Below are 288358 nucleotides of genomic sequence, written 5' to 3' on the forward strand. Positions count from 1 at the left end.
CATTAGTTTGTCATCCACTTATGTGAAGTTAGTGATTCTGCTGAATAATGTGCTATTGTTGCTGCTCATGGTTTTGAGGAAGTGGATTTTGTTCTCTAGAAATCCTGGTTATATTGTCGGCAGATCTACCCTGCTCTGATTCCTATACCTCCCTGCGTCATCCTCTTCCGTTCTCCGGTCTGTTGTCCCGGATCCTGTACTAGGTCATCAGTTGCCTTTGGTTGGTGCTGGTCACTGTGATGAGGCATTCTGCAAGGGTGGACTTCCTGTTGAAGAGTCTGTATCATTTAATTTTGCTTTCCCAGTTTATAGATCATATCTAGTGGAACCCAGCATAACTCTCAAAATGGTTATGTAAGAAACATAAAAAAAGCACAAATGGCACAACCGGGAGTTTCTCCTCCAGAAAGTTTTGAAGGGGAAGGGGGCAGATGGTGCCAAAAAACAGCAGAGCAAGATGAGCATCGCCACTCACCCCTCAGTGGTATTCTCCAAGAAATCAATTAAAATGACTGTGTGCAATTAGCTTGATAGAACCCTAGTGTTTTATATACGCAGCATAGAGTGGCTGTGCAATTACGGGCTGAATCCTATTTGTAAAGATGGAAGTTTCGTTACACCCTTAAAGCTTTGCAATATGCCTTGAACGGGACTGTTAAGATTTTTTTTCTTTGTAAACTCCATCCTTGCTGTTTCGACATGTTTTTCCTGAACTGTTGAAAAGTTTTAAATGTGCCACGGTTTTTGCACCGCAGCTTCTTCTATTGGTTTTTCTGGCCGGGTAGTGAACAGTGTTAAGGGATTGGTACGATCACCCAAAGGGTATTGGAGGACCAAAGGAATTTATAAATCTCCTCTGCAACACTGTTCCTTGAGATGATCTCATAGGTACAAGGCACTATTCCAACCACAGTGCTGGCCAATGCCAATTACATACAAAGCCCATGTTGACCATGCCTGTCTGACTGTAGATAGTTGTACTGCTCTATTGACTTCTTCTCCATAATCACCTCCTGTGCTTTGCCAGATAGTAGCAGAGCTGAAAGTCTAAAGATTTGATCATAAAGTAGCATCTACTGTGAGAGGTACCTATGGTTAGAGTGGTTTGTGTATGGTCTAGATTAATATGGCAGTCTTGTGTGGAAGTCATTGTGGAAGTGGTGGATGCATTCCACGGCCATTCCTCTGAGCATGAGATTTTTGCTAGAGCGGCTTGCCCAGAGGGGCAGCATTGCTGCAAAACTGTTGTGATGTTTGATAGTTGCTTTGACAAGTATTTTGGAGGCAACCTGAGGGTTGAATCAACGGTTCTGCATCTGGGATAATCTAGTAAGGACAATGGGTTGAAGGAGGAGATCATTTCAATGTGAACCAAAAAGAAATGTGGCACTACAGTTGATTACCGTTGATTACGGTTAAAGGTGTGAAAATAAGTTATACAGCCAGAGAATAAAAGTCATGAAGAACCAGAAGGCAAGATTATCCCATAGGAACATGGATGGAGTGAGGACCAGACATGTATTTATTTATTTTATTTATTTATAACATTTTTGCAACGCCCAAAGCCAACAGTATCACAGCGTTTGGTACAATAGCAGAAACATAAGGTATATAACAGAGACAGGCAATAGACATGATTAAGCATTAGAATAAACAGTGTTAGTCACATTTATCAAACAGCCAAGTTTTTACAAGTCTTTTTGAAAAACTATATATGACTGTTCATTTCTGAGAGCCTGTGGTTAAGGGGAAGGAGCAGTGACACAAAAGCAAACACCTCCAGCTCTTTTGCTTTTGAAGCGTAGGGTAATCAGCAGGATGCTGGAGCTAGGTCGTAGAGAATGTGAGAATGTGCTGGCAGATTTTGTGAGATGCAGTCGTTGAGGTAAAGAGGACATTCCTTGTAGATAAAACAGTGTGCAATAGACAATGTTTTGAATTTGAACACAAGCTTTGATTGGTAGCCAGTGCGCTTCACGTCTGACTGCTGAAATGTGATCAGAACGCTTAAGTCCCAGGGCAGCATGAAATTGTTTTTTGTAATCTGTTTACATTGGCAGAGGAGGAGTGCTTGTGCGAGCGTGAGTCCGTTGCTTGGTGAGAGGAATTGCCTGCTCATGGAGATGAGTCTGGCTGTGTAGGCCGTGGCAGAGGCTAAGGCGTTAATGTGCCTGGTCATCGCTAGTTCTGCATCCAAGTGGACCCCCAATGTTTTGACGTGTTTCGGGACCGGTATTGATGTGCCATCGATGCAGAGAATGGCAAAGGCAGGATCCAGGTTTTTCAGCCGTTGAGGGGAGCCAAAAATGAGAAGCTCAGTTTTGTTACTGTTTGAGCATAGGTTATGGGTGGCCATCCAATTTTGGATAGTGCTCTATACTGTATTGATAGCCACAGTATCGCAGGAGTAGTCACCTGAGATGGGGATGAGAACTTGGGTATCATCTGCAAAGTTTGTGTAGATGATCCCCTGTGAATTCAGGAGGTTAAAAAGCAGCTTTGTGTATGTACTGTATAGAGTAGGTAATAAGCAGGAACCTTGTGGGATGCCTATTGGGGCTGGGATGGGGTCAGCAGCTGCCTCCCCAAGGAAAACTCTAGTGGTGCGACCACTGAGGAATGATTTAATCGATGTGGTTACCTCAGCTGAGAACTGGAAGTGCTGGCTGAGGTGTTGGCAGAGGGTGGCATGATCCACTAAGTCAAATGCGGCAGAAAGATCTGGTAGGAGGAGGAAGATAGCTAGGCACCCTGAGTCCCGGATACGATCCATTTGCATTCTTAGGTCCAGCCGGGCGGTTTCCATCCTATGTTTTGGGCAGGAGTCAGTCTCTTTCTGAGCAGGTGATTTTGCTCTAGGAACTGATGGACTTGTGTGTAGGCTAGGCGGTCAAGTATTTTCCATAGGAATGGGGCAGGGGTGATGGGGCGGTAGTTTGCAGGAATGGCAAGATCTAGCAAGGTTTCTTTTAGGAGTGAAGTGATCCAAGCAGCTTTGATGCTCGGGCGTACAGAGTTGGTCAGAAAGGAAGAGTTGGCAAAGTCAATAATGATGGGTGCTAGGATGGGCGTGCATAGCTTCACTATGTGCCCTGGACAAGGGTCACCTTTGCAGTTGGAGGGTTTTAATGATAGAATCGTTTTTAGGACATGTTTCTGTGAGACTTGGCAGAAAGAAAATGTGGGGGTGAGTGATGCAGCAGCAACACTAGACTGATCAGGGAGCTCACGTGAGTGGGCTTTGGCCACAAGGGCAGCTTTTCTGATGCTGATTATAGTGGGAAGGGTCTCTATTTTGTTTGACAACGCCTCTTGTGTGGTGGTGCACCAAGCTTTGTCTGAGCGACTGATGGTAGTGCTGGGGATTAGGGTTTCTAGTTCTCTCAGGATGTTTTATTTATTTTATTTACATGATTATAAAGCGCAGAAAGGTGTAGGCATCTGGGCACTTACATGAAACATGTAAGAAACAGACAAGACTAATATGCTGTAACCTGAATTAACGGGCTGTCCGGGGGTCTGAAATTAATTATTTGACCAGTGGGTTTTAAGGTTCTTTCTAAAAACCAGGTGGCTAGGTTCAAGTCGGAGAGTTAAGGGCAGCTTGTTCCAACGCTTTGCTGTCAGAGCAGGAAAAGCTCAGCCCAGTCCCGTGGCTCGAGTGTACGAAGACACTATGATCCTGCCTGGTGCCTCTGACCTCAATGAACGATTCGGAGTATATCGTGAGATCTTTTTCTTGAGGTATGTCGGTGCAGTGCTGTACAGGCACCTATGTACTAATGTCAAGGATTTCAATTGGATCCTCTCTTCAATCTTGAGCCAATGCAGTGCTTTCCTTCCCTCAGAAATATCATCTCTTTTCTTCGTACCTTTAATAATGTGTACTGCATTATTTACCATGATCCGGCATCTCTCTATGCATTTCTTAGTGTCCCCAAGCATAAGAGAGTTACCATAGTCCAAGCGGGACAAAATGGTAGCCTTAGCGATGGTGGCTGTGTTCTTCTTGCTCAAGAACGGGCAAATGGATCTGAGTAGGCGAAGATAATAAGAATTATTCTTGTGAAGGTAGTCTACCTGCGCCTCTCCTCCCAGAGATGCCTCCATAATCATTCTGAGTGTTTTGACCTGCTCTGACACTTGTATGCAAGTGTCCTTAATGTAAAAAGACTCACAGTCTGGCCCTATTTTGGTTCTCGATTGATGAGTACCAAAGATTATCATCTCTGTATTTTTACTGTTTAGGCACATCCAGTTGCCCTCCATCCAATTTTCTATAATGTTGTATAGTGCTGAGATTTTAGCACTATCTTTAATATGGTCACCCTCCAACTCTACCACCAACTGGGTATCGCCGGCGTAGTTTGTAAAAAAAACACGCTGACACTTTCCATTAGTTCACACAGACAACGCATGTATAAGTTAAAAAGACGGGGAGATAGGCAGGCTCCTTGTGGAACCCCGTAGCTTATGTGGGATGCCTTCTAAACCTTTCCCCCCCCAATGAATTTTTGCGTCACGATCAGCCAAAAAAATATGTCAACCATGCCAATGCTTTCTTGGAGCAGCCGGCCATTTTGTCCAACACCTGGATGGAGAAATGTTCTTTGGTGTTAGAGGCTGCGTTCGAGATTCTGACAATGTAGGTGTTAGCTTGCAGGGTGACTACTGATTTCTTGTAGTAGAGGGTGGCTGTGGCAAGAGCTGAGCAGTTGTTTTGGGAGGGTTGCCTTTTGCATAAGTGCTCAAGAGCCCTTTTCTTTCTTCATAGTAGGACTAGTTCTTCGGGGAACCCGGTGTTCTTGGGTTTGTGTGGTTTTGTTATGTTTGTTTTCAATGGAACATGTAGGTCTAGGGTGTGGAGCAAACAGGTGTGGTATTGGTAGCCAGGTCCTGAGGGATCCTGTTTGATGGCTGGGTGCATGCGTTATGTGTAGCCAGCAGAGTGGGCTTCAGAGCCTCTTGTGTCAAGTTGCATGTTTTGTGCACTAATATTGGCTTCTGCGCAGGTGTGTGGGGTGTGAGGGATTTGGCGAGGGAGAGATTGAAGTGGATGAAGTGGTGGTGGGACCATGTATTTATGGATGAGATCTCAATGGTTGTGTTGGCCGTGAGGATCCAATCCAGGGTGCGTCCTTTGGAATGGGTGGGTGCTTCTATCAGTTGGTAAGGTTCATGTATGCTAATTCTGATATTAGCGCTGCAGCTTTGGGGTCTCATGGATCGTTGAATCCGAGGTTGAAATCCCCTAGGAGGAAGATTTGGGTTCTTGGTTTCATAAGAGTGATGAAAAGGGGGATGTCGAGGTCAGGGTGTCTAAGACCATTTGGCTGTCTGTAGATCAGGAGTATGTTGTACGTGGTTTGAGGATTGGTAGAAAGCTTAAGAAGTAGCATTTTTAATCCTGGAATAGTGGGCACAGAGGAGGATCTGATATGTAGGGACGTTCTGGCTACTCCACCCTCTATAGCGCAAGCCTTGTATATGGTATAGTAGGGAGGGATGGCTAGGGTGAGCAATGGGCGAGAGGCATCGTGGAGCCATGATTCAGTGGTGGCTAGAATATCAAGGTGCTGCTCTAGTATCAGATCGTGGACATCAATAGCGTGTGCTCCAACAGAGAGGACATTGATTAGCGCACACTTTAGGGCCTGAGCCTGTTCGGCTGAGCAAGTAGGTGTCGAAGCCTGTTCTTCATTAGAGCGTAGTGGGTTGGGAGCACTGGTGCGAGAGCTGAGTCAGGCTAGTCTGGCTGTCCCTAACGAGGGGAGAGTGCAATTGTTGGGGGGGTGTGGGGGCTCTTGGGTAGAGGTTCTCGGCCTGAGGGTACGGGTTAGTACTTTGCATGACTGGGTGGATCCTATTGTATGCAAGGGTTGTTCCGTGACAAACATTTCTAAAAATACATCTCTAAATAATTGATCATTGCCTGTGGAATTGCAGTAATTTTGCAGCATCAGACTTTAGGAGCGTGCTGACAAAGGCGAATGAGGCGGGAAGACTTTCCAAAGAAGGCAATTTCCTAGTCCAGTATTTTACACAGTTTTAAAATAAACTTGGCAGCCGGACGACATCTTCTGTTAACAATTTGATGGAAAATCCAATATGATGCCAATAAACTATTAATGTAGCATTATAGAGCAAGGGAGGCATCATTAGAGCAGGATAATGACTCACCGCCAAGTTATGCCCATATAACTACTAAGTTATAGTATTTAAATGACAAGGTTGTCTTCATAACCTAAGCATTTTAATTGCAAACCTGGCTGAACAGACGCATACATAACATGAGCATGCATTAGGTGTAAGACGAAACCCCTTCTCTCTAACAAAATGGAGGCATTTTACCATGATTTTGCTTTCTCTTTGGTGAGTTCAATTAGATGTTGCAGCAGAAAAAAAGATCATCCCAGAGAGGAAGTCTCTTGATGAACGAAATTGTGCCTGTAAATTGCATTGTTCCCCTGTCTGCTTTTGAAGTCAAAATGTTCATAATGCAGTTAATACCATTAGTTATTGACCGCACTCCGAACATTCTAATTGCTGGACAGGAAGGAGGTCAATAACTATCTCCATGTGCTAAAGATCCATAAAAGCACATGGAGATCGTCACTGACCTCCTCTCAGCCAATCGGAATGTTTAGAATGCAGTCAATATCTACTGGTATTGACTGCATTGTGAACATTCTGTCTTCAGAAGGAGGCTGGGAAACAACAATGCAATTTCCAGTCAAGATTTTGTTCAACTAGTCAACTTTCTGAGAGGCCATTTCTTGTGCTGCAACATGACAGACGAAAGAGAAAGCTAAAACATCAGAATGTGCCAACACTTTCATTTAGAGAAACTGTTTACTTTTACATGATATCTAATGCATATTTATTTATTTATTGGATGTTTGTAAGGAGCCTGTACAACAAATGGTGTTTCAAGGCGTGTTAAACCTGTTTCATTTCAACCAAGTTGTAATTAAAATGCTTAACTTATGAAGACAACCATGTTATTTACATACTGCAAAATCAAACCACATTTAACTTACTAACTCAGTTTTTCTATTTACTTTACTCACTCGTATAGTACATTTTCGCTTCACCACCAAAGTTTCAAAACATTTATTTCTACTACCACTATGCGCCAATAGCCTTATCGACCTCAGGATTTTAACTCTTGGAATAATGACCCTTCCCTAATGGCCCTAGGCTTTGCCGCAGGCCATTACTTGGTAGTGTGTCATTACCCTGCGATAATTACCCCTTCCTTAATCTGTGAGGCTATATAAAAATGTTTTTGAGAGGAGAGGAGTTAGAAACCAGTAAGTCTACAGGTTCTTTCACTTCTAGCTACCTCATAATTGTCTCATGATTGTCTCCGCTCTCTGGGGTCTTTCCCTGCATTTTCATGTACTCCTTATTGATCAACTGCACAATAGTGATTATAAAATAAGCTTGAAATGTCGTGCAAAAATGATCAGTACTATATTTTTCTAGTGGTTCATTCCAGATTGCTCCTGCTTCTAAGCACTGTAATGATTGCTGAAGGGCTGAGTTGGCTCTGCTGGAATTTAGAACTGTGACTGCGGATCGCACAAAGATATCCGAGGGAGCGCTTAACTCTACTGTTATCAGTTCTGGCATGTTCTTGATCTTTTTCTCTTCTCTGTATGCATGTGTGGCGGGCGGTTTGGGTTTATTACTATATACATATTATCGAGCAGGCATCTGCGGCTTCATAGTCACACTTACATGGGCTTCCCAACTGAAAGTGATGAAACACTGTTCTTTATCATGTTTCCCCGTTGAACATGATTCCTGCACAACACATTCCCACTGAACTCAACCCTCACAACTTTGTATGGCAGTTCAGGGGTGGTTTACAAACTACAAAGCACAATTCCCCAATGAGCAGATTTTCAGTGGCCTGACGCACACCATTAGTGATGTCATCAATAACGGAATGTGTTATGTCATGTTTGACATCATCAATGAGGCCTTGAGCAGTGCAGTGGTGGTCCAGCAGTCAAGGTCACTTAGCTACCTTACTTAAGTGGCGGATAGCTGTTTTTTGTGTTGAACCATAACCTTAACATCACTGCAAGCAACGTTAAAGAAATGGCATGTTTTTTTATAAACGACACTCCTGAACCAGACCCTTTGAAGCACGTGCTTAACTGTGGCACACATAGCATCATTGACCTGTCCACAAGTCTTGCAGTGCCAGCCAGGGCCACGTCCGATTGCCTGGGCAGAAAGTACTAGGATCTTAGTTCTTGCTCTTCTCAAGGCGAGTGTCAAGATGTTTCACATCCAATAGTCATTTCTCTTTGCATTCTGGTTCTTGTAGTCCTGCGTTCATACTAGTAAAGCCCAAGTTTGAAGCATCAAAGTATAATGCAAAATAAGGACTGGATGATTTGCTCAACATGACCAGGGTCATGGAATACTGGGGCAAGTACTGAGTGGCAACACGTCCAATTTTTTCTTTTATATCTGAAGCGTTGCCAGAAACAAGGCTTTATTAGCAAAGCCTTGATAAAGCTATTGTTAGCGAAACGTGTTGCGTCACCTTGTATCTTGAATACGCTTCATAGAGATTGTGGATTGGAATTGTGTTATCTTAAACACTTGCCGCAGGCGGCAGAGAACTACCCTCCTCAGTGTGACGACCGAGCCAGCTAGCCCAAATGCAGCGGAGCGACCACAGATCATTTACGAAACTTTGCAAAAAAACTTTTCTTTTTCCGAATGTTCTCCAGAACGTCCTGCAGGGTAAACAGACAGAAGTCAATCCCCTCGTACGCCGTTTTCTCCCCGCACTCGAGTAAGATAGCGAATATGTCTGACCCTTTGCAGTGGGCCAGGTCGGAGGAAGCACTTGGGCCTTTGTAGATAACCCAGGGTTTAGACCAGGATTTTGACTGGTCGGGGGATGTGTTTAAATAAATCCCCAGGTCATGGCGCCCTCTTTTGGAAGGGTGTGAGAACAGAAGCCAGTGCAGGGAGTCCTGCCCTAACTTCTCCAGGCCCAGGAAGCTGATGGTACTTCCTCCACAGCCGCTTCTGGTCTCATTTAGCTTTTTGCTTTTTTCGACAGATTTGAAATCCCCCCCAACTTTGAAGCACATGGCTTCCACGCGTTTGCTTCCGGTGGTGCGCGCGTTGCAGTACAGCACGCTCTTGTCGTCCTCGCCCACGACTTCCGCCACCTGGCATTCTAAGGTTTCATACTTGCGTATGCCCTCGGAAGCCCGCCAGGTCTGGCCTCGGTCCTCGCTGTACAGGTAGAAAGACCTCGCTGTGGCGTAGCAGGGGAAGACACAGAGGCACAGGCATTTGGCGACATAGGCATAGGCGGGCACGATCAGAGCGCCGCTCAGCATCTGGATACCGTGTCCAGGCCCAACTGAAAATGTGGCCAGTTTCGGGAAGGTGTTCGCGACCGCTTCAGTCAGATCCTTGCAGGGGCTCCAGCTGATCCCACAGTCCTTGCTCTCAATGTAGCAGAGTTTGGTTTGGTTGCCACAGCGCCTCTGGCGCCCTTCAGACACACCTTCCTTGATGCAGTTAAAGAATAGGAACAATACTTGATTTATTTCCTCGAAGACCGGACAAGGGTTTAAAGTTCGGAATCCTTGGATAGTGGTGTGGTCCAAGCGTTGGCAGCCTTCCCACTGGAAAGGAAAACAAATATCTTTTAGTAACATGAAATAATGGACCACTGCATTCACACCCACACACTTACCCAGCGACCAAACAGTAGCACACGCCTTGACCTTCCAGACCACCACTTGATCCACCCCCAAATTCAGCACATCAGAAACCACACTCTCACCATCTATACATTTTTTAGTCACTAACATCTTATCATGCGCTTAAGCATCTACTGCCTTCTGAGATCATAACTGCTGCAAATAACTAGCATTTGGAAATTACAAGTTGAAAACATCTTAAATGAGAAAAACACAGTGAATTTAAATCGCCGTAACATAATTAAGTTGATACATAGTATCCCGATGTTACGCACAATAGGATCTTAGGACATTGCTGTGGTCGAATATATGTCAGAGGATCGACTAGATTGGGTCACTTTACACATCAAATCAAAGCTCATAGCGAAGCAATTACTTGACTCCAAAGAAGACCTGATGTTTTTTGGTTTCGATTTGCAGATCCTTGAGGAAAACATAATATCTAAAAACTGTTCCAAAATGACCCCTCCCGCGCAAGTGAGTAACGAACGAAGAAGGGAAGAACTGCGCGACCAATTAAAGTCTTCTTCTTCTTCCGCAGCAAATGGTACTCTTAGTATACCATGGAAATCACAATTACTAAAAAAGAGTCATCACTAGTAGATCATCAGTGAAAAGGTTTCCACTCACCACCTGGCTTCACGGAACACAAGAGGCTTTGCTCACTTATTTCAAGAGAAATGGCCATTATTAGATCAGTGCTCCATACTGTGTTTAAAGCAAACCTGGAGGCGTGAGATGCCAGCAAGCGACAGATATACAATCCTTTTTAATGCTGTGGGAAAGAATATGTTTGGTCGCCCTTTTGCTGGGTTGATTACGATGATCAGAAACAACTTGAATTGGATTATATTAAAATCTGAAAATCCAAACATGTTCACTCAAGCTACCACGTTACAACTCCCAGAGACCAACGATAGCCCTAAGCGCCATTTATTGATAATCAACGTTTACTGGAATCCAGCGATGATTGCTGAAAGCAAATTTATATCGTCAGTAACTGCTTTGATTGATGAGTGCCTGATATCTTTTGACGACCCTGTGATCATAGTGTGTGGTGATCTGAACTATTCTTGGTTTAATGAGCAAAAATACGTACATAAAATAAATAGCCCAAAGGGCCCTTCACAGCCACTCGAAATGGTGATCGTTGGATTAATGAGATGATGATGAGAGATTGTTTTATGTTAAATGGCTGCACCAGAGGAGACATTCCTGCTTCACATACATGGCACCGGGGTATCAGCTCAAAGACCCTTGATTACACCTGGGCTTCAAGAAATTTAAAAAGTAAAATCACAAACCTGACAACATTAAAAACTACGAAAAGTGATCATGATGCATTGCTGCGGACTTGGCAAGGGACATTGAAGACGAGCTCCAACGACAAATACAGTGGGCATATAACCACCAACAATTCTGCAACCAGGTTAAGAATAAATGCAAAGCAATTGAGCACTTTTACGGAAAAATATGTTGCAAAACATTGTTTGGCAGCCACTATAAACTACAGCCCGTTATTGTTGCAGTACAAAGCCGGGAAAACAAATTATAAGAGTAGAAACATATCCAACAAACATCCTTTCAGTGCAATTGTATCTCAAGTGATGAAATCATTGTACAGAGATCTGATACAGCTAAAAAGAAATCAAGAAAAAAATTGTGCTGCTCAAATGAAAAAACGGCGCCTTCAATATCGAAATTGGCTTAAATCATTTAACATCACGCGGGATCAGAAGAAAGCAGAAATGATGCTACAGCTTATTATACGCAAGGACATCCGACTGCTATGGGAAATAATTAACACAGGCACAGTGAAATCAGCCTATGAAATGGCAAACAGAGTAAATGGTGCAAGATGGGTCGCCCATTATTCAGCTATATTTGATACACAGACTGTTATGAGTGTAACACCTGATTCTTCAGTAAATGTTAAATGGCATACTGTCGAATCCACTGAAGATATAGAATGGGCTATTCAAAGACTAAACAATTCCACAGCAGCCGGTCCAGACGGCATCTCTAATGTAATGCTCAAAACAAGCAGCTCCTTATGGGCAAAGTTCATTGCCGCCCTATTTGGGAAGATTGCAGTGAGTAAGATCCTACCTGATTCTTGGGGAAAAGCAATCGTAATACCTGTATTTAAGAAGGGTGATCGTAATGATCCGACTAATTACCGTCCCATCACGCTCCTTGATACTATAGGGAAGGTGTTCGTTGCTTTCCTTAAAAAAAAACTTGCAGATTGGGCTGAACAAGCAACTGTGATTTGTAAGTGTCAAACGGGTTTTACCAAAGGAGTAGCCATAGAATTCAATCTGATTCTCCTAAACGCAATCAAACTCGAAAACCATGAAGAGCGATAAAAATCTATTTCTCGCTTTTATAGACCTGAAACAGGCTTTTGACACTATCAATCGAAGGAAATTATGGGAAAAACTTCACTCATGGGCGTGCCCTTTAAAGTTGTTACAACCTATTATAGCATTATATTGAAACACCACATTCCGCGTAAGATTAAATGCACAAGGCAATCTCTCTGATGAAATTCATACAACGAGGGGGGTCAAACAAGGCTGCCCCCTAGCAGCACTACTGTTTAAACTTTTCATATTGGATCTCCCTATTGCCTTAAAACAACCGAGGACGTTCCCCCCCTACCCCCGGACCTAAATAGACAGCATGTCTCGTGGGTCATCTATGCAGACGATATTGTCTTGTTAGACACCACACAAATTGGACTGCAAAGATCACTTGATGCTTTACAAAGCTATTGTGAAAAAAATGACTTAATAATTAAAATGAAGAAATCGAAGACAATGTCTTTTGGTCTCAGAGGAAATCGGCGTAAAAAAAAACTTCATCTGGAACCTAAAACAGGAAAAATTAGACTCAATAGGTTGCATACGCTATTTAGGAGTACGATTTAATATCTCAATACGAGAATGGAAATGGACTCAGGATCTACATGCAAAAATGCAGATGTTTGCCCTGCAAGGACTTAAATTGCATGCTGCATATGGTAAATTTACACTAAAACCGGTACTTTCATTCTACTTACAAAAAGTAGTACCTGCCATATCGTTTGGAAGTGAAGCAGGATGGAACATACCAGCTGAAATCTGGTGTAAATTAGAGGGGAGGTTCTGGGGTAAAGTCCTTCGATTGCCACAGAATCTCTCAATAGCAGTCATTTGATACGAATTAGGCATAGACTCGTTATATAGCACAGTTCTGCGGAAGTCAGTCGCCGCCTGGCGCAAAATGAGAATGCTCCCAGTAACTGGCCCATATGAAATCTTACAAAAAATAACCAACGATCAAATGTCTGATTTAATAAGTAAATGGGAACAGAAACTCCATGACATAATACGCAGGTTTGACCGCTGAGCTAGTGTTAAAAATGCCTCAAAGAGCTAAAAAAAATGGAGACGTTGGAATTGGATCCAGAGCAACGAAAAGCGGACCTTGGAACAGCGTTGCATGGACTTGATGAAACCCCCAAGTAGCTGTCCAAATTCCCCTCCCGCTACCATCGCAACCAAGTCATGAGATTGCGCTTCAACCTATATAAGACCAAAGAAATATTGATGGTGAAGCACGATCCGAAAACAGTTGATAATCAGTGCAGACACTGTAAAAAAGCTGTAGAATCAGTCAAACATCTGATAACTGAGTGCACGGACATCTCTGCCGTCGTTGCATCTCGCAGACTTTGCGCCGTAAAATGATAACCTAGATGAATGGTGGAGTTATTTAATTTCTGGAATAATCACAAGGTTGACTTGCGCGTTAGTCAACTTTATGGACTCTATACTATTAGAAAATTGATGTAACAGGAGGAGGGGATGGTGGGTTGTGATGTGTGTGAATTTTGTATATGAAAAATCATGTAATTAAAAGTTTGTTTTCTATGATTTAACTGAGATTACAATAAAATATATATATATATATATGTTTGCCTAGGCAGAAAATGTAAAATAGAAACAGGGAACCATAAAGTTCTGTCAAACGTAAAAAATATAATTTTACAGTAAATTACAGCCTTGCAAATCTGTGCATTTGTTGAGGTTTCCTCCCCACCCTGGCACCTGGGAAGAGAAACCATTGTTTCTAAAAGTGGCGCCATACTTTGAGCGGGGAGCCGCCATATTGAGCAAGGTTCACATTTCGGAGTCTTGTCCTCCAATTGAGATGTTATAGATACATTGTGCCAGACTCGTGCCTGTACCCCTTTTTTAAACGTTCACATCAAGGAATTGGCTGAGATGCTAAAACCGTGGCTCCAGACAGCATATCCACTCATTGGTCCGCAGCCTTCCGTGCCCTAATTCAGGGGTGTTCAACATGTGGCTCTCTCATCTGTCACCATTGACTATGTTGGGGAGAGCTGATGGGAGTTGTAGTCCGAAACATCTGGTGAGCCAAAGGTTGGAGACCCCGGCCCCAATTTAATGGTGTGTCTTCCATCTCCATGTGCAGGGATGTTTAAAGTCTGTAACCTTCTCCCTGTGGTGTTACAAATGGCCTTGAGGATATCAATAACTGAGTGGCACGCCAAGCATGGGGCTAAAGGGTTAAATGACCCCTTTAAATGTGACTAGCTAGTGTAGAAGCCGGTGTACACAGGCCAAAGTGCAGGTTTTTATTAACATAGTAGGACCACTATATATCCTAAGGAAACAGCTCCCACTAGCAGTGACAACAGGCAAAGCTGTGCGAATTGGCATTGTCTCTAGGTATCCTAATTCAACAGCTCACTCTAGTGGTGACAACAGGCGAACTTATGACTGCATCGGACAAACATATATCTGGCCTTTTATTATATTGTTAGAAAGCTGTGATATATCAAACGTCATTTCTAAAATGTGCATATATAGGAAAGTTATTCTATGCTCATTAACTATGGACAAAAACTCAACTGATCTGAATTGAACACTGGGTAGAAGAGATTAAAATCTCTGTAGAAGGATGTAAACATCTGGGTTTTTGGATGCGTTGAAGTTTGGCCATGCTCAGAAAAAGAGCTTCAATTACAGGGTGATGCGTGTTGATCCAGGGCTGAACTAGAGGTGCCCCGGAGCTCCTATTTTATCCCATCCCCCGTCAATTCATCCATGCATACATTGCTAGCTTGTGTTGCTCTCCCATCCCATTCCTTTAACCCCCCATGCTTGACCATTCCTGCTCTTCCTTTAGTTAATCCTTCTTCTTTTCCTCCATTCCTTGTCAGGTTTACCTGCCCGCTCTAGGACCAGGCATCCTTCCTTCTCCTCCAGCTCTTTCCCCAAATTTAGAAATCCCAAATTTGACTAAACTTAACATTTTTTATTCGTTAGCTTCTTTATTTACTGTCTTTTCCATACGGAACCTGCCTTCGTGACGGAAACAACCATTGTGACACCCAATACATCATACCCCATGTTCCTTGTCGACCATGCCCTGACCTAAACCCGCCCCTCCAGCCCTCTTTCTACTATTACCAAACGTAATAGGGTGAGTTGACGGGTTATTTCTGCTGGTGCCCTGGCCTGTAAATAGGATAACCAGCTTGTGAGCAGCCATTTGGGTGTTGTTCGCCAGCCAATCAGGGCGGGCACATGGAAGGACGTGGAGACCTCTTCCCCTGTGGGGCCCCTTTGGAAGTCACAATGTCAATCACACTAAGGTCATCGTTTTCAAGTTTGACGAGAGGCTGCTTTATGTCAAGGCATGTCCATTTATAACAAGTCGCCATCTTCTGGATATTGACTGATACTTTGTAAATTGTTTGTCCCTTCCCTCTACCCCATCAATCCCTCGCTATATGCATATCCACTGGTTTCACCACGGCTATTTCTTTATTGCCCCATACTTGCCCTTCCCTTGCTCTCTTCACTCTCAAGGCTACCTTCCCACTCTAAGCCAACTATCCTTCCTTCTCCTTTCATTCTTTTCGTAGTTTAACAAAACCCAAACTGTACTCAATATTTTTATTTCTCAACTTTTTTTCTTTGTTGGGCCTCATACGAGTATGGCGGGGTGGGAAATAAGCGGCGGTGACGAAATTACCACCACTTTTCCTGCTCTGTCATTGTACTATGGATGCTGGAAGTAATCCTCCCACTTTCCGCCCAGAAATCAGCAAAATTGGGGGAAATATCACAGTGGTAATTCCACCAGCGGTAATTCCACCGAAATCCTAAATTAACGGGGACTAACAACGCCACCGCCACTACTAATACAGGGGGTAATGGTAATCTCATTGGGCAGCATTCCAGCAGATTTACCGCTGGACTACCGCGCTACCTGTAATAAAGCCCAATCTTTTTAATCCGGCACTCAGTGGAACATTCTCAAGATGGTGTTCTGCAGCCCACCTTCTGCCTGCCTTTCCATCCACTACATCCATCTGAATTCATTAAATAGATTCTCGTTCTTAAAAATGGCAGGAATGCGCTGTCTGGTCCAAAACATGGCTGGAATTTCGCTCTTGACGATCTTGCACATCATGAAATTCCGTTTTGCAAAAAAACAGCCCTTTCTCTGGTAATCTCCTTTCTAGCCAGGCCAATCACTGCAGGTTCCTTAGTCCCTCGCTACTTTTGTGATAAATAGACACAGCACCTCTGCACACTGTTGGGTGGGCCGGGAGTACAGGCCACTCTCATGAAGGGCTCCGCAAGACAGGCCTTCTGCCGGGGAGGCTGCGCTGGCGCAGCACCAAATAATACGCATCAGGCGGTAGTCTGGTTGCATTGACTGCCGAACGGGCGCTTGTTCTTCTTCTTGCTGATAGATTTGTATCCATCAGCTGTGATCTTTGGATACCGAGGCTTGAACCTCATTACTCCATCTTCTCGGGTTGAGTATGTAGTCATGGGTTTGTATTCTTCTTGGTCTGTGTGGTCTTGTCACAGTAGAGCTGGTTTCACAGGGTCTTCGCAGTGATGGGTCCCGCAAGCTGCTCGACCCTTTTTATTAGGCATTTACACGTGATCACAGCCGTCCCTGTGGGTGACGTGCTGTGATCACTTGGACCACAATCATGTGACTCGGCACAGGGCGATAGTTACAACACACAGCATTTCACGTCCTTGGTCTGCAGCCCTGGAAAACCTTTGCTGCTCACCATTTTTGCTACCTGGACAACTCCAAAAAACATAACTGCGACCGAGGCACAGAACTGGCTGCCCTCTCAGCACAAGTAGCAGACCTTTCTGGCCTGTAACAACAGCACCTGCAGGATCTCTGCTGATATCGCTCTCCGACAGGCTTTGGCAACGTGCTCACCTTGGAAGCGAGACAACGTGGAGCAACACAGGTTCGATCCCCGGGTCTGCGCTTAGAAACCTCTGGGTATTAAGCAAGTAATAAATAACATGTCATATCATTGCCTTGCCCACACCTCTATCCTACTCCTTCTCACCTCTCCCACCAACACAATCTTGCTTTTATCACCACTGGCACTAAACCGATTTCATAGAGGGATTGTATACAGTGTACAGCATTGTCCCTTGTCGATTCCCTGAGCTTCTGCCCCACACTTATCCTAGTGCATACTCCATTTCCTTAATGTGTGGCCCATGCCGCTCATCAAAACATCTGCATGGAATCCGCGATCCCATCTTCCAATAACACAGGCACCTGCAAATTCCTAGAACCCACATATCCACCATCGCTGGTGTTATCCACAAATCGCCCACTGGTGCCAGCCCACTGTGAACGAGTCAACGCTTCTGCAATGCAGTTCTGCACTCCTGGAATATGCCTTGACCTGAAAACAACACCCGGTTTCACACACAACAATAGTATCCTGTGCAACAATCTGGACACCCACTTAACACCGCTTGTCCACAGTGTGTTAAGCAGGCTCTTGTTGTTACTACAAATGTTGCCCTTGTGTTTTTCCATTCCCCGGCCAATAGTAGCTGCACAGTCATCAGCACCAGGAAAAACTCCAGGAAGGTGATACCATGCCTTTTTCTTCTCCGTGCATCTGACCACACTTTGGCACACCATTTACATTTCCCTTTCCTAGGGACCCACGGTGTCTGTGAAAATCTCCACTCTTTAGGACCGGATCCACTGGGATCCACATCCATACTTGCCAACATGACCCGGCCCTTATTCAGTCCTGGTTTTTTCTTTGCATTCTGGGACTTGTCTGAGTTTTATAATGGGTAAAGTCCCAGGAGGCAAAGAGAAAACCAGGACTGGAAAAGCACCTACAGATTGGAATGGGTCATGTTGGCAAGTATGCACATCAACAATCCTTTGTATTCAATTCAAAGATCCACATATTCACAAAATCCAAAAGGGCATGTTTAAAATTCCTCGGCATGTAAAAACAACATATTAAAATCTGTCAAACAGCATTTACCACCACCATAAGAAAGTTTGCATACATCAGTAATACATGTCTGTGTGTCAACCAGACCATGGTAAGAATTATACACCCGACCCTCTGCAGGGCATGCAGAAGCCCAGGATGCCCAGGATACCCAAGCGCCATGAAGCAGGAAACCTACACGATAAGATGGCCACCCGGCAACTGCGGAAAGTAACCCTCAGGCACTTAGCTGTGTGCATAAATCTGATTGGCTAGAGCACATTCAAAGGAACAGTCCTGACCGGAGCCGGCCGAATCCAAAGGCTGTAGCCTAAGGCTGAATACACTCTCAGCAGGTCTCCGCAGCTCCCGGCAAAAACCGCAACTTGTGGGGTACACCATGAACGGCTCCTTGGCGAGTGCACCACTGATATGATCCACCCCATGAAACCTGTGTCCATCCATATTAGCAGGCGCTGAGCCCTGCCACACAGGTAACTCAAACCGCAAGATCCACCTAACTATGTCGCCTTCCCTACCTGACCATATGACTGTAGCGCCCTCATACTTTCTACCAAACGCCCTCCCACTCCAATGTACTCCCACTAAATCCACCCCCCCATTGTCACACAGGACCCACTGTCACACTGGCCTTCCCACCATGCCAGCGGAAAGAAAGGGATATGTGCCTGTCCTCGCGTATAAATCAACGGCATGCGCTGTTGCAATCTAAGACCCACTGGCCCGCCCCCACAAACGTTTGTTACAGGCCAAAAGCCACCCCTACAACCGAAACGCTTGCTCTGAGCATAGCCTGCCTCACCAAGTACCACGATCACAGGTTCTTGGCCACACCCTGGAAAAACCTTTGCCGGAATAGGCGACCGTTGGGGCCTACACCCAGAGTCTTATCGACCCAGAATCCAAACCCTATTGGCATCACCACCCACGCCCACACGACCTCCTGTTTCAGTGAGCCTATCGCCAATACCCTTCCCGACAACATGGGGACCAAGCCTAATGACAATATTATGCAGGAAGCCAATGGTACCCTGTATGCCAGCACATGTATTGAGCCCACTGCCATTACTATGTATGAAACTAAAGGTACCCTGCTTACCTCCCTATGTATTGAGCCCACTGCTATAAGGATTCATGAAGCCAAAAGGCCCTATCAAGCCTAACACCAATGCTACATCCCAGGCCCTAGGGACTGTGAAACCTATTAACCCCTCCAAGGCTACAGCTAGCGGCACTCTTGAGACGACTGCCCCACTCCTGTGTGAAATAACACCATCATCACAACCTACAGCTTCCCCTAGGACGGATGCCACATCCAAACTGGCAGCAGACCCTGCTACGCCTAATGCTAATGGTATCCCGGAGCGTACACCCCTCACCCTGCCCATCGCCCCCGGCTCCACTGAAACTGGGCCTAGCACACCCGAGGAATCAGCCTATGTCACAGCCGAGCTCACCACCATTGAGCTTAATGACACAGCCAACAAACACCCCACTCTAAATATGACCGGAAACCTTACTTCCACGACAAACGCTATTAGATCCGATAACACTACCCCCTCAGAGGTGACTTCAAAACCTATCGAAGGAGCCCTCATCAATATCAGATCCATGGGCGTAATATTAGGGGGGGACATGGGTGTTTGTCCCCCCCACTTTCATGGCACACTATTTTGTCCCCATTAATTTGGCTGGGGCACCTTTTCTTCAGGTGTCATGTGCCCCCCAGCATTTTCGGCAAAGTTACTCCACTGACCAGATCCCTCCTAGCCCACTCCCTCGACATCTCTGACACAGCAAACAATCTTGACCTCCTTGCCATTACGGAAAGCTGGCTGCATGCTTCGGCGGGTCCTACCCTATCTCTCGCCATCCTGGTTAACTAAACCATCTACCGTAAGGAAAGAACCTCTACTAAAGGAGGAGGAGTAGCCATAATAGCCCTAAAAAACATAACTATCAGAGAAATGCCAGACCAACTCTTCAACTCTGTAGAACTACTATCCATCAAACTATCCCTATCTAACACTGCCACACTAACAATCCACACCATTTACAGACCTCCAGGCCATATATCCTCCTTTGAGGAAGACATAACTAATCTCCTCTCTAACAATACTAAACCTTCCTCCAGAATAATCCTTATGCGAGGCATAAATCAAGGCTTCAACAACCCTGTACACTTGAATGCACTGACCATAGCCAACTACTTGTCAGCCTTAGGCCTGACCCTCCTGATCATGGGCCTAACCAACGACAAAGGTCGCACATTAGACTGGCTGGTGCACATGAACAGTAACACCAGCATCATATCAAACACCCCATGACCTTGGTCAGACCATAACATTATCATGTTTTATATTCCCAGTAATAATCTACCAAACACAATCTCGCCAATTGCACCTACCTGCCTCTCTAGAAACTCACGTAACATTAATCCTGCAAGCATGCTCCCATTACTGCAAACTATAACTAACTACCAATACACTGATAGCGATCCCAATCCTATGGTGGATTTATACAACCAAACCCTCCTGCTACCCATCGACAAGGTTGCTTGCTCCATTGAGAACGCGCAAACTTAAACCACAATCACACCTGAATGCCTGGTTTACCCGCAGCCTTAAAATCGTATGCTCCTCCAAGCGAGCTGCAGAGGCCCTATGGAAAAAATCCCAGTCACTCACGAACAAAGACCTTTTCATCTCCTCTTCTAAAACCTACAAACAGGCCATCCGCCACACCTAAAGTGCAACCTACAACAACCAAATACATAAAGCCAACTCAGCACCTAGAGAGTTATTTGGCATCCTGCGCAAATTGGAAACCCCTATTACTCACCCTGACAGCTGTGCCAAGGAACGCACCTGGTGCATCAGTATCCAAAAGGCACTCACTGAAAAAATTGCCACTCTCTACACCAAAATCGAAAAAAAAATATGTTCTACCACAGTAGGAATCGCCAATACCACTGCCATCCCATCCTTTTGAGCCATTCGCTTTCAACCCGGTCACTGTGTCTTAAATTACCAAAAGCAGAGAAGGCCTTCAGCCCTCAAGATGCCAATGTGACATCTGCCCGGCTCCCATCAGACTGCATCACTGAACTTGCCCCCTTTATCGCAGCACTCAATAACAAGTCTTTCTCAGCAGGCAACGTCCCCAACAACCTTAAAGATGCCTGGGTACTTCCACTGCTAAAAAAGCCCATACTAGACACGAACAATCCAACTAACTACCGCCCCATCACAACAGCGTCTTTCCTTCTGAAAATACTGGCCAGAGCAGCATATATGCAAATCCAGAAATACATGGAAACACACAATTGGCTTGGCCTGCGCCAATCCGGCTCCCGCCCCGGCCATGGAACCGAAACAGCACTCCTGGACCTAAAAATCCAAATGGAAGAAATCTTAGACAGCGGAAATCTAGCAATTCTGCTCCTGTTAGATCTCTAAGCAGCCTTCAATTTAGTCAACCACAAAATACTATGCCAACACCTCTCAACAGCCACTTATTTCTCTCCCACGGCCATAACTTGGATAGAGTCCTTCCTTTCAAATCGCACGATGAGGGTCTTCTATAACACAGCCGCGGTCCCCCATTTCCTTGTCTCCTGTGGGGTCCCCCAAGGATCGTACGTCTCACCGACGCTTTATAATATCTTCACAAAGCCGCTCTTCAAATTACTGGACACCGTGCTCCTATACAAACTAAACGGATGACACCCACATTCTTGTGCCCATCACGAGTAACCACAATTCTGACTCTACTGCACTAAACCTAATTTACCAAACCATCCAAATCTGGATGACCCATCATGGTTGGTCTATGTCTTAACGATGAAAAAACAGAGATACTCCTCATTGGAACTCAGTTTCGCCTTACCAAACTACAAGACAACTACAAATCCTTCACCATTGACGGAAACCCCATTCCTGTCTCCAAATCAGTATAAACATTGGGGTTCTATTTAGATTCCTCGCTCTCCCTCACAAGACATGTGAATGTAATAGCCTCTGCTGCAGCATACACGACCAAATTCATCAATGCCTGCAGACCCTTCTTATCCCCGGAGAGCTGCATTACACTAGCTAGAGCACTGATCCTCTCAAGAATCGACTATTGCAATGCACTCTTTGGAGGTTCAACATCCAGCAACATAAAAAAACCTCCGAATCATACAAAATAACGCCCTAAGAGCTGCCTTAAACATACCAGAAAAAGAGCACATCCCATCTGCCAGACGAAACGCCCATTGGCTCCCGGTACAAGATCACATTCTGTTCAAAACATTGTCTCTCACTCACAAATGCCTCTCTAACACTGCACCTCATACCTATCGAGCAAAATGTTCAAAATCTCCATCCACCGGCACGGTCCGGGACGCCTACTCACACCTACTTCCATCCCCAGATACACACATCTCATTGGGCCTTCCGTAAAAGCCTTAAAACCTGCCTTAAAACCTGGCTTTTCTTGCAAAACCCCAAAACCCTATAGACCACTCTGCCTCTCCAGGTAGGACCTGCGTCCTCTGTCATCTCCGACTTATGCTACTTGTATGCGCATCTTTGTAACCAGCAGCCAGTCTCATGTGTTATGTACTTTTACCTTCTGTCTCTTACCTATGTTCTCTTACCTGAATGTAATCAGCGCACAGATGCCTACGGGCTGAGAGTGCTCTACTAATGCTAAATAAATAAATAAATAAATAAATAAATAAATAAATAAAGAAGTACCCAAGTTGTAAAATTCCTAGACATGTTCAAACATTCACACTTGTATATTAAAACCGATCACACATATGGACTCGCAAGCAGGGCACAGAATGCAGAATGTTCCCAAACCTTCGGCATGGTGAGCTATTCATTCTGATGAAATACATTAAACAGGACTTTCCATCTTCACTCCTTAGTCCCACCTAAATAGGACCCAGTGAGATCACTCTTCGATGGCTCTAAATAGCCTTAGTTCCTCGTGACCGTGCTCTGCTGAGATATGAGCCCATGTCAACGGTAACTTTCGCCTCTGAACACGAGTGTAAAAACATAAGGGCAGGTCTATAGTGTTTTAGCCCACTTTCCCTAAGAATATTTGTCAGACAGATCTTTATGCTATCTGCATTGATAGGACAAAACAGAATAAAATGGACCAGGTTCTCTATAGCACTGCATATACAGTGTTCGTTTACACCCCCTTTCCATCTACAGGTGCGCCCTGCCAGAACATCCAGCCTCACCCTCGTGAGCAAGGTCCTGTGAATTTACTTAATGAGATGGTCTTGATCACTCTCCAGAAAAGGGTCCCCTGCCGACACACTACACAGCTCCTTCCTGCTCTTCAGCAACGTCTTGACAGATTGGTCACAAATGAGAGGTATCCCCCGGATAGGTCTAAATGGAATGTACACCCTGACCTGTGTGCTAGCCAGCATCCCATCCTCCCTTTTATCCGCCAAAAGCTGTACAATCCTGAGATTCTAATGACTTTTAGGAATCCTAATCAGTGATTCATGATCATAAAAACAGGATCCCAGGCCCAACCTCTGTAAGAATGATTTAGCTTAAATGAGCCTGTCAATTCTGCTCCAACTTTTTAATGATGTACTGTAATGAGCAGAGTATGCTTTGCAGGGGCATAAACACGCTGAGCTAACCACACTGCATATTAGGCATCTAGCCTGCTCTATTGGGTAATAGAGCTGATAGCTTATTCGAGGATTGTACTGAATGCTGGCAATCTTAGACTATGCTTCCTACGCGCCTAGTTTAGTGAGCTACATGTAATAATAATAATAATAATTTGGCATTTATAGAGCGCTACGGACCCTCAGGTATCTGAGCGCTGCTTATTATTACCCACGGTGTGTGGTGCTCATTTATCGACCTCGGAAGGATGAAAGGCTGAGTTTGGCCCCGCCGGGATTCGATGGAAAAGCACAAAGATGCTCATTAGGGGTTAATCGCAATACATGTATTTGTCGTCCCTTAAACAGACTGCTTTCGCAAGAGCTGCTTTGCCATTCATTATAAAAAGGTATGCATTCGCACGAGAATAGCAAGCCAAAAGTACATGCTGACCCGGGCACTGATATGGTGCATTCCAGAGAAGAAACAGCGATTTGAATCGATACAGCATTGGGTTTTTCCACTAGAAAACATGTTTTTGCACTGAAGGTTCAAGAAAAGTTACGTCACCTTGAGTGACAGGCCCACCTGATAAAAAGTTTGCACACAAGGGGGGCGTGGAGGACTCATCTGTGGGCCTTACTCTGTGCACATGTAAGGCGCCTGGAATCGAATGCATACCCCTGTGCAGAGATTCCTACACAGTCATATCTCACCTATACGTTGACTCCAGAGAGGGGAAAAGACGTGTCCAGTGCTGTCCAGAAGGGAAGCGGGGCAAGCTGCTAGGCTCAATGGGTCCTTCATGTGGCATGTTCGGCTTGCGTATCTAGGAATGTAATATTTTGTGCTTTGTGTATTTGTGATTTATAACTTGCATTCTTCCCATTCTACTAACTTGCTGATTTTTCCATGTTATCTATATTCATTGTCAAATAAAGTATGTCATATTCTGGTTTTGGCTTTTTCTGGATTGAGATCATTGTGTGTCCCAAAGTTTGAACTTGTAGAGTGAAAGAGAGTGCCATTTTGTGTTTGGGCTGGTCCCGGGAACATGCTCACACCCTTCACATTATACTTGGCGTTGTCTTTGAGGATTTGTGAACACAATGCCATTCTGGAAAAAGAAGGGAAAAACTGAGCACATTGATGAGGGAGGAGTTCTCTGCCACATCCCCGGAGGGTCAGATACTAATGCATTATCATCCATGTCAGATTATTTGCATCGGCTCTCTGCACCGATGGCTTGGCACATGCTTAAAAACAAGCTTTTCCCCTCCAGTAAGCAGGGAATCCCAGGCTGATTTATCGTTTGGGAAAAGTAAAAGGGAGTAGATCGCAGCAAGCAGTGTGGGCTGGCTGTTCCTGCATGCGCTTCCGGAAAATGCATAAGAACAAATTGCTTAAAGATGCGCAGATTCGAAAATTAAGTAATGAGATTTCCCTGTTAAAAGAACAGCAAATTGTTATGAAGGAGCAGGGGCGTTGCTAGGGGGGGGGGGCTAAGGGGGCTATAGCCCCTGATCTTTTGGTTGTAGCCCCGGATAGAATCTCAGGAGCTACAGCCAAAAGACTAGCTAGCCCCCAGTCCCAACAGTTCGGACATCAGCTTAGCCCCGGGTCTTTTCCAGACCTAGCAACTCCCCTGTGAAGGAGACACTTGAGTCTGCAGTAAAGCGGTCTCACCTAATGGAAAATAAATGTGCTTCCCTAGCCGTGCGTGTTGCCACACAAATACATAGTGTAACATCCTCCGTTTATGTTCATTGTAGTTGTGACGGGCAGGCCCGTGTCCTCTTTCCCTTTTTGTGTTTTGTTGTGGGTTGCAACCCACGTAATGTCGGAGGCATGCCCACTGGCTTGGCGCCAGTTCGAGTTCAGTAATTAAAGAGGGTGTATCGCTCACCTACGTCTCCTGGTATTTATTTCAAGTGCGACATCATTGCGAGAGCGCTCATGATAATACTGCATTGCCAGATTTAACATTGGTGACGAGGATTATCCACAGCGTGCCCGTGCCAAATTTGCACTGCGGTGCTCCCTTGTGTCCGCACGCCAGTGATTTCACACGCTGTTTCCTGCATTCAATCGGAGGCAAGGAACCCCACTTTCCCGCTCGGCATCGCGGCCAGCATCTCATTACCCTGACCGCATTGCGCGACAAAGAGCCAGGTTTAACAAGCTTTGCGCACCAGCACATTTTCACTGCCACAGAGGTAAAGCATTGTCACTATGATTGCAGCGCGTTATATCTGTGCACCGCCACAAGGAAATCTATTCCATTTCACGACATTTCAAAGCTACCTGCACCGCCACAGAAGAAATTCCCAGGCTGTAGTGACACCAAGCACAGGAGGCCACGTGCCATGGAAGGACCTGTGCTACTGTTGGCACCTGAACTGCATCATTGCCAAACAAGCACGTGCAGTCCACAGCGCACAGCGCCCACAACTTCACCCAGAGGTGAGCACTGCAATACCTTCCCATACACGCCCGAGCCACCATGTCAGACAATGAAGTGGGCAGCAGCTCTCAGAGGTCTCAGTCAAATTCGACCACTCGCAATCCTGTGCCCAGGGAGGAGGGAGGTCATAATCCTTACAGCTACAAGCCATGCAACATTTCGATATCACAAATACCAGCAGCCTGGCACCAAGATGAACAGGTGGCTCAAGGAACTACACATCTATATTTATGCAACGGGTGTCAGGGAGGAACGCCACCTCAGAGGCATATTATTAAACTCACTAGGTCCGGTAGTGAGGGACTTTGTATTTGAAATGCCGGAAAACACGACGGACACTTCTCAGCGCATAATTGACTCGCTGAATAACTATTTCGTGCCGCTGAAGAACGTAGATTATGAGCGCCACATTTTCCACACCTCCACGCAGGAAAAAAGGGAGAACATGGTCAATTTTGTTATGAGACTGAGAAAAAGGCCAAAATACTGCGATTTCGACCACTACTCCACAGAGGGGTCTTCAAAATCACAAGCCATCTCAGGTTGCGAATCACCTGAATTCAGAAAACAATTATAACAGAAAAGCAGAACTCTCAATGAAATTCTTCAACTTGCTAGGGCGGACTGTGCCTTGTCTCTGCAAACAGAATCGTTAAGCAATAACAAAATCTCACAAACTGCATCACTGACATCTCTGTGCCCAGTGCTCACGTCCGAACGCAACCGAGATTAAAAGAAATGTTATAGATGTGGATACAAAGTCCCACACAACGGTCCATGCCCAGCTGTAGGTCATCACTGCGACAAGTGTGGAGGAGAAAACCACTTTCAGTCGGTTTGTAAAAATGTCTAATTCTTCCAGTCAACAGAGTACAGCAGAGACACCAGAAGGCGGGTAAGTCATCATACGAGGTGGGAAAGTCCTCGAACAAGAACATGGCAATCCCCAACAACCAGCAGGCACAGCTCACACAGCAGAACATGAGATTTGTCTCGCAAAAATAGGCCGAATGAGGACAGAAGAGATGACACCGAGCCACCCAGATACAAATGATTCACAGAGACGGGTGTCACGACAGAAAATACGATACCTGGAAGCGTCACTGAGATGAAGGCACCAGTCAAATTCATCATCATCGAGTGTTGACCGAAAAAGAGGATATGTACACACCATAGGGAATGACATAGCAACTGAATACAGCCCAACCCTGTTGCTGCAACTAAACGGAAAAAGCAGCGAATTTCTCATAGACACTGGAGCCCCAGTGAAGGTCATCAATGAAGAAACATATTTGTCCTTCAGCAAAAAGAAGGAACTGAAGAAAGAGGACACTGACATATATCCATACGGCACAAACAAACCTCTTGACTGCAAAAGAATGTTCACAGCCACATGTACGTATAAAGATAAGTTTCTAAAAGTCAAGATATGGGTGGTAAAAGGAGAGGTTCCAGGGGGAAGCATTCCCAGTTTTCAGTCGGCCATCCAGATGGGCCTAGTACACGTGATGTACCAGATCTTGTCAGCTTACATGGCCAGTCCAAAAGAGATGATGATGAAAATGTTCCCGGCACTGTTCAAAAGTCTCGGGAAACTAAAAGGGAAACTAATTAAGCTGCACATAAACACTCAGGTTCAACCGACAGCTCAACACTACCGGGGCATACCCCTTAACAATCAAAGATATGTGGAGGACGAGATACAGTTCTTACTAGAGCAAGACATAATTGAGCCAGCATCGGGACCCACACCTTGCGTGTCCCCCAGCCTATACCCGTGCCAAAGAAGGATAACAACACAATCATTCGCATTTCTGTGGGCATGAGAGCCCCCAACATGGCGATAGAAAGAGAACGACACCTGGCGCCCCGAATGACTGATATGATGCACTTGCTGCACAGGGCAAAAGTATTTTCCAAACTTTACTTAAATAAAGGCTACTATCCGCTAGCACTACATCTGGACTCCAGATATATAACTACTTTCTCTATATAACTGGGGCTTTTTAGGTATAAACGGCTCAGCTTTGGGGTATCGTCAGTCGCAGAGATCTTTCAAAACGTGATACACCAAGTCATCAAGCACATCCGTCACTGCCTAAACTATAGCAATGACATTTTGATCTTTGGGGCCATACAAGAAGCACACAATGACACGCTCAGCAGGGTGTGCATGGCGTTTGAAGAGGCAAACCTGACATTACATGCTGACAAGTGTGAGCTCAGCAACTCACATCTTCTCCCATAATGGACTACAACCAGACCCGGACAAAGTGCAAGCACTAGTGGAAGCTTCTACACCAACCTCAGTATCTGCAGTACCTCGCGTAGAAAAACCTACGGCGCGCACACGCGGAATGTTGATGTGGCTGAGGAGATAAAACTAAAGAGCTTTACTGATTCGGATGACAGTTCTGGATAATAATAATCGCTGCAAGTCAAAAGTTGATAATAATACATGCAGATGAAGTAATCTGAACCATCTGATGATCAACGCTCTTGATATGTGTCACGGAGATTGAAGAACGTCCCTTGAAGAAGCAAAACCTTGAGCGCTTCCGTCATAACATTTAGATGTGATGATTTTGAGTGTTGTAACTCACCCTACTCGTTGTTAATGGGAACAAGGAAACTCCCCCTATTGCGATAATAAGTGGGCGAAGATTGTTGACGTCCTGAAAGACAACCGAAATACGTGTAGACGTATATCGGTGTGACGTATATCGGTGTGACTAGGAGCACATAGATAGAACCATCAGATCACTTCGTGGAGGACTTATTTTACTGTGCAAGAAGAATTTGGGGCCGACTAGTAGTGGGCCAGATAAATATATGTTATTTATTTGTTATAGAAAAGAATATTGAATGAGTGGTAGGAGTGAATCAGTATGAGTTGAATATGAAGATATTTGTTTGTTTAAATGTTTTTAAAAAAGTATTTTATATTTTGATATGAGAATAAAAGATTTTGAATTCAATATTTGGCATGTATTGGTATATGTAAAAAGATAAATGTGTTAATTTGGCTATTCCCTTTCATTTAAAGGCAAGGTGCACAAAGTGAGAGCACAATCGAAACATCGTTTTGGCTTCTTATTAAAAAAGGCACTGTTTGGGAGGGGAATTCAATGGGAAAAATAGTTTTGTGCTTGTTACTTAAAATGCAATATTAGAGAAAGGAATGGAGTGGGAAAAATCATTTTTCAACTTTAATTTAAAAATCAAGGTTGGGAGAAAGGGACTCATTTTTCAACACATGAAAATAAAAGGCAGGACTTGGTAATTTGGTGTCAGAGAACAAAGGGAAAAAAGGGAAATTTTGTTTTGTAACACACATACAGATGAGATGCCATACTTTGTAATTATGATTTAAAATGAATGGGGAATTTCGTTTTGCTACCTCTACATTCATTGAAACGCAGTGTTTATAATTACTTATTTTGGGATTATGGACACCCCCCTTTTTTAATACAAGTGAGGGATTTCAGAAAACAGTCAACCAAGTCTTTATGGGCTATACCGACTCTAACACACTAGACATGAGCTTTGTTAGTTTCGAATTCTAACAATGCTCATCCCGTGATTTTCTATATAGGAATTCATTGATTTACTTTAATCAAATGTGCTAAGGATCTACATAGTGTCTCCCCTCCCCCCACAATTTAATGGAAAGGATTAAGGCAGAAAGTTCACAGCACAATGTGATTTCAACAGAGGGGGTGGTCTTCTATGGGGAAATAAATTGAATGAGAGTTAATAAATTGTGCGGAATGGCCTATCCAGTTTCACCCCCAACCCCCTTATTAACCACTTAAGGAAAGGGATAAAGGCAGGCGGCTACCCACTCAATTGATGGATTTGGGATATCTACTTAGATCGGAGCTCTATGCTCTTTGGTCAGGAAGCCTGTCAGATTTGTAGGACCCTCTTTTGGTAGGCAGATCACACCAGGCCTCTCCCACAGCAAGATCCCTCAAGATAGGCCTCTCTCAGATAGGGCTCTGAGGTTTCCAGGCAACGTTTACCTGATGGTCTTGGTAGCTCTCCTTGCCTCTCTGCTAGTGGTTCCTCACTATAGTCCGGCAGCAGGCCGTCTCCCTGAATACAGTCTGATGCAAACATGCCCTTTTATAGGGCTAGTGACACTGCAACATGGTCATAATTGCCATGGTCAGAATTGGCTAACACACTCCCTTCACCTCCCACCAAGACGCCCACTGGTTGCTGATAGGACCATGAGTTGGGAGATATGTATGATGTAGGCTGAGGGAGGAGAAAAAACACATCAATTCAAAATGACAGGGAGTTTTACCCTTTCTGATCTGAAAAACCTTAGAATGTTACAACTTCCTTAATAATTCAGATAACCCCATGAAGATATATATATCTGGGTTCTATATTGTATGGCGAGTCAGACCATACTAATTTTATTTCGGCATGCCCTTCCTGGGTGGAGTTATCATTTTTCACAGTTTTCTGCTGCAACAAAATAGCTATACATGGGAACATTTACAATTTAGACCTTGTTTTCATGATCTATCCCTTTGCCAATTTTTCCAATTTCTCAGGTGTTTCAAAATGACATAATCATACTTTTCCCCATAACTTAAATTATGCACATCACGCAAATTTTGTTTTTACAGGGTCCCAATGGGCTTTCATCCCCTTTAATTTGAACCCTGGGTGGGCTTGATAGGGCACGAAATGCTCCTTTTATTTAGGAAAGACTGTATTCAATGTTTAATCAATGTCAGGGCATAAAATGTGTCAATAAGTTTAATTTCTCTTAAGTTTCTATTTCTGTTAAAACATGTGACCAGCCATCTGCTTTATCTTAACCTTTTCTCTCTTTGGCTTCAAAGGGGTCCCTGCTCGGGGCTTAATACATGGTTTGTGGGATGGTTGAACTTAAAGTCACTTCTGCAGGACATGTTATCAGCAACTCCAATAAATTCAGTCTACTTCTTTATGTATCTTAGCAATTCACATTGACAGCCAGATCTGTTTCCGCGGTGGGCCCAGCCAAAGGTCTGGAGTTCAGATGTTCAAAGGGTCTTTGTTCAAGGCTAATGCACTATTTATTGGCAAACTGACCTCAAATGTCCAAGTAAAAAAGTGTATGGGTCCAAACCCTTGGGAGTGTGCTATGCTCGCTTAGGGTCAATGAGGCAGCAAGCCGTGTCACCAATTCCAAAAGGTCTGCCCATGAAGACCTTAATCAAGTGAATCAAAAGATGGATTGGTACTGGCTTATCGCGTGACACTGGGGATTCTAACCCCTGTAAAGGGACCCAAGCAAACCATTAGGTTCCAATGAGGAGATAAAGATTCAACTTTTGGGATTTACCCCTACAATAGAACAAACTTGCAAAGACAAATTCAAAGATTCTATCTACTTATTCAGAGCGCTACATACTGACTCCACACAACTAGCATTTGAGATTAAGGCCTTCGGGACGACTTAGGTCAAAACACGTGTCGGCTGATTTTTGGGAATAAATAACTAACAGATGAAGACTTGACAAGACTGATTTGTCTTTATAATATTTTTGTATAACTATTATTACAGAGTCAAAGCGCGACTCACCAGTACCAATCCATCTTTTGATGACTTTAAAGGTCGGTTCTGTTAGTCATGTTATCAGAAATTAAGCACAAATTCAATATCTGTCTGTGTATATTTAAGCATCTACCAGTCCTGCATTCTTGGCATGCATCAAACCAAAGGGCTGCAGGGTCAGGATCCAGACATACTTATTCAGTCCACAGTTCAGTGGGGGATTTCAGTGTAGAGCAAAAAACAAGGGGCAGTTAACCATTCTGAAAGGCTAGCATATTACATTCAGCATATTTACATTTGAAAGGCTCAGTATAGTCTTTTCTTTACATACTGTATAAACAGAAATAGGTGCACTCTACCCACACAGATAGGTCATAGTTAGATAAGGAAGCAGTATTCAAATATACAACAAACGAAATAGGCCCTTCTTTATCCATGCTGTCATTTTATATGGTAAAATAAAGTCTCTTTCCTACCAGGAATGTAATCTGTCCTTCACTTTATTTCTGAATTGCAAAGGCATTATTCCTCCTCCTAGCTTCCAAATGCACAACTGTTTCTTTTCATCCCATGTGCACTGCTGCAGTTTCTAAATCTGTCCATGTGTAATGTATTTGTTTAATATAACAGTTGAAAGGCCTGAGTATCCCATCAGTATTGTCCACGCATAACCCATTATTTACCATTTAACTGTCAGTTTATTTGTGAAAAGTAAGTGCCTTTCTCCACTTGCGCACTTGTTCGTTGCAGTAGAATGTAACTAGGCCCATTTCTTTCCATGTCACGTGGCCTTAAGTCAGAAAAAGAAGTGTTTTCGACTGGCCTGCATTTCCCAATGGATGAGACCAGCCAGCTTCACTCTTAAATCCTGGTCTGGCATGGCCTGTTTATTTCTGATATTCAGGGGCTATATTTTATCCCACAGATCCCCTACACCCCGGATCTTTGATTCAGGTGACTAAGAGAAAAGAGCAAGGAGAGAGTGGGGTTTTTGTTTCCTTTTGGCGATCTGGTCAACGCTCCACTCTTTTCAGATTTTGGGGTTTTGGTCCTGGACCCCTCCCTTTCCGGTAGCTCCACTCTGGGCATGTAGAGGCAAGGAGTTATTTAATCTGCTGAGTGTAAAAGAAAGGTTAAGTATTTTATACAGTACCAATTTCCCCAGTATTATCGACATACAAATTGACAACAAAACAACACGTTGCTTTTCACTTGACGTATACAACTCACAACATGATCTACTTTTGGTACATTCCTTATAAGTATAAGTTGTTTTAGTCCCTGTAAATGTGTGATTTTCTCCATCTGGGGTTCTATTCTTTCCTTTTATTCTTCAGCTGGTTCCTGAGCTCTACCTTCACTGGTTTCTTCAATCAGTCTCAAAGTCTGTCTGGGGTGACAGCTTTTCCACTGATTGATATGGACCCATTTCTCTTCTGTCTGTTCTCCTTTAGTGATGCAGATCTTATAGATGACAGATGATATTTTATCGACAATTTCAAAGGCACCACTCCAAGAGGGGAGGAACGTCTGCTCTGTGGTCTGGTTCCTTTGGAAATTGTACAGTTAGACCCTGTCTCCTACTTCGCACTCCTTCTTGGTAGTCTTTAAGTCGTAGTGGGTTTTCATCCCCTCTGCCAACTTTTCTAAATTCTGCTGAGCATAAGAAAAAGAGTGCTAAGGTGTTTTTGTAAATGTTCAATGCACTCATGGGTCGTGGACACATTGATCAGGGTCTGCTCTTGAGTTCTGTAGAGCAGATGCTGAGGTAGCACCATTTTACATCCAATAATGAGCTCAAATGGAGACATTTTTGTTGCAGAAGATGGTGTAGACCTAATGGCCATCAGGACAAGCGGTAATTGGATGTTCCAACTAGGTCCAGAGTCTGCCACAAACATCTTCAAGATGCCCACTATTGTTTTATTTTACCTCTCAACTCCCCCACTCCATTCAATGTGGTAGGCAATGTGGAGTTTTCTCTTTACTCCTAGTATCTCCCACATTTTCGTCATCACCTCACTGGTAAAATGACTTCCTCATTCTGACTCAATCCATTGGGGAAGGGCAAAACAAGAGAAGATGTGATTGATCATTAGTGCGGCAGCTGTCTCCGCCTTACAATTCGGGGCTGGAACACATTCTACCCACTTGGTGAACAAGCATGTCACGGTCAACATGTACTTGTTTCCTCTAGAGGAGTGAATCACTGGCCCGATGAAATCGACTTGCAAATCTGACCAAGGCAGTGTCATTCCCCTTTTCTGTAGAGGAGCTCTGTGTGTGAGGGAACTCGGCTGAAACTGAGCACACACAAGACACCCTTTTAAATAGATATTGAGGTCTGTAGTGAAAAAGGGGAACCCGCACCCCCCTGGGACCAGCCCTTAGTGCAATAAAATCACTCCTTATCACCTTCCCACTCAAGTAAGTTTATGCAAAAGCACGATGAACTCAGTCTGGAAGAAAGCCAATCACACAGAATATATGATGCTTGCATTTATTTTCTACAGTGTCTAATGAGAACTAAGCAGCATTTTACAATAATATGGGAATGAAAGTGCAAGCAGTATAATGCCAATTGTCAGTCACAGATTAATATGCAATTATTTTGTCTTATGCTCCTAGATAATGTAGATGAAGGTACGATAGGATCACACCCGGGACCCTTGCCGCTTCAGGTGCCTGGCACTCCTCGAGAGAGGAGGGGAGGACTGGCCAAGCCCCCCACAGTCCTACACCAGAGTGGGCATGTGATGCTAGGAGTCTCGGCCAAGATAGTGCACGGCTGGTCGTCAAGGCGCTGTTCCTCTTCGTACGCGCGTTTCACCAACAGCCCAGGATGAGTCCCCCCTCACTGGCCCAGGTATAGTTCTCTTATTAGGGGCTGCACGTCAATCAATATGACGCACCAGCTCTTCGAGAAGCTTCTAGGCTCACCCTTCCGGGCAGTAAACATGTTTTCCCCTGGAAAGTTACAAGACTGGAAACAGCCAGTCTTGGCTCCCAGGCTTTGTGCACGTTGTTTTGGGAAGGCCTGACATTCCTGTGTTATCAATGCACCTGACTCGCAGAGCGAAGACGAGCAAGGCTGTGCAAAGCTGTGCCTGGCTCCCAAGGGCTGCGTAGAGCTTCTTGCAAAAGCTAGATGTTTATGTCTTCAAGAAGGGCCTTCGCAGTTAACCCCTTGCAAGCGTGCAGGCTCACCCAGTTCGAGAGGCCTGGCTGATTTCAGCATTTTCCTCCACGCTTCAAATAAGCTCTAATACACACAAGATAGCTCAGTAGGTTAGTGCAAGTGCAGGTTACTGCAAGCGCCTGGAAGCTTATCACGACAAGGTCCTGACCCATGTGGGGCGGGTATGCGAGCTCTTGCAATATTTCTAATGTAGTATGAAATGTCCTATGACCGGCAGTGTCTACGTCATGGGCGTGACTTAACATCAGGCTCCGGAATGAGGTAGGCACCACCCACTGGTCACATCTAGATATGGATCTCCATACCAACAAACCATGTTGTATTTGTAACATTTTAGAAAATATCATCAACACCTCGAGATCCTCCTTCATGATATAATCAGATTCTGTCAGAGGAAAATTCACAGGGCCTTCAGTATGTTGATAACATTTCCCAATAATTGGGTCCTCTTTTTGTGCAGTAATCAAATCTGCATCTGGGGTATCTTTGCTCCACCGGGCAGTTGAGAGCTCATTTTTGTCATAGGCTTTAGGTTTAGGACCTGGTGACAGCAGCTACCTGGATTTCCCCCAACGTGGATTTGGTTTCTAGGAGATCACCGTGAATGGCTCTGGTTTTGGCGAACTGGTCCGCCAAGTCATTTCCAGTTTTGTCTCGTCCCTCTATTTTGGAGTGACCTCTGATCTTTTTCCAATAGATGGTCATCTCATTAGAGGTTACCAGATCATCAATTGATTGCATTCATTTCCCGTTCTTGAATAGTTTGTTATTCTCACACAGCATGCCTCGGTTTTTCCAATTAATCAGGTGTTCCACTAACTCATTTTTGACATAATCTGAATCAGTGATTATGACCAGTTCTTTGAGTTGGTGTTGTACGGCAGTGAGGATGGCTTGATGTACCGCCATCAACTCTGCCACCTGAATACTTGAGGGACTATTTTGTACCCAGCAGAGGGATCTGGGGCCTCATTCACCCAGGCATTCCCAATGCCAGCCACTAGTTATTTTTCCCCTTAATTGTCAACATGGTAGGAGAACCCATCCACATAAACCGGGGTATCCCCTGACACGTGTCTTCCTCATAGACTTTGTGCGGAGAAGTAAGGTACGCCTCCAGACCTCCAGATTGTCGTTGGTCCTGACTTTCATCTTTGAGACAGTTTTCTTGAGCGCAGTCATGCAAGTCAGCCAATCCTTGCGCTAGAGGACTCTTCTTGTTTTGGCCATATCTGATCTCCACAGGAAAGCCTTGCATGGACAGAATCCAGGAAATAATTCTGGATTTGCTCGCGTTCCCTGTTTAGATTTGGTCACTTTGGAGAAATATGCAGTTGGTAAGGAGTCTCCACGATGATGTGCTCCTCCTGGATGAATGGGCAGTAATTTTTCAATGCCCACACTGTTGCCAGGAGTGCCTTTTCGCAATCATCACATTTTTCCTCCACAGAGGACAAAGTCTTGCTTGCGTATGAGATTACTTTGTTGACCTTGTCATGATTTTGGTATAATACCGCTGTTAAGCAAGTATCTGAGAACCTGTCTCCAAGAAGAACTCCTTGTTCTTTATGGGGTAAGCCAAACAAGGGGCTTGGCGAAAGCTTCTCTTTAGTTGTTTTACTGCCTCAGATTGTTCTGGACCCCACTCTGACTGGACCCCGGCCTTTAATAAATAGACCAGGGGTCACATGACGTCTGCGTAGTCTTCAATTAACTTTCTACGATAATTAGTGAGTCCAAGAAGGCTTCTTAGTTCTCACAGATTAGTATGGTCTTTCAATTTCAATTATGCTTCCACCTTTTTCGCCTGGGGACTGAGACCCTCAGGGGTGATTTCATGCCCTAAGAAGTTCATACAGGTCTTAAACCACTGTGCCTTCTGAAAGGACAGTTTTGCTCCAGCTTTCTGCAACTGGGTCAGAACATAGCGTTTTTCAGCTATGTGTTCCTCCACAGTTGAGTTATTGATTAAGACATCATCTACATAGGCCAGGTCGCCCCTTTCAACCAACTCAGGCGTGGCCTTAGGTAGGAAGATAATACATTTGTTGCCAGAGTTTGTGTATCCAAAGGGGGTTCGGGTCATGAGTATAACTGCCCCCCCGAAGGAAAAGGCAAGCTTTTACTGGTCTTCCCTACTCACGGGTTCTGTCCAGTAACTGTTGGTCAGGTCAATGGCAGTATATACATTTGACACTTGGATCTGGACCAGTCCCTGATCGATGTGGGGAAGGGGCCATCTTGACATGTGGATCCATTTATTTAACTCCCTAAGGTCTGTGCAAAGTCTCCATTGGCCATTGGGTTTGAGTATCCCCAGTACTGGGTTGTAAAAGGTACTGTGGACTGGACAAATTACACCCACAGGATTCTACGTTTTTCTTAATCACTGTGAGTGACTCCATGGACATGAGAGGTAACCAGTATTGATTCATAAATACTGGATCCATCTTGGGGTCTGTGGGTATGGTGGTTGAATGTATCTCTGTGCATACACAAGCATAAGAATCCACTGCAATGATATCCTGAAAATCCCAAAACACCTGTTTCAGCTTCTGTCTTTGCTCCTCTGTCTCACAGGCATCAGCGAGATTGATTCGTTCTTCAACCATCTGCTTAAAGCCTGGAAAGATCTCGGGCTTGGCAATTTCGGCAGTATCCTCCAGTTGGGTGGAGAGATCTCTTATTATGGTGTTGGCCTGGACGGGAGGTTCCCAGGATGGGAGATAGTCACTGTTGACTCGGAATACCACCTTATTCTTCCTGATGTCACAGGTAACCTCTTCCCCACCATAAGGGCAGGAAGAGTACAACAAGAAATTCCCCCCTTACCTGGTGAAAATCTTTTCTGGAGGGATATCGTCGTTAAAATTGTAGCAGTCATTTGGAATTGGTCCAATGATCTCATTACTTAAATCAATAGAATAATGTTGGGCAGCAACTGCCACTCCAATAAAGGTGTCTGCGCCCAAAGTGGTACTTCGAGGGTCGCTGTTATCCACCAATATTCGAATGGTGTTCTGTTCTGTCAACTAGGGGTGTCGGATGTAAATACAAGCCTTGATGTTGGAGATGATAATTAAAATTTATATAGGCGTCCGGGTTTTTGATGTTCTGTCCTTGCTTAATTTTTAGGGGGATTGTAAATTGTCGCACGTCTCCTGGGATGGTAACCTCTTCTCTCACTTGAACTTCCACCACATACGGCAGCAATTGAGCTGACCAAAATGCCAAAGCCCATGGGGTTACCCCCCAATCGGGACCAGGCTTCATTGTTAATTAGGTTCATTAATTGAGAATCGGTTGAGAATGTCCCTGCCCAAGTAAAAGGCAGAGGGGACATCTCTCACAACCCAACAATTATGTTTTATACTTTTGTCACCAATGGACATTGTTTAGCATGCACCTGCTAGGCGGGAGATGTTTGAAATTCGGAGTTTCTAGGCCCATTTCCCACTTATCAATCAATTTAAATGTGGGACTGGTCTGATCTTTTGGGAGTTTCCCTAATAATGCTTCGCTGATGAAGCTTCTTCCGTTATTCAAGCATACTCTGGTGAGAACAGGCTCCTTCCCCTCATTTACCTTAATGGGGACAAACAGCTGTTCTCCCTTTATCTGGATGTCAGTCAAACTTTGAGCTGATTTTTTCATCATCTTTTGTCATGGGACTTGGGTTTTCTTCTGATTGTGGATTCGTATAACATTTCAGAGTATTCTTTCCAGTGTAGAATGCCACTTAAAACTGGGAGGGAGGTTGATTTTCAGAAATCGAGAAGGGTTCCCATCACCAGTCTGTTCTCCTACAGAAATTACAGTGATTTCTGGGACTTGATTATTCCTAAAATGGAATTCTATTTTGTCGGACTGTTGTTCAATCATGTGACATATGCCATTCAAACTCACATGGTTGGTGCTTTGTTTTAATTTGATTTGATTGGCCAGTTAGTCTGAGTCAAGAGGAACTTGTTCATGCAGTCAATCAGGTGTGATAACCTCCGAAGCATGATGTGTGCCCTCTGGAGTGACGACTATCACCGGGTGTTTCGCCCAATTTTGATCTCCAGATCTGCAGTCCCTTCGACGGAAATATCATTCCCATCGTTTTTGGACAACTCCAAAACTCCCAAGTTTTGGAGTTGTCCAGGAAGAGGTGTGAGGGGAATTTGTTGACTCTCCCCCCTTCCTGAATTCAGTTGGTCACAGGCCTTTTTGGACAGGAGGGTGGTGGCTTGTGATCCAGTATCCACCAGCGCTGATAATGCACACTGATCCTGTACCTTGATGGAAGCATAACATCTTCCTTCTCTCTCCTCAAGAGGGCAAAGAAAATATGCATGCTGTGCCAGCTTAGCGGTCATCTTTTTTATGTTGAACTCTGGCACTGTGTGATCTTGGACAGTTTTTGCATCGGAGTCCGGGAATATGTAAAAAAGGATTTTGCACCAAGAAATGAGTGGGTTTGGGAAGTTCACTTTTTCCCTTGATTGTTTGCTGTCCCACTCTTCCTGGAGACAGTTACCTGAACCTTTTTGGGGGGAGGATACCTCAGTGCTTTCAGGGTAATCTGGGTGACATTGTTGGGGTTTACGAATTTGTTGCTCTGGGTCAGTCGCTATACTTACCCAGTCTAAATCAGGGTTTTTGGGACCCCTTTTTCCTTGGGAGGGGTCCCTCCATCCCTGGAGGAAAAGATTTTCTTCCTTGAATCCTCTAGAGATTCCTCTCCTTCAAACGGGATGATGCAGACTTCCTCCACAAAGTGGGTTATTATTTTCTTTCGACATCTCTTACCCTCTTTTCCCTAGGTTCCAGCTTGTCAAGGGTAGGTGATTTATTTTCAGCTTCAGAGGGTTTTGCGGGTTTTCTTCTGGTGAGAAAGGAAGCTTCCTTTAGGGCTTTGCATTCCTCTTCCACCCGGGCCCCCTCCTCTGGAACCTGTTGGTTGTCAGGGGTTTCTTCCCATCTGTTAGGAAAGATTTCGTAATTGTAGGTAATTTTCCTTCCATGTGGCAACCCCTAAACTTTTTGCTGTTGTTTTTCACCTTGTTCTTGACTTTGCCAGAGAAGTGCAGCCTTCTGCCACACTCCTCTGGGCTTTCGCTCCTTTCTTATGGGGAAACTGACATGCCCTTAAGACAGTCAGTACCGGGGAACGCTGTTTCCCGTAGTTTCTTTTATCATGTTGCGGCTTTAGTGCAACATGACACAAGAGGGCACTGTAAGCTAAGTTACAGCTCTCTTGGGTCTCTAGCCTTCTACAGGCCCTAGATACTCGTTTAGGATTGTATCTGATCGGTGCAAGTGATTCAGAGACGGGAATGGTGGCAGCGATCGTTTCTTTGTATTTTGAGCTCCTTTTGGCGTTCTAAGCACGTTTTCTGCGCTGCTCCCAAAATGGCCAGACCACGAGGCTCCTTTGTCCTGTCCGCTGACCGTCTTGCTCCCTTCACCTTCCCCAGGTCGAGCCGACCCGGGGCCTTCCTTATTTGGGCATGTACTTTCCCGCGAAACACAGATGCTTTCGCGGGCTTCTACATGTCTTTTGTGCGCCTCCAGGGTGTGGGCTGGGATGCCTGGTCCCAATACACATCCTGGGTGCCAGAGAGTCTAGGGTGGTGTGAATGCCTGGGACCACCGTGGCCCGTGATTGGTCCACGAATGGTGTGAGTGTTGATGAGCGGATCTCCCATTGGGTCCCCTCCGTTTTGGCGCGAAGGGAACCGTGGATAAGAGGGGGCTGGAAACACCACTACCATGTCGATCTCCTGAGTTCTCACGAACGAAGGAATACAGGAGCCAAGTATCCTGCAACCAAGAGGCTGGACCGAGGAATCGCTGGTGACCCGCTGAAGGACTTCTGCTCTGCACTGCTGTCGCCTTGTGAAACCCTTTTCACCTTTGATCGAACCAGAAGGCCTGTACTGGTACTTCGACCTTTGGAATAGCGGGAACAGCTATTCTCGGCATCTTCATCATCTCCTGCCAGTAAGCCTTCGGAAGCGTCTCTGGGCCATCCAGTTGACTGACCAGCTTACACGGGAGTCTTGCTCTGTAACCGCCGCCAGGTTGTGTTGTATTTCGAGTCCTTGTCACTCTCACACGCTTTGTACACTTGGCGTTCCCAAGTCTGAAGTGAGTAGTGTACATTTGGCTCAGATACACACGGCCGCTCTGTTGCCCTGCTGTGGTGACAAAACTGTGCAGGTTTCTTCGATTGGGACGTCTTTTTACTCAACACGACGACGAGGCGTTCCCTGCTCTTCTGAACCTGCCAGCTGCTGAAACTGACGCGGAGAAGCCTGGGTCTGCTTGCATCGGGGACCGGTGAGTAGTTTAGCTAGGATCTGGTCACCCTCCTGCAGGAGCCCATTGCTTTTCCCCGCTGTGTAAAACAGCACCCTTTTGCCGTACTCGCGCTCTGCTTCTGCCCACTGTGGAGGCTGCGCTTGAGTCACGGAACTTGTTCTCCTTCATTTGTGCACTGAACTGAACTGCCTGATTTCCTTAGAAGAGACTCTCCTTTTGCCCGTTGGCACCAGCGTGTGCAGGTACTTTTGAGCACAAGGCTCCACTCTTCGCAGGGCTCGGACTTCCATCTAGTTAGGTGCCTCTGAAGGCGAACTGAGTCTAAAGCATTGTATCGCACTGCCTGTTTTCCTTCCCTTGCAGGTGGACTACACATTTCGTGCATATAACGCTTGCGACTGTCGTATTTGTATATATATTGTGTTGATATGGTATGTGTTGGTTTAATATTGTTATAGTGTGATTTTCTCGCTACGGTCATTGTTTTAAAGGCCTTAAAATAAATGTGTATATATTTTTGATATAACCACTGTTTGGAGTAGTTTGTAAGTGATCTTGCTTTGTGTGCTCATTGCGGGCTTTCAGTCACCCTCACCCCTCTTGAGACCTAGTCTTGACCGCCGCGATCGCTACCTTGATTGGTCTGGCTCGTCCAGAGGTTACCCTGTTCCAAGTAATTAGGTTGGCCTTCTGAACTTCTGCGCCACCAGGACAGAGTTCAGAAATCCGTCTTAACACCATCATTGCTCCGGGGCACCAGACCTGGATGTCGCGTTAATCTGGGCAGCAGTTTCCAGTGGAGGTTTCTGCTGAACCCTCAACATGCGACCCAAGTCTTGGGTTAATTGTTGGACCTGTCGCTCCAGTTGTGAAATTGTTTCTGGTTGATAGGGAGGTCTAGATTCATACCATTGTTGCTACCGGAAAGGGTAGCTGTCCCATCTCTCAGAGTAGCTTGTGTATTGGGAGTTTCCCTGATACCCTTCCATTCTAGGTCTCCCTTCTCCCTGATTTGGGAATCTATTGTCCTGAAAGCAGGGAGAGAGGGGAGGATTATTCTGGAAATTGGGGGTTGAAGGGTATCTGGGAAAGAAACTTAGGTTGGGGGATGGAGTATTTCTTCCCTCCTGTGGGAAGTTTTGAGGGAGGTTTCCTGCGGCAGTACTTACCTGATTGGGCCCCCGCTTGTGCCTGAGGAGTCCATACATACCCCGGGATTGGTCTGCTACCCTTGTATCTGGGACTGATCTAGGTGGCAGGGTCAGATGGAGCGTTGGACTGATTATCTGCCTGGCTACCACACGATTGGGTTGGATCTGAGGGTCTCCTCTGACTCTCATTCTGCTTGTTGGTGTTAGTGGGAGGAGTATTTTTAGGCCCCCGTGTTTCCAAGTCCAACATGGGAGTATTTGTCACCTCTGCTACCTTTGCAGCAGCAGGTGTGTTTGATGGTTTGGGGTTTTTAGGGTTGTTTTTGTTTTCAGAGAACTTTTGGACCTCATAAATCCGGGTGGCCTGTTCTATCTCCCAGTCCAGGGTCCTACGCTCAAGGAAGTCCCTTACTGGTTTGGTCATAATGTATTTCGGGAGCGCATGGAAGAACGTGTTGATGAACTCCTGGCTATTGGTGTTCACCCGCCTAGAGGTCTGTGCAAATGCACGCTTCAGCTCATGCACAAACTCTCTAGGCACTTGATTTTCCCCATACTGCAGGTTGTAGGCCGCCATGCGGGCCTCATGAGGGTTACTGTGAATGGAAAAGTGCTTTAAGATGGCTGCCCTGTAGGTGGACCATTTTTGGTGATCTTGGTCCTCCAGGCCTGCGAAGAAGCTGGAATATTCAGGGGAAAATAACCATTTGAGAAACTCCATGGAATTTGTATCATTCTTAATACCAAATGAAGTCATAATTTGGTCATAAAGCTCTAGGTTCTCCCATAATGAGTATTTGGCGTTCTTATGGTAGGGATTAATAAAGCTCTTTATGGACTTTATCTGCCGAATCGGGTCTTTCACAAGACCTCTCTTCTGTTTGGCAGACTTTCTTTTCTGCTGCACCTGAGTCCACTCACCCTCTGACTCAAAGCTGCTGCTATTGGTGGTCCATTCCCTGTCCTTTAGGCACTCCCTACCTCTATGACACTGGGAATCCCTCCCAGAATGACGGGGTCTGGTCTTTTCTCCCCTGTGGTGCTGTGGGCTCTCAGGGTCGTTTCCCTTGTACTCCCCATTTCACACAGGGAAGTACTCATCCTCCTCATCGCTCCGTCTGGATATGGTGGGGAATTCCCCCCATCTCCCTGAATGTGTGGAGGTTTTTAAAATACTCTTTTGAGGCCTGGACTCTGGTTCTTCTCTGTCTCCAAAGCGGAACAGATGGTCCCTTCGTAACTTCAGTTTCTGCGAGTTCAACTCCCTGATCCTTTCATCATAGGAGCCCTCCTGGTCAGAAGTACATGCTAGGATATTTTTAAATTCCTAGAGCCCACTGGTCCAGCAACCTTCGCTTCTACTCTGTAGGGATGAATATTGATCAATATCAGATAAGGACTGGCCTTCTGGCTCAAATGGACTAGGCCTGGTTGGGTCCAGCTGCCTCATGTTTCCCCGTTCTTAAAAACTGGCAGGTATGAATTTAGTTGCACCCTGTACATATGAGGTGGTGAGTTGGCTTGAGGTCCCTGGTAGAGAGGCCATCACTTCATGATCGTAGGGTGCCTTTCCATACCCTGATTGGTTGGGGTGCCTCAGAGCCTGTTTGTATTTGGCTATTTCATTTTCCAACCTCTCACATTTATTTTTCTTAGTCCCTATCTCTTGGTAATATACAGAGGCCTGAGTTTTCAATTATGATACTAGGGCTTGAGTGGCTTCTAGCACTTTATTTTGTGCCATCAATCGGTCTCTTAGTCCCTTGTTCTCTTCACAAAGGGACTCATTTTCCTTCTGTGAGTCTTGTATTGTCTGGGCATATTCAGACCGCTTCTTTTTCAGGAGACTAATCTCCTACCCTTGCACAATTTTGGCCTGTGTTGCCTGCTCTATGTCAACCTATGCTTGCCTCACATGTTCCCTTAAGTTTTCATTTTCTAGCCTCATGTCAGTCAGTTCCTGAGAACATAACTCACTTTTCTCCACGTCCATCCTTAACTGACACAGTTCCTGAAACAGAGCACTATTCTCTTGGTACTAGGCTATTTGACCTAAAACAATTGACCTAAGGACCAATTTGATTTAATTTTGCATGGGTAGTTTGGCCTTCATGGAAATCTGGTCACATGTATTGCAAAATACCAACCCTGGAGAGAGGGGGTTGCAGGGGTGTCCCCTGCTCCCCATATTTGATATTTTACAATTTTTGGGGTGCAGGGGTGTCCCCTGCTTCCTTAAATTTGGAGGCGAGGGGCAAACAATGTTTTTGTAAAATGAATGTGCGTTTAAATTGGGCCCCGAGCAGATAAATTGGGGTCAGTTTGCTGCGATCAAAACGAATTCGGTCAAACACACCCAAACCATTCTCTTGACACAATTTGCTATTTTCTTCCTTCAGCTGCATTCCCTGCTGTTTCAAAGTATTCAGATCTTGGTGCATCTGATCGAATTCACCCTGAGAATAAACTTACCTAATGGCTAATTGACTGTTTTCAGCTTTAAGTTGTTTAATCTGTGCTTGAAATGTGAAAATATCCTCGAAGCAGGCTCTATTGTGAACCACCTGCTCACTTAATTTGTGTTGACTTGCGCTCAGGATTTCAACACATTCATGATACCTCTCTTGCAGTGCAGAAAATGGAACCTCTCACTCTGCATTCGCGTTCTGTTGTGTTGCTAACTCATCTTTTAGCTGCTGAATAATATTTTAGAATTTTGACTCTAAATTTTGTCTCTGTTGCGCTTTTTCTTCTAATTGTTTAAACTCTCTCTGTGCTTGATCCAAATTCTCAGACTGGTTTTGCACAGAGGCTACACTATCCAGGTATCTTTCTTCCATGATCATCATATGGAAGTACATATATGCTGTGATCTGAGCCATTTTAACTTGCTCATCTTTACTGGTCCGTGTCATGTAAAAGTTTGTCAGGGCTTGATGTAACAGCCCATTATCCTGCCACGTATCAACATTTACAGAGGTATTGATATTGATATTTTATTTCTATCGCGCTCATACACAAGTGTTTCAGAGAGCGACAAGGCAAGGGAAGGGAAGGGGAACAGGGGAGAACAAAAACAACGATCTTACTAGGCCCAGTGACATTGAGAACGTGCAAGTGCAGGGTAGAGGGAGAAGGGGGAGAAGTGCATGGAAGGGGGAACAAAAGTAGAGTGCGGAGCAAGAAGGAAAAAACAAAAATAATAATAAAATAATAAATAAAAAGGCAACAAACAATGGGAGTGCAGCCAGCAAGTGGCAATTGCTGGGTTTATGGCAGCAGGCCATGTAGGTCTGAAAGTGCAGGAAGAAAAGGTGAGGGCTGTATGGGTACAGATACAGACCCCAGTGCAGGGGGTGGCCCGGAGGCAGTGCGTGAGGGTGGCAAGATGAGCAGGTACCTGAGCCCGGAGGACAGAGGGTGGCCAGGTTCATGGTGCTGAGGGAGAGTAGAATCAACAGGGGAGAGGGGAGGAGAAGGCAGAAGCAAAGAGGAAGGTTTTGAGGTGCTTCCGGAACCGGAGATGGTTCTCCTCAAGTTTAGAGTGGCAGGGAGGCTGTTCCAGAGGGAGGCCCCAGTCAAAGACAGAGATCTACCCCCAGCTCGTTTCTTTGAGAAACGACTGACCATGAGGGAGTTAGAGGTAGAGGAGCTGAGTGCTCGATATGGGAGGTATTTGCGGAGGGATAGCTGAAGGTATGTTGGACCCAGGCCCCAGAAAGCCTTGTGGATAATGCAGATGGTTTTGAATTTAATCCTTGCATCCACTGGGATCCAGTGGAGAGATTTCAGAGCTGGAGAGATACGATCCCAGGGCTTAAGGCCAAGGACAAGTCTCGCAGTCCTGTTCTGGATAAGTTGTAAAGGGCGGAGAGTAGAGGCAGGTAGATTAAGAAAGAGGCTGTTGCAATAGTCCAACTTAGAGAGAACCAGAGCATGGGAGACAGTGATCTTCTGGGGGAATGAGAGGAAAGGAAGAACACCTCTGAGGAGGTGCAGTAGGATGTTTGACTTTTTTGAGACATCAGCGATGTGGGCGGAGAAGGAGAGTGTGGAATCAAAGGTGACACCAAGGTTCTTGGCCTCGAAGGTGGGTATAGGAGGAGGGCCAAGGGAGGCCGGCCACAGAGTGAGGGGAAAGGAAGGTGATGGTGTGCCAATGAGGAGGATCTCTGTCTTCCACCTCCTGAATCATTCTAGCTTGCCACGTTTCATGTTCTTGTTCTACCCACTCACCTTTAATAAATAATTTGGATAGGACGTGCTTTTTGGCCATATTGATTTCTACGGTGCTCATTCTGAAATATGTTCTGCACCCGCTATACTCTCTATGCAAGGGCAAAAATCTCGACCCTGTTCCTGCTTATTTTCCACTCACAATGACAACTCAAAATGAACTTTATCAATACACCGCCCTGGACCCCAGGGTACAGGTCTGAATGGCACATTCACAATGCAGCACAACCTTCCATCCACTGCAATTACAACCAGATAAATAGTCTGCTGCTACTGCACTGTCACAAGTGAAGACTCTCTACCAATCCCCGGCATGAGCCCCCAGCTGTCATGGTCATCGGACCAAGGGCCCAGACCTTACAGGGTCACACACACAGGGGGCCTGGATGGACACATTCCTGGCGCCTTTGGCGCCAGGCTCATGAAGTACAATAAACTAACACACTCATTTGGGTCAAAAACACCTTTTTTATAGACATTGCAGCTCATTTTCTGGTGCACCATGTGTTTAACTGGGAAACTTTCATCTTCACAGCAGCCCCACGTGCACTCTTGGGTGGGGCTGCTGCTATTGGGTTGCCTGACACATGCTGACTCACTAGGAGTGGCAGGGTGTGGCAGGCAAGCCAAGCCTAGTGTGCATGCCCATGAGCACAGCTATATAAGCTGCCCCAATCCCTGAGGCAGACGCTTCGCATTATTCTACACTTCCATGCAGCGTAACGCTCACTGCCACTTGGGATTTCACTTACCTTGAGAAGTCCGGTCATCTGCTTCCATACTTACCATCTGGAGGATCCTGCTCTCACCTGTATACTTCATCTTGGCACCATGGCTCACCTTCAAACATCTCGGAGTGCAGACATCATCACCTTGGCACCGCGGCACAACGCGCTTCACCCGCAACCACAGCACATGCAAATAAAAGCAAAAGGCAAGGTTAGACATTTAACAGACATTAAGTTTAAGGTCTCGCTACCATCAGATCTCGCGCTTTCCCTTAAACCATCACTCACCTGTTGTTGGACATTGTGGTTTCATCCATCTTCCGCTTGGCCACGTTCCACGCCTCCACAGCAGCTGTTGAGCCACGTCTCCATCTATTCGGAAGAAAACAGAGAGGAACGTTATTCAAGAAAAAGCAACATTGAGAGAAAGCAGAAAGAGGGAAAAAGGCAAGAGACATTGAGAGACACTTACCACTAAACCAGAGGAGCATAGTCGCAGCTGGTCTGGACTACTACTCACCAGGGATCAGTGAAGGAACTAGATCCCATCAACAAGTGCCCCTGCCAGAAGTAGCAGGACGGAGAGCTCATCATTCATACTTACAAGGTGAGCCTTATGGCCCGGTATGTGCCCCCAGAAATCGCGCCTTGAGTTGAAGGGTTTGGGAGGTACAGCAGTCACCAATCAGCACACTCATATTTTCTCGTATCCACGCAGGAGCAGTCCCACCACCAATTGACGCCGCCCGCAGCTTGTCTGTTGGGGGAGAAACCAGAAGGGTGTGATCTAACTCCTGGGAGGGCTGCAACAGTGCCCCAACGCCTCTGCAGAGACCAGGTGAGCGTAACAGAACGCGAAACCTCCACCACTCTCTGCCTGGGCTTTATGGAAACTTCAGAGACAGATTTGTTGGCCCAACTACTAGGGGAATTACGGGATGAAGTACATGCCACAAGACAGGAGACCAGTGCATTAAGGAAGGACCTTATTGTACCTTGTGAAAGAACTGATGACTTGGCAAGACAGGTGCACAGGCAGGACATGTTCCCTTGCCTGGGATAGCCCACGCTTCTCCACCACAGTAATCCACACCTGTTCAGGTGGTCCTTCCAGGGGCAGTGCCTTTAGCCCAGCCCAAACGCTTCCACGGCAATCCAAACAAGTCCGCCATATTCATGAACCAATGTCGCCTACATTTCTTATGCAGACCAGGAGCCTTTCCTAATGATCAAGCCAAAGTTGCATTCGTACTCTCATATCTAGGAGGTAACGCGGCGGACTGGTCAATACCATTAGTAACCCAAGATGATCCTTTGCTTCAGAGATTTGGGGATTTCCAACACAAGATGGAGAAATTGTTTGTTCGACATACTCAAGGACAAGCACTGGACAATGAGTTATTGTGACTTAGACAGGGGAATCAAGATCTATTAACCTACATTGCAGCCTTCAATCGTCTCGTAGCCCAAACCAACTGGCTAGAAGAGAAAAGAACTATGCTCTTTTATCAAGGGTTACGTGGGGAACTTAAGGATGTGTTGGCTCAAGTTGTGAACCCACCTGAGGGGTGTGCGGACTATATAGACCTCACAGTGCAACTCGATCATAGGTTGCAAAATAGGAAAATGGATCGAGCCAGAACAGAAGGTAGGACAGTTTTTGTGCAAACCCGCAAGACCCTTACCAAACCACATGAACACTCAGAACCAATGCAAATCGATGGGTTAAAGAGTCCTCTGACCAAGGCAGAAAGAGAGAAAAGAAGACAGAAACAACTCTGCTTATATTGTGGTAAAGCAGGCCATTTTCTCTGTGATTGCCGGTGAAACCTCAAAAGAAAATTTGTGCACTGAACTGAACTGCCTGATTTCCTTAGAAGAGACTCTCCTTTTGCCCGTTGGCACCAGCGTGTGCAGGTACTTTTGAGCACAAGGCTCCACTCTTCGCAGGGCTCGGACTTCCATCTAGTTAGGTGCCTCTGAAGGCGAACTGAGTCTAAAGCATTGTATCGCACTGCCTGTTTTCCTTCCCTTGCAGGTGGACTACACATTTCGTGCATATAACGCTTGCGACTGTCGTATTTGTATATATATTGTGTTGATATGGTATGTGTTGGTTTAATATTGTTATAGTGTGATTTTCTCGCTACGGTCATTGTTTTAAAGGCCTTAAAATAAATGTGTATATATTTTTGATATAACCACTGTTTGGAGTAGTTTGTAAGTGATCTTGCTTTGTGTGCTCATTGCGGGCTTTCAGTCACCCTCACCCCTCTTGAGACCTAGTCTTGACCGCCGCGATCGCTACCTTGATTGGTCTGGCTCGTCCAGAGGTTACCCTGTTCCAAGTAATTAGGTTGGCCTTCTGAACTTCTGCGCCACCAGGACAGAGTTCAGAAATCCGTCTTAACACCATCATTGCTCCGGGGCACCAGACCTGGATGTCGCGTTAATCTGGGCAGCAGTTTCCAGTGGAGGTTTCTGCTGAACCCTCAACATGCGACCCAAGTCTTGGGTTAATTGTTGGACCTGTCGCTCCAGTTGTGAAATTGTTTCTGGTTGATAGGGAGGTCTAGATTCATACCATTGTTGCTACCGGAAAGGGTAGCTGTCCCATCTCTCAGAGTAGCTTGTGTATTGGGAGTTTCCCTGATACCCTTCCATTCTAGGTCTCCCTTCTCCCTGATTTGGGAATCTATTGTCCTGAAAGCAGGGAGAGAGGGGAGGATTATTCTGGAAATTGGGGGTTGAAGGGTATCTGGGAAAGAAACTTAGGTTGGGGGATGGAGTATTTCTTCCCTCCTGTGGGAAGTTTTGAGGGAGGTTTCCTGCGGCAGTACTTACCTGATTGGGCCCCCGCTTGTGCCTGAGGAGTCCATACATACCCCGGGATTGGTCTGCTACCCTTGTATCTGGGACTGATCTAGGTGGCAGGGTCAGATGGAGCGTTGGACTGATTATCTGCCTGGCTACCACACGATTGGGTTGGATCTGAGGGTCTCCTCTGACTCTCATTCTGCTTGTTGGTGTTAGTGGGAGGAGTATTTTTAGGCCCCCGTGTTTCCAAGTCCAACATGGGAGTATTTGTCACCTCTGCTACCTTTGCAGCAGCAGGTGTGTTTGATGGTTTGGGGTTTTTAGGGTTGTTTTTGTTTTCAGAGAACTTTTGGACCTCATAAATCCGGGTGGCCTGTTCTATCTCCCAGTCCAGGGTCCTACGCTCAAGGAAGTCCCTTACTGGTTTGGTCATAATGTATTTCGGGAGCGCATGGAAGAACGTGTTGATGAACTCCTGGCTATTGGTGTTCACCCGCCTAGAGGTCTGTGCAAATGCACGCTTCAGCTCATGCACAAACTCTCTAGGCACTTGATTTTCCCCATACTGCAGGTTGTAGGCCGCCATGCGGGCCTCATGAGGGTTACTGTGAATGGAAAAGTGCTTTAAGATGGCTGCCCTGTAGGTGGACCATTTTTGGTGATCTTGGTCCTCCAGGCCTGCGAAGAAGCTGGAATATTCAGGGGAAAATAACCATTTGAGAAACTCCATGGAATTTGTATCATTCTTAATACCAAATGAAGTCATAATTTGGTCATAAAGCTCTAGGTTCTCCCATAATGAGTATTTGGCGTTCTTATGGTAGGGATTAATAAAGCTCTTTATGGACTTTATCTGCCGAATCGGGTCTTTCACAAGACCTCTCTTCTGTTTGGCAGACTTTCTTTTCTGCTGCACCTGAGTCCACTCACCCTCTGACTCAAAGCTGCTGCTATTGGTGGTCCATTCCCTGTCCTTTAGGCACTCCCTACCTCTATGACACTGGGAATCCCTCCCAGAATGACGGGGTCTGGTCTTTTCTCCCCTGTGGTGCTGTGGGCTCTCAGGGTCGTTTCCCTTGTACTCCCCATTTCACACAGGGAAGTACTCATCCTCCTCATCGCTCCGTCTGGATATGGTGGGGAATTCCCCCCATCTCCCTGAATGTGTGGAGGTTTTTAAAATACTCTTTTGAGGCCTGGACTCTGGTTCTTCTCTGTCTCCAAAGCGGAACAGATGGTCCCTTCGTAACTTCAGTTTCTGCGAGTTCAACTCCCTGATCCTTTCATCATAGGAGCCCTCCTGGTCAGAAGTACATGCTAGGATATTTTTAAATTCCTAGAGCCCACTGGTCCAGCAACCTTCGCTTCTACTCTGTAGGGATGAATATTGATCAATATCAGATAAGGACTGGCCTTCTGGCTCAAATGGACTAGGCCTGGTTGGGTCCAGCTGCCTCATGTTTCCCCGTTCTTAAAAACTGGCAGGTATGAATTTAGTTGCACCCTGTACATATGAGGTGGTGAGTTGGCTTGAGGTCCCTGGTAGAGAGGCCATCACTTCATGATCGTAGGGTGCCTTTCCATACCCTGATTGGTTGGGGTGCCTCAGAGCCTGTTTGTATTTGGCTATTTCATTTTCCAACCTCTCACATTTATTTTTCTTAGTCCCTATCTCTTGGTAATATACAGAGGCCTGAGTTTTCAATTATGATACTAGGGCTTGAGTGGCTTCTAGCACTTTATTTTGTGCCATCAATCGGTCTCTTAGTCCCTTGTTCTCTTCACAAAGGGACTCATTTTCCTTCTGTGAGTCTTGTATTGTCTGGGCATATTCAGACCGCTTCTTTTTCAGGAGACTAATCTCCTACCCTTGCACAATTTTGGCCTGTGTTGCCTGCTCTATGTCAACCTATGCTTGCCTCACATGTTCCCTTAAGTTTTCATTTTCTAGCCTCATGTCAGTCAGTTCCTGAGAACATAACTCACTTTTCTCCACGTCCATCCTTAACTGACACAGTTCCTGAAACAGAGCACTATTCTCTTGGTACTAGGCTATTTGACCTAAAACAATTGACCTAAGGACCAATTTGATTTAATTTTGCATGGGTAGTTTGGCCTTCATGGAAATCTGGTCACATGTATTGCAAAATACCAACCCTGGAGAGAGGGGGTTGCAGGGGTGTCCCCTGCTCCCCATATTTGATATTTTACAATTTTTGGGGTGCAGGGGTGTCCCCTGCTTCCTTAAATTTGGAGGCGAGGGGCAAACAATGTTTTTGTAAAATGAATGTGCGTTTAAATTGGGCCCCGAGCAGATAAATTGGGGTCAGTTTGCTGCGATCAAAACGAATTCGGTCAAACACACCCAAACCATTCTCTTGACACAATTTGCTATTTTCTTCCTTCAGCTGCATTCCCTGCTGTTTCAAAGTATTCAGATCTTGGTGCATCTGATCGAATTCACCCTGAGAATAAACTTACCTAATGGCTAATTGACTGTTTTCAGCTTTAAGTTGTTTAATCTGTGCTTGAAATGTGAAAATATCCTCGAAGCAGGCTCTATTGTGAACCACCTGCTCACTTAATTTGTGTTGACTTGCGCTCAGGATTTCAACACATTCATGATACCTCTCTTGCAGTGCAGAAAATGGAACCTCTCACTCTGCATTCGCGTTCTGTTGTGTTGCTAACTCATCTTTTAGCTGCTGAATAATATTTTAGAATTTTGACTCTAAATTTTGTCTCTGTTGCGCTTTTTCTTCTAATTGTTTAAACTCTCTCTGTGCTTGATCCAAATTCTCAGACTGGTTTTGCACAGAGGCTACACTATCCAGGTATCTTTCTTCCATGATCATCATATGGAAGTACATATATGCTGTGATCTGAGCCATTTTAACTTGCTCATCTTTACTGGTCCGTGTCATGTAAAAGTTTGTCAGGGCTTGATGTAACAGCCCATTATCCTGCCACGTATCAACATTTACAGAGGTATTGATATTGATATTTTATTTCTATCGCGCTCATACACAAGTGTTTCAGAGAGCGACAAGGCAAGGGAAGGGAAGGGGAACAGGGGAGAACAAAAACAACGATCTTACTAGGCCCAGTGACATTGAGAACGTGCAAGTGCAGGGTAGAGGGAGAAGGGGGAGAAGTGCATGGAAGGGGGAACAAAAGTAGAGTGCGGAGCAAGAAGGAAAAAACAAAAATAATAATAAAATAATAAATAAAAAGGCAACAAACAATGGGAGTGCAGCCAGCAAGTGGCAATTGCTGGGTTTATGGCAGCAGGCCATGTAGGTCTGAAAGTGCAGGAAGAAAAGGTGAGGGCTGTATGGGTACAGATACAGACCCCAGTGCAGGGGGTGGCCCGGAGGCAGTGCGTGAGGGTGGCAAGATGAGCAGGTACCTGAGCCCGGAGGACAGAGGGTGGCCAGGTTCATGGTGCTGAGGGAGAGTAGAATCAACAGGGGAGAGGGGAGGAGAAGGCAGAAGCAAAGAGGAAGGTTTTGAGGTGCTTCCGGAACCGGAGATGGTTCTCCTCAAGTTTAGAGTGGCAGGGAGGCTGTTCCAGAGGGAGGCCCCAGTCAAAGACAGAGATCTACCCCCAGCTCGTTTCTTTGAGAAACGACTGACCATGAGGGAGTTAGAGGTAGAGGAGCTGAGTGCTCGATATGGGAGGTATTTGCGGAGGGATAGCTGAAGGTATGTTGGACCCAGGCCCCAGAAAGCCTTGTGGATAATGCAGATGGTTTTGAATTTAATCCTTGCATCCACTGGGATCCAGTGGAGAGATTTCAGAGCTGGAGAGATACGATCCCAGGGCTTAAGGCCAAGGACAAGTCTCGCAGTCCTGTTCTGGATAAGTTGTAAAGGGCGGAGAGTAGAGGCAGGTAGATTAAGAAAGAGGCTGTTGCAATAGTCCAACTTAGAGAGAACCAGAGCATGGGAGACAGTGATCTTCTGGGGGAATGAGAGGAAAGGAAGAACACCTCTGAGGAGGTGCAGTAGGATGTTTGACTTTTTTGAGACATCAGCGATGTGGGCGGAGAAGGAGAGTGTGGAATCAAAGGTGACACCAAGGTTCTTGGCCTCGAAGGTGGGTATAGGAGGAGGGCCAAGGGAGGCCGGCCACAGAGTGAGGGGAAAGGAAGGTGATGGTGTGCCAATGAGGAGGATCTCTGTCTTCCACCTCCTGAATCATTCTAGCTTGCCACGTTTCATGTTCTTGTTCTACCCACTCACCTTTAATAAATAATTTGGATAGGACGTGCTTTTTGGCCATATTGATTTCTACGGTGCTCATTCTGAAATATGTTCTGCACCCGCTATACTCTCTATGCAAGGGCAAAAATCTCGACCCTGTTCCTGCTTATTTTCCACTCACAATGACAACTCAAAATGAACTTTATCAATACACCGCCCTGGAACCCAGGGTACAGGTCTGAATGGCACATTCACAATGCAGCACAACCTTCCATCCACTGCAATTACAACCAGATAAATAGTCTGCTGCTACTGCACTGTCACAAGTGAAGACTCTCTACCAATCCCCGGCATGAGCCCCCAGCTGTCATGGTCATCGGACCAAGGGCCCAGACCTTACAGGGTCACACACACAGGGGGCCTGGATGGACACATTCCTGGCGCCTTTGGCGCCAGGCTCATGAAGTACAATAAACTAACACACTCATTTGGGTCAAAAACACCTTTTTTATAGACATTGCAGCTCATTTTCTGGTGCACCATGTGTTTAACTGGGAAACTTTCATCTTCACAGCAGCCCCACGTGCACTCTTGGGTGGGGCTGCTGCTATTGGGTTGCCTGACACATGCTGACTCACTAGGAGTGGCAGGGTGTGGCAGGCAAGCCAAGCCTAGTGTGCATGCCCATGAGCACAGCTATATAAGCTGCCCCAATCCCTGAGGCAGACGCTTCGCATTATTCTACACTTCCATGCAGCGTAACGCTCACTGCCACTTGGGATTTCACTTACCTTGAGAAGTCCGGTCATCTGCTTCCATACTTACCATCTGGAGGATCCTGCTCTCACCTGTATACTTCATCTTGGCACCATGGCTCACCTTCAAACATCTCGGAGTGCAGACATCATCACCTTGGCACCGCGGCACAACGCGCTTCACCCGCAACCACAGCACATGCAAATAAAAGCAAAAGGCAAGGTTAGACATTTAACAGACATTAAGTTTAAGGTCTCGCTACCATCAGATCTCGCGCTTTCCCTTAAACCATCACTCACCTGTTGTTGGACATTGTGGTTTCATCCATCTTCCGCTTGGCCACGTTCCACGCCTCCACAGCAGCTGTTGAGCCACGTCTCCATCTATTCGGAAGAAAACAGAGAGGAACGTTATTCAAGAAAAAGCAACATTGAGAGAAAGCAGAAAGAGGGAAAAAGGCAAGAGACATTGAGAGACACTTACCACTAAACCAGAGGAGCATAGTCGCAGCTGGTCTGGACTACTACTCACCAGGGATCAGTGAAGGAACTAGATCCCATCAACAAGTGCCCCTGCCAGAAGTAGCAGGACGGAGAGCTCATCATTCATACTTACAAGGTGAGCCTTATGGCCCGGTATGTGCCCCCAGAAATCGCGCCTTGAGTTGAAGGGTTTGGGAGGTACAGCAGTCACCAATCAGCACACTCATATTTTCTCGTATCCACGCAGGAGCAGTCCCACCACCAATTGACGCCGCCCGCAGCTTGTCTGTTGGGGGAGAAACCAGAAGGGTGTGATCTAACTCCTGGGAGGGCTGCAACAGTGCCCCAACGCCTCTGCAGAGACCAGGTGAGCGTAACAGAACGCGAAACCTCCACCACTCTCTGCCTGGGCTTTATGGAAACTTCAGAGACAGATTTGTTGGCCCAACTACTAGGGGAATTACGGGATGAAGTACATGCCACAAGACAGGAGACCAGTGCATTAAGGAAGGACCTTATTGTACCTTGTGAAAGAACTGATGACTTGGCAAGACAGGTGCACAGGCAGGACATGTTCCCTTGCCTGGGATAGCCCACGCTTCTCCACCACAGTAATCCACACCTGTTCAGGTGGTCCTTCCAGGGGCAGTGCCTTTAGCCCAGCCCAAACGCTTCCACGGCAATCCAAACAAGTCCGCCATATTCATGAACCAATGTCGCCTACATTTCTTATGCAGACCAGGAGCCTTTCCTAATGATCAAGCCAAAGTTGCATTCGTACTCTCATATCTAGGAGGTAACGCGGCGGACTGGTCAATACCATTAGTAACCCAAGATGATCCTTTGCTTCAGAGATTTGGGGATTTCCAACACAAGATGGAGAAATTGTTTGTTCGACATACTCAAGGACAAGCACTGGACAATGAGTTATTGTGACTTAGACAGGGGAATCAAGATCTATTAACCTACATTGCAGCCTTCAATCGTCTCGTAGCCCAAACCAACTGGCTAGAAGAGAAAAGAACTATGCTCTTTTATCAAGGGTTACGTGGGGAACTTAAGGATGTGTTGGCTCAAGTTGTGAACCCACCTGAGGGGTGTGCGGACTATATAGACCTCACAGTGCAACTCGATCATAGGTTGCAAAATAGGAAAATGGATCGAGCCAGAACAGAAGGTAGGACAGTTTTTGTGCAAACCCGCAAGACCCTTACCAAACCACATGAACACTCAGAACCAATGCAAATCGATGGGTTAAAGAGTCCTCTGACCAAGGCAGAAAGAGAGAAAAGAAGACAGAAACAACTCTGCTTATATTGTGGTAAAGCAGGCCATTTTCTCTGTGATTGCCGGTGAAACCTCAAAAGAAAATGGTTGGGGCAACGGACAAAAACAACAAAGAAGAAGAAGCACAGGACTGGGAAAACTCCAACGCCCGGCAAGCGTAGGGGGTTCACTTGTCGAGCAAGAAAAAGGAATGCGTACAGACCTCACATCTAGTCCTTCGGGTACTTTTGGTGAATCACAAGCAGCAGTCAAAGATACATGCCTTGGAGGCATACATTAACAGTGGGGCAGTGGGAAACTACATTGACCAAGATCTGGCAATACGAATAGGCCTTCCTCTTCAACAAAAGCAGAAATCTGAAAATGTCACTGCAGTGGATGGATCTCAGCTATCATCCGGCCCAGTGACACAACACACCGAGAAAGTCAAGCTTCTGTTGCAGGATGGGCATCAAGAGGACATCACCTTTGATCTCATCAGTGCTCCTCAGTTCCGGATGATATTGGGAATGCCTTAGCTGGAGACCCATAATCCTAAAACCGACTGGTGAAAACAAGTTCTGACCTTTTCTCAAGACTGTGCCGACACCTGTTACAGCAAAGACGTCATCAACCTGAAACCCAAGAAAGGTACTGTGCTGGGCCTCACTGTCTCTTTACCACTTGAATATCAAGATTACCAAGATGTTTTCCAAAAGGAACAAGCCAACGTTTTGCCCCCACATAGACCCTACGATTGCCAAATAGACCTTGTGCCCGGAGCCCAAATTCCCTGCAGGCGTATTTACGCCCTAACGGAGCAAGAAAACCAACATCTTAAAACTTACATGGATCAGTATCTGGCAAACGGTTTTATTCGCCCATCCAAGTCTCCTGCTTCCTCGCCCCTCTTCTTCGTGCCTAGGAAGGAGGGGGACTTAAGCACCTGTATTGACTACAGAGCAATCAATCAGATCACCGTAAAAAAACAATACCCCTTGCCACTTATACCGGAGCTCCTGCATCAAGGGAAACACACTCAGATTTACACCAAGTTGGATTTGTGAGGGGCCTACCACCTTGTGAGAGTCAAAAAGGGAGACGAGTGGAAGACGGCCTTTCGCGCAAAGTATGGTCTCTTCGAATACCAGGTCATGCCCTTCGGGTAATGTGACGCCACTGTGGCATTCCAATTCTTTATGAATGACGTACTCCGTGAGTTATTGGACGTTTGAGCACTTGTCTACTCAAATTCCAAGGAGGAACATGTCGGTCATGTCCAAGCAGTCCTAGAGAAACTTCGACAACACCAATTATATGCCAAGCTGGATAAATGTTTCTTCCATGTGACCGAAGTCGAATTTCTCGGTTTCATGCTCACACCACATGGCGTACATATGGACACACGGAAAGTGGACACAATCCTCCAATGGCCCTCACTAACATCCACAAAAGGAGTACAAAGTGTGCTCAGCTTCGCTAATTTCTATCGTCGATTCATACCTGGGTTTTCACAAATTGTTCATCCAATCACTTCCTTGCTGAGGAAGAACAAGAAATTCCATTGGTCCACAGAAGCTGACGAAGCCTTTCAGAAGCTGAAACTAGCATTTACCACAGAACCAGTTCTTCGACACCCTTGCCCAGACCTACCATACGTGGTGGAAACAGACGCCTCAAACATAGCCATGGGAGCGGTGTTGTCCCAAAGGGACCCGCAAACAGAACAGTTACATCCCGTCGCATTCTGGTCACGCAAGTTTTCTGCCACCGAATTGAACTACGCGATTACGGATAAAGAATTACTGGCAGCATTCAAGGCGTGGAGACACTATCTTTTTGGGGAACACACACAGTCACCGTCATCACAGACCACCGTAACTTACAGTATTTGAAGACTGCCAAAGCGCAATCCTCGCGCCATCTTCGTTGGGCGCTCTTTTTTGCAGAATACGACTTTATTATCACCTATATACCTGGAGTACGGAATGGAAAAGCAGACGCACTATCACGTATGAGTGAAGAAAAACGGTGGCAGTGGTCGAAGTGTACAAAAGTAGTAGTATGTTCCCGACTGGCTTCGGCCCCCTCCCCACAAACCCCATCGCCACACCACCTCCCATGCACAATGCAAACCCCCAAACACATGTGCCTGCTGTGTAAGGGAACATTTTGTGCATTGCACTGAAAGTGCAAGTTGCATCTTCTTTTATTTTAAAACGAAACCATTCCGGAACAGTTTCTTTTTAAAATAAAAAAATAGGGGCGTGGCCTGAAGCGATGTGTTAGCTCCATTTACGGCCTCCGCATGGGTCCACGGCCATAACCATGATTTTGCCGGTTCCTGCCACGCTAGCCGCTAACACGCTATGAGAGGAGACTCTGGAGCTTCCCCTGCATCACCAGCTGCAACCTGGGCGCTTAATGGCCCAAGGATCACAGAATACGCGGCGAGGGAAAGCTCCTCCGGTGCCCGCTCTGCACCTCAAGATGGCGGTCACAACTCTGTTTCTCTGCTCCCTCGGCCCGTCGGCCTTATCTTACCTGCTTTTATCCAGCTCTGAGGTTGGGGTGCCCTACGGCATGCACTGATGGCGTGCTGACTCCGGTTGCCCCCGCTCATCAGGCTCATCCAGCTCCCGTGTGGCTCCGTGCGGATGAGGCGCCAGCCCGCTCTCCCAGCCGACCGTGATCCCACGGCCCCGCAGCGACAGTGTTTTCGTCCGGCCCAGGCTGCCACATGTGCTGCTGGAGGGGCCCCATAGTGCCGAGTCAATTCCGCCTTCCCGGAGGCATGCCCGGAGGCACGCCTGGAGGCGTCCCGACCTGCTGATGCCCCCGACCCGGACCCGTGGATGTGAGTGAGCTGGGACGCCCCGGCGCCTCTCCTTGCCTCTCCTTGCTGGGTCCCATGGAGATCCACTGGGCGCGAGCGGCGCAGTGGCTTCGCCCCTTCCCTCCCGCCTGCCAGTCCCATCCAGTGCCGGCTGGGGGCCTGCCCAGTCTCCCAGCGGGCCCTGATCGGACTCTCCCTCCCAGGGATACGACGTGGACAGGAGCATTGGCGGAGTTCTGCTTGCCGTCGGAAGCCTGGTGGGTGGGGGAGCCCCAGTCCGGCTCGGGTCACCTGGGCATCCGGCTCCTCTGTGCTCAGCGGCCGCGGCAGTGAAGTGCGAGACCCCAACAACATAAGCCTGCCGGTTCTGCCAAAACCCAAAAGTCCCAGGAGGGTGAAGTAACCAGCAGCAGCATAACCCCCCTAAAAGCCCAAAGCTACTCCAGCCAAGAAAACCGCCAAAGCTATCCTGACACCTGCGCCCCAGCTCTTTCCCTGGTGGGGCCTCTCAACCCGGGGGACCATGAGGGGCCACTCCCGCCCCCCTCTCCTGAAGCCAGCTCCCCCACTGCGGTGTGGGCGCCGGGGGTAGCAACTCGGCGGCCGCGGGGTGCCCTCTTGGAGGAGGGTCTCCTGACCATCTGCAGCAATGTGACCGCTGCGCCTGGGGGGAGAAGCGCTCCACTCAGGTAGGCCCCAGCCACCCCCTGCTGTAGCTCCTGGGGGCCCTGCCTCCTTCCCGCTCTGGCACAGGGCCCTTCGCCACTGGCCTCCACCCGGGGGCCCCTGCTTCTGGGAGTGAGCAGATTTCTCAGGGGCCCGACCCCCTCCTGCTAACTAAGCCACCCCACCGGCTTCCTGGGGCCCACCTGCCCACCCTTCAGCCTGGCCATCCGGAGGGAACCTGTCTGCAGCACCTACAACCTAGCTTCATACAGCGGAGGGCAAGTCATGGGCCCGCGGCCATCTTACTCGGCGTGTCTCCTCCACTAAGGTAATCCTGTCGCCCATTTGTGGAGTAGAAGCACCTCCCAACCACACAACCTCCTGGGGCGCCCCGGCCCATTCCATCCCCCGGCCACAGCCACCCCCGGAGCCCGCAATCATTGACCGAAGCCTCTGATCGCTGACACCGAGCCAGTTCCCCTGGAGGCACCCCCTCTTGAGAGTCATGTCTAAAGCGCTGAAAACCTCCAAGTCGGCTGACATCTCCACCATGCAGCTGATCCCTCGCAGCAATGGCTGACTCAACTCGCTCCCTATCCCCCCCCCGAAGAGCACGGACTCGGAGCACCAGCCCCCCGCACCTAAAATTAAAGCTCACTACTCTGAACGTCAGGGGCTTGAATTCCCCCCTGAAGAGGAAATCCGTCCTGCAAAGGCTACAAAACAATGGGACCTCGATTGCTTTTCTACAAGAAACGCACCTAATCCCAGCAGACTTTTCTCACCTGCGAAGCAGACTCTTTCCCCTACAATTTCTGGCATCCAACGGACCCAAGAAGGGAAGTACCGCCATCCTTTTTGCAAGGGATTTGAATCCCCAGATCCTGGACTCGCTAAGATGCCAGGAGGGTCGTTTTGTGGCGGTCAAATGCATCATCTTCGGCCAGCTTTACACCTTTGTCTCAGCCTATACCCCGAACGAGCACCAGGAAGGATTCTATCAGGATCTGGAAGTCTCCCTCCTTCCATTCATTGAGGGGCAAGTAGTCATCGGAGGGGACTTCAATGGGGTCCCATACCCCCACAAGGATAGATCTCACCCCCTAACACCCAGGGACCTGAAGTTGGCAATGGCCCTGCAGCACTTGTTTCGCACGCTGAACATTGTTGACACCTGCAGGGTGCTATCCCTGGAAGAGAAAGACTTCACCTTCTATTTGTATGTGCACCGTACCTTCTCCAGAATCAACCTGTTTCTGGCCTCCCCCCAGATCTTGACCTTCACAGACGACGTCACGATTGGCTCTTGGATCCGTTCGGACCATGCCCCGGTCTCTCCTACCCTGAGGTCTCATGACCCTGATCCTCCTTCCCGCCGCCAGTGGAGCCTGTATGACCCCATCTTGGGGGACATGGTGGTGAGAGACACAATCGCCAGAACGATTAAAAACTTCTTCGCTGAAAACCATGAAGAAGACACCTCCCCGGCTAACAACTGGGACGCCATGAAAGCAGTGCTTAGAGGGGAACTGATCGCCCAAGGCGCTGCGTTCCACAAACAGAAGCAGGCGGCCCGCACTATCCTAGAAGCCGACGTCCGTGATGCCGAGGCCACTCATAAGCAGAAAGGCTGGTCCCCGAAATTTTACAGAGTCCTACAAATGGCAAGGAAGCGGCTTGAGGCGCACTATGCCGACGCCACAGCAAACCTGCTAACCAGAACCAAACAATCGTACTACGTCCATAACAATAAGTCTAGCAAGCTGCTGGCCAGTAAACTGGCTAAAGAAAAGAGCAGAAATACCATTCTGGGCCTCCGCGATTCACAGGGGACGATCCATCATGCGGACCACGAGAAACTGCGACTGACAGTCGCCCACCAGTCAGAAATAATGACGGCAGTCCCGCGGGATCCGGACGAGCAGCGCTCCTATATCCAAGAGGCGGCACTCCCGCTTCTGACCTCGGAGGCAAGAGAACAACTTGACATGCCCATTACAAATGAGGAAGTGGAGGAAGCCATTAAAAGCTTGAAGCCCAGGGCCCCCGGCCCGGACGGATTCTCTACGCGATTCTATAAACTTTTCTGCCCCCATTTAGTGGCCCCCTGACCCGCCTCTTCAACTCATTCGCACCCTCTGGAACAGTCACCCCAACGATGCAGGAGTCCATCATGGACCTCATTCTGAAGCCTAGGAAGGATCCTCAAGAGAACAGTTTGTACAGACCCATCTCCCTGTTGAACCTGGATGCCAACATATACTGTAAGATTCTGGCGAATCGCCTCACGCCCATTCTCCCGAGCATTACAGACCCGGATCAGACCGGGTTTATATACCACAGGTTGACAAAAGACAACATTCACAGGGCATTAAACCTAATAGAGGTCGCCAGTCGGGACTCCTAACAACTGGCTCTGCTGGCGCTGGATGCAACCAAAGCCTTTGACAAGGTGGACTGGCCCTATCTGCGCCTCACCTTGAGGCCTTTGGCTTTGGGTCAACCTTCAGGAGGATGATCCTAGTGAACTACCAAGCAGCTAAGACCCGGCTGAGAGTTAATGGCCGCCTGTCAGATCCAATCTCTCTCACATGTGGTACGCGACAGGGATGTCCATTGACTCCCCCGCTCTTCACCTTGGCTATGGAACCGTTAGCCCAGCGAGTAAGCCAGAGCCCCCTGATCAGTGGCCCGAGGGTCGGCTCGGCCCAACACAAAATTGCCCTCTACGCGGACGACGTGTTGCTCACCATCACGGACATCAAAGCTTCTATGAGGGCAGCCCTAACCGAAATCCAGGGCTTTGGGAGGGTATCGGGATTCGCCATAAATTTCCAGAAGTCTATGGCTCTCATTGTGGGCCTGCACCCAGACGAGAGGGAGGCCTTGGAGGAGCAAAGCCCATTCCAGTGGAGCACCCAAGCGATCCCATACTTGGGGGTTCAGATCCCCGCTCACCCAGCGAAGATTTACCAGACCAATTTCCCCCCACTCTTCGAGGAATTGGAGAAGGACCTTGCCCGTTGGCATATGCAGGAGATCTCACTGCAGGGTCGCATAACGACATGTAAAATGAACCTGCTATCCCGCTTCCTCTAACCTTGCGCTTCCCTCCCAACCTCAATCCCTCTGCCCCCCCTACAGCGGCTCCAGAGGAAAATCATTGACTTTATTTGGAAGGGCAAGAAAGCGCGGATCCCTCAAAGAACGATGATGGCCAGCACGAGATTGGGGGGTCTGGGGGTCCCGGACCTCCGAAAATACCAAATTGCAGCACAACTGGCCCACTTCCAAGCGTGGGGACTCGCCACTGGGTGCCCAAAGTGGGTACAGATTGAACAATCCCGCATCCCGCCTCCCTCTCCCTCTGCGCTTTCTTCCGTTTATTCCTATTGCACTACACCAGTGTTGGCCGGGAGTCTTGACCGCCACGAAGCAATCGATAAAGGCATGGGAGTGGGCCCGCAGACATAGGGGTATCCCAGGAGACCTGAACCCATTGTCCCCAATCTTCCTCAATCCAGCCTTTTCCCCGGGTACTCACCCAACGAACTTTAGGAACTGGGTGGTGGGAGGCCTTGAAACTTTGGGGCAGCTCTTCATAGGGGATGCCCCCCTCACCTGCACACAATGTAAAATGACTTTCCAGTTACCGGAGACAGACAGATTCACTTATGCCCAACTGCGGCACTGGTGCTCCCACCCACAGACCCGGGCGGGGGCAACACGACCCCTTACCCCGCTAGAGCTCACAGTGAACGACCTTCCAGCCCGGGGAAAGATCTCGGCCCTCTATAAACAATTGCAGGAAGACCCCCCTCCACGCTAGGCCCTCCTATATGTCCCAAAGGGAGGCGGACCTGGGGCATGCCATTGAGGATCCCACATGGGTGGACATTTGGACGAGAACGCGCACAGCATCCCGCTGCATCATGAACCGGGAATGTGCCCACAAACTGTTATTGCACTGGTACTACCCCCCTTACGCCTCCATCACTTTCAGCAGGCTCTGGACCTCCACTGCTGGCGGCTCTGCGGCCACCCAAGCTCTTACTTCCACATGTGGTGGACCTGCCCTAAGATAAGGGAGTTCTGGACCCAATGCCTTGCTACCATAAAGGACATCACCCAAGTGGAAATTCTGCTAACGCCCGAGCAAGTCCTTCTGGGGTTCCCGCTCCGGGACGTTTACCCGAGAACAGGGTGAAGGGCAATGCTAATATCCCAATGCTTACTGGCAGCCAAAATCACAGTGGCCCGTACATTGAAGTCCGTGGAACGACCCCTGATGACCCTTTGGTGGGTCAAACTTTGGGGCATCCTGATAGCTGAAAAGGTCACGGCAGCCAAAGCAGGACTGCTCCACCGATTTACTGACATTTGGGCACCAGTCCTAGACTACGACCAGAACTACCCGGCCCTGACTTACAAGCCACGCCTGATAGCGAGAGGTCTAGACTCTATGGGCGACAGCTCGCCGCCAGGTCAGGCCGACTGAGGCCCAGAGACAAGGCCCACTTGGGAACACAGGGGTGGGGGTTTGGGACATTTCGTCTGATTCGTTCTGTGAGGTGACAAGTTATGTTAATGTACATGTTTTCCTGTGCGCTGATTTATAAATAAACAAATTAAAAAAAATAGGAACAGTAAAACTTAATTTAAAAAAGTAGAGGAGCACCGCTCCCAACCACTCCCGCTCACTGAATGGTGGTGCAGGCCCAAATGACCTTGCATATTGACAGGGGTAGCATGCTCCTAGCAGGACACCTGGCTGCCTGTCTGGTCCCCACAAAGCAGCCCACCATGCCATAGTTTGCCTCTTCACAGACTCTAGGAAACCTGACCACATCTCTCCCGCCATACGCAAATTACACTGGCTCCCAATTCCATGTAGGATCTGGTTCCAAACCGTGTGCATCACATACAAGAGAATCACCTCCATCCAATATGCCAGTCTACCTGATGGCCGAACTAATAACATTTCGTGGCACATGGTTATCTCGCAGCAAGGCCATCCCAAGAGAAGGAACTAGACTGGCTCACAATTAGAAAACTTGGACACAGTCCTTCTCATGCTACGCTTGGGTCCTCTTGAACTCCATCCTGGTGGCAATCCAGACTGCTTCAAGTCTCTGACAATTTCGAAAGAACCGAACACCTGGCCCTTTCAACAACATCTTGGTGTAACCTCGATTCTGGCTATTTTGTGCACACCACTATCCATATATTGTACTGTGATAATGATTAACGTTTACTTAATGACTTAAATTCATGCTACCAATGTTTTCCTCTGTGACCTGTACTGCACTCCATTACTCCCAATGCTAGATTTGTGCTATAATTGTATATAAGAGTGATAATCCCATGCCTCCTTGTCAGCGCCCTCTGTTCCTCTTTTGGCCCTTCCATAAATGTAACTTTGTTGTGAAACAATTAAAATATCTAGAAGAACTCTTTTAGCTTTAGTCAGAGTTCTCTTACAGTGACTGTCCACTCCACACCAACAATGTACACTTCAATGTGCCCCCTTCCCGTTCATCCGACAGTGCCCCCCCTTCAATCATACCTACCTGTGCCCTCTCACGACTGACGTCTTCAGGCGCCCATCGTCCTAGAGGAGGTAATCACAATATCTCCAACATGCCGTCTGCTCATCCCATTCACCTCTCCTGTTCTGTCCTCTCTCTCATGCCTTTTCAATGTCATGTCCACTCAGCCAAACGCTCATCATCCTACTTTTTTTTGGCTCCGCCTATTTTGCTAAGTGCACCCTTGCCTGCCGCCCTGAGTCCACTCTCCATCGTGGCCATTAGCACATCACTCATCCCTGCGCTCTTTCCACTTGACCTCTGTGGAGAGCCATTGTCTCTTTCATCCTATCCTTTACTTGCCCCCTCAGGGCCCTTTCTCCAGTGGTGCCCTCATTACTTAGGGTGTCCAACCAGGCACTCTTCTTGTGCCGCTCAGCCTATGGTTCCACCGGGAACCTTTTTTCTCCTGTCCCTGTTCATTGCCCCACCCCTTTTTTTACTACCCTTCAGTACCTCTGTGTACTGTTGTCTCTTTCTCTTTGCAAAACTGTATCTATCCCCCTCTTCTTCTGTGGAATCCCAAAATGTCCATTCCTTCCTTCTTCCTCGATCCCCTTTGATCACACAGTGGGGTAAGTAGTCTGCTCTCGTCCAGTCATCTCTCACCCTAACCACTGTCCCACAGTCAATCTTCTTTGGCCAACCCTGCTCTTTTTCCATGTAGGGCATTGGCACTCTGACCATGACACTTCCACTTCTTACTTCTGTCCCTGTTTTCTCCTGTGGTACAATCTGTGTTCAGCATTAATAAGGTAAGATTTACTGACTTTAGTCAGCTTATAGTGTGCCCTGTTGTTGTCCCCCAGTTTCTTTGGCGGACCTCTTTTCTTTCCTCTTCAGCATTAATAAGGCCACACCACTCTCTGCCAGCTCTTTATTGTCAGACACTTATTTCTTCCCCCACTCTCCATCTCACCCTCTCTGTCTCTCTTCTCAGGGACTACTTCCTCCCTGCCCTCATACCCTCTCACCAAGCTCCCATTTCTGCCCGCTCCAGAATTCTTAGCGTTTTTACTATATTCCTTCTTGATAACCCCATCAAAAACCACATTAATGAATGTCAGCCCAACCAGACCGAAACACGTGTCTGGGGTTGCTGTTGGTACTGTTGTTCAGAGGAGAATCGCCTAGTATTTCGGTGCTGGACTGCCCCTGAGCAGGACAAAGGGCCTCATTACACGGTAGGCGGAGGACCAAGGTGCTATTAGCACCTTGGTCCATGCCGGTATAATACCGGCACCGCCTTGGAGGAAAGGGGAAATACCGCCCTATTCCAAGGTTGGCGGGGCGGTAATTCCCCCTTCCCCCATTGCCCTTCCCCATTCCTATTTTTGCCCCATAGGGCTCTATGGGAATGGGGAAGGCGCTAATTACGGTGCCGCAAATTGCGGTACCGTAATTAGCACCCTGGTCCCTTTGCGGGTTGGTTTTTAACACCTGCTAAAACAGCAGGCGTTAAAGTACCAACCCGCAAAGAAACCTCGTAGTAAGGCGGTAAGGGTTTACCGGTACCAGTGCCCTTACCGGTACCGGTAAACCCTTACCGCACTACGTGTAATGAGGCCCAAAGACTGATATGATAGGGATATTTCTCCTCTGTGAAAGACAGTGAGCTAAAGAATCTTGGTAAGGCTCTCGCACCCAGGACTAATGTCTGGCAGAGAAACTCCCAGGACCCCCCTTGTTTTTTGTATATTTAAGTAACTTTGGGTCTCACCCTTAGTTACTAGGGGAATCCAGACGTGGATCCCTTGCTCACTATTCCTAGAGAGGTACAGCTCCACCCTACTGATGAGGTCCAACCAGACCGAAACACGTGTCTGGGGTTGCTGTTGCTACTCTTGTTCAGAGGAGAATTGCCAGGCATTTTGGTGCTGGACTGCCCCAGGGCAGTACAAAGACTGATATGTTTGGGATATTTCTCCTCTGTGAAAGATAGTGAGCTGAAGACTCTGGGTAAGTCTCTCATAACCAGGACTAATGTCCAGCACAGGGACTCCCAGGACCCCCCTTGTTTTTTGTATGCTAATCTGTAATACATATCTGAAATCGTATCCCCCTTTTTTAAATGTCTTTCTTGTCCTATTGCTTCACTGTATTTTTTTCTCCTTTGCTTCCTTTTAGGGTTGCTACACTGACCATCGGAAAGGTATCCTTTTTTGTTGCATTATATATGTTCTGGTTGAACTAATTACGGTCATATTGTAACAATTGTTACAATCGTTTATTAACTCCTGGGATGAACTTGGCCTCTGTCTGGCACTTTGATTTCCTATTTTGTATTGTCTAAACTACATAATTGACTGGGTTTAAACATCTAATACTTGTATGAGGCAATAGATACATTGGTAAATATCAGCTTTAGAAGAAGAGCTGTGCTCAAAACACGTATCGGCTGAAACCAATCCACCAATTCTACTCATATAAAAAATTATTTGAAGTACATGCGCTGTGTGATTGTATCAATTGTTTAGTCTTTGATTGTTGGAGTCCCTGGGCAGGGGCACCACGCTCAGATCCAATCACCTGCGGCAGTATTATTACCGATTACTGAACGATATATTGTCTCAGATTGTCTGTATCTGACTATTACCAGTATAAGCGATGTGGCTTCCAGTCTCTCTCTGCATGGTTGTATTCATAATCACATTCATCGTGGGTTGCACACTGGGGAAAATCTTTACCTCATCCTCCCACAGCTCCTAATGCCCTTTTCCTTCTGTTCCTATCCTCAAGATCAAAGAGTGCACCCTTGTGCCAGCTTTTGTAACTTGTCCCCTTATGTCCTCAGCCTTCCATTTGTCCCCTCTAGCAGCCTCCACCTCTCCAACCCCCGTAGTCGCCCCCCACACTCAGTCCCATCGCTGCATTTGGCTTCCTGGACGATTTGAAAATGATCATCACAATCTGCACCCCAGCTGACGCTGCCCTTCTCCCAAAAGAGGGAAGGGCTTCTCTTACTCAGTTGTTTCTCTCTCATCTAATTCTGCTGCTATTCATCTTCATTCAGCTTTACCTTCCACACTGGATCTATTTCATCCTTCCAATCCATGTTTTCCTTCCAAAAAACATACTCAACCTTGACCTGCACTCTGCTCAGCCTTGCGTAAGGCCGAACATCGCAGGAAGACGTCTCATGCCTCTGAAGACCTTTTGTCTCTTTCTTCACTTCATTCATCCTGTGATTCTTCTCTTTTATCTGCCAAAAACAGTACTTTTCTGCTCCTACTTTTTCCCAACACCCTCAATGACGTTTCCAACTACTACCTTCCATCCTCTCTCCTCCTCCCCCTGACCATTCTCTTTCATTTTCTCTTGATTAATGATTTTGCTGAGTTCTTCACCTCTAAAGTGAATTTTTCGCTCATCTTTCTCTTCTACTTCTCCTCCTCCTTCTCCCACCTCTACTTCTCCCATTGATATTTGTCCTTCATTTTCTTCTTTTTCACTGCTTCCTGATTCTGATACTCTCTTTTCAAGGGCACACCCTACTGCATTTCTGCTGCATCCTATTCCCTCTGCTCTGATCCCTTCTGTTTATCCTTCTTTGATTCCTTATCTCACTTCTTTAATTAAATGTTCACTTGAATCTGCTTCCTTTCCCTCTGCTTTTAAACATGCTACTATCATTCCTAAGAAACCTTCTTTGGAGGCTGCTCTTCCATCCAACTTCTGCCCTATTTCTTTGCTTCCATTTCTCTCTAAACTACTGAAGCAGGTTGTATACACTCAAGTTTCTTCTTTTCTTCATCTTCGTTCGCTTTTTAGCTCCTTTGCAGTTTGGCTCCGTCCTGCTCATTCCACTGAATCTGCTTTATTTCATGTTTCTAATTTCATACTATCTGCAAGGCACAATAAACAATCCTCTATCACAGTTCTTATTGATCTTTCTGCTGCTTTTAAAACTTTCCTCCCTTGAGTTATCTGCATCTGTGCTCAGGTGGTTTAATTCCTATCTCTCTAATTGCACTTATTCTGTTTCTTGGGCCCATCAGTGTTCTTTGTCTTATCAACTTCTCTATGGAGATCCTCATGGTTCGGTTCTCGCTACTCTTCTTTTTTCTCTATATACCATTCCTCTGTCTGATCTTATTTCTTCATTGAAGCTCTCTTGTCACTTCTATGCTCATGATTCACATATCTTCTCTTTTTCTTCATTTTCCAGTTCAATTCATAACACGGTTTCTTCTTGCTCACTTGCTGTTAAGTCTTGGATGTCCTCACGGTTTCTTCATCTTAACCCCTCCAAAATGAGGCTCTTTTCTTCTCTTCTAACACTTCCCGCACATTTCCATCTTTTCCATCTTCATAATCTTCAGCGCGTCCGTCCCTTTCTATCATTTCAGGCTACCAAACTCCTCATTTATTCCCTCATTTTTTCACGCCTAAACTATTACTCAGTTCTCTTATTAGGTCTTCGCAAGTTTCACCGTACTCCTTTATGCTGTTTTTAATTCTGGCATTCGTCTTCTCTTTCAGCTCCCTTTTTGATCCTCTATTACTCCTTCTCTTAGTTCTGCCTCTTTACTTTCTTTTGATCTTTATCTTATTTTCCACTTTCTTTGTTTTGTCCACAAAGCTCTTTATGGTCTTGCTCTCTCCTATCTTTGTTCCCTTGTTTCTTTCTATCCTCCTTCTCACGCTCTTCCTTCTAAATCCCCATTTCATGTTGTTGTTCCCAAACCTCTTTGTGATTCTTCTCAATTCAGTTCTTTCTCACTTCTTGCACGCAAGCATTATAATGCTCTTCCTCTTTCTATCAGTGCATCTTCTTCTTATCATATTTTCTGTTACCAATTAAGAGCACTTCTTCTTTCTCTTTCTCCTAATCAGTTTTGATGATTGTTGATGATCTGTTCCATTTTATTGTACCGTGGCATCTAAGAAGTTGTAAAGCGCTTTGGTGAAAGTGCTAAATAAATCAAATAAATAAGAATACAAAAGAGAGATCCGACACACTGCCTGACGGACGCAGAGATCTGCTGTCCTGTGCAAAAAAAGAGAGCCGCAACAAGGAAGGGAAGTAGAAACGCTAACCCTGAAGCACAGCTGAGATGCAATTGTGAAAAAACGAAGAGAGCAATATACTACGTCCCTGCCCGGCAGCCCCATTGACCACACAGAGCTGGCAAACAGCGCAAGCAAACCCGCACAATGACCCAGAGGCTGCCTGGACCACCAAGGTGGGAAATAGGTAATTACCAAGCCTCCCCTGATAGACTCACAGGCTGATCCGACGAAGAAAGGTCCCAAAACACGAACTTGGACACCGGTCTTCCTTGACCTCCATTTATGAAACGCGGTGGGCCCACACAGAAAAGGTGAGCAGGGCATTACACACACACACACCCCGGGTGAGGAAGCAAAGGTTAGATTGGCTAGGGAAAGGAACCCAATCCTGCCCAAGAAATGGGGATAAAAATAGGGACCAGAAAGCAGGAAGTGTAGGGTTTTTAGAGGGAGGTGTAGGACGACCAAGTGGCCAGCAGGAGGAAGGGAGGAGCAGTGGATTGGGGAGGTGAATTGTGGAGCGGGTAAGATATTGGCAAGGGGGGGGGGCAATGGTCCTGCAATGTGAGTGTGTTTGTGAGGCAAGTGCTTAAATAAAGTAGTGTAAGTAGTGATTGTGACATGAAACAATGCTGGGTGAAAGGTGGGTGACTGTAGTGTGGAGGATGGAGTAGTAGTATGGAGGAGGGGATAGTAGGGTGGATGAGGGAGTAGTAGTATGGAAGAGGGGGTAGTAGGGTGGATGAGGGTGTAGTAGTGTGGAGGTAGTAGAGGTGAAGGCGAGACCTAGGAGGAGTGAGAACACCAAAGAGACAGATGAGTAGTGGGAGGAGCTAAGTGAAATGGAGAAGTCGGAAGAGTGAAAAGGGACAGGTTATAGTGAGCGACGAGCGTGGTAGAACAGGGACTAAATCCACCAGTGCATTTGCAAGGCACTCTCCCAACACCCCATTAGGAAACTAAGCCTTCAATAGCATAGGGAGAGTTAGGAAGTCTCTGAGGGAGTCTAGAGAGATAAGGCATACAGCCTTTAGGTTATCACCTCTAGCTAAAGGAAGACATAGTAGGGGACAGCTTTCAGTAGCCTGGATTAGGGTGGAGGTTTGAAACCGACGAGAGGGAGCGCAACGTCCATCGGCCCCACAAAATCTTTAATAAACACCCATGAACCACCTCCGAGCCAGGGAGGGATTATTGGGCCATCTCTTATAGCAGCTAGTTGGTTTTACAAGTATTACAGAACAAATATTCTTCAAAATGCGAAATTTACAACACATATTTACCAAACGTCTACCCCTTGTGCATTGTGTCAAAAAAGGAATTCATTGCTATTTGCAAATGATGGCCTCTTTTTCGTTGGTGCCCGAGGCACTTCTATGCTACAATATAACCATGTTTCAAACCTCTTTAGAGCTGATGGGTTTGGCATTGACCACATAGGACAAGGGAGTTGTAGGAGTGGGGGCGCACTCATCCCCTCTTCTGTCTTCCACAGAGGGTGTGTGAAGCCTTTCTAAGTTTAGTGCTTTCCACTTTTGATTGCCGGTAAGATGACTCAGCAGGTTAAACACTTGTTGATGTGACCTGTGTTTGATCTGCAGGTGGCAGGTTTGAATCGGCAGGGCCAATTTAGCCTTTCATCCTTCCGAGGTCGATAAATGAACACCACACACCGTGGGTAATAATAGTAATGTATGATATGTGCTATGTAAAGTGCTTTAGATTAAAGTGCATATAAAAAAACAAATTATCATTGTTTATGTGCAAGCCGCTGCGACATGTATGCAGGCTCGGGATGGCATACAGGGCACTGACCGAAGCGCATGCCTAACATGCTAGTGTGGGCTAGGTTCTTTAGTTAAAGTGAGCTCGTTTTTATGAGTCACTTCACTTTGCAGCTACTAGTTTTGACCAATGTCACTAAACAAAATATTCGTTAAAATGAGTTGAAAATTATGCATTTTGCGTAAAAATGCCTCCTTGGGTACTCACTCATCAGGCAGTCTGTCACAAAAAGAACACATTGCTATTTGTGACTACGGGCCCCTTTTGTATTGGTGCCTGATCCAATGTTATGCCCCAGTCCAACCCTGCATGTTTGTTAACCTTAAAATGTGTAAAATGACTAAATATATCTGAATTAAATTTGAATTTAACTGCTCAAATTGTTATTGACGTTCCCAAGGGTATTCATTTTTTGTAACCTAAAGCTAAACCTCCTTCTCCGTGCCATGACCGCACTCCTGGCACAGGCTTGGAATAATTTCTGGTTTCCTGGACTGCAGGAAGGGCAGGGTTCCTTAATCACATAATCACAGTGTTCCTGCTGCTGAAAACAACAATAAGAATCATCAGAAAAGCCTGAAGGAAAACCAGCATTGGCAAAGGCATTTTTTTGTAAATAGTTAAAGGCTTGTGTATGCCAATCACAGAAATGCTTATGCTTTCTTTTGTTTGCAGGTCTATTGGGTATTTGCAAAGAAGAGTGATTGCTGTGTCCTTTGTGTTGCCTGTCCTGATTTGCCAGCTTCTGGGAGATGTAATGTTGGTGTGCAGCGGGCATGTGCAGCTCAGAGAATGATGAATGCTTGGTTGAATGAATGTCAGTGGGGCCTGAGCAGTAACTCTGAGAGCGGCCGGTGGGTCCTGCGTGTCTTCACATCTCAGAAAAAGTGGATGGAACCTATGAAACAGACTGCAACTAAAGAACCTTGCCTTTTGTGCATCTGTCTGCCTAAAACACTAGCGACTAATGACTACCAGAGGGGACCCTCACCCTGCTGCAGATGGGTGCACAGTCTGAAGGAATTAGATATCCACCCCTCCCCCAAGAGTCCTACCATCCTCGCAGGTGGCCTGCCGGTAGAGTACAGTGCCCCATGTCAGTGGGCATGTGGTGTAACTCTTTGGGAAAGCAGCTCAGGCAGTGGAGTCTATGGGGTCTGTTCTGCATTGATGGCTCACGGCTGCCAGTGTTGGAATTACGAGCCCCAATTAAAAGTGGCTGCCCACAGTGATGCAACTCTAGAAAAGGAGACATTGAGGGGAAGACTATTGAAGCTGTGGTGCAATGAAGAGTCTCTGGGCCTCATCACGAGTTGGGCAGCAGCCCTTAAATGCGGCAGTAACGGTATTACCGCCGCATTTAAGGGCTGGCCCTATCACGAGTTGGCCGCTAAATGGGCTGTTTTACCTCCAGCTTTTTTCTGGAGATGAAAATCCCATTTAGCGCCCTGTATTACTGCCGGCTGTATTATCACGCGGTATTAGTGCTGAAAATGCCCCATTGGGTCCTATGGACCCAATGGGAAATGGGGATTTACCGTTAACGCCCAACCCACGATCCGGCGGTAATAATGCAGGCCCGGCTGGCGCTAACGCTATTACAGTTGGTGGGTATTACAGCCGGGATACCACCCAACTCGTGATGAGGCCCTCTCTCTGAACTTTATTCCCTGTTCTCTATACTGTGGCACCTTTTGCTTTGCATGGCGAAGCTTGAATGCGGCCGCAGAAGCGCTTGGTGATTGCGGCTGCAAGTTTTCATCATATTGTGTCCACGTACTGTTGAAGGTGTGGTGGCTCTGCAGTTGACATCCAGTACGAGGAGCCTACCAGGGAGGAAAACCTAGCACCATTATGGCTGCATGGCGAGTAATGCCAACAGCAGATGCCAGAGGTTTAAATTAATTCCAAACTTTCCAGCCATCCCCACTTTTGTTTTGAGAGTAATAACTACATGGAACTCTGGTGGTCGCGGCCACACTGCGGGTCTTTCCTCACCGCATGTCTGGTGCAGTAGCATAATGTGTTCCCCTGCAGGATAGGAACCAAAGGAGCTGAGCGCTCAAGACATGGAACTTACATGCTGGGCTTGATGTGTTAGACTTTGACTGTGACCATACATAAAGCGTTGATATAGCCTGGCTCGGGCTTTGGGTAGACTGTCGATCTTCACCTGGACTTTGCGGAGAGCAGATCCTCTGAAGGTACTGTGGCCTTACTTGTTCGCTTATGTGGTGGAGTTCTCTCACAGGGCTTTGGAATGAAACGTGTTTTGGTGTTGGGGAGGAAGGCCTGATCGCAGGAGAAACACCTGCAAGAGTTTGCGGGTCGCAGAGACTCCACTATGGTGCAATTGCTTTGGCATTTATCGTATGCATTCTATTTATACAGGCACACACATGGTCCTGGTTTAGGCAGTTAGATTATGTTTCATTCTTAGTATGGACAGTTTGGGTATTATTGTGCAAGGTAGTTTTAACACATAGGTCTATGCACCCTACTCTCCTTACTTAACCTGAGACTGGGCTCTCTGCTCCTCCCGTTTCCTCCCTTTTTTGATTGTCGATGCCTTGCTGCCTAATTGCCCGTCCTCTTACTCGCCTGTTGTTCGCTTTCTTTATCTTTGCTTCCCTCACTATGTTCTTCCCCCATGACTTGTAAAGTGCTCTGTTGCTTCCTGAAGCTAGGCCTGCGCACAATACGGACCATGATAATAATTATTAGTGGAGTGTATATAGCACAGAGAGTGTTTATAGCACAGTTTCGCTCTGAATGGTGCCTCGTGTACGTGTGTTCATCTTCTGGAACTAGGAAGGGCTGTTGTCTTGTTGGAGTGCCTGATTTGTTGCTGTGGCTCTCCCAAGACCGGATGCGGTAGAGGACGCCACCACCATTTTGTATTGGATCCACTGTAGTTTCCTTCCTAAATCTTGAACAGGGTAGTTAGTTAGTGATGCCCTTCTGTAGAGTAGAAGCTGTGCATGGTGAGCACTTCAGTGTGTCATGTGCGTATGCATGCTGCGTGCAGTGTGAGTGTTATTTCAGTGAAGCTCAATTTTGTTGCCAGTGGTTTTGGAGTTGAGCGTTGTGAACCTGTGACAACACTTTGGGTGTTGGTAGCCTTTGTGGAGCCTGGTGTAATGGTGGCCTTAGTTAACCTGGGTTTTGAGTTATATCCTATGTTACTTGATATTTGTTCACCTTTATTCTGAGTGTGGTGCAATACTGGTAGTTTGGGGATCTTGGCCCTATTGATAGGTTTGCCGGTATTGTGCCGGAATTACCTGCCTTACCATCTCTGCCGCCCTATCTCCCGGTATTATTGGGATATTACAGGCAGCGGAGAGCCAGTAAGTTCCTATTCCCATGGAGTCCCATATTGCCTGAATTAATAACGGTGCCGATGATTTAGGCATTTCTTTGCTGGTAGGGGCTCTGATCTACTAGCAGGTCAGGCATGCCGGGAGATCCATGGCCCCCCGGAAAAAATGGACTTGTGGGTATCTCGCAGTTGGTCCTAGTGATGCCCACACTAAAATAAATGAAGATCACAAATGTATTTGCCCAGAGCTCAAATCCGGGGACACATTTTTTGACAGATATTGGAAAAACTGGCCCAATGCCAGCGCTGTGAAATTGGGCATTTAGTGGGAAAAATGGCATGTGATGTGAGTACCTTCTACAGCATAGAAATATCCGGCATGGTGTGAGTGCCAGGTTACATGGTGGCAACATCTGGAAAGAAGAAAACAATTTCACTATACAAAACCCAAAAACTGTTGGTTTTGCCAATGTTTGTTTAAGAACTGTTGTTCTTTGCATTTTGCAACTATAGGCACCATGGTGCAAGGAGGAGAGAGCAAAGTTTCAAAGCAGGATCCGATAAAGTTCGATAAATGGCGTATGCGTGTGTACAAGAGAATAAGAAGGGAGGAGAATAGAGCAAGTTAGATAACGATTTAGAGTGGGTGCCATCAATGATGAGCAAGAGGAAATATGAGCGAGAAAGGTTGAGAGAGGGTAAGAAATAAAGCAAGAGTGTGCAAGGAAGGAAAAGCAGAGGTTGAGGGTGAGGGTGGGGTGGGTGGGAGTGGGTATAGAGAGTGGGGGCAAGAGGATGGAGGTAGAGAGTGGGGGTAGGGTGGGGTAGAGAGAGTGGGGGTAGTAGTGGGTAGAGAGAGTGGTGGGTAGGGTGGGGGGGATAGAGAGTGGGGGGTTGGTTGGGGTAGTGAGGTGGGTTAATGGGTGGGAGGGGATAGAGAGTGGAGTTGGGTGGGTGGAGGTAGAGAGAGTGGAGGTAGAGTGGGTGCAGGTAAAGAGTGGAGGTAGGGTTGGTAGAGAGAGCGGAGGTAGGGCGGGTGGGTGGGGGTAGAGAGAGCGGAGGTAGGGCGGGTGGGTGGGGGTAGAGAGAGCGGAGGTAGGGCGGGTGGGTGGGGGTAGAGAGAGCGGAGGTAGGGCGGGTGGGTGGGGGTAGAGAGAGCGGAGGTAGGGCGGGTGGGTGGGGGTAGAGAGAGCGGAGGTAGGGCGGGTGGGTGGGGGTAGAGAGAGCGGAGGTAGGGCGGGTGGGTGGGGGTAGAGAGAGCGGAGGTAGGGCGGGTGGGTGGGAGTAGAGAGAGCGGAGGTAGGGCGGGTGGGTGGGAGTAGAGAGAGCGGAGGTAGGGCGGGTGGGTGGGAGTAGAGAGAGCGGAGGTAGGGCGGGTGGGTGGGAGTAGAGAGAGCGGAGGTAGGGCGGGTGGGTGGGAGTAGAGAGAGCGGAGGTAGGGCGGGTGGGTGGGAGTAGAGAGAGCGGAGGTAGGGCGGGTGGGTGGGAGTAGAGAGAGCGGAGGTAGGGCGGGTGGGTGGGAGTAGAGAGAGCGGAGGTAGGGCGGGTGGGTGGGAGTAGAGAGAGCGGAGGTAGGGCGGGTGGGTGGGAGTAGAGAGAGCGGAGGTAGGGCGGGTGGGTGGGAGTAGAGAGAGCGGAGGTAGGGCGGGTGGGTGGGAGTAGAGAGAGCGGAGGTAGGGCGGGTGGGTGGGAGTAGAGAGAGCGGAGGTAGGGCGGGTGGGTGGGAGTAGAGAGAGCGGAGGTAGGGCGGGTGGGTGGGAGTAGAGAGCGCGGAGGTAGGGCGGGTGGGTGGGAGTAGAGAGAGCGGAGGTAGGGCGGGTGGGTGGGAGTAGAGAGAGCGGAGGTAGGGCGGGTGGGTGGGAGTAGAGAGAGCGGAGGTAGGGCGGGTGGGTGGGAGTAGAGAGAGCGGAGGTAGGGCGGGTGGGTGGGAGTAGAGAGAGCGGAGGTAGGGCGGGTGGGTGGGAGTAGAGAGAGCGGAGGTAGGGCGGGTGGGTGGGAGTAGAGAGAGCGGAGGTAGGGCGGGTGGGTGACAGTAGAGAGAGCGGAGGTAGGGCGGGTGGGTGACAGTAGAGAGAGCAGAGGTAGGGCGGGTGGGTGGTAGTAGAGAGAGCGGAGGTAGGGCGGGTGGATGGGAGTTGAGAGAGCGGAGGTAGGGCGGGTGGGTGGGAGTTGAGAGAGCGGAGGTAGGGCGGGTGGGTGGGAGTTGAGAGAGCGGAGGTAGGGCGGGTGGGTGGGAGTTGAGAGAGCGGAGGTAGGGCGGGTGGGTGGGAGTTGAGAGAGCGGAGGTAGGGCGGGTGGGTGGGAGTTGAGAGAGCGGAGGTAGGGCGGGTGGGTGGGAGTTGAGAGAGCGGAGGTAGGGCGGGTGTGTGACTGTTGAGAGAGCGGAGGTAGGGCGGGTGGGTGGGAGTTGAGAGAGCGGGGTTAGGGCGGGTGGGTGGGAGTTGAGAGAGCGGGGTTAGGGCGGGTGGGTGGGAGTTGAGAGAGCGGGGTTAGGGCGGGTGGGTGCTAGTTGAGAGAGCGGAGATAGGGCGGGTGGGGGGGAGTAGAGAGAGCGGAGGTAGGGAGGGTGGGTGGGAGTAGAGAGAGCGGAGGTAGGGCGGGTGGGTGGGAGTAGAGAGCGCGGAGGTAGGGCGGGCGGGTTGGACGTAGAGAGCGTGGAGGTCGGGCGGGTGTGTCTCAGTAGAGAGCGTAGAGGTCGGGCGGGTTGTCAAGGGTTTTGACCCATGTTGAATCAATAGACTGGGTAGATGTGGGGATGAGCTGTCGCCGCCCATTATTCTATCCCAGAACAAACTAAATCAATAGACTGGGTGGATGTGGGGATGAGCTATCGCCGCCCACATTCACGCCAGAATAGGAGAACTGCGCAGTTGGCACAAGACCACTCCAAAGATACAACCTTCTTGTGGGGGGTTCCACATCACCACTCTACTCTACTGTAAGGATGCCATCAAAACAATGTTAAGCAAGGGTTCTATACTATCAAGCAAAGGACCACTCTATTGAAATGCAGTAATTCAAGACAACTCAAAAATGGATGAAGTACCGACAAATTCCCCAAGGCGGCGCTAGCGGTCTAAACTCTGACAGGGAAACTGTATTTAGGAGTTGCAAGAGGGGCAGGGACTTCAAAGCTTGTTGGTTAATTGAAAATCTTAGCCACCTGCTGTTCCCAGAGGCCAAGAGGCTGAGAACTCTTAACACCCCAGAGACTCACCACAGGAGGCAGGATATCACATGGCCCTTCTGAGTGAGAGGGAGGGGGTTTCCCCTTCAGCCTGGAGGAGAGAGACAATAGCCTCTTTCTGTTGAATGGGGTATGTTAATTTTGAGTGTTTCCTGTCAACAGCCCTCTACCAGCAAGGAGAGACATGTGATCACTGACCCACCCAGACTTCTGGAGGCGGACCCAAAACACTTTGGGGAGTTGAATTGCAACAAATATATATTTTATAGAAACAGTGATAACTTATTGTAACCAAATGACAGGAATGTACAACTTTGAGAGTCTTAGTTTGAAAAATGCCCTCACGATTTGAGTCCAAACTCCAATTTGTACCATGTTCTGGGGCAAAACCCTGCTAATTATGAATATTGTAGACAATGTATTTAAGCTGGAGACATGGGAAGTTACTGGGATATATGTGGAAGGGAAATGTACCTTTGTATAATTTTTGATGAAAATCCCATACTGCACAACCCACTAAAATCGAAAATAAGTTGCCATTTTTTAATGCAAGCTCGTAGAAACGCCAGAGTCAGAACAGAGACTACCTTAAGCAAGGTGTAATATATACATGTAATGTCAACCACTTGTGTACCTGGGAAATATGTATTTGAATCAAATATAGATTTGTGGGCAAATTGACCAGGGCAGGATCCTCTGACCCATAAACAGACCTCATCACTCTGACTCACAACCCAATTCCCCCAATCATGGGAGAGGGGAGAATTGGGCAAATGACAAGTAGAGAGGGGCAGGCTCAGTTATGCCACGCACACACCCACTTCCAAAACACATAAAAAGAGACTGCTGGGACAGGTAGGGACATTCAATTCCATTTCTGCGGGACGCTCTGCCGGGAGACTCCAGACTTCACATCCATCAATCTTCAGAGACCAGAAATTTACTTCAGAACTTAAAGCAAGGGCCTAAACCCACAAACTGAGAACTCTTCTCAGCAGGCCTCAGCATCCTTAAAATCATTTGCAAACTATTCCACAGCCGGGCGAGCTGTCTGAATTCTTTGCCAAGAACCTTTGCCAGTACCCAGAAAGCAGTGTTACACCCAGAATCCATTTGCCCCAGACCGCTGTGAGCAGAACCAGAGATCCGGATCGCTGTGAGCAGAACCGGTGCCTGATTGACCTGCCGAGCAGACAGAACCGCCGCCGGACGTGTTGACCAGATCCGTGACAAGGCCTATTTCAAATTTATATTGTGAGTACCTAGCAGAACTGTGCAGAACCAATCTCTTAGTTAAAATAATCTAATTCAAGCTATTTTAACCTAAGTAGAACTGCCTCCTAGAAATCGTGTCATCTGTCATTTTTAAAGCTGCACAACTGTCACCTGTCAATTCTGCAGCTGGAAGCTGTCACCTGTCATTTTGAGTTTTACTTTAAATCCGAAAATCTACCTTTATTAAATTGTCCGTATCTCTGGAACCGTTTGGGCTAGGAAATTTCATTTTAAAGCTGTGATTCTAGGCTTTCCAACGAACCTAGAACCGACTTCCTACTCCCTATACTTTTTCCGCAATCGCGATTTACACACTCGCAAAATTCACTGCGATTTGCGATTTTGGCTTAATTTCTCCACTTGTCAAAATAGCAGCTCCTTTCTTTCCTTTGTTAAAATACGTTTGCAACCTGGTAATAACTCATAGAGCATTGCTAAAGTGAGCCTGAACTGATACCAACAAGCATCTCTCACTCACCCTTAATCTCTAGAGGGAATTAAAATCAGTTAGCACCTTTTCCCATCCATTGCCATCACATTTAAAAGCATTTTGGGCCTGTGTTTTAAAAAGCATACCTGTTGTCTAAGCTTGCTGGGGGAGGGGGAACTGAATTCCGTATTGTATTTGATTGTATTCCTGAAGACTGTGTGTGTTACTTCCATCTCCTTGCACTGCATATAGGGGGGGGAGTGAATTGCCAAGGAAAAGTGATTACATTGTCTTTTGTTGAAGCCATATCAAGTTATCGTCTGTACTGCATTTCATTCACCATTGCATTTCCTTGAACCATATAAAGCATTCTTTCCCAATTTATTCTTCTGTTCCTATTCATAAGTTACCTCTTGCTGATTACTGCTGATATTCACAAGTGTAATATCCATTATCAATTTATTTATAGAAGTGTGATATATATATATATATATTGTTTAAATTTTCAAATAAACCTTTTAATTTGCAAAACAAACCTACTTCTTGACTCAGTGGGGTCAGGGGGATTCTAACAGGGGGGTGTTATACAAGGGTTGGCATCCAGAGAACTGAAATGGACATAAAAATACATCAATAAGGGTTTTCCTCAGCATCCCAGACTAGGCATTGACTTAGCTGTAGTGTTGATTGAATATCACTTACAAAGTGGGGGCTCGGAGCCAGGATATTCTGGGTTAGAATTACCACTTGTGCAGATTAATACAGTGTGCCAACTGACCAGATACACATATCCGGTTAGATCACCACGCTGTTTTACACTGTGAAAGCATCCCTCAAAGGAACGCTCTAAGGAAACAGTCTGTTTTGTAAAATAAAATACAAACTTCTGTAAGTCAGGAAGGAACTCAAATTCCAGAATGACGACCTTGGTAGATATGAAAATAGCCAGAGAGCACTACTTACATGAGCTATTTGTGAGAGGTGAGTGGACTCATCAGGACCAAACGGTCTGGTTGCAGGCAATCGCGCAACAGGTCACTGAAACAGGGTCAGATATATGGAGAGATCAGGGTTCATTACATGTGGCCCTGAGTGAATTATATATGGCTTCTAAGGCCAAGGATGAACACAATAAGATTGCCAGGATAGCGGCATATTTGTATCTATATATGGGAGCCATGCAGGACAAATGTGCTGAAGGCCAAGATCTGGCAAATAGGCAACAGATGGCGTTAGAAAAGGCCCAATCTGACCTGGTCTCTTCTGAGCAGAGGCTGCGGAGGAGCCAGGAGTCAGAAAATGATAGTAGGCAGTATATCATTAAAATAAAAGACTCTGCCACCCCCATGTTCCCTGGCGCACATGAGCACGGGGCCACAGGGATGGCAGATTACTATCCAGCTAAAAGTATGGGGCTCATAGGCCAGTACCACCCAGGAATGGAGGGGCGGGCATCCGGGTATGGGCACCCAAGCACAGTGCAATTTCGTGGGGAACCCCAGGAGAGTAGGCCCACTAAGGGCACCCTGAAAACCTCTGCCCAGTTAGGTCAGTGGGGGGGATACCCAGCAAATCCTGGTAGCAAGGAGGGATCTGAAAACTCCTCTGAGCGTCACAGGACACAGGAGACCAGGTCCCCACATTCTGCCAGCCATTCCCAGGCTCGCAGAATCCGGGAAAACCTGGAAGATCAGACGGGCACCTCTGGGAGCAGCGCTTCTGAGTCGGAGGATGAATGGACCAGGGTTACCCGAACCAAAAAGGCCAATAAGGCAAAAATGGCCTTGCTTAAGGACCCATTGAAACAAATAAAGGCAATAAGGAGTGTCATCACGCCTTATCATAAGAACGCCAAGTATTCTGTTTGGGAACACTTGGAGCTCTATGAGCAAATGATGGAGACTTTCCATTTGAAGGACAGCCAAAGCTGTATTCAATATGTAAAGTGGACCTTCTCACCAGAATACTCCAGTTTCTTTGCGGGGCTGGAGGATCAAAACCATTCAAGGTGGTCCACATGCAGGGCGGCCATCTTGAAACATTTTTCTGTGCACAGAAATCCTCAAGAGGCTTGCAAGGCAGCCTACAATTTGCAATGTGGGGAGGATCAGGCCCCACAAGAGTTTGTGCAAGAATTAAAGCGTGCTTTTGCGCAGACGACCAGAAGGGTGCGCACGGATAGCAGAGAATTTATCAATACGTTTTTCCATGCCTTACCCAAATACATAATGACCCAGCTCGTGAGAGATTTTCATGAGAAAAGATCTTTAGACTGGGTCATTGAACAGGCTACACGGATCTATGAGGTGCAGAAGCCCATCGAAAATAAAAATAATGCGCCGAAAAACCCCAAAACCAACAGCACCCCTGCTGCTGCCAAGGTGGCAGAGGTAAAGGTTGCCCCCGTTTTAGATTTGGAGATGGGGGGGCCTAAAAACCTGCCTGCACCAAATAATTCACAGCCCAGAAGGCCCTCGGGCCAGTCACAGACAGGGAGTCGAGGAGGTAGTCCCACAAATGGGGTCCCCGCTCCCCTGACTATGTAAGTCCCCGCTACAAGGGAAACCGACCAATCCTGGGTTATGTGTGGACTCCTCCAGCCCAAGGGGGGGATCCAGCCAAGCATCTGACCCGGGGAACTTCCCTCCTAACTTCCCCCAGGAGGGCATAAATTCACCAAATCCTGGGCAGAACTTTTTCCCCAGGTATCCACCCAATTTCCAGCCCCAAAATCATCCATCCTTCTTTCCCCAATTCCCTGAGCCCAGACAACCTAATCCGGGAGAGGGGAGGCCAAGGGTGGAGGGGTACCAAAATCTTCCCAATCCGGGGTATTACCGGAGAAGGGAGAGCTACCCTTCCCGGGATCAGCCCAGGGGAGAAAATAGAGCCCTGTATCAGCCTGAGCGGGTTTCACAACTTGAGCGCCAGGTCCAAAGTATGGCACAGGATCTGGATCACATACTGAGGGCTCAACAGAACCCTCAGATGAACATGCCACCGCAGAATGCCCCAAACTCTAGACCTGGTGCTCCAGAACAATGACGCGGGCAGCACCCCGATAACCCACCGGTTCCCAGGGAGGAGGCACAAGGGGAAGGGGGGTGTAAAGCCTTGGAGGAAGCTTCCTTCCCAACTTGTAAACAGCCCCTGGAAAACCAGGAACCGGAAACAAAATCTCCTGCCCCTGAAAGTCTGCCACCGAAGGAGCAGGGGGGGGGGTAGGAGAAACAAAGGACCCAAACAGACCCACTTTGTGGAGGAGGTACAGCTCTTCCAATTTGAGGAAGAGGGATCCTCAGAAGATCCTGGGAAAAGGATCTTCTCCTTCAGAGATGGTGGAACTCCTCCCAAGGAAAAATGGGTCCCCAGGGATGCCAATTCAGACTGGGGAGATGTGGAGACTGAGCTACCGCCGCCCATCATCACATCCCAGAACCGACAATACCAAAATCCCAAGGGTCAAACCCATCCTGATGACTGCCTCCAAAAAGGGGGGGGGGCGGCCCAGAACCCGAAACCATTTCCAGTTGCCAACTTTTTCTTTCAGATTCCCCAGGCTCTCCACAGAATTCTGCCCAAATCTCTTCGCTAGCAATGTCCAAAACCAGAAAGTTAGCCCACCAGTTGTCCAAAAATGTGCATTATCTGTGCCCCCTTGAGGAGAAGGAGGGAAGATATTATGCCCCGGTACAAGTACAGGGGCAGGGTACAATTTTGGCACTGGTGGACACTGGATCCCAAGCTACCCTTCTGTCCAAAAGGGCCTTTGATGAACTAAATGCAGGAAGGGGGGAGAATTACCGTATTCCTCTCACCTCTCTTCCTGGACAACTGCAGAACTTTGACGGGAAGGAAATTCCTGTCGAGGGGACTGCAGATTTGGACATTAAAATTGGGCGACACAAGGTGAAACACCCGGTCATAGTAGTAACTACAGAGGGCACCCCTTGTTTACTAGGGAATGACCTCCTGAGAAGGTTGTCACCCCTAATAGATTGCGTAAACAAGGTCCTCTGGACCCAGACTAGCCGACCAATAACATTAAAACAGAGCGTCAACCATGTTAGTTTAAACGGCACCTGCCACATGGTTGAACAAAAATCTGACCAAGTAGAATTTCACTTCCAGAACAACCAGATTCCAGACGTGACAGTAATAGCAGTAGGACAACAGACTGGTGATGGGGGGTCCTCTCTATTTCTGAAAATCAACCTTCCTTCCAGTTTAAGGTGGTATTCCACACTGGAAGGAAACACTCTGAAATTCTTTACTAATCCACAATCAGAAACTCCCAGTCCTATAGTCCAGGAAGATGTGAAATCAGCTCAGAGCCTGGCTGATATTCACAAAATTGGAGAGCAGTTGTTCATCCCTGTTCAGTTAAATGATGGGAAGGACTCTGTTCTCGCTCGAGTGTGTGTGAACAACGGTAAGAGCTTCATCAGCGAAGCCATGTTCCGCCAACTCTCAAAAGATCCAGCCATTCCCACATTCAAACTGCTAGACAAATGGGAAATGGACCTGGAAGCACCTAATTCCAAACATCTCCTGCCAAGCAGGTGTATGCTCAAAATCTCCATTGGCAACAAGAGCATAGTCCATAATTGTTGGGTCGTGCGAGACGTCACTGCCGCCTTTTACTTAGGCAGTGACATTCTCAATCGCTTTGCCATTAGTTTGGACCTAATAAACTTCAAAGCTTGGTCTCGATTAGTGGATAATCCCATGGGCTTTGATGATTCAGAAAAAGCATTTAGGTCAGCTCAATTGCTACCTTATGAAGTTGAAATTCAGATTAAAGAGGAAGTCACCATCCCAGAAAGGACCCGACAATTCTCCCTGGAAGTGAAAGTTAAAAGAGGACAAAAATTGAAAAACCCTGATGCTTACATACATCTAAATGCTTCTCTCCAACAGCAAGGGTTGGAGGTAAACCCAACTCCATTAGTCAACATAGAACATGACACCATTCCAATAGAGGTGGATAACAGCGACTTAAAGAGTATTACTCTAGCCGCAGGCACCATTATTGGAATGGCGGTTGATGACCGACGTTTTTCCATTGATCTAGGAAATGAACTGTTAGGACCGATCCCCAAGGATTGTTTTGACAGTGACAGTGAGGACAATGCAACACCAGACAGGATTTTCACCCGGCATGGGGGGAACTTCCTGGTGTACACTTCTTGCCCTTATGGTAAGGAAGATGTGACTTGTGACTTCAGGAGGGATGAGGTGATTTTCCAGGTCCATGAGGGCTGCCTTTCCCACCTGAAGCCTCCAGTCCAAATCAGCACTCTGACCAGGGACTTCTCCACCCAGCTGGAGGAGGCCGCGGAGATAGCCAAACCAGAAGTCTTTCCAGGCTTCAGGCAGATGGTGGAAGAGAGGGTCGACCTACCTGATGCCTGCGTGACTCTGGAACAGAAGCAAAAGTTGAAACAAGTTTTTTTGGATTTCCAAGATCTCTTTGCGGTAGACTCATATGACTGTGGTCGCACCGACATCCACACCACAACAATTCCCATGGACCCTGGAATGACTCCAGTGTTTGTGAAGCAATATCGTTTGCCTCTCGCATCCATGGAGTCCCTTACTGAAATAATTAAGAACCTTGAGTCCCGGGGAATAATCCGTCCAGTACACAGCACCTTCAATAATCCGGTGCTGGGAATATTGAAGCCAAACGGCCAGTGGAGACTCTGCGCCGACCTTAGGGAGCTCAACAAATGGGTCCATACTTCCTGATGGCCTCTGCCCTACATTGACCAAGGGCTGGCCCAGATTCAGGGGTCACAGGTATTCACAGCAATAGACCTGACCAATGGATACAGGACCGCGCCTGTCAGTAGGGAGGACCAATACAAACTGGCTTTTACCTTTGGGGGCCAGCAGTACACATGGACCCGGACTCCCTTCGGATACCTCAACTCCGGCAATTAATTCAACATTTTCCTACATAAGACCATGCCCGACCTGGGTGCGAGGGGTAACCTGGCTTATGTAGATGATGTCCTCATCAAAAGTTCATCTGTGGAGGAACACATAGCGGAGATCCGTTATGTTCTGACACAGTTGAGGGCTGCCGGAGAAAAACATTCCTTTCAGAAAGCACAGTGGTGTAGAACCTGTGTTAATTTCTTAGGGCATGAGATTACTCCTCAGGGTCTCTGTCCCCAGGAAAAGAAAGTGGAAGCACTTCAGAAACTGAAAGACCCCACAACTCTGCGGGAACTAAGGAGCCTCCTTGGACTGACTAATTACAGCAGAAAGTTCATTGAAGGCTACGCAGAGATCACTAGACCCCTGATTCATCTCCTGAAGGGGGGGTCAAGTGGGAATGGGGTCCAGAACAATCCGAGGCAGTAAGACAACTCAAGAGAAGCCTCTCACAAGCGCCTTGCCCAGCTTACCCTGTCAGAAACAAGGAGTTCTTCCTGGAGACAGGGTTCTCTAATACGTGCTTGACGGCAGTATTATACCAAAAGCATGACAAGGTCAATAAAGTAATCTCCTATGCGAGCAAAACTTTATCCTCTGTGGAGGAAAAATTCAACGATTGTGAGAAGGCACTCCTGGCAACGGTGTGGGCATTGAAGAATTACCGCCCGTTTATCCAGGGGGAACACATCATAGTGGAGACTCCACACCAGCCTCTGCAATACCTCCAAAGTGACAGAATCCGGCCCGGAAATGTGAGTAATTCCCGAATTACTTCCTGGATTCTGTCAATGCAAGGCTTTCCTGTGGAGGTCAGATATGGCCAAAACAAGAAGAGTCACCTCACGCAAGGTTTGGCTGACTTGCATGATTGTGCCAGAGAAAACTGTCTCGAGGACGAAAGTCTAAAAATCAAAGACAACATGGAGGCATACCTTAATTCCCCACACAAAGTCTTTGAAGAAGACAAGTGTGAGGGAATGCCCACTGTCTATGTGGATGGATGCTCTTACCATGTTGACAACAACGGGGAGAAAGAACTGGTGGCCGGCGTAGGGAATGCATGGGTGAAGGAGTTTCCAGAACCCTCCGCTGGATACAAAATTGGTGCCCGAAGTAGTCAGGTGGCAGAATTGATGGCTGTGCATCAGGCCATCCTCACTGCTGTCCAGCATCAACTCCACGAACTGGTCATAATCACAGATTCGGATTATGTACGGAACGGGTTCGTGGAGCACCTGGTCAACTGGAAAACCAGAGGCATGTTATGTGCTAATAACAAACCCCTGAAACATGGGAAGCTAATCCAAAATATTGATGATCTGGTCACATCGAATGGGATGACCATCTACTGGAAAAAGATCAAGGGTCATTCCAAAGTAGAGGGACCAGACAAAACTGGAATTGACTTAGCTGATCAGCTGGCCAAAACCAGGGCCATCCAAGGGGATCTAATCGAAATAGAGTCCCTGTTGGGGGAAATCCAGGTCACTGCTATCACTAGGTCCCAGACAAATGCTCACAATGATCTTTCAACTGCACAATGGAGTAAGGAGACCCCTGATGCTGATTTAATTACAGCTCAGAAGGGGGATCCAATTATTGGTAAGTTTTACCAACACCTTGAGGACCCTGGGAACTTCCCCCTGACGGATACCGATTACATTGGGAAAGAGGACCTAAGAGTGTTGATGAAATGTCCAAAAAGGTTCCGAATCCAAGACGGTTTGTTGGTAAGGAAATCCCAAGCTGGCCATGATCAGTGGGTGGTCCCTACCTCATTCCGAAGCCTGATGTTAAGTCACGCCCATGATGCGGCCACAGCCGGTCATAGGGGGTTTCACACAACGCTGGAAATCTTAAGAGAGGTTGCATACTGGCCACACATGGGGCAGGACCTCGACCAATACTTGAAGGGGTGTCTTGTGTGTACACAATTTCAGCCACCATCCCCCACACACCGTGCGCCTCTCCAAAAGAGGGGTATGACACTGCCATGGTCAGATTTGCAAATCGACTTTGTAGGCCCTGTAATTCGCTCGTCTAGAGCAAACAAGTACATGTTGACCGTTACATGCTTGTTTACCAAGTGGGTGGAATGTCTACTGGCCCCAAACTGCAAGGCAGAACCAGCAGCTGCCCTGATGATTAACCACATCTTTTCCCGTTTTGGTCTACCTCAAAGGATTGAGCCAGACAGAGGTAGCCACTTCACCAGTGAAGTAATGACAAAGATGTGGGAGATACTGGGGGTTAAAAGGAAGCTACACATTGCTTACAGGCCAGCTTCTTCGGGAGCAGTAGAGAGATACAACTGAACCATTGTGAGCATATTAAAAATGTTTGTGGCAGATTCTGGGCCAAGTTGGGATATCCGATTACCTCTGGTCCTAATGGCCATCAGATCTACCCCTTCATCTGCAACTAAAATGTCACCATTTGAGTTGATGACTGGACGCAAGATGGTGCTTCCCCAGCATTTGCTCTACAGAACCCAAGAGCAAACGTTGATAAATGCCTCCACAACTCATGAGTATGTGGAGAATTTAAGGAAACACCTCCAACATGCTTTTGCCTATGCTCAGCAGAATCTAGAAAGATCAGCTGATAGCATGAAAACCCACTACGACCTGAAGACCACCAGGAAGAAATATACTGTGGGGGACCGGGTCTATCTATACAATTTCCAAAGGAACCAGGCCAAACAGCGAAAATTTTTGCCTACATGGAAGGGACCCTTTGAAATTATAGACAAAATCTCCCCTGTTGCATACAAGATCCGCATCCCCAAAGGCAGTTTGGCGGAAGGGGAAGACAAGTGGGTACATATAAATCAGCTAAAGTGTTGCCATCCCAGGCACATGCTGCAGCAACTGGAGGAGTCCTCTGCAATACCAGAGGGGGCCGCTCCAGAGTAAGTCAGTTCAAACTCTAAAATATTCCACATATCAAAAATATAGTAACGTAATGCAAATGTTCCCTGTTATATATTGTTTTTAAAATCAGACTGCAAAATGCATTCGGATGTATAAAATGTACATGATCGCCACACCATTAAGAGTGGTGGAAAAATGTCTAGTAATGTGTATTGCCGCTTTTGCTTTATCATCCTAGGAGAGAGGAAACCATGGAGACTGACCAAGGAGGACGACCGGGGACCGGGAGCAGAGACCCGAGGGGCCCAGGGTACCGCCCAATATTCCCATCAGGACCGGCGAGGAGAACCGATCGATCCAACTGGGTGGAGGAAAAGATGCTGAACTGTGCCATCTACAGAATTGGAAGAAGATAATGGGGACATACCAGTGCAAGGGTTCAAAACCTCCTTTGCACCCGACTTCCCCTCGACTTGAATCAAAGCGTAGTCGGGCGGGGGAGTTTTGTCAAGGGTTTTGACCCATGTTCAATCAATAGACTGGGTAGATGTGGGGATGAGCTGTCGCCGCCCATTATTCTATCCCAGAACAAACTAAATCAATAGACTGGGTGGATGTGGGGATGAGCTATCGCCACCCACATTCACGCCAGAATAGGAGAACTGCGCAGTTGGCACGAGACCACTCCAAAGATACAACCTTCTTGTGGGGGGTTCCACATCACCACTCTACTGTAAGGATGCCATCAAAACAATGTTAAGCAAGGGTCCTATACTATCAAGCAAAGGACCACTCTATTGAAATGCAGTAATTCAAGACAACTCAAAAATGGATGCAGTACTGACGAATTCCCCAAGGCGGCGCTAGCGGTCTAAACTCTGACAGGGAAACTGTATTTAGGAGTTGCAAGAGGGGCAGGGACTTCAAAGCTTGTTGGTTAATTGAAAATCTTAGCCACCTGCTGTTCCCAGAGGCCAAGAGGCTGAGAACTCTTAACACCCCAGAGACTCACCAAAGGAGGCAGGATATCACATGGCCCTTCTGAGTGAGAGGGAGGGGGTTTCCCCTTCAGCCTGGAGGAGAGAGACAATAGCCCCTTTCTGTTGAATGGGGTATGTTAATTTTGAGTGTTTCCTGTCAACAGCCTTCTACCAGCAAGGAGAGACATGATCACTGACCCACCCAGACTTCTGGAGGCGGACCCAAACACTTTGGGGAGTTGAATTGCAACAAATATATATTTTATAGAAACAGTGATAACTTATTGTAACCAAATGACAGGAATGTACAACTTTGAGAGTCTTAGTTTGAAAAATGCCCTCACGATTTGTGTCCTAACTCCAATTTGTACCATGTTCTGGGGCAAAACCCTGCTAATTATGAATATTGTAGACAATGTATTTAAGCTAGAGACATGGGAAGTTACTGGGATATATGTGGAAGGGAAATGTACCTTTGTATAATTTTTGATGAAAATCCCATATTGCACAACCCACTAAAATCGAAAATAAGTTGCCATTTTTGAATGCAAGCTCCTAGAAACACCAGAGGCGGAACAGAGACTACCTTAAGCAAGGTGTAATATGTACATGTAATGTCAACCACTTGTGTACCTGGGAAATATGTATTTGAATCAAATATAGATTTGTGGGCAAATTGACCAGGGCAGGATCCTCTGACCCATAAACAGACCTCATCACTCTGACTCACAACCCAATTCCCCCAATCATGGGAGAGGGGAGAATTGGGCCAATGACAAGTAGAGAGGGGCAGGCTCAGTTATGCCACACACACACCCACTTCCAAAACACATAAAAAGAGACTGCTGGGACAGGTAGGGACATTCAATTCCATTTCTGCGGGACGCTCTGCCGGGAGACTCCAGACTTCACATCCATCAATCTTCAGAGACCAGAAATTTACTTCAGAACTTAAAGCAAGGGCCTAAACCCACAAACTGAGAACTCTTCTCAGCAGGCCTCAGCATCCTTAAAATCATTTGCAAACTATTCCACAGCCAGGCGACCTGTCTGAATTCTTTGCCAAGAACCTTTGCCAGTACCCAGAAAGCAGTGTTACATCCAGAATCCACTTACCCCAGACCGCTGTGAGCAGAACCAGAGATCCAGATCGCTGTGAGCAGAACCGGTGCCTGATTGACCCGCCGAGCAGACAGAACCGCCGCCGGACGTGTTGACCAGATCCGTGACGAGGCCTATTTCAAATTTATATTGTGAGTACCTAGCAGAACTGTGCAGAACCAATCTCTTAGTTAAAATAATCTAATTCAAGCTATTTTAACCTAAGTAGAACTGCCTCCTAGAAATCATGTCATCTGTCATTTTTAAAGCTGCACAACTGTCACCTGTCAATTCTGCAGCTGCAAGCTGTCACCTGTCATTTTGAGTTTTACTTTAAATCCGAAAATCTACCTTTATTAAATCGTCCGTATCTCTGGAACCGTTTGGGCTAGGAAATTTCATTTTAAAGCTGTGATTCTAGGCTTTCCAACGAACCTAGAACCGACTTCCTACTCCCTATACTTTTTCCGCAATCGCGATTTACACACTCGCGAAATTCACCGCGATTTGCGATTTTGGCTCAATTTCTCCACTTGTCAAAATAGCAGCTCCATTCTTTCCTTTCTTAAAATCCGTTTGCAACCTGGTAATAACTCATAGATCATTGCTAAAGTGAGCCTGAACTGATACCAACAAGCATCTCTCACTCACCCTGAATCTCTAGAGGGAATTAAAATCAGTTAGCACCTTTTCCCATCCATTGCCATCACATTTAAAAGCATTTTGGGCCTGTGTTTTAAAAAGCATGCCTGTTGTCTAAGCTTGCTGGGGGGGGGACTGAATTCCGTATTGTATTTGATTGTATTCCTGAAGACTGTGTGTGTTACTTCCATCTCCTTGCATTGCATATAGGGGGGGGGGGAGTGAATTGCCAAGGAAAAGTGATTACATTGTCTTTTGTTGAAGCCATATCAAATTATCTTCTGTACTGCATTTCATTCACCATTGTGTTTCCTTGAACCATATAAAGCATTCTTTCCCACCTTATTCTTCTGTTCTACTCATAAGTTACCTCTTGCTGATTACTGCTCATATTCACAAGTGTAATATCCATTATCAATTTATTTATAGAAGTGATATATATATATATATATTGTTTAAATGTTCAAATAAACCTTTTAATTTGCAAAACAAACCTACTTCTTGGCTCAGTGGGGTCAGGGGGATTCTAAGAGGGGGGTGTTATACAAGGGTTGTCATCCAGAGAACTGAACTGGACATAAAAATACATCAATAAGGGTTTTCCTCAGCATCCCAGACTAGGCATTGACTTAGCTGTAGTGTTGATTGAATATCGCTTACAGGGTGGGTGGGAGTAGAGAGAGCAGAGGTCTGGTGGGTGGGTGTCAGTAGAGAGAGTGGAGATCGGGCGGGTGGGTGTTAGTAGAGAGAGTGGAGGTCGGGCGGGTGGTGGTCAGGCGGGTGGGTGGGAGTAGAGAGAGTGGAGGTCTTAGTAGAGAGAGTGGAGGTCTAGTAGAGAGAGTGGAGGTCGGGCGGGTGGGTGCTAGTAGAGAAAGTGGAGGGCGGGTGGGTGGGAGTAGAGAGAGTGGAGGTCGGGCGGGTGGGTGGGAGTAGAGAGAGTGGAGGTCGGGCGGGTGGGTGGGAGTCGAGAGAGTGGAGGTCGGGCGGGTGGGTGGGAGTAGAGAGAGTGGAGGTCGGGCGGGTGGGTGGGAGTAGAGAGAGTGGAGGTCGGGCGGGTGGGTGTCTGTAGAGAGAGTGGAGGTCGGGCGGGTGGGTGGGAGTAGAGCGAGTGGACGTCGGGCGGGTGGGTGGGCGTAGAGAGTGTGGAGGTAGGGCGGGTGGGTGGGAGTAGAGATTGTGGAGGTAGGGCGGGTGGGTGGGAGTAGAGAGTGTGGAGGTAGGGCGGGTGGGTGGGAGTAGAGAGTGTGGAGGTAGGGCGGGTGGGTGGGAGTAGAGAGTGTGGAGGTAGGGCGGGTGGGTGGGAGTAGAGAGTGTGGAGGTAGGGCGGGTGGGTGGGAGTAGAGAGTGTGGAGGTAGGGCGGGTGGGTGGGAGTAGAGAGTGTGGAGGTAGGGCGGGTGGGTGGGAGTAGAGAGTGTGGAGGTAGGGCGGGTGGGTGGGAGTAGAGAGTGTGGAGGTAGGGCGGGTGGGTGGGAGTAGAGAGAGTGGGGGTAGGGCGGGTGGGTGTTAGTAGAGAGAGTGGGGGTAGGGCGGGTGGGTGGGAGTAGAGAGAGTGGGAGTAGGGCGGGTGGGTGGGAGTAGAGAGAGTGGGAGTAGGGCGGGTGGGTGGGAGTAGAGTGAGTGGAGGCAGGGCGGGTGGGTGGGAGTAGAGTGAGTGGAGGCAGGGCGGGTGAGTGGGAGTAGAGTGAGTGGAGGTAGGGCGGGTGGGAGTAGAGTGAGTGGAGGCAGGGCGGGTGGGTGGGAGTAGAGTGAGTGGAGGCAGGGCGGGTGGGTGGGAGTAGAGTGAGTGGAGGCAGGGCGGGTGGGTGGGAGTAGAGTGAGTGGAGGCAGGGCGGGTGAGTGGGAGTAGAGTGAGTGGAGGTAGGGCGGGTGGGGGGAGTACAGTGAGTGTTGAGGTAGGGCGGGTGGGTGGGAGTAGTAAGAGTTGAGGTAGGGCGGGTAGGTGGGTGGTCGTAGAGAGAGTGGAGGTAGGGCGGGTGGGTGTCCGGGATTAGAGAGAGTGGAGGTAGGGCGGGTGGTTGGGAGTAGAGAGAGTGGAGGTAGGGCGGGTGGGTGGGAGTAGAGAGAGTGGAGGTAGGGCGGGTGGGTGGGAGTAGAGAGAGTGGAGGTAGGGCGGGTGGGTGGGAGTAGAGAGAGTGGAGGTAGGGCGGGTGGGAGTAGAGAGAGTGGAGGTAGGGCGGGTGGGTGGGAGTAGAGAGAGTGGAGGTAGGGCGGGTGGGTGGGAGTAGAGAGAGTGGAGGTAGGGCGGGTGGGTGGGAGTAGAGAGAGTGGAGGTAGGGCGGGTGGGTGGGAGTAGACAGAGTGGAGGTAGTGCGGGTGGGACTGAGTAGAGAGAGTGTAGGTTTGTAGAGAGAGTGGAGGTTTGTAGAGAGAGTGGAGGTAGGGCGGGTGGGTGGGAGTAGAGAGAGTGGAGGTAGGGCGGGTGGGTGGGAGTAGAGAGAGTGGAGGTAGGGCGGGTGAGTGGGAGTAGAGAGAGTGGAGGTAGGGCGGGTGGGTGGGAGTAGAGAGAGTGGAGGTAGGGCGGGCGGGTGGGAGTAGAGAGAGTGGAGGTAGGGCGGGCGGGTGGGAGTAGAGAGAGTGGAGGTAGGGCGGGCGGGTGGGAGTAGAGTGAGTGGAGGTAGGATGGGTGGGAGTAGAGTGAGTGGAGGTAGGGTGGGTGGGTGGGAGTAGAGTGAGTGGAGGTAGGGTGGGTGGGTGGGAGTAGAGTGAGTGGAGGTAGGGTGGGTGGGTGGGAGTAGAGTGAGTGGAGGCAGGGCGGGTGGGTGGGAGTAGAGTGAGTGGAGGCAGGGCGGGTGAGTGGGAGTAGAGTGAGTGGAGGTAGGGCGGGTGGGGGGAGTACAGTGAGTGTTGAGGTAGGGCGGGTGGGTGGGAGTAGTAAGAGTTGAGGTAGGGCGGGTAGGTGGGTGGTCGTAGAGAGAGTGGAGGTAGGGCGGGTGGGTGTCCGGGATTAGAGAGAGTGGAGGTAGGGCGGGTGGTTGGGAGTAGAGAGAGTGGAGGTAGGGCGGGTGGGTGGGAGTAGAGAGAGTGGAGGTAGGGCGGGTGGGTGGGAGTAGAGAGAGTGGAGGTAGGGCGGGTGGGTGGGAGTAGAGAGAGTGGAGGTAGGGCGGGTGGGTGGGAGTAGAGAGAGTGGAGGTAGGGCGGGTGGGTGGGAGTAGAGAGAGTGGAGGTAGGGCGGGTGGGTGGGAGTAGAGAGAGTGGAGGTAGGGCGGGTGGGTGGGAGTAGAGAGAGTGGAGGTAGGGCGGGTGGGTGGGAGTAGACAGAGTGGAGGTAGTGCTGGTGGGACTGAGTAGAGAGAGTGTAGGTTTGTAGAGAGAGTGGAGGTTTGTAGAGAGAGTGGAGGTAGGGCGGGTGGGTGGGAGTAGAGAGAGTGGAGGTAGGGCGGGTGGGTGGGAGTAGAGAGAGTGGAGGTAGGGCGGGTGGGTGGGAGTAGAGAGAGTGGAGGTAGGGCGGGTGGGTGGGAGTAGACAGAGTGGAGGTAGTGCTGGTGGGACTGAGTAGAGAGAGTGTAGGTTTGTAGAGAGAGTGGAGGTTTGTAGAGAGAGTGGAGGTAGGGCGGGTGGGTGGGAGTAGAGAGAGTGGAGGTAGGGCGGGTGAGTGGGAGTAGAGAGAGTGGAGGTAGGGCGGGTGGGTGGGAGTAGAGAGAGTGGAGGTAGGGCGGGCGGGTGGGAGTAGAGAGAGTGGAGGTAGGGCGGGCGGGTGGGAGTAGAGAGAGTGGAGGTAGGGCGGGCGGGTGGGAGTAGAGTGAGTGGAGGTAGGATGGGTGGGAGTAGAGTGAGTGGAGGTAGGGTGGGTGGGTGGGAGTAGAGTGAGTGGAGGTAGGGTGGGTGGGTGGGAGTAGAGTGAGTGGAGGTAGGGTGGGTGGGTGGGAGTAGAGTGAGTGGAGGCAGGGCGGGTGGGTGGGAGTAGAGTGAGTGGAGGCAGGGCGGGTGAGTGGGAGTAGAGTGAGTGGAGGTAGGGCGGGTGGGGGGAGTACAGTGAGTGTTGAGGTAGGGCGGGTGGGTGGGAGTAGTAAGAGTTGAGGTAGGGCGGGTAGGTGGGTGGTCGTAGAGAGAGTGGAGGTAGGGCGGGTGGGTGTCCGGGATTAGAGAGAGTGGAGGTAGGGCGGGTGGTTGGGAGTAGAGAGAGTGGAGGTAGGGCGGGTGGGTGGGAGTAGAGAGAGTGGAGGTAGGGCGGGTGGGTGGGAGTAGAGAGAGTGGAGGTAGGGCGGGTGGGTGGGAGTAGAGAGAGTGGAGGTAGGGCGGGTGGGTGGGAGTAGAGAGAGTGGAGGTAGGGCGGGTGGGTGGGAGTAGAGAGAGTGGAGGTAGGGCGGGTGGGTGGGAGTAGAGAGAGTGGAGGTAGGGCGGGTGGGTGGGAGTAGAGAGAGTGGAGGTAGGGCGGGTGGGTGGGAGTAGACAGAGTGGAGGTAGTGCTGGTGGGACTGAGTAGAGAGAGTGTAGGTTTGTAGAGAGAGTGGAGGTTTGTAGAGAGAGTGGAGGTAGGGCGGGTGGGTGGGAGTAGAGAGAGTGGAGGTAGGGCGGGTGGGTGGGAGTAGAGAGAGTGGAGGTAGGGCGGGTGAGTGGGAGTAGAGAGAGTGGAGGTAGGGCGGGTGGGTGGGAGTAGAGAGAGTGGAGGTAGGGCGGGCGGGTGGGAGTAGAGAGAGTGGAGGTAGGGCGGGCGGGTGGGAGTAGAGAGAGTGGAGGTAGGGCGGGCGGGTGGGAGTAGAGTGAGTGGAGGTAGGATGGGTGGGAGTAGAGTGAGTGGAGGTAGGGTGGGTGGGTGGGAGTAGAGTGAGTGGAGGTAGGGTGGGTGGGTGGGAGTAGAGTGAGTGGAGGTAGGGTGGGTGGGTGGGAGTAGAGTGAGTGGAGGTAGGGTGGGTGGGAGTAGAGTGAGTGGAGGTAGGGTGGGTGGGTGGGAGTAGAGTGAGTGGAGGTAGGGTGGGTGGGAGTAGAGTGAGTGGAGGTAGGGTGGGTGGGTGGGAGTAGAGTGAGTGGAGGTAGGGTGGGTGGGTGGGAGTAGAGTGAGTGGAGGTAGGGTGGGTGGGTGGGAGTAGAGTGAGTGGAGGTAGGGTGGGTGGGTGGGAGTAGAGTGAGTGGAGGTAGGGTGGGTGGGAGTAGAGTGAGTGGAGGTAGGGTGGGTGGGTGGGAGTAGAGTGAGTGGAGGTAGGGTGGGTGGGTGGGAGTAGAGTGAGTGGAGGTTGGGTGGGTGGGTGGGAGTAGAGTGAGTGGAGGTAGGGTTGGTGGGTGTTAGTAGAAAGATGGAGGTAGGGTGGGTGCGAGTTGCGAATTAGGGTGGTGGGCAGGTGTAGAGATAGTGGAGGTAGTGTGGGTGGGATTTATAGAGAGCGTGGAGTTAGGATGGGTGAGATTATAAAGAGCGTGGAGGTAGGGTGGGTGGGTGTTAGTGTTAGGGAGAATTCTCTATTTAGGCTGAATTTCCTAACCTAGTGAGTCCCCCAGCAGCTTTGCTGGATTTCTGGAGTTTGTTTTTTTCCATCCTGCCAAGAGTGAGACTCTTTTTCTCCCACTCTTGGACATGAATGTGGTTAATTCCTTTGAATGTCAATGTGTTCTATGGGCTATGGGTTTTTTTACTCCATAGGGTCTCATATGTTTTGCTATGTGTGTTACAACGCACCTTCCGTGCCGTAGCACTGGGGCGTCCTAGAGGATCCCCACCATAGGCTCCATACCCAGGGACTGACTACTGTCTCCCCAGGCATGTAAAGTCACCATTGGCTTTCCTAGACCTAAATTTACTAACAGAACTAGTACAAACCATCCTATTGTGGACGTACTAGTACGGGTAATTCGATTACTCCTGGGTCTTTTATTCGAGGGGGCACTGTCCCGTCCCCCCTCGTCGAGTTTTGGCTGGTGGCAGTGGAAACTACTTGTTATATTCGACCCCGAATATAACCCTATGGGATTCTTCCCATTGTTGGAGGTTAATACTTTTTCTCGTTAATCTCTAACATACCACCGGTTTATTTATCTTAAATAAATCTATCGGTTGGTATTTTCTGCCAGAACTCGGTTTTTAAAATGGCGTCTGTGTTCGTCTCTGTGACTCCTAAACCAAAGGTTGAGCCCTTTGTTCCACTTTTGGCGGGCTTCTGCACAGAGGCCCTCCAAAGTGGTGCCATTCTGTCTGGGTAACCACAGGGGGTGTGGGAGGGGGTTTAAGCACCCTGGACTGAGTTGCCTTGCCAACTCAAGTCGCACTTTGGTGTGATTGGCCCAAGTGGTGAGCCACCCCGCTCACCACTTAGCGTGTTTTGATTGACAGCTAGGCTGAATGAATGGGGGTTTTCTGCATAGAAGCAGGGCTATTGGGACTGGATCTTCAGAAGTCGCCACAGGACCTAAAAATCCGACGAGGGTAAAGCTGAGCCGACCTGCAACGACGACTCCTCCGGTGGAGCCCTGCTGAACCGACTTACCACTTCCCGACGACAGAGGAGATCTCCCGGCTGGACAGTCTCTTCCCCTGACTGGTGGGAACAACCAGTCCCCTTTGCTTTTTCTTCGTTCCAGGACGAAGTGGTCGAATTGCCCGTGCAGAGCACCCCGGCAACCGGATAGCCACTAACCCCTGTACCGCGACCAAAAGGTGGTGCCTTGTGACGGAGCACTCCGCGGCTGGTCTCTTCCCTGGTGGTGCAACGATCTTCAACTTTCCTTCGACGACGAGATCATCTCTTCTCTTGGCAAAGCCCCGACTTGCATCCACCACCAGGAACAACTGCCCCCGCCGGAGCGGTCTCTCCACATACAAGGTACCGTGTCCGCCTGGCTTCCCTTGTGTCGGTTAGCGTGAGGTGTCTTAATCCTCCCTATCCATTGGGTCGCCTCCAAGCCTTCTTAACTTTCTGTTCTGAACTGGTCCAATCTTTCTATAACAATTTGCGACAAAGACTCAAAGTGCATTTCCACTGTGATACTTTTTGGGACATATCGCCTTGCCTCTCTCCGAGTGGGCCTGGCCTCTGAACTTTGCGATCTACAGTAGACCCTGCCTTACTTGCCTTGCATTTGTTCGTAAAAGTGTTGGTACCGAGTTGATTTCATACCCTGCCTTTTCTCTCCCGTCCTAACGAATACTAGAGTGCCATCTAGGTTAAAGCATTCACCTCTGTCTGCAAATAAGTGGTGCCATTGAACCAAGACTTGTCGAACTATTGTTAGGGGGATTGATTTACTTATAGTAATTGTGATTGAAGTTGTTTACCGTATTAGTGCCAGTGTGTTTTCCATAGATGTGTTTTTATAAATAAATAACTATATATCTTTACACCGAAGCCTTGTTCCGTGTTTGCTTGTTCTACTGTGTAAATTGCCCTATTTTGTATACTCCACATACTGCCTAACTCTTCTTGAGGGAAGTCTGACTGCTCAGCCACAGCTACCAAGTGAATCTGTGTGGTACAGACTGCTACCAAGTGGGTTTACTGCCAAACACCTGTAGTCCTAAATCTTTTGCAGTGGTCCCAGAGGGAACTGCACAGGTTTCCGCCTAACAGTTATTGTAAAGAATGTGGAGTTGGGGTAGGTGGGTTGCTCGTTGAGATCGTGGAGTTAGGGAGGGTGGGTGTTTTGTAGAGAGTGTGGAGTTAGGGTGGGTTTGGTTGTTTGTAGAGAGCGCAGAGTTTGGGTGGGTGGCTATAGAGTCGCGGAGTTAGGGTAGGTGGGTGTCAGTGGAGAGCGTGGAGTTAGGGTGGGTGGGAGTAGAGAGCATGGAGTTAGGGTGGGTGGTTGGGTGGCAGTAGAGAGTGTGGCGGTAGGGTGGCAGGGGTTAGGCGGTGTGGTGGTAGGGTGGGTAGGGTAGAGTGGTGGTAGAGTTGGTGGGAAGAGTTAGAGAGTGGGGGTAGAGTGGGTGGGTTGGGCTTAGTGAGAGCAGCGAATAGGGCGGGTGGGATGGGGAAGAGAGAGCATTGGTGGGGTGGTGGGTGGGGGTAGATAGAGAAGGGGAAGGGTGGGTGCGAGCAGAGAGCGCGGGGGTAGAGTGGGTGCATTTGGGTAGAGAGAGTGGGGTAGGGTGGGTGGGAGTAGAGAGAGTGGAGGTCGGGCGGGTGGGTGGGAGAAGAGAGAGTGGAGGTCGGGCGGGTGGGTGGGAGAAGAGAGAGTGGAGGTCGGGCGGGTGGGTGGGAGAAGAGAGAGTGGCGGTCGGGCGGGTGGGTGGGAGTAGAGAGAGTGGAGGTCGGGCGGGTGGGTGGGAGTAGAGAGAGTGGAGGTCGGGCGGGTGGGTGGGAGTAGAGAGAGTGGAGGTCGGGCGGGTGGGTGGGAGTAGAGAGAGTGGAGGTCGGGCGGGAGGGTGGCAGTAGAGAGAGTGGAGGTAGGGCGGGTGGGTGGGAGTAGAGAGAGTGGAGGTAGGGCGGGTGGGTGGGAGTAGAGAGAGTGGAGGTAGGGCGGGTGGGTGGGAGTAGAGAGAGTGGAGGTAGGGCGGGTGGGTGGGAGTAGAGAGAGTGGAGGTAGGGCGGGTGGGTGGGAGTAGAGAGAGTGGAGGTAGGGCGGGTGGGTGGGAGTAGAGAGAGTGGAGGTAGGGCGGGTGGGTGGGAGTAGAGAGAGTGGAGGTAGGGCGGGTGGGTGGGAGTAGAGAGAGTGGAGGTAGGGCGGGTGGGTGGGAGTAGAGAGAGTGGAGGTAGGGCGGGTGGGTGGGAGTAGAGAGAGTGGAGGTAGGGCGGGTGGGTGGGAGTAGAGAGAGTGGAGGTAGGGCGGGTGGGTGGGTGGGAGTAGAGAGAGTGGAGGTAGGGCGGGTGGGTGGGTGGGAGTAGAGAGAGTGGAGGTAGGGCGGGTGGGTGGGTGGGAGTAGAGAGAGTGGAGGTAGGGTGGGTGGGTGGGTGGGATTAGAGAGAGTGGAGGTAGGACGGGTGGGTGGGTGGGATTAGAGAGAGTGGAGGTAGGACGGGTGGGTGGGTGGGATTAGAGAGAGTGGAGGTAGGGCGGGTGGGTGGGATTAGAGAGAGTGGAGGTAGGGCGGGTGGGTGGGATTAGAGAGAGTGGAGGTAGGGCGGGTGGGTGGGAGTAGAGAGAGTGGAGGTAGGGCGGGTGGGTGGGAGTAGAGAGAGTGTAGGTAGGGCGAGTGGGTGGGAGTAGAGAGAGTGGAGGTAGGGCGGGTGGGTGTCTCGTAGAGAGAGTGGAGGTAGGGCGGGTGGGTGTCTCGTAGAGAGAGTGGAGGTAGGGCGGGTGGGTGGGAGTAGTAAGAGTGGAGGTAGGGCGGGTGGGTGGGTGATAGTAGTAAGAGTGGAGGTAGGGCGGGTGGGTGGGTGATAGTAGTAAGAGTGGAGGTAGGGCGGGTGGGTGGGTGATAGTAGTAAGAGTGGAGGTAGGGCGGGTGGGTGGGTGGTAGTAGAGAGAGTGGAGGTAGGGCGGGTGGGTGGGATTAGAGAGAGTGGAGGTTTTGGGATTAGAGAGAGTGGAGGTAGGGCGGGTGGGTGGGTGGGTGGGATTAGAGAGAGTGGAGGTAGGGCGGGTGGGTGGGTGGGATTAGAGAGAGTGGTGGTAGGGCGGGTGGGTGGGTGGGATCAGAGAGAGTGGAGGTAGGGTGGGTGGGTGGGATCAGAGAGAGTGGAGGTAGGGTGGGTGGGTGGGATTAGAGAGAGTGGAGGTAGGGCGGGTGGGTGGGATTAGAGAGTGTGGAGGTAGGGCGGGTGGGTGGGATTAGAGAGTGTGGAGGTAGGGCGGGTGGGTGGGAGTAGAGAGAGTGGAGGTAGGGCGAGTGGGTGGGAGTAGAGAGAGTGGAGGTAGGGCGGGTGGGTGTCTCGTAGAGAGAGTGGAGGTAGGGCGGGAGTGTGGGAGTAGAGTGAGTGGAGGTAGGGCGGGTGTGTGGGAGTAGGGTGAGTGGAGGTAGGGCGGGTGGGTGGGAGTAGAGTGAATGGAGGTAGGGCGGGTGGGTGGGAGTAGAGTGAGTGGAGGTAGGGCGGGTGGGTGGGAGTAGAGTGAGTGGAGGTAGGGCGGGTGGGTGGGAGTAGAGTGAGTGGAGGTAGGGCGGGTGGGTGGGAGTAGAGTGAGTGGAGGTAGGGTGGGTGGGAGGGAGTAGAGTGAGTGGAGGTAGGGTGGGTGGGTGGGAGTAGAGTGAGTGGAGGTAGGGTGGGTGGGTGGGAGTAGAGTGAGTGGAGGTAGGGTGGGTGGGTGGGAGTAGAGTGAGTGGAGGTTGGGTGGGTGGGTGGGAGTAGAGTGAGTGGAGGTTGGGTGGGTGTAGAGTGAGTGGAGGTAGGGTTGGTGGGTGTTAGTAGAAAGAGTGGAGGTAGGGTGGGTGGGAGTTGCGATTGGGTCAATTGCAGGGCCCCTGTTTTTTCAGTTGTGTGATGGAGACGAAAAGGGGGGTTGCAAGTTACATGGAATACCCTTTAGACCGTGTTTGTTCACCTCGCGGTTGTCTCGCCGCATAGAGCCTTTGTTCTGCCAGGAGCCACTTGGCTTTACATGTTACAGCTTGTGCTCAAGGCTGCTAGGATAGGCATGGATTTAAGTGTGCCCTGGCTGTCTCAAAATATTGCCCTTGAGCCAGTGCTCTGCCAAGGCTCTCCGAACTGACCTCCCTTACCAAATGTCTTTAAAAATATGAGTGGCAATACTGCTCTCTGCTAGATGTCATCTTCAATAATGTTTAGAATCACATCAGTTAAAGAAATTTGAAATTAGATACTTTTCAAACAGGAATGGAAAATGATAAGAGAATACATTGTTTGATGTTTGCCTACACTATATTAAAGTATTACCATTAGAATGCCTTTAATTAGTATGCATGAATAATGGATTTCTTTCCGAAGAACTGTGGGATTGCATGGTTTACTGACCCCTTCTGATTTGATGTTCTGTTTCATATTTGAATATAGTTATTTTGGTCGAAATCTTTACACACAATAACCATATTTAAATCAATCTTTTAAACCAGAATGTTTGCCCTTCCATTGCACATATGTAAATGTGATAGGATCTGTTAGGTCACTCCTTTAATTTCACAAGCCACTCCTCTTTTACAGATTTATAAACTACTTGAGATTTGAGGCTGTGCAAGACCCTTTTTAGGCCCTGCCCCCAAATATTGCATCACGATGCATTAGAGTGCCCCCTCTATTTCTTATCCCACTTAAAGATCTGAGGATAGGTGTGAGGGGCCTGCTGTGGGCTTTCATCATGGAGCATCAGACTGGCGTGTTTGCGAGACCCAGGGATGTAATTTGTGGGTCATCAGGGGTTGCAGCCACGACCCCTATGTTCTCCCTTGCTACCCCTGCAATCTCACTTGCTACCCCTGTAAAAAATAAATATATATATTTATTTTTTAACTGAAGCTCCTGGAGTAGTGGGAACCCCGCAGCCCCTATAGTGCGGGGACCTGGCCACACCAGGTCTACGGGGGCCCGGTGCAGTCTTCATCCATCAGGTTGAAGGCTGGGCCGGGGCTTCTAGCGCGAGAAGGAAGCGCTCAGTAGGGGTTGGAGCTGACCATGTCATGTGGCACATGTCACATGCCACGTTCAGCTCCAACCTCTTCTCCTCCGGGTTCCTTGCAGCTCATATACACGATCCAGGAAGCTCTCCCAGCTTCTGCGTTCCTGTTTGTGGGTAGCATGGAGGAGCCGAGGTTGGCCTTGAGTGACGGGCCGAAGCTGGAAAAACAGGTAAGAAGGCTTTTTTTTCAATGTGATGTGTATTTTGCATGTGTGAAGTGCGTGTCAGATGTATGTATGTGCTATGGGTCAGTGAGTGGTGGGTGAATGAGATGAAATGGGATAGTGTGTGTGTTTGAATGCTCTGGGTGGCTGGGTGTGTGCCCGTGTACAAAATGCAGTAAGAGTGAATGAAAGAGAAGGTGTATGAGTGAGTGACTGATGGGTGAATGAGTATGAATGTGATAGTGTGTTTCAATGTTCTGGATGGGTACGTGTCTGTGTGGCGAATACAGTGTGAGTAGACGCAAGAGAATGTGTGAGGGTCAGTGAGTGGTGGGTGAATGACTAGGAATGTTGTAAAGACTGGAGGGGGGGTCTGTACTTCTGCTCTCTATATGGTAGAAGAGAGGCACAGAGGACCCCAGCCAAGATTCTCTATTATTGGTATCGTGGTCGAGCAATCAAGGCCTAGCTTCTCAGGAGGTGATGCAGGCTGGTTCTTAAGTACAGTGTAGTCCCCAAGCCCCCACAAAGGAATGTCCACACACTGTATTGGTTAAAAAACAGTCTTTACATAATTAATATTCAAGGTTATGTACACTATCACAATAACTCACTTTGTGCTCAGAAAATCAACAATGGTAAATATATACAGTTCTACAGTGGTACCACAAATATTATCAGATCGCATTAAAGTGCATCAACTATACTGTCAAAATGTCACACAGATCAATAAAGAGGCAACCAGCAGAAGAGAGAGGAAGGAAAGCAAGATGGTTGATCAATTGGCAGAATGCTGGGCCCGTACCACTAGACACAGTTCTATGTGGAGATCCCCCCACCTGGGCAACCTGTAAAGCAAAGATGTATCACAAGCCCAGTCAATATAATGTTCTATGAGTCTTCTTTCCCTCTAGAATAGTTCTACAGCCCCAATGTACCTGGAATTGTAGCCTTCGTCGACGGGATATCGACGGCCCTTCTTGAGTGCTTTCCCTTTAAGGCAGGAGTCACGGGTCGTCGAACGTCCGACGGAGAATAGGGTGAACTACGGCGGTGAAGTGGCAGCTTCGTTCCTAGCGGTGCTCGTCGATGATGGAGCGTTGGTGTCCTGCAAGGAAGAGGCGTGCGGGGCACCTCGGTGACGATAGTTCTGGACCGTAAAGAGATGATGAAGAACTGTGGCCCAGCAAGGGAGTTGAGTCGTCGGCGTCTCTGTGGTCGTTAGGTGGCGGGAAACCCACCGGCGGATGCTCCTCAGCGCGTCGACAGTCAGGCCTTTCACAACGGGATAAAGCGGGTGGCGATGCAGATGAGAGCGTCCTTGGAGCAAGTGAAGTTCTTAGGCAAACGGGAGCACGGCGGCTCCAGTCGGCGACGGCGGTTGTCTACAGAGGAGGACAACAGTCCGGGCGCTTCTCCTTGGGATTCCGCGGCAGTCCCCATCTCCGGTCGGCAGCCTGTCATAGGTCTGTCTACCAGGGAGCTTTGGGAAAGATCAGCTGGTGCACGATGGTCCCTCGTAGTTCGGGAAGAGGGCGCCTTACCATGTCCTCGCTGGGTCAGTTCTTTGAGACACAGCAGCTTTCAGATTGTGAAGGAAAGCAACAGCAATTCTTCTCTTCCAGCAGGGCTTCAAGGTTAAGCTTCAGTTTCAACTCCAGTTTCTCTTCAGCTTCTGAACACGAATTCTAGCAGTGAGAGGCCCCCAGATATACTAGTTGGTCTCCCATTCATTCTGCTGGGTCACGCTCAAGCAACCAATCGGTCAGAAGGGCATTCATGCAGACAGGCAGCCAATCAGGTGCATAGTGCATTCAGGCCATTCACTTCTCTCCAGACATTCACAACAAGTTATGTGTATTGGGACAAGTACCCAGCCATTCAACACTCCACACTGCATTCATACCGGTTTCGGGCAGGGCTGTCTCAGTCATTGGGCCTCATTACGACCTCGGCGGTAGCCATGCCGCTATTGGCGGCGTGACTGCCGCCGAAATCGTGTCCGGGTCCTCAGAATGATTAATTACCGGGCCATTCCGAGTTCGGAAGGCCCGGTAATTCCTCCCTCCAAGGACCCGGACCCGGCCCTTCCCCATTCCCATTTCAGCCCTCATAGGGCTGAATGGGAATGGGAGAGGGAGCAAACAACGGGCCATTACGAGTTGGCCTGTTGTTTGCTCCCTCTTCCCCTCGCGGGACCCGGTAAGTACGCCTAGTTTGACCAGGCGTTGCTTCCTGGGTCCCGCGAGGGGACCTCGTAATGAGGCGGTATGGGGTAAACGGCGCCGGCACCTTTTACGGCGCCGTTTACCCCGTACCGCCAGGGTCGTAATGAGGCCCATTGTGTCAAACACCAGATACTAGACATCCACAACATAGAATGCGTATTTGGTCACACACTCCATACACCCAGGTCCCACCCACGGGCATACCCACAACATACAGTCATTGGGAAGGCTCCAGCCAGTCTGGTCAGCACTTCACAACAACACCATATATGGAACTTCCACCCAGCAGCCAGTCAGGGGGAAGGGACCGAGTCAGGGCTTCCCAGGACTTTGGGAAAACAAGGTAACAGGCAATAGAAAGCAAGAGGCCACGGAGGCCATTTTGTTTCATATCAGGAATCAACTGATTCCAATGGCAGGGCTTGGGTATCCCAAAATGGAGGATACTCAGAGCACCTGTCAAATTCAGCATTAAGCTGCCACCAGCCCATACCCTGCCCTGTGGGCCACAAACAGGTGCCCAAAAACATACACTAGGGGCACAGGGTTGTACCCCCACCCATGGGTGCCATAAGGGTAACCCATGGGTCTGTTCACCAAACGAAAAGAGAGAGCTGCACCGCCAGGAGTCCCAAATGAACTCCTGCGTGGAAAACACGACAGAACACACGATAAAAAGCAGTAAAGGACAAGGATACGGAGGCCCTGTCCCTCAGGTGCATTTCCAGCATCACAAACGTGATTGTATGTTTTTGAATGTTCTTGGTGGGTCCGTCCATTCCTGTGTGGAGAATGCAGTGCAAGTGGACCTGAGAGCTTTATGGGTGAGTGAATGGTGGGTGAGTGAGTAGGAATGTGAGTGTGTGTATGTAACTGTTCTGGGTGGGTGGGTGCCAGTGTAAGTGTATGTGACAGAAGGTGTATGGGTGGGTGAATGGGTATGAATGTGATTGTGTCTGTGAATGTTCTGTGTGGGTGCGTGCATGCCTTTTGGTGAATGTTGTGGGAATGAATGTGAGAGGTGATGTATGGGTGGGTTAAAGGGGATGCATGTGTGTGTGTGTGTGTGTCCCTGTGTGCGTGTGTGTGGCCCTGGGAGACTGGGGATCACTGGAGCATTTTTGACACATCCTTTATTGACTTTGCACGTTTTACTGGTATTTTCCAGCAAAGTCAAGTTCATGTGTGTCATTACTTGGCTAGAGTGGCATTTTGGTATAGTCAGACCAGTCATTGCTTACTGTGGCATGACATTTATTACTTGTCATCTTTGATAAAGCAAGCATGATAAGTAGTATTACCTCGCTAGACTGACGTTTTGATGTAACGGCCTGTATATTTTTTACTGTGGCATTACTTTTTATTAACTTAGCATCTATGATGAAGCAAGGGTTATAAGTGCTCTTTTGTGTCTAGACTGGCTTGGACATGTTTTCTTATTGTGACATGTCACTTTTAATGGCCAAACCAATGGGAGTATTTTCTTACATAGGAGTACTGGCATATATTGGCAGAGCCAGCTTTGGGCCTGGTTCCACTAATGATACTATGAAAAGCATCTCAAAGCGAACATGAGAATTTTCTTATATTGGAATACTAGCATATGTGGGTGGAGCCAGCATGGAAATGTATGGGCACAGCCAGCATGAACATGTTTTTAATACTGGCATATATTGAAGGGACTGGCGTGACAATGCATTGGGAAATGCCCTCTGCACTTTTGGTGACTTGCATCTATTGTACTTTTTTCCATGAGTTACCCTACACCCAACAACACTGATTGCAAACTGTCTAGCCTTCTAACCACATTTTCACAGAAAATGTGATGTTTAATGCACCATTTTAACCCATTATTCAAAACATTTTGTCATGGGAGGGGGCAGAATCCCACTGACCCCCCACCCAATTCCGTTTTCGTTAGTTTGGGACCAGGCACCACCCTCCTTTTTCTACACTAGGTGAAACATTTAAGCTTTGATTAAAAAACATATTTACTTCTTTCACTTGGAGTAGTGCATGCCCCTGCAGTGGCATAATCATCATGGACATTGCGCACAAGTGGTGGTCCAGGCAGGCCCGTGGTGTGGCGTGCCCTGTGCTTTGTTAAGGAGCTTGTGGGTGGGGAGTCCTCAGCATGGCTCGCAGGGGGTGGCCCTACATTTTGTGCTATGTCACTGATTGGGCTCTGCTCACCTTGAACGCATTCAAGTGTGATGTAAATGGATGAGAGGGGCTGCAAACTCGACCAGGACCCTGCTCTGATGCAACAATGTTTAAGAACATAAGCAATGGACACAGAGTCTCAGAAGTGAGAGAGCCATGGAGTGACCCACTCCTCCCCACTCAAACTCCTTCTTGGAAAGGGCTTTGTGGAAGCTTCGTTCACGGGGTGTCATTGAATAACTCACCTCGCATAGAGCTCTAAAAATCGTAGATGCATTGTGCCCCACTCTTGAGGGAAGTGCAGCCACCCCTCTCCACACCTCACCCCATTAAAAAAGATTGAAGAAGAGTCATGTATCAAAGCCTAGGACATTAAGGTGTTATGGGGGACAACGTGTGGTTGCTTGTCACATAACTTAAAGATAAATGCAACCGGAGACAGATGGCCTCATATTACACCCGCACAATAGATTTCTTCTATCGTAGTGCTAGCTGACTCATAGATACATTTATAAGCAGGGAATTTTGATGATACTAAATCCTGGTCAATGATTTAATTTTCAGGCCTTGCTCGTGCAGCATTTTGCTCCTGGGTAAAAAGACAGCGCACGCCTCCCCAGGTCAGTGCTTTTTGGGCTTGTTTAACACTTCAATGCCACAAATAACGAGTACTTCTGTGTCCATTGATCTATAGATGTTTCATAAACTAGCTGTAGCCTGCGTTTGAGATTTCGGTTGCCCTGTTACAAGTACTGCATTATGTATGTTTTACATATAGGCTCCACATAGAATCTGGAAAATGACATTCCCCAAATGTCTGATCGTGGACAAATCCCACCTCCCTCTGTGCCTCGTTTCTTATATCTGGCTGAAATGTGAGCGCAGGTGTTAGACGCATCTGAAGGTCATGTGCCATCACTTCCCATGATGTCACGTGGGTGCAGGGTCAAATGACACCACTTCTGGTGATGTTACCAGAGGTCAAGGGCCATGTGATGTCACTTCTGCTACTCCTGGCACTTTGGTGAAATGACGTCCCTTGCGAGACCCTGTCCTTGTTTGTGAAATGATATTTGGTTGAATCGGTGGTGCAAACTAGCCTGCCAGGCTAGTGTTTGCTCTGGAAAAGCCGGAACTTACTTTGCGAGCTGGGGCAAGGGACCTTTCACGCTCCTCTTATTAGTTGGGGGTTTTTTCCTCCCAGGAAGAGGGCAAGGGAAGAGGGAGGAACGAGCCAAAAGGTGAAAAGTGATGGAATTAAGGAAGAGGAGGGAAGGGAAGGGAACACAGAAAGGGGCGAGAGAAGAAAACGAGACAGAGGGAAGAAGAGAAGGAAGGAGAAGGAGCTAAAAGAAAGACGAGTGAGAAGGAAGACAAGAGAGGAGTGAAAGAGGGGAGGCTGAGAAGGAGCAACAAGGAAGAGAAAGGGATGAAAGGAAGAATGTGGGGGGGCGAACGAGAATATGACAAAGGGAATACTGAAAACAAACAAATGAAGAATGTACAAGACTATGAGAAGTAAGCGCTTAAAGCTGGCAGAAAGGAAAGGCCTTGGGTGAGATCCGAGCCGGAAAACAACAGTGTCTCAAAGAGCTAAAGGGCGCAAAGAATAGATGGCCAGAAGAAAGCAGAAGAATAGGAAACCAGAGGAAAATCAGATGCGTTTCGATGATTCTTGCAGCAATGGTTTTAGTGTTCTTCCTCCAACACCAACATTACAAACCATCACCCAGGCCCCCTGTTAGCAGTCTCAGCAAAGAGGCCAGGGATTTCATTGGCATTGGTTCGGCCTCCCACTGATCCCCCTTCTCGGCAGGTTTGGTGTAACTGTGTATGGACATTGTGGGAAGCTGGCCTGGCTATATGAGGGCAAACAAGTAATTGGAGCGAGAACATACAAAGGCTGTGTGCTGTGTCCTGAATGATCACACTAGGCCTTGCTGAGCTTAATGTCTTTATTTACCTCTGGGGAATGCCTTGTGCCCAGCACAGTTGCTTCACTGTGTCAGCGCTTCCTTTATTAATGTATGGGTCAGTTCTCACAAGCATATATGCATATATTATTTACAGGATCAGTGTTACCAATAAGTCTCTATAGGAGGAGTGCTGTGGAGCGTGTGCTTCTCACACTGCTTTCTCAGGCCAGTGAATCCATGGCTGGGGGTCGCCAGCACACACGCTGCCATGAATAGCTGGTGGGGGGGGCTAGCTCACAGGCATATAGCCAGCCCATGGGTTGGTGGGGGCACCACTATCCGTTGTTGCAGTGATCACCCTGCTGGGGTGTGATCACGCAGACCCGGACAAGGGGCTACCATAGCTGGAGTTGCCCATCACGGGCGCCAGCTCACAGGCGCAGAGTTGCCCAGCAGAGGCGCCGTCTCAGTGTATGGTCTTACAGGGTAGGCCATCTGCCAGCTACGCAGCGTCACGCGCGGCAAGAACTACACAGCAGGCAGGAGTTAGTTGGTTCCAAGACTAATGAGCGGTAGGCCGTCGCTCATTACTTTTATTGATTCCCTCACGTGGTCACTTACACGTGACATGAACATGAGCCCTGGGAGATACCATGCTCCCAGGAGGGGTGACACACTGTAGCGAGGTGGTCCGAGAGCAGATGCCTCAGCAGGTCCCCACACTGTTCAGTCTAGGTTTGCAAATAAGACACGTCATCATTCATCACGAAAGTTAAACGTACCCTTGATCTCCCGACATTCCCTGAACTATCACTGTAGATCTAATATGGTAAATGTAATTGGTCATTTATAACACGCTTAATACCCAGAGGTTTCTAAGCGCGGACCCAGGGATCGAACCTGCTTCCAAGGTGAACGCGTTGCCCCTGAACTATCGTCCAGAGACAATGGTGAACCCTGTACTCTTCCTGTCAGACAGTGACTAATCAGAAACACCAGGCTAAGCTTTTCTAATAATCAAAGTGCCCCCTCAGCTCATAATGTACGAGGAGGCCATCACAAAAAATCTCAAGGAGCTCATCTCAACCAGTGCCACCCACCTCCACGACTCTAGTTCCCATGTGGCCTGGGCCTTAAAGCGAAGCAGGAGGACAGGGTCTGGACGGTGCCGCATTTGTCTGGAAAGATGAAACTGTATGCAAGTTGCAAAAACGATGGGGACTGGGAGATTGCAGCTACTAACACTGGAGTGGAATTTACAAACCTGTTTTTTAAGCCAGGTTGATTGGATCCCTGCAACAAATGGCTCTGGGCCTCTGGCTCACCATGAGTCATCTGATGGGGTAGCGTCACACAGCATCTCACAACTCCACCTCTCATTGGGCCTGGTGGTTGCTCCTCCCCAGTCCTCCTCTCCTACAGGCAGTGCACCAGCACGCGCCTAAAACGCAGCCCCACCAATAAAGAGCACACATTCAATTTCCATTGGCTCAGAAAAACAGCCAATGGATATTGAATATGTGCATGACTGGCAGCAGGCCTTGGCTACAGATTGGCCTGCATCAGCGGATGGCGCAGACCACGCAGGGGGCGCTAGAGGGACAGCTGTCATAGCGGGGTGCCCCTCTGGCCCCCTGCGTCTGGCTCGCCTCCCCTCTCCTGGGGGGTGCAGAAGGGGCGTACCCCCAGGGTCTGGATGGAACCAGCTGGCCTCCTTGGGGAGACACATAAAATGGCCCGGGCTGCAGGAGTTCCCCCTCTTTTCAGCCTGGCGGCAGCAGACAAAATAAAGTGGAAAGTACGACACCAGATAAGGAAAAGTTCTAAGGGTTGCAGGTATGTAAGGAGTGATAAGGTCAGGCACGCTAAGTGCCAACCCTTGCAGAGCCGCCCCATAAGGGCCGGCTGGCGGGTCCTCCATGGTGGTGCAGGTGTGCGCTACTTCTACTGCCATTTTTGTATCAATACGGGAGCACTTGTGTAGCGCGGGCAGTAGTTAAGAGGGGTAGTGCAAGTTCTGGTTCTCTTACGTGGGGGAAGAGCAGCACTCAAGCTCGTAGCACTAGATGTCAGCCGATTCTCACGCTTTCCATGAGACGAAGTTCGGGTGGGTTGTATCAGTTATTGCATTGCATAAGATGATGCGACCTGAGGGGGAGAGCGGTTACACCACGGGACAGCAGCTACACAAGAGGGGCAGGTATTTTGTCAGCGCTGGACGGTTAATTGGGTAGCAGACCATGTGAAGGAGTCCGATCGCAGAAGAATACAAAGGTTGATTTAGTGTTTAAGCAGGCAGAATTTGGTTGTTGCAGCATGTATGATGCATTTTTTAATTTATGTATGTGAATAGTTCAGTGAACTTTCACGCAATAACAAAACATACAAAAAATTATGTTCATTTTTTCGATCTTTCCATTGCATATCCATAAAAACATAAATTAACAATTTCATAATCAAATTAACAATTTCATAATCAAGAATAAAACAATATAAAATAACATCAAATCATTGAGGGTCGCCTTTGTGCATACACACTTGGTAATCCATAGGCACAGTCCAGGGGAACAATTGGGCTCACCACTTTTTACTAGCCACCTAATTTAACAGGCCTATCTAGTTTGCCACTGGCTAAAAACTCCCTTTCAAACCCGAACAAAACGTGCAATTTGTACTGATTAGTAACTGAATTGCGAGAGTATTACCACAAACAGTCGCCTTTGATTCCACCATAATTAGCCACTAAGGGACCAAGCAGGGTCATATACAATGGGACTAATTCTTGACATTCCATCAGAACATGGCGGACAGTTTAAATTTTGCCCAATATCTTACATGGGCGGCATATCCTCGCCTCACTAGGAATGGCGAGTTCAGGTCCCACAGTAGCCAAAACTGTAACTTTGTTTATTCTCAAAAGTTATACTAATTTGCGCAGTGTCGGGGAGGGAAACAATTTCAAATAGCCCTGTGGCTCTTTGTATTTATAGACTATATATTTTTGCCTCAGACTTGTTAATGTTAAATGTTAAAGGTATTTGTACCGCGCACCGTCTCCAACGGAATTGGTCCCCAGGCGCTCTGGCGGATCTGTAAATGATAAAGGTGGGATGGGTTAGTAGGGTGAAGAAGGGAGTAGGATAGTGAGGGGAGTGGTGTTCTGTTGGCAGCTTCAACTCAGTATACACCGGGTGCGGAGCTTTGGTGCGGGTATCGGATCGGAGTCAGTCCGCGTGTGCTGTTATTCCGGCTTATGTGTTGTTGCAGTGTTGTGAAGTGCGTGTGGCTTGTTGTGCGTGAGATGGTTGTGTGAGTTTTTTGAGTGAGATAAGTATGAGCTTATATTGGTTAGTGGGTTACCTGACCTTTACCATGCTAACATTCACAGTTCGGTCTAAGTGTGGCACTTGCTGGCCCTCACATTCCCATCTAGACTCGGCGCAGGCCAATGTTTAGGACTCCATCCAGGTGTGGGCATGCCAACATTCACAGCTCCATCAGAACGCCACGCAGGCTGGTGTTCACAACTCTAAGTGTGGCACATGCTAGCATTCACGTTTTTCTAGGCGCAGGAATGTTATCCTTCAATCAATCCTATCCAGATGTGACGCAGGCTAACATCTATCTAGGTGCGTCTGCCGGTCTGGATATGTTTGTCCGGTACGTACGAGTGGGAGAGTCACTTGAGGGCTTTCGTCTGGGTCTAGGTATGTGGTCAGTCTCTGCAGCCTTCCTTTGTGGCTATTTTCCATGATGTCTTATGCTCTGTCGAGTGGTTGGTTCTTTGGTTTGAGTGTTTGTCCAATTTGAGAGTGGCCGAGGTTGGAGTTATTTTCATCATTTTTTTAATTTCTGGGCATTTTAGTGCGTCTCCGTTGTGGTTACGCTTTGAAGAGCCATGATTTGAGGAGTTTCCTGAATGCTAGGTGGTTTGTTGTATTCCGTATATTGTTAGGTAGGTCATTCCAGGTTTTGGGTGCCTGGTGTGAGAAAGACGATCCTCCGAGTTTTTTTCTGTTGTAGGGTTTTGGTTCTAGGCGTATGTTGGTGCTTGATTTTAGTGTTCTTGTCAGTTGATGTAGGCGTAGTTTGTCGCTTAGGATTTCTGCGCCTTGTTTGTGTATTGCTCTGTGCGTGATGCACATGGCCTTGAACTTTATTTGTTGTTTCAGTGGTAGCCAGTGTAGTATTTTTAGCGCGGGTGTGATGTGTTCTCTTCTGGGTAGCTTGGGGAGGAGTCTGGCTGCTGCATTTTGTATGCAGTGCAGTTTTTTTAGAAGTCATTCGGGCATGCGCAGGTATAGGCTATTGGCATAGTCAACTCTGGACATGATCAGAGCGATGATGGTAAGTGTTTTGTTGGCGAACGACAGGAACGGTAGGATCCTTTTTGCTGCTCGCAGGAGGAAGAAACATTTCTTGATTATCGAGTTTACTTGTGGCTCCAGAGTGAGATTGTTATCCATCAGGACCCCTAGGTTTTTTACAGTTGATGATGGTTCTGGTGTGGTGCTGAGCCAGGGGATGTAGTTGATGTCTCCTCCCTTTTTTGAAACAATCATTATCTCTGTTTTGCCTGGGTTGATTTTGAGATGGTTGAGGTTCATCCAGTTGAATATGTCACGAAGGCAATTCTCTAGTGTGGTGTTTTCTTCTCGGGTGTCTTGTATGTTGAAGATTATTTGAGTATCTTCGGCATAGTTGTCGCATATGAGGCCGTGTTTTTTGATGAGTTTGATTAATAGGTACTTGTAGATGTTGAATAGAAGCGGAGAGAAGGATGATCCTTGTGGTACTCCGCACGTGGGGACTCTGGGTTTGGATTTACAAGGTTTCATCCATATTGTTTCTGTTCTGTTTGTTAGGAAGGATTTGATCCATAGTAGGGCAGTGTCTGTTATCCCTAGTCCTTCTAGTCTCTTCATGAGGATGGTGTAATTGACAGTGTCGAAGGCTGCAGACAGATCAAGGAGAATCAGGGCAGTGCTGTTGTCTGAGTTTGCGTTTGTTTTTAGGTCGTCCCATATTGAGAGGAGAGCCGATTCTGTTCCTCTCATAGGTCTGAAGCCAACTTGTGCCTGGTCTGGTAGGCAATGCTCTTCTATGAATTCTTGGGTTATTTGGTAGACGTACGTTTCTAGCAGTTTGGCTATGTAGGGTATGTTGGAGATGGGTCTGTAGGTGGATAAGTCCTCTACATTTACTGTTGTGTCTTTGAGTAGCGGCTTGAAGTAAGCCGTTTTGAAGGCCTGTGATACTTGTCCTGAGAATAGTAATCTGCTTCCGAGTTAGGCTTCCATTCCACCATTTTAAACACTTCCTTTGCCATAGAGGCAAATATATTATATCTATTCCTGGTGGTTTCAATACTTACGAGGTTCTATAATGGACAAATGGGAGACAGTTTGTTTTAAGGGAGAGGAGGCCCCTTTTTAAAAAAACTTAAGCTATTAACAAAGTTTGGCCCAGTTCCAACCTTAGTATATCTAAAGACACGCTTGGGCCGATCCCTAGGACAGACCCCCAAAATGTTCCCTCCAAGACCTTCAACCAAGACAGATCCTCCATACGCAGTGCCTCCAGTCTGTATAGAATGGTAGCACTAAAGCTCTGCCTCTATAGGGCTAAGATGCTGTGGAGGCTAAAGCCTGAGGTTTCTTTAATAAATCTTGTGATCACCTCAGTCAGGCGAATTGCCTTGTGTTTTTTCTCATCAATTAATGATGAATAGTCACAGCTGGTCGTTATCTGCAGGCCCAAATATTTGTACTGAGAAACCTGTTCCATTTGCTGCCCTTCCACTATCATCTTAGGTGTCGACATCTTTTTGGAAAAACAAAGAGGTGATGGTTGGAAGGTTTAGACTTAATCTTAACCACTGGCAATGCTCTGGGCAACCCTCCAGACCACCGTTCTTCGCCTGCCAAGCCATTACAGAAGGGAAAGACCATATGCAAATCAGGCTTGGCCCCACCCCAAAAGGGGCAGTCCAGCCCGAACTGCTAGGCCACATCCCTTCTGCACGAGACCACAAGCATCCCCAAACATGTTTCGCCCTTGTTGGGGCTCATCAGTGAGGAGTAGCTTGGGTCTCTAGGCCCAGCAGGCACGGGACCCACGTCTGGGCATACCCGTCCCACTCGGGGTGACATAGCAAAAACAAAGAGGTGATGGTTGGAAGGTTTAGACTTAATCTTAACCACTGGCAATGCTCTGGGCAACCCTCCAGACCACCGTTCTTCGCCTGCCAAGCCATTACAGAAGGGAAAGACCATATGCAAATCAGGCTTGGCCCCACCCCAAAAGGGGCAGTCCAGCCCGAACTGCTAGGCCACATCCCTTCTGCACGAGACCACAAGCATCCCCAAACATGTTTCGCCCTTGTTGGGGCTCATCAGTGAGGAGTAGCTTGGGTCTCTAGGCCCAGCAGGCACGGGACCCACGTCTGGGCATACCCGTCCCATTCGGGGTGACATAGCAAAAACAAAGAGGTGATGGAGGCAAAGTGCATGCATTTAGTTTTCTAAAAATGTATTGTCATGCCATTTGCCTCCACGTACTTACTCAGTGCAGTTACAGACCCTTTTAAAGCGGAAAAGGTATGGTCGCAGAGAACCAGGTCATCAGTGTATAGTAAACATCTGGACGTAACACCAGCAATATTTGGGAGATGGTTTGCCACTTGGTCCAAATGCTGAGGCAAGTCTGCTAAGTACAGATTGAAGAGTAGGGGGGGCAGCGAGCAGCCCTGCATAACTCACCTCTCAGAAGCAATGGGCCGCGTCACAGTCCTGCTACTCTAGATCCTAACCTAGACGGCAGTCCATTCGTATAAATCTCACATTGCATAAAGGAGGTCAGCGGGGCAGCCATAAGCCTCAAGTTTATTCCACAATCTTCTCCAGTCAACCATATCAAATGCTGTGAAGGGTTTTGACCCATGCTGAATCAATAGACTGGGTAGATGTGGGGATGAGCTGCCGCCGCCCATCATTCCATCCCAGAGTCCAGGAGAACCGCGCAGTTGTGTGCATACCAAAAGCACCAGGGGTGAAAGGTGGTGCCAAGGAAAAATAGCAGCACCTGTCAGAGCAAAAGCGCTTTTAAATCGCCTCTGTTTCTTTGAGGGCAAGCTCCAAAGGTCAAGTTCAAACATTGCAAGATAGCTAATACCGGAGACCTTTGTTCAAAAATCTGTTTTACTGATGTCAAAAAGTTGCTGAAATCATGGGCACAAGACCACTCTAAAGATTAAACCTTCTTGTGGGGGGGTTCCACATAACCACCCTAATGTAAGGATGCCTATCAAAATAATAGCAAAAATCTCCTGTCAAATTCAAGACAACTCAAAAATGGATGCAGTACCGACAAATTCCACAAGGCGGCGCTAGCGGTCTAAACTCTGACAGGAGAACTGGCTGACAAAGGGACCTGAGGCAACTGGACTTCAAAGCCTGTGGGTTAATTAAAAAATCTTAGCCACCTGCTGTTCCCAGAGGCCAAGAGTCTGAGAACTCTTAACACCCCAGAGACTCACAACAGGAGGCAGGATATCACATGGCCCTTCTGAGTGAGAGGGAGGGGGTCTCCCCTTCAGCCTAGAGGAGAGAGACAATAGCCCCTTTCATAGCCCCTTTCAGTTGAATGGGGTATGTTAATTTTGAGTGTTTCCTGTCAACAGCCCTCTGCAGCAAGGAGAGACATGTGATCACTGACCCACCCAGACTTCTGGAGGCGGACCCAAACACTTTGGGGAGTTGAATTGCAACAAATATATATTTGATAGAAACAGTGATAACTTATTGTAACCAAATGACAGGAATGTACAACTTTGAGAGTCTTAGTATGAAAAATGCCCTCACGATTTGAGTCCAAACTCCAATGTACCATGTTCTGGGGCAAAACCCCGCTAATTATGAATATTGTAGACACTGTATTTAAGCTAGAGACATGGAAATTTACTGGGATATATGTGGAAGGGAAATGTACCTTTGTATAATTTATGATGAAAATCCCATATTGCAAAACCCACTAAAATCGAAAATAAGTTGCCATTTTCAATGCAAGCTCCTAGAAATGCCAGAGTCGGAACAGAGACTACCGAAAGCAATGTGTAATATGTACATGTAATGTCAACCACTTGTGTACCTGGGAAATATGTATTTGGATCAGAAATAGATTTGTGTGTACATTGACCAGGGGAGTGTCATTTCTGTAGGTCATAAAAATGACATCACTCTGACACACTATCCCTTCCCAAATCAGGGACCAAAGAATCTATTGACCTATCAAATCAAGAGAGGGGCAGGCTCAGTTATGCCACGCACACACCCACTTCCAAAACACATAAAAAGAGACTGCTGGGACAGGTAGAGACATTCATTTTCCATTTCTGTGGAGCATTTTGACGGCCGACATCCCATCCAGACAGAGACCAGAACCAGTGACCCATAGACTACAGAACTTTGAACCTAGAAGGCCCACTGCAAGCAAAAGTATTCTCAGCAGGCCTTCAGAATCCAGCAAACCTAACCAAACTATTCAACAGCCGGGCGAGCTGTTTGAATTCTTTGCCAAGAACTTTTGCTGGGACCGCAGACCAGACCCAGACCGCTGTGAGCAGAACCAGAGATCCGGATCGCTGTGAGCAGAACCGGTGCCTGATTGACCCGCCGAGCAGAGAGAACCGCCGCTGGACGTGTTGACCAGATCCGTGACAAGGCCCATTCATTTAAAAATTAGGAGTGACTATCCGCCAGAACTGTGCAGAACCCATTCTCTTACTTAAAATAATCTAATACAAACTATGTTAACTTAATTAGAACTACCTCCTAGAAAGCTGTCATCTGTCATTATAAAGCTGCACAACTGTCACCTGTCATTTTAAAGCTGAAAGCTGTCAACTGTCATTCTGAAACTGTGATTCATTTCTGAAAAACTACCTTCACAAAATCGTCTGTATCTCCGGAACCGTTTGTCCTAGGAACGTGGTTTAACTTTCATTTTAAAGCTGTGATTCCAGGCTTTCCAACGAACCTTTTTCCGCAATCGCGATTTACGCACTCGCGAAATTTACCGCGATTTACGATTTTGGCTCAATTTCTCCCCTTGTCAAAATAGCAGCTCCATTCTTTCCTTTGTTAAAATCCGTTTGCAACCTGGTAATAACTCATAGAGCATTGCTAAAGTGAGCCTGAACTAATACCAACAAGCATCTCTCACTCACCCTGAATCTCTAGAGGGAATTAAAATCAGTTAGCACATTTTCCCATCCATTGCCATCACATTTAAAAGCATTTTGGGCCTGTGTTTCAAACTTCTACCTGTTTCCTCTAAGCTTGCTGGGGGGGGGAACTGAATTCCGTATTGTATTTGATTGTATTCCTGAAGACTGTGTGTGTTACTTCCATCTCCTTGCATTGCATATAGGGGGGGGGTGAATTGCCACCAGGGGAAAAGTGAACATATTATCTCTTGTGAAACCATATCAGTTTATTTTCTGTACTGCATTTATTCCTTGCATTTCCTTGAAACCATAAAGCATTTCAGCTACCTCATCCTCTATACTACTTCTAAGTAACCAAATCAGTTTACCAGTAGAACATTATCCATTGTTGATCACTGTCATATTTTAAGTGTGATATCCAATATTAATTTATTATAAAAGTGTGATAGATATATATTGTTATATTTCTCAAATAAACCTTTTAAATTTGCAAAACCGACCTACTTCTTGGCTCAGTGGGGTCAGGGGGATTCTAAGAGAGGGGTGTTATATAAGGGTTGTCATCCAGAGTACATGAACTGGACCTAAAATTATATCAATAAGGGTTTCCCTCAGCATCCCAGACTAGGCATTGACTTAGCTGTAGTGTTGAAGTGAAGCCGCTTAACAATGCCGACCGGAAATCAATCATGGCCACATGTAGGAAAGGCCTGCCCTTAATCTTCGCATCTCTGGTAAGAGTGTCAATGATCCAGTGGCAATGGCCTATCTCTGAGCCTGCCCTAAAGCCTATCTGGAAATCATCAAGTAGGTTGGCAGCCCTGACCCATTTTTTTAGACCATCTAGGACCAGAGATGCAAAGATTTTCCCAGTGAAGTCCAACATTGCTAGAAGTCTGAAGTTCCCAGGAGAGGTCCTTTTGCCCTACTTATAGGTGGGTATTAAGATAGAATTCCTTCAAGATTTGGGTACTCTCCCATCTTCACAGACCTCATTGAAAAGAATAAACAGTATCTTGGACCAGAACTCAGGGGATCTTTTCAATACAGCATTTGCCAGGCCATTTGGTCTTGGAGCCCTAGAGTCTTTAAGTTTATGTATTTTCATTTCTATGTCAACCAGGTCATAACCCAAATCAAAGCTTCTCCTAGTGGAGATAGGTTCCCCGTCTCTTGCGTGGCCACTGGAAAAAGTCTCTCTAATAAACTCGACCCAATCACACTCACTAATACAATTAGTGACCTGCTGGGCTTTAGAAGAGTTTACGTTTGCCAACTGACTCCACATCTTTTTCGTATCCCTAGAGGAAACTGCTTTAAGCAAATACTGCCATTGTGCATTTCAATGGGAGTACTTTCAGCTCTTAACCCATTGTCTGTATCTATATTTTATGAGTCGAGAGGCCTGATAAGCAGCCCACGGGTCAAGTTCAGACTTTTTAATTGCTCTAAGCTCTCTTCTCATAACCCTTTTGGAAGTCTGAATTGGCTTGTCAAACTGAGTTCTCTTTCTAGAGTTAAACGGAAATCATATTAGTGCCTCTTTTTGATTTATATTGGCCTAAGCCTAGTTGCTCAATGGAGAAATCCGCGTTACAAAGTTCTGAATTAGAATTGACTTCAGGCGCCATCTTGGAAAAAGTCCTCCATCTTGGTTTTAATTTCTGCTCACTCTCCAGTAATGATTAAGCTATGTTTTCTGCTGCTAAAACAGAATCGACCTTTGAGCCTATGTCAACACTAGGACTGGCAGAGCAGACTATTTGTCCTGTGCAAACAAGACCTTGTAGTCAGAACAAACTCTCATTCAAAGTGTTATCTATGTCTACAGACCTCATTCTCCCACAAACAGCATTATACAATGAATGTAAGCTGATGCTGCATGTTTCTGAAGGAATCCTGTGTACATTGGAAAGCTAAAGATCCACACAGCTGACGACAACAAAGTTTGTCAGTATGTTTACGGAACCTTGGAGCTAAAGTGAACTCTAATTTAAAGTGTTTTCTGTATCAATAGTCTCAGCCATGAACTGAATGTTAGACAAATTATAACTGTGTACCTTTAACAATAAGCTATTTAATTTGGTTTCTTGAAACTAGGATCAGCCTAAGCTGGATAACCAACATGACCAGACAGAACAAAGTTGTAACCATTGTATTTTGAAGGCTGGAAAACACTTGAAGTATGTAAAGACAATATTGTTGTATTTGCCATGTGAACTGGGCACAAACACAAATGTGTAACTTATTAGTTTGGAGATGGGCTGAGCTATTATCAGGATTGTATATACATACTGCATGTTTTGTGATGATCAGGACTCACTCGCCTGACAGTGTTTGTGGTACACACTGTGAGGTGCTGTGAACCAGATAGCTATCTGCTTTGATATTTGAATCTGTGCAGAATAAATCTTTAAACTTTGTGACTGGCAGATCCAATTTTTGGTGGTACCAAGCCTCGATATTTACTTGATTTTACACTAGGATTGCTGAACTTAGCATACTTTTCTTTGTGTATAGTCAACTTAGACATAGTATCCTTGATCCAGGCTTCGATAAGATGCACCTTCATACCAAGGACTTTTTTAGATGGATCAACTAAGTGTGTAGAAACAAAGTATTCACTTTGGTACGATTTTTCTCTGAACATCTGATTCTATTTCCGCCAGTGTTCACGTCAATATCCCCAACCATGATGTCTGCTGGGGGACCTTGGCCAGCAATAGTGAGTGTCATCATTGCAAGAGTATTTCCCACTACCACTAACCTCCTAATTTGCGGCATAGCCTCCTCATTACAAAATAAATAATCAGTTGTGGATGATAGAGAGCCCTTTTTCCAGGTAGGCTTCCCTAGTCTATCCACAATGACTCGTCCATTAAGCACAAAACATACCCATTCTGCTAATGTGTCTAGTCAGATATTACAATTCTCGTTCTTCAAGGACCTCTCCATAATGGAGAGAGAGGCTACTTACACATTCAGTTTCTGTGATTTCGCCCTTGTAGCAGCAGCTAGCGTTAAAATCTCCTCCAATTATTATATTTTCTGGGATTGATTTTGAGGGGAAATAATGTCTGAGACACTTTCAATAAGGCTGTCTTTGTGTGCAATACCGGGAGGGTCAGACATATTTATAAGACTAATCTTAACCGCAAGGACGTTGGGGTTTTCTTTAGAGTTATTCTAGAAGTGTTAATGATATATTTCTGACGAGATTATAAGGCCTCCAAATGGACGCCCCTTGGTTCCTTTGCTACCCAAAACTTGAAACATCTCATAGCCATCACTGCACAATTCATTCAGCAACCAGCACTCCTGTAGCATAAACATTTCACACTGCAACAGCAAGTCCATTGATCCCTCATTACTCAGAAGGTGAGTGATGCCCTCAACGTTCCATGTGCAAATGGTCCTATTTCAGTTTTTGCTACGATGCATTACTTCGGTGAGTAAGGGATGCATTACGTCTGCATCAGGCTGCCCACTGCCACTGTGTCTTTCCTTGAAGGGGGTGGTAAGGGGTTCATGGCACGCAAAGCTCCAGACAAGATAAGGAGCAGGCCTGTCAACGAGCTGATGGATAGCTTTCTAGCTCTCCTCAGCCAGAGATAAGTGGGGGGTAAGGTCTATTTAGTATTTCGAGGAGAAACTGCCTGGGAAGACTAGGAGATAGGAGCAGCATACATTAAGTGCTAGGGTCAGAGCATCAGCAGGCATCCAGTGTTAAGGTCAGGGCATCAATATGCATCCAGTGTGAGGGGCAGGACCATGCTTCATAGCTATGTGCAACGTCTGCGTCTTATAGTTCTGGCTAGAGGAAGAACGGGTGTGGACCTGTTCCCTGCCTTGCGGCTGAACGCACTATTGCTTTGAACCACTCGAGCCAAGATCGGACACAGCCTGCGACTCCCAGTGGTAACAAATCCCAAAAAAACGAGGAAAAGTGTGCTTTTCTGATGTGTAAAACACAGCGGTCTGCCTCCTTGAAATCTTAACAAAAGGGTTGGTTGTTTTGCATAATGCAGGTTGGCACTAATGGGGGCTTTTGAGTAACAAAGCAAAGCTATGGTAAAAGCCATAGATGGGCTTCACAGGCCCCCAGGTTTTTCCCCAAGTCTGTTTCTTTGATGTCTTATCTTTTATTTTTGGACTGGGGCAAACATGTGTGAATTGGAGAATGCTAATGGCCCCTTTCCCTGACAAGTCACAGCTCACTGGGAAGGGGCCATAGCATTCCAAAGTCCCTCATTCTGCCTATTCTCCACAGTAAATGCATGCATCACATAAGCCTGAAACGTTGTAATGCTTGCCCACTTGGACATAATTCTGTGATGTGAAGACAAGTAGGGCAATACACAGTGATGTCTGGTTGTCTTGTGCAGGTAAGGCATTTTCAAGCATCAGTGTGTTGTAAATGTTTCCAGATTTCGGAAATAAGGGGTGTTTACAATGAATGTTTAAAACGAAGAAAGGGAGTGTTTAAATAAAATTGAGCCGAGCATGGGTACAACTTTAAACTGAGAGTGCCACCACAGGGCCGTGACGCCTCAGGATTATCGGGTGCAGGCCCGTCCAACATGCTAGACAGTTTAACAGCAGGGTATCAGGTAATATTATCCCCACCAATAATATCGCCATATATAAGGTTGTGGGGTAAGGCCATAGGCGATATTATTGCTGGGGATAATTTATGGGCTAAATGGGACCAGGGGTTGCAGGGGTGACCCCCCTCCCTTTAAAAAAAATATGTGGGTTGCTGGGGTGTCTCCCGCAGGTTCCATAGCTTAATATTGCCGCTAAGATATGGCGATATTTTTGTATGGCGATATTTTTGCGGGGATATTAACACATGGAACCAACAACAGCTCTATGCATGGACAACTGTGGTTTTAAAATAAACAAAATGATGTCTGCTGCCTGCTGCAGTGGTATTATATTACATTTGGCGCTATTTAAAAGAAAGTGTCAATGAGGTTGACATGAGCAGTTCTTTGCAGTAACCACTGTGGTTTAATTTTTTTTAAATCAAGAAATCTTGTGCAACCTGCTGCGGTGGTAATGCATTTTATTTGGCGCTATTTAAAAGCCTGAGCAAATGAGGCTGAGGGTACACAGATGTTTCAGGCGGTTGTTCATCAGCCCGCCCAGCACCTGACAGTTAAGAATACTTCTCTGACGGGTTGGTACATGGCTTTGAAAGGGATAATAGTTTCAGTGCTTAATTTTCGCAACAGTTGCGCGACAGCCCAGTGGTTAGAGCGAGAAGTGGGGTATTCACAAAAGGGTCATTTGGCGAAAAGCGCAGCGGTGATAGGATGCTCCCTGCAAAGCGAAGGAGCGATCAATGTTTAAATGTGTCATGGCGTTATATATTAGCCTCTGCGTGAACAAACGGAGCTACAGTGGCATTGGAAAGATACAATGGGCCTGATTCATGGAATGTTTTGCACTGTGCAAAGTGACTTTGCGCACGGCAAAAAGACACTTCTGTTCCATGAATCGGGGTGAAACAGTATATCCGCGGGTTTATGGGTTCCCAGTAATGGCATTAACAACTTTGGCAGCTATAATTACAGGACACCTATAGGAGAGACATAAGAAGTGGTAGAGGGAAGGTGACTCGTGTCGAAACAGAGGACGACGAAGAAGAATTGGTAAGGGGAGCAGTGATGGACGTGGTGAGTTTGTCATTATATGCCAGGAGCAGTTGAGTTTCATCACTGTAACAGGATTTTTGGGATATCCTGATCGGGTTGTTGATGCTATTAACACATGGGCAGGTTTAAGTGACACCATGGTAAGTGAGGAATGGCCGAGTAAGGTGCCTTTCGGGGGTCGGGGTCAAGGAGAGAAGTGGTTTAAAATGGGTGAGGGGTAACTCCCGATTTTCAAGGCCCAGGGAGAGCTCAGGGCAATACAGCCGTGTTTGTCAGGAAGTAAGACAACTCGGAGCAGCACAAGTTCGAAGACCTGTTTGTCAAGGATAGGTATGTATTGGTGGGATTGACTGCGGTTCCTGGAGGGTTGCATGCCAATCTTTCCTGGCAAGGTAGCTCAGCGAGTTGAATTGTTGCAACTGAAATCCATGTTGGAGTTCAAGGTCACAGGTTTGAAGATGGGCACTGCTGACCCAGCCTTACATTTTTCCAAGATAGATAATAAATACTAATTTTGGTTGTATAATTGGTTATAATTATAATTGGTTATTAATAACACACTTAATACCCAGAGGCTTCTAAGGGCGGACCCGGGGATCAAACCTGTGTTGATTCATGTCATCTTGCTTCCAAGGCAAACGTGTTGCCCCTGAGCTATCCTCCCGAGCCATGCCGTATAATAATACTTGTATAGAGAATTGCCTATATTGCTCTGGCAAAAGTGGTATGTAAATAGTATAATTAACATAATAAAAGGAGTTGGTTGCAGTGTATGAGCGGCAGCCGGTGCATCAGGCTCCCCGTGCCGAGGGTTTGGGATCACAGCTACTGGTTGATGGGGGTTGATGGAATTTGTGTAGTTATAGAACAGCCACTTTGAAGCTTTGAATAGCGGCATGATCTCGTCAAGGGGATTGATGCAGTGAATGTAATGACTGAACTGCTAATATTTTCAGTTATGTCACAGGAACAAAGGACCGGCGAGAGGTTCGGCCGACAAAGGGTCTGTATCAGGTAACAGCCAAGTTGAGGATTGATGAGAACAAGAGCGGAGTGGCACTGGTAAGGTGGGTTCATGCATGCATGGAGAAGGGGCCCAGTAAAGGACAAGAGATGTAAAAAAAAAAGAAAAAAAGAAAGCACCTAGGACACAAAACATTAGTTAGTTTGTGGAGGCTGCCAAAGTAATTTATGCTGTAACAGCATGTGTTATTAGAATACCCGCATGGTCCAGGTAAAGCTTGCACACTGCAAAGAAGGGCGTATTTGCAGTTTCCAGGTGAGACATGCGTATTGCGTAAAGAGGTTCCGGAAGGTCTATCCGTAGGTGGGGGAAACAAGGGAGCAGTTCAAGACATATCGGTGGCGCCAGGAGTTAGGTCCAGATAGCAGTATAGCTGCATTTGGTTCTTGAAGGTGGGGTCTGTAGATGAAAAGATTGTCAATGTGCAGCGAGGACCACCGGAAGTGAGTACAGAATAATGGACATGCACTTTTAACAATAGGGGGCAGCTGGAATCCTCAATGGCTGCCAAGTAGCCCGGTGCTACGCTCCATAAAGGGTCTGGAAATTACTTCTCAGGAATGGTATGGTATGGTCCACTTGGAAGTAGGTAAGGCCGGAAGAGAGAGGTGCATTATAGCCTGCTCATGGGCAACAGGTGGTGCAGGGATTGCCCGTAGGTGACTATTAGAGGGATTGACCATTTTATGGCAGGTGGGTGACCAGTATTGTGGCAGGTACGTGTTATAACATGGGCCTGGGGAGCACCAAGGTGGTAGGGCTGTCTTGTGTGTGCAGGCACTTAGTGTGGACGGTTGCACCAAGGGTAATGATAGTACACCCAGGGGGTGGTAACCTCACCACCTGGGTAGAGGACAGTAATTAATTGAAATGCAGGAGGGGATCATGGGTTTGTGGCGCGGAATGTGTGGCGAGGTGCATGGGCCAATGCGACCACAGAAAAATATAGAAAGTGGGTGAACGAAAATAGGGAGAGGATTATTATGCACCTGGAAGGATTGGGTTTCGTCAGGCACAGGATGGTGTGCGAAAAGGTCCTAGTATATGTTGCTAGGGACAGGGTTCACCTGTCTGACAAGGGGCATAATGTTTTCCTCTTGGATATGTTTGCAGCACTAAATGGGGCAGGAGGTGCCTAATGAGCCATGGTGAGTAGATTGGGCTGAAATAGGTGGGGGCATTGTGGGTCATGGGGGGGGTCACCCCCAAAGCTTGGCAGAGTTACAAGTGCGGTCCTAGAGAAGGAGGTACGCTGCTTATGCTGCCGCGAGCAATACCCGCCGGATGCATGAGCCAGGATGGAGTTCAACAGGCACTGACACCATTAGGGGACTCCTCAAAAACTGATTGCAGTGGCCCAGGACTCGCACCTTTGAAGGTTATGAGAGTGATTGACTTGAAAGTTGGTTAACCAGAGGTGGGCCGTTCTCGCTAGAACGGAAATCGGAAGTGAACGTGTAACCTGGAAATATGCCAAACCGAAGTGAGGAGAGTTCTTCGGTTTGTGAAGGTGTTTTGTATGCCAGGCACACTGGTGGCCTGAGTAAGGCTAGGGCTGCCAGGTAGGATGACTCCAATAAAGTGACCATGTTTATTCCAATCTGGAAAATTGTCATCTGTGTAATTATTTGGGTGGTGTAACGTGATGAAGGACAATGGTTGGGGGGTTTCAGTAGGGGTTAGCCCCGATAAGCGGATTGCCCACCCCACGCAGGGGGCGCTAGAGGGACAGCCGTCATAGCGGGCCGCCCCTCTGTCCCCCTGCGTCTGGCTTGCCTCCCCTCTCCTGAGGGGGGGTGGAAGGGTGTGACCCCAGGGTACAGCTGGAACCAGCTGGCCCTGGGGAGGCACATGAAATGGTCTGGGCTGCAGGAGGTCACCCTCTTTGCAGTCCAGCAGCAGCATCCACCCTCCCTCCCCGCTGAGTGTTACAGGTAATGAAGGTTGCGCAGGACTGTTTGTTGCATGCATTAACAGAATTTTCTTTTCAAATAGGAATGTTTTGCAGTGTTTCTAATATGTTTTTTCTTTCACAGGCACAGTTGCAAGGGCGGTCCTAGAGAAGGCGGTACGCTGCGTATGCTGCCGTGAGCTATACCTGCTGGCTGCATGGAACAGGATGGGGTTCGACGGGCACTGACACCATTAGGGACAGTTGGGACTCAACAACTGATTGCGGTGGCCCAGGACTCGTTCCATACATGGTTATGGGAGTGACTGAATTGGCGGTTGGTTAACCAGAGGTGGGCCGTTCTCGTTAGAACGGAAACTGGAAGTGACCGTGTCACCCGGAAATATGCCAAACCAAAGTGCGGAGGGCTCACCGGTTTGTGAAACCCCGGAATGGCGAGTGGCCACCCGGGGAGGTGTTTTTATTGGCAAGGTCTGAGTAAGGCTAGGTCCGCCCATTAGGATGACCTCAATAAAGTGACCACGTTTATTCCAATCTGAAAAATTGGAGTCTGTACGATTATTTGGGTGGTGTAACATGTGATGAAGGACAAGGGTTGGGGGCCTTCAGTAGGGGTTAGCCCCGCTATGTTGTCAGTCACACCAGAGGGAAAACACAATCTAATGCCTTTTGAGGTTCTTGCATAAAACAGAAAAGGCACTCCTAATGTGGGACGTGACCTGTGCTGGCCAGGTCACACATACACACAGCCCACCCTCCAAGCACGCCCATCCCATGATTGACCAGCTATTGTGCTGCTGCACCGCAATCTGGGCTAGGTGAAAGTTACAGTCTGAGATCCAAACACACATTTTCACCTAAGTGATAAGGGGTCAGGCCCCATACACCCAAATGTAGGACCCGTCACTGGTAGAAAGGCAGCACCACGGGAGCAAAAAAACAGATCTGCTGTAAAAAATAGCCCAAAATTGGCCAATTGTCAGCCAAAAACAGAACAACATAGCCCAATATGAAATCAGTGTGCATCTGGGAGGTGGAAAGCCGGACTTGCTTCTTGCAAAGCTGCTGATTATTCCAAGTATTGTTAGAGGATTTCTCTTTGGGTAGTACAGTAGAGGAGTTTGGAAAATGATTTGTGTGATTTGGCAATTTCATGCCGTGGCATTGCCCATTGCTATGTGAACCAGATTTTCTCAGTGCAGAACCCTCGTTCCCTCTTTTTCTTTTATGTAACGATGGTTTAGGCAATTCTGGGCGCAAGCGCCACAAAAATTCGCCAAAACCAAAAAAGACTGATTCATAAGGAACAGAAATGTCTGACTGCATTTTTGCTCTTATCTGAAGGTTCCTAGTCCGGGAAAGTGAAGCATACGAGGGCGTCTTTGCTCCACACCCTGCTCCTTCCCCCATGCCTGTCCCCTCCACAGAGAAAACGCAATCAACAGGAAAACATATTTTGTGAAGTAATTCTGTGCACTTTGCATTTCGATCAGCAATAAAAACGATGACACTGTCAGGAAATGCTGACTTTGACATCCGGCACCTCTTTCCTGTCCACCCCATGTTCTTCGAAATAGTTCTGTCACTTTCTGTTTCCATGCGCGGGACTCTGTCAAATATTGGAGTTGGGCGTAGATGAGCGAGGTCTGTGGCAGAGTTGATATCAACTCTGCATTTTTTATCATCATCCTCTGCAGATAGATCTCGTGGGTGGGTAGGTGGTTACGTGTGATATGCTTTCAAAACATGAAAAAGGTTTTGTTAAAGCCAACAGTTTTGACTTTTGTGTAGGTATGCAAAAGACCTTTTCTAGGCACTGCCATAATGGTGCTACCTGGTCATAAGATGGCAACATCTGCCAAATGGTGTTAGTATTTAGGGATATTATGGCAGTGCCTGGCAAATGCCTATCTAATGCCTCTACCAGGGCAAAAACTGCTGGATTTGTCAATGCTTGTATTTAAAAGAAATTCAGTGCAAGGAACAGATGCAAGGGCTCGCCTATCGAACAGAAATCAAGTGGCGGAAGGCACACTTGCTCAAGACATTTAATTACACCAGGAGTGGGTTTACAGCAGCAATGAAGCGATTGCCATTCAGAAGACTGCTTAGAAATAACACTGTCACACCCTTAAAGGCACAGAGCTAGCTCAAAGAGATCCCAAGGTGTTTGTTTTGGAGTAGAGGAGGTCATGAATGGAATGACTTTAGAGGATAGCATGGCCATGGGTGGTCAATGGGTGGATACAAATTTAAACAACACCCACAGGCTGTGTACCTTCCTCACAGACTATCTTCTTAATTTACTTCTCATGCCAATAGTTTGGATTGTAGCAATGCTTACACCGCCATCTAATGGCCAAAACTAGACAAGCTGAAGGCTTGTTCACATTCTTCCACTGGCACTTTACCCTCTGCAGCCACGTCACCCTACAGTCCCCTTGACAGCCAAACCACTCTCCACAGCTCCACTGTTGAAAGGAAATGCACGACTAGTAGCCGTGCTTTAAGTGGGATGAGAAACCGAGGGTGTTATAACAAGGTGACGTTGCCTAAGTGCTGGCTACGACCTAAAGAGTGACCTACAGGCAAGCAGCAGGCAGCTCAGGCAAGGGATGCCTTCCCCCGAACAATACATCATGAGCACATTTGTATTTTGAGTCCCTCTGCATGACCTCACTTGGTTTTATTTACAGCCAACCTGCACCTTGGAAATGTATCTGTCTCTGGGTAGGTTTGTAAATAAATCACTGTCTCAGTATATAAGCAAGCCATACCCCCCAGAGTTGCACGGGTGTGTAGGTGATATGCATGTGGTGGTCTGCTATAGTCTTGTGTATGTAATTATGTGTTCTAACTTCCTGCTTTGAAAAATCGCAAAATTGTCAATCTCCTGGAATCGCCTATACTGATAGCATAGGGCTGGACCCCGCTCCACCCCTGTGAAGGGCGAATGGGTGGGGTTGGTCGAATTTCACTCTCACCAGTACACCCCAGACTGGTATGCCGACATTGCGTCCTAACTTCCTATTTTTGAAAAAGTCGCAAAATCATCAGTCTCCCGAAATTGCCTATACTGATAGCACAGGGCCGGACCCCGCAATGTGTGGGTCTAATGGGTGGGGTTGGTCAGATTTCAGTATCGCCAATACACCCCAGAATGGTATGCTGACCTCGAGCCACAATTTCAGCCTGCCAACTGTTGTGGGCCTGCAGCCAACAATCGCAAAATCAGCACTCTTCCTAGATCGCCTATACTGATAGCACAGGGCCGGACCACGCCCTGTGCAGGGCAGATGAGTGGGTTTGGTCAAATTTCACTATTGCCAGTACACCCCAGACTGGTATGCCGACCTTGGGCCAGAATCTCAGATCACCAGCTGTTATGGCGCTGGAGCCAACCCCCGGACATGCAATCAAACGTTCACAAATATATATAGATTCAACTCATTCTGTAAATAAATCCCCTTTGGAAAGGGGAGGGGGATACACAGCACCAATGTTGGAAGGAGCGGAACTAGGATTTGTGGGGCACTGGGCTGCAAAACCATGTGCTGGCTCACTCATTTGCATAGTTAGCGACATTAGGGACATCAGAGAAAATTATGTCACAGAATGAGTCTGATACTCAAGGGGATCATGGGAAGTTACATTGAAAGAAGTTGGCAGGAGTAAGCCAAGAGGCAAATGGTGTGTGATGTCCAATTTATGAAGTCTCTGGCATTATTAGATATATAAGGCAATACCATGAGTCGGGCTTTTTGGAGTAGCGTACAGTGTGCGCTGAATCACTAAGTCCATGGCCAACATACAGTCATGACTGATATAAGCCTGAATTTGTTAAAATAATGAAGGTAGTTGGGGATTTCAAGTATTTAACTAAAGAAATGATCAAATGTAAGCCACACATTTCGATGGCCATGGGCTTTGGAGTGCAGTACAGAAGGCACTGAGAATGAATGAGTTTTCTTGGTATCAGGTAATAAAATCGCTGCAAAAATATCGCCGGTAAAACAAATCACGGCAAAAATGCTGTGGTTTGACCCGGTAAAGGTGTACCCCATTATACCTTTTAAGGTGAGCGGGAGTTGCGGGGGTGTCCCCCTCTCCCCTTAAATGATATAATGGGTCCAGGGGTTGTGGGGGTATCCCCCGCATCCTTTACATGATTGTGGCAGCAAAACCACTGGATTTTTGCCACGATATTTTGTATTCACAGCCATTTTTGCCGCGATTTTAAGACATGGAACTGTTTTCTTGGCGACCCGAAGTAGACTTTGAAAATTAGGACTGACAGTGGATGCGTGAAGCCTGAGGAAACGCTGAGGGAGGAAACCGCCACGTGAACAGGCCAGATTAAATGGCAAAAGGAAAGGCAGGGTGGCGGAATAGTGATTCGAGGCACGCTTCAATACCTCTGCAGTAACTGCTGGACTGCTGTGAGAACCCTGCCAACTATGGTGGGTGAAATTACCGCTGACAAAACGGAATTGTCAAACTTCGCCAAGAATTCTGTTCCGCCGACTGGTTGGTTTTCTACCTTTTCTGCCACATCTTTAGTCATTTTTCTTTTTGTGTGGAAATTTTTTTTCCCAAAATTGTTCGAAACACACACAAAAAACTGACATTTTAGGAAAAAACACATTTTTGTGTAGCAAAAGGTCACAAACTGCTAACTCTACTCCCCAGGCGAAATTGGCAGATCAGGTGAATTTAGCTTGAAATCTGCCAATTTTCCCATGGATCGAAATTGAGCCATTTCGCCCAACCCTGCTGACAACTACACTCACAGCCTTCACAGAGGCAGCTCCAATATATCGCACAGGTCTTCTTAATTAGTGAGCCAGATACAAAGAATCAGGACTCCATCCCAAGGATGTAATTTCTTAGTTTACTTTACTTTAATTCATTTATTCAAGCACTACCAAAAAAGTTCAGGCATACAGGCGCCCAGGACTAGAGTCCCAACAAAGATGGTTAAAGACCAGTGGGACCTACAAGTAACTGACTCAGCTGCTAGAGGGGCCTAACTAAATAGGCAAGTTTTAAAAAAAAAAACTTTCCAGTGACTCACAACTTCTGGGATCAACAGACATGGCATTCCAGCTCAGAAGTGTAGCCACCCAGAATGTGCCTCTTTTGACCATTGTCAAGTAAGGTCTGGGAACCTCTAACAATTTCAGGTCATTAGATCTGAGTGTCTTAGTGTCTCTCGTCCTATTCAACTATCCACCACATATGCTGGATATTGTCCTGCTAAGCACTTATAAGTGATAGTGAACGAAACCCGATCCTAGCCTCTATAGGTAGCCAATGGAGACTTATCCTAGCATCAGAGACATGATCACATTTTCTAAGTCCCATAATGGCTCTGATTGTGCTATTCTGTACCACTTGAAATCTAGCCATCTCACCCTTCCCAATCCCCACCAGTAAGCTGCCAGTATAGTCAATCTTCGAGCATATAATAGCTCTGGCAACTGTCTCGCAACCTTTCAGGGACAGATAGGGATGGATATGATGCAGGGGTCTGATGTAATAGGCAGCAGAAGAGACAGGACTACTCACCTGAGTCTTCATGGACACGGTTTGGTCAAAACGGACTCCCAGTGTCTTTATTTTATCCTTGGTCATAATTTCGCAATCAGAGATTTGAAAGATTTGACATTCTGCACTGAGATTTTTCAATCTAGGGCTAGAACCTCTGTAGTGAATTTATGGCCCCTAGCCTCTTCTTGGTATTGGTGTATTGTGACCCTGCATGGGTCTATGCAGTCCATAGACCTTTGGTAGTAAGGAATAGATGAGAGGGAGAGACAGAGAAGTGCAGATGGAAACAGAGTAAACGAACAGAGAAGGACATGACGCACAAGCAGTTTCATGGGGGGGGGGGTAAGGGGAATATTTGTGATACTATGGATGCACGTCTTTAGTCTGCACTTGCTTATAAAACAGTGAGAAAGCAACTATAATTAATGTGCTGCTTGTAGTATAATATAGCCAGTGGTAGAAGTGTACCAAAATAAGTAGTGGAACTGTGACCCAGGCAGGGAGCAAAGTGCAACACATTTTTCAAGGGTTCCAGCCATGCTGCTTGACAGCCAATTGATGTGAAATATATTTCAGTTTAGCTGTAACGCCTATTGGGTGGTGAAGTGAAGAAATGTGCTTTGACTTCACAAAGAAAAGTTCAGGAAGGGTGAAAATGATTGCGAGGAACTGTTAAGAGTAAAACATAGAAGTAGTGGAACTCCATTCCCGACCGTCCCCGCTCACTTTGACCACTGAATATAGCTTTCATGGGACCGGCAATATCAAGCCCTGGAGCTGTTTGGTCCTAGTAATAAGCATTGTGTGGTTGCATGATGGGTTTATGTATCTAAGGAAGGAAGCCTACTAGTAGCCAAATCCATAATCTGTGGTTCCTGAAAAATGGAGAAATCTGCTGAGTAGTCCCTTGGGCTACCCCTACTACGTTCATCAGGCCTGATAAACTGTTGGCGTGCATGGGACTATCAACACACGTTTGATTGTCAGTGTTGGCATTAGTTGCACTGTAATTATTCAATAAATCTGCATGGTATGTATTCTATTTATGGAATTTTATGTTCAAACGGGTCTGCTTGGTAGATCCTCAAGGAAGTAAGGAAGAAAGACGGACAAGGGGCTAATGATCCGATTACTCACTGGTTATCTTAATTGCACTTAGTCTTGGGGCTCGATCACAAGGTTGCGAGTATTCCGGCGGTAACTGTGCCAGGATGCCGCCAACACAAATAGCATTACCTCTACTTGGTCCGGCGCAATTAGCGCTGGAACATGGGTAGCGTAAAGGTGGTAAATCGCCAATCCCTAATGGGTCCACTGGACCCAAAGGGTATGGGGTGGAGCTATTAGTGCCGGTGCAATTAGCGCCGCATTAATAGCACCAGAAACGGGTGTAAAAGTCCCACTTTCCGCCCAACTCATGATTGGGCCAGCCCTTAAATTATGCAGTGGTTAATAGCGTTACTGCCGCATTTAAGGCCTACTGTCCAAATTGCGATGAAGCCCGCAGACTTTCGTCTCACAGTCCTACATACCATCCTAAACCTCCTCACGTCCCTTGGAATACAGGATGTGGGTGGGCGGGAGATACTATTGTATACAAACAAAAGAGGAAAGAAAATAATTAACATGGAACAAGGACTAAGACTAAGTAGTCTAAGTAGACTAAGTAGTCTAGTTGCCATGTTGGGTGGGAAAATATAGTTTAGAGGGTCTGTCGCGAGGAGATTAGGTTCCCGGCCATGTCTCCAGCCAACCATTATGGAAGGGAGGGACACATTCTGCTGAGAAGCGCTGGTGGTTGTGTGGGGGCAATTTTTCAAGGAAGTGGATCCTCCCAGGAGGATTGTGTCAAGGCTTTTATCTGTACTTAGACCTCCTGTTCTTTTTCAAATCAATGGTTTATATATGCCTCCTGTTTTGGAAAAGATGTTCCGTAGGTGAGATGTTGAAGAGGAAAATGTGGGATTGGGGCCTATTGAATTGAATTGAAATACTTATAACGCGCAAGACCAAGCAGACATAACTGCATCTGGGCAAAGATGTTAATGTAAGCTTTAAGATTCCAACAAGAGACCTAAGTAGTCCAAAGAGAGGCCTATCGCTGTAGATTATTTAAACAAATATGTCTTTTTTAGAGCTTTGTAGAACTGTATGAGCTCTTTCAAGTTCCTAATCTCCCATGGTAGAGTATTCCATAGTCTAGATCCATATAGTGTGAAATGTCTCTCTCCCTCTGGAAATACGAGATGGGGGAACCACCAATAACAATTTACCAGCCAAGCGCAAAGGTTGGTTAGGTTTGTACCAGAGATATCGAGGGTTGCACACATCTCTTTACTGCGCCACAATTGTATTTCAAAAACTTGGACTCTTGGTCATAGTGAGAGTAGGTTTATTAATAGCCCTTTTTTGATAACACGTGTTTCGGCACACTCCTAGTGCCTTCCTCAGATCAGGGCAATATCTATTTACTGATTATTTATAACATAAATTTTAGAGATTTGGCAAATACAAAAAACAAAAAATCAAAAAATCAATTTAACAAACGTTACATTTACGACGGAGCACAAATCATATTGAGTTCATATGTTTCGCGAATTCCCCAAAGTAAAAAATAAATAATAAATAAAACATCCATTTAGACACATAAACAACGTAAATTACATACATGAACCCATTTGTAAACAAAAATGTTAAGCACATACCAATCAGGAATCGAAAAATCATTTGGAGGAGTGTGGAGGTGGGAGTAAAGGGTAGTTGAAAATATAAAAAAGAAAAAGAGATAGAAATATTGTAAGTCACTAATTAAGATCACGAGATTGCATTGATTAATATATCGGGGAAATCCCAAATGGGTAAATCTAGCTTACCCATCGACTGTTCTGTCCGCTACAAATAACGTATTTGGTGGCTGAGTCCCATCAGACTCTAAACGTTTTCTAGAAAAACCGGGGTGAGACATCAGAGTCAAACCACTGTATTCATACATTGCCGTTTTGTTGCATCCTGACATTACCGTTAGTTTGCCTTCAAGCGTTTAAACAGACTCCCATTTAGCTACGTTAAAAATGTTCTATAGTTCTAAGCGTTTTTTGCCCAGCAGTAAGATCTAAACAATCCTCATGTTAGTTTCCATTAACCCGCATTCTATCATTGTGTGCCATAGAAATTATACGGATGAGGATCCGGACTGCAGTTTCAAACGCGGACCCTTTGTTAATTGGTGCGTTGTTATGTGGGCTTAACCGCCCCCTAGGGCTTACCTGACAAGTTCTGTTTTACTGCATCTCGCGTCGGGTTTCTAAAATGGCAGAGGTCTTTCCCTGTCATTTATATATAAAGTGTTGCTATGGTGCTGGTACTCCGTCCTACCTCTGTTTCCATGCTAGGAAAACTGTCAGCCATATTTTAATGGTGAGGGCTAAATTGTCTACAGCGAGTTCGTGCGTGTTCTAAGGCTGTTTTGAATTTAAAAGGAGCCAGTCCTTCTGCTGCAGTATGAGTTCCATTAATTGTAGTCTTACTCTGGGCTAATTACATGTGATCCTAATCTGAAGTCCCATCCTGTGGAGTGTTAGTTGCTACAGGTGCATGCTGGGAGATGTAGTCTCTGTGAAATTGAGAGGTCAGCGCCTTGATTATCTATAGCGAATTCGTGCGTGTTCTTAAGGCCGTTTCGAATTTAACAGAAGACAGTCCTTCTGCTGAAATATGAGCTCCATTAATTGTAGTCTTAATCTGGACTAAATGCATGTGAACATAGTCCGAGGTCCCATCCTGAGGAGTGTTAACTCCTACAGGTGCATACTGGGAAAAGTAGTCCCCGTGAGATTGTGAGGGCAGGGCAATCCTAAAATCTCGTTCATGGGGAGGCAAAAGTGGTGCTACCTTGAATTTAAATTTACCATATGTTGGGGTACATCATACTAATCTGGATTTTAAAAAAATAATTCAACTACATTGTGGCCTGCTTCACAGGCGCTTCATTCTAATCTATATAATAACAGTTGTCATTTACAGAATTCATAGAAAATATGACATTTCCTTGTCTGTGTTAAGGCCGTCTTCTACACTTCTGAAGAAATTTATAAGTTTAGCCTCCCCCTGACGTAGCAACAGTTCCTGGTCGCCACCTCTGCAACCCAATGTCACTTTTTTTAGGCCGATGAATTTGATGTCTTGTTTATTGTCCATCTGGTGGACGCGCTGCCAGTGTTCTGCTAGAGGCAGATTCTTGTCTTGACTTCCAATCACTGCCAGGTGTTCCCTAATCCTGAAACGGAGTTTACGAATCGTACTGCCAATATAGATTTTTTTGCAAATGCAGATAATAGCGTATATGACATGCTTGCTTTTGCAGTTTATCTGTTCTCGTATCTTAATTCGAAGACCATTATCTGTCTTGAAATTATTTGTCATGGGTGTGGCATATTTGCACATTGTGCATGTGCCACATTTCCTGAACCCTGGGCTGGATTCTTTTAGCCAGGTCCCTGCTGTCTCCTCCTTATCTTCTGGTAGTAATGACGGGCTGAGGCTCTGTTTCAAAGTTTTAGCTCTTCTGTAGGTCAATGATGGGTGGTCGTGTATAAATGACCCAATATGGGGGTCCAATTTAAGTAAGTACCAGTATTTTCTAAGAGATCTCTTAATCACATAGTTGTTTGCACAGTATGTGGTGATAAATTGCACCTTGTCTGGCGGATTCGGTTTCACCTGTTGTGTTAGTGTCTGTTTCCTCGGGATTTTTCGTGCCTTGTTGTAGGCAGTTTCAATGCTCTTCCTTGGATAGCCCCTGGCCTGAAATCTCCTGGACAATGTTTCACATTCCTCATTAAAGTGAGATAGTTCATTGCAGTTCCTCTTAGCCCTAATGTACTCCCCTTTAGGGATATTCCTAATCACCGGTACGTGGTGACAACTCGTTGCATATAATGTGGAGTTGACTTCAGTCTCTTTCCGGTATGTTCTGGTTTTAAGATGTTCTCCCGAAACATAAACATTCAGATCCAAGAAATTGATCTCTGTTTTGCTGCTGATTCCTGTGAACTGAATACCTAACTGGTTGCTATTAATTTGAAGTCTGAATGCTTCCAATTGCTGTGGTGTGCCATTCCATACTAGCAAAACGTCATCAATGTAACGGGTCCATTTGATGACGTGTCTGTTGTAAGCCTCTGTGGTATAGATTAATAGGTCCTCAAACATGCCCATTACCAGGTTCGCTAGTGATGGTGCATATTTGACCCCCATGGCTACCCCCCGTTTTTGTTTGTATATGGTGTTGTTAAAGGTAAAAATACTATTGTCTAGGGTGGCCATGAGCATTTCTTTTAACATGCAAACGAATGGGAAATGTGATGCCGATTCGTCCTTGAAAATGTAGTCAATAGTATCAAGTGCCAAATCATGTCCAATGGACGTATATAGGGCCTTAACATCCCACGTAGCAAGGTGGTATGTAGGCTGCCATCGGATGTTTTCAATGATATGTATTGTAGAGGTAGTGTCTTTCAGGTAGGCTTTAACCAGTTTCACTTTGGGTCTTAGTATGTAGTCTATGAGGTAGGACGGAGTACCAGCACCATAGCAACACTTTATATATAAATGACAGGGAAAGACCTCTGCCATTTTAGAAACCCGACGCGAGATGCAGTAAAACAGAACTTGTCAGGTAAGCCCTAGGGGGCGGTTAAGCCCACATAACAACGCACCAATTAACAAAGGGTCCGCGTTTGAAACTGCAGTCCGGATCCTCATCCGTATAATTTCTATGGCACACAATGATAGAATGCGGGTTAATGGAAACTAACATGAGGATTGTTTAGATCTTACTGCTGGGCAAAAAACGCTTAGAACTATAGAACATTTTTAACGTAGCTAAATGGGAGTCTGTTTAAACGCTTGAAGGCAAACTAACGGTAATGTCAGGATGCAACAAAACGGCAATGTATGAATACAGTGGTTTGACTCTGATGTCTCACCCCGGTTTTTCTAGAAAACGTTTAGAGTCTGATGGGACTCAGCCACCAAATACGTTATTTGTAGCGGACAGAACAGTCGATGGGTAAGCTAGATTTACCCATTTGGGATTTCCCCGATATATTAATCAATGCAATCTCGTGATCTTAATTAGTGACTTACAATATTTCTATCTCTTTTTCTTTTTTATATTTTCAACTACCCTTTACTCCCACCTCCACACTCCTCCAAATGATTTTTCGATTCCTGATTGGTATGTGCTTAACATTTTTGTTTACAAATGGGTTCATGTATGTAATTTACGTTGTTTATGTGTCTAAATGGATGTTTTATTTATTATTTATTTTTTACTTTGGGGAATTCGCGAAACATATGAACTCAATATGATTTGTGCTCCGTCGTAAATGTAACGTTTGTTAAATTGATTTTTTGATTTTTTGTTTTTTGTATTTGCCAAATCTCTAAAATTTATGTTATAAATAATCAGTAAATAGATATTGCCCTGATCTGAGGAAGGCACTAGGAGTGTGCCGAAACACGTGTTATCAAAAAAGGGCTATTAATAAACCTACTCTCACTATGACCAAGAGTCCAAGTTTTTGAAATACAATTGTGGCGCAGTAAAGAGATGTGTGCAACCCTCGATATCTCTTTCACAATCGGAGTGGGGGAACTCTTTGTCTCCGTTTCTGCTGCACACACCATTGCGACACCACCAGATTTGGTGTACATAATTGAAGTCGCGGAGGTCAAAGAGTGATTTGCCCCAAAAAGTTCCCTATAAAAATTATAGGTTTGTACCAGGTCAACTTCACAGCAAGGTATGGGAGGGAAAGATGATGTAGACACTTGTAAACCAAACAAAGGACATTCAAATCAATTCTATCCTTAACCGAAAGCCAGAGCAATGCAAGGCTGAAATAGCGGTTGCTTTAGGTACCTTAAAGATTAGTCTAATTCCCAAATTATGGGCTCTCTGGAGTTTATTCAGCTGTCTCTTTGGGATACCTGCTAACTTTCCACCTCCCTCTCCTTCCTCCTACTGCTCCGCGGAATCCACCTCTGCCATTTGACTTTACGAGGTGGAATCGTACAGGAAGCAAAATCTGCACTGCCAGGTAAGCCCAGCATGGCTATCCCTCCATTTCAGTGCATTTCACTGGCGCTTCAGCGCGGTGCGCCTTTGGCGGCACTGGAAGCTGTTTTTACTTTTGTGCTTACAGTAAAAAACTTTTGTTCTGCTGCTACAGAGAGCTCACGCTGCCCAGTTGGGCTTTACCATCAGTGGGCACTCTGTGGGCCTCATTACGACCCAGGCGGTAAGTTACCGCCTGGGTCGTACCTTTACCACCATGGCGTAAACTACGTTTACGCCATGGTGGTTTGCGGACTTACCGCCCCATTCCGAGGTCGGCGGGGCGGTAAGTCCCCAATCCCCATTTACCCTTCCCCATTCCCATTTTTGCCCCATAGGGCATAATGGGAGTGGGGAAGGCGTTAATTACGCCACCGTAAATTACGGTGGCGTAATTAACAACATGGTCCCTTAGCGCCATGGATTTTAACACCTGCTAAAAGCAGGTGTTAAATCCGCCATGGCGCTAAGGGACCTCGGAATCAGGCGGTAAGGGTCGGCACTGTTTACGCTGCCGTAAACCCCTTACCGCCTGAGTCGTAATGAGGCCCTGTATGTCCATCGTGGCAGCCTCCTTCGGTCTTCTTCCAGGAACCGGAGTGGCTCACCTTCTTTGTGCATCATCATCATAGGGCCAATAGGAGAGCTGGCAGGCATGTAAGCTTCCCCCCCCAGGCCCTCACCAAAGGACCCTATCTCTGCCTGTCCAGGGCTGGGAGGGCTCAGAGGGCCCCCCATGCACTTCCCTGCAGCACCGCACCCTCCACCACCTCCCACCTCACGGAACAGTCGATAAGTCTCACAGCATGCTGCCGGATATTCCAAGAACTTGTGACTCTCCTGGCACCCTGTCCCCTCAATGCAGAGCACCTGTGAATTATGTTCTGACTATCTGATATCCTTCACTAACTCACCAATTTTGGATCGAACTGTGCCAAAGTCAATCTCCCTTTTTTTCGCCTATGCCTCCTATACCCTCTTTATCTTACTGCATCTGTGTTTTGTTTGTGCAATTTCAAATCCAAGTGTTTGTTAACAACTGTACACCCCCCGCCCGTTTTTGCATTGCATTTGTGTGCTGTTTGGTCTATTTCAAATCCAGGTTTATGTTAACAACTGTACACCCCCCATTTTTGCATTGCATTTGTGTGCTGTTTGGGCAATTTCAAATCAAGGTGTGTGTTAACAACTGTACGCCACCCACCCTTTTTTGGTCCCAAGTGCTTCTTCTGTATCTGTTTGCTCTCCTTTTTTGGCTATTAGGCCACCTGGTGAGTTTGTGCTTGTGCCGTGCAGTCTCTCCTTCCATCCTCCATCCTTATCTCTCCGCCAATCCTATGGTACTCACTATTTTTCCTATCCATTCTAATTGCTTTACTATCACCTATCCTCCTTCTCTCACACAGTCTGGAAGGAAAAAGTTTAAAAAAGAGTTCCTGACCACCAACACTGTTCTACCCATTGCGGACACCTACATCAGCGCAACCTCCAGACAGATTGTCACTGAAATCCTATTTTCTGTCCCCTCTCCAGATCTCTAGACCCCTCATCCTATCCCTACTCTCATCTTTCCTATCCTTACCCATTAATGGTGACACTAGATGGGTAGTACTCTTGGCTGCCTTCTCATCATCCAGATGTATCATTAATGTCTATCGTAATGGCACTATTATGGCTCAGGGTCCTCAACCCAACCTCCTCTTCTTTGACTGGCGCCTGCCGTCCCTCACCAACGTCCTTCCTGTGCCTGCTACTCCCTCCTCCTCTCTCTCTGTCCCTCCTCCCCCTCCTCCAACCGGTGTATCACGCCCCTGTGCCCTTCCTTGGAAAACTTTCAAAGGCAGAGACCTGCTTCATCTGCCCATGGTTAATGCTCGCTCTGCTATCAAACATTCTGCTGACATCTGCCTCCTCCTTGTAGACATTAACCTCGATATCCTCGCTCTTACCGAGACATGGTTCAATGCCAGCTCAGTCACTGCTTTTGACTCCCTTCTCCCTGACGGCTACAAGATCATCTCTAAGCCTTGCCAGAACCGCTCTGGCGGTGGGGTTGCCCTGGTCTTCCCTGAGTGGGTCTCTACTTCCCTCATACCCAATCAGTCATAGTCCTCCTTCAAGCACCTTGTCTGCAAGCTGGTCATCTCTGCTACCTCGCCCTTGACCATTGCCACTGTCTATCGACCACCTGGCTCTATCACCCTGTTCCTCTATGAATGGGCTGATTTCTCCTCCTTTTTCCTGACATCTTCTTCTAAACTCCTCCTACTGGGTGACTTCAATATCCACCTTGACTCCTCTTGCATGGTGTCCACTCTCTTCCGTGACCTCTGCACCCTGCTCTCCCTCTCAATTCTCCCCTCTGTTCCTACACACTCGGCTAGACACACCCTTGATGCTTTTATCACAGATCTTTCGCTCTCTGCCACTCTCACCACTCTACTCTCCTGGTCAGACCACTCCCTTCCCTCCTCCCACCTTTTCCCTCTCAACGCTCTGACCACACCTTTCCCAGCTCTGCCAACCTCGTTCACCGACATCAGCCTGATGAAACGAGTGTCAGCTGCTGCCTTTGCATCCACCTTCATCCCACCCTCTCCTCCCACTGCAGACTCGTCCTCCGACTCTGCTCTCAGCAACCTCCATCTCGCCATCTCCAACACTCTCAACATTCTCGCCCAGTTCCTGAGGATATGGCTGAAACACGCCACCAAGCGTAACAATTGGTACGACTCTGATCTAGCAGACTTGAAGCACAAATGCAGAGCTACAGAAAGGAAGTGGCAGACCACAGGCTCATCCTCTGACAAACTGGCCTGTTGCCTTCTCCAGAGGCTAAATCCTCTCTCCAATTGTTCCAAAAAGAGGGCCCACATCCAGGCACGTATCTCTGGAACATCCAACAACATGGCTGAACTCTTTAAAATCTGCAAGGAACTAGCCAATCCTTCTGCATCTCTACCTCACCTCTTCCCGCTCAGGCCCTCTACACTGCACTGGCCACCCACTACACTGCTAAAACTCAGGACATTCTGAGCACTCTTTCCTCCTCCCCTTCGCCATACCCCCATCTCCCTGGCCACCCAACCTCCCTCAGCCTTTCTCTCCTCCTTCTTTCCTATCACCTCGGACAAGGTCACTAGGGTTGTCCACTCTATGAAGGTCTCCTCCAAGCAGGTCTCGCTGTGTTCTTCCAGAACTATTAAGGTCAACATTGACTCCCTTGCTGATTTCTGCAACAGCTCTCTTGCTACTGGCTCTTTTGCCTCCTTCCTCAAGCACTCTCTTGCGAACCCTCCTGATAAAGCCTTCTACTGACTGTCATGTCCGGCTTACTACCATCCCATCTCTATCACTCCCTTCCTTGAGAAACTCCTGGAAAAGCTAGTTTTCCCCTAACTGGTCCAGCATACTGAGGTCGTTGGTTGCCTACATGATCACCAATCTGGATTCTGAGCATCCAGAGGCACAGACACTGCTCTTCTGAACACCCGTGAAGAACTGCTTGCTTCTCTGGATACTAACTCTCACGCAGTCCTCATTCTTCTTGATCTTTCCTCTGCATTTGATAAGGTCAACCACTGCATCCTCATAAAACGGCTCCATGATACCCTTGGTATCTCGGAACGGGCACTGGACTGGCTGACCTGCTTCCTCACTGTCCGTTCCTCCCCGGTCATCCTGGGCTCTTTCTCCTCTCCTACCTCCATTTCCACCTGTGGCATTCCCCAGAGCTCTAACCTCTCACCCTGGCTCATTAACATCTATCTCGCTCTGCTTGCACACCTTATCTCCACTTTCTCCCCTCACTTCCAGTGTTACACAGATGACCCCAAACTCTTCTTTAAACTTCCCTCAGATGCTTTCCCCACTTCCACTACCATTCTCGACTGCCGATCTGCCATCCAGTCCTGGTGTGCCTCTAACGATCTCTGTGTCAATGCCAGCAAGACTGAGATCCTGCCTATTGGGATCCCCACACCCTTTTTCCTCCCTTCACTCTGGCCACCCTCTTTAGGCTCTGGCCACCTTCTCCTGCATCTGGAGCCAGAAACCTTGGAGTCATCTTCGACTCCTCTCTCTCTCTTTCCTCCCGAACATCTTGGACCTTGCCAAGAAGGCCCACTTTCAACTCCATCTCCTAAGAGGTATCTTACCTTTCCTCACTTTCCCCCAGAAGCTCAATGTCTCTAGGGCTCTGGTAATCTCTAGGCTGGACTATTGCAACAGCCTCTTCCTTAATCTTCCCTCTCTGCGCCCCCTCCAGCTTGTCCAGAATAGGGCTGCAAGACTTATCCTTGGCCTTAAACCCAGGGACCCTATCCCTCCAGCCTTAAAATCTCTCCACTGGCTCCCGGTTGCTGCAAGGATCAAGTTCAAATCCCTCTGCATCATCCATAAGGCTACCTGAGGCTGTAGACTTATCTATCTTCAACTTGCACTCACCAAATACTTTCCTTCCAGATCCTTATGCTCCTATGGCTCCAACTCTCTGCATGTCAGGTGCTTTTCTAAGCAGTTATAAAGTGGTATGGGTTCATATCCTTGCGTAGTGCACTATGACCACTCCAGAATAGTGCAAATTGGCACGCTGAGTCACCTGTTCTCCAAGGCCAACCCACAGAATGCCTTGATTAGAAATTAGTAGAACAAGTTCATGGGAAAAGGTGTGTCACGCTCTTCCTCTTCCTATTAATGTGCATGTACTTAGTACAGAATAGGTTATCAAAGTCTTCAGCTCTTCCAAGAGATAATTTATTCACAAGGATGGTCAGCCGTAGCAGTCTGAATGCGTCTCATTTCATGTGATAACAGGTCTCACTACCTAGGTCTGCGTGCAGACCGAGGTAGTGAGACCTGTTATCACAGCACACACACGTTACAAAAAAAGTAAACACGTAATCAAGTACAATTGAGGACAATCAACATGAAATGAGACGCATTCAGACTGCTACGTTATATTGGACCCATTAATGGTATATAATTCAGTATTGGATTATAAATGTCCTTGAGAACGACAAAGGTCGAAAGAAGTGTTGGCTGACCATCCTTGTGAATAAATTATCTATTGGTAGAGCTGAAGACTTTGATAACCTATTCTGCACTAAATGTATGCGCATTAATAGGAAGCGGCAGAGTCTAACACACCTTTTCCCATTAACTTGCTTTTCTAAGCAGCAAGCTGAAGGCAGATCTCTCTCCTCGGCTGGCTCCCTCCTCTGGAACAGCCACCCCCTTCCTCTCTGTCTTGAGCAGGATCTCCTCACTTTCCGGAAGCTCCTCCAGACTTTCCTCTTCACCTTATCCACCTTTCCCCTCTCACTCCTGGGCTAATACCCCACAGTCGCTGAGATTGGTGGCCTGGGACCTTATGTGTCCTTCTGGGTCCCGGCCTTCCTCCCAATCGCCCTCAGCCTTCCGCCCCACCCCAGCACTTGCTTTCGGGCACCCACTGGCTTATGTTCATACAGGCCTGCACTAATTATTGGCAGGTGATCACTCTGTACCAAGCGATCTCTGTCAGGCACATAATGCTGCACCCAATTGACCCCGTGTCACTTCCCTCTGTGGAACTCGCAGCACTTCCCCCATTCCCTGTCCCTGCTCTCCCTCCCTGCACTTGCATGTTCTGTATGTTCACAAGGCCTAGTAGGACCACCCCTTTCCTGTTCATCCATTTGTTTCATGCCATTGTTCCCATGTTGCCTCCCCTTTGCTCTGTGGGTGCTTTGAAACACACATTCTTGGTGTATAAGCGCCTTACAAATGCACAATAAATAAATGTTATTTCCGTAATTGAGTCGGGAATTAATTAGTGTCCCCACTGCAATGTGTGAAGAATCTGAGGGCGTCCTCACTTCTTTCCTCACTATATCCTCCTCCCAGGTGGCCAGGAAAAGGCTGCCTCTTTTGGATCCTGACCCTGGGGGTGGATTTGCAAGGGCGGATCACATGGGTGGAGGAGACTTGAGGAGCGGGGATGAGGCCCCCTTGGGTGAAACACAGTATCCCCCATTTCCCTTTTATAAGGAGCCAAATGTCCCCCACACTTTTATAGGGTATTACCAATCTCTTCCCTATGATTCCAGAAAACACCCTCCCAAAACACACAAACCTGGTACTGAGACAAGGAAGAGACAACACAGAGTCATACATCCTTCCTTTATTAACTCAGTCATACACAAACACCACTCTAGTATTGGGACGAGGAAGAGAGATGCCGAGTACCCTGCCCCTTATGCAGTACAGGAACATTGCCTGCACCTGGGGCCTAGAGGGTGGTATTAATGGCCCCCTCAGGTGAGGCAAAGGAGATCGCCTGTAGAACGCCTGCAGGAGAAGCTGAAGGTGAAGACAGGGAGACGCGTGTCCGAAGCACCAAGGAGCTGCAGGAGTTTTCAGAAGGTTTCCGATGACAGGGCTGGCCTGCCTAGCTCCTGGAGTCAGGGAGACCTCCTCTCTGTTAACCTGAAGCGATGGAGACCCTGGATGTGAGGTGTTTAGTTTAGTTTAGTTTATTATTTGTGTAGCGCCGCCTGGCCCTAGGGCATCCAGGCGTTTGCGATGAATACAACAGAATAATACAACAGAAATGTACAAACCGATTACATATTTACAAATTTACCGAGCCGGGGGCAGCGATAGCCACAGAGAGCCTGCTGACGCGGAGAGCAGCACCCAGAGACAGCATACCCAGTGAGTTAAAGCAGGCTGAATGACTCTGGGATGCTGTGGTTCGAATCGCGTGGTTTATGCAGGAGGCATCGCTCACCAGAGAGCGAAAGGACCGGCTAAGCAGTCAGAATACCAGTCCAGCTTAAAATAGATGATTGCTAAATATTATAACCTGAAGGCGGAAGGAGATGAATGAAAGGATTTTTGTGAATACCATACTTTGTATGAAATGAAACTAACAAGGCCAAGAAAATATTGTGACTGGGCTACCCCAGCACCTTTCATGCACACGATTAATGTGTGCCTGTGAGGCGCTCAGCATCTCAGGGGGCGGGCATGGCAGCTTTTCTTTGGAATCTATGCCCAATAAAAAATGCCATGACTGTACCCTGGAACCCCAGCTCCTGACAAGCATCTGCCCTCTGGGTCCCCCAGCACCTCACAATCACACATAATCATATTCATCATTAATGTGATTATGTCTGACTGCAAGGTGCTGACACACCATGGAGCAGGCATGGCATTTTTTACTGTGCATTGTTGATAAAGCAAGCATGAAAAGTGTTATTATGTAGCTAGGCTTGCATATTCTTTCTGTTGCATGACATTTTGTATTGGGCATCTCTTTGATAATAAAGGAAAGAGAAGATTCAAACTTTGAATCCTCCCGTCCCCTGCACACTATTTTGTGTTGGGCAAACCAACTACTATAGTCTGAAGGAAATGATTTTAGAAATTCAAATGTAAATAATGATTTTCAACCACAGCAAGTTTTGTAAAACACATTTGTGTATATATATTTTTTGCAAAATACAAATTAAATACAAAAACAGTGACAATTTGTTACAGAAAAGAGATAAGTTGAAGACATGTTGACAGTAGTCCACTTTCAAATGGCGACGCGTTTCGAGGAGAAATACCTCTTCTTCATAGGCCTAAACAGACTGATTGTACAAGAGTAAAGGTGTGAGACGCGTTCTACCGCCACAAACAGGTGTGCACGTAAATTTTGCAGAGTGCTGCTTCAAAGGTGAATGCTGGAGATCAGCCAAGTATCTGGAATCTTTTCATCTCTTTGATAATGCAAGGTTGATAAGTGTTAATATGTAGCTAGACTGGCATTTCAATGCAGCCAGTCTAGCCATTTCTTATTGTGGTATAAAATGTTCTATTGGGCATCTTTGGTAAAGCAAGCATGATAAGTGTTATTATGAAGCAAGACTGAAATTTTTTATGCAACCAGTCTAGCCATTTCTTACTGAAGCATGACATTTTGTATTGGGCATCTTTGATAAATTAAGCAGGATCAGTGGCATTATTCTTACTATGGCACAACATTTTGTATTGGGCATCGTTGATAAAGCAAGCAGGATCAGTGGTATTATTCTTACTGTGGCATGACATTTTGTGTTGGGCATCTTTGGTAAATCAAGCATAAGGGTGTTATGTAACTAGACTGGCATTTCAATGCAACCAGTCTAGTCATTTCTTTTTGTGGTATGACATTTTGTATTGGGCATCTTTGATAAAGCAAGCATGTTAAGTGTTATTATGTAGCTCGACAGGCATTTTAGTACTGCCAGTTTAGACATGTTTTCATACTTTGGCATGCATTTTTAATGGTAAAGCCAACAGGAGTATGTTATTACGTGGGGATACTGCCATATATTGGCCGAACAAACATGGACATGTTTTCTTATAGTATCATTACTGGAATTATGCACAAAGCAAACATAAGTATGTTTTTATATGGGAATAGTAGGGTATAATGGTGCAGTCAGCATAGAAATATATGGGCACAGCCAGTGTGAAAATGTTTTATACTGGCACATATTGTGGGAAAAGGCATCAGGAAAATGTGTTGAAGAAATTCTCCTGTGTACTATTGTATTTCTTTCATGAGTTACCCTACAAAACCCAATTGCAAACTGTTTGGCTTTTTACCCAATTTTGTTAAAAAGTGTGCTCTAAAATGCACCATCTTCACCCATTATTTAAAAGAAATTCTAGGGGGGAGCTCCCCCGAACCACTGTTAAGTGGTGCAGGCTACCTCACTACGCTCTGTCCCTCTGGTATATCTGGGGAAAATATTTTCGGCCCTCCTGTTAAAAAATTCACGAGCGGCCACAGATCTATACATTTCCTAGCCCTATTGGCCTATCCTATCCCTAATGACCATTCCAATGACTACCTCTTGACAATGATCTCATGATGGGGTCATCTAGTTTCACACAGCTATGATTGGACAGTTGTCAGGTTAGAATGTTTCACATACAACTTGCCTGCTGATTGGGTATGTCCCTTCAGATGTCCTGGGAAGGGTCGCTTCCATCATAATTGGCCAATAGAATTGTGAGGTGTGATCAGTGTGGTAGAAAAAAAGAATACTTCACATCCTTTCCCATGAGACTCAAAAGGTTAGCACCAACTTACCATTCGCACCCATGTGACTGTTCAACTGACAGTTAATCGTGCGACTTCTCATTGGAAACTTGTTATTCTTCTCCTTCCTTTCTCATGATGTGCCTTGCATGACTTCATGGGGCGTGCTTCTTGGCCTCTTGCTCTGTGAATATGTGCACGTCTAAATAGTGTATTTCTGTATGCATGGAGGTAAATGGCCCTTGCTCCCACGTTAATAGTGCATTTGGCTTATATATTTTTTAAAAATACTATAAATTGATCCCCGCGCATCCCACGCCTCTGCTCGCATCCCCTTGCATCCCCTTTCTTATTGAGCTTCCACTCAACTGCCTCCTAGCCCTCCCACCACCCCTGATTGGCCCTGCTGCACTATTAGCCTCTACCTGGGCAGCCCTCAGCTAAGGGCCCCAAGGCAAAGGGCAGCTCCTGAAGAAGCAGCTCCAGTCCGTGTTTGCCTATGAAGCCAGCTGCCATCAACCAGCAGCGACTGATATGGTAAGTGTGGTCTGGTGTGGGGAATACAGCAATTACTGTATTCCATAAAAAACAACCACTCTTATTACCTTACATAACATAACAAACCGATGCTAGCCAGCTAGTAAGTAGTTTTCCAATCACTGTAGGTGGCTCTCCTCTGACTGCTATATCTCAAATGTAGGCATTTTTCCCACTTGCCAAGTATCTCAAATCTAAGTGTTTTCTACCTACTGCTGTATCTCAAATGTAGGCATGTTTTCCCACTGGTCAAGTATCTCAAATCTAAGAAGAGACCCAGGGTGTATCCTTCCCTATAGAAGGCCAAATGGGAAACAGGGGAGGGAGATGGGTCTGACTTAATTAGACCACTGATAGAGGGCCTAAGATGGAAACAGGGGAGAGAGAGGTGTTCCCATCTCAAAACGGATGGACCGCAGGGCACAGGGAACACATCCCCCATGGAGGAGCCCTAGGGTGGTAATTGCTGCGCACCAAAATGTACTAAAGGGGAAGGGATATGACGACACTGGGTGTAGATAAGGTACTGCCACTAAATAACCCTACTAAAAACCCACACTTCTGTATACACCACAGGGATGGTAATTGCAGCACACAAGAATGTCTGACAGAGGAGAGGATATGGGCCGCAGTTAGTCATGACAGCGAGAGTAGGAAAGGGCATTGCCACTAACCAACCCTACTAAAAACTCAACCTTCTGCATACACCTCTCAAACTCTGAACTAAACACAACCCATGCCTCTACACTACAACAAACGGCACGCACTTCACTACACCACAACAACAAAACAAACCACACATAGCCTTGCCCAACATCACACAGCAGCTACCAACCGAAGAAAAAAAACCTGTGCTCAGCGAACAGTGTCAACCAAACTAACGCTGCCAACAGCACATGACAGGTCTCTTGCTCTTTCTCTAGCTCAGTCCTACTAACTTACCTTCCTCTCCCCTTGCTTTACAGATCCGCCAAAATGCCAAGAAACCACACAGGTGGCAACAGTGCACGGTATAAGAACCTTTAACATAACATTACTTTCAGGTACGCAAGACTGGCACTGGGTGGGGACGGCGGCAAGAATTGCCCATGCTCCTGACCTTAGCGAATGGGCTCATTTTCAGGGCACAGACACCAAGGACCCTGTACTCAGTGAGTGACCCAGATACGCATAGCATGCATTGCTGATGTCATGCATGGCCCTGGAACGCTACTGGACTGCACCAAAAGAGAGTGATTGAGAGCATTCCTAGATGTGCATTGAGCCTTTGGGAATGTCGACAGTGGATGAGACTAAGAATTTGGACCAACTCTGACTGAGAAAGATTGATACGGTATTAGCATAAATGACCTAAAAGAATTTGACCTAAAACATTTGATCACATTTCTTTTACCTTTTTTCGGTCAAATGTAATTAAATATTTATATATATGGGTGGGTAAGAATATAAATTAGGTTGAGGGAAAGTGGTAGGGGGTTGCAGGGGGTCCCCCCTGCACTTTAGACTGAAAAAAGGTCAAATTTAATTTGATCAAATGTGATTAGGTCAAATGTTTTATGTCAAATAGACCCAACCCACTGATACGTTTAGATCAGGTTAGATCGGGTCTCAAGCTCAGGGTGGTTTTCTTACAGCTCAGCATTGTCTCAATATTATTTCTGGTTCCAGTGTTTCTTCTGCAGATTTAAATCAGGGCCGCAAAGTAGCAATTCCAATGATCTGGCTAGAGTTTTGTGATCATATCCTATAATGGGGTCTTAGCATTGTTCAAACCGAGGTGCACTCTGGGAGAGAACTTTCAGGAAGTGACATTTGGATGCTAACACCTTTAAGACAATGGTTTTAAGAACTGTGGATAAACCTAGGAGGAAAGAGCCTGAGTGTAGCAGTAGTCAGGGTGATGCAGAACTGTGAATGATGGCGAATATTTAAAATTCCACTTGGGACTGGGCTTGTATATTTAAATTCAAAACTATATATCCGGTGGAATATTCCTTCTTGCTTTTATACATGAGTGAGCAGCAGAGATAACCCAGTACATGCTACACTAACATTCGCCAGCTTTTTTCATGATCAAAGCAGCTCCTGGAGGCTCTGCAAACAGTGTTCAGTCTGTCTGGTTTGGGTCCTCCCCAAAGATTTTTGTCATGATCAACAAGTGGCTTTATAGTTTTTTACCATGCAAAAAAAGTGTGTTGCTGTGATAGTCCAACTTTAAAAATAATCACAAATGTTCGAATTTTGATACCTGTAATTGCTTTAATGTGAAATATTATGCTGAGATTAAATAACGCATTCGTTTCTGAAGTCATGTAGAAAGTATTTTAACCATCGGGTCAAGAAGCTGTTTGTAACTTCGAAAGTTCATACACTATTCAATATACATTCTCTGCCTGCTGTTCCAATCACCCGAGGCCCTTCACATGGCATGATTTTTCTTTTTTTAATGTGGGGAAGCAACAGGGAGCCTCTTCGTGTTGCCTCCCCACTGCCCCATGCCCCCAAACCAAACCCAAACCTCTTCTCCACACCTTAACTCCCTCCCTCCCCACTTACCTGCAGGCCCGGAGCTTTATGCACCAGTCTGCCACACCTCCCTCTACGGCTGACGCCAAAGAAAGGGAAAAGGGACACAGTCCCTTTTCCCTATGGCGGCGGCCATTTTTGATTCTTATTTTTTTTCTTCAGAGATTGGCGTCACTTACGGCAGCCAATCTTTAGAGGAAAAAAAGAAAGCTATTAAACCCAGGATTAACCATGTGGTGCAAATGGTTTTTTACGCCCCAGCGGGGGGCCACATGGCCGGTAAGGGGCTGCTAGTCTGAGGCCTGGTAGGCCCGAGCGAAGCGAGCTAAAGCAATATTCAGTTAGTCCAATGAAAGATATCAAACCTTTATGATGGATTTTTTAACTAAATTCTTGAAAGCCTACTCAAAACAGTAAGTGTACGTTTTCATCATTAGGTCAAAGCACTGGTATTACTTGATCCAAAACTTACTTCAATATAGCCATTCTTGTAAAGTCCTCTTCTCATGACCAGGCACTCAGCGTCCATGTCCTCAGCGGACCTGCGTCTCTCAGCAAAGGCCAGGAACGTGCTTGTGTTGTTGACATAGAGCAGCGCCGGAATCCTGTATGTGATGCCACCTGGTTCGCTCTTGAACAAGTTGGTCCTCTCTGGCAGCACCATGCTGGATGGTTGCGTGTCGTATTCTACAGGGGAACAGACTCGACTTGTCATGCATAATTGGATACATTTTCCCATAGAAAGACAACTGGTCCACAGCTTTCTCTACCATTGCAAAATCAGATTTTAGAACAATGATAGTCTCTGCTATATCTATCTACCTATATATATATATATAAAAGTGAAAACAAATGTGTGGGGAGTTTGTGGCGAAGCGTTGTTCCTTATACAATTCAACACGGTTTCACCAATATGCACCAAATTTTGCATAGTTACATGTTAGTATCCTGAGGACCTTACTGGCTATGTGACATTTGGACACCCCACCCCGTTCTCCGGATTTCAGCAAAGTCAAAATTTGTTTGTGAGTTTGTGGCTTGGCGAGGCATTGTTCCTTATACAATTCCACACCATTTCACCAATTTGCACCCGATGGTACATAGTTACCTGTTAGGACTCTATGGACATTAATAGATACATTACATTTGGACACCCCACCCCTTTCCCCTGATATCAGCACCTTCACACATCAGACGGTTGCCTGAAATCAGCTAAACATCAATGTGGTCAGTGAAGGACCGCTCCAGACACGAGAAACACAACTCGATGCACGGTTTACAAGATATTTGCACCACAATATGCCACAACGAACTGCACCATGCCAGGGTGAGACGTTGGATGGGGAGAGAGCACAGAAGGTCCCAGTATGCAGCCACATCAAAACACTGAGAGGTTGAGTGGAGTTGTTGGGAGTCTAAAGCAGACCCTCAAGTAAAGGGGTTAACTCTTAAACAATAAACAATAGAGCTTATGACTCCACAGTACCACTTTCTTTTTATAACAGAAGAAGTTAGCTCATGTCCTCAAACTATAACCAACACTTGAAAATAATTAGGGCATTGCTACTACAGGTAAAAAAATACATATTTAAATTTTCGTTATGCAAAAATACATATCACATATATCATATAAGGAGATTCAAAAACTTTTATAAAACAAGTGTGATCAAAAGGCTAGTATAGTACTAGACAAAGATTCACTGAGGTGGTGTGTGCGAAACAACTCCAAAATCAAGGCCCAAAATGTGGCCTAGATGTTACAGTGGCTTGTGTTGTGCATCATCACTTGGACATACCTAAATTCATCACTCTTCCACTTCATACTCATTCATTCCATTCAATTACTCATATATTTATATTCACTCAAACAAATAAAAATTCAAACAATGGTTAAAAAGCCCTACATGTTTCTTTCCTAATCTATTCAGGTTATTCAATCCTTGGAAATTCATCAGGGGCAACACGGATTTGCAACTGTCACACACAAACAGTGGGGGTCATTCCGAGTTGGGTGGTAAGGGAAAAACGATGCCGGTAAAGGACTACCGGCATCGTTTCCCGTTACGGCCCATTCTGACCCACCAGACCGTTATTTACGGTGCCGTAAAGTACGAGGCCGTAAATAGCGGTTTAGTGGCACGCGCCCGACACGCCATGCCGAAATTAGCGGCATGGCGTAAACCGTAGCTGATCCCAAGTATAGCGGACATGGAAAAAACGGCCTCCACAAGACCGCAAAGTACCTTACCGCCATGGAGTAAATACCGGCATCGCCGAGAAGGTGTAAAGAACCCTGAGCAGTGTTTCTAAGAGGAACAGGTGCACTCAATCAGCACAGGTGGAGGCAATGGAGTCTGGCACAGCACAAAAGGAGCACACCCACACACCACACCCCCTCCCACACCAAGATGATACCAATTGTAGCAGCATTCCTGGAGCTGGAGGCCCTGCTTGCAAGGCAGCAACTACAACAACAGCAACAACAACCACAGCCCCCACCACAGAGGATACACAGGAGGAGAAGGAGGGTGAGACAGGCCCAGCATGCCCTACCGGTGCAGCCACCATTACCACGCCGGCAGCCCCCAATCCCCCGCATCAGAGCCACCCCCTTCAACCTCACACCAGAGCAGATCCACACCCTGTACCGGCTTGACCGGGACACCATTACCACCATAGTGGACCTGATACATGACGATATATTGAGCCGCATAGAAATCAGCACTGCCATCCCCCCTCTACTGAAGGTAGTGTCTGTGCTCCACTTCCTTGCCACAGGCACCTACCAGCATACAGTGGGGCACATGCATGGCATTTCACAGCCCATATTTTCCCGGATACTCAACCAAGTGCTGGATGCCCTCCTCAACCGCACAAGAGACTACATATCCCTACCCCAGACTCCCCAGGAGAAATATGACACCAAAGTTGCCTTCCATGCACTGGCAGGCATGCCAAATTGCATAGGTGCCCTCGACTGCACCCACGTTGAATTGGTGGTCCCGCATGCCATGGAGGTGTCGTATCGCAACCGCAAGCAATACCACTCCATCAACGTCCAGATGGTGTGTAATGCCAGTAAAGCCATCACACATTGCAATGCCTGATACCCCGGATCAACTCATGACTCCTTGGTCCTGCGGAACTTAACACTACCACGCTACATGGAGCGACATGCTGGACGACGTGCCTGGCTGCTTGGTGAGTAACCTGAATGGGCCATGGCAGTGCATTGGGGCTGTGAGTAGGTTGTCTGCATACTCCACCTGGGTGGGAAAGGGGGGGGGATGCATACTCCACCCGGGTGGTGATAGAGCAGACCTTCGGCCTGTTGAAGGCACGATTTTGTTGCCTCAGCCGGTCGGGTGAGGCACTCATCTACAGCCACGAAAAGGTGTCCAAGATCACCATGGCATGTGTAATGCTGCACAACATGTGCATCCGTCGGAATGTGCCACTGCCCCCTGACGTGGAACTGCTACCACCAGATGATGATGAGGGGGAGGAGGAAGGAATGGCAGGACAGCATCACGGTGCCGATGCACAGGAGGGACGTTCCGTGCGGCAATCATTGATCAGACAATATTTCTGACTCACAAGTCAGCTGAGGGTGTGAGGATGAAAGGACATTGGGCACTGGGTGTGGGGATACATGTACACCATGCACTGTGCGACCTTAAAAGACACATGCACAATGATCAATGTCCACTCTGTTTTTTAGGGATGATCAACCAGTGTATTGAATAATAATGTACAGCAAAACCTCCACCCTCACCCCCATCCTCCTCCCCCCAACTCCCACACACACCCTCACCCCCTTCCCCCTCCCCCCAACTCCCACACACACCCTCACCCCCCTTCACCTCCCCCCACAACAACCCCACAATAGTCCCATCAGTGCAACATAGGCCACATGTGTGTGGCAGTATGGTCAATGTGCACTCCCAGAGCCAGGGGGATCCATGTCATGGCGGCGCAATGTACGCAGTGACCGACGGACAGGGCTGGTCTGCGTGGAGGAGCTTTGGGAGGGTGGGTACTCCCACTGGGGCTGTGGTCTGGGGGGTGCTGCCTCCAGGGCATCTGCGATCCGGCCCAGCACCTCACAGAGCCGGTTTGTGCTCGCAGTGATCACCTCGCCCAGAGCCTGAAGGTCATTGTGCCACTCCAACCTTGATTCGCGGTTGTCCCGGATGAACTCCTCAATCAGGCCCGTGAGGTGCTGGGAGCGCACTGCATCCATGGCAGGTGTGGCCGATGTGCTTGGCAGGCTTGGTATTGAGCCTGCGGCCCTTTCGGGACTTTCTGCAGGGGAAGTGGATCCAGGACAGGCAGGTGGTACTCCTTGGCCTGTGAGCCCTAGGGTGTCACTCTCCCCAGAGTCGCTGTGTGCCACCTGGCTGTATGATGGAGTGTCTGGGCTATGTCCAATGTCATTGGGGTCCTCCACGTTGGCCACAGAAATTGATGTTGGGCTATCTGGCACATCGAGCAGGCACATGGCAGCATTCTCCCCTGCCACACTGGACTCCTCAGAGTGTACCGTGGGGCATGTGTCCGGCGGCACTGCAGGCATGGGTAGGGGTGCGGGTGGGGGTTGTGCACCCTCCATGGGGGTTGCTGGAGCAGGTGGTGTTGCATGTGTTTTCCTCCTGCTTGCAGGTATACGGTGTCCCCTGGCTCTGCCCCTGGAGGTACTGGCCTGGGTGGCTTCCTGTTCCTCACTTTCATGCCCGCTGCCTGTGGGGGGCAAGAGAGAGACGGCATGAGCAATGATTTGGGAGTCAGCATTTCTTCAAGCCTATGGTATAACAATGGGATTGCAGCGTTTTGTTGACATTTGGGTGGTGAGTGGGACAGTGATCTGGGCTTGGATGGAAAATGCATGCAGATGTCTGGGTCACTCATGTTGGCGGAGTACTGTGGTGACTCACATTGACAGCCTCTTTGTGTGGTATGGCCAATATGGGTTGCAGCCTTGCACCTGACATCAGCCTGGGTCCCACTTGTTACGGCATGATTTCATTGGGGGGGTGGGGGTTTCCCATACATGATGTGACAGCTTGCCCAGCCCTTGGCGGTGCCTTACATTAGGAATGCATTTACTGTCTTGACTCATGACACTCACCTCCATCAGCGGATGACGGAGCACCGCACTCCATTTCGCCAACCCCTTCTATGGCTTCTGTGCCAATCATGTCCGCACACGTTTGCTCCCAGGGCATCATTTTGATGGGAGAAGCTGGGCCTCCTCCTGTCTCCAGGGTCTGACTTCGGTTGGCCGATAGGATGGCCTGCACCCTAAGACGGAGGTCATCCCACCGTTTCCTGCAGTCCTTTGTGGTGCGGGGGGTGTTTCCTACGGCGCTCACCCTCTGTGCAACCAAGTCCCAGATCTCCTTCTTCCTGACAACGGTGGGCCTACGCATGTCACTGCTGAATACTATCTCTGCATGTTCGTGCAGAGTGTCCACCAGTACCTGGAGCTCGTCCTGTGTAAAGCGCTCCTTCCTTATGCGGGCGGCACCCTTTTTCAGTGCTTTCGGCATGATGCTGGTCTCTAATGGCTATTTTTCCGATCCAAATATGCCTCCGGGTCCTGTATGAAGAGGATGGCAATGGATTGTGTTTTTAAAGATGGCCGCGGCGCTCCTTCCCGTTCCTGTGCAATGACGTAATTTCCGTATCCGTTAATTAGCGGTGACCGTAATTTACGGTATCTGTAAATTACGGTCACCGCTAATTACGGACGACGAAGCTTCGATGGCAGTGTTGTAAAGAACGTCTCGCTTCATGCCGCTAAGGGGTTTAACGGGCCCTTTAGCGGTATGCCGCTAGGGGATTTACCGGCATGGCGGAAAGCTTGTGCCCGCGAGGTCGGAATAGCCTGTAAATAGCGGCGTGGTACCAGATCGGACTCGCTCTTTCCGCCATGCCGGTAAAAACCAGTACTTACCGCCAACCTCGGAATGAGGCCCAGTATCTTGGTAATATTCTACTAGCCTAGTCTAGTAAAAGAGCCAAGTCATATGCTGAATGAGTGAAAAACGGTAAAGAGAATGGAGGGTAAATATCCATTATTGGGGTTCAAAGATAAATTTAGAAACCTGGAGAGAAATTCCAAGGACGGGGGGAGTTAATGAATAGCTATAGAAAGTCGGTTACAAGTGACATTAGTGCCTCAATTACCTCTATCCTTCTGAGAGCGTAATGGGACGGGGTACAGTGTATTCACCTAAAAAAGTGAAAGTGGTAAACCTCGTAACTATGAAATTATGTTAGAGGTCATGAAACCTCATTCAAAAACTAGACAGGGAATAATAGAATGGGGAAAGTCTGGGATAGTGCAGAGAGTTGGTATATATTGCCATGGATGACAGTACAGAGACATCATTATCATAGGGGGCCCTATCTGTCAATTTGTAGCATGCCTGATAATTTGTAATACAAAGGGTTAGTATAAAGTACTGTGGATGGCAAAAATGTTAGCCTATTTCCCTTTACTCGGCCCCAGCGGTAAGTTTATGACGAGCCCAATAGTTGCAATGTCGGGGGGAAGTATCCGTTACGAGAGGTTTAATATCAAGAGTTATTACCTGATCGAAGGTCCAGAGTATCGGACGTAGCGGATGGTGTCTCTCCCGTGGCTTCTTATTAGTGAAAAGTTATCACCTCATAAGATGTACGAATTGTCCTACCTAGAGAGATGACATAGGGTCAGGAACAACAAAAGGCTTCGCTAATCCTTGGTGGAATGGCTTTCAATACTACGGGTGAGATAGTTTAGTCAAAAACATATGTATACCTTTGCGTTATTGCGGTAACGAATCTCAAGAGTGGTAGAGTTGCATAGGAGATCGTTCTACTTATATACATCAGGCATCAGGGTGACATCCGAAAGGCTGTCATTCTTCCAATCTGTGGGAGTGCCATCAAGGGAAAGATAACATCAGCAATAAAGTTAAGCTAGGGGACTGCGAAGTTCATCGTATTTTACAGTGTCCTGGAGTTAGGGCGACAACGGTGTATGGTTGTAGCAAGCAGAGACACCATAGTGAATCCTCCGCATCACTTCCTCTGGTTAAATATCAATTGACATTTAGGATAAAAAATGTATTACTTGGGGCATCTGCGGCATAATGGGTTGCATTATTCAAGCGGCGAGTAAAGGATGCAAATGCTCCAGACCAGAGGTTTTTCTCTGTGTGCTTGTCTGTCCGGTTCCAGAGAACGAGAGAGATGTGTCAGGGTCACGGCTTGAATAAAACCTTCCGTATTTCTTTCGATCGAACGTAGGTGCCTGTCAAGGCTCACGTCGCCTTTACTTAATGTATTCTATAAAAGGGGGCGCGAAATATATCTATATCAGCCGAGATTGTTAAAATTAAGATTAAGAGACATCTGATCCTAGGGGAGTGAAGGTGCATGACTTACCTGGGCATCCGTCGTCTAACAGTGGTAGGTGCACTGTCCTGGGCAGTCCATTCCGTGAGTTTGAAGTACAAGGATCAGCCGGCTGCAGCGTCCGTCTCACAGGCTCGTTATCGTGTTCGTACGAGTGGGACTCGTGGATTGTTTTTAAATGGTTTCCGGGTTACCCATAGCCAATCGGGACACTGCGTGTGTTACACGACGTGTTTCACGTCATGTGATCGCATGCGTAGACATGGCGTTTACTCCCGAGTGTAGTTGGTTGGGGCTTAGGCTAGTGGTTTCCCTACGCTGGTGTCCCGAAGGTAAAAAGTAAGCTAGTGGCCCTGCGGGAAGTCAGGTGATCCATCACTGCACGCTACGGAGTACGAGATGCCCACTCCAACATGTCGGCACAGGAGGTTGGTATGTCAATACTAAATAGTAAAAGCTAAGTTACACTAAGAACTTTGTGTTTTTTTTTCTTGACAGACCATTAAGGTCCGAATGTAAAGATAAAATTATCGTCCACGAGATGTTGGTCTGTTAGTACTGAAACGTAAATGCTAAAATGCACTGCAGGCTTAATGTTCTTATCTTGACAGACCATGTGAACCCGAGTGGGAAGGAGAAATTATTATGTTGCCTAACCCTTGCTAGTCATCCATAAACTGCGATCCGAAGGGTGGATGTGTGGGAATACATCACTCCAGCGCGACTAAACCAGAGGTATTGCTCAAAACGTCAGGAGGCAGTAATCCTACTACCATTTCTAGTGGAGTGTGGCCTCACTAGACAGGTGTGCTAACAGTGTAATATGCCCTTGAAGGAGAAGGTGTCCGGTGAGTACTGGTAGAGTCCGGACTTGCTGAACGAGAAATAGACACGATATGCTTCGGGTGTGATAACCCCTTGAGAGTGAAAGTGTCATGACGACTCAAATCTCACTCAGAGGAACATTTCAAATTAATACACGGGTGAGAAGTAGACTTATGCTGGATTGGGTTCAAATTCAGTTACAGCTCTCCATCAGAACTGGGAGTGAGCTGTCTCTTGTCATAATTCAGATGCAAAGATCCCTATTGTAAAGTCAAATTCGGGACTGTGTGTGATAGACAAGGCGCTATGTGACCCAGTCCATTTTCTCATTCAGGCCTGTGTCCATGCTCTTTGTCAAGAAGATAAATTCTTGTTCTTTCTTGGAAAGTAAAAGCCTATTCAGGTTGGTATCTTTGCCCAGCTTAAGTTTATACATTATTGCCCAAGTCAGGTCTTGAATTTGGTGGACATTTTCTATCCAGTGGTCGACAAGTGGGGCATTTTTTTATGCAACTCCGGTGTTCGCTTACACGTAACTTTACTTGTCTTTCTGTTTTGCCTATGTAAATTTTGTTGTATGGGCACCAAATCGCGTAGATTATCCAACAGGTGTTGCAGTTTGTGTGGATTTTCTGTAGCCAAGGTGTTCGTAATCCAATATCTATTTCGGAGCTTTTCTTTGTGAAGGCACAGCAAGTACAGTGTCCACACGGGAAGTGGCCGACTACTTCTTGTAGGCCCCATTATTGTCTTAAAGTGGGGGGAATTGCTGGTCTGAGTGTTACGTCATTCCGTTTGATTTATACTTTGATGTTCCGGCTCCGTTTAAAGGGTACAATAGGTCTCTGGATAGGTTGTGGACCCTTTTCCAAGATGTACCAATGCTTACAAACTAGTTTCTTAAACTTATTAGACATGTGGCTGTAGGTGTTAACGAACACAATCCGGTCTGTTGTGGTGTTCCCAGATCTCTGTTGTTTATATTCAAGGAGTGATTCTCTGTTGTTATTCTCTGCCCTTTTAAAAGCGGTTTTGACGATTTTACTCGGGTATCCTCTTTTTAGTAAACGCTCTTGCATGCTGTTAGCTGTTTTGAAATCAGATCTTCTGGAACTGTTCCTTTTTAACCGTAGGAACTGTCCCAGTGGGAGGATGTCTTGTACGTGTTTCTGGTGAAAGCTGCATAATGTAGAACCGAGTTCTTATCAGTAGGTTTGTTAAAGGGTTTTACAAATAGTATCTCCAAATTGGTATCCGACAGGATTGAGATGTCCAAGAAATCGACCAAGGTGATGCTAGATTTGGAGGTGAATTGCAAGAATCTATTTTGTAGGTTGATCCACCCTAGAAATTCATCTGATTCAGTCGAGGAGCCTTTCCAGATGACAAAAATGTCATCGATGTAGCGTCGTCACAGCCTGATGTTATCTTGGAAGGGATTGGTGTTAGTCATGATTGTGCCGGTTTAAAAAAACTCCATGTATAAATTGGCTACACTGGGAGCTAATGTAGCTCCCATAGCCGTCCCCTGTATTTGTTTGAAAAAGTCCCTGTTAAAGTGGAAGTAACTTTCCATCAGCGCCATTTCTGCACACCAGAGGATGAACAATATGGGTGTTCTTATGGTAATATGGTCCCTTAATAGTTTCTCCTCTAGCATTTCCAATGAGGCCTGTTGCGGTATGTTGGTATATAAGGCCACCACATCAAGGCTTAAGAGTATTTCGGTAAGTGGGTCAAAGGATGAACCTTCGACTTCCGCAATGATCTGTTATATCTTGGACATACGAGGCCATCTTTTTTTACTAGCGGTTGTAAAAATTTGTCAGCAAACCGTGACAGTGGTTCTAGGACAGAGTTCACTCCCGAGACTATGGGTCTACCGGGTGGTTTGATTAGGGATTTATGAATTTTTGGAAGCACATAATATTGTGGAATTAGAGGTTTATCATTGACTAGAAAATATGCTTCTTTCCTTGTGATCCAACCTCTTTCTTCAGCTTCAGCGACTTAAATGGATATAATATTTGCTAGTCTGGAGGTTGGGTCTTCTACAAGTGGTTGATAACACGTCAAGTCCAGAAGTTGTCGGTTACACTCTAGCACATAGTCTTCCCGATTAAGGAGTACTATTGCGCCACCTTTATCCGCTTTACGGATAATAATTTCCCGATTATTTAGTAGATTTTTTCTTGCTAAATTTTCAGTGTTGCTGGTGTTGTGGTATGTCGATTTCGTATTGGAAAGTTCCAATTTTTCTAAGTCTTTCATTACCCTATTCTCAAATACCCAGGCTTCGGAACTTTGTGCGTTAGTGGGAACGGAAAAGATAGATTTATTCTGCAGGCCCGATTCCGAGGGTTCTGCGTCATAAACGTTATCCTGAGAGTACTGGTGAAGATGAATCTTTCGCATCAGTTGATGGAATTCTTGTCGGAAAAGGAGTGGATTATGCAAGTTAGTAGCAACAAAACCCATTCCCTTTTCAAATAGTCTCATTTCCACTTGGGTGGGTTGGTATACAGAGAGGTTTACCACAAGGCCTGCATGCTCCTCGTCACTCGAGGTTCTAGATCCCAGGCCTCCAGACCCCTCTCTAAAAAAGATTGGCCAGTACCCGTGTTTGCTGGATTCCCTCTAGTTTGTCCACGATTAGAGTTGTTTCTACCTCGAGAGTTGTTGCCTCTGTTTTGTTTGCGATAGTTGGATCTACCGCGATTGGTTGGTGCAGTGCTATGTGTACTGCCGTCACTGGAACTGAATGATGTGTTGTTAAAGGCGACTTTCCTCTGTCCTCGTGTGTTACTAGATGTAGAAGCCTCTAGCTGGCATTCCGCTTGATAGTTTTCCTGGGTGTACGGGAAGCTTTTTCATGGCTGAAATTAACAAGATCTTTATTCATTCTACACACTCGTTCTTTTAGGGTGTCTTCTTTGAATGCAATCATTTAAGTCATTAGGCTATCTAGTCTTCTTTTGTAAAGTTCTAAGTATGCAGCTGCACACCAACTCTCGCCTCCCCTCAACGTCTGCTCTGGGGTATGTCAGACAGCCACACGTGCCCATTCTCAGTGCAGTTTACTTCAGGGTGCAAAGCACATCAAGCGATAAGCGAATTAGAATAGCGACCTACAGGATCAGTGTTATCATGTCTGTCTACAGAACCTGTTCACAGAACGAGTATTTCTACAAGTATATGTATATATTTCTATAATACAAAAGCCTAGCCGGGTCTGTGGCTAGGTGTACTAATGCATATACTACGAATTTTCCAGGATGAATTATATATCCATCTAAAACTGCATATTTTGGATACTATTTTAGGACCATGAATGGACTCATGAAGATTCTAACACGTATCTGTTTTCTTTACAAGATCATCTGACAATTACTACAGATACACAGTTGTCCTTAATAAGGGATTGTATAATTTAATATACAACAAGAATTAATTGACACATGAACTGTTGCATAGAGTAGTTATTTGATGTATAATCCTTGAAAAAGCACAGATGGCGAAACCTGTGGCCATGATGTTAGCTTGTTAGATACATTGTGACTAAACAATCACCAATACTTATTAATTAAACTCTTACGCTTGAGACATGATTGGATCCACAGTTATCGTTTGCAATTTAGAGTACTGGGGTGCATAAAATGTTGACCTCCCCTCCTTACCCTGAGTGTTCTGCTAAATTTAAAGCCCCTCATTCAAGCAGGAGTCAGCACAAAATAAAGAGCTGTTGCATAGCCATTTCTGCCTGTGTTCCAGTGTAACTATGAGCTCCTTTTTAAACGTTCTGTACAAGTGGCTGTCAAACCATAATCCAATTTCTTTCAGCAATATGGATGAAGGCTTGCTGTGGCATTGCAGCCCACAGACCTTAAATCATTGCCAATTCAGCGCCAGCATTAAAGATTTCTTTAAGCGGATGTTATATTCAATTTGGTTTTTAGTGTTTATTTCTTGTTATCCTAATTTTGTATCCGGAAAATATATTGAAGCAAGTTTCCAGGCACACATATATGTTGAAAAAGTTCAGAAGAGGGTCTCGATGGTACGCATGCTGCTGGATTACCAACAGGCAAAAGAAATGTGTTATGACATTTCAGATAGTTAGATCAATTATTTAGGAATTTTCCACTCAAAACATTTTCATTGCTCACCTGCTGCAACTGATATATTCATCTGATATAGCTCCACAGCATCAAGAAAACCTGTTCAGTGAAGAAGCCTCCCACATGAATTAATTAATCTTTTATTACACGCTAATTACCAAAGATCACTCACTAAACGCGGTACCGGGATTCAAACCTCTGTTGCTCTGCTTTGTCTTGTGTCCAAGACTAGTGCGTTCCCCTTGAGATTTGCTCTCGGCCCTAAGGACTGTGAGGACAACTTGATGATTGGCTGCAATGAACAGGGTGCTGGGCTAGGAAAGGATCAGACTTAAACGAAGGGGAAAGAGGAGGATATCAAAAGGATTTGGGGAAAATACAGATGATATATGATGTGCAAGTTGCTTTACAAATGTAAAGATTATTTTGATTGGTTGTAAATCTATCCATCGTATCATGAATAAAAAGTGAACAAAGAGAACAAAATAGATTTTTTAAAGGTATATTACTATTATATCTTAATCCACAATACAAAGTCAGCATCTTCATACAGATCCAACTATTAGTTTATTCATTTACAGAGATCAGATGGTAACGCAAACATCACAGCCAAGCGTATTCAGTATGAGGACTGGGGGTGAAAGATATATATGGGGAAGAAGCGGCAGAGAGGGTATAGCCAAAGGATATACAGTGTGGAGGGCAAGGCGCTCTGATAGGCATTGAATGTTAACATTTACACTGTGTTAAGAATGATCATTCAATGTAACCTATAGGTCATTATTTAATAAGTATTACAACCCGTGCTCATGAAAACAGGTATTATCTACTGTTCAAAGCACATGTTTCGTGCTGCTGGTTGTCATATCCCCGGGGATGCACTATTTGGCCTTGCACTGACTGCCCTGCATTCCTTCCCTGCAATTCTCCTATGTTCTCCTGTGGCCCACACATCTGCGCCCAGACCCCGTGCCAAACTCTAAGCCGCCGCCCACTATAAAGGGCAAGGTAGTGGAAGGGAGACTCCTCGCAGAGGCACACATTCAATTTCCATGGCAGCCATGTTTTTTTGGCATTCGCTCAGTGCTTCCACTTCCAATGGCCAGGTTTTCTTTAATAAATACATGTCATTAGCCTCTCAAAGTTGGTCCTTGGGTGCTAATAGCAATATTTCCCCCATGGGGTGGGAACCTCCACTAACCCTTGTTAAAGATACTCTCTCCACTCGGGTATATTGACTTGAGGTAAGGACTCGTACTATCCAGTAATGGCCCTTGGAATACAGCATTTATACGAAAGTATTGAAACAACCGAATTGCAGGGTCTGTGGTAGCGACCGTGTAGTTATGGTTAAATTACTCAACCCATCGGGAGAGCAGTTTTTTGGCCACTTATAACTTTGGTGCCGTTTGACGAATCCTCACGAAACATTGCAAAATAAAGTATACAGCCACCTCTGAATTGCTTTGTGAAGTTTTGTAATGTTTGTGGACATCGTACAAGCCCGCTGATTGGCCAATTAAAAATGTGAGCAGCGTCAAAAATTATAAAATGGACAGCATGTTGCAATTCGCGAAGTACGCCCACAGTCCATGAACATCGCAGTAAAAACATATCCAAAAACACATTACACTTGTCAAACAAATGAAACTATCTCTGGGGAGTTGAGGGGTGATGAGGATGGGATGGGATGGGACATGCCTAGAAAAAGCCATAAATCAGGTGTTTTTTTCTTCTCCAATGTTCGCCAGCATCTCAGACGTTGCCGGACATTGCTTTGATGTTCGCCATCTTGAGAAATGTTCGAGGACATCTATGCATTAGGGTGCATTACAGGGCAATTATTACATGGCATATAACGTTGGCACATTTCAACGAAACTGCACGAAACTTTGTAATAAAACTACAGACTCAACTTTGAATGTTGTTGCAAAGTGTTTTGCTGTTTTGTCAAGAGGGGGCAAAATTAGAGGGGGGGTCCCAACATTTTTGGATGGCTTATAACTTTTGTGCCATTTGATGAATCTGCACAAAAGTTTGGAAATCAAATATAGACCCAACTTTGAATGTTATCAAAGGTTGAAGGGATTTTGTCAAGAGGGGACAAAATGGTAGGGGGGTTACCAAACTCTTAGAAATGGGATAGCCTTGAATGGGGAAAAAAATTCTTCTTGCGACTACAATGTTAAATAGATTTGCATCAAACTTGTTCGAGGAGCATTGGCAAGGACCCAAAAGTATGCTGTTGTAAATCTGTCCTGTGTTTTATTGTGTCAAAATGTAGGTACAAAAAATAGTGACATACCTTTGGTGCCTGGGGAGTGGGCCTGGCCCCCGGCAAGGACAAATATCTACAGTGCTTTGCTTATTGGAGCATGCAGCATGGCCGAAGCCCATGCCCCATGGATTGTGGACACCGGCCATTGGTCACATTATGGGGTTATAGTAGACACTGGACCTGGATGCAGGTTAGGGGCAGTGTATAACAAGGGTGTATTTTGGGGCCAGTGTGATGGTCGAGCCTAGTCAATTCAACCATGAATTGCATCCCCAGCATGCGCTGCTGAAAATGGCACACATCAGTATGCACTGCAAAAATATGTTAAAGGTTTAAAGTCATTTGATATATGTTAAAAGTGAAATTATTAATAACTCATTTACAGTGCTGTAACATCATGAAACATGTTCACTTATAAAATCCATTGAAATTCAGTGAATGAACGTTTTTTTTAAAAAAGGTATTGGTTATTTGTAATATGCCTATACAGCTGAATGGTGTTTCAAGGCACATCAAGACAAAGAGGGGGAGAAAAAAACAGGACAAAAAACGTTCCTACTAGGTCTGGAGACATTTGGATCGTGCAAGTCCATTGGAGAAATGAGGGGTGAGCAGGAGGAGTTGAAAGAAGGGAGGGAAGGGGAGGAAAACAAACAAAACATTCCTACTAGGCTGAGAGGCAATTTGGATCATGCAAGTGCATTAACAAGAAATGAAGATGGAGAGGGGGAGGAGGGGAAGTGAAGGTAGGAGAGGGAAAGGGGAAGGGAAACAAGACAAACACGATCCTACTAGGCTGTTGGCAATTCGGATCGTGCAAGTGCAGTAACCAGAATTAAGGGGCAAGGGGGAATGCAAAGGGGTGACAGGTGCATTTAAGTGCAATTAACAGGTACAAACATAGCGCAAGGCTGGGACTGAGACAAAATATGGTGGGTGCACGACTGGGAAAGCAACACCTATGGAGTAGGGGGCTACATTAGGTTGGCAGGTACAGTTAGATAAAGGGACACTATGTTTAAGTTGCACTAAGAAAAACCTATCGAATTCACAGAAAAAATATTGTTAAGGGGACGTAATGGTTAAGTTGCACTAATAAAAACATATGAAATACATTGAAAAAAACATTGTTAAAGGGACGTTATGGTTGCAAGTAAAATCGAAAAAGCAAAGACATTTGCCAGTTATGGTAAGCTATGCAAAAAATTTTCATGCCACCGCCATGCACTTGTAAGACTAACGCCCAGAACATCGTAGATGGCATCACAAATGGCATCATCGATGACATCACTGATGACATTACATATGACCAGTGGTCGAAGTGTGCGAAAAGAAGTGCTGGAACCATGATCACTGCGCCATGCCCCTTCCACTTGCAATACAAACCTCCAAACGAATGTGCCTGCTGTTTAAGGGAATGTTTAGTGCATTGCACTGAAAGTGCAAGTTTCAACTTCGTCCTACACTTTTATTTGAAAACAAAACCATTCCGGGAGGGTTTCTTTTCAAAATGAAAGTATAGGAACGGTAAAACCTAATATAAAAAAAGTAAAGGAGCACCGCTCCCAACCGCCCCTCCCTCTTCAACCACTGCATATGACGCCACTCCTCTGTAACAGTCCTGATAGAAAGTCCCTACAAGGGGTTCTGTTTAGAGTGTTGCTAGTAACATATGAAGGGTAATAGGGAGGCCTCTTGTGAACTACTGCATGTACGACTAAAGAGGTTTTGTTGTTAATGCAGCAATCTATTAATAAATTCACATAAGCAATAACTGCAGCATGGACCCTTTTTATTTTATTGTGCATTTGTAAGGTGCTTATACATCAAGTAAATTGTGTTTCAAAGCGCCCACATGGCAACGGAGAGGGTCCATGTGAATGAAAGACAAATGTTACAATGAGAGAGAGAGAAGCGATCCTACTAGGCCTTGTGAGCATTCAGAGCATGCAAGTGCAGGGAGAGAGAAGGGATGGGGGAAGTGCTAGGTGTTCCATGGAGGGAAGTGCTAGGAAGTATGTTGCAAGCAGCTGTTAAGTGACTGGCAGAGATCACTTGGTAGAGTGGTCAACTGGCAGTGAATAAGTGCAGGCCAGTATGCGCCCAGGGCAAGTGTTGGGAGTGGGCAGAGGCTGAAGGCGATTGAGGTGGGAGGCCAGGACACAGTTGGACACATAGGGGCCCTGGTCACCAATCTCAGTGACTGTGGGGTTTAGCAAAAGGGGGGAGGGGGAAGGAGGAGGCGCAAAAGAAGGTCTTGAGGAGCTTCTGGAATTTGAGGAGATCCGGCTCAAGATGAAGAGGAAGGGGGAGGCTGTTCCATAGGAGAGAGCCAGCCAAGGAAAGAGATCAGCCACCAGCTCGCTGTTTAGCAAAGTGCTTCACACACAGACAGTTGGTGCCGGAGGAGCATAAAAATCTAGAGGGAGCATATTTAGTGAGAGTCAGTTGTGGATAGAATGGTCCCCAGTCCCAGACAGCCTTATGGATGATGGAGAGGAATTTGAATTTGATCCTTGCCGCAACCGGGAGCCAGTGAATCGATTTTAGGGCTGGAAAGATGCAGTCCCTCGGCTTGAGGCCAAGCATAAGTCTCCCAGCCCTATTCTGGATTAGATGGAGGGGACGTAGGGAGGAAGAGGGTAGATTAAGGAAGAGACTATTGCAGACGTCACGATAACCTGGGAGGGATGGTCATTGAGGAAGGAGGTCAGCCAGTCGAGTGCCTGCTCCGAGATACCTAATGTATTGTGGAGCCGTTCTATGAGCATGGAGTGGTTGACCGTGTCAAAATGCAGAGGAGAGATCAAGTAGAATGAGAACAGCTGGAGGATTTGAATCAAGAGATGCAAGTAGCTCTTCACATGTGTTCAGAAGAGCAGTTTCTGGCCTCTGGATGTTCAGAATCTAGATTGATAGTTGTGTAGGCAATGAGCAAGCACAGTATGTTGGGTCAGTTGGGGAGGACCAGCTTCTCCAAGAGTTTCTCAAGGAAGAGGGTGATAGAGACGGGGCGGTAGTTAGCTGGACAGGTCTTTAGAAGGTCTTTTTTTTCCAGGACGGGGCATACAAGAGAGTGCATGAGGGAAGAGGGGAAAGACCCAGCAGCAAAGGAGTGATTGCAGAATTGCAGAATTCAGCAATGCAGGGGCAAGAGATCAAATATTGTCCTTAGTAGTTCTGGAAGAACAGAGGGAGACCTGTTTGGAGGAGACCTTCATAGAGAGAACAACTCTAGTGACCTCATCAGATGTGATAGGAGAGAAGGAGGAGAGAAAGGCAGAGGGGGGTTGGGAAGCGATAGGTGGCAGGGGGTGATGGAAGGGGAGGGGGAAAGGGAAAGGGAAGCAAGGGTGCTCAGGATGTCCTGAGTTTTTGCAGTGAAGTGTGTGGCCAGTGCATTGCAGAGAGCCTGGGAGGGAACAGGTGAGGTGGGGACTGCAGAAGGGTTGGCTATTTCCTTGCAGATTTGAAAGAGTTCTGCTGTGTTGTTGGATGCACCAGAGATGTGAGCCTAGATGTGGGCCCTTTTCTTGGAGTGAATGGAGAGTCAGTATTGCTTTTGGCGAAGGCGGCAGGCCACTTTGTCAGAGGGTGAGCCTGAGGTCTGCCACTTCTGTTCCGCAGCTATGCACTTGCGTTTCAGGGCTGCAAGTTCAGTGTAGTACCAGGTGTTGCACTTGGATGCATGTTTCAGGTGGATCGTCATGACTTGGGCAAGAATATTAAGAGTATTAGTGGCGGCACGGTGGAGATTGTTGAGAGCGGAGTCAGAGTGTTACGCTCACCTGGTTCCCACAGGGGCGTCGGTCGGACCCGGACAGCTGCGGTCTCCACCAACGTGATGCGTAGTGCAGAGATGACTGTTTGGACTGGCCCGCCTAGTTTCGTCTGCTTGACCCGAAGAAGTATTCTCCTGCAAGTGGAGAAAGGGATTTAGCCACCCGTCGATTTTAGCAAGGACCCTGCGCTGCTCCCAATCTCCCCACTAGTCACCTCTGATATTTCCTTTTATTAAGCTCACCTTATGTATTTAAATGATGAGCTCTCCATCCTGCTTGGCATGCAGGGGCGCGTAGATACCAGTTACTTCACTGGCTTGAAGGTACTGGAGGAGTTCCGGCTATTAACTCCGGGGCTAATAAAGTTCAAAAGAGTTCAATATGTCCGATGTTCACTCTTGTTCCATTTCCTTTTTAGAATTGCACTGGGTCCAAAAGAATATTGCCTGGAGGTAGCTGATGGCGTTTGGGTAAGAGTCTGTATTTCCCAACACTGTCCGGTAAAGTTGCCTGAGTTTAATTTGTTTGTGTTCTCTTTATAGGTGTTGCATATGAAGATGTGGCATGTTAAAGGGTAATGCCTCTGGTGATAAATCATGTAGGTCTATGGTAAGTGATGATATTTGTCGGCTTCCGGGCTCACCTTGTTGTTTCTTTGATTTTCCCCTGATGCTGGAGTTCAACGACGAAAAAGATGGAGAGAGCGCCGAGTTTAAAGATGCTGTGGACTGGTTAGTATAACGCGGCGCTGCAGCTGGCGATGCGACGCGTGTTGGAATAATGTTTTTTCCAGGCTCGGAGACGTGCTGGGTCCGGAATCAGGTAAGGAATAAAAATGATGTTCGTTATCTAACCTTTTCTCCTTCTTTTCCCCCTTTTCCTAGGTGCTCCGGACTCGAGATGGGCGTGGCAGAAGACTGGATGCAGGCTTGCAGGCACAGTGATTGTTACGCTGCATAATGCAGAATAATTCGAAACGTGTGCTGCTTGAGAGGAGTATGTACAGAGAGTAGGCACAAAATAGTTGCAGTGGCGAATGAGGACCGGGTTACAGATTGGTCCTGAATAGGCTGTAGATAGGGTAAGCATTGCTGATTGCATTAAAATTATATTGCAGATAGGAGGCGGTGGCTGGCCGGTCGAGTCGGTGAGAGTCAAGATGTCTAGGCTAGTAGCCATGATTTAACCATAGCTCTGAAAGGCCAGAATGCGGATACTAATCTAGTTGTAGGAGGGAGGGTGTTCCAATATCGTGCTGCGAGCACTGGGAAACTGGAGCCTCCTGCTGTTTTTAGGTTATAGTTGGGGATCTTTAGTTGGTGCAGGTAAGGAGTTCTGGTGGGTCTAATGGGGCGGTGTCTAGAGAATTTGTCTGAAAGGTAGCGTGGGGCAGTACGTGACAGGCACTTGTGGGTGATGACCAGGGTTCTTAGCTTAATTCTGTCGCGGATCGGGAGCCAGAGGACTTCTTTGCTAACCGTGGAGGGCAAATCTTTTATTTTGCAGGATCTGGAGCTTGTTCAAATTTTTAGTGGTAGTGCCTAAGTAGAGTGTGTTACAATAGTCTAATTTAGACAATATCAGTGCTCTAGATAGGGTGAGGCAACTAGAGGTGAAGAGAAAAGGCCTGCAGGCATTGAACAATTTATTGGTGTAAGAGGTAGTAGAGATGGGAGAGTTTATTTGTTTCTTTAGAGACAGGGTAGAGTCGAGGTATACACCTAGAGTTTTGACCTCTTTGAATACTTTTATGATGTTGCCATCAATGGTAAAGTATTGGTACCTTTGGTCCAGTTTATTGAGGCGAGCCTGGGAGCCTACGATAAGCAATTCTGTCTTATCGTCGTTTAGCCAAAGACTGTGTGTAGCCATCCAGGCTTGGATTTCTAGGTAGATGTCATTAAGTTTAGCAACATCTTCTTCATAGCAGCCAGTGAGCGTGATGAGGACCTGGGTATCGTCAGCATAATTAGTGTAACTGACACCCAGATCATCAAGACGGTCAAATAGGAGCTTCGTGAAGATGTTGTAAAGAGTGGGAGAAATGCAGGAGCCTTGGGGCACTCCACATGTGATTGGGATAGGGTCAGCAGCCGCAGTGGGGGGGAAGACTCTAGTCGACCTGTCAGACAGAAATGACTGGATCCACTTCGTGGCATTCTGAGAGAATGCAGCAGCCGAGGAGAGGTGTTGAGTAAGGATCTGGTGGTCAACCAGATCAAAGGCAGCAGAGAGATCCAACAAGAGCAAGATGGCCAGTTTGCCCTTGTCTTTGGCGTCATCCATTTGGATTTTTAGATCCAAGAGGGCCGTTTCCGTCCCGTGCCTTGGTCTAAAGCCGGATTGCCGCAGGCCTAGAAGGTTGTTGTCTTCCAAATGTTGTTGTATTTGGAGATAGGCTACCCTATCCAAGATTTTGAGAAGAAATGGGACTGTGGTGATGGGCCTGTAATTAGTCGGGATGTTGGGATCTAGGTTAGGTTTGTTGTGCAGGGGTATGACCCACGCTTCTTTAAGGTTGTTGGGGACCACTGAGTTTTTGAAGGAGGAGTTGTTCAGAGAGGTGATGAGAGGGGCTAGCTCATTAGCTCCGTCTTTGATGACAGATGCGGGGCAAATGTCACCTTTGCAGTTGGATGGTTTGAGACTAGCGATTATCTTGATTACTTCCTCTTCTGAGACTGGTGAGAAGTGGAAGGAGGGGCAGTTAGGGGTGGTGTGGTTAATTTTGCTGCTGGGGTTCTGCTTGGAGGCAAGGCTAGCTTTTTTTGCTTCTATCTTGGTTTGTAGGAGGGCAATTTTGTTAGCGAGGGCGAGCTGGATATTGTTACACCAGGCCTTGTCTTTGATGCAGTCCTCTGTAGGAGGCAGTGGTGATTCAAGTTCTTTTAGTATCGAAAAGAGTTCTTTAGTGCTGGATTTGGCATTTTGTATTCTCAAGTTGTAGATCTCTTTTTTAGCGTTTAAGATGGCGGATTTGTAGGTGGAGGCAGCTGACGTGAATTTGTCTTTCGTGGAGAGAGAAGGGGCTTTTCTCCAGCTAGTTTCTGCAGTTCTTTTGATATTGCGGAGAGCTTTTAGTTCTGCTGAGAACCATTTGTTGGAATGGGCAATAGGTTTGGCTTTTTGTTGTTTGAGGGGAGCAATCTGGTTGAGGGCTAGTTCTAAGGTATTGTTATATAGGTCTACTATGTCTGCAGGGTTGTTATTTAGCGTTGGTAAGTTAACTTTACTGATAGGTGCAAGGAGAGGTTTGAGGTTCTCTATAGTGATGTTGCGGTTATTTCTGGAGATTATTTGAGGTAGCTTAGTGGGTCGTGCGGTGGATGGTGAGGATCTATGTAAAGAGAAGGTAATAAGGTGATGGTCAGTCCAAGCACAGGGGGTGATGTCCATCAGTGAGAGGTTGCAGTTGGCATCTGCAAGCCAATCGAGGGATCTTCCTTTTGTATGTGTAGGTTGATTAATGTGTTGGGTGAAGCCTAGATGAGTAATCGTGTCATTAAGGGAAGTGGTCTGGTTATCATTGGGGTCATTGAGTCCCAAGTTGAAATCTCCCAGGATGATGATTTGGGAACTCGGTTTGAGATTGGTGGTGAGTAGGAGAGAGATATCCTCTTCAAAGGTGGAGGGGGGTCCTGGGGGTCTGTATATAATATGGAGCAGGATGGTTTGTGTGTCAGATAATGGGAGTTTGATGGATAAAAGTTTGGCTGAAGGTAGGGTTGTGCTAGTTACTTCTCTAATGTTTAGGGTGGATTTCGCAATAATTGCGATTCCTCCTCCTATTCCATTTTTTCTGTCAGCTCGGATGAGGTTGTAGTTGTCTGGAGTGGCTAGAGCTATAGTGGGACCAGCTGCCGGGTGGAGCCATGTCTCCGTGATAGCGATAAAGTCTAGGTGGTTAGTGGAGATAATGTCGGCGACATCAGTAGCGTGGGCTACCAAAGAGCGAGCATTGATGAGAGCTCCCTTGATGGAGGTCTGTGGAGAGTTGGCTTTGGTGTGTGGTGGCGAGTGAAGTATAGCTGGGTTGTGACTCGGTGGGAGGTCAGTGAGTGAGGTAGGCTGCTTGGGGTACTTAGTCTGATTGAAAAGCGTTCTGGTGAGTTTTGTATCAAGAATAGTGCAATAGATGAGTCTATCGTTTCTAATCATGGTCGGTGGGGCTATGTTCATGAGCGTGGTGGTAGGTGCAGCAAGGCGAGAACCTAGTCTAGTGTTTCTAAGGGGTGTGGGACAGGGTATGCAGGGTGAGGTTGGGCGGGCGAATTTGTTTAACCATTCTGTTGGAGATAGTAGATCTGGGTAAAGTGGTGGGGTAGTGTGGGTGCGGTTCTGAGGTGAGATATTCTGGAGCAATGGGAGGAGGGTAGCCATAGTTAGAGTGGCGCCTCTAAATGTAGCCATTGTGGATGACTTGGCTCTAAAGATGGGGGCAATGTGGTTCATTGGTTATTAGCAAGGGTAGTTTGTGTACTCAATTAACGTATGTGTAGACACTGGATAGGCACTACAGTAGTAAAGTATCGTGGTAGCTATAGGTAAGGCACCACACAAAAACAGATGTGGTCTATTAGTGACCATAAGGCGCAACACAAATCAGGTGTGGTCTATTAGAGACCATAAGGCACTACACAAATCAGGTATGGTCTATTAACGACCATAAGGCACAACACAAATCAGGTGTGGTGTATTAGTGACCATAAGGCACTACACAAATCAGGTATGGTCTATTAGCGACCATAAGGCACAACACAAATCAGGTATGGTCTATTAGCGACCATGGGGCACAACACAAATCAGGTGTGGTCTATTAGCGACCATAGGGCACAACACAACTCAGGTGTGGTCTATTGGCGACCATGAGGCACTACACAAATCAGGTATGGTCCATTAGCGACCATAAGGCACAACACACATCAGGTGTGGTCTATTAGCGACCATAAGGCACTACACAAATCAGTTGTGGTCTATTAACAACCAAAAGGCACAGCATAAGTCAAATGTGGTCTATTAGTGACCCTGGGGTGCAGCACATGCTACAGTGTGGCGGCATCTAGGTCCAGAATAGCACCTAGGCTGAGTTAGGCAACGCCTGGGTTCGGGTGGGATACTGGAGCCAATAGGCTGTCAGGGGGCAATTGAGTTCCGGGTCGTACCTAGAACTACAATACTAGAGTGTCAAGTGCGAGGAGAGTATTGGCGTGTTGGAGCGCAAAACTATAAGGCACAAGCTGACAGGTTAGACTGCTAGGGTGCAATTACCTGTGGCAGAGAGAACAATCATGTTGCCAAAATCTAGAGTGCAGTTGGGAGAGGCATATGGCCTTGTAGAGGGTGGAGGGAGCTCCTACTTCTCCCTGATGCAGTTGGAGGTGCTTTCGGGTGTGGGGGCTCCTGCCCTCTCCACCTCGCTGGGGACAATGAGTGGGCTCAGGGGCAAAACAGGGCCTTTTCCTGGCCTTCGCCGGGCCGCCGGCTTTCCGCCTGCCGGCGGAAGTTGTGGGCTGAAATAAGGCTCGATGTTGCCTAGCAACGTAGCTGCTACCAAGCCTCGTTATGGGCCCGTGCAGCGCCCGACATTTTCTTTTGTTTTCGATGCGGGAATCATCTGATTCAGCCTCCGGCTGATTAAAGGAACAGATGGGAGCTCGCTGAAGGGATTGGGGCAGCAGTATGGTGCAGGGCAAGGCAGATCTCACCCTGATTGATTTGTCTGCTGGGCGGGTCCTCGTGGTGCGATGCTGAGCTGGTGGGTATGCTGGCAGTTGGTGGGGGCTCCTGCCCTCTCCACCTCGCTGGGGACAATGAGTGGGCTCAGGGGCAAAACAGGGCCTTTTCCTGGCCTTCGCCTAGCCGCCAGCTTTCCGCCTGCCGGTGGAAGTTGTGGGCTGAAATAAGGCTCGATGTTGCCTAGCAACGTAGCTGCTACCAAGCCTTGTTATGGGCCCATGCAGCGCCCGACATTTTCTTTTGTTTTCGATGCTGGAATCATCTGATTCAGCCTCCGGAAGATTAAAGGAACAGATGGGAGCTCCCTCAAGGGCTCGGGGCAGCAGTATGGTGCAGGGCAAGGCAGATCTCACCCTGATTGATTTGTCTGCTGGGCGGGTCCTCGTGGTGCGATGCTGAGCTGGTGGGTATGCTGGCAGTTGGTAGGGGCTCCTATTATGAGCCTGGCACCTAAGGCGCCAGGACTGAAGCCAAACAGCCTCCAGCCGGGGCTGTTGGGGGTTTGATAAATATCTGGATGCCTGCTCCCGGGGCTGATGGACTCGATCCGGATGCCCGAGGGTAGGCATCGTGACACAGAGGTAGAGTCTGCAGTGGGGGGAAGAGGGGATCAAGGTAGATGCAAAAGCAGGAGAAGGAGTTTAGAGGTGGATGTGAGGAGAGAGGAGAAGAAATCAGCCCATTCAGAAAGGATCAGGGTGGTAGAGCCAGGTGGCCTGTAGCTAGTGACAGTGGTCAGGAAAGAGATGACCAGCTTGCAGACCAGGCTCTCGAACCATAGAAGTAGAGTATTTTTTATCCGGTATGTTTGGCAAGTAGAATCATAAATTCAAGCCTCTCAGAATCTAGACTAATTTTAAACTTGAAATCAACGGGTAACAATACAAGAATTACTACACATATGTGTTAGTACAAAAATATATATATGGAGAACATCAATGCATATAAATCTGTGGCACATGCAGGGAATCTCTAGTAAGGAGTAAACAAATAATATGAGCCTCATTACAAGTTTGCCGGTCCGATAACAACGGTGGCAGTAAGCTACCGGCACCGTTGTTAACAGACCAGCAAACTACGAGGTCTGTGGGCAGGTGCCTTTTTGCCCGCCAGGTCTGACTTGGTGGGCAGAACGGCACCGCTCGCAGACCTTGACGGATGCTCCAGCACCATTCATGAATGGTGCCGGTCCATCCGTCCTCCCCATTCCCATTGAGTCCAATGGGATTCAATGGGAGCAATAGGGAATTACCGGGACAGCCGGGGCTATAATGGGCCGGCTGGGCGCCGAAAAAAAAAATTACTCCGGCGGGAGCCGTGCGGGATTTACCGGCACAGCTAGCCGCCGGACTCATAATGAGGCCTTATGAACAGAAAATGAAACTAAGATTAGAGTTCATCATCATGTACTAACATGGTACTGCCTGTGGGCCTGCTTATTGTTCCCTGTATGTGCACCATGAGCTTAGGCCAAACCCTAAGGAAAGTTCCTTAAGAACATAGCACAGGTTAAGGTCTACATTTTCAGGACCTTTAAAGTATGCGTATCATGTTTTCAATGCAGTATGACCAGAACAATTCCTCTGCTTAAAATTCTCACTGTTACTGAACAAAAACAACCACCCCGGATATGTGATGTCATCATTGATGTCATTGATAATGCCATTTGTGATGTCATCTTTGATGTCCTGGGTGTTAGTCTTAGCAGTGCATGGTGGCGGCATGAGTTATGGTTGCTTAGCTTACCATAACTGGCGAATTTCTTTAGTTTTTCGATTTTAACTTGCAATCACAACGTCCCTATAACAACATTTTTGTCAATGTCTCGGGAGCATAGCTCAGGGGCAACACACTCACCTTGGGAGCAAGAACATGCGGAGCAACACAGGTTTGATTTCTGGGTCTGTGTTTAGTGCTTAGAAACCTCTGGCTATTAACCGCGTTATAAATAACCAATTAAAAAAAAATGTATTTCATAGGTTTTTTATTAGTGCAAGTTCACCATAACGTCCCCTTGACAAAGATTTCTCAGTGAATACATTGTTAGGGAAGAACGATTGTCCTAAAACCTGGAGATTCATGTTTATCATGATTGAAGTTACGTGCATAATTTGGTTGTGCTATGTGCAGCTCGCTTGATTTAGGGGCACAAGAAAGCAACCTCTTTGTGAAATGAAAAATGTGCTATGCTAGAATCACCTCAGTTCTGAGTCCAAGCACATGGAATCTGAAGTCTTGGTCAGAAGGTGGTGGGGTCCCAGTAGTATGGAGACCAAAAAAGACAACACTGGAAAAGCAAAGAGTAGCAAGAAGGACATTCCCATCCTAAAAAAAACAATCCACAATCGCTGTGGCTTTGTTTCAATACACTTAGGCCTTGAGAAGAAGGTCTTTCTTTCGAAACTTGGCAGTGTGCTCGCTCCTGCGAGTCATCATTATTTATTTATTTTATTTTATTTGCACCTAATCCTGTACCTGAGTTCAGTTCCTACGCACGGATCGGGGATTTAAACCTATGTTGCTTTGCTTGGTTTTGCTTCCAAGACCAGCGCCTTGCCCCTGTGCTATCCTCCGACAGCTCAGATACTTTCCCATATGGCCGTCACATGATATCACCCTTGCATGACGCACCGTGCCAGAGAGGTGGGGTGGTGTAGTAAGTGTCAGAAGCTTACACATGAGCAGACATAATGATAGTGTCCAAAGACCCCAACAAAATAATCGCTTCCTCTAAAGGATATCAGAAATGTAAGGAAAGACCAAAGGAATGTGACATGTCTGAACGGGAGAATGTATTTATTTATGTATTTAAATTTATATAGCGCACATCGGCCCTGGGGCATCGTGGTGCTTGTTACAGAAGGCTTAGAGATTGCAGTTTTAAGAAATACAGCATTTGATTAACATTTACAGGAATAGAGACAAGGGTGCAGGTTCCTTGGTTACAGTGCAACCTTGCCTTAATGGGTAGTCAAACAGGCTGTTAAGCTTAGGCAAGTTAATTGAACAGGTTAGTTTTCAACATTTTGCGGCATATTACAGCATATCATTTTTCATTTCTGAGCGGAGTGGATGGGACGTACCCCTAAAGGAGTGCATGTTTCATAGAAAAAAGAAATTGAAAGCAAAAGACAGCACGCATGTTTACAGAGACTGAGAAACAATATGAATCATAACCCATGTGTAGATAGTTTCTAACGCTAGATTCGCCTAGCTTCTAAGCACTATAATAATAGGGGCGCTGATGTACGGCGGTAGATGTTGTGAAAGAGAAGCTGGTGGCTCAGAGAAGTTGTCCTGGTAAATCTTGGCAAAGGGAGAATGGAAATGTGGCTGTACAACGCGGAAATGAGATCATCCATGCCAATTGGCAAGTCGATCGCGCGGCGCGCAGCCTCCCTATTGTCCGGCTCAAAGATGAGGAGGAAACAATCGAGGTCATTATGCAATCAACAGAGGAGAACGCACTTGATCTTGTGTACATTCGGGACAAACATTGTGAGAATGATAAAAGACAAGGACATCTGGGAATTTTGCATGAATCCGCCTGGCCGGAGAAGCCAATACCAATGGAGTGCCCGGATGGATCCCTCCTTTGTTGCATGAGCTTTATACAATCGAAACAGTCCTTAAATCCTGCTTTCATCAAGAACAACATTAGATTGGTGTTTGGAAAAAGAGAAAATCAGGGACGGTGCTACGTTAAGTAGGTAGTAGTAAAAAGTATCTATTGAGCAACATCATCACCCACAAGGTTAGCTTGAAGATGCAAAAGGAACACTTCAAAATGTAGGGACACAATAAATTAAGTATAACTCATTGGTTTCAAGAATTACAGGTAGCAGCAGCAGCCCAAGAGCAAATCATGTTCCTGAACGTCACAGTTTACTGCTTCGCAACTCAATGTTCTATTAGCCTGGGAAGCACAAAGTGACCCAAATGCTGCTTGGCGCAACATTCCAAAGGCTGACCCGCTTCATCCTGATCCTCTTCCCTGCTGCCACCGTTCTTTATAATGCGCGTGCTCTTGCTCCTTGGCATGGAAGATGGTGGACCAGCCAGGACAGACTGGTACATACCGCTCAATCAGATTGGCCACTTAACCGAAATAAATGTGTGATTCAGGGCAAAGCACTGCATCTCCTAATACATCAAATCAGGATTATGTGAAAACCAGTTCCACAGTGTAGTCCCTATTGGATAACATCTCCAAGCTACATCTCATCCTGGTTTCAATAGATCATTCTTAAGCTCATCATCACACCTAACTGTTATATGTGCCGCGCCTCCTGTTCGAGGTGCTACTTCTACAATACATCGTGATGTTCATTTGGAGCTAAAGGGCCTATTTCAAATACCGAAAAATGTATTTTATGATGTTTATGAATGTCATGCATGGGTCACCTCTGCGACTCTGGAGTTGTCTGGGTGGAATCTCTATAAACCTTTAAACAGATTTCTTTTAAACTGGCCAGCCAAATTACTAATCGGCACTGGAAGGTTTTGATTAGAGGTCTGGTGGATCTCAATTTAGGCTACTCATGGATTAGAAGGATGGTTTGCTGAATTTGTTGCACCACTTCGAAGACAACTGGAATTATTTTACTATCTTCCTGTAGAAGGGATCTGTGCACTTGGCAGGAGAGTGATGCTGAAACTGAGATAATTCTGTAAAATTGTTCCTGTAATCTTCACTGTTTATTGGCTCCCGGGGAGGGGGAAGCAACCAATCAGGTTGCTCGGATCGCGGGCAGAATCCCACAATCCAAGCCCGTGCTCAGCGCAACCTTGTGGTTGCTTCTCCTGCCAACCATCTTCCCACCCTTCCCTTAACTTCTATTTCCCCGTCCCTCGTACCCCACATACCTGATGGCTGTGGCGGCCCGCTGCTGCTCCCCCTTCATTCTTCCTGCCATTTTGGAAATGGAAGAGGGGCTATACTTGCAGCCCCGTCTTCCAGCTCTGTGGCGGCCATCTCTAGGCAGTCATTTCTATGAATGAACGGGACACCACAAGGCGTCCAGTTCATTTATAGAAAAGACACGCTATTAGCACGTCGGGTTGTTTGGATTGGCAACTCAGAGTGCTAATAGCATTAAGTGCCCGTACCACAGGCTATACAGGGGGTTAACGTTCCTGGGCCCCAAGTATAGCACGTGGAATGGGTACTTAACACTATATTGATTGACAGCTGCACAGGTTGTTGTATTGTGTCTTACATTGCTGTTTTTTAAAGCACCTTTTTAAAAACACAGGTACTTCAAAGAGCAGAGCTTAGTGGGTGAACATGGTGGAGGAGTGTAAACAGGAGAAAGGGTGTGAAGGAGGGTAGGGAAGGGCATCATGGAAGGGGACTGTGAGCAGCAGCAACAAAGAGGTGGCGGGCGTAGCATACAACTGCAGTACCAAGCCAGTAAATTCATGATTACACATCAGCATATTTAGAAAACAAAGGCAAAGCATAATTAAGGTCATGTATCTGTCGCTAGAAGTACTGCGCGGGTGTCGACCGGAGCTACTGTGGGCCGTCAGCGATCTGAGAATCTGGGGAAAGGACGGTGGGTGGAGAAAGCTGAGACTATATAGTCATACGATGGAAGGCGGCCCACAGGGGATTCTGACTACCTCAGAGAGGACTGCTTGCCGAAGAAGGATACCGTCACAGCACGGCGTGACCACTGATATATTCTTGTTTAGATTCGGCAAGTTCAATTACTTTTGTTGAGAGGCTGTTCAGCTGCTTAGCCATTTGTTGTCTGAACAAAGATTTTTAGGCATTGAATTCTAGAAATGCAGCATTAAGGAGAAACAGGTATAGACTCCCTGTCGGTTCTCATTGTATTTTGTCATGGTTAACTTGTTTTCTACACAGGTTTGCAGAGTTAACCTCGCAGTTACTTTTTCATGTAAGGAGAGAGGTATTCGGGTCCCACAGAGAACACACTGCGGTGGACTATGCTCACTGACTTGATCCTGGAATGAGACCTTCGAGGATGGCAAAATGACTGTGCACCCTGCCAGCAATCGCCATCAAACAACTTTTAAAAGGAGAGGTGGTAGATCCCAGTTCTCCAACAAAAAGGATGGTTGGAGCTGGTTGACATCCGCATAGGTGTACAAGGAGACGCTAAAAAGACTCAAACGGAATGGCAAAAGGTTGCACATATACATTAAGCAGAATGGATGAGAGCAAGGAGCTTTGCGGGACAGCACATGTCAAGGAGTGCGGCTTCGATCAATCGCCTTCAAAATGTCATTGGGCTTTGCCAGTAAAAATAGATTATGTCCCATTAACTTGCTGAAGGCACGCCCGAGAAGGACTGAGCCCCCTGGATTTTTCTATAAAATTGTACAATTCACCCACCACTAATCTCCAAGAGTTTAGCCACCACTAGTAGGAGAGAGATTGTCATGTAATTCTCCATATTTTGAGGGTGAAGAACAGGGTTTTTCAAAAGAGGTCAGATAATTGCCCTGCTTAGATCATCTGGAACATGACCCAGAGAGATGGATGAATTGATCGCCTGAGTTGGTGTTTTGCAGACCACTGAAGAGCAGACTTTAGGCACCCAGAAATGGCAAATGCAGAGGAGACCCGGACTTGTGTTTCTGCTGCAAACAGCAGAAAGTAGAGCAAAAGCAGTAACCCCACCAGATGACTGTCCAAAACATACCATAGGACTAAATCATAACTTGCAAACTGGTCACAAAACTCCACAGCAGGAATCTTTGGGAGCGACGAGGGTTATGGAACATACAGTTCTTTAAGAATAGAAAATATCTCCCTCCGTGGTTATGTGCCAATTCAATCCAACTATTTCTGATCCTTTCTCATTAAGGAAGGGGTACTCGGAGTTAGTTAATATGTGTTAATGACAGCCACTCTTCCTCCCCATGACTGCTTTCGGTCATTGCATATTAGCAGGTACCCAGATGGAATAGTGTTCAATAACGCTAGACTATAGGATTCTTCTAAACACCTTTCAGTAATGAAAATTGGATCAAATATTATTGTCAAGAAAATGCATTAACTCGGACTCAATCATTTTCTCTAACTCGACATTGAAATCTTAATATTTTCAGATGTATTAGTCTTAAGTAGTTGGGCAATTTTATTTGCGGTTATTTTTTCTACATTATTAGGTTTGAGAGATGTAGAACGCTCACTCAGTACCACATGGGCACCGTCGCTCTACTGATCACTCATATTCAGTTCTCACCTTATAAATTGGCAGATTGATTCTGGAGCTCTCCCAGACTTCTGCTTCAGTCCAGGGCCCAGACATATCCGGCGCGCTCTTCACAGTGGCGTGCCTTGACACACTCTCGGCATTCCAGGCGCATACGTCCACCATGCAGCTGGACAGCTGAAGGTTGAAAGCTATCTGGGCTTTGTCTGTGTAAAGTTGAAAGTTACGGGTGATATACTTGATGAGTGATTCCAGGATCCTCACATGTGCTGAAGAGACAGTAGGTAGGGCATTTTGTTCTTGGCGGTTTCCTCTTTAACAGGTTGTGAATTTAAAGAGACCCACATTTCACCTAGTCTGACCATTCTTCTGAAATGGAGGTAGCCAGTCAAAGGCAGAGTCATTATTTGCCATGCATGTTTGTAGACTTTTAAGAAAGAATGAGGGCTTCCGCAGTGTTGGAGGCAGCGGGCGAGTCAAGTAGCATGAAAACTGCTTGAACGCTTACATCGAAACACTTTCTATTAACTGTTCTCTCATTAACAGTGAACAGAGTTGTCTCTGCACTTTTATGACTGGTGTTAATAATGTGAGTCTTTCACTGAGGTAATATATTTGGTTAGTAACTAACTTTTTAACCATAAATGGGATATTATTATTTTTTAATTGTTGTTTGGTTAATTAAATCAACCTTTAACATTCAACAAAATAAAAGGACATGTAATTCATTTCCCGAATAAAAACAATTATCAAAATCAAACAAACCCTTCCAAAAGAAATTGTTTTTAAACAAATTCTTGAAAAAATTATTTTCTAGTTTCCCCTAATCAGCAAGACTAAATGACCTCAAAAAACCTACAACAGAAATCATGTCTGAAGTTACGAAGCATCCCAAACATCTATCCCACGAATATTCCAGGTCAATACGATCTAGAGAGTGAAAACACATGGCAATGTAATTTAATCGCATAGATTGGTGCACAGGGCATTGCTTTATCGTTTCTTTCAAATTCTCACCATTACAAAATCTACAGATCGTCTCATCACTACCGATCGTTTTAAGAATGGGATATTAGAGATTAGGCAATAGTTGCTGGGATCCTCTGTGTCTAGTTTCTTTTAATGAACCGGGTGATGGCGGCATCTTTGAGGGTTTCACATTTGCTAGAGGGGTGTACTCTGTGAACTCTAGCTCCTAAAATAATTGCTATTTGTTGTCTTAGGCTTGGTGAACCTCTCCCCTTCTACTTCCGGACCTATACTTTATCATGCATTTTTCTAGTTCTGCTTATCTAGGCCGTGCCTCCCTTGTTTTTGTGGGGTTTGCTGCCTCTGTCCGTTAACCTCTCCTGATATCCTCTTACTTCATTTCCCACTTCCCCTTTTCGTACCCTTGTTATCAAGACTCTTATATTGATGTCTTCTTGCTATTTCCACATGAAAATCGTAAGACGACAGTCATTTTAATGACCTTCATTGTGAAATCATGCATCAGTTGATTACATTCTAATTCAGTCCATTGTTCCCCAATGCCAGCTTGCCAGATGGGCCAAGGTGAGCCATGACAGGGCAGCCCCCCGGAGTCAGGAAGGGTCACGTATATGCCCAGATTCAGTATTGGCTTGGTTTCACAGTGTAGCCCTTACACCTCTCCCTCTGCCCTGTAGTGGTGATGATCTACCCTCTGATCATCCAGCTGGAGTCTGATGAGCCATTCACAGTTCTTTAAAGGTCCCAATTCTACCTGTAGATGTTCAGTCGCCGCTGCTCGAGAAGCATTTCAGAAACGGAAACAATTTCCACTACGGCTCCCACTTCGAGACATCCAAATTCATGTGTACCATTTGTAGTTGAAGCACGTTATTCTGGGATTGTGTTGAGAGCAGCGTTATTTCATTAACATTCTGCTATGGTGTGATTACTTCCCATTGCCAAGTTGTACTGCCGAATTGTACCATACTAGCGGTACCACCTGACGTTGCACGGATCTGTAGCTGACATGCATGTGGGGGTCTGCTATAGCCTTGTCTATGTTTCATTGTGTCATAGCTTCCTATTTTGAAAAACTGCTAAATCGGCAATCTCCCGAAATCGCATATACTGACAGCACAGGGACGGACCACGCTCTACCCCTGTGCAGGGCGAATGGGTGGGGTTGGTCAGATTTCACTTGCGTCAGTACACCCCAGATTGGTATGCTGACCTTGGGCCACCATTTCAGCCCACCAACTGCTGTGGGGCTGAAGCCCTCCTCTGGCGCCAGGGTGTCTGGGGTGGACAGGATGTGAGGGAGGTGCCGAAACTCCCTGAGCTTAGTCTCCTAGGAGACCTGAATGCACTCTGGCGTGATTGGCTGGATGGCTGTCCGGCAAGGACAGCCACCGTGCTGTGTGAGTGACAGCCAGGCTGGAAGGAATGGGGGAAAACTGCTTAAAAGCAGGTCTCTGGGACTTGGAAAGCAGAGTCGACCACTGGAACGAAAGAACCGAAGAGGAGAGGAAGGAAGAGGACTGCTGCAACTCCTAGACGACCGGTGAAGCCCTGCTGCAGGTCCGAATTGCCTGAAACTCCGACGACAGAGAAGCCCTTCAAGGTTAACTTCTTCCCTTGAGTTTGGTGGGAACAACCAACTCGCAAGCCACCTGGACACCATCCTATTCTGGTCGATTGTTCATCAGAGTGCTGTTGAAAACCGGATAGCCAGAGGGAAGGAAACCAGCTTGTGGACTTTAAGGCACTCGCATCTTAAACCAACATCTTGCTACAACTTTTGGCCTCTTCCCTGGGCAGTGCAGGAACCTCCCGACGTCCTCCTTCTTGTCCCCACAACTGAAGCTCAGGAACAGCGAGATCTGCTTGAACTGCCAGGAACAACTGCCTCAGCTACAGCTTTCTTCATTGACAAGGTACTGTGCAAACGCGGTCCGGAAATCTTTGCGGCCATCGAGAAAGTGCGTGAAACTTTACACAACTACGAAGGCTTGTCCTTCCCTACACATTTGTCAAACTTTTCGCCTAGCCAATCCTTTAAAAATCTGTGGCAAAGACTTAACCGTTATATACCAGAACTGTGCTATCCCATACAAAAGACTCTGAACCATTAACTTTGGTCCAGGCCTATTGAGAAGAATTGCTGGTTGTATGTAACCGAACCCCTTTGCCCTGCCTATGAATGTATTTGGGCTGTCCATTCTTATAACCTTGTCTTTTCCCTCCTTTATTAAGTATTTGAAGTGCCATTTTGCACCCACTTCCTTTTGGAGCTAAACTTGTTCAATTACTTACCAGTTGGATTTTTGTGGTGTATTAGTGTGTTATATTGAACTGCTTATGCTAGAGTAATGTTTTCTAAATGATTGAGTAAATAAATGTATATTTTTTTACCAAGAAACATTGAGTAAGTGTTTACTTGAATCACTGTATTAGTTGGTCCTTTGTGTAACTTGTTCTACTGCTCACTTAAACTCTTGAGATAAGTCTGGCTGGTCAGCCATCACTACCATTTTACTGTGTAGTACAGGCTTGTACCAAAGGTGAAATTGTGCTTACACTTGTAGTCCTTATTGCATGTAGTGTTCCCAAAGGGTACTGCATGTGATTCTGCCTAACAGTTGTTTTCAGATGTATTTTTATTTTTGGCATGAGAGCTTAGAACGAAAGGTGGGGAGGGAAATGAGGGAAGAGGCACCAAACACTAATATGGAGGGACAGGTGGACAGGGGAAAATGTTGCGCGTGTGTTATTTCTAAGGTAGGGGGCAGTGTTTCTCATGCTCCTTGATTACAGCTTCAAAAGCACTTCGAAAGTGCTTCCCTCGGCAGAATGTTTTGTTGTAGTATGTACAGAGGACTGTTGTCTTCGAAAAAAATGGATCAAGAGCCTCTTTTGTTGCTTGCAAGGTAGCTGGTGGGATTTTGTGTTCCATAGAAGTAGGCTCTGTGGTTACAGTATTTGTTGAGGAAGATGAGGTGGAGGAAGACAGCCTCCTACTTGCTAAGAAAGGAACAACCTTTCTGAGAGCATTGCGGTCATTGGATTTGGTGTGGCAGCACACGGAGGTGGTCCCGTAGGATTACTGTCCGGGGAGTCTGTGACTGAATACAAAGTTGCACTCAGTGCATTTTACTTTGGTAGCTTTAGCCTTTGGTACATTCCCAACAGTGGTAAAGAACTGCCACACCCATGATTCTCTCTGGGTGCTAGAGGTAGGCAGTTCCTCTACTGCATCTTCATGGTCCTCTTAATTGTCTTTGGAAGTACTGCGCTTTTTTTGTTTTGAAGGTCCTCCAGCTGGTGGTGGTGGTGGCTCTTGGGGAGGAGGGATGGCATTAGCTGATGCCATTTTTAAGATAAATAGCAGTTTTGCTAAATAATTTCCAAGCATGTACTTTGTACTAGATTGTTAATGGATAATGAGTAGAAATAGGTGTTGGAGCTGTGCAAGGGAAATTTTGAAGTTGAAAGTTCCTAGATCAGTAGAAAATGCAGTTCCGAACTGTCCGCGAAGCACAGATCTTATTGCGAAGTGCAGACGGGTTCTCGGACACGTCATCATGCCGTGCGTCAGCGTATGGCCGTGTGGCACTGTCCGGAAGGTCTGCAATGAAGTCAGATGTTCGTAGACATCTACGGATGCAAAATCAGTTGAAATAGTTGTAAAGAGTGTATAGAAGAGTTAAAAAAGATGCTAGAAGGTGGAAAATGGCAGAGTTTTAAGGTGACACTTTGTAAATTGGACACAAATATTGCTACATTGGGTAAGTATGATATTAGTAAGTTGTAGGAAAATAGCATGCACTAATAAAAACCCATGAAATTCACTGAAAAAACATTGTTAAAGGGACCTTATGGTTAAGTTGCACTAATAAAAACCTATGCAATTCAATGAAAAAACTTTGTTAAAGGGACGTTGTGGTTTCAAGTAAAACTGAAAAAAATCAGAAATTCGCCAGTTATGGAAAACTAAGCAACCATAACTCACGCCACCACCGTGCACTGCTAAGACTAACACCCAGGACATCAAAGATGACATCACAAATGGCATTGATGACATCACTGATGACATCACATGTGAAATTTATTTTGATGAAAAGTCCCTACAAGGGGTTGTGTTTATATTGTTGGTAACAAGATGTTAGGGGTGATTGGGAGACCTATCATGAACTACTTATTCTATTAAAGAATGTGCTCATCCAAAATCATTGTATTGGAGTGTTGTTCTTAACACAGAAATCTAATCATATTTAAACATAGGCAATGACTGCAGCATGCACCATAAAAGTACAATATTTATAATCTTGTAATTTCGGATAGTACAATAATGAATCCTATTTTATTAGAGATTTGAGTAATGTTAAACATGTAATAACTAGCTACCAATTCAAGGCTTGCAACACTTGTGCTAGTATAAACAATATATCTGAAGAACCACAATGCATACTAATCAGAGGCCCATAAAGGGAAACTAAAGTAAGGAAGAAAGAAACAGCATCATCAGAAAATGTTAATAACATTAAACCTTATCTTCATGTATACAAATGTATTGTGTGTTTGAGGCCTGCTCATTTCCCCATGTGTGTGCACCATGAGCTGAGACCAAACCCTAAGGAAAACACTTTAAGAACATATGACAAGGTTAATGTCTAGATATATAGCACCTTTTAATTTTAATATTCTGACTGTCAGTGAACAAAACCACCTGGCCTATATATTTTAGTGAACAAAAACAAGTGGCCCAGATATGTGATGTCATCAGTGATGTCATCAATGGCATGTGTGATGTCATCTTTGATGTCCTGGGTGTTAGTCTTAGCAGTGCACGGTGGTGGAGCGAGTTATGGTTACTTAGCTTACCATAACTGGCGAATTTCTGGGGGTTTTCGGTTTTACTTGTAACCATAACGTCCCTTTAACAACGTTTTTTCATTGAATTTCATAGGTTTTTATTAGTGCAACTTAACCATAACGTCCCTTTAACAAAGCTTTGTCATTGAATATATATATATAGATTTTAGTAAGGTAACATCAGTTAGTAATAAAGAAACATTTAAACTATGGAGGCATTATTTGGAAAGAGGGAGATATCAGATTCTGACAGATGAGAAGAACCTGGCTTTTGCCAAGATGGTCCAATCTGGCAATCACATGCAATCTGTAATTGTGCTATTTTCTCTCTTTCTTTACCTTAGCCAGGTGAAATTTTTTAAGGCTCTTTTCGGAGAAAGGCTGGAGCCCTATCACATATGTACGACAAGGAGGAAGTGCAGGAGCCATACTGTATACTGCCCGAAATAATGGTCATTGCAGCCTTGATTGCTGAGTACACATCCTAAAGGATTTTCAGGAATCTTATTGTAAGCAGGATTTGACAAGATGTTTAGGAAAATGTGAATCATCAAAAGGGTCTAGAGCTTTTCAACCATGTGCACCTGATAAGATTCACCAGCAACTGATCCTTACATGGTGTCATGATAACCTGTCTGCTGGGATTCCTGGTCAAGCAGAAATAGCAAATTGTTGTCAAGATGTTTTTGGCAGAAAAGAATGCTTAGCGATCTGTTCGAATATGTGTCATCATGCTTCTTCTGTACATATGTCAAGACAGATCATTTTAGACTCACTGGGCTATTGCGATCATTAGCAGCCCATAAGGGACTGGGTGATAACAGACCACTTCACTAAACTGGCTCATGCTACCGATCTAAAGGCTCTTCCAACAGCAACGCGGTTGTTGGCTGAGTCCTTTATAGTGCAACTGTTTCACTTAAATGGTCTGCTAGATGCTGTAATGTCTGCATTCCGCATTGACTACTGATTTAACAAGGTACACCAGACACCACCTGCTGTCTGTACTTCTTTACCCTCTTTGCAGTACACAGGATTGTACTGGTGCATGCACATGGGTTGGTTTCCACTAATCCAGCCCCTATTCCTTCTCTCACTGAAGCCATATCTGGGTGCTATTAGCATAATTGTTTGTTTTTAATTGATTGAATGGTACATTTGACCGAATTCGGCCAGTACCATTCGATCGATTGAAAACGAACAATTAGGCTAATACATACCAAACAGGTGGAGCGGAGGTTGCAGGGGCGTCCCCCGCTCCTGATCACCGGTATGTATTAGCCTTGGGAGGTTGCAGGGGTGTCCACCACTTCCTCAACATGGGAGGTGGGGGACTGGAAAAAAAAGAAGAAAAAGCAACTCTGCGGCGTCGGATCTGACCCGCGTTCGCAGGACGGATCTGACGGCACAGGGGTGAAGGGGACCTGGCGGCGAGCTAACAGGTAAGTAGGGGAGGGGAATGAGGGTTGGGGCGAGCGCATTTGGTTTGCGGTTTGATCCTCAGATAATTGATCACATGCGGGCAGTTGTTTTTCAGACAGTTCGCCGCAATCAATTATCAAAACGATCAAACACCACCAAACCATCTGGGTGGATGACTAATGCTGACAGGGAAGTAAAAAGACTCAAGCATATCGGAGACATAGAATTTGAACAGGAAAATCCATACCTAGCAGATTCAGCCCATGTATCCAACAACATGCAGTATAAATACATGACCAAGGTGGGGAAAAACTATGAAGGAGAGATGCTATGTGTGCTCTCTCATCCCCTATTGAATGAATACATCCAGAACATTTGTAGCAATAGAAATTCCAACCAGCAGGGCACAATGCCTTATGCATTTGTCGCTCTGCATAACCAGAAACTGATTCCAAGGGAAGTGTGCTGAACTACGATGGATGTCACAGAATACGTTCCCATATGAGAACAGTTATATCAAGACTCAAGAAGTGATAGATGACTATTGGAGCACTGACAAGACAATAGAATACGTTCCTGATGGCCCAAACAAAGGAGAAGTTAGAATAGTGACGCAAAAGGAGTAACAATGCCCAAAGACAGGACAAACAGAGATAGGAGGAATGCCAGGATGCTGGGAAAGACCACAGTTACTAGTGTATGGGCAAATATTCACAGAGGAAGGAGGTTGGGAAGCACATGCCCTCCTGACAGTTCCAGTTTAAGTGGTGCAGTACGAGAATGACGACTGCCTCAAGGAATGGGCAGCAAGTGCAAAACTGCTCACCTGGGTGGAGAATGAAACAGGTCCTATGCCAATTCTACCGCTTGAAGGTGCTTCCTTGTGTTTCCAGAATGAGGGTCCAGTGAAGGTTGGAAAGAATAAAGGCTGCAAGCGAATATCAAAGATACCAAGCATTAAGGTCGGTACTGTAGTGCTAATGGACCACTACTAGGCCTGCAGCGCCAAGGCATACATGCAGTTGTCACCAAACCGGGGAGGAATATGCTCTCTAGTACAGTTAAACACACCAGCATTAATAGTACCCTGAAAAAACATACAAGTGGATGAGTTCCCTAAGATGGATACACATCAGAGGAAGAAGAGATCTGTAGAGCTGACAAGGGTAAAGAGAGGGAACTATGTGTCATCAAAAATGGAAGATGCACTTGACGCCATACCACCAAAACACAGATTGTTCAGCAGGACAGAGATGTTCTTTGCGTCGATAGTTCCAGTGGTGCAGACAAATCTGATGGGAACTGTTGCTGACAATGAACTCGACTGTCAAGGGGTTCAATGCATCAAGGAAGATTTGAGAGCTGTCAGATTAATGACCTTACAGAACAGATATGTTCTAGACCTTCTCACAGCTATGGAAGGAGGCTTGTGCACCAAGATCGGGCCTTCTTGCCGCACATACACACCTGCCCACCATGAAGAAAATTGAACACTAACATAGTCTATCATACAATTATCAGACCTGCATGCTAAAATGGAAGCAGAGACAGACACAATAGGGCAAGACGAAGACTGGGTATCATACATCTTTTTCTGGGTACCATCGTCGATGGCTAGCAGATTGAAGATACTGATAGCAGCCTTAGTACTGGTATTACTAGAACTTGTATTATTTGCCTTCTGTGTCATCAGTGTAGCAGTATCTATTGGGGAAAATGGGTATGGTGCAACCCTGATGGGGACTGCAGCTACATGACCTGGAGTTTAGACGAGCATGTGAAGTACCATGAACATCTATGAAGAGTGACAAAGGTCTGGGTCCCAAATCTATGCCTAAATAAGGAGGGTAATTTAGGGAGTGTGATCGACTTGTTGACCAGAGGGGGTATTGAAGAGGGAGATGTAAGTGTGGCCCTCATGACCCCCATCCAACTCTCAGCCCGAAGACAGAGAAATGAGAGATACACATAATTTCTAGACACTTCCTCACCATCGTTGATGTACTGAAGATGCGAGAAACGCTATTCACTCAGACAACCATTCAGACCATACCTGGCTGACAACGTTGAGGAGATGCAGTTGTCATTGATCGAACAAGTTGACTGACTACAACCTCGAAGATGATGACGTCACCACTGACATCATGACATAGATGCGTTAGACATGAAGCACATTGGCATCCATGCACGAAGCTACACAAACATTTTAGTTTATTACCGGTATACATGAAGCAAATGCATATGACTCACGTAGTTAGAGGATTGACACATGTGCACACGTATATCTTTTGCTATGCAGAAACAGCAAGATACCTAAGAATACATACACCTAGCTTGCTCATGCTTAAATTGCGGCTAATATGGACAGCAATCGGGGAAGCTGCTAAGAGTGCCCCTGCCCCTCCATTACAGACCCTTGGAGCAATACACTCTTTGAACGAGCGAAAGAAAACTTGGTGCAATGTTTGCATTTTTTTTGCCGTGAAGAGAAGAACAGTTGGTGTGCTTGTCCAGCCCTTGTGGAATTTGCTTAAGATAATACACTCCAGTCAACAATTTGACTGACCCCCTTTTTCTGTTCTTATGGGTTTTATCCTTTATCTGTGATGTTTTAATTAGTTAAAATGTGTACCTGTAGTTGGGGAACTTTTGCAGAAATTCCATCCGACTCAGAGACTGGCAAAATAGAACTTGGAATTCTCAGAAGCTAACATGAAAAAGTAATGCAATGAAAAGTAACATAGTCTTGTGCAGTGCTCCTCTACCATTTTGGAGGCTGCATTGCACATGCCTCTGCAAGGAAAGAGATGGACTACCGCACGCACATGGTGCTGGATTTTAAGGGTTGAGCCCATGGCAGGGTGACAGCGCGCATGGCCCCGTGGGTGCCAAACTGCTGCGGGCACACAGACGTGGCCCACGGTAGATGCCGGGCAGCCCTGAATATGCGGCTCATTTATTCAATAATGTTCAACCCTGGGGGGCCGCTCAAGGCCAAATCCCTCCAGGGAGCCACCAGCTGCAGCCTCTTCCCTCCTCTCTCAACCTTTTTTCCTTCTTTCTTTCTAATGGTTCCTTTTTAGAAGGTTCTCTCCCCTGCTCAGCCCACTCCTCTGCAGGGCAGCTTTGTCCACTGTTCTCTCTTTTGTTTTCCTTCACATACTATGCAGCCCTATGGTAAGCTCGATGGTACAGACCAGGAAAGTCATTTTAAATAACACACACAACACTAAATGAAATATTTTTCCCTACACCCCGATGACTGTCTTTGTTTCTCTCTGGGAACAACCATGGGTCAGGGGTCAGGGGATACAAATATGTTACCCAACCCCAGGGTCTATTTTACGTTTGCAAGCCCTCACATATAAGCATAAGAAGCCATGTTATGATAATGAAATTCAAGATCCGATAAACTGAGTCATCATTCCTACTTCCTGACTCATGGCACAGACCCCTGCCTGTTGCAAAGGCAGAGCTTAGCCATACACGATTCTAGGCTAATGGCAGACTGACCCATTAATGTGAAAAATCAGGGCCTTTACATAAAAAATGTTCTCGCCCTTCAGTAATGATAGTGACAATCAAAGGTTTTCTTGTTTTTCCTTGTAATAATGAAAAACACAATTAACCACATATATTGCACGTTATGCAGGATTCCTCTGGCTTCTGAGCACTGGGATAACTGGTGTTATTATTACCTCCCTTTTCCAATGGTATTCAATGTATCAGCCTTGGAAGGATAGCGGGCTGAGTCTGCCCGACTGTAGGACGAGGTGCTCACTGTTTTCATGCTGAAGACCTGCTTTTTCCCTTTCAGCCATACAGACCAATAGGGATGTGCAGTCAAAACAAGCAAAAATGAAACTGACCAGTTGTGTCCTCAAACACTGCCTCAGGCGCTCAACACACTGAGCTGTTTGCCTGGCTCTGACTGTCGAACTACTTCAGCACATGCCAGCACCAGGCACGTTAAATGGCCTGCTCAATTTCACCTGTGCAACTCTACTCTGTGTGACACTTGGGAAGTGGGAGCTGTGTGGACGCACACCACTTATGGAATGGGGTAGCTTCCAGTTGAATGGGTATTGAGTAAACCATTATTTCAGGTTAGGCCACATTGTGCCACTGCGTGATTTTAAAAGATGTGCCTATGTAAGAAGAGGTAGGGGCCCCATCCCTAAAGTCGCCACTCACAATGAAAGCCGCATGCCCCCCTTACATATTGTATAGTACTGGTCCTCCTTCCTGGTGAAATGTATGTCATTACCAACCATGTTGTTTGTCTTGTCTCTGCGCTTCTATGCCCTCGGGCATTGTCCCAGCGCGTTACAAATACACTAAATTAATAAATAAATAAAAATGTCTACTTAAGTGCACAGGCGATAATAGAGAATGGTTAAAAAAGGGAATAAAGGAGCTCCTACAATCAACAGTAAACAAGATAGAAACTCTAAGTGGGCAAATTCAATCGATGAGTAGAATAGGTACGTTTTGATTAATCTCATAAAGATATAAAGGTCACTAATGCAACGCAGCTCGGACGGTAAAGAGTTCCGCAATCTGTCACTGTGTAACCTGCACAGCCCAGTGGTCTGGAGCAACGAAGTCGCCAGGAAAATGAAGGTAGCACAGAGAGCTTGCAAAAACAGCCTACAATGGTTTACAAGGGCAATACTGGCATGCATTGGCCACAAGAATGTAGTTCAGGGTGGTCCAACTCCAGGCCTTGAGGGCTGGAAACCTGACAGGTTTTTAGGATATCCCTCATTAATATTCATGAGAAAAAAGTGCATACATTTAGAATAAATGTATGCAAATTTATCTCATGAATATTAATATGGGATATACTGAAAATCAGACATGTTTCCGGCTCTCAAGGCCTTGAGTTGGACAACCCTGATGTAGTTACATTGGCATACTAGAATTTATTGGGCACACTATTCAAATACATGTTATAGTTGAATGTCATTTTGCGCAGGGCCCCAGACGCTGTTGAGGGATTGAAAACGCCCAAAGGAAGTTCACAATACTTAGAGTAATACATACTTTGTAATGTTAGTATAGGTGTTTGGCAGAAAAGGATTTCCAGAGGTAATGCTGGCATATTGCAAGCTTAGTTCCATGAAAGTAATTTACTGTGGCAATGCGCGGATATGTTGTGCACACAGCAACATGAAAGGGATTTACAGTGGCAACGCTGCCATATAATGTTGGCGCCTCTTCTTAAAATGTGATTTACAGGGGCAATTGACAGCATATATTAGCGACACAGGAATCTATGTGATCAAAAATGTCGACGCCAATTACGGTGCGGCGCAGTGATCAGATAGATCACTTTGCCCATGTCCCAACCTGCATTCCCCTACCCGACCCCCCACCTCACTTGCCTTCACGGCGACACACTACTGTGTGCGCTGCCGACTCCCCGCTATCCCTGCGGCATCAGTTCCTCCCACTTACATGGGTCAGAGCTGATGCCGCAGGGCGGGTTTTTTTTTGTCTTTCTTAAACTTTTATTTTACTTTCATGTCCCCCACTTACCACAATGCTAAGTGGGGGACACCCCCTGTGAGGTGAAATATAGCCCCTGAATGCTAGAAATCATCAAGAGGCCAGAGTCATTTGAAAAGGCCCACAGAAGTAGAAGGCCAGCACAGAAATGGTGATGTCAGACATAAGTCCTATTGAACCAAGAATCACCAAGGAAAGAAAGTGGGCGTTAAAATCAAGCCTGTGAAGAGAGGCGCAAATGCATTTCACCAAGGAAAAGAAAGAAATGTGGCTGATAATGCCATTTCACTCAATCCATGGAGAGCTGCACTTTTACTAAAGAAACAGCAGTGCGTACAGTATCTTCAATGGAATACCAGATTGTGCTTCAAGCAGTTAAAGTGAAAGCGAGCTCAGTACATTTACAATAAATAAAAGAATGTCATTTTCGTTTTTACCTCATCCAAATTGACAGTATGCTAAGAGAAATGCTCATTGGACTTTGAACGTTTGAACATGGTTTTCTCATACAACAGCCTTATACATATGGACAATCCAGAAGTGATACTTATGTATTTGAAACTCTGAAAGCCTTAAAAGATGTCATGGAGAGTGCATTACATGGGAGTTTAAAGGGCCATACCTGGTCATTTCTCCAAACATGAAACTAACCTCTAAGACCCTTTCCTCTGCTGCCCTGAAGCAAGGGGCCTGGTTGTCATGATCAATCAAAGCCATTACTTCATATATAGAAACAAATAGACGGCTTAGATGCAAACCAAGTTAAGGACTGATAAGCCATGTCTGTTCTTTCAGCAGAAGTGACCGTGAGGTCACAATTCCCATATGTTCCCATATTCCCATAGTCACAAAATGTCCATTAGTGGTGATCAGTGTCTCACAGGCCTTGAAGAGGGATAGGCTAACATGAACATGAGCCAGGCTCTGCTTAGTCACATGTTTAAGGATAAATGAAACTTGGAGGAACAAGGATGGGGGCAAGAGTGAGCGAGGCCTGTGAAGGCTGCAATTTGATAATGAAGAAATAAATTGTATCGAATAAAAAGGGCAGGGTACATGCCACAGCAGCCATTCCAGACCTTTATTAAAGGTTTCAGTCACCCCCCTTTTAACCATACTAAAATGATTTTGGTGTGATAAACATAACTAAAGTTATTAATAAAAATGTGATTTGGGCCTTCCCTTGATTCCGAGAGACATGAAAGTTGGTATGAGCGTGAGGGAGATAACTAACATGAGGACTATAAAGTGGCATATTTTTCACTGATATGACTCCTGAGTAAATGAATAAAAACTGTATCTCTGCATAGGAAGGGTGTGCTGACTTCAGACTAGCATCATCTGATTCACCTTAAAATGTAGTTCTTAAAAATATATTCATACATGTAAAGATTTGATCATTTAGGGTACATGCATTGTTGAGAGATTTTTTAGTTTTAAAACAGGCCGAGCCCACCTGTCAAAGTGGGATGATTAAGCTTTCTCCTCCCACAGCTGTCATAACTCACTCACCTCACATCCTTGTCCTATTAGCACACAGGGGGGAGGTGGGTAGAGACAACCAGCCAATCCCTTTCGCAAGAATCATGACACCTTTGTGATGTTATATGCCCTCTAAGTAAACCAGTTTGCATTAGAACTGAATCTTTTCCACTTATTCCGGGAGGCAACCCGCTGCTGAAATCTGTTGAGAAACATCCCAGCAGAGAGGCCCAAATCTTGCATTGTAGAAAGGAACCAGGAGACATAGAAGCTGATTTGGACCCCTTGGAGGATTCAGAGGAGATCCTTAACTGACCCCCCTTGCTGTCCCAGCGGTGCCCTGCAGTTCCCTGATGCCCCTTTCAAGGCCTCTCCTGTAAGTAAAAATACCCCCAAAGCCATAGATTGTGTAACCCGTATATTCTTCCAGTATTGTTCTAGTTATTTCCCCATAGAAAAATATCATGTTTGTCTGTGTAGATCCCTAGCTTATTTAATTAAAATAAATCAATGAATTGCCCTATAGAATTCATGGGATGGGTTTTGTTGACATTCAAACCAACAATCTTTTCCCAGTGTGTTTTGAGCCGGTATAGACATAAAGATGTGCTAAAAGAATGAATCCCAAAACCCTGTTTCCACGTGAGTGTGCAGGGTGCAAAACGAAATTCCTGGTTGATCCCCTTCATTTTAAAACAGAAGTGTGAAGCCTGGTAGTGCCTTTGCATGTGCAGGGTGCAAAACGAAATTGCCCCCTTGTTTCCATTGTGCTCTGACCAAAAGCACAAAGCCCTGCCTGTTCTTTTTAGGGGTGGCAAAACGAATTTCCCATTGCTTATCTTTCCCGCCCATTGCAGCTGTGCTCAGAATCCCAAAACCAATTCTGCCATTGTGTCCCCACTCTCTGCCACTGGCTTCAGTTCAGAGGGGCAAAGTCTAATTGATGTTTGGAGGTGGGGGTTGCTGGGAGAAAACTATTACATTCAAATCCACAATCACTGTGTATGTTGAATTGTTCTATTTCTGTATTGGTGGGTGATTTAAAAAGAAATAATTGTGACTCCATATCTCAGTGTTATCTCTGCGTTTGTGCCTTTACGGAAGTCATTTTTTTTCTTGTGTTGCCACAGCATTGGTGGCTGATGTTAATCTATTTGTGAAATTTGGTTTAAATAATTTAATAAATATCTATTTTCTGACTACACACCGGCCTGGTTCTTAGTCTGTTGTGGCACCAGGTATTTGTTGGGGTTGGGTGCAAGACGGGATGGAGGCCTTACCAAATTGGACCTTAACAAAACTAGTTGTGCTTTATTGTGTGCCACATTAATTGGGGTAAAGGAACTGAGTTGGGTGTGACTGCGTAATAAACCGCGACACCCTGCAACCCTGACTCCTGTTACTGCTCCCTAAGAGAGCGGGAGACATCCCTGCAAAGCTTGGGCGCAGTAATCGGAGTCGGTAAAAAGAAACGCACCAAAGTCGCCGTAACTGCGTAGTCGCAGTTACGTGGTTGACATTTTGGTGCATTTCCGGGACACAGCTTAATGAATGTGTTTTATAGGGGCAATTCTGGAATATACTGTGAGCACAGCTCCATGAAGGTGATTTGCCTTGGCAATACTGTCATATAGTGTAGGGGCAGATTGATGAATGTGATATACAGTGGCAATGTTGGCTTATTGTTGATGCATCATAAAAATGATTTGTAGTATGACTGCTGCCATATATTGTGGCCACAGCGAAAAGGTGATATGCTGTAGGAATGCTGGCATATATTGTGGGCATAGCTTCACCAGAGTGAGGTCAAGTGACAATGCTTGTGTATGGCATTTCCAACCCTGCGCAAAGTCTGATTGTTCTGACATGTGCAGCACAATACACCCACAAAGCTACCCAGTCACATCCTTTCACATAATGTCATCAAGCATCTATCTAAATAATCATGCTTATCAAATGATCCATCTCTCCTCGCAATTAAACTCATCCATCCAACCTTCTACCCATCCATAAACAAACATCAACACCTATCAATAAAAAACCAGACCTATTTTTAAACCACAACCGGCTTCAGCTGTTTTTGGCTATGATTTGTTAGGTGTTTTTACAGGGTTTATATTTCATTAACAGGGGAAGCAATATGCGAATCTAGACCCTGAATGGTACCAGTTTCATGTGTATGTAGTACTGGAAACCTCTATGTACGGGTGATAACAAGGGTATGTGGGAAAGGAAAGGTGGGAGAAATGTAGGGATTTACCTGATTCAGTAATTGGGGTACCCGTCCTGTCCACACGCTCTGTATAACGTGTCATGTTTAGTTGATGCCTTGAGTTCTTGCTAAAGGGAAATATGGCTTTTAAGAAGAAAATAAGACGTTGGCTCACGTTTGCTGTCACCATGTTCTCACTCAATAAGAAATCCCTTCCCAGGGGTTAAAAAGAAGTGTCATGCAGTGTGTGTCTTTTAAGCACTGGCATAGCGGGGGACCCACAGGCCCTGCTGTGTGGGCAGGCCCCAGGAGAACATGTCCTGAGAGGGGGCCCCCACGGAAGAAAAATAAATTCAAATACAAAAATCAAAAACCATTTAAATCGTTTCTTTTTGAAGTCACTCTCTTTCCTTGTGAAGGCAGAGTGACTTAAAAAAGAAACTGTTTTTGACGTCCGAGGGCTGCCCCAACCCCATGACATGGAAGCCTCCACCCTGGATGCCTTTATGTGATGGGGTGGGGGCGCCCTATGACTTCAAAAATAAGTCTTTTTTTTTTTAGGTCATTTTGCCTTAAAAAATTAACCATTTCTTTGTGAAATGATAGGGCTCCCCTGCAACCCATGACACGGACGCCTCCAGATCCTCTGCAGAGGACGGGAACGAGCATTCCTGGCTGCTGCAGGGAGCCGAAGGCCTCATTTCCTGGACCAACGGATTAAAGGTAAAAAATGTATTTCCTTTAAAGGTGTGTGTGTGCATGTAAGTGTGTGTATATATGTATATAATGTAATATGCATGAATGAGTGAGTGCATGATGTATGGGTGGCACACTTAAATGAATGGGTGGATGCCTGGTTGTGCCTGTATGGTGAAAGGGCGCACACTTAAATGTATGGATGGCTGGATGTGTGTGTATGGTGAATGGTGTGTGTGCTTGTGCTCAGGGGCGCAACTAAACCTAAATTTCGGGGGGGCTAACGCTTCAAATGTTGGGAGAGGCGCTAACTTCACGGGTGGTTGGGCGGGGCACATTTTTTGGGTGGGCCATCTAACTTCTTTACGCTTTTTAATGAGACTATTCTAGTGCAGCTTCAATCTTACAAGCAGTTAAAGTTCAGTAAAAAAATGTATTTTAAAAATAGATAGGCAACATTAAAAAAATAATACTAGCACTTTTTTTTTTTAAACTTCCTACGTAAAATTTTGAGCTATTCAAGCTCAAAATTCGCAAAAGCAAGCACATGGGCACATCCATTTTGTGAAATGGATGCCCGCCTGTGCTGGCTTTTGCTTTTGCGGCACTAATGAAGGAAAAGCCAGCCAGCTGTAATAAACAAAAGCTACCGCTGGGTGGCTTTTCCTTCATTGGTGCTGTACGCGGAGGACGGGGACCGGAGACCAGAGCAGGAAAGCTGCAGCTAAATCTCGGTAAGTGCTATTTATTTTTTTAAAAAAATAAGCACTAACTGCGTTTTTCTTTCTAAGTTTTCCGGGCTGGGGGAGCCCGGAAAACTTAGAAATAAAACCGCAGCTTTAAAAACGTTGTATTTATGTTGGCGGTCGCTTTTGAAGCGACCGCAAACAAATACAACGTTGTGTTTGAAAACGCTGCAGTTTTTCTTTCCAAGTTTCTCAGGCTCCTCCGAGGAGCCTGAGAAACTCGGAAAGAAAAACCGCAGCGTTTTCAAACACAACTGCGTTGTGTTTCTGCCTGCTGTGGCTATCACTTTGGGTCTCCGGTGCTCCCCTATGGGAGCACCGGAGACCCAAAGTGAAAGCCAAGGCAGGCAGAAACACAACACGGTTGTGTTTCTGCCTAAATCTGCTTTCCCATTTGGGGCTCTCAGGTTCCCCACGGGGGGCCCGAGAGCCCCAAATGGGAAGGCAGATTTAGGCAGAAACACTGCATTTAGCATTTCCCATTTGGGGCTCCCGGGCCCCCCGTGGGGAGCGCAAGAGCCCCAAATGGGAAATCAGATTTAGACAGAAACACTGCAGCATTTAGCATTTCCCATTTGGGACTCTCGGGCCCCCCGTGGGGAGCCCAAGAGCCCCAAATGGGAAATCAGCTGTAGACAGAAACACTGCGGCATGTAAACACAACCGTGTTGTGTTTCTGCCTGCCTTGGCTTTCACTTTGGGCCTCCGGTGATAGCCACAGCAGGCAGAAACACAACGCGGTTGTGTTTGAAAACGCTGCGGTTTTTCTTTCCGAGTTTCTCAGACTCCTCCGAGCCAGAGGAGCCTGAGAAACTTGGAAAGAAAAACCGCAGCGTTTTCAAACACAACTTTGTATTTATGTTTGCGGTCGCTTCAAAAGCGACCGCAAACATAAATACAACGTTTTTAAAGCTGCAGTTTTATTTCTAAGTTTTCCGGGCTCCTCCAGCCCGGAAAACTTAGAAAAAAAAACGCAGCTAGTGCTTATTTTTTTTAAAAAATAAATAGCACTTACCGAGATTCAGCTGCAGCTTTCCTGCTCTGGTCTCCGGTCCCCGTCCTCTGCGTACAGCACCAATGAAGGAAAAGCCGCCCAGCGGTAGCTTTTGTTTACTACAGCTGGCTGGCTTTTCCTTCATTAGTGCCGCAAAAGCCAGCACAGGCGGGCATCCATTTCACAAAATGGATGCGCCCATGTGCTTGCTTTTGCGAATTTTGAGCTTGAATAGCTCAAAATTTTACATAGGAAGTTTTTTTAAAAAAAAGTGCTAGTATTATTTTTTTAATGTTGCCCATCTATTTTTAAAATAAAAAATGTTACTGGACTATCCCTTTAACTCTCTCCTCTAAGTCTGAAAGCACCCACTTATGGACGACTGTGTGAATGAGCTGTATCCTGTCCCCTCTCTACCCTTCCAATCACTCCCCCTGGCATGCAAGTACTTAACCCATATCACAATTTCAATTGCCTAAAAAATTAAGCATTTGAATGCAGGTTCTAACAGTGTAATGCTTTACGTTAGTAATTGCTGGGCCTTTGTTAACAGTGAAACCCAGGCACCGTTTAACATTAACATATGTGTCCTGTTCTGTCCGGCAACGGCCCTGTAGTTCAGCCAGGACTGGTCAACATAGCCCAACATATCTGGGGATAGGGGCGCTGAAGCCCAGTCAGCTCAATGGTGTTACACCACTGCTTATGTTTAATGCCTTGATTACTTATTGGTAATCCTCATTACTCCTAGCCATATTCTTCCTCGTCCCAGTACTTGTGTATGAGGCAATTTGCCTCATACACAAGTAATGGGATGAGGTAGAGGGACATGGAAGTAATGCCTGGCTTAGTTACCTGTAATCTTAATTACTCCTAGTTCCACTCTTCCTTGTCCCAGTACGTACTTATGAGGCAAGGGGCCTCATACGTAAGCACTGGGACAAGAAGAGGGACATCGAGGTAATTCTGGGGCAAGGAGCTAATTTTTGGGTATTGAGGCACAGGGTTGGATGGAGAGGGGATGTGTGGGGGGTGGGGTCGGGAGGGGATTGTGCAATCAATCCTAATGGTCATCCACATCCAGGCTAAGCAGCCATGACATGTTGTATCAGTGGCTAGGGAGACATGTTGGTGCAGCCAGTCTAGTCCTTTCTTAGTTTGGCTTGACTTTTTTTTTAACTGGATATCTCTGATAAAGCAGTCCTTCTAAGTATAATTACCTGGCTAGACTGGCATTTGAGTGCTGCCAGTCTAGCCGTTTCTTACTGTGGCATCTTTAATAAGATAACCATGCCAGGTTAACCTACGGGCATGAAACCTATGGGCATGATCAACTATATTAAATGAATGTGTGGCGCACTGCAGAGAGTGTCTTTTAATGTCATTGTTGTTTGGAGGATGGGGAAGACTTATGAGAATCTGAATGCGCCATAGTTCAAGAGTCATTGGTGATCAATAGCATTATAATACTGTCGCAGGAGGAAAAACCCTAAATACCCCTCATAAACAATTTTCATCTCTTTTTCCCTTACAGGTGCAGCGTGCATTAGGTTTCTCAGTCACCTCCAGCCTGCGCATAGCATAGCACCTTTACATAGTCATGTCTTCTCTCATCCAACCGGCTATCTATATTATGTAAGACATATGTCACGTCCCTCACCTCCATCACGTACATAGCATAGCACCTTTACATAGTCATCTCTTCTCTCATCCAACTGGCAAGCTATATTATGTAAAACATTTGTCACGTCCCTCACCTCCATCAAGCACATAGCATAGCGTCTTTACATACTCTTCTCTTCTCTCATCCAAGACATATGCATTTTAAACAAGCATTGACAATGCCAACAATTTGGTATTTGGTGTAGGCATGGGAAAGGGACTTGCCAGGCACTGCCGTAGTGGTATTAAATGATTACTGATGGTAGCAGGTGCAAATGGTGCAAGTACGTGGGCATCTAATAGCAGTGCCTGGCAAATGCTGAATACATACACAGGCCAAAACTGCTGGCGTTGCCAATGCTTGTTGTTAACAGGACTTCATGTTTATAAATTGAATGGCTGAAGGCAGACCTGTTTAACACATTTTTATTACACCAGTAGCGCATTTACAACTTCAATTAAGACTGCTTGTAGAAAACACTGACAGACCTTTGAGCACACAGTTTGATGGTAAGGGTTGATTGAAGCAAGCCCAAAGAGTTCCCATGAGAAGGTGTTTTTGGCGGGGAGGGTCAGGTAATAGTTGGGCATTGCCATAATGATTAGCATGGCCAGGGGCAGTCAGTGGCTGGCAAATAACCAAACACCTACATGGTTTGTGTCAACACATCTGGAGGAGGCAGGTTTTGGGGCCAGAGGGGGTGAGGATTTCCTCATGGGGCACTGATCAATACCATTTTACGACTTTACAATCGGCGGTCATGAGAGAAGCCTAACTCCGCTCCTAGTTCCACTACTGACACAAACCGTTATATCTCATTTCTCCCTCTATTAAAATGTAAGTTTGCAAAATCCTTGTGGGGTACCCCTAGTCTGCCATTCTCCTAAACACAGTCGGCCTCTATTCTTGAGTGACCATCCTAGTCTTTAAAGGGTGTTGGTTGCTTTGCCATTAAGAGCCAAACAGAAATATACAAAGAACACTGCATTCCAAAAGATTACATTCAGCAGCTGTGCCTCGGACTGTCTTCATTGTTACTTCCGGAAAATATCTTCTCCATGAGCCCGCCCACGATCTGGCAGTTTCTCCTATCGCGTGCACCCGGTTTCTAAGGCAGCAACAATGTTGTGAAGGTCTGACAGCACGTAGACGCTGCAGAAACGTCCCCTTTGGTCACGTGCCGAGTCCAGTTGGGAGCAAGGGAGTCAAGGACAGAAAGTTACAAAACTAAAAAATAAGCCCGGCTGGATATTGCTGTGCTGAATGTCCTTGCTAAGGCAGGCATGAAGGGTGGTATTGCCCAACTCACCATCTTTCACTCATCTCTGGCTGGTGATTACCCAGTGGCATCTGCAGCCTTCAAAAACATGGCATGTCTCGGGAGGATAGCTCAGCTGCAACGTGCTCGCCTTGGAAGCAAGGCGACACGGTGCAACACAGGTTCGATCCCCAGGTCCGTGCTTAGAAACCTCTGGGTATTAGGCGCATTATGAATAGCCTATCATATCATAAACATCCTAATATGTCCAGGCCCAGTGATCCATGGCGTGCTAACATGACCTTCATATGCACCGGTTCAGGATTCTATTAAAATATGCTGACCTCATATGACAGGAACACCTTCATTTTCCCAGGTTTAGACCTGCACAATGTATTCCATAATATGCCCACGTGCAACTCACCTGCCGATGTGCAGCAACACGAGCCCAGGTGTATCATTTCAAGTGGAAGAAGCAGGTTTTGGAGTGTCTCGTGGACCACTAATTTCTGGGTGGCCTGCATGGGCAAACCAGGCCCTGAATGGCTGCCTGGGGAGCTGGGGGAGTAGGACTGCCACAGCCCCTTGCCTAACCCTGCCAGAACAACTTCAAATGCCCAAGTGCACCCTGGTATACCTACATACGAGCTCATATACCAGGGACAAGTACCTACTTCATGCCCAGGTTCAACTTTGCATTCACAGCTGCAACCTCATATGCTTAAAATACAGCATTATACATCCATGTACAGGTTCGTCTGCCAAAAATAGCATCATTTTCCCTGGTTCCGGTACTGGTACTGCCTTTAACAGTTAAGCACGCATTGGTGTAGCAGCTTCAACAGATGCCTGTGGGCTTTGTGCGCTATATAAAGGAGAAATAAATAAAACGGTGTCCCGGAAATGTAATGACACTTTCCACATTGCATGCTAGCTACAGCACAGGTTGCGGTGGGGAAACTTTCCCTCACGCGTACAGTCATTAGCTGTAAACACCTGACACTAACTAGATCCAATCCAGGCAGCATCCCCCAGAGAACCGGTCCAGAACAGATGTAAGCTGTGCATCCTTCCAACATGCAAGAAATCCAGCACAAGCGGCTGCAGTGCCAGTTCCCGTCCATGGAACCGGTACAGCCACGGGTGGGCTGGCCTACAGGGAGCTCTGGAGATGTCCCTGTGGGCCTCTGCACCCCGTGCCTCTTTTGTGGGATAACCTATATTATTTCCAAATTTTGTCATGGGAAAAGAGTTGGGCTAGCTGAAAATGTGTAATATGGGGCCATTTTGACAAATATTTCCGCGGCCTCTTTTGAAATCCCCGTCCACCCCTGGGTACAGCAGAGGTTGCACCACCACCCACAACAGGTCCAGAACAGGAAGCAGCAGTGCAGTGCAAAGTGGCTCACCCGAAGAACAGAACGAGCACATACAGCAGCAGTGCAAGCTTCCGACCCACCAAATCGGTACAGCATGGGTAGCACCATTGCAAGCTGCCATTACTCTGCACACGTGCTGCTGTATTTGGCAGTCTTCGTTTCAAGCCCTGCTGCTAGTACCGATGGGTGCAGCACCAGGTTGCCCACCAGGGTGTATGGAAGTAGTTTTGCTATGTCTAGAAACATAGAAAAAAGACTCACCCATACACACAGAGGAAATACATTACATACAACCAGTGCTGGAAATGGAAAACATTTATTGGGGGAACTGTCACTTCTTACGACGGCAGGGCTTTGAAAAGGAATGGGCGGGACCAAGGGGCGTGGCCCCCAGCCAGGTTGCGCAACACAGTATCTCTATACAGAACCCAATCCTGGCGATTTGCATAAAAGCAAAGAGCATTATGGGAATAACTTAATGTCCCCAATTTTACATTTTAAACATCTTCAGGAAACGTCTCAAAACCCACCTTTTTAACTGACACTCTTTCCCTCCCTCTCCTATCGCCCCAAATCTCTCTTTGCTTTTTTCTCCCATGTAGCAAGTCTATGTGATCACTGCACCGGCCGTAACTGTGCCGACGAAAATGTCGATGCCAATTATGGCGTGGCACAGTGACCTCGCACCTTGAAACACTTGTGTATAGGCGTGTTACAAATGCCATATCATATCATATCAAATAGATCACTTTACCCAAGTCTCCCAGCCCGCATTACCTTACCCGACCCCCCACCACCACACCACCGCTTACCTTTACGGCAGCACACTTCTGTGTGCACCGCCAACTCCCTTCTATACCACAAGGGTAAACGGGGGACACCCCCGCAAACCCTGACTCCCGATACTGCGCCCAAAGAGAGCGGGTTGATTACCAGGGAAGCACCATATGCCGCAATAAGGCTGAAAACTATTTATTTGGCATTCTAAAAGTAGGAACATCCTTGATGGGAAAGAGAATTGGTTACCTATTAATAAGGTCGTACAAACAGGGCACAGCCCACAGTGTTTGCAAGAGAACAGATGTTATCTGGCCCTTTGCATTAAAATCTTTAAAGGGGATTAGTCATTTGTTTGGTGGTGGTAAATAGGGCCTGAGGCCATGGTCTGATGGTTAAGTATTTTTCCAGGTCATCAGAGACTGTGGGCCTCATTCTGAGTTGGGCGATAAGGGTTAACGGTCACCGGTAATGATGCCGGTGCCGTTAAACCCTTACCACCCAATTCCGAGGTCCCTTAGCGGGAACCGCAAAGGACGTGTGTTCAGACCACACATCCTTAGCGGGTCCCGCTAAGGGACCAGGGCGCTAATTACGGTACTACAATTTGAGGTACCGTAATTAGCGCCTTCCCCATTCCCATTGAGCCCTATGGGGGCTCAATGGGAATGGGGAATGGTTTACTGAATGGAGATTTACCGGGTCCTCCAGGGTCAGAATGACCCGGTAAGTCCCCATTCAGCCAGACCGGACCCGGTATTGGAGGCAGCCCCCTGTATGTGGCCGCATAAATTAGATGAACGCAGCAGATATCTGTGGAATTATCATTATAATTGGCTATTTATAACACACTTAATACTGAAGAGGTTTCTAACCGTGGACCCGGGATTCGAACCTGTGTTGCTCTGCGTCCTCTTTCTTCCAAGACGAGCGCATTTTCACAGAGCTATACTACCCAATGGAGATGGCTATCTATAGTTCAAGGAAAATAATGGTTAAGCAGACCTTCCTCTATTTGCTAAAATACGTCAGCAAGACCACGTTCAATCATACTTAAAGTTAAAGGTTTTGGGCCTGGTATTGCTAGCAATGAATTATGTTTTCAACCATGCACCAATGTCAGGACCTACTACAACCAATCCCAAGAAGAGGTGTGTTTTGAATATGATCTGAAGATAATAATGAACATAAGCCTAACCAATGAAAATGGATGGATTGGGAAAAGATGGGTTTTCTTTGATGAGGTTTTGTCCAATCACATTTGGCCGGTGGGTGTTAATAAAAGTGTGTAGGAGTGCTTTTCTATTGTTGCAAAAGTATATAAACTGCCGACTGATGTTGTATTGTTGAGACTTGGGTTAGTTTGGTCCTGCAACACCAACTAAGCGCTCCCCTGAGCTTTGTACAATAAACTTGCTTTATGTACAACCATGTAGTCACTTTTTAAGTGGTGGGCCTGTTCTGTGTTAAGGTGATTAAAGGTCCACCCCCACATTCTTCCCACCAGAATGTTTTGTCTCCCATCCTCAGCATCTTTCACCAGTAAAGAAGCTCTTAGCCTTGATCCAGGATATTAAAGGTTTGGGTGCCCTTTCTGCTGCATCCATCTTTGTCCATCCCTTAAGCGTGCCCACTGATCAGCAGGGTCCATGCCCATAAATGGTTACACTGGCTCTGTGTATTTACGTTCACTCACTTGCACTGCTCCCTTCCATGCACTCTAGAATGCTGCATAGCCAACTGCACTGAAACCCCTGACATGCCGCGACAACCTATGACAAATTTCTGGCCACACATCGAGTCTCCTGCACTAGCACTCTACCTCACCCACTGACAGCACCCGCCCTCGTGCCTGACCTCTGGGTTGTCTACTGGAGCCTAGCCAACCCCCCTAACTCCTAATCCTTGCAGAATGCACACACATCTCATAAACTAATCTATTAGAACTTCCCATACCTGGACTTCAGTCCCAGAGGGTGTTGCAACCGCAAAGCACATTGAGCCGATACAAATGGGAAAATGGCGTTATATAAACGACGACTAAAATCCAATACAATACTTATCCTGCATTCACTCCTGCCTGGCTTGTGCTGACGTGCAGCCAGGAAAACCCATGAATGCTGCTGGCTCTTGAGAGCAATCCAAGCTCGACACATTTGGCCCCAGCACACCAGGCACCAAGGTTGCTTCCTAAACCCCACCCACGCTTCAATACAGTCGGTCATTGGATTACCTTTGCAGCCACAGACACTGGCTGAGCTTTACTCCTGCAACTCTGCCACTTTTTCTGGACGTTCCGGGAAAATGCAGAGATGAGCAGACAGTGGGAATGCGTGACAGGACCTGAGGCTGGGCTACCACAGCTGTTTATAGGGCTCAGACCACGACATTTTGAATTGGGCCCTTACTCCATCATCGATTCTAGGACCAAATCTTTGTTCGCCACCCCTTTCTCTCTAGCCCTTATGCCACTTACGTGCATCTGGTTCTATGGAATAAACCTGTGCAGCAGTGTGGTGCTTTAAATAAGGCACAGGAAGCTGATGCTTTGCTGCAATGATGTTCATTGACATCTGTCATAACACATTTAAATGGTACGTATATTAAAATAAATATGTAATAGAGCACGAAGAGGGCAGCCGACTTTCCTCTGGTCTCTGCTCCTCATAATGCTCTCTGCGCAGCATGTGTGGCGCCACTTGCACTGTGCTCTTGCACTTTCCTCTTCTACCGAGAACAGGCAGTACCATTCCTCGCGAGAACTCGCGTGCTTCACATACCTCCATTTCTTGAATATGGTGAAAAGGTTGAATCCATGAAAAAAATCTTTGTAGCGTGAAGATGTCCTCTTTACTTTGCTGTGTCTAGCATACTCACGTGGTGACTGACACGTTCACCTCTTCAGGTTCATCTTCTTGCTCCTTTAACATTGTAGGATTGTCATGACCTTGATGCCGGTATAACTCAGGATCATTCCATTCATCCACGTTTGTGGTTTCTTCTTGTTCTTCCATGTCTCTGGGATGCCAATTGTCTCCTTCGATACTGTAATTAAGCCAACTGTATTGTCACATTGACATTTTCCAGCATTCTTGACAAACACAAACACTTTCCAAGTCCCATTTCTTGCCAACTTGGGTGCACACATGATTTGTTCCCTTTCTCACAACTTTGTGGTCGACTGAACTAGGACCCAGTGGTCTTGTCTTTATGTAGCATCTTTATCTTCACTGTATCCCCTTTTTCTACACTTGTTCTCTGCACAGTTGGTCCTACCATGTCCTGATGCCATCTTTATTCTTCTTCACTCTCCTTACAACTTCTTGCATATCTATTACCCCATATCCTCTTACTTTTAGCAACCACAGTGGAATCAGTGTAGAAGCAGCTTTCCTTCCTCTCAACATGTAGAAGGGAGATTTGCCTAATAATGCATTGAGTGTCAATCTTTGCACTGCAGTTGTTTCCATGTTAGTGTCATATGGATTCATGCCTAAAGCTATGGGTAATTGAATCGTTCCCTTTATGAATTGATTAGCTCACTCGACCAGCCCATTTGCCTGGGGGTGGTAGACGGGTGCTTTTATTTGTTTGATGTTGCGCTGTTGCAGAACCCTTTTCATCTGAACCGATGTGAGTTGAATGCCATTGTCGGTTAGCATTTCCCTAGTAGCATTTTCAGTACTGTCCTCTCATCTGGCCATCCTCTCCATATCAAATAACTTAACTTTGGGATAGCAGCAGCATCCTGTGCTATTTCGTCTGCCCAGTGTTCACCCGTTTCCAGAAACTCCCTTATTACCATGTCTTCTACAGATGCCATCACACATTCATCTCTCAACAATGTGTTTTCTTCTTTATTGATCAGCACCATCCATGACATACAATGTTCCCGGGAGATCTACATTCAGGTATATGTATTATGTTAAATGTATATTCTTGGAGTTCAGCTGTGATGTGGGCTATGGTGGCATAGAGGTCTTGGGCCTCCCGGGCTCTGTATGAGCAGCAATGGCTAATGACCCATTACTAAATTGAACTTTGTCCGCTGCACGTAAGTCCAGCAGTGCTCTACTGCCCAGGCACATGCCAACATCTCCTTTTCAATTGTCAAATAGTTTATTTCTGCTTCTGTGTGTTTGACACTTTGGATGAAATAGCTTTTGGCACCACACTTCCACTATCATTCTTTCCACCTCTTCAAACCCCACTTGTTGGGCAGATAACCATGAAAATTCTATCCTTTTCTTCAAAAGGCTTCTCTTGTTTGCTGTTAAAGCTGGAAATGTGGGGCTTACTTAGTATAATACTCAGCCAACTCTAGGAAAGACCACAGCTTGTTCTTGGGCTCAGGCATATCCACTATGGCCTGTAGTCGATTCTTTTTCGTTTTGATTCCATTGGGGGAAATCAAGTGCCCCAATACTCCTCTTGATTGGTTTTTATTTTACACTTTCCATGCTTAAGTTTCACTCCCTCTCTTTGTAATTTCTCTGATATCGCTCTTGGTTTATAGTGACTTTTTCGAACTCCATATTTTTGCAATGCCTTTTTCATGACACAATTTTGCCGAAAAAAAATGTTTTTGAATGTTTATTTTTTTAAATGGGGGGTTCCCCCCAAACCCCTGTTTTTTATTGATACTTTTTTTTTGTAACCAAACAAAATTAAAACATATAAAATAAAATAAAAATCGGCATTTTGTTTTCGAGAAAAAGGCATTTCGAAAATATGTTTTTGAAATATTGACTGGATACCACCGCTCTTAGCAAACTGTCTTACTTTCAAGGTAACATTTTGGTGTGTTCTGAGAGACACATTATCAATTTTGTTCAACAGTGAGTCCATCACCCTGTGAACCACTGAGGATGCAGAGGATAACACAAACTGCATCTTGGTAAATTGATATGTTCCAAATTGAGTGATACATGCCATAAGAGACCTCGGCTGTCTATGTAACCTAATCTAATGGTACGTGTTTCCAATATCTAATTTTGCCTTTTTAATAATCAAGATAGGTTAATTGATGCTGTGTAGTGGGTAACTGTCAGTAATCACTTCCTGGTTTAAGCTGCGTAGATCAAGGCAAATCCTCAATGCCTTTGATTGTGTTTTTTTTTTAACAAGGACCACTGGGCTCAGCCATTCCGATGAATCCACCATTTAAATAGTGCATTCATTTGCCATTTCATGTAGTTATTCTCATAACACGCCTCGCGTGGTTGGCGGCACTGGGCAACATCTCTGTTTCACTGGGACAGATCCTGGCCTCATTTGTATATTGTGTACATATATTCTGGTGCAGCCTTGCAACTCAGAAGACAATTCAGGGAATTCTTCTTTTGGAAAGGGAGTTCTTCACTCTTTATTGACAATACTTAATCCATTGCTTCGGGGTCTAGTTTAATGTTTCATTTGGCCTAATGGTTCTCATGAGAGCTTGTACACTCCACAACCAGCTTAAGTAACAGAAGTAAATCTTTTCTTTTATATCACAAGACAGTATGGTTATCCGGCCAATTACTGCTTTATTCACGGTACTGTTTCTCAAAAATATAGATCTCTCAACCCATGTTCTGCACGGTCTGGCTATTTGAGTGCATGCATTTGCATTTCTCTACCATAGTTTTTTTATCCATTCTAAAGGACTACATGTTCCATAATGCAATATGATCCCAGCGTAAAAGCACAATCTGATTTGTTATTAACCACGTTGTAGGGGACAGCTTCAAATGTCTGTAAAACTTCAGAGAGAGAGTGGAGCTGGCACATGAGAGCGCCCGGTGGACCGAAGGTGAGGTATGACGGGCCAAGGGTGAGCAGGAATGGCGGATAAAGCAGTGCAGGAATGAAAGATGGCCACCAGCATCAAATGTTAGAGCAGGGATCATGAGTGTAAACAGCTCAATATGGCCCATTTCCCCTGCATCCTGATTTGTCTGTGCCAGATTCCTGTGTTCTTATACACAGTACTACTGAATAGTCACATTCTCAAACTAAAAGCTATGTCTATTATTATACTACCAAATATGTCCGTCATTATCGTACAGTATATGTCCTGAATACTATAACCATCAATGCAGATGCTAACACCACCCTAGCCCTCATTCTCTTGGGTATCTTAGTAGCTTTTGAAACCATCAACCACGGATCCTTAATGAGGAGACGGGAAGAGGTTGGACTACACAGCACTAAAATACAATGGATGAAGTCTTTCCTCATTCATAGGGCAGAATTCGCCTGGCTTTCCCCTTTCAGTTCCAATGCCAGGAAGATAACCTGTGGAGATCCACCTGGATCAAGTGTATCACACCTACTTTTCAACATGTACATGGCTTCACTTATGAGGTTCATAAGATAACATTGACTGAACTGCGGACGGTGCACAATATACCTTCGAAATGACCAGCAATAATGAAAAGAAAACCAACTACCTTGCATAGTTTAGCACATGGATGAGCACAAACAACATTAAACTTAATCCCGACAGAAGAGAAATCATGATCATCTCACCCAATGCAGCACTAAGGCTCCACTCCATCACCCTATTCCTGCCCATGAACTTCAAATGTAATCAAGAACCTCAGGATCCTTATGGACAATGGATTCCCCTATGGAACCAATAATCAATGCACTAGCAAAGAAATGTTTCTACCATTAGCACTCTATGAGGCAAGTCGTGCCATTCCCCACCTTTCAGCACAGGATCTTTGAATCGACTTGCCATCTGTGCATTGCTTGGTGTGCCGTACTGCCTCACCAAGATACGTTAATGTTTACAGAACATAGCGGCAAGACAGCTGCTCAGACTCAACACTTAACTCCAGCTCCAAAGAAGTCTGTGCTGGCTACCATTTAAGAAAATAATCTAATTCAAAGCACTCCACATCACCCACAGAGCTCTTCAGGGTCACGGAGCAGAATGCATCAGAGCAAAGATATTCCAATACCAACCAAGAAGAGGACTAAGATTCAGCGATGATGTACTTGTAGGAATAGGGAGTTTGTGCTGCAGGAGATTTCATCGAAGTAGACTTTTTTTAATGGATTTTGCCCAAATGTATTTGGGGTGGTTAGGCTAATAACTAATGTAGGTGGTTAAGGGGTGGGCTGCGGGGGCTACCCCCCGCATAAATGTGCAGCAAAATCTACCAGTAAAAAAAAAAACTATCGATAAAATGTTTTTGAGCAGATCACATAGAACCGTACTTGTAGAGACCACAATACTCTTCCAAAGGAAACACACACTGTCAAAGACCACCTAAAATTCAGGAAAATGCTATAGACCTGGTTCTTCAATGTCTAGGCACTACGAGCCAGCCCGAAGCCCTTCCTCGTTTTCATGACATCCAACAACTTGGACCAAGAACAGGAGAGCTATCCGGTCCTTGACCCTTGACTAATCTTCAAGGAAAGGTAAAACAACCCCCCACCCCAAACTATTCAGGCATTGCCATAATTGCTAGCACACACCCACTGTACAACCTGGAATGGCTATGCATGTATTTATGATTCATACATTGAAATCAGACAATGCATTCTAGACTGTGATAGGATGTGTTCATGTGAAGTTGTATTGTCTGTGGGTGTGAAGTGATGAGGAGCCTCACAGCAGGTGAGGCGATGAGCATGAAGATAGAATCATCTTCCGTGCCTACTGTTTACATGTGCATCAACAGAAGAGCACAGCACTCCTGCACTTTCCCTCTCATCACTGGTAACTAACCCATCTATCCATCGCCTCCTGGAGACTATGCAAATGGCAGCAGTGTGTGGTACAAATGTATATATCATAACATAACATGATAAGAGACAATATAGTCATCACTAAACTGCCAAAAAGCAACTATTATATACAATCCATCCACTCCTGGACCCACCGACTATTACCATCAGCATCCTTCATACAATAATTTTTTTTCTACTACAGTTAAAGGCAGTAATTGTGTTACAGAATCTGGCCTTCATTGTGGTACATGATATGGCTATCATACTAACAAATATGGCAGATAATTTACTACAGGCTGCTGTTGTCATTGACGTCGGAATGTAGTAATACTACAATTTGTTTCCATCGTTATACTACAGAGAACGGCACTCAATATACTCTATTCTTTTAGTGCGCAGCTGCAGCATCTACTGGCTTTTAAACTTCCCCCGACTTAACCCAAGCGATCCTAGCGCCATTGACGAGGGTTTGGAGGCTCTTAGCAACCAGTGTAGCTTATGAGTCTTCTAGCAACCGGCCAATCTCTCAGGTCACTGTTTTCCTTCTCCATACTGGGCACGAAGCAGTTAGACAACAGAGGACTTTCAAAGTCATAACTCCCTGCTATGATATCACAACTGTGAAATATTAAAGTCATAATCCGCCAGCATTGAAGAAACGCTAATTGGGTCCTTCATTACCGTGGACTACTCACAGCAGCACAGAGCCCACCTCCAACCAGATTGTTGTGCTGTACCAGGAAGTCAAGGATTCATTTGAGAAAAGGACCCTACCTTCATTCCAAAATGCTGAACATGCTGAACAACACCCATGTAAAACATAAAATTGTATATGGGTGACTATCATCAACCAAGGGGAAATAGCCAATCTCCGGGTCAGAGTCACCTCATTGGCAACTCGAGCTTCTCTCCCATTGTCTATCAGATATGAATCTGAACCTCTCTGTGAAAAATGTCTATATAGTTGATAGTCACCCGTGTACAATTCTAAATATGTTACCATATCAAGAAAGAGCCCTGAAAGATGACTGCCACCCTCATAAAACTGGGAAGACAAGCTTTAAAGGAACTAGTCCCCTTTCCAGGCCCTTGCAACGGGCGGCTGTAAGCAGGGATGGGGCTTTGGGGAAAAGGCAGATGCACAACTGGAGTAGGGAGGGAGGGCGTGACATTGCAAGCCATGGAGGTGCAAGGGTCTATAGGTGGAAAATAATAGTCTGGGGTGTTATGACCTCAGTGAGGGTTTTGAGAGTTATGCCGGTAGTTATAACCTGCTTTGCATGCAACTACTGACGATGGCCATCACTATAATGCAAAATATTCCCATTATTTTGAGACAGAATAATCCCCTATAATTATACAATGGAATATGACTGTCATTGTACGGTTCAAAGTTCTTTCATACCCATTTATTTTTTAGATCAGTTTTTGCCTAAACATTTTTATCGAAAAAACACATCGAGCATTTGTTTTTATATTTGGAGGGGCCCACCCAAAATCCCCTTCCCCTATTATTTACTCCATATTCCCCACTACCCGTTGTATCCCTCATGCGCCCCTCCCCTATATTTTCAATGAGTTTTTTCATTGAAAAACTTTGGCCAAAAAACCTATCGGAAAATATACTGGCGATGTAACAACATCGTAGCCAATACGGCTAGCAAAATATAAAAAAATATGTAAGTCACTGTAATACATAAGCCGGTAGTTATACTTTACACTTTATTCACTCAGTAATGTTAATTGGCTGTTAGAAAGTTATCGGCACCAAGCAAAGAGAACACCAATAAAAGAAGAAAAGGTCAGTTAACTAAAAATGTTGTTGGCCATGAATTAGGTCAACACTTCTTGTAGCACGCATTGAGTGCTTTTTGTAAATACTCCTTTTTTAAATATGGGCTGAAGGAGTGTGCTTGTGTGATGTGTCATTGATGTATTCGCCATAAAAACAAGTTTTTTTGTCCTTCCCAGGAAACGGATCTTGATGTTGCACGCTGGATTTCTGAGGGATGGTGGAGTTGGAGGAACATGATTCAGGAAGTGTCGAAGAGGCTCTGCAGGTCATGTAAAAGTAGACTTATTGTCCAAAGAGACACGTCAAAGAGCAGATCGGACAAGTGAGTAGATAGAAGGGGCAGCCAGTCTACGGGCCAGAACTTGGCGTAAGATATCAGGAAGAGGCTGTTGGCACATTCCAAGGACAGCGGAGCAGGAAAAATATAGAGCACACAATCAAAATAGTATATTTATTATTTATATGCAGGAAGGAACAATGGTCTTTTGAACACAAAAGAACATACAATAGATAGGATATCAGATTTGACGGGAAGCAGTGAGCTTCTTACAATGTTGGGAGTTTGAGTGACATTCTGACCAGGTTGTGGTGGAGAATAAATGGAAAAGTCACCAGGGACAGTACATGGGTGGACATACATAGATTAAGGACAACCAACATTAGACATTATTAAGTGCAGGTAGGTTGTTCGGCCAGCTGTGTTAGGGATGTGACCATGATGGGAGAAGTGTTAGAGTGGAGGCAGAGAACGTGAGGGACAGGCAGGTTAGAGGCGAGGGAAAATGTTGGAGTGAAGGCATATGAGAGGTAGATTAAGAGGATAACTCGGAGGCGAGGAGGTAGACTTTCAATTTGGTTTTGAACAAATGAGTGTGGACTGTTGCTCGGATGTCCGGGAGAAGTGATGAGAGGAAACCTCATTATGGCGGTGGGAAGCAGTTGGTATGGTAAATTGCCATGGTTGGTGTAATGGTGCATCGGTAAAGCATAGCTTAGGGACGCCGTCGGGAGGTCTAAGAGCAGCTGGAGCATAAAAGACGGGGTAGGTGGCCATGGGACCAATTGGGATATGAGCACCTGGAAATGAAACGGATGACGGCGGAGAATGGTCCACAAGAGGAGAGGCTGAAACATCTACCGTTCTCAGTGGTGCAGGCAGGGTGGAGGGAACGTTTAAATGGCATGAGGGTGAAGGTGACAGGACTGCAGCCAGGACCTCTTAAAGGTGAAGGGAGACCCCACTCTTTTGAGGGCCTTTCTGCCAGACTGATGAAAGCGTGGGAAACATTCACTGTGACCATAAGACATGGCAGAAAGATGGTAACCTCTGGATGCGCAGGGGTGCAGCCCAGAAGATGAACCCATGCACAGAGGAGTGGGGCTCCAAAGGGGTGAATGAAGGAAGGATTGGAAGAGAAGGACCGATCATTTCCTTGCGACAAAGAGGCGAAAAGGGGAGCTCAAAAAGGAAGAAACAGGAGCCAAGGAAGGGGCCGGAAGACACTCAAATCTATCAAAAGCATGAGGGGTTCTGATCCTGGTTGGAGGAGAGGTCCTGGGAGCATCCCTTGTCTGAGAAGGCATCAGTGTGGAATGAGTAAAAAGAAGGAGCGGTATTGAAAGGGAATGAAAAGGGCCCCAGTATTGTGCAGTTGCCTTATATGGGGTCACATCCTGTGAACACCAGGAGGAATACGATGGCGATGAGGTAGTGTGTGGGGAACTTGTTTATTTCCATCCCTGAGAGATACAGTGCTGAGGATGATCAAGGAGGAAGCGAAACAATTCCCACAATGGCTGGCGAAGGGTGAAAACCTCCATTCGGCGAATCTGATACATGCCAGTGCATCTGAACCATTCACGGGGAGGGGTGAGGTGCCATGTAAACACGCATTGTCGAAGCCAATCGTTTTAGCACTGCCCGAGGCATTGGAAAGCGGGGCTGGGAAGAACAAGAGGAAGAGGGGCTGAGAGGGAAATGGAAAGAGAGGCGGAGAAGAGTGATGGAACTGAGGGCTGAGGATCTAGGGATAGATGGGTGGCGAGGCACGAGGGAAAGAGAGGCGGTAAAGTGTGATGGAACTGAGGTCTGAGGATCTAGGGATAGATGGGTGGCGAGGAGTGAGGGAAAGAGAGACGGTGAAGAGTGATGGAACTGAGGGCTGAGGATCTAGGGATAGATGGGTGGTGAGGAGCGAGGGAAAGAGAGGCGGTGAAGAGTGATGGAACTGAGAACTGAGGATCTAGGGATAGATGGGTGGCGAGGAGCGAGGGAAACAGAGGCGGTGAAGAGTGATGGAACTGAGGGCTGAGGATCTAGGGATAGATGGGTGGCGAGGAGTGAGAGAAAGAGAGATGGTGAAGAGTGATGGAACTGAGGATCTAGGGATAGATGGGTGGCGAGGAGTGAGGGAAACAGAGGCGGTGAAGAGTGATGGAACTGAGGGCTGTGGATCTAGGGATAGATGGGTGGCGAGGAGTGAGAGAAAGAGAGACGGTGAAGAGTGATGGAACTGAGGATCTAGGGATAGATGGGTGGCGAGGAGTGAGGGAAACAGAGGCGGTGAAGAGTGATGGAACTGAGGGCTGAGGATCTAGGAATAGATGGGTGGTGAGGAGTGAGGGAAACAGAGGTGGTGAAGAGTGATGGAACTGAGGGCTGAGGATCTAGGGATAGATGGGTGGCGAGGAGCGAGGGAAACAGAGGCGGTAAAGAGTGATGGAACTGCGGGCTGAGGATCTAGGGGTAGATGGGTGGCAAGGAGCGGGGGAAACAGATGTGGGGTGAGAGTGTTGCACACAAGGTGCGGTCTCCAGATGTACAGGCAAAGCAACATGAATACAAATATTTTAAATGTAGGGGTCTGCCATGGTGCAGAGAGGAGGGGGCATGGCGGGCTCAATTAGCTGGGGATGTGGACATGGTGCAGGGAGGAATAGGAGACAAAATGGCCTCCACCAAGACCTTTGATTGCAATGAACGCCAAAAACAAGGACTATGACTTATCAATCAGAAATCAGATGTGCCTAACTCATAATCATGCACTGATTGGCCGAATGCCTTGTGGTATTTTTTCAGTGTCATACAACTCCTCGAAACCCAAAATAGGTACAATTGCTCCAGGGAATAGCAAAGCAAAAACATTGTTTTCAATTATTTAAGCACAATTTTATACTGGTGATAATTATAGCAAATTGAATTTGCGACTACTTCCGGGGGCAAACATGTGTTCTGAAAATTGTTTTAGTTTATGGTTTTATATGGTATTATAAAGCACACAAGTGGCCCCAAATGGCACCAGAGAACTGTTCATTGTAAAACAGAACACATTAAAGAAACACGCATTGGCAATACCAGTAGGTGGTGGTCTTCATATGACAATAGCAGCCTTGAACGGCCCAATAGACTCAATGGCATGACTGAAGGACGGCACTAAAGTTCACATCAGTACAAGTGATAACAATCACAAAACAGGTACACACTTCAGACAACATTTCAAAGGAAAACAAACACAGCGCAATCAAGACTGAGAAATAGTGGAGTGTGTGTCCTAAGGTTGAAAGAAGAGACAAAAAGTGAAACTACGGCCCAGATAGAATGTTCACTTTCCAGAAAATCCAAATGTCAGCAACATCAATGTGGCAAATGTGTAGTTATAGAATGTGTCACCTGCGATTAACCATGTAACACATTTTGGCTACAGTAGATGACATGTAAGCGACCCCTATGAGACAAAACCTAACCAGTTAAACAAATCTCTGGACAAAACGGAGGAAAGGATAAAACAAATGGCTTGAAAAAAGACCACCTGTGCAAAATAGAACCACAGGCTAATCACGCTGGGGGTCCCCCCGCTCTGTCCCACAACATAGCTTCAGCTTCCATTCCATCTCTGGAAAGCGCATCCACTACAAGGCCAGGCCCCTGGGCCATCGGACAGGACCAATGGCACACATGTTCCCCTGAAGGACACACTGCACCAATGATGGATCCTCATCTCCAGCTCACAATCCTCCATTCTACATCTGCACGGGCAGAGAGGGGCACATTGAGCCCTCTGTCCAACCAGTGCAGTGTGGTATCCCAGGACCAGGCCCCCCACCCGTCACAAACACCAGAAATCAAGTGGCAGCCATTGCAAGGTCAGGGCAGCAAGACGGCCATCAGATGGGACCATTGAGCATGTTCTTGCTCCTCATGGTCTCATTCGTGGCCCTCTCAGGCATTATCTGCAGCTGAGGTCCCTTGGCAAAAGGCTCCTAGGCTAAGTGTAAATCCTGCTTCAGCCAATCCTCCCTCTTCCTGCTGCAGGCCTCACCGCATCAGTATAATAAGATCTCCTACCAGTCCCTGTGTCCCTTGCTTACCATACTCCCATTACCTCTCACACCGCTTTACAGAACCATGCCCTCCCTCAACCTACTACTTCTCCCGACTCCCCAGCCCTCTCACTTCAGCCTTCTGCTCTCCATACCACACATTATGACTGCTTTTCCTCTTCGCCTCACCCTTTGCATTACCCTCCCCTAGACATCAACACAAAATCACCCTGAACACTCTTATCGCCCTCGCCCTAACCAATCGCACATCATCTACCCCACTCTTCTCCCCCGATAGACCTACACCTCTCTTCCCCCCCTCTACTGCTTTCCTTCTGAACTCACCGTGGGCCTCTGGAATGCCAAGTCCCTGATATGATATGATATGATATGATATGATATGATATGATTTGATATGATTTGTTATTTATAACCCGCTTAATACCCAGAGGTTTCTAAGCGTGGACCTGGGGATTTAACCTGTGTTTCTATGTGTCGTTTTGCTTCCAAGGTGAGCACGTTGCCCCTAAGCTATCCTCCCGAGACCCTCTGCAATAAAACCTCAATCCTCACTGAACATGTTGATTCCCTTCATCCCAAGCTATCTACGATGACAATCACTGAAACGTGGATTCCTCACAGTGACACCTCCACTCTGGCTGCCCTCCATGCAGACTTACCCTTCTACTCCTGCTCTACCTGACTGTCAAAAGCAAATGGTCGTTGTTGGTCTGATGATAAGCAAAGACACCATCAGCTCCTCTTCCTGACTCTGACCTCTCCATACTCCTATGGGCACATCTTGGTTCAACGTCTTGCTCCACCTCCCACAGGCCTTCTCATTTACTTCCTTGCTGGCGCATCTAACCTTTTCTCCTCTTACATTTATCTGTTGATGTCCCTGCCGTTATCCTGGGAAAACACCAAGGCACACCAAATACTACCAGATGCCACTCTCTCTGACCACTCTTTAGTCAGCCTTCACAATCTCTCTACTCACAATCACAGCAGAAAGAGCGACCATGTCCTCCTTTCCTCCTCTGCCAGCGCCTAAGCTCCCTCCATTGTTGCCTCGCCATCAGATCATTAACTCACCTACTTCACTATTTCAGTTCCGCTCACTTCCCTCTCCCTCAAGTACCACCAATTGCAAATGTAGACCTGGCCTAGTGGTCCCCTATCCTGACACAGTTTTCTTTTCATCTCCTTGCCCCTCTACACCGGAACGCTCAACCTCTCCTTATCCGTTCCATCTCCTCTTCCTCTTCCTTCCGCTCCTCCTTAAAATCTCACCTTCTTCACCCTCTCTCCTGACAGCCCTTCATTGCTCCTTCTTACTCTTCCCTATTTTCATCTTGTTCCTGGTTCTCAGAAATGTGTTCATTATGCTGTTTTCGATTATTTTGACTCAGGCTCCGTACTCATGCTTCTAATGTAATCCTGTTGTTATAATGTAAAGCGCTTTGGCGTAAAGCGCTATATAAAAATAATAAATACAAATACAAAATACAAATACAAGCTCCTGTACCCTCTCTTGGTCACTCTTTGAACTCAGTTGTACTGTCTTCAACACTGCATTAGCTTCTTCTTTTGATCGAGACACTTTCCTACATGCTCCTTCATCGCTCCAGCCCCCGCCCTAAACATGTATCTCCCGTGGCCATCCAACAGCTGAGGACCACCATGCATTCCCACCTATGCCGCTAGCCTAAGGCTCTCGCCTTTGCTCTCCTTATGCCATGCAAGGATGCTTTCATTGCCCTCTCTATGGCTCTTGACAATACTAAATCCTGACGCTACATTGATCTTCCATCCAGACCCAATAAGCTGTCAATGGCCCTGCCGGCCATGCACTCACCCCGCACTCCCCAAAGCAATTCCACTCCATATTCTACTGCCTCTCTGCTGATGATTTTCCTTCTTATCTATCATCGTAGCTCACCAAAATATGCGACGCACTGTCCTACCTGCCACTACTGTTGTTGATGGATCAAATCTTGTGCTCCCCACTAGCCAATGGCAAGTGATAATTGGATCCTGGCTAGTAGCTTGAAACTTGAAATGTTTACCCCTGCTGGTGTCCTCCCCGTTCATCCCTACATTCTCTTCCCTAACTCAATTTAATTCCACTTGCCGCAATAGGCAGATATGCATGCTATGGTCATCTAAGCCGCCATCCTGCACTCCTATCAATTCTTTGGCACCGCATAAAGAACTTGCTCATTACACTGGCAACCATCTTTCCTTCCTCTTCAATCTCTATCAACTGGCATTTTGCCAGCATTCTATAAGGTGGTTGGCGTCATAGCCATTTTAAACAAAACCTATTTCTGACCCCAACAAACCCGTGGCCCTATTCCATCCCAAAACTCCAAAATCTTCAAATAGGTGCCTTTCAACTGTATGGTCCACTGTTTTAAGCAACACTCACCATCCGACCCACTCTAATCAGGGGTTAGCAGTAAACTCATCTCTGAAACTGCTTCCACTCACACCCCCAACGTTCTCATCACTCCACACCACTCCCATCTCTCCTCCCTGCTCATTCTACTTGATCTCTCTGCTGCATTTGAAATTGTAGATCATCCTTCCTGCCCACAAAACCTCTCCTCGGTAGGCTTCAAGAAATTCTTACTTGACTGTGTGGCCTACTGTCTATTCTTTCTCTATCTCTTGAACCTCTAAAATCAACCCTCTCATCCCCTTTCCTGCGAGTGTCCTTCTCCTCTTCACCCTGTAAACTTTCTTCCCAGACAAACACGTTATCCTTTGACTTTCACTACCACGTCTTTGAAGACTTCACCCAAACTATTTTCTCTTTTCCTTTCTTCACCCAGATATCTCAGAGCACATCTCTAATTGCCTCTGCAATGGGTTTTTGGATGGCTCGACATTCCCTAATCCTAAATTCAAGCAAGATGGAAGTCATCCTGCACTCCTGCACTCCAACCCCACTTCCCTTTCCTATAAATCCAGTCTACCTGAACGCCTAACTCCATTCCCCAAGGCCAGCAACCTTGGCGCCCTCTTTGACAGCAAATTCATAGTCAGCCACTTCATAGCTGCCACTGCTAGTGCAGCCCGAATTAACCTTCTAAACATAAGGAAAATCTGCAAGCACCTCACTCATCACTCAGCTAAATCTTTAATCTCTAGCTTGGTCCTCAGCAAACTTGACTACTGCTCAATCCTACTCCTGGGCCTTCCCCTCTACTTGTTTGTTCCCGTGAGCACATTTCTAAACTTTGCTACAGGAACAACCTTCCCAGATCCTCTGCCACCTATTAACGCACCAGACGGCCTTACATGCAAAACCACTCACTCTTTAAATGTCTACTCTGAAATCAATTCAAAACCTAGCCCCCAATACAAGCCTGATGACCTCTCTCTTTATTGTCCCTCTATGTAATCTCTATGCTCATCACCTCTCAACAACCTAGCTGTCTTCTGTACCCCGCACCTTGCCTCCCATTTCTGACTTCTACACTACTAGTCCCACAAAACTGGACTGCCCCCCTACCATCAAAGCATCAAATCTATCCAGTCTACAAAGCTATTCAAGACCAGGCTCAAACTCCAACTGCTCACTGTGAGGGGCATCCTGCACACCTCCCCGATTCCCTGCCTGTCTGACCACCTTGCCTGCGCTTCTCGGACTTGATTCTACTGGCATTTGCATATTCTGCCCAACGCCTAAAATGTGTATTTATGCATGGTCCCTTGTCACCCATAGTCCCCACTATCCTGTCTATTCTCTTATTTACTACCACTGTAGCTTTGCAAAGTCATGCCACCAATGGACTGCCTCCATCATCTTTGCGGCTGCTACTAGGTACCACATTTCTTGTGAGAATTGTCTGCCCAACTTGTTAAACAAACACAATGAAACCTTAAAGCAAGGTTTGAGGAATGGGTCCTCAAAACAAATGCTCAATTGTATGAAATTGGTCAGGGGCCAGGGTGGAGTACTGCAAGACAAGTAGAAGAGCAGCGATAAAGGCATGGGAATAAACAATGAAAGGACTAATTGAATGCAAAGGGGAAGGAGGAGCACAAAGCTAGCTGAGAAGCCAGAAGAATTCACAGAAGAGTGAGGAACGCAAGCAGGCGGGTAACTACAGTAAAGGGGGTATAAAGAGTGTGACCATTCGAGGGAATGCAAGCAAATAGGCTAATTGCCTTTATCGAAGGTCCAAGGCCAGAAAAGGTTGCGGAGTATCAGTGCAGAGGTAGATGACAGCTGTGGGCATGGCAGAGGAACATGGTGGGTGGGGAAAGAGGTAATAAGGCCAGAATTTACAGACTGTGCAGTAGAGAATACAGCACTCATGTAGTCAGGGTGGGTATTCAAGTGTCAGGCTGGCAGCATTTGGTTGGTGGGTGAAGAGGGGAATTCATATCAACAAAGGTATCAGCTGAAGACCATCAAGATCAGACAGAGGGTGTGGAGGGATGTTTATAAATCCAATGGTACTGTGCCAACATTTGGACACCTTGGCATGCCAATAACGTGCCTAGGCTTTTGGAATATGCAAAGCCATCAAAGGGAGGACGATTCATAAGTACAGCACAATAAGACTAAGTAGGAGAACAATGGGAGGGAGTGGCCAGCAACCATGCTGTGAAGACGTGCCTTCAGCTGCTCCTGCATGATCCTGCAAAGATCCGGAAAGTAAGGCAACTTAAAAAAACATGCTAAGAACCCAGGATGGGCAAAAGGTATGAGGAGGCTGAGGAGCATATTTTGCTGCATGTACTACTGTTTTGAGTCAGTGCGAAGAGATGCGTTGCACCACGTCGACCGACTCAAAGCAGCAAAGTGAAATTAAGATGGCGACAAGGGCTCTGTAGTAGCGAAGAGGGGAGGAGTCTGAACGGGAACCCTACGAGCAATGGTCCTATGATACGAAGGGCGGGAGGCTAATTTCTTATTTATGCGACACGGCACGATATAATGCAAATCCAGCCCAGAATGCAAAGATAATAATCGGGGTGAGAGACCCGCGGCGGCTGCACCAGATCAGGGAGATGACAGGCAGCAGGAAAAACCTTGCCACACGACGGGGAGTTACTGCCGGTGCGAGACAACGCATTGGGCCAGAAGGGCAGCCTTTGACCACTCTACTCCCTGCAAAGCAGACTGAAAAGAGTCTCCATGGCACGGAGAGTAAACCTAGACCTGGGCTGATAGATGCTTTGTATGGACGCAAGCGGACGAGCAGAAGATCTGCCTCGGAACGGGAACGTTATTATGCAACCGGTAACTGTTGGCTGAAAATAATAAAGAAATGCCCATAACATAATATTGCAAGTTCACTTTCAAAGGCAGAAAACTAAGATAACTTTGTGGGCAACCTTGGGTGTAATAATGAAGTGTGGGTGACGGCGCAGCTGCACATCCAACAAACAAGTGTCCACAGCACCCACTATGTAACAGTAGACTAAAGGAGTGACGCAGACTCCCTACTAGAACACATTTGTATACTACCTGATCACAAGGACCTGCCGAGAAGCAAACACAGTTCTGCAACATGGGTATCTTAAAAACAGGAATCACGTAAGGCTCTAGGACAAGTGTGGTGGAAACAGGTGAAGTGTTGGAAGAACAAGAGGATCACAATCAATGAGAGACAGAAGAGTAGCAACTTCCATCACATGTTCAATAGACTGAAGGAGAATAACAAGACCTACATTGATTGGAGGACAACATAAGACACAGCAGTCCCATTTAAACGAGATAGCAATATTGTAAGCATATAGAGAACTGAGAATACTGTGCTCAGTCGGTTGTTGCTAGATGCCTAGGTACAGGACTCCAGATGCCTGCAAAACACAACAAAGGGAAGAGCAAAAAGACCACCATGGAGTCGTACACTAAAGTTCAGGATAACCCCATAGGGGAATCTGCTACAGAGGACTCCATAGTCATGGCTAGCTCATACGAAAGCATGAGACGGCAGCACTATAATCCATAATAGATGCTGTGATAATAGATGTGGGGCTCTTAAAACAAGATGTTCGCACGTTAGCAGAAAGAACTGGAAACATTGAAGAACAAGTAAGAGATAACACCAAAACCACGACTCAAAAGAAGATGGATGTCAATATATTGCAACAAAAAGTAAAATTGCTGGATGACAGGGCAGAGGATGCGGAAGGACGGGCCCGCAGAAATAACATCAGGATTCTGGACCTGCCGAGAGGGATGTAAGGAGTGGACCACACAAACTATATTGAAAACTTAATCCTCCAAGAAATAGGCCCGGGTAACCTTACTCAAGGCTTCACTGTAGAACGAGCACATAGATCCTCGACCAAAAAGCCACCGCCTTGGATGCCTCCAAGACCAATTATAGCTCAAATAATGAATTACAAGGACAGAGAAAGGATACTGCCATTTTCAAAAACCGGTGGAACAATATAGAGAGCATCGGCTAAGCTGACAATCTATCCAGAATATACTTTTCAAGTACAGTAGCGGAGAGTCCAATTAGGCCCTGCGAAAATAAGAATTTCGAAAGGCAGGCCTGAAATATATGCTAACTTACCCGGCTCGACTATAGATTCTGCACAATGGCCGGTCCCATTTTTTTGTAAGCCCGGAGAAAGCACAAGACTGAATGGACAGAGAGCGGCTGGCAGCACCAGCGAAAGTCTAATAACCCGACCGAGATACAGAAGAAGTTTGGTCTTCCTTCGAGGAGTTCTCCTGGTGTTGGTGAATTGGTGCACAGGGCACTAAAGCCAACAACAATGACACATACTGAGACTAATAGTTTGGGGATCAGTTTATTCACATAAGCAGTGCATTGTCTTCAGGAGAAGAAAAGACACTTGCTCCGGCTGCCTCCTATCTCGCCCTTTTTCTTCAGGGTACTAGTTGTAAAGTACCCACCCATTGCACACCAGACACCTGTTTTTTAGGCTGGGATGGGTGGGAGCGAGAAACTGGCATGCCTAAGCATGCTATGCATTGCGGGCGGTTATTGTTGGGGAATGGACTATTGAGGGGGAAGGCGGTGGTATGAGTTAATTAATATTCGTTTGTGGCCTTTCCTGGACACAATGTATCCCGGGGACGACCGACACTCAGCTGGGACAAGGTGTTCAGACCCCATCCTGAGGGACATAGAGGTGTCAGTGGTGAATCATAACTATCCCTTGGTATACGCACAATATGGCTGACAGTGTAAGAATGGTGACCTGGAACATCTAAGGTCTTAATAACTATGTAAAAAGACACATAACATTAACATATCTACGTAGGAACAGGACAGACATAGCGCTGCTGCAGGAGACATCTCACCCAAAAAGGCAAGACACACTTACTCAAAAGTTAGTGGCATCAACCTACTCTGCGTATGCCAGAGGGGTACTCATATGGGTAGCACAGTCAGTCCCCCTGATGAAAATCCTCCAGACCAAAACAGATGATGAGGGAAGAATGGCACTAGTCTATGTTATTATGGAAAACAGAGAGATATGCATAGTTAATACTTGTGCTCCCAACCAGGATGCTACAACCTTCTTCAGGTCCTTGTATAGAAGAATAAATCCTTACAGGACGTACTCCTGTTATGGGGAGGTGATTTCAACTGTACGTTGGACCCTACAGTAGACAGATCTGATGATAAGTTTAGACGACCTGCTCTGCCTGCAAAAGTATTGAAAACCCTAATACCAGTTCATTGAGTTAACAGACATTTGATGGACTCTTCACCCTAACACAAGAGATTACTCTCACTACTCCACCCCGCACAAGGTTTATACAAAGCAAGATTATTTTGTCACAGGGGCAGAATTCATTGGGGAGTTCAAGGAAGAAGAATACAAGGTGAGGGTCTTATCAGATCATGCCCCAATAACTGTAAAATGGCAGATAGCATTCCCTACACTGACAATACCAACCTGGAAACTAAGAACTGAAACTCTACAAGATACAGTATTTAAAAGACACATACGCAAACACATAGGAGAATACTTCACACTAAATACTGGCAGTGTACAATCAGCAGGCCCATTATGGGAAGCATTCAAAGTGGTGACCAGAGGTGAAGCGATAGCCAAATCTGGAGGCATACAAGCAGTAATCACTGCAGAGTAAGACAGAATGGAACAAGAGCTTGCAGTCGTAGAAAAAAGCAATAGCACTGGAGGAACTAGTCTACAGACAGAAGTAGAGTTGAGACAAAATTGTCTACTACAATGGGATAGGTTAGGTACATTTAATTACACAGAATACATAGAGAAGCTACATGCAGAAGGGGACAAGCCGGGTAGGCTTTTACCATGGCTATACAAAAGTGACAACAAAAAAACTATAACATGCTCTGTTCAGAATAGTGATGGCCTCCCTTGCACTACACAAGCAGAGGTACATGGGGCGTTCTATGAATATTATAGAGCTCTATATGAGGAAGCAAAATAACTCGCCTATGACACTAGATGAAATATTGGCCACAATTAGGTCTCTGCCCTCCGGAAATAAACACCAGAAATGGGCAGATTGCAGAGTGAATTTTATGAGGAATTTGCAGAAAACCGTGCTCCGGCTATGTTGAAAATGTTCACGGAAGCATACAACACGGGTCTGCTCCCTGGCAGTTTAAGAGAAGCAGTGATAATGCCCCTAACCAAACCTAATAAACCTGAAGGAGATTGTGGATCATATTGGCCCCTGTCTCTACTAAATTAAGACAGCAAAATTCTCACTGCGTTATTAACTAATAGACTGAAAGGTGTGATAGCAAAACAAATACATCCCGACCAAATGGGATATGAGCCCGGCAGAAACACCACATGGAATCTAAGGCGGTTGCATCCCATAATAGAGAGTACCAAGACATGGGACCACACTGTGCTGTAGCCTCCCTTGAGGCAGTAAAGGCATTTGATTCCATTAATTGGGACTGGCTATACGCAACGCTGGAGAAGTTTGGGTTTGGTGCAAGGCTTGTAAAATGGGCAAAGCTGGTATATGTTAGCCCTATGGCCAGAGGAAAAACTGGGCGCTCCTACTCTGCTAAACGGGAACTGCATAAAGGCACCAGACATGGATGCCCATTGTCCCAAATGCTTTTTATTCTGGCCATGGAACCAACTGCTGAGTTCTTAAGGAGAGAATAGCGAGATGCAGGCATTAGGATAGACGGGATACAGCATCTAATTTCTAGGTATGACGATGATATGCTGTCATGTATACAACAGCCAGACGTAGATCTACTAGATCATTTTAGCACGCTGTCGGGATCACAATTAGTCGGGGAAAATCCTGCTTGTTCCCACCAGCAGCTCTTACAAGATGCACCAGCAGAGAACTGGCCACCCTGGCGCTCAAGTGGAACAAGCACAAGTTCCGGGAGCTAGGGTTATTTATGTTTCATAGGCCTATGCTGGAACATACGCACAATACACAAAGAGCATTGGAGGGCATTAGGAATTCCATGAAATTCTGGGCCCGGCTGCCATTGTCTGTAATGGGTAGAGCCGCATTGCTAAAAATTGTAGTACTACCCAGACTACCCCACTGCTTCGGAAATATCCCTTACGACATTCCTAAACACTTCTTTGGCATGTTAGACAAAGAGTGCAGGAGGTTCCTATGGTAAAATGGTAGATGCCGGGGTGCCCTGAGTACACTCCAGAGGACCCATGATGGCGTATGGTTGAGAATAGCAAAATTTAGCTGTACTTCCTCTCAAGTCAGCTTATTTATTAATTTATTTTAATCCTTATAAAGCGCCTGAGGATAGCACAGGGGCAACGTGCTGGGACTTGGAAGCAAGACCAGGCAGAGCAACAGAGGTTCGAATCCGGATCCATGCTTAGAAACCGAACTCAGGTAGGTATTAGATGCGTTATAAAAAAAACAATAAAATAAAAAATAAAAATAAATGTTCTGGGTTTGCCCAGCCATAAGGAAAAACTGGGATGAAGTTGCTCAGAAAATGTCAATGGGTGGCGTTTTGTTTGAATGTCCAATCCCTTGCTGCCTGTCTGTCGGGTCTCTACCCGCGTAGAAGGACTGGGAAAGGTGTTTGAATATTGAAGGACTTGGCCTACGTGTTAGCCAAACTCTGTGTATCTATAGCTTGGAAATGCCTATACGGCCCTGTAGTTGGGATGTGGTGGAAAGACTTACAAAAATGGACATTAGCAGAAACCTTGGTATGGAAACAGGCAGCCAACACGCATCAGCATGACCTTGAGGATGAGGTGGCCTCTTGGAACGAACTCATACAACCTTTATTCAAACTCGAAATCGCTGGACCAGAACACCAGCGCGTTGATTGAAGAACACGGGTAGAGTGTATATAAGCTATGAGTATTTGCAGGAAGAACAGATGTAATACTGGAGCAAGGCCGATTGAGAAACAGTGAGGGGGCAAGCAGGGAGGGGTTTATGGTTGGTGTAATGCTGGATAAGCAGAGTTGATTTAAGGCAAAACGTCACAGATGAGAGCTATGTAGCACAGCGTAAATATCATTTCACTGTAACATGTGTTATACTGTATTGGTGGTTGAAAAAAAACAATAAAAATAAATGGAATTAAAAAACTATGAGAACAATGGGGGTAGGAGGGTCTAGACGTCCCGGGTCAGGGATATGCATTAAACAAGGCAAGAACAAAGACGTTCACAGTCCATGGAGTAGTTGCCAAAAATCTGTCTGAGTAGTGAGGTTAAGCCCAGTGAGGTACCATTTAAGCAGTAAGATCTTCCATCCTTTGCCGCAAAACGAGTGATATTTAGTAAGCAGTAAAACACGTACAGGCTCAACAGTCCCAAGTACAGCCTCACAAGCTCAGGTCTGCCATCATATGTGCAGATACTACCCCCAAAAGCCATTTAATCATTAGTCACATGCTGCATGCTTAGGACAGCCTAATATCCCTGGCTGCAATCACCAGGTGCCAAACTATTGATCTCAAGGACTGTAGACAGGCTCATGAAACCAGATTCTTTCATTGTATTCCAGGAGGCGCTTCATATTCAATGTACAGCCTCGTGTGTGTAAATAAAAACACCCCAAGCATAGCCTCACGTGCTGAGGTTCTGCCATTATGTTTATTATTTATTTGCTGCATTTATTGTTTGCATTTATTAAGCGCACTAAACCCAGAGACATCACGCGCTGGCATGAGGGCCAGCTGCAGCCACACATGCCTTAATATTGCCAATGTGTCCTTGGTGCACTCTCGTATTCCCAGGCACAGACCCCCACCCCCTCCATCACATTAAAAACTCATGTCAGGGGTCAAGGCAGAGGCATTCGACAAGCGGTATGCTCGATGTCTGTCCTTATGATCCTGCCTCCCAAGTGCCTTAGCCTGTGCTGCACATGGTAGGTAGTTAAGCAGAGGCAAAAGAAGAGAAGCCTCAAAATGAGGTTGCTCTCCTCTTGCCTCCACTTGCCCTCCTAAAACTCAGAGCTGAAAGCACCTGGAGGGCAGCGGAATTGGTGAGGAGATTCACAATGAGGGTAGGCTCGCCATGCTCCATTCACCTGGAACCTGTCTCAAGTGAGAGCCAGGAGAAGGGCCCATATATTTTCAAGAACGGCCTCCTCAAATGCACCTTAACAAAACTGGGGGTAGTGATTATCGGCTGCATGACACATGCTGCACACTGGCAGCTAGCCGCAAGGCAGCTGAGCCAAACGCTGAGTAGTCAGTAAGATCAGAGGAAGGGACCCTGCGGCGCAAGGCAGCTGAACCAAACGCTGAGTAGTCGGTAAGATCAGAGGAAGGGACCCTGTGGCGTAAGTCAGAACAGCGACAGGTGAGGAAAGTGAGGATGAGGTGCCAGGCCCACAACAAGGAGGAGGTGAAGAGGAGAAGCACACATTGTGAATTGGGCAGGAAAGTGAAGAGGGCAGAAAGTGTGGGGAATGGGTTGCGGGTCTCAAGTGAGGGAGTGGCTGGGAATAAAGCAGGTGGAAGGGTCCTCCCTACGAAGGACAAACCCAGAGCATTCTGAACGAGGCAGAGGTGGCAAAAGGCGGTCTGGAAATGGGCATAATTGCTAGTGATTATTGAGAGCCAATTTAGGAAATGACAGTTCAAGAAAATCGAGGCCAGGTCACCTTCATAGATCTTCCTGCTACCCAGGGACGTCATTTAGGGGTCGCCAGAGGTCGCAGGTCTCACTTTAAGACCTCTGTGGTCTCCCTTGCGACCTCTAAAAAAAGAAACCAAAAAAAATGTGATGTAATGCAAGCTCCTGGACTTTGGCCATCACCATGTGGCTCTTTACTTCTGTAGCGGCTGGCTTTCTTGTTCAAGCCCCTTAAAAAAAAGAAGAAAATAAGAACAGGAGTGCCACAAGTCTAACACTTTCAGAACTGACCCTAAATAAGAAAGAATAGGCATACCAAATAATGTGTCTTTCTGGAATTCTATACAATAATTGGCAGCCTCATTAAAGGTTTATTTCAGGCACACTTCAGGGGTGAGTCATTGATTTAGTCTGTTCCTAAACGCCTCAACTCAGCCTTTCATCCTTCTGAGGTCGATAAATGAGTACCAACACAGATTGGGTGATATTGGGTGTATATTTTTTCTATATAAAGCACTTAAGCGTAAGTGCTATATAATAACACATCATTATCATTTGGTCATGGACGTCTGCTTGCATTCACAGTCATTTGGTAATATGGGCCTATACACACCGATCTTAGCGATACTTATGGCGATCCATTCTTGTATGAAAAGTACATCACATTATAGTGATATCGTAACCATATGTTTCGTAGTGTACAATGCTATGTGATACCACTTCCTGGTTTGTCAACGGGTGAAAGGTCGTGTTCCATCGCTTCTCACGACATCACTTCGGGGTGGGGTCAAATAATATCACTTCCTGTGATGTCATCAGGGGGTCAAATGTCGTGTGATGTCACTTCCACTACCTATGGCATTTTGGTGAAATGACGTCCCTGCTGCTACCACGTTATTTCCTGCTGCTGACAAGAAGCAGCAGGAGGAAGTAGTTCTGCTCATTGTCCTTCCCTAGGACGCTCAACAGCTAGCAGCTGCTGAACGGTCTTGGGCAAAACCCAATGGCATAGCTGGGGGTCCCCAGTACTCTCGGGGTTACAGGGCCTGATGCCTTGTGTTGTGGGGAGACCCCCTCAGACTTCAAAAGGAATTAATTTATTTCAGAAGTCAGAGCACTCTGACTTCATGACAAATATTTATTTAGTGCTGGACCAGTTGTGGTGCGAGATTGAGGTGCCCCGACTCCACTGCACATGTCAGGAACCAGGAAGCTCTTCCTGCATCCTGGTTCCTGTCTGCGTGGAGCACAGGAGCCAGAGGCCTGCCTGGAGAGCATTTCCTCGGGCTGATGGATTCGGGAAACTCTTTTTTTTTAATGAGTGTGTGCGTGCGTGTGAGGGTTCTGCATGTTTATGATGTATGTTTGTATGGATGCATATGTGAATGCAAGGGTGTATGGTGCATTAGCGTGTGTGTGAATGATCTAGTGAAGAGTGTGTGTAAATGAGTGAGTTAATGTTGTTTCAATGTGTGTGTGCTTGTGTTTGTGCTTGGCAGCAAGTGGTGATGCTCGGGTGAGTACTACAGCATTTTTAATGACCAGCATTTTGGTTCAGCCAGCCTAGCCATGTTTTACTGTGGCACACCATTTATTACTGGGCATCTGTGATAAAAAAGCAAGCAGGATAGGTGTTATTACCTGGCTAGACTGCCATTTTGATTCGGCCATGCTAGCTATTTCATACTGCGGCATGGCGTTGTTTAACTGTCCATCAAGGGTAAAGCAAACATAAGTGTTATTCAGTGTCTAGACTGGCATACAGTGTGCGGTCAGTTTGGACATGTTTTCTTGCATTTTTAATGGCAAAGCTAGCAGAAGTATGTTCTTACATGGGGATACTGCAATATATTGGCAAAGTCAGTGTGGACATGTTTTCCTATAGTATAATTACTGGCAGTATGTGTAAAACAACCGTGAGTATGTTCTTATATGGGAATACTGGTATATATTGGTGCACCCGGCATTGAAATGTGTGGGCGCAGTCAGCGTGAAAATGTTTTTATACTGGCATATATTGTGGGCAAAAGCATCATGAAAATGTTTGGGAAATGCTCCTGTGCGCTGTTGGTGACTTGCATCTCTTGGAATTTTGGATTGGCGATACCCTACAAAACCAATTCCAAATTGTCTGGCTTTTTACCTAGTTGTTCCCAGAAGGTGTGCTGTATTATGCACCATTTTAACCCATCATACAAAACATTTGTTTGGAGGAACCACCCTGCAACCCGAATCTCTTTGGTTGGTTCAGATGGGGTCCCTTGCTATGGCTTGGTCACTCTTGTATATTTCTGAGGATGTTTCCACCCCTCTGACTAAAAGATTCACCAGTTGCCAATAGGTGAGTGACTAGTGGGTGAATGGGTTTGAGTGTGTGCGTGGAAAGCTGTGGCGCAGATAGGGGGATTAGCACATGCATGTTAACGTACATGTTTTACTGGCCTTTTTGGGCAAGGCCAACTTGATAAATGTTATTTCGTGGAGGAGGATTTAGGATGATGGGTTTATAGCACAAACGGGTAGGCTAACTGGATGTTTTCGACATGGCATGTTTTACTTACAAAAGGGGCAAGGCTAATATGATGGGTGTTCTTACATGGGGAATGGGAGCACTTGTGCAGTCACAAGTATGTTTCCTTACTGTGACATTGCTTGTTTTACTGGTGCTAAGAGAGCAAAGTCAACATGATGACTATACTTATATGGTGAGTGGAGTCATTTGTGCAGCCAAACAAGGAAATCTTCAAATACTGTAACATAGCATGTTTTACTGCCATTGAGGGCAAAGTCAACATGAAGAGTATTTTTACACTGTGGTGCAAGCACTGGGCTACCATTTGCGCAGCCACCAATAGAATGTTTTCTTCCTGGGACAGGACATTTTTACCAGCATTAAGGGCAAGGCCAACAAGAGAGTGTTTGTACATGGGGATACTGGCATATACTGGCAGAAACAGCATGAACATGTATTTTAATGGTATTGCTGTGCATACTATTACTGGCCAAGCACAGAGTTGGCTGATACATTTGGGTGCCAGAGGCCCGACACAGACCCCTTCTTTCTACTCTAAGTGAAAGATTTCAAGTTTAATTAAAACACATACATCTTTCATAGTGCATGACGTGGTGTGCCACAGCAGCAGCATGATCACCATACGCATTGTGCATGCATGTTGGTCCAGGCCTGCCTGGAGTGTGGCGCGACCCGCGCGTTGTTGCCAAGCTGGTTGGGGCACTCGGCATGGCTTCCAGGGCTCCCCCACTGACAAGACAAGGGCAATAACGCCTCTTTCTATACTCGCCTGCTTCAGAAGCAGGTTTGTGCTGGGCTAGATGGCATGGAGAAGTAGGGCAGTAGTGGCAGATAGGGCATGAGGAGGCTGTGGTTGGTGAGGGAAGTGCATACTGCCATATACCCCTCACTTAAGTCGATGCACTGACCAGCCAATGAGAGAGGGAAATCTATTGAAACACCAATTAAAAGTAATGAACCTGTTGTTTGCATCTTCTCCTTCCATCACCAATCACTGATGCCCTTTGCACTGTTTGTAGCATCTAGTAAACGCTGATTGGCCTCTTCCACAACACGAGCTGTGCACACTCTTCAAGCAAGACCTAAAAGGCCCTGCATTATGAGGAATTACAGCCCAGGCCCACAGGGCCATAAGAAGTGTTATTGTCCTAAAGCCAATTTATGCTCCCGAAGAGGAGGGTGCACAGCAACGGAAGGGGCTAATAAACGGTGTTACAGCCCTCTCCACCAGGGCTGGGGTGCCATGATAACATGGTAAAACCCCAAAACCGTTTAAAAAAGGTTGGACACAAAAGAAACTAGTAGCAGGGGGTGCGTGGAACATTTAAGCGAGCATTGTCCAGGTGGAATGTTGGCCAAAGGGGACACTGATCACTGAGGCGTAATGTTGCGACAGACATACATGGCTTGTAATGGTGCTTAAGGCCGTCTGTGCGGACCCGCTGTTCACATTGGCTCGCTGACACTGCACACGACACAATTCACCAGCAAGAATACACGCGAAGAACACTGTCCCAACATTTCAAAGCCGCAGAGAATGTCCCGTGACGTTAACGCGCTACTTTTACTGGAGCAGGGATAGCTTGCAGGCATAGGGTATAGTGTATACTAACAATGAACCGAACAGGCATCAACAGGTGCCACGCCCCGCGTGCAGAGAAACATCTGGCAGGAACCCTGGACCAGGCGCACTCTGGATCCCAGGCGCAAGCGCTGCTGGCAGAGCATCAAGTGTTCTGCAGCTTTCTACACTCACAAGGGGGGAGGGGGGGAGGCAGGCTTTCCACCCACACCCGGGGGGACACGGGAGACGCGCGACTTACCTGGAGGCGCTCCCCGCTGCTCTCCTGCCTGCCCCAGAGCCTCTGTGCACAGTGGACCGCCCCCCTCGCCCCGTCAGCTCGATACCAGGGGCGGCCCAGGGGCGGTGTTTCCTGCCCGGGGATCCTCCGAAAGCTTCCCCGCCAGCAATGCTTCCCAAGTGAGCAAGCGGAGAGGGGGGTGGAGGGGCGGGAGCCCGGGACTGCCTGGCACAGCCCCATACGCCTGCTCCTTCCCCTGCCTCCTGCCCACACGGCTTATTTCCAGTATATTCCCTGCTTCTCCCAAGAGGGCCATTTATATGCCCGCTTCTACTTTCTTAAAAAGTTTCTATTTCCGCGCTTCTACTTTCTTAAAACGCATTTATTTATAGGCGCGCGTGCAGTTTCTTAAAAATCGATTGCATTTTGGCCTTTTATTGATGGAACTTCGCTGGTCCCTCTGAACAAAGATGTCAACTTTCAATTGAGACATAATGCATTTCCCGAATCTCTGATTGTTTTAAAAAGACACCCTTGAACTTTTGGAAAGACTCCTATTGTCTTGGCTTCACTGCTGGTTGATAGTTTTTTTTGTAGCGCCTAGAAACCTATACGTGCCTGTTGTGCGCACTATAAGTGGCAGATTGAAATGACCGGCACTTACCGCCGTCCGCACTGCTCTTACTTAAAATGTTTATCTAAATAACCGCAGCTGGCAACCACTTAATAATTGTCATTGCACCCTTGAAGTGCTTGAAACTGACGTAAGGGTATAGACGCATTTGCAGAAGCACTATTATTATTATTATTATTTATTTTTATTATTATTATTATTTATTATTATTATCATCATTAGGGTATTTTTTAACGCTGACCTACCTTCGGGAAGCAACAGAGCACTTTACAATTGTAGGGGGAAGAACGCAGTGAGGGAAGCAGAGAAACAAGGAGCAGGGAGCTAACAGGGGAGGGGGGCAATTGGCAGCATGGGGGGGAAACAGCAGGGAGCACACCACTGAGTCTCAGGTAGGGTGGGGAGTGCAGGGTGTGTGGACCTAAGTGCTAGGGAGGAGCCATTCCTTCAAGGGGAAGGTATTGAGCTCTTTGCTGAACTGCAGAAGTGATGGGGCAAGTCTGATGCAGCCTTCTAAAAAAATTTATAAAATAATAAAAGCATTTGCTCATTTTTTCTGATCAGTGCCATGCTTTAATAGCGCTACCCTGACTCTGCAGTCCTGCACGCCATCTCAGACTCCATCCCTACCCCTCGTGACTGTCTTACCTGTACACGTCATTCATGTGTGTTTGACCATTCACCCTTCACCCTCCTCTGCTGCCCAAGGTCTCGTTGCCCACGGGCACAAAATGACACATGCCACACTAGAACCAGCGCTTAGACTGGTGGAGTGTAAAAAAAACCTCCTAACATAACATTACAAGTGTGCCACAGCGTGGAGTCATGCCAATGACAGCTGTGCACTAAAGCACCATTCAGGTGCTTCAGGATAGATGGTGGCGACTCATGCAAAGTGATCCCCCCCCCCTCCACCCCTGCCGAACACATAACGACTGTTTAAATAATGTTGTAGTATTAGGGCCTGATTCTGAGCTCGTACTAAAAGTAGTATGGAATGCCAACACTCTGCCCTCCAGTTTCCAGCACCATTATCTTGAGGTGGGTGGAAGTAACAGAGGGAAGATGTTATGCTTTACTGCAGTAAAAGCTGCTAAAATCTCTCATTGTGGGAGAAACACGTGCAGCAGTGGCAGGACAAGCATTCCTTTAAAGAATGACACTTTCATAATTTGCGAAAGTGTCCTTGAGCTTTCAGCAATTTAGAAAAGCTGTGCTGCAGTCTGTGAAATGCTATTTTTAGACAGGGACAAGGGTGCAGCAGAGGATAATGACACCTCAGGGGTGGCATGGTTTGTCTCCTCTTTTTAACATGCAAAACCAGTGATTCTGAAAGGAGAATCCCCTCGCAGTGCCTGCCCAGCAATCCCCATGGTTGCAAAGGCTGTTGTCAAGCAGTATATCAGACACATGCAACATTTGTGGGTTTGACGTTAGGCGGCCTCATTATCATTTTAACAGAATATGGTGCTTTAAGTAAAGTGTTCTTCCTTCATGGAAAACCATTTTCCCGTGTTTGCATGCACCTCAGATTCAGGGCCTTAGACATCTCTGGCAAAACAATTGTTCTTTTCGTGCAATTTAATGGACAGTCTTATCATCTATATCATGTAATGTTCAGACTACCGACTACCACATTCCAATGCAGCCGCGACACTTCAAGTAAGTAAAAATTGGAGTTAGGAGCTATATGAATGTCACATAATATAAAATATCATAAAAAACAGATCAGGCATAGCCTCTTTTCTGTTTCCTTTTTCTTGTTTCCTGTTTCCTTTAGTGTTTTGAGAGCACCAAAGTGCCTAGAGGTTGCCGAACAAGTAACCAACATAACAGTGTATTTGTACATCCCGTGTGTGTGTTTAGAAACCTTTTCAATTAACTTGAGTAGATTTCCCTGTTTTGGAGATCCCACAGCTGCAATCAGCTGCACTGGGATGTCTAGACACAATCGAAACTGACCATGCACGCACTTTTCTTACGTGCAGCACCACTTGATCAAGTAGTGGAGCATGCTCATTTGGGATTCATTACCCATGTCATGCAATGCGCTGCTTGATTGCATAATAAGTCAGTCCAGGCTGCATCTGGACTTTGTCAATCACTTTACTAATGATTTCAAACAAAACATCACCCCGCTGCCTGTGGAATTAACCTAATTTCAGGAGTCATTCCTGAAATGTATTGGGGGTCAGCTGCCTACAAACTCGGGTCCGGTCAGTCGGAATGGGGACTTACCGGGACATTCCGACCTATGCGGACCCGGTAAATTCCCATTTAAAAAACCATTCCCCATTCCCATTTGAGCCCCCATAGGGCTCAATGGGAATGGGGAAGGCGTTAATAACGGGTCCGCAAATAGCAGGCCCGTTATTAGCTCCATGGTCCCTTAACGGGTCCCGCTAAGGACGGCTGGTCAGACCAGCCGGTCCTGGTGGGACCCGCTAAGGGACCTCGGAATGTGGCGGTAGGGGGTTAACGACACCGGCATCCTTACCGGTGCCGTTAACCCCCTACCGCCATACTCAGAATGACCGCCATTGTCTTTGCATTTTGACAGTTTTTAATACATTTCAGATTTGGTAGTGTTTCTACTAACCATATCCCCATTTCTCCTGCTTTTGAAAAACAGCTTTTTCTCGGTGTCCATTTTGTAGCTACAGGTTTTAATGCAATTTATTCTCCATATTTAATGAATTTCTAATGGATTTCCAAGGCGATCTGCTGAATAAATGTTCATTGTTCCTGCTGCCGGTAAAGTGCCTATTCTGGGAGTCTGTTTTGAGCAAATTAATTGGTTTTCAGCAGGATTTAATCCAATCCTACCTGTATCTTTAAGGGGATTGTGAAGGCTTCTCAAGCCCATCTACTGTCTAAATGCCCGTGTCTGGTGCTGCTGGCTCGCACAGTGCCTCGGCTGGGAGTCCATTTTGAAGTAAATGTATTTGTCTTTTGGCATGGTTTAATGCAATACTGTCAATGTTTATAAAAGGTTTCCAAGTTTATCAGCTACGCACATCATCAATTCCTCTTCCTGCTTCTCTCCCTTTTTCAGCCTCTTTGGAATATTCCAGTCTCCCGCAGACCATTCAATTTGGTTTATAGTCATAGCGTCGAAAAAAAAGCACCTAATGCTGTTTTGTTTCTTTTTTCTTTTTAATGGGGGGGGCCCAAATCCCCCTTTTCTAACCTTTAAAAACCCAATACAATTAAAATAAACCCTTTACCTTAAAAAACTGCATTAGATGCTTTTTTTAACGCTTTTTTTTAGATGCTAAGGCATTCGATGCTATGACTAGATACCTTCAATTTCTAGTGATTCCGTGCACTATAGCAAAATCGGTCCCCGGGCTCAGCCTTTTGTTTCCGACAGTGGCCAAGGCAATTTGGCACTTGGATTGTGATGCCCCTCGACCTCTTTGTACTTGGTACACACTACTGCCAACTGTTAACCTAACTGGGCAAATGCGGATCAGGGAAGTGATTGGAAGGGGTGGTATGTATGCAGATCATTTCCAGAGAAGCCCAGCAACCGCCTAACAGGGTCCTAGCGTCCTCATTGTTCCAAGAATTCCCATAGCTTTACTGGCAGGACCTAACGACTGTTCAGGCAGCACATGGGCAGTTTTCACAGCAGAGAACCTGAAAGCTGAAGACCACCCTAACATGGAAGTGCCTTCAGTATCTCTGACTTATCCCTACTAACGAATTGGCTCTTTGTAGCCATTTGACAACGAGGGGCCTTCCAGGGTGGAACTTTGCATACACTGGTTCTTACATTGAAGACCTGTATCCTCATAGACCTCCTCCTCAACCTCAGTGCTGTGAAGTGGCCTTACTCTAGCATTCAGCAATACACAAGCAACAAGTATGTCATTAACTTATGTCGTGACAGTCATGTAACACGTAGCTCCCTGTAGGGAACTCTGCAACAACTATGATATGATATGATGTGGCATTTATAACGCTCCTGTATACACGTGTTTCTAGGAGCGATGCTCTCAGACAACATATTACAATATCTTAAGAAAATAGGACACAATTCCCTCTCAGTGAAGGAGTTATGCAGTGTGTAAACACGCCAGTACGGCAGTCTGAGGGATGCCTCACACCCGATTGATCCTCGCCTGTGCGTCTACCTCATTCACCTTGCACATACCTCATTCTGGGCTGTGCCAACTCTGACAGTCGGCTGGGCAGGCCTGGATTCACCTCTCTTGGGTCTGTCAGGTCACAGCAACACCTACCAGACAATCATTTCCCCTGGCTTCAAGAGTCTGCTTGAGCACATCTCAAGCCCGCCTCACAACCACTTCCTAAGTAATGTACTCAAAACTTCCCTGTGAGTACCTGAAACTGGAAACACAAAGTAAGAGCTTGTTCGCAGGTGCATTAAGCATTTGCCTTTTTCTGACTCTACATGCATCTAAAAGGTATTAGCATAATTGACCTAAAAACATTTGACCGAATTTTTTTGACCTTTTTTTTGGTCAAATTTAATTAAATATATATATATGGGGTGGCTAAGTGTATAGATTAGGTTGAGGGGAAGTGGGGGGTGTCTCCCCCGCATTTTAGACTGATAAAAGTTCAGATAAATTCGATCAAATGTGATTAGGTCAAATGTTTTAGGTCAAATAGACCCAAACAACCTAAACTATCAGAGACTCCATCCCTTCGCCCAATTCTCTTTCTTACCTGTACACATCTTTCATGCGTTTAACCTTTCTCCCCGGATACCCTTTCCCCTCGTCTACTGCCCTTTTCTGTTCTCTGGCAGACCAAGGTCTGGACACTCCTAGCAAGGGCATGCTAGGCCACTCTGCGGACAAAGCTCAGCGCTGCTAGACTAGGATGGTGGTGAATGGCAGCATAAGGTCATTCTGAGCATAACCTACTTCCAACTCTACCTTCCTATACACAAGCTGACTCCCCTTCTAGCTTGCTCTTACCCTAATATTGCCATCTCTGTTCTTCCCTTTCTTCCCTTCTCTCTCCTGATAGTTGACTCTACTCGCTGAATCATGGCCCAGAATTCAGTGTCTGGGACCTACTTGAAAACAACCCTATACATTTGCCCATCCTCAATCCACCAGAACCCCCTCCTCTCTATTTCCTCAGTCATGAGTTAGAACGCGCCCTCCAGGCTTCTCTGTGAACGTCCCCTGACCTTACACCCATCCTCTTAATCCATCCTTTTCTTACCTGTAATCCCAGGATTGTGATCTAGAAGGTGGCCTGCAGGTTTAGCTATGATGTGCCCCTGTCCCTAGCCCTCTCTTCTGCCCAACCCTGTATTCCCTTTTCTGTTCACTATTCCCTCAAGTTAGATCTAGATAGATTGTGGCCATCTTTCCCCCATCCCTCTGAATCCTCTGGGTTTTAAAGGGATTGGTATTTCAATGTAGCATGTTATACAGCACCAATAAATACATGACCATATATATAGTATGCCTTGGGCAAAAGCTTACTAAAGACTGGGCTCTGGCCCGGCCGCAACCTGCCAGAGTCATATACTGAGTTACGGTTCTTTGTCTCAAAGCAGATGCTGTGTCACACGAATGATCTATCTATCTGTCTATCTATCTGCATTTTTCGATAGCACCATCAATCTGTAGGCCGCAGGGCGCTTACCCAAATTCGGTTCTATGTGATTTCATCTAAATGATTTCATTGAGGCGGAATTGGTTGAAATCTTTTTTTTCGTTAAGTACTTTTTACCCTAAATGTATGTGGGGAGAGACCCCCGCAGCCACCCCAGTCTCCTCCACCTTTATTATTACCCTAAGCCACACCCCTACATACATTTGCGGTAAAATGGGACAGAAAAAAGTCAACCAATTCTCTCTCAATGAAATCTACTGCGGGCAAAAATCCCATTACCCTCAAATTCACACCTTTGCTAATGACTCAGATGGGTAAAGGTGGCTGCTGTCTGGAATACTGTGCATACCGTCTGCTAGGACGATATTCAATTTTTCCAGCTCTCTTTCCTCGGCTGGGGCCTCCCTCTGGAACAGCCTTCCTGCCTCTCCGAAACTAGAGGAGAACCATCTTCAGTTCCGGAAGCACCTCAAGACCTTCCTCTTTGCTTCTGTCTTCGCTTTTCCTCTCCCCTGCTGATCTGTCTGCTTTGGCACCCGGCACCTGGTTACCCTCTGATTTCGTTGCCAGATCCCCGCCCTCCCAGCCACACACCTGCACTGCCTCCTGGCAACCCTTGCACTTGGGTCTGTATCTGCTACCCTACAGTCCCCTTCCAGCACGTATCAGACATTCATTGTCTACACCTTATTCTCGCACTTACCACCTACTGGCCGCACTACCTGTTGTTGCTCTATCATGTGTGCAGCACTTTCCACCCCTCCCCTGCCCCTTGCACGTTCCCCCATTCCCTCTCCCCTGAACTTGCACGTTCTCAATGTCACTGGGCCTAGTAAGATCGTTGTTTTGTTTCTCCCTTGTTTCTCCTCCCTTGCCTCGTCGTGCTCTGAAACACTTGTGTATGGGCGCGATACAAATAAAATATCATATCATATATCATATCTCTTGTCCCATTTCTTTTTTTCTGGGTCTTCGACTTTATTTTTGTGGCCATGTGAACTTCCACTCAAGTCCCCCTCCCATTGCAAGCCGTTTTCATGTGCTGTCCTATGTTGGCCAATATGATTCCAAGGACAGGGGTGCTTTTTAGGCACCAATTTTAGTCCCTGTGTCATTCTATCACCCTACATGTATGCTGGGGAGAAGGCCAGTGGCAGTTGTGATCTACTTTTGGCTTCAGCAGGAGTGCAGATACTTCACCAATAAAAGACAGTGGCCCTCATTACAACACCGGCACTAAACCATGGCGCTATTAGCACCATGGTTGGTGCCGGTATTGTAACGAGTTCGCCATGGTGAAATGGGGAAGTACCACCCCATTCCAAGGTTGGGCGGGGCGGTACTTCCCCATTTCACCATGGCCCTTCCCCAGTCCCATTTTTGCCCCATATGGCATGATGGGAATGGGGAAGGCGGTAAGTACGGTACGCAAATTGCGGTACCGTACTTACCTCGAGAGTCCCTTTGCGTGTCCCTACTTTAACGGCTGGACTAGACCAGCCGTTAAGGTCGGGTCCCGCAAAGGGACCTCGTAATTAGGCGCTAAGGGGTTAACGGCACTGCAGCCTTTTACAGTGCCGTTAACCCCTTAGTGCCAGGGTCGTAATGACCCCCAGTGTAGGTAAAAGCATCCAAAGGGCCTAGTATAGAACCTTTTCACTCCTAAAGCTAAAGGTAAGTCCCACCCCTGGAAGCCATCTCTGTACATATTAAGGCTATGGGGTGGGAAGGAAAGGGATTGCTAAGCAGACATGTAAATGCATACATGTATCCTGGAATGACCATGCCAGTACATGGGTTGAACAATTGTGCCCCACAACCACTACCACATTGTAGAACACTTAGACATGGGAAGGAAACATATGTTATACATATATAATACTTTATACAGTAGGAATCAGAGGGTAACACGATTACAAAAGAAGCCCAGTGGGCTAGCCACAGCAATAATGTATACATTACATTCCCAAATAAATAATAGGTATTTCCTAAAGTCCATTTTTAGCAGAGAACCCATGTAACAACCATTTTTAGTAGTGTGTAGGTTTTCAAAGGGTTGCTAAAGTTTTGTCCATAGAAATCCACTGGGTTTATCAAACAGTCAAGTGGCGGTTATGAGATAAACCTAGCTAATACTCGCCCCTCCCAGATTCTAACCAGGGTTAACTAATCCCTTTTCGGGGTAGTTCACATGGTTTGCCTCACTTAACTGCCCTGTAGTGTCATAATACTTTTTGGAATGGTCTCGAACTTTATCATGTTTTTGATGTTGAGTCTCTGTAGATTGCAGGCCCTACAACAACCCTTTTGAATTGTCTTTCTTCCAGCAAAAGTGGTCTGTACCAAAACGACCCTATGGAGGAATTACTTACCCTAGGGCAAGAACACGTTCTCCTCTTCTTTCTCTTAGACTTGCACAACTTTCCAGCATTAGCTGAAGCCCTGTTGGCAAGTGGACCTTCACAAAGTGTAGACAGAGGGCACAGCTTGTGGAATGAGAGTTGTGCAGCTAAAGGCACTTCTCTCTTCCAAGTCATTCCTGAGCCAAACCTTTCCTGGGACAGTTTCCTGGACACTGGCAGCAGGTGGCAGTAACTTTCTGTCAGCAAACTGAAGGGAGATATCGACAAACTGTAAGGACTCAAGGGGTCCACTGGAGGATCACTTAGTGGATTTCAGAGGACTGTTTACAAGACCTCTGGCCCCAAAACAATACTGTCTGCAACAGTGATACTGGCAGCATTGCCCCTATTTGAGTGGTTGACTAGGCACCCGCTTGAAAGGGATTGTTACGTAGTAATGTTGCGTGCACGCATGCGCGAGCTTCGTTCCGGCTCACGCATGCACACAGTAAATAAACGAGGGCTGGACGGCAGTTGCCGCCTGGACCCCATTGCCAGCAGACGTGTCCGTGAGTCATTCCTCGTGTGTGCGTGCGTGCTGTGTGGGGCGGCCTGTGGCACCTCATAGGCTATAACATTGTCGACGAGGAGGAAGTGCTGTGTAGGTGTGGGGGAGCTGTTACACGTGTTACACGCTGGAAGTGGCATCCCCTCACACTACGCAGCTCCGGATCCGACGCGGCAAGTAGCAGCCATTTTGGAATTTTGCGCGCAACAGTTGCGGCCCATGAGGGTGCTCATGCACTGTCAGGGAGATTCTTTAGAATCAATTTTTGGAACTTTCACGGTTTCCTGCGTCGTGGAAGCCGTGATCATACAAAAGTGAAGGCGTGTGTTCCTCTTTCAGCACAGACTGGTCCAAGTGGCTGGGGAGGTCTACAAAAAGACTTTTGCAACTCAAGTTCTGTCAACATTGGAGTTCAGTCTATAAGGTCAGTGAACATTCTGGGCAGCAGTGGTATCACAGGGTCGGATAAGGGGTACGAAAAGTGCCATAGTGCCAACGTGGCCTACATACCCCAGGTTTGTGGCCTCACGCCATAGAGTGGGGTGCCTGTGCGACCTGCACAGATGGGTGATCAGGATGGAGCAGCCATTGCCCCGGCACAGATACCACGCCGACAGCAAGGCACACTGGCGCCAATGCCAGAATTTGATACATCAGGACCTCCGTCCAAGCTTGGGCCCAAATGGTTACTGTGGGTCAAGAAAGCTGAAATGTTTTTCAGGGCTACTGGTGAGAATGATGATGATGTAAAAGTAGCAACCCAGCTATATTCTGCTGGGACGGAAATACACCACATTTTTGAGTCATTAAACCTCCAAGTTGTCACCTATGCAGCAGTCAAAACAGCTCTGCAAAATCACTTCCTCCCCATGGCGAACATGGACTACGACAGATTCATAATGTGCAGAGAAAAGCAGCGTGATGATGAATCCCTGGATCAATTCTGCGCAAGATTGCGTCAACTGGCAAGCATGTGTCGATGGGAAAATGAAGAGGGAATGGTGCGAAACCAGATAGTTCCGGGGTGCAGTTCTGGTAAATTGAGGAGGCAGGTTCTTCGAGAACCAGGAATGACATTAACACAAATTTAGACACTGGTCGGGCCTATGAACTCCCAGAAAGCAGGGGAGCAAAGATGGATGCGGCTGTTCGCCCAGGTAAAAGTGAAGATGCTTTTGCACTGGGAAGAACCACCCCGCCCAAGTCACGGTGGGGTCAAAAACAAACTGACAGCCCCTCTGTCCACGGCACTCCACCATCATGCCAATACTGGGGATATGATCTGCCACACGTGGGAGAATTCCCTGCGAAGACGAGAGTGTGCAGCAGGTGCAGCACACCAGGACATTACGCCAGGGTGTGTAGGGCAGCGACGCCGGTAGCAACTTCCAGAGGTCCTGTGAGAGTGAGCGGAGGAAACTTCCAGAGACCCAGAAGTATAGCGGCCGTGGAACAAGGCATACAAGAGCTTCACATAGTGGAGGAGGAGGAAGACGATGAGGAGGTATTCTTTATCTCCAACATAGCCACAGGAGCCAGGAAGAGGAGACAACCTAAATGTATAGTAGACATTGGTGGCACCCCGACTCCAGTCTTGATCGATACTGGGGCATCAGTATGCGTCCTAGCAACAGAACATTACGAAGCCCTCCCTGGCCCACCAACGCTCGAAACATCCAGAACGAGGATCTACACGTTTGGAGGCAGCACACCGTTACCCATACAAGGGGTCTTTGTAGCACCGGTCACCCATGGACATAATGCAATCAAGGCCCAATTCTTTGTGACCGACGTAAGTCCCCACTCCCTGCTGAGTTGCGTGGCCTCGGAGGCCCTGAACATTGTACACTTCACCATGTCTGTGTACCAGTCAGATGTTGAACGGCTCCTGGAAAGATACGAGAGCCTCTTCCATGGCGTGGGAAGCTGAAAGCAGAACCAATACGTCTTCACATCGATGAGACAGTGAGACCCACCGCTCTAAAACATCGGAGAATACTGTTTCATCTAAGAACCCAAGTGGAAAAGGAACTCCAGACATTGACAGGCATGGACATCATAGAGAGGGTGGAGGGCCCTACCCCGTGGATATCCCCGAGTGTGGTTGCACCAAGACCTAAGCAGCCTGGAGCAGTATGCATTTGGGTCAACATGAGCATACCCAAAGCCGCCATAAAAAGGGAACGTCACTTCACGCCGACGTTAGATGACATCATCAGTGAATTACAAGGTGCCTAGGTGTTCTCGAAGTTGGATTTGCGTTCAGGATACCACCAACTAGAACTGCATCCAGAGTCACGCTATATCACAACCTTCACCACACATGAAGGGTTGTATCAGTTCAAGAGGCTGAGCTTCGCAGTATCGTCAGCGGCAGAGGTGTTCCAAAATGCCATCAGGGGAGCCCTCGCCGGGCTGAAAGGAGTCATCAACATGAGCGACGACATCCTTGTCTTCGCAGCATCTGGGGCTGAGCACATGAAGCGGCTGGAGCAGGCACTGGGCAGGCTAAGCAACTTAGGCCTCACACTTCACAAAACCAAGTGTGAATTCTTTAAGGAGCGCATCGAATTCTTTGGTTTTGTTTTCCACGCTGGGGGTATTTCTCCTGATCCTGAAAAAGTTAGTGACATTCGTGAAGCAGCCGCCCCAGAGTCACCAGCAGAAATTCGAAGTTTCATGGGCATGGTAAATTATTGCGGCAGATTCATTAAAGGTTTGGCATCATTGTCGGAGCCGTTAAGGGCGTTGATAAAAAACAATGTGGCATGGACACGGACTTAGAGGGAGCAAAAGGTGTTTCAAGACATCAAATCAGCACTGTCGGACCAGGAGACCATGGTGTACTTCAACCCAGGGAGGGAATCCAAAATTGTGGTAGATGCTAGCCCAGTTGGTTTGGGTGCGGTACTATTGCAAGCCAATGCACAAGGAAACATGTGCCCTATTGCTAACGCCAGCAAAGCCCTTTCTGAAACTGAAAGGAGGTACTCTCAAATCGAGAGGGAAGCCCTGGCGATATTGTGGGGTTGCCGCCACTTCCGATTGTACATTCTAGGAAAACCAGTGGTGATCATCACAGACCACAAGCCCCTTATTCCAATCATGGCTGGCGCCTCATCGAAACTGCCCCCGCGTATAGAACGATGGATGCTATCACTAATTGAATACGGGTTGAAGCTGCAGTACAGGCCTGGCACTCACAACCCCGCAGACTATCTATCACGCCACCCCAGCACAAGTCATGCGCTCGACCAAGTAGAGGTTGTGGAGAGCCTAGAAATGGTACGCAACATTGTGGAAGCACATCAAGACATCAATGGGGCGTCAGACAACGACGAAGTGTTCCGGGTCATAAGAGCTGCCATCGGAAGCAGGGAATGGAAGGAAGCGCTCGTCAACAATTCAAGGCGGGAGACAGTAGCTCAGCGAGACATGCAAGCGCTATGGAAAGTAAGAAGTGAGCTGTCAGTGTCTGACGACGGCCTCATCCTACGGGGCCGACAAATAATAATCCCAAGATCGCTTGTGACCAAGGTGCTGGACCTTGCACACACAGGGCACCAAGGGACTGCAAAAACAAAAGCTTGTGGAATCGACGGCCTGCGACCACACCATCTTGGCGCTAGAAAACATTTTTGCCACCCATGGGTTCCCACTAGTACTATGTTCGGACAATGGCCCGCCATTTCAAGGTAGCCAATTTGCGAAATACATGGAAGAAAGAGGAATTAGACACCGGAAAGTAACACCGCTCTGGCCCAGGGCCAACGGAGAAGCAGAGAGGTTCATGCAAACCTTGAATAAGACCTTTCGCATCTCCATAAATGGGGGAGGGGAGTTACGACAGATCCTATTCGAGTTTCTGCGGGAATACCGGACAACTCTACACCGATCCACAGGCGTCCCATCAGCGGAAGCCTTATTCAAGCGGTGTCTGAGAGGATTAATTCCAGAAGAGGAGGGAAGAACACCGGGAATGATTGGTGACGAACTTGTCTGACAGGAAAGGCAGGACAGAAACGAGAGAGAGAGAGCGAGCAGAGAAACCTCCAGGAGAAAGACATTGGGTGGGTAACACTGTGCTAGTAAGGAACCGACATCCGGAAGGGAAGATGTCTCTCACCTACGAACCACAACCCCTCGGAGTAACCCATGTGAGAGGGTCTATGGTGACAGCTGCCAATGGGCGAGGGACGGTGACCAGAAACAGGTCATTCTTCAAGAAGATTGAGGCGAGCCCAGCGGCTGACACGCCAGAGTCGGCTGAGCAGCCCGGTCCAGAGGAAGTACGACTGGCAGGAAACCCACACGGGGAAGAAGGCCCGCCAATGGAAGTACCACTGCCGACCTCAGGGAGTAGCAGCAGGTATCCGAGCAGAGAGGGACGACAACCCCCTGTTCGATTTCAACACTATGTCATGGACCACGACGGTTAGAGCGGAGGGGAAACAATGTTGGTTGACTCACGTTGAGTTGTTGTTATGTTGTATGATGTCATGTTTTCTTGTTTAAAGAAAAGAAGAGATTTTACGTAGTAATGCGTGCACGCATGCGCGAGCCTCATTCCGTCTCACGCATGCGCACAGTAAATAAACGAGGGCTGGACGACAGTTGCCGCCGGGACCCCATTGCCAACAGACGTGTCCGTGATTCATTCCTCGTGTGTGCGTGCGTGCTGTGTGGGGCAGCCTGGGGCACCTCAAAGGCTATAACAGGGATGTCCATATTACGTATGTTTCGAGTAATCACAACTTCCACTATGGGATTTAATTCCCAAACTAAGATGGCGGGTGAGCAAGATTCCAGGCATATGATCCGAATCATGGACCCCTCCCCATAGGGAACATCGTTGAATCAGCTCTTGGTGTTTTGGTACAAATACCTGAGGGAGGAGTCGTCTGTTTGGCACGCATTTAGCAAACATTCTGTCATTTCATCAAGCACAGTTTAACTGAGAACATGGCGTGCATGAAACAGCAAGTGACCTCAACGCCCATTTCCTTACTGGAATATGGTCACGTGGGGCGGGAGGAAGGAATTACAGAACATCAGCAAATTGACTTGAGAGCGGAAAGTACAGACATCTGATATTGCGATCAACGCAGGGGCCAATAGGGCAAGTTTGTAGAGGAAACTGTGGCCTTGCAGGAGTGTGTTGGTCTAGAGTTTGCTGATGTAAACAATACTTAAAAGTAGGATTTATACAATAGTAATATTATTATGTGTTTGATATCAATTGTATGGTTTGTAGATACAACATGCAATAAAGAAAATACTTATATTTACCAATAAATTGAATATCTAACGTGGCCAAACTAGGATTCAAAGAGGCTAATAACCAATTAAATAGTCAGATTGTGCGGCATGTTTATATAATAACACTTATTAGCATATGTAAACCATTATGGATTGCCTCTAACCAATCAGAATGATTACAAGTAAAATCCATGTTATTGACGTCATTTCAAACACTGTGACTTCACAAGCAACCTAATATGTGTCGTGGCATACACTATATTATTTCACCAACAAGTGAGAATAACCTTATATATCTTTGCAGGGGTCATTATTGCTTGGGATTAAGCCCTTACACCAATTATTTCCCTTGGCAAATAACTTGGTGATGGGCATTATGCAATGATAATGACCTCTCCCACAGTCTATAAGAGATGCGGTGCTTTACAAGATGTGGTTCATGCTCGTGTTTGTACTTTTTCCCCTGTATGAGTGGTGAGTTCATAAATGGTGATGACATTTGGTTGTTCATATAATACCTCCACTGATTTGGTAATTAAGTGTATTTAAAAATGGCATTACTTCCGAGGGAACCATTGGTGGTGTCTGGGGGATAAGGGGATGAGGTGTTTCCGTTAACTGGGCATATGGCATCTCTGATAAGGTTCATACTTCAGGGAGACTGCGCTGATCCTCGGTCTACCCGACATTACATCAACCCAGATACGAAATGGCTCTGTTTGGGGGACATCCTTTGATACCCAGGCGCCCCTGTTTTGGAATGCCCTACCTGGGCCGATACATTCAGCTGATACACTTGGCCACTTCAAAAAACTAGTCAAACACCATCTCTTCAACTTCAACCTAGGTTGAACCCTGGGCTCTCCTGGTTCTCCTTCTGGCTGATGACCTTTATGTCTGTCTCTGTCTTGTACTGTCTGTTTTGGCATGGGCATGTGGCACGCTACAAGAATTAAAATAAATAAATACATAAATACATACATTTGTTACTTGCTGCTAGACTGGAGGAATCCTGAGAGTCCGGTAATTCAAATGTAGTGGTTGAAGATTTTGGACATCTTGGTTTCGGAAAACATCACAATGCTGTGTGAAGGGAGATGCACATGGAAGCCATTTATGGATTATGATATGATGTGATATGATATATGATATGATATGATATGATAAGGCATTTATAACGCACCTATATACACAAGTGTTTCAAGGCGCGACGAGGCAAGGGAGGGGAACAAAGGGAGGACAGATCGCGCAAGTACGTGGGAAGGTGCAGGGACAGTGCAGTACATGGGAATAGATAATAACAATAAGTAATGCCCAGCAGGTGGCAAGTGCATGGGTAAGTGCAGACATCAGGTATCAGGGATGGTAGGGGGACTGTAGGGCTACAGAAACAGTGCCCAAGTGCAGGGGTTGCCAGGTGGGCAGTGCAGGTGTGTGACGCTGGCGGGGGAGGGACCTGGGTCCAAGATCAGAGAGTGTCCAGGTAGCCAGTGCAGTTCTGGAAACAGCCAGGAAGTCAGCAGAGGAGAAGAGGAGAAAAAGCAGAAGCAAAGAGAAAGGTTTTGAGGTGCTTCTGCAACCAGAGATGATTCTCCTCAAGTTTAAGGGAGGCAGGGAGGCTGTTCTAGAGGGAGGCACCAGCCGAAGAAAGAGATCTACCACCAACTCGTTGCTTGGAGAAGCGACTGACGCTGAGGGAGTTGGAGGAGGATGAACGAAGAGCACGAGAAGGAAGATATTTAGGAAGAGAGAGTTGAAGGTATTGAGGCCCCAGGCCCCAGAAGACCTTGTGGACGATGCAGAGGGTTTTGAACTTAATCCTCGCAGCGACTGGGAGACAGTGCAGAGATTTCAGTCCTGGAGAGATACGATCCCTGGGCTTGAGGCCAAGGACAGGTCTCACAGTCCTGTTCTGGATAAGTTGCAGAGGGCGGAGAGTAGAAGCAGGCAGATTTAGAAAGAGGCTGTTGGAATAGTCCAGCCTAGAGAGAACCAGAGCTCTGGAGACAGTGAGCTTCTGGGGGAAGGAGGGGAAAGGAAGAATACCTCTGAGGAGGTGCAGCTGGTAGTGTGACTTCTTAGAGACATCAGAAATGTGAGGAGAGAAGGAGAGTGTGGAGTCGAAGATGACCCTGAGGTTTTTAGCCTTGCAGATGGGAACAGGAAGAGGGCCAAGAGAGGCCGGCTAGAGAGGTACAGGAAAGGAGGGAGCGGGTGTACTGATGAGGAGAATCTCAGTCTTACTGGCATTAAGGCAGAGGTCATTGGTAGCACACCACTCCTAGATAGCAGACAGACAGTCCGAGATGAGGGAAGGAGAGGAGGAGGCCGAGGGTAGCCTTCAAATGAGCTGGGTGTCATCCATATAGCACTGAAAGTTGGAGCAGAGAGCGGCAATGCGGTGGGCAAGAAGTGCCAGGTATTGGTTGAACAACCAGGGAGAGAGGTTAGACCCCTGGGGGACACCACAGGTAGAGAAAAAGATGTCGGAGAGGAAGGACCCAAGTTGGACCTGGGAGGGTCGGTCAGAGAGGAAAGTAGTCAGCCCTGCCAGAGCCTGACCAGTGATACCCAGGCTATCATGGAGACATTTGAGCAGGATGGCATGGTTGACAGTGTCAAAGGCAGAAGAGAGGTCAAGCAGGATGAGGATGCAAGGGGTGTTAGAGTCAAGGTTGGAGAGCAGGTCTTCACAGATGTTCAGGAGAGCAGTTTCCGTGCTTCTGGCAGCTCTGAAGACAGACTGATGGTCATGAAGACAACCAACAGATTCAGTGTGGAGATTAAGCTGGGAAATGGCCAGTTTCTCCAGGAGCTTGCCCAGGAAGGGAATGATGGAGATTGGGCGATAGTTTGCCGTTCAGAAGGGGTCGGCAAAGGGCTTCTTAAGAAGAGGGTGCACAAGGGAGTGCTTGAGGGGGGATGGGAAGACTCCAGTGGTGAAGGAGTGATTGCAGAAATCAGCCAGTGAGTCGATGTGGTCCTTGATAGTTTTGGAGGAACAGGGGTGTACCTGTTTCAACGAGACTTTCATAGATCAGACTTGTCTAGAAACGTTGTCTGCAGAGAACAGGGCAAAGGCAGAGAAGGAGGGAGGAGAGGTGGCTGCAGAATGGCAAGAGGAAGAGCAGGAAGTAGAGGGAGGGGCAGGAGGAGGGTGAGGATAAAATGTCCTGAGTTTTAGAGATGAAGTGAGAAGCCAGTGCCGTGCAGAGGGCCTGAGAAGGGACAGGAGAAGTTGAGACTGTGGCAGAATTGGCCAGTTCCTTGCAGATTTTAAAAAGTTCAGCTGAGTTGTTAGATGCCGCAGAGACGTAGGCTTGGATATGACCTCTCTTCCTGGTTAGGACAGAGAGCCGGTATTGCCTTTGGGGCAGGCCGCAGGCCAGTTTGTCTGAGGATGTACATGAAGCGAGCCATTTCCTCTCGGCCACCCTGCACTTGCGTTTTAGGGTGATGAGGTCTGAGTCGTACCAGGAGTTGCACTTGGCTTGGGGCTTCCGGCGGATTCTCATGACAGGGACAAGGATACCAAGAGTATCAGATATGGCAGAGTAGGGCATGGAGAGGGCTGTGTCAGGGTGAGAGTCAGCCAAAGGGGGTTTGGGGGGTGAAAAGGTGGCGGCGAAAGCCTCAACTGACACACGCTTCATGGGTTGGGTGATCGAGAAGGTAGGTGGCAGTGATGGAAGTGGCTTGGCTATGCAGAGAAATACCCAGCCGTAGTGGTAAACCCCCGCTTCTCAGGCATTTCTCGCCGCTGTAACTGTTAAAAGAGGGAGACAAGAGCCGCGATGGGAGGAAGAAGTGGGGGAAGGAGCGGTTGTGCCTGTTGTGGGGATGGAAATGTTGGGCGGAACACTGACTGGGGATTGCTCTTAGAAATTAGCGGGGCCTTTGAGGAGGTTCACTTTGGTATCTGCCTTTGACCTAATGATGAGTATTGGAAGTGCATTTGTCTTTGCTCGCAGTTTGTGGAATAGAAACTGTTTGGAAATAAAAACGGTTAGTATTTTGTTGCTGTTGTACAAGGGACAGCGTGAGATGGTCACCATCTTCTAGTGCTTCATTCTCACCTTAATAAAGACCTGAAGTAACTACAAAAATCTATATAACAAAGGGGGGTCCTAATAGTCAAATTCTTTGTGCAGTGTGTACATTCATTTAATCAGAGTTCACAATAAATGTCTCTTAATTCCCAACTCAGCAATAAAAAAGCTTAATCATTTTAGCTTTTGTAAAAGCAGATTTGAGGGGGTTTCGTTATTTGCCAACCTCTTGCATTCTCTTTATTTGTGTTTATTGTATTACAGTCGTTTAAAACAACTTTTCACATGACATTAAAAGGAAGAACAGAAGTTACATTATACTCAATGCAAGAATAAAAGAAAGAAACAGAAAGGAAAACTTAAAAAAAAACAAGAAATACAAATAAATGACTAAAATCATTACAATCAATCGATAACATAGGCTATTAATCAAGAAAATCATCCATGTACTTACTAAAAGTGAAAAAGGAAAATAAAATAAGAAAGAAAAACAAATGTACATTATTGTTTTTTTGCTTGCCTCAATGAAACTTAATTTTTCTACAGTCCTTATTACAGCGATTGTTAAACATCTTTCATGACCTGCTATTAGTCTTTCCCAAAAGTCATTAGTTGATATTCGACTTTTGTCATCTACAAAGTTGCCCAAAAACATTTCACGTGTTTCTCGTGTAGCTTCACGTGAGATAAGAAGGTGCTGTAAAGTTTGTTTTTCATTACATAGAGTGCATGTTATGGATTTAGAGAATTTATGATCATAAATCGATTGAATCTCACCCGTTTTAGTTCAATTGAGGCAAAATCTTAAGAAATAATTTCTCATGTAAGAACTAGGAAAACAGGTGAGATATTTTGGTATGCAACCACATGGCTTGTCAAAGATGGACTTAGAGCAAAAAAAAAGTGTTTAGTGTACGCATTTGCTCTATTGTTGAGATCCAGTCACACTTTAACAAAGCACGTTTAACAACAATAGGATTCTCAATTAGGGCATCAATGGATCGATCATATTGCACTAGTAGTTGATTCACTTGACCGAACAGATCTTGAAAGAAATAAGAAGTCATACCTTGTGGCTCAACTGCTACGTCCACATAGAGAGACTGCTCGTTTGGATGCCACACAAGCCTGGACAATGTAAGTATTTTCCATAATATAGGTGATTTGAGGGAATGAAGTCCCAATTGATATCTTAAGTTTTACAAATTGTGCCTTCTGGACGCGTCCAATTTAGTGTCTGAGAGAAGGGCACTTTGTCATGGCCATAAAGAAGGGATGGGATGACTTTGCCATGTAATATTTAATCAGTGGAACAATGGATAATTTACAAAGGAACTGTACATTTTTTTCATTTGAGCTACAAGAGATATTATTATGAGCTCAAGATCATTTTCCAGTACTTTTTTGGTGTGGATAGAGTGAAGATATATCCCCAAATAAGTCATTTCGGAAGTTACAGGAAGTATCTGATCATTAAGTGACCACTTACACTTACTTGTGGGTTTTGTGGGTATCCTAAAGGACAGGATCCTTGTTTATGAAGGATTCACCATTAAATAATTTATTTTGGGAACAGAGCCAAATGCAGAAAGAAGGCGTTGAAGGACTCTCGGTGAGTAGTCAAGAAGTACTACGTCATCAGGGTATGCAATCCAGTACAGGGGTTGTTTCCCAATTCTTGGACTTGCCAATGTTTGATCCTCTAGTGTATTGTCTAAATCCGCCAAATAGAGATTAAAGAGTCATGCAGCTAGGATACATCCCTGTCTCATGCCTCTTTCTGTTAATACCTCATCAGACAGATCCCCCTGGGTATTTAATCTGACTTGAAGAGTGGTTTTTGAGTGATGGCCTCTAAGAATGGCTAACAGGCCAGATGGTATACCCCAGTGTTGAAGTTTTACACAGTTCAAGGGAGAACTGTACATGGTTTTAAAATGTTGATACCAGGCAGTGTTGGAGACCACGTTTCATAATTTCTCAAATGTGATAGTCATCATTTTCCCTCAACATTTTCCTACATGCAGCGACAACAAACAAACATTTTGAGGGCGACCGTGGAGAAGTCTCTTGCTCCCTCTATACAATCATATATTTGATAAAGCAGTGAGTACAGGAAAATATCCTGAGCTATACAAGAAGTCACTAGGTATTAGTAATGGCGAGGACAGGATAAATTGCTGTACTTCTGTCCTTCCCTTAAACGTTTTGATAAAGAATGGTTTGTAACACCTTCTTTTGGACCATTAGACTGTTGGACCTCTGGGAGGCCAGAGAACCATATACAAATGGCTTGTTGGAGGTTCACGAGGCTTGTGATGTCACTCAGGTTGGAATCAATACCCTGATAGAAGACTTTCCCCTGCAACTCTAGTGGGGTGATGAACTGGTCCCCTCGGAGCAGTACACCTTCTTGCTTCACCGCTAGCTCCCCTCTCACAGCCTCTGTAGAAATGCCTGAGCCTCCGGGGTTATGTGCTGAGTACTTGGAAGAAATGTCTTCCATCGACTAGCGTGGCGCTGGTTCACCAGGTCCTGCAGACCAACATCATGTTGCATGTCTTCCGCAATATCCTTAAGGGACGTCAATTTAGGAACTGCCACCTGTGTGGTCATGGCCACAAATTCTTCTGTATCATCTTCACCTTTCTCTGCGACCATTCCTTGTGGCCCAGGTTGCCGTGATAGGTAGTCAGAACAACAGCATGAAACTGTATTCTTGCCACTGGAGCAGCCACACCTCGAGCTGGATTGAGGGTCATGGAGCCGACCTAGCCCTGATCGGCAGTACTGGCTTGTGATCGGTAAACACCATCACAGGATGTCCATAAATGTAGATATGAAAATGTCTGCTGCCCCATAGAGCTGCCAGCGATTCTCTTTCAATTCATGAGTATCGCGATTAAGGCTTGTCAATGCCTTGCAGCCATATGCCACGGGTTGCCTGTCCCCTTGGTGGTCCACCTGGAGTAAGACTGCTCCTAGCCCCACGGGACTGGCATCCATGACCAGCTCTGTGCTTCATGACGGGTCAAAACAAGTCATTGCAGTGTCTGCTACCAGTGCTTCCTTCGTTGAGTGGAAGACTTCTTGCTCTTCCTCACCCTACTTCCAGTCATGGTCTTTCGTAGTCAGCACCCTCAACAGTTAGGTCACTGTGGCCCAGTTGGAAATAAATCTGTTGTAGAAATTCACCATGCCCAAAAAGCTTCTAACTTTGAATGGAGAACTTGGAGGGGCCACCCCCTTGATGTCTTGAATGTGGGTCTTCCGACAGTCCCCCGTCGTGGAACACAAATCTAGAAAATTCCACTTTCTACTGCATGAAGCGACACTTCCTCCTGTTTAGCGTCGATCCGTGCTGATTGATCCTTGCCAGCACTGCTGCCAACCGCAGGAGATGATGCTTGAGATTTTTGGAGAAGATGAGCAAGTCATCAATCAAATTAAGCACCCCTGGCAGCCCTGCCAGTACCCCTCGGATTGTTTGCTGGAGCACCTCTGCCACGCAGGACACGCTGAAACTAAGTAGTTTATAGTGAAATAGCCCTATGTGAGATGAGAATGAAGTTATCAGCCTCGAATCCTTATCGATGGGGGCCTGGTGGTATCGCTGTCGAGAATATCTCAGCCCCCTGAAGGTCAGCCAGGATATCGTCTAGCGCATGTGTGGGGTGGCGTTCCAGATGAATGGCCTTATTGGGGAGGCTCATGCCCACACATATCCGGACCTACTCTGGGGACTTAGGCCTGTTGGCCACCACTAATGGTCACACCCATGGTGTCGGGCCTCCACCCAATCGATAATGCCAGCTCTCTCTAGCTTGGTCAGCTCATCCTCCACCTTCTGTCTCAGGTGGAATGGTATGCGTCAGTGGCATAATGCTACTGGATGGACCGATTGGTCGATGTGCAGACCTACCTCCTGACCTTTGAGGCAACCCACCCCTTCCGATAGGTGCTGAAGCTTGTCGAGCAGGCAGAAGATGTCCCTTTCATAAACCTGGAAGGTGAACTGCACCAGCTCTAGGTCTTCTGCCATTGAGCAACTTAGCAAAGTGCAGTGGCTACAGGGGTGACATAGAACACGGCGTCAATTGATGCTTGATCATGTTGCACTTTGGCCCCAAACACCCCATCCAGCGGTAGCAGCGAGGATCTGCCATATGTGAATATTCGAATTTGTGACTGTGCTAGCGTAGGCATTGGGCATAGCTTCCAGAACTGGGCGGCGGGAATGATATTCACTGAGGCTCTAGCGTCGATGAGAATAGGCAGTTCAGTCGACAGAATGCATACCGTACACCTCGGCTTGCAATGTTGCCCAGGACCACCCAAACAAACTGCCAAAATGAAGAATACATCCTCAATGTCTGCTGACCCTTGCAGTCTTGATAACACTGACCTTTGGTCCCCCTCAAGTGCTGCCACCTGTTGTTTTCGGGGCCGAGGAAGTGTGGGCAGTGGTCTTGCCAATTGTAAAATCGGCCGGGGTGCCCTGCACAATCTGGTGGAGGGATTCACCTTTCCGCAGTGACCACATGTTTGACCCGCCACTGGACACACTTATTCATGTGTTGCTAAGCCCCTGCAGGTGTCGCAGTCTTTGTTGCACCTCGCCTTGTTTGGGACCAATCTGGCTCGCCTGCCTGTTGAATCTTCCCTTGGGCTTTGCTGGACCTCTTACCACCACTGCATGAGCCGATACGGTTCTTCCAGATTTGTATGCTTCTTCCAGCTATGCAGCCCGTGAGGTTGAGAGTTCCTGCATGCGCCCCATCTCAAGGATCCTTTGTAACGGGATTTCAGGCACCTTGAGAAATTGCCTACTCAGTGCTGCTGAGGCACAGTGTTGTATGATCTGCGCCTGGATCTTATACGTTTCATCATTGAGGCGACACAACATTGGCAAATGGTGCAGATGCCCATGATATGAATCTAGCGAATCAGAAGGTCCCTGATGAGCTTGCCGCAGCCTGAATCTTTCGTAGTCTCTGTTGGCCAAGGGCCAAAAGTACATCCGCAATGCCCCTTTCGCCTCCTAGCATGAGTTGTTTCTGGACTGCAACGTCTTGAATATTTGGTGCACTTCTCACCCCGTGTAAAATAGCAGCAGGGCCTTCATTGCCCTGCCATCCCACCTGGGCCCAAGTGTCACCGGGGCACCAATGGCAGCGAATTCGGGCACAGGGCTGTCCACAAACCCACAATGTGGTTGCTGGCAGTGCGCGTGCAATGTGGTGCTGTCGAAGCAGGAGCTTGAGAGCAGTGTTCTGATTGAAGCAGACCCCCCCATCATCATCATCCATGCCCAGGTCCATGTTTGCCACCGCCCTCCTGCCCTCTCAGGAGTAGATCTTGCTTATCCGGCCCCTCTAGACCAGCACTCTGCCCGGATTATGGGGGCAAAGCCGCATGAGCACCCATCATGGCCCGCTACCCTGAGAGGACTTTGTATGTTCAGCGTTTTATGTCCCTGTGTGCTGAAAAATATATATTTTTTTCTTGTTTTTTCCTGTTCTTGATTTAAAGTGTGGCAGGCGTGTCAGGCACCAGGGGTGAGTAGAGGCCCTTTGTCTATGTTTTCCCAGGGGTCTGCCACCAGTAGCAGGCGTAGCAGGGGCTTCTCCCTCTCACCCTCAACATTCCAAGGTCTCTCCATCCAGGAGATGCCTCGCACGACCTGCTCTGACACAGTGCCCGCCGCCTGTAAGGTTGAATGAGGCCATGCACCGTGTGACACCCCACTCCTCGTTGTCAGTTGTTAGGGACTCGTCAGGCTATGGCCTGTGGTCCGAAATGCGGGAGGCATACACATGAGTGGTTGCAAGTTTTGAGTCGCCGCCCGTGTCTGGGTGGGGTACCATTTATTGATAACATGACTCTTCTCTGAAACTGTTTCCGCTCACACCGCCAACATTCTCATCACTCCACACCACTCCCATCTCTCCTCTATCCTCATTCTACTTGATCTCTCTGCTGCCTTTGTCAGTGTAGATCATCCTTCCCACCTTCAAAACCTCCCCTCAATAGGCATCAAGCAAATCCTACTTGACCGCGTGACCTCCTAGCAATTGTTCTATCTCTTGAACCTCTAAAATCTCATTCTCTCACACCGCTTCCTGTGAGTGTTCTTCAAGAATTAGCCCTAGGCCTTCTCCTCTTCACCCTGTAAACTTCCTCCCCAGACAAATACGGTACAACGTCCTTTCAACTGTCATCACCTGACAAGGGCCTACCAGTGAGATTACACACTAAGGGACTTGGGAGGCGGGGGCATAAGGTCAGACAGGAAACCTACCTGTTGCCACCCGTTTGTCGAATGCTCCTTTAATGTGATCGAGGGGCTGGGTTCTGTGCCTGGTAACATGAGACTGCACCTACCATATAATGGCAGCAAAAGTGCCAAGGGCGAGTATGCTCGTCCTTTTTGCATAGACTTGCATAATAGCCTGGCACTTAAGGACTATGTAGCCATGCCTGAGATATGATGGCAGTGATGAGATGAGGCTGTACATGAAATATGAAGCACTTCCTGGAATAAGATTGCAGAATCTGGTTACACGAGGCGGTCTCCAAACCTTCAGATCAATAGCTTGGCATATGGTGACTGCAGCCAGGATATTAGGTTGTACTGTAAGCAGGAAGCATGTGGACCATTGACTAAGTGGCTTTTGGTGGTAGCATCTGGAAGTATTACGGCATACATACCTGAGCTTTTGAGGCTGTACCTGGGTCTGTGAGCCTGGACATGTTTCACTGCTTACTAAATATCACTAATTCTGTAGTAAATAGAAGTAGAACTTACTGCTTAAGATGTCTCGCACTTAAGTCAGATTCTTGGCAAATACATGATTGACTGTGAACGTCTTTGTTCTTGGATTATTTATTGCATATCCCTGACCCCGGACGTCTAGTCCCTCCTACTCCCATTGTTCTTCTATCTAGTCTTATTGTGTCGCCCTTTGACGGCTTTCTGCTTATTCCAAAAGCCCTACCTTAGTTTAGTTTAGTTTAGTTTCGTTTATTTTCTTATATACCGCACCTCACCCAAGGGTTTCTGGACGCTTGTACTTAGACAATTTACACACATCAAAGATACAAATCAAATACAAAGCCCGCCAGGCGGGGAGGAGGTGAGTTACAGTTCACCTTATTGCAGAAATGGGTACTGGAGGTGTGTTACAGATCCTCTCGAAGGCAGAGTCCGTGAGCAGCAGATCCGAGCATAGGCAGGTAATGTATTTAAACGAGCAGAGTACTGAGCTGGTTGATCAAAAGGCTAGGCAAATTACAATATGACGATAATTATTATTGGTTACATTATGCATAGATTACATAGAATTGGAGCATTGGTAAGTTTAGTATCTACACTTTAGTTGATTTGATTTCCTCTCTTCACCCACCAACCAAATGCTGCCAGCCTGACACTTGGAACCCCATCCTGATTACCTGAATGCTGTAAGCATTTTGTTTGTATTCTCTATCTCACACTCAATCAATTATAGCCTCACTTCCTCTTTCTCTACTCCTTGCTCCCACGTTCCTCTGCCATGTCAACTGCTGTTATCTGCCTATGCACCAATGCTCTACTACCTTATCTGACCTTAGACCTTGGATGAAGGCAATTAGCCTTATTTGCTTACATTGCCCAAAATGGTCACACTCTTTATCCTCCCTTGAGTACAGTTACACTTCTGTTTGTTTCCTCACTCTTCTGTGAATTCTGCTGGCTTCTCTGATAGCTTTGTTCTCCTCCTTGATTGATTGATTGATTGATTGATTGATTGATATGTTATTTATAATGTGCCTATACACAAGTGTTCAAGTTACAACCAGGCAAGGGGAGGGACAAGGGAGAACAAGACAAACAATCTTACTAGGCCTAGTATAATTTAGATTGTGCAAGTGCGCAGACAAGAGGTGCAGGGGAAGGGTACGGAGAGAAGCGCACCTAGAGCAACAGGGCGCTGAGTTAAGTGCAAGGAGGGCAGGGCCTCCCAAGGGAATCACACCCATGTAGTGCAAGATAGGCCAGGCGGCAGTGCAAGGTAGGCCAGGCGGCAGTGCAAAAAGGCCAGCAGGCAAGTGCAGTGGGACTGGGCAGAGGGGGGCCTGGTGTCCTGTATGAATCAGATGACCACCAAGCAGCCAGTCACATGACGGTGCAGGAGGAAGAGAAGGTTAGCACAGGAGAGGCAGAGAGAAGGAAGATTAGAAAAGGACGGTCTTGAGGAGCTTTCCGAACCTAACAGATCTGGCTCACAGCAGAAAGAGGCAGGGAGGCCATTCCAGAGGGAGGAACCTGCAAAAGAGAGAGATCTATCACCCAGTCTCTGCATAGAGAAGAGACTCACCCGCAGAGAATTTCAAGTAGACGAGCGGAGGGCTCTAGAAGGAAGGTACTTAGGAAGAGAGAATTAGAGATAGTAAGGGCCCTGGCCACAGAAAGCCTTATGAACAATGCAGAGGGTCTTGAACTTGATCCTTGCAGCCACCGGGAGCCAGTGGAGGGATTCCAGAGCCAGAGAGATGCGATTCCTGGAATTGAGGCCAAGGATAAGAATCAATGTCCTTTTCTGGATGAGTTGTAGAGGGTGAAGTGTAGAGTTAGGTAGATTGAGAAAGAGGCTGTTGCAGTAGTCCAGCCTACAGAGAACAAGAGCTCTGAGTGAAGGTGAGAAAAGGAAGAATACCTCTAAGGAGGTGCAGCTGGAAATGGGACTTTCTGGTAATGTCCATGATGTGTGGAGAGAATGAGAGAATGGAGTCGAAGATGACCCCAAGGTTTTTTGCCTCAAAAGAGGGTGAGGGCAGAAAGCTAAGGGAGGCAAGCCAAAGTGAGAGAGGAAACACAGGAGAAGGGGTCCCAATGAGAAGGATCTCCGTCTTACTGGCATTAAGGCAGAGATTATTAGAGGCGCACAAATCCTGAATCGCGGATAGACTGTCAGGAAGGAGAGGAGGCTGAGGGGAGCCTGAAGGAGAGCTGCATGCCATCCACATAACACTGAAAGTTAGAAGCAATGGTAGCGGTCAGGAGCGCCAGAGGGACCAGATAGACATTGAAAAACCAGCGTGAGAGCACAGAGCCCTGGGGAACACCACATGTGGAGAGTGTGGTGGTGTAGAGGAGGGACTCAAGTTGAATCTGGGAAGACCGTCCAAGGAGAAAGAGGACAGTCACACCAGAGCCTGATCCGTGATGCCCAGGGTATCACTGAGACGAGTGATCGGGATGTTGTGGTCCACTCTGTCAAATGCAGAGGAAAGGTCAAGGAGAATGAAAACAGCGGGAGAGTTATAGTCCATGTTGGAGAACAGATCTTCACAGGTGTTCAGGAGAGCAGATCTCGTGCCTCTGGCAGCTCTGAAGCCAGTCTGATGGCCGTGGAGACAACCAACAGCTTTGGTGTGGAGGTTTAGCTGGGAGATAGCCAACTTTTCCAGGAGTTTTCCCAGGAAAGGAGTGATAGAAATCGGGCGATAGTTTGCTGGAATGGAAGGGTCGGCAGAAGGCTTTTTTAGAAGGGAGTGCTTAAGAGGAGAAGGGAAAACTCTTCCTCGCATCTGATTAGTCCTTTAATTATTTATTCCCATGCCTCTCTATCGCTGCTCTCCTACTTGTCGTATCGTACCTCACCCTGGTACCTACCCATTTTAATACAATGAGGCATTTCGTTTTGAGGACCAATTCCTCAGTCCTTGCTTTAATATTTTATTGAGTGTATTTAACAAGTTGTGCAGACATTTCAACAAGAAATGTGGTTCATAGCAGCAGAGGATCGAGGCAGCCCATTGGTGGTTTGCCTTTACACAGCTACAGTGGTAGAAAATAAGAAAATAGCCAGTTGATGACAGGATAATGCCCTTATACATATAATGATGACTGTAGCTGAAAAGGTAACATACATAAATACACTTTATAGGTGTTGGGCCTGTCATTTCACATGCCTGGTATAATAAATGCACAGTCGAATCAAGTCCGAGAAGAGCAGGCAAGGTGGTGAGACAGACAGGGAATAGGGGAGGTGTAAAGGATGCCCCTCAAAAAGACCAGTTGGAGCCTGAGCCTGGTCTTAAATAGCTTTGTAGAGTGGAAAAATGTGCTGATTTGATAGTTTGTCATAGCTGGAGATCAGACTAGAAGGCGATCAGGAGATAGCCGTTAAAGATGAAAAACCAGTAGAAGAGTATCCATAGTTGGAGTCTCCCAACGGAGAGGCCACAGTTTAAGCGATGGGTAAAAAGATAGTATCATTGAGTATCCTGTTTGATATCATTGTGAAATACAGAGGCTGATGGCTCTACTGCCACATCTTGCGTATATAGGCAATTGGACTTGATAAATCAAGGGGGTATATAGAATGCCAGCTGCGATGACAGAGGAAGTGTGGGCGAAAAATATAAGGTATGCACAGATGAAAAACATTCAGTATGGAGAAAGTAGACCAATATGATTTAGTCATTTATGAAACAAGTTGGAAGTGCATACAGAGCTTGTAACACAGTCCCATTTGTTTTTATTGTAGATATCCTGAATACACAATGTATTCGTGGAGTGGTGTTGTAGTCTAATCCCATCCTAGTCCTGTCAAGGCCTGAGCAGTACTTAGCCTTATTTCATGGCTAACAAGAAGTGGCTGAAACATGTGTAATGTCGATGTAAATGTTAGATGTATGAGTCGTTAGACAAGCCTGGTAGAATGACTGGGGGAGTATTAAAACTTAATGAATGGGGTATGTAAGGAAATTAATGTGTATGCCGTGGTGGGTGCATATGTATTCAGGTTCATGGTAAGTGTTGATCTGTCAATTTCTTCATTATGAATTTTTGATTGAATTAATATTGAAGAAGTGTTTTTAAATTAAATAAATACAAACGGTTTATACAACTTTGGCTGACACAAGAAGACTAATTATTAGTGCTTGTTATAAGGCAAGTTCTGTTTTGACACTAAGGGTCTGAATCATTGTGCGCTATAGATAGGTTTTGATGGTAAAGGGGCATTCCAGTTTTGGGGGACTAGTCATGTAAAAGGTAGAAGTGGGAGACATGGTATGGGATACAGAAGGCAGATAGGTTGTTGAGAGGGGATGAGGATAAGGTTTGAAGGACAAAAAGGAGAGATACAGTCAGACTGGTATTGAGGGCTAGGCTTTGAATTGATTTGAGAGCAGGAATTTAAAGAGTGAGTGGTTTTGCCTAGAATGCGATCTGGTGCTGTAATTGTAAGGCCGAGGTGGGAGAGGATCGAAGGAGAATGTTCTTGTAGGAAAATTTTGAAATGTATTTTAGGGAACAAACAAGTAGTGGGGAAGGCCCAGGAGTAGGTTTGACCAGTAGTCAGGTTTGCCGAGGATCAAGATACAGATGAAGGATTTAGCAGAGTGAAGAGTGGGGTGTGTGCAGAATTTCCTTATGTTTAGAAGGTTAATCCTGGCTTTAGTAACAGTGGCAGTGATAAAGTGTCTGACTATGAGTTTTCTGTCAAAAAGCACCCCAAGGTTGCAGGCCTTGGGCGATGAAGTGAGGCGATCAGGCAGACTGGAATTAGAGGAAGGGAAAGTGGGGTTGGAGTGTAGAAAAATGATGACTTCCATCTTGGCGGAATTTAGGATTAGGTTAAGGTCGATCCATACAATGAATAAGTGCAGAGGCATTTAGTGCTGTGTTTTGACATGTCCGGGTGAAGGAAGGAAATGTGAAGATGGTTTGGGTATAGTCAGCAAAGAGGTGGTAGTTAAAGCCAAAGGAGGACATGTGTTTGTCAGTTCAATGTCAGTTCATCAACAGTCGTTATTTCAATGTTTTTTTAACTAATATTATTTAATGAAAAAACGAATTGAAATTGATTTTATTTTATTTTTTGGGAGGTCCCCCCAAACCCTCTATCCCCTATTGTTTTTTAACTATTCCTGCCCCAAGTGCCCCCTGCTTATATACACTTTCCCAACCCCATATATATTTCGATTACTTTTTTCATTAAAAAAACCCATCGAAATAACGATTGTCGATGAAAGGACGTTGTACCATATTTGTCTGGGGAGGAAGTTCAGAGGATGAAGAGGAGAAGGCCCAGGGCTAATTCTTGAAGAACACTCACAGGAAGGGGGTGAGAGAATGAGATTTTAGAGGTTCAAGAGATAGAACAATTGCTAGGAGGTCACGCGGTCAAGTAGGATTTGCTTGATGCCTATTGAGGGGAGGTTTTGAAGGTGGGAAGGATGATCTACACTGACAAAGGCAGCAGAGAGATCAAGTAGAATGAGGATAGAGGAGAGATGGGAGTGGTGTGGAGTGATGAGAGTGTTGGCGGTGTGAGCGGAAACAGTTTCAGAGAAGAGTTTACTGGGAAATCCTGATTAGAGTGGGTCAGATGGTGAATGTTCCTTAAGATAGTGTAGTGTACTATAAGGTTGAAAGGCACCTATTTGAAGATGTTCTAGTGTTGGGATGGAAGGGGGACAGGGGTTTGTTAGGATCAGCAATAGGTTTTCTTTAAGATGGCTTTGACGCCCACCACCTAGCAGGCTGGCAACGTGCCAGTTGATAGAGATTGAAGAGGAAGGATAGCCAAGAGGCATGAGCAAGTTCTTTACTAATCTGGGGTGCAAAAGAATCTACAGAAGTACAGGATGGGTTAGCTGACTGGAGCATGGGTATCTCTGCATCACGGCAAGTGGAATTAAATTGAGTTAAGGAAGAGAGTGTGGGGATAAAAGGGGCAGGACAACAGCAGGGGTAAACATTTCAAGTTGCAAGCTACTAGCCAGGATCCAATTATCACTGGCCATTGGCTTCTGGGGAGTACAAGATTTGATCCCTCCACAACAGCAGTGGGAGATAGGAGGGTGAACAGGGTGTCACATATTTTGGTGAGCTACGATGATAGATAATAAGGAAAATCATCAGCAGAGAGGCAGTACAATATGGAGTGGAATTGCTTTGGGGAGTGCAGGGTGAGTGCATGGCCGGCAGGGCCGTGGACAGCTTGTGGGGTCTAGATAGAAGATCGATGTAGTGTCAGGATTTAGCATTGTCAAGAGAGGGCAATGAAAGCATCCTTGCATGGCATAAGGAGAGCAGAGGTGAGAGTCTTAGGATAGCGTCATAGGTGGGAATGCATGGTGGTCCTCAGCTGTTGGATGGCCACGGGAGATACATGTTTAGGGCGGGGGCTGGAGCGGTGAAGTAGCATGTAGGATATTGTGCATAGAATTAAGTTCAATAGAGTGACCCATAGAGGATACAGAAGCTTGGATGGGGGACCTAACGTAGTCAAGATGGGGGTCATTAGATCAGGTCTAAATGTGAGTTTGGTGCTAGTTGACAGAGGAGGAAGAGAGGGTGTACCGACAGAGGTCGAAGTGGGCAGGAGCGGTCGGAAGCAGTGCTCCTATACTTTTTATTTTTAAGTGTCACTGTTCCTATACTTTTATTTTAAAAAGAAACCGTTCTGGAATGGTTTCGTTTTAAAATAAAAGTGTAGGAAGAAGTTGAAGCTTACACTTCAGTGCACTGCACTGAACATATAGCAGGTGTGTTTGTTTGGGGATTTGGACTGTGTGTGGAAGGGGCCGTGGCAATGGGGCTTGTGGGGAGCAATGGCAGGCCAACAGGAACATAGTTCCACTACTTCTTTTCGTACACTTCGACCACTAGGTGCCGAAATAGTGAAGTGAGTGAGTTAGTGATCTGATGGCAAGGCAACAATGGAGGGAGCTTAGGCGTTGGCAGAGGAGGGAAGGAGGACATGGTCGCCCTTTCTGCTGTGAGTGTGAGCAGGGAGATTGTGAAGGCTGACTAGAGAGTGGTCAGAGAGAGTGGCATCTAGTAGTATTTGGGGTGCCTTGGAGCATGCCCATGATAATGGCAGGGACATCAACGGAGAGAGTTTAAAGTAACAGATCAAGGTGAGAGGAGAAACGGTTAGAGGTGCCAGCAAGGAAGTAAATGATAGGAATTGTGGGAGGTGGAGCAAGACGTTGAACCGAGATGTGCTCACCGGAGTATGGAGAGGTCAGAGTCAGGAAGAGGAGCTGATGCTGTGTCTTTGCTTATCATCAGACCAACAACGACCATGTTTTTTTGTTTTACTGTCAAGTATGGCAGCCAGAGGGCAGCCAGAGTGGAGGTGTCACTGTGGACAATCCATGTTTCAGTGATTGCCATCGTAGATAGCTTGGGATGAAGGGAATCAACATGTAAAGTGAAGATTGAGGTTTTACTGTAGGGGGACTTGGCATTCCAGAGGCCCAAGGTGAGTCCAGAAGGAAAGCAGTGAAGTGGGGAGAGAGAGGTGTAGGTCTCTCGGGAGAGAAGAGTGGGGTAGATGATGTGTGCTTGGTTAAGGCGAGGGTGATAAAAATGACCAGGGTGATTTTTAGTTTTGGCTATTAGGTGGCGCTAAAGCCACCATCATTTAGGTGAAACTATTGCATTAGGATACAGCTACTGAGAATGACACAATAGGAAGGAAACAAAGCGTGGATGTGTTGTTTGGTTATTTGCCCACCCATTGATTGCCTATGGCCATGCTAATCCCTATGGCCCCTCCCCACCCAAAACACATCTCTCTGATCTAGCTTTATCACGTTTTACATTCAAACGTTGTGCTCAAAGTGCTAGCCAGTGTTTTTTCAAGGCAGTCTTCTGAGAGTTAATTACTAAATTGGAGCCGTAAACATGTTACTGTTGGAATAAACATTTCTTAACCAGGTCTACCTTCAGCCACTCCATTTATAAGCACTATGTGTGTCCTTCACTGAAGTCCTGCTAAAAAACAAGCATTGTGGAAGCCAATCATTTTGGCTTGTGTATAAGTATTTAGCATTTGCCAGGCATTACTTTTATATGCCTAGGTACTCACACCATTTTGCAGCTTCTACCACCGATGTCCATTTAATACCACTACGCAATGCCTGGCAAATGCCCATGCCTACAAAAAAAGCGCCAAAACTGTTGGCATTGACAATGCTTGTTAGTTGGTGTGTGGAGAATGGGAATGCAAAGGGTGAGGGGAAGAGGCAAAACAGTGATAATGTATGAGAGGGAGAGCAGCAGCCTCAAGTAAGAGGGAGGAGGTGTGGAGTCAGGGGAAGTTTAAAATGAATAAGTAAATAAATAAATAAGAGGATAAGGGAGAGCATGGTTATGTAAAGCAGTGTTAAGGGGATATGGTAAGAAAGGTACACAAGGATTGGTGGGAGATCTTACTGTATGGATATGGCGAGGCTTGCAGTAGGAAGAGACAGGATTGGCCCTAGGCTCTAGTATGCCCACATAGGGCCAAGCAGTAGTTAGACTTAGCCTAGGAGCCCTTTGCCATGGGACTTTAGGTGCAGAAATACCTGGGAGGGCTCCGAATGAGACTACGAGGAGCATGAACATGCTCAGTGGCCCAATCCGATGCCAGGTTGCTGCCCTGGCCTTGCAATTGCTGCCGATTGATTTCTGGAGCAGCTGTGAGATATTTTTGTGAGGGGTGGGGGCCTTGTGCCTGCACTATGCTAGTTAGACAAAGGGCCCTCTTTCCCTCTCTCTAGCCTTGCAGATGTAAAATGGAGGGTTGTGGACTGGAGATGAGGAGCCAGCATTGGTGCAGCGCTTCCCTGGGGGGAACATGTGGTTAACCCCTGGCACAAACAGGCCCAATTAGCTAGGGGGATTATAGGCAGGTGGATGCCAGGGATATAGGAAAGGACGAGCTATGAGAACGAACTAAGATGCAGAAATAGAGGTTTTAAAACATATGTACTTGAAAGTGTACGACTTACCTGACTATGCCATGTGTCCCCACCCCGTGGAGACATAGAACTCTTGGACCCACGACCATAGGCAGGTCCACCCTGCCAATCAGTATAGACTTACCTGGAAGCAACATTTAAAAAAGGGACAGTTGAGACAAGCAGAAGAAGATAGAGGAGGATAGACAACAGGTATAGAGATAGAAGAAGGAAGAAAAGAGAGAAAAAGACAATTAGTGCTCTTTGGGGGGTGGAGACCTCTAGTAGCCCCCCAGGCAACCAAGGAAGCTGGGCTGCGTATGCCAGCTGCACCCAGCACAGATCAGGAGCCACAGGCCACGTGTGGTGTGCGGCACGGGTGTAGAAAGGCCCCAGCCCAGGGCTGTGTGAGTGTGGTGGCTCTGAGACATGCAGTGTGGCCTGAGAGGCAATAGCCTGCCCAGGGGCCATTCCGGATGGGCCTGGAACAAGAGAAAGCCAGGGTCACGTGGTGAAGAGATGCCCCAGCCCAGGGCCGTGTGAGCGGGCATTGCCTGAACTGGAGCGTGGCCTGTAAGGGAACGGTCCACGGGGGACGGGGGGAGCAGACCTGGTGGACCGGAGGATGTTAAAAGTCATGGGCCATGTGGTACACAGTGGCCCAGGTGAAGAGGAAGGTTGTGGCCTGTGAGAGTAGTGCGCCCTCCCCTGGGGCAAACGGGGCGTGTGGTGAAGAGGAAGAGCAGCATGCGTGGAGCTGCCCGCAGTGCCGGTGGGCCTTTGAGGTCTGTGTCCTCACACAGGGAGGGCGTCACACAGGACTTACCTGGAGCCTCAGCCGCTGCATCTTACATGGCCAGGGCTAATCAAGAGAGTGCCGCGATTTTTGGGTGGCTCCGCCCAGGTTGACATTACTTGGGTGGAGGCCAACTGAGATGCCGCTTGCTTGGGTACCACCACAGAGGAAAACAGCTCTGCCCAGGTAGGCAGGGCCTGGGTGGAGATAAAGTATGAAGCTCGCTGAAGTATAGCACTGCCACGGAAGAAATACGGACGCAGATGGGAGGAAAGCAGGGTTTTGACAACTGTGAAGGATTACCAAACACAGCCACAGGGGAAAGTGTGCTTTTTCAGCCTTAAAAGTAAACCTAAACACCAACACGGAGGAAAGGGGGTTTTGAAGAGGGGGCCGCAAACGTGGCCCTCGTTAAACCCATCCCACTCTCAGCCTGGAGACAGAGAAATAAGAGATGTACATTGCTTCTAGGCCCTTCAGCTCCATCACTGATGTATTGCAGGTGCAACAAGCGCTACTCACTTAAACAACCGTTCAGGCCACACCGGGATGACAGTATGGAAGAGATACAGCTGCAGAGATTTAGTTTTATTGCTGATGGATATGAAGAATATGCTTATGACTCACATCGTTAAAGGACTGACACACGTATGCCCTTTTGCTACGCATAAACCGTGAAACGCATAATAATGCATATGAACTACTTGCTGATGCTTACGCTTAACCTCAAACAACACAGCCATGCGAATAAAGATGGAAGCCATAGGCGTTGGAGTGAATGGGAAAAGCAGGATGAACTCAAGCACACAGAGAAAGGTGGACAGGTGGATTCTCCTGAAGCATACATCCCAGGCTTCCAGCGTGGACACTGTGCACAGCCTCGCCAAGGACAAGGAGAGAGAAAGGTTTCAAGTTAACAGCAGAGATGGTACACCTGCAGGGAACACACAAAAACCCTCCATAATTGCAAGCAAGAGAAATCCATTTAGTGGTCCCCACACACATGACCTGAACCTTCATGACAAAGCCTATTCATTTGAGCCAGACTGAGAAGCCTGTTCCCACTGAACCAGAGGCAGGAGGATACACATGTAACACAGGTTCAAAGCTGAATGTTCTGTCTCAGCTTAATTTCTGTTGTTTGATCATGCATTTCTAAAGTGCGTATCAGACCATTTCAGGGCGGCATGTGTGTAGGAATATAGGGAGTGCAGGTCACTAACCAAAGGTATTGTCGGGCTGTCTGGTCTCACACCCTCAGCCAGTAAGGGAGGGCAAGGATTCTGTGGGCATTAGAATTCTGAACAATCTGGCAACTAATCTGAGTGTGCAGGATTCGGACCGAATCATGACCAGACCATTATTGTAGCAACTGATAGTGATAGCACAGCCATTTTCTGGCCGATTCCTGGCGACTAGCCTGTAACCGCCATTACTACAGGCGTCAAATGATGTAATATCAAACGTAGAACGCATAAGGCGGATCCATTTATATTTTGGACTGTGTAGCGAAAAGTATTTTTTTATCCTGATTTGGGGAAAATGTAATGACCGTTGAAAAGTCAGTTTGGATTCTCTTGTGAGATGCACAATTTAAATGTACTCCAACTAATTGTTTTGTTGTTGTTATTAAATGTATTCACACAGGAAGATGAAATGGCACAGGACAAACATATAACATGCTCATTGCCAATAATCACTCTTCTCCAACCCCCATCCCTCCCCACCCTGGATGTGTTAAGTTGTCAAAAAGATCAACATCAATCAATAAATCAATATAAACTAGGTGTCAAATACCTGTGCCATAGGGCCTTAGCATTCAAGCAATGTGTTCAGCAATATACCATCTTCACATGAAAAAGGGGAGGATCCCTAGGACTCCACCCTAGCTTAAATGATCCTCTAAACTGATTTGTTCAAACCCTGAATGCACCAGGGCCTTAGCTCCGGCTGTATTTCTGTAAAAAGGAAGACCATTCCTCCCCCAGTGAGGAACCCCCAACCATGAATAGAAGAAGTGATATTTTCCATTAAATATACCTCCCTAGGCCGATTCCCTTTCAGATGGTAAATGCTCACTCTTCCAATGAACCTCCAGGCAGGACCTTGCTACCAACAACATAAAATTGACCATATGTGGAAGGGAACTCCAATCCTCCTCCACTTCCTCTGAAGCAAACACAATCAAAATAGGGCCTAACCCTCTGTCAATGCTCTCTACCCCCCTTTACACACCCCAAAACCTCCTTCCAATACGCCATCACCTTGTCACAGGACCACTACATGTGCCAGTACATAGCATGCTCCCCACAGTTATGCCAACAGTACAGGCTCACTGAAATAAACATTTTGGACAGCCGGACTGGGTCATATTGCCATTTATGCAACAATTGTACATCATGTCATTGATAATGACAGGCCACCAAAGTCTTATGTGCCCCTCTACACATTTTTCTCCCATCCGATACCCTACCCAGATGTCTTTCCTATTTGGCTTTCAAGTTTTCTGTGCCCTTTCCCCCCTGCCAAAACCAATGCAGCATATAAACTCCATATCAATCCCTTAGTGTCCGTGTGTGTCTCTAATATCTTCTCTGTCGGCGTAAGATCCCTTTGAATCTCAGACTTCCATGTTTATGCAGTAACAACACCCTTCAACTGTAAATATGAAAACACTGAAAGGGAACAGTATTGATTTCTTCTGTTTGATTTTAAACCAAGGGAGGGCTCCATACTTCTCAATAACTGAAGGAAATTGACTGAAGAAAATTGCGGGAACGAAGTATGCTGATTCCTTAAATGGAGGAGTATATCACCTGTATACATCCCTAATTTAACTTACCTATCCCCCACATGTATACACTCTATCTGGTGGAGTATTTATTTAAAAGTAAATAAATAAATAAATATTTTATTTCAGTACTAGGGACATCCTCCTCTCCGCACTGCCACGATACACGGCCCGACTCCCGGAACAAGATGGCGTGACTTCTACGCCCCCGGGCTTTCATTCAAAAATCAGCCCGCCTCTGTCCTTCCTCCACCAGGCCCTCCTTACTGCTGTGTCCTCACCATCCGAAGGGCTAGCAGCTCTGCTCAATCCGCTGGCGCAATAGATCTTTCATGGGCCAATTCGTCCATCCTCCCCAGCCAGCACAGTGACAGCAGGCCGCTGCTCCTGCTCCGTCTTCCCGGAACCCGTGAGCACAGCTCACCACCCGCTCCAACACTGGAGACCATACCGGACATCAGCCGATCCAATCAGCTCTACTCCTGGGCCACCGCATCCACAACTCCGAGGTACCACCTCCTCAACTGGGCCGGACAGGACACTCTCCTCCCTGCAACAGCATACGGGCCGTTCCACTGAGTCTTGCCGTCAAACACTGCCCGCGCTAGACAGATTTCCCCAAGCCATTGACGCCAACTTAGCGACTTTGTCGCTGTACTTAGCGAGTATTCAGACCTCTCTAGCTACTCTTATTGAAAAAAGCACTAGCAATAATTCTAGAAACTTTTTCTGGTGTTATTGGAGACTTTTGGAGACTCTGGCTGTGTTACTTGTATTACTAATCTCTTACTGCCGCCGCTTCTTGCCAAGAGCCTCGAAGCTGCCTCTGCAGGAAAAAGAACCCTTCAATAAGCATTACTAAGTGAAGGTGTATTGCTGGGGGATCGGGGGTCATCTTGCAGAAGAGTTCCTGTTGTTGCTCCAGCAGAAGGCGCCTCCTGGCCCCGGGCCATGCTGCCGATTTGCATAATTTCTCAGATCGTGCGTGTCGCTGTGATCGCCTGCGCCGCCTCCAGGAGCTACCTGAGAAGGGTTAGACTGAGACCGCGCCAGGCCAACTGATTCGAGCCAAAATGGTGGTGGCCTGCACAGAAATGAAAACACTTCAAAGGAACATCGTCTATATGCAGGTACAAGGTTTCCTGCTGTGACCGCACACACCCTGCTTGTGTCGCTCCCATGCATTTTGATGTATCTACTGTAGTATAAACTTCAAGCAGGACACACAGGAACCACCAGTGAGCCAGGTATACAAAAGGTAAGACTTCTTTATTTAGTTACAGATTCAGTAGAAAGGTGAGAATAGGAGATCAATAGTCATGCTGCCTTCAACCCAGGCTCTCTCCCTGCTAGTCCATAACCGTCCAACCTGGAACCCGCTCACTCTCCACCTTCCATGCCTCAGACCAACATTCCAAGCTCCACTCACAGACCCACAGCTCTCGTACCAGATACAGACCATACACTTACTAGGATACAACACCATCCAACACATTTCATGTGCTAATCCCAGCTGCTGGAAACCCGAGCGGGTCAGGGCCGCACTGCTCCAGCCTCTGCCTCATCCACTCTGCCAAATTGTGTGATCCTGGGCAGATTAGTGTCTCACAGCGTAGGTTGCCTTGTTCCAACACAAAAATGGATGCGCCCCGGAACTGGGTAGCCTACATTAAGCGATGACACTTCAGTTTGTAAATTCCTAAGAGAGGGGCCTGCCCTCATCCACGTGAAGAAGGGTGGGGTAGAGTGGTTCTCAGTAATGTAGCATATGTTTTGTTGGACTATTAGCCCTGGGGTTAGGGTGGCCAACTGTCCCGTAATTTGCGGGATTGTCTGTAATTGGGGACTGTGTCCTGCAGTTTGCTGAGTGGCTCTGCGGGACGCGGGTTGTCCCGACTTGCTCTGTTCGAGCACAATTTGTGCTCGAAAAGAGCAAATCAGGAGTCATAGTTAGGCATGCTGGGTTGGCCTCTGCAGGTTGCTGTCTTACAGACTAGCTGCCACTTGCCAGCCACTGTTATTCCCATTTGGGGTAAATGTATGTATATGACCCCCTTATATAATAGGAGCGGGGAGGGGGTCATATACATACATTTCCAGCGAATGGGAATAACAATGGCTGGCAAGTGGCAGCTAATCTGTGAATAAGAGTCCTATTGCATTGCACCCGCAGCTGCTGACGTGACAGGCTTGCAGGCCTGTCATGTCAGCAGCTGCGGGTGCAATGCATTGATTCTACCCGTTGAATGACGCTGTAACGTCATCACCACCTTGTGTCCCGCAAAAGGATCTCACAAAGTTGGCCACCCTACCTGGGGTCCAATAACCAGGGGTCGAGCATACATAGGTAGCAACAAAGGCCCGCCCCTTAATTACCCCAGGGACTGTAATAAAAGGGAGTTCTCATTCTAGCGCTCCCCACAGAAGGCGTCGCGGGGTCGAAGACCAGCTGGTACTCGCATGCAAAGAAACCGCTTCTACGTGCGGTCAAAGGCTACCCTGCACCCTCAGCTCTTCGTGCAGGACCTCTTGTCCAGCTGTTTTCTTTTCCAACACCCCCAGTCTTCTCGGATGTTAGAGCATACACTGGGCACATACATTGCAGGTTTTCATGAGCCCGGACGTCAGCTTTTTGAGAATGCAAGAGATGTGGTCGACTTTCCTGATGCCGGCACTTATGCTTCAACGCCTTGAGTGGTTTGAGGGCTGAGGTGTTGACATCTATGAGGGGTGTATTGCCTCCATCCACATACGACACTGCTACTGCTAATGCTTGGATGGGCACACCAAAGACATGGCAAATCATGCAAGTTAGGTGATTACATCATTTAGCGACTTTTAGGACAGCCAATAGCTACTTTCCTTACTGAGGAGTTGGCAACACTGCCCCCAGCAACTCTCCAATCTCGGGTCAGAGCACCACAACATCGTGTAACGGCTGAGAGATCAAATTCACTATACACAGCGTTCCGGGGCACATTCACTATACACAGCGTTCCGGGGCAGGGACCTACGCAGCCTGTCTTCAACTAGCCATCATGGTCCATGAGTGGTCTCACGACTTAATGAATCAGGGGTAGGCGACGTCCTAGCAGCTGTCAATGCAGAGGCGTTGCTAGGGGGCGTGGGGGCTATCGCCCCGGGTCTTTTGGTTGTAGCCCCGACAGTCCCGACATTAGCGTAGCTGCAGATCTTTTCCAGACCTAGAAACACCCATGTGTGAATGTGTGAGGATTCGGAAGAGCTCTGCAGGATTATTACTTATTCGCTGACATGCCACAGTGTGGTGAAGCAACACTCAACTGACAATTGATTTAGTGCAGTAACGTCCACAGAATAATTGACTATTCCCTGTTTATATTCAAGTATCGAGCCCGGGTTCTTCCTGACTGTGGTGTACACATGAGGGTAGTCAGCTACATTCTCGCGATGGTCATGTGGTAGTCTCTCTCGAATATGGGCTGCAGAGAGCCCTGCTGGTCTAGGGATTGGTCTAAATGAACTGATGTAGGAACTTGTCCAACGCTTCGTTGCTCTGCAATACCTGAAGCTATGTAGTCCGAGCTAAAGACAGCAGTTATCTTGTATTTTAATTGTTTTTTTTATAATGCGATTAATACCAGAGTTCAGTTTCTAAGCGCGGATCCTGGATTCGAACCTCTGTTGCTCTGTGCGGTCTTGCTTCCAAGACCAGCACGTTGCCCCTGTCCTGTGCTGTGTTCACAAAATAGGGCATAGGAGAGGCAGCGCTCACTAAGAGACCAAGAATGGCACTCTAGCACAACATTCCTAGCACCACCAGAGATGAACTAATGTTTGTGCATTTCAGAGTATCTTTGATAGAATGTAAATCCTGTACACTGCACTATTCATAATTTAGTTTGCTTTATCATTACTTTTTTCTGACAGTTAAACACTTTGTTAGTTGTACTCTTATTTGGGTTATATTATGTGTTTGGAAATAATGTACAGTAGCTTGCATGTGTGCATATCAAATAACTGCCTCAAAAAAGCTCTGTGGGCCACATTCACAAGGATTTGTAACTGGAGTAAATTGAGAGAAGCCTAGATAATCTTAGGGTTGCACTTGCCATCTGGAGCTGGCTGCAGCATCTATAAGATGTTCTTCTTATGTTGTGTTATCTTGCCTTTGTATAGCACCTCTTGCTATTGTTTATGGCGTTGAATCACTTTTGCCTGTCAGAGCGGCAAAGAAGAAGTACAATAGAACATTCAGTGGTGGTTGGGAGGGGCAACGTTGGGTAGATATTTCGGATGAGGGCGAGGGATAGATAAGGTGCTCAGGAAGGCATGAGGAGGAAAAAGTGGAGGAGCTATTTGTACAAGTGGACTCAATTTATCGTGGGACTCAACTGTATTCTGTGGGCACAGCTCTGAAAAAAGAGATTGTTGGATAAGCTGTTCGCTGCACCAGGAGTCTTTCCGGAATGTACTCATTGCATGGTGAGCCTGGGCATGGTGAAGCCATGCCCAAGAAAACACACAAGGCAACATCATTCTACTTACTTTCCTAGGACCCAAATAAAATTTGGAACGGGTTGTATTTCAGAAATCCAAATTTGCCAAGTTTGCAAAAGCTCCCTGAAAAGTGCGCAAAAAACCTCACATGTTTTGGTTTCCTCATTTATGTCATGGATACAAAAACCCAAGGCTTGTGCGCAACGTCCTTCAGGAGTCAAAGCCTTTCTATGGTTTAGCCGTGGTCAGACGTCTGAGCCTTCCAAAGTACCGTGGCGAAGCAAGGCATGTCCATGCCCAAGAAAACATAGCGTGAAAAGCTCCTCTACCCTGGGCTGAGTACTGTGTCCTGGCAATAGAGGGCATCATACGAACATTAGGTCAAAACAGGGGTTTAAGGTCTAGTTAACCAATAAGATTTCCAAGTCCTTCTAGTTTTTCTTTTTTTTTTGGCTTAGGCGGCTAATGCTTCCTGTCTTATGGCTGCATCAAAGGTGCTTGAAAATTAGACATTTAAAGAAAAACATTATAATGAAACCTCAACATAATATAACAGGACATAACCAGCTAGTATAAAGGGAAAATTACATCATATTCTCCCCCCTCTCTCGAAAGGAGTGAATGTGTACATCTACTCAGGTAGATTCCAGGGACGGCATTTCACCAAAATGCCAGTGGTAGCAGAAGTAACATTGCATGACCCTTGACCTCTGATGACATCACAAGAAGTGATGTCATTTGACTCCACCCCAAAGTGACATCATGGGAAGCGATGGAACACAACCTTTCACCCCTTGACAAAACAGGAAATGGCATCACATAGCATTGTTCCTAAGTAGACTACAAAGACTATGGTAACAATATCACTATAATGTGATATACATTTCATACAAGAACGGATCACCATATGTATCATTAATATCAGTGTGTATAGGCCCATATTACCAAATAATTGTGAATGCAAGCAGACATCCAAGGCCAAATGAGAATGATGTGTTGTTATATAGCACTTATGCTTAAGCACTTTATATTGAGCAAATAAATATACAATATCACCCAACCTGGGTTGGTACTCATTTATCAACCTCAGAAGGATGAAAGGCTGAGTTGGCCTTGCCAGGATTCGAACCTGCAACCTGCAGATCACACACAAATCACAGCAGCTAGCACTCAACATCCTGAGCTATCTTACCGGCTGTACTAAAATGAGCAATTACATGTCTGAATGAGATTTGTGATGGCATCTTTGATGTCATGGGTGTTAGTCCTTGCAGTGCACACTGGTGGTGCGATTTATGGTTGCTTAGTTTACCATAACTGGTGAATTTCGGGGGGGTTTCGGTTTTACCTGTAACCATAACGTCCCTGTAACAACGTTTTTCCATTGAATTTCATAGTTTTTTGCTAGTGCAAATTAACCATAACGTCCCTTTAACAATGTTTTTGTTAGTGAATTTCATAGTTTTTAGCCGGGCACTGTAACCAGAATGTTGCTTTAGCATAGTGTTTTCTGTAAAGAAGATAGCTGTTTAGTACTGCAACAGAACCATAAGGTCCCATTAAAAACGGTTTGTTACTGATTCCTTGACTACCATCATGATGAACATGTGGAAAGGCCAAATTGTATGGTGTATGTATCCATTTGCGCTACCCCTTCCTTTTCCGAATAGTCTTGGTGTATTTTAGCATTTACTGATGTACATGATAAATGTTGGTGAGTGTTTCATTAGTTTCTCTTTTTGTGTTAACATTGCATGGTAAAACTGTGCCGCACAGTACTGGCCGAGATGACTACAGATGAGCAATATAGACGTTTCCTTGGGAGACTGCGCCTGGTCGGCGTATTTGCAAGCACACTGCAAGTATCCGTAGGACTCCATTATTGGCCAAATGTCCGCATCACTAATGCACTTTTAAGTAGTTGTGGAAGCGCACGTGTATCCGTTCTACACCTATACCCATGCATAGGTCATCCACTGTGTGCTCGTAACACCGCCCCTGTCGCTAGCCCTACAGATTCATACAGTAGGCTACCGCATTTCAAGTACTCCTGCCGACTACGTGGGTGGATCTGCAAACCTACCAATGCGTGGCTAAAGCACGCCTAACACTATGACCCCCACTGGTAAACAAGGAACAGCAACCTGCAGTGTAACGTGGTTGTGGTAAATGTCGCATTAATTTGATTGATGTGTTGCTTGCCTTTCCATGACCCATGAAACAGGCACATTGTGTATGCTCTGAGCAGTGTGACGGAAGTGTCAAGAGGTCGCCTGCGGGGCGTACAGTTGAACAAAACATGTAACTGCAGGTGGGACAGTGTGTAGTGAGTCTGGTAAATGGCAAAGCTGGTGCGCCTTAGTCACGCACATACTAGTGCCGGTAAAGGCAAGTAAGCAAATAGCAAAATAGGCAGAGCGCAAACAATCTTAGTGGTGGTTAGAAAAGTACTGTAGCTGCATGGGTCGCACAGAATAAATGGCTTCCTGCTCCACGTAATGAAGGTGTGTTTTGCGTTGTTGTAAACATACTTGTATTCCACAATGTATGTATCTCTGTGAATGCTATCCCTAATAGTAATGGCGTAGCATGAAGTGTTTGTACTGCATGTGACGACAACTGAAATGAAAGCACAAGGGACCAGTGGGCAGTGTACCGCCCTTCCAACAATTACGTAGGATAAATGCATGTACAGCATTTGCCACATCTGCTGAGGCCAATGAAAGGGGCACTCCTGTAGGGAAGCAGAGCTCTAAAACATCCTTCCAGACCATATGGCGCGCTACAGACCCTTACCCGGCAAAGGGCATTGTGTTGTGCATGTACTGCAACGCGCTACTCTACAGAGGGAAGCTACTTGGAAGTGCATGGAAAGGGTCCTTCCGGGAGCATGACAATGACTGGCGCCTATGTAGGTGAGGGCCACCCAATAATTTCGTCTCTCGGTACGTCCCCTATAATAGTACAGAAGTGCTGCCCCTTCTGTACCGGGCCTTTCCTGTCGTTCCTTCTGTGGCGTGTGTCAGAAGACCATAAGAAATGGAAATTAACTGGGAAAGGAGAAAAGGGAAATAAAGAAAGCACCTTTTCGAGATGAACAATGGAATTACCAATGAACGGATGCAGGGCGGGAGGTGTGGCAGTGTGCAAAACACTGTAGTTCAATCGTTTAGAAAGGGGGTCACTGTAGAAAGAAGTTTCTGTAGGTGTTGCAGAGCGTTTTAAAGACTGTCAGCATGCAACACTTACTACAAAAATGTTTTACTAATTTCAAGGAGGACACCAAGGCAATTTGGATGGGGTGTGCAGAAATCGGGATGGCAGGCATAGTAAGATGAATGTTATAGCTGGGGAAAAGTGTTTGGGCTGTGAAATGTCATAATCCCATGTGTAAAGTACACCATTCTCACATGTCGTACAAAGACACAAATACACTTCTTCGCAGTGTACTGCGCTTTCTCCATTTGCGAGCCAAATAGAAAATGGTGTAGCCACATAATTGTTTGCATAATACTAAAGAAGGTTATTCAAGAGATCGGAAACAAACGCATGACCTGGGCAAGTGCCTCCTTTATCGCAAGGGGCACTGAAACACGTATAACATGATGTGCAATTTTCCCTCCACAATCAACAAAAATAATATCGGCATGATTGCGTGTCACCAAAGTGTCACTCAGACAAATCATAATCAGTCACTTCATTGTAGGTACTCCATAGCACTACACATCCACACGAAGCATTCCAAAATGAGCAGCCACTGCACAATGTTTTCCATTCTCTTTCAGTTACTGTATTTCGAAGTCCCATAAAACCTGCACACTGTGGCTCGTGAAACACACAGCCGTAACCGTACCCTCTGCATTTCTGTTGACAAATACACTGTGTACACACTCTGTACATACACACCACACCCAGAAAACATATTGACCAATGACGTAGGCTCAACAGGTCCATTTCCATGTGCGTCATCTGCAAAAGGGGCGTATCTAACATGTGCTACCCTGCAAGTATCGCGATATTTGTGGACTTTTCCCCCGGAGTGGGGGAATAACTTTCAACCAGGGTAGGGGACGTCGTTAGGTGTGGCGACTCTTAAAAGAACCTTTCTTTTTTTAGAAAGGTGCATCCATACTAACACCTTTTTTGGCGGTTTTTATAAGTACGTTTGTGTTTTCAACATCAGCTCAGCTTTTTACAATAGGGTCTTTTCTGCAGCCTGTAGATTTTGAAAGAAAATGTCATTGCCACTGGTCGACAAAGACATGCCATTTCCTTTGAAAAGGTGTACATAGCGAGAACAAATCTGATCATTCTCACAGGAGAACATCCCAGCAGCACTCAAGAACTCACACATGCTTCTGTTGATGAGACCCCTTCCGACCTCTGGCTGGCGACAGGAATCATTGGAATAGTTCCACACTATTCTCGGGGGTATACATGATAAAAGCACCTTGGCAGTGGGAAAAATGTGCTGCACTGCTTTCATCATCTTCTTCAGTTGACGGTACACACGGGAACAAGGAACCCAAAAAGAAGGCTCCAAACTGCACGACCACAACAAGTACAGGTCCAGAAGTGGCCATGCGTTGACATTCTACAAGCACTCCGCCGAAAAAGCACGCTTCTACACTGCGCCACAAAGCCTCCACTCCCTCCAAACCGAAATTGCCAAAAAAGCCTTCTTGGATGGCATACAGGACCAGATCTTCCACAAAGGCATCACCCACGATGAAAACTGCGCGTCCTGCCATGTTTGCCAGCCGCACTACACAAAGTAATATTCCCATTTCCATTGGCCACCATGGTGAGAAGCGCAAAATGTGCCACGTGCCTTTCCCCAAAGACCGCGAGGGCTGCGCCCCGGTGAAGCTGGAGGACTCCTTCTCCCTATTGGTGCTCTTTCCTGTGACGCACACCCTGAGCACCAGCTTATAGGACAATCCCTACAGTCCAATTTACATAGGCCAGCATGGTGAAAAGCACTGAATGTGGCATGTGCGGGTCCCCAAGTACATCGAGGGCCAGTTGTGAAGATCTATGACAAAGGGATCACCTACAGTCAACACAATGCATTTTGCCATGTCAGCCACCCTTAGTACGCAGAGTATAATGTACAACAGTTTCACCCCCCTTCCTGTTAACCACACCCACACTACGTGATTATCTAATCCCCACACTGCCATGTCAATTGAGTAAGGTGGTGTAAAGGGCAGATTTTGGCATGTGCACCTCCCAAAGTAGCGCGAGGGCCGCACCCCTGTAAAGCTGGAGCAGTCCTTCTTCCCTTTGCACTATCTTTTCTGAAGCTGTACCTCATTGAGTTAAGCGTAAATAGGCACACACGCATTCACCAATCGCATCAAAGCCGCCATCATCCAACACTGTCACTCCTGCACAACACTTGAAATGTACAGTTACACATTTACAGTACAAATGTCATGCTATTCCAAAGCACATCCACTACAAAGTTCAATGAAAGTATGCACGATTTCTCCATCCGCATACATCCACATAGCCACCCAGGATGTGACACGTGTAATCCTGAAAGTACCGCGTAATCTACTACCTTTTTGTGATAGTGAGGTGGGGGAGGGGGTGGCGGGGTAAACAATATCAAACTGGGTAGGACATTCGGTCTTTCAACGTAGATGTATAAAGGTTTTTATTATTATTATTTTTTTACGTGCGTGCAAGCAACTTTTTTTTTCTATTTATATGCGTTTCTGTTTGCATCTCCTCTCATTTTTCCCACATTCTGGTCAATGCTTCTTGCACAGTGTAAAAGAAAACAGAATTGCCAATGGCGCTCAAATAAATGCCATTTCTACAGAACCACTGCATATTTTGCGACCTCATGATCTCATAGTGGGTGGAGAACATGCCAGCAGTCTGCATAAATTCATGCATAATTCTGTTTATAGCACACCTTCCGACCTATGGCTGGGGACAAATTACACCATCATGGACCCATACTCCTCTTGGTGCATGAGAAAACGACCTTGGCAGTAGGAAAAGTACGCATCACTGTGGTTAGCAACCTCTTCAGGTGACAGATTAATCGTCCACATGACATGTAACCCAAATGTAGACTTCCATAGTGCACCACGACAAAGTCAACGTTTGTGACGGACGCCACATATCTGCAAAGGCAAACCATCCTGCTGAAAATGCAGTCACCCTGACATGCCCAGAAAGCGTCCACTCCTTCCACTCCTTCCAACCCGAAATTACCAGCAATGCCTCTTTGCACACACCTGTGCAGATGGCGCACAAAGGTATCACCGACAATGAGCACTGTGCGTCTCTCTATCTTGACCACCCTCACGACACAGTATTGGGATGAAATGGTACCGCCCCTTCCTGTGAACCACACCCTAAACTCCTAATTGCCTATTTCCCACAATTCCATTTCCCTTTCTACCCTGCTCATAATGGCAGGATGTGGCACGTGCGCTTTCCCATCTACAGTGAGGGCCATGGCCCAGTAAAGCACACACAATACTTCTTCCCTTTGCGCAGTCATTTTTACAGCACTCCTCCATTGGGTGCCATTACATTTTCAAATATGCATGCAGCAATCACATACAAAACCTCTGCATTGCACACTGTCATTTCTATACACCACTCCATATTTACCGTTAAACACTCAGTACACATTCCGTTTGATTGGAAAGCCCCTCCACCAGAAACCTCTGCTAAAGAATGCACAATTGCAGCATCCACAAAGATCCTAAGATGCACCCAGCACACCTTTGGCCATGCACACAACAGTGCAGCCCTTTCCACACCCACCACAACACTATACATCCAAGCAAGCGACCATGAAGGCACCTAACATTATGCACAAACGTAACATACGTACCAGCACATCTACCCAACTCCCCCACAACATAAAACACCCATTCAAGAAAACGTGTCACACTTAGCAAAATCCACAAACATAACACAGCCTGCACCACCCCTGCGCACTGCCATTCACAAAGTATTGTGTCACTGGCAACTGACCTATGCACAACAGCTTCACAACATTGGGCCTACTTCAATAAATCTGCACACAGCAGAGTAACCAACCAAATATAAGCTGTACTTCAACCATACCCACTTCCATACTCACATTATGTACACACTGCACCCTGTGGCCACACTACACAACTTCTCACTGCACCATCTCCTGCTGCACACCAAATACTGTAGCATGTTGTAACTATCACCACAACCATGGAACACACAATGCACGCTTTGCAACTCACTTGTGGTTCTGTAGCACGTCGACAATGTGCTCCACACCCATTCTCCAAAGATCACCACCCTGTGCCTCATGCACTGCCAAACCTGCATTGCTCCAGTGGGTATGCTCCTTGCACACATTCCCCACACCGTAATGCAACCATTAATGTCAGCATGTTACCAACTACCACTATACACCACTGGCACCAGGACGCCTAACCAACCTCCACACCGCAATGGACATGCACAGCGTTACATGCAACAGTTACCATAATGTATAAACA

At 46.6% G+C, this 288358-nt stretch overlaps 1 protein-coding gene and 2 long non-coding RNA genes across 4 annotated transcripts; 1 reads left to right on the plus strand and 2 right to left on the minus strand.

Annotated features, from left to right (window-relative positions):
• Positions 1 to 1521: 1521 nt before the first annotated feature.
• LOC138528485 (sialidase-3-like) lies at positions 1522 to 238770 on the minus strand. Of its 2 annotated transcripts, none has more exons than XM_069640147.1 (3): positions 238618 to 238770; positions 153517 to 153731; positions 1522 to 9668 (listed from the first exon to the last, which is right to left on the minus strand). In XM_069640147.1, the coding sequence occupies exons 2-3, from the start codon at positions 153706 to 153708 to the stop codon at positions 8703 to 8705; spliced, it is 1158 nt and encodes a 385-aa protein (XP_069496248.1). In that variant the 5' UTR covers positions 153709 to 153731; positions 238618 to 238770; the 3' UTR covers positions 1522 to 8702. The 2 variants fall into 2 exon arrangements, with proteins under 2 accessions (XP_069496248.1, XP_069496249.1); XM_069640148.1 differs by lacking the exon at positions 238618 to 238770 and adding an exon at positions 192470 to 192580.
• Positions 136179 to 136903, minus strand: LOC138528487 (uncharacterized). Its single transcript, XR_011284157.1, has 2 exons — positions 136677 to 136903; positions 136179 to 136274 (listed from the first exon to the last, which is right to left on the minus strand). It is a non-coding gene; the product is annotated as an uncharacterized lncRNA (long non-coding RNA).
• Positions 139647 to 140371, plus strand: LOC138528486 (uncharacterized). Its single transcript, XR_011284156.1, has 2 exons — positions 139647 to 139873; positions 140276 to 140371. It is a non-coding gene; the product is annotated as an uncharacterized lncRNA (long non-coding RNA).
• Positions 238771 to 288358: the final 49588 nt, after the last annotated feature.

This window comes from Ambystoma mexicanum, chromosome 7q (genome assembly GCF_040938575.1).
Source record: "Ambystoma mexicanum isolate Mex_15411 chromosome 7q, UKY_AmexF1_1, whole genome shotgun sequence".
Lineage (NCBI taxonomy): Eukaryota > Metazoa > Chordata > Amphibia > Caudata > Ambystomatidae > Ambystoma > Ambystoma mexicanum.

Bases quoted from the DNA above. Each gene is read 5' to 3' on its own strand.
- LOC138528485 (XM_069640147.1), bottom strand. From the start codon at position 153,708: ATGGTGCTGCCAGAGAGGACCAACTTGTTCAAGAGCGAACCAGGTGGC. The intron at 9,669-153,516 runs GTAAGTTTTGGA...TTTCCTTTCCAG, and splicing joins ACAAGAATGGCTATATTGAA to TGGGAAGGCTGCCAACGCTT.